Raw genomic sequence first — 288,358 nt, 5'->3', positions numbered from 1 at the left:
AACATTTTTTTGATTTTTTTTCGATTTTCGCGGGGGGAGCGCCCGGTACGCGCACCGGGGAGCGTACCGGGGAGCGTACTTTGGTGAAAAATAGTGAAAATAATAGTGTAAAATAATCATTTTGATTGATTACAGGTAGGGTAGCTCTGAAAAGAGCTTTTGGGTTCTGTGGTTGTTTTAGGTACCTACAAGTACGTCCCACACACACCCACATGCACAGAACCCCACACCCCCACACCCACACACTCCCCGCACACACCTCACACACGCACACCTCCACCCACACCCAAACACCCCACACCGCCACACCGACACCTTACACATCCACACCCACACCCACACATCCCACACACCCACACACACCCACACACCTCACACCCCCAACACACACACACACACGCACACACAGATACCTCACAGACACACCCCACACACCCCCCCACACCTCCCCCCCACACACACACACACCTCACAGACACACACACACATCCCACACATACACACACATCCTACACACATACCTCCCACACCCACACACACCCCACACACACCTCACACACCCACACTCCCACCTACACCCAAACACCCCACACACCCACACCCACACACACACCTTACACACCCACATCCCCACCCACACCCACATACCCCACACACCTATATACCTCATCCCCCCAGACACACACACACACATACACACCTCACAGACACACCCCGCACATCCCCCACACACACCTCCCCCACCCCCACACATGGGGAAAACTCAGTGAAACACTAAAATAATAATTTAAAGTGCTTAGAGGTAGGGTATCTCTGAATAGAGTTGTTGTGTTGTGTGGGTGATTTAAGTACCAACATGTAGGTACCAATGCAGAGTCTTAAATTCAATGTACACCGTTTCCTCTGTAGATAATTTGCATGTTGTTATAGAAGTTATTGTGGTATATGGAATCCATACCATAGTCTGTCAGGAAAGCAGAAAGAACATGGAGGCAGGAGATGAAAAAGAGATGTCAAATACACATTGGAGATAATATAGTGGGAGAAAGGAAGTATCTATGAGCAAAATTACTATGTAAAACAAAAAAGTTGCACAGTATACTATAAGTCTGACTTTACATTATAATCAATTTGGTACTAGTTTAAGAATTACATATAAAAATGAATAATGTCTCAAACAATTTTAGAATTATTAAATATAAATTTATTTTTGAGATTCATTTTCAAAATTTGATAGAACGTCTAACATTTGACTGACCGAAATGTCCTCTTTTTGAGTGAACATAACTTCCAACATTTGACTGTCAGAAACGTCCTCATATTGAATTAACAAATCCACAGATTCTACACATTGTAGAAGTTCATGGTCCCGTGATTCATCCATGAATTCCAAGTCATTGGGTTAAATGATTTCTTCATTGTTCATCTCTAGGACAATTTCAAAGGAAACGTTCTGTTCTCCTTCCATTTTTGTGCTGAAATTTGCATTAAAAAAAATCAGTAGAAATATGGCACTGTTGGGTTTAAGTTCAGACAGGTAGTTTTGATTTTTTAACAGTGAAGTTAACTTTGGGCAGTGTATGGTAACAGGCAGGAAGTAGAAATATAAAAAAGTGCCTGTGAAGAAACGTAAGTAAATTCATAATTATAGCAGAGAAGCCTAAGTCAATCCATAAATATAACAGAGGAGCCTATCTCTATCTATAACTATAGCAGAGGGACAGTAAATAACGATCAGAAAACGTTTTTACAAATTAACTTAAAGTGCCCCTTACAAATTATCAACTTACTTTACAGAGAGGTGAAGAAGACAAAATGCGAAAATCCTTTCAAGATGTACCTCAAGTAGTTGTAGTCAAAATGGCCGTGTTTCCTTCTCATTTTTCATTTATATTCATGTACATAACCAATCAAATGTCAGGAAAAAAAAGTAGAAAATGAAAGTAACATTTTAATTGGTTGTAAATTCTAACACTTCAGATGTGTTTTTGTGAAGTAATTTACTTCAGGGTATTTAGAGAGGTCTACAGGCTAAATGGCTCAATGGAATTCCATCGAATTTGGAAAAATGGTAGGGATTGTTATGTAGTATGAGCTATTCTATATTTGGTGAAAGTGTCTCCAGTGGTTTTTATGTAAATTACTTTTTAACATTTTTTTTAGAGCGCTTCCCGGTGCGCGCCCCGGTACGCGTACCGGCAGCGCTACGGAAGTCCTCCATTTTGTTTTCGGTAGATTTATGACAGAAAATGGAGGACAAACAACGTTGGGAATGGGTATAAGGGGGCATAGTAGGCACTCCTTGACCCTCTATGTTTTGTGAGGGGGTCTTAGGAGGCCCAAATAGGCAAAAAAAAACAAATTTTTTTTTTTTTCGCGGGGTGAGCGCCCGGTACGCGCACCGGGAAGCGTACCGGGGAGCGTACTATGGTGAAAAATAGTGAAAAAAGTTTGAAAAAGATAATCATTTGGAGTGATCAGAGATAGGGTAGCCCTGAAAAGGGCTTTTGGGTTCTGTGGCTGATTTAGGTACCTACAAGTAGGTACCAATGCACAGTCTTAAATTCAGGAGGAATATTCTATTCCCCTCATCTGAAAAGTGCACACCATCTCCCCTGTAGATATCTTGCATGTTGTAACGCAAGTTATTATTGTATATTGAACCCATTCCATAGTCTCTCATGTAAGCAGAAACAGATTTATTCACATGTTTCCGTGCTTTCTCAAATTGTGGACAAAATTGATTGGACCACTTCCATTTCTGTCTTTGGCATATATTGGAATATACCAAGGCAGTTTGAGGAAAAAGTGCCATAAATTGATCAAAGGTGTCCTTTAAAAGCATTTCCAGACCTACCCCAGTCAAAGTGCCCAAGTCATTTCCTCCACAGTGCACAATTAAAAGGTCAGGGTGTGGCAAATGCAAAAAGGTTTTCACCAATGGTATCAATTGGTGACATTTCAATCCTCTCTGGCCAATCCATTTAATCTTCACATTTGGTAAGTCAAGGTTGTGAAAATTTCTGGTAGCTGCATACCTTTGAGCCCAGTGGATATAGCTATGTCCAATAATCCAGACAGAATACATAGTGAGAGGAGATTCTGATGCAGTCAGATGAAGTGTGGAAAAGAAATGGCAGTTGGAACAATAGGAGTTTGCAACAAAAAAAAAACTGTGGAGTTTCAGTGCTCTTGAATCACAAGCAATGATTGGTAGAATGAGATAGTTGAAAACTGAAAGTTAGGGTGCACGGTTGTGTTCTGTGTAAGAAGTAATTTGAATGGTTAAAAAAAGTCATTTAAAGAAACCTTGCACCAGAAAAGCTGGTGTATTCGCAGGTCAAACATCCTTGCTGAGGTGATTTGCAACATTGTAGAATAAACTTTTAACCCTGGGAGCTCAGTGAGGAGGGAGTTGCTATGGTAACAGGTAGAAAGGGCTGAGGGGGGGAAGGGTGTTGGTTTGAAAATACAGAGGGAAGAGATTTGATTCGTTACCATGAGCAATATGTGTGTAGAATTAGAGGTTTTCTGTGCCTTTATGGTTTGCAGTGCAAGGAGAACATACCTTTTGCTCTGCTAAAGAAATATTGGTGTGTGTATCTGACACTGTTCTGAATCTCCTAAAATATTTGTAAAGGTGAGTTATGATTCATTTAATATACATAGAGACTTGTATACTCTATGGAGAAGATTTGGAAGCAAATTGTGGTTTTTTAATGTTGCTTTGTGTCATGCTTTTTGATAATGCTTAGTAAAAAGTTTTTACTGCATAGAGTAATTGTATTTTGTAAAATTGTGAAGTTTTAGTCGTGACATGGAATGCTTCTACATAGGACCTGTGCTGTGTTTTGTAAATGTGATGTCAAAAACGATTTTGGGAAAAATGAATGGCTTTTACATTTTTTAAAAGGAATAAAGAATGTGTGCATGTTTAAAGAAATACATTTGACTCTTTACAATGATGTTACCTGTGTTAACTCAGTGTAGGAAGCATATTGAGTTTGTTTGCATAGAGGAATTGTATTTTGTAAAATTGTGAAGCGCCATGTGAAAGCTTTTGCCTCAGTCTTATCCCTGTTGTGAGGCAGATGTTTGTACATAGGATCCGTGCTATTTTGGGGAAAATGAATGGTTTTTACATTTTTGAGTATAATGTGGCGCAGAGGTTTAAAAAGTGACGCATCTAACTACATGCGTCACTTTTTAAATATGATGCAAAAAGGTACATGTTTGGGCTTTCCTGGGGAGCGTAGGATGTGAGGCTTGTATCTAAGAGTGCAGTGGACTAGTTTTCATGAAGCCTATCCCCGTCTGCATTCTTAGACACAGGTGTCAATTTGACTCTTTACAATGATGTTACCTGTGTTAACTCAGTGTAGGAAGCATATTGAGTTTGTTTGCATAGAGGAATTGTATTTTGTAAAATTGTGAAGCTCCATGTGAAAGCGTTTGCCTCAGTCTTATCCCTGCTGTGAGGCAGATGCTTGTACATAGGATCTGTGCTATTTTGGGGAAAATGAATGGTTTTTACATTTTTTAGTATAATGTGGCGCAGAGGTTTAAAAAGTGACGCATCTAACTACATGCGTCACTTTTTAAATATGACGCAAAAAGGTACATGTTTGGCCTTTCCTGGGGAGCTTAGGTGGTGAGGCTTGTGTCTAAGAGTCTAAGTCGTTTTCCTTTCATTTATCAATGCACTCCACTTCACTTACTCTTTTTCATTTTTTTAAGAATATAGCTCTTTGATGAGAATTGGAGGTAGTTCTGAAAATAACTTTTTTTTCTTCTTTTTTCTTTTTTTAGAACTACAACAAAAACAGGGAATGGAAACTGCTCAACAGGAGCAAAAAAAATTAAAAAAAATTAGGGCTGGTAACAGCAGTGATGGTTCTCCAATGCTCGAACCATGAGCAGAACACTTTGCTCCCCACAGGAAAGTAGCTGATCACAGTATCTGCATTTAAGGGCGCCTTTGTTAAATGCAGGCTGAATGTTCGGAACCTGCTCCTGTGATCTCCCCCTCACCGATGGTGTTCGTCCTCCGGTTGATGTAGAGGCCCCATCACTGGGAACCTTTTGTGCCAGAGCCCTGAGACTTTCTCGGGCAAAATTCTGGGGGTGCCTTCTCTCCACATGGCGAATCATTGTGGAGTTCCCAAAAGAATATTTTGTATTGGGGTTACCCCGTGACAGGACTGTGTGACAGATCCTGCCCTCCACTTTTGGAGCATTTACCTTTTTTTGACCAGCAGGTATGGAAAAAAATTTCCAGATGAAATGTTCTTTTATTTTTGGCTGAGGAGGCTCTTCATTGATGAATTCTTCGGAGTCATCTTCACTGCTGGATGGTCTAGCAGCCATGATAATTGAAGATATCTAACAAAGAACCAAGAGCAAAACAGGCAGGTCTTTTAGTCACAAAAGTGAAAGAAGAAGTGAAGGAAATGGGTGGGGATTTCATTCTTTATAAAAAAAACTGTTAGCAACCAATCAAAAGTGTTATTTTCAGGTCACATGACCCGACGTGCTTATGCTACGCGCACCGGGGCGCGCCCGTAGTCGCGCTCCGGGGCGCTCCCGCGGGCGCGTAGCGTAAGCGCGTCAGGACGTTTCGCGATCGTATGCGCTCGCGTGCTTTCGGTTGCGCTTACGCTGTGCGTCATATGACGCATCACGCGTGTACGCGATACGTCACGATGTTGGTTTCGTTTGCGGCAATAGCGCTCCCGGGACGCTCCCCGGTACGCGCTCCAGGGCGCGCCATAATATTGCGCTTACTTGTGCGTTCACCGGTACGCACCCCGGGAGCGCCCCCGGGTTAAAAATTTAAAAAAAAAAAATGTTTTTTACATATTTATACTATATAAAATTCGTTTTAAAATTTTTCACTTTCTATACCTATAAAGATTTGCTATTAAAAAACCATTGAAATTCACTGAAAAAAACATAGGTTTCACACCAGTTATAGTTAGGAATTAGCATTTAAAAAACCTATTAAATTCATTGAAAAAACCATAGGTTTCACACCAGTTATAGTTAGCTGAAAGTTTTACTCGCATAAAACCATTGAAATTCCCACGTTATAGTTAGTTGGACTCACTATAACTTGCGCGTGCAATGCACTGCTGATGACGTCACATATTACATCACTCATGACATGGTCAGTGACATCACTCATGACATCACTGATGACACCATCCTAGTGACAGAGTGACACATCTCCTTTCACTGTAATGTAACCCTTGAACACATATTATAAAATAGAAACTAACATTTTCAAAAAAATGGAGATACCCATATCAGTTACAACAACCAATTAAGTAATTCCACTATATATATACACATCCACTCATTCACCAACAGTTCTATGTAGTCATTCATACATATACTCACTCATCATATGTAGTGATACACCTATATATCCTGTTACACACGACAGTCATCCAAAAGTTATTCACACACATACTCACACATGCAAATAAACTATTGAACATCCATTTATTTCCATATACAGCTATACACACACTACCACCTTACTTCTAAGAAAACATACATATATTTACTCTGTTAAACAATCACTTATAGAAAAACATACTTATTTAAAAAGGAACTCTTACAATGCCTCAGTCTCACATATACTCACTTATATACATTAATATTCACATATAGTAGATTAAAACATATGTAGTTATTGATAAAGACACTAGTGAGACAGTCATTCACTCACTAACACACACACATACACACTCATTCACCCATACAGTCCTGCACATATGCTGTCTTCAAAACACATACAAAGAGAGAGTCAGTCATTCATGCATCTATGTGCTAAGTAATACCCCCACCAAACCATATAGACACTCATACTGATATTAAAAAAACATCTAATAACCCATATACATACAAATTTAGCTACTCACCAATCCATGCAGCCACTTTTAAACAAACGGAAACACTAATACATATATTTAAATATTTAAATATTACTCACTAATATATGTATCACTAATATATTCAATAACATATACATATATAACATATATTTATTTTTCAGAAAGACACACATTCACTGGATGGTGTCATCAGTGATGTCATGAGTGATGTCACTGACCATGTCATGAGTGATGTAATATGTGACGTCATCAGCAGTGCATTGCACGCGCAAGTTATAGTGAGTCCAACTAACTATAATGTGGGAATTTCAATGGTTTTATGCGAGTAAAACTTTCAGCTAACTATAACTGGTGTGAAACCTATGGTTTTTTCAATGAATTTAATAGGTTTTTTAAATGCTAATTCCTAACTATAACTGGTGTGAAACCTATGGTTTTTTCAGTGAATATATATATATATATATATATATATATATATATATATATATATATATATATATATATATATATATATATATATATATATATATATATATAATAAAGCATGCTTAATACATTACTTCAGCCCGTAAGCTCTTAGAACAAGAGGTCTGGTTGTATTTTTGTGCCCACTTTATGCGATTTTACCGAACTCGTTGACTATTTAGTTTCCTGAGACTAGCAGAGACGGTTTAAAGGTTATGGGCAGAGTGCTACGTCACATGGATGTAAACACCAAAGTCCATTGAAAACGTGGATTGTTGGCATATTTCCCACACCGTGCAAACGTGCATGGCTGTCAATATCGTTCTCATTTATGAAAGTGTATAATTAACACAACATTTACAAGTCAGTCATACACTTTATTGCATCAATTGTGTGTGTAATTTTTGATCTAGATTCCAAATATGTCATCTGGCCTCGATACAAATTTAATATGTGGAAGTACAAAGTTTAACGCAATGTACACAGCCTTAGCGGCTGCTGTCAGTGCCCTTTATTATAGGTATTTTAATGGAATGAGAAATACATAGGGTGCTGCCAAAGTAAACAGAGTGGTCACGTGAAGTGATATACATATTTGAAATAAGGACATTTCAGTCTGCTGCGTGATTCGAGGGAGGTGGTTTATGGGTGAGGTCTGCTGAACTGCTTAAACCTGAAGCTCATTTCTCCCTAACTCCCACTGACATCCTTGGTCTAAGTGAAACTCTAGTTAGGTTCCAAGATGGCTTACCCTGTGCTGCCAACTTGGAGTGGTCTTTCCATGCCTAGATAAAGGTGAAGGATGCTTCATTTGCCGTGTCACCAGCAAACAAACCACACATATGATATTAGTGCCTCCATCTGGATTTTATCAGACCAGCTTTGCATCCACACCCTCTCCCCTCAGCACCCACAAGTGCACAGATATGGGTACTGTGTGACAGACCCTTTATTGTATGGGTTAAATAACTGGGGTGTGTTGCTCTGTCGTTGGGGCTCACTGGGAAATGAATTTCAAGATGAAGAGGGACATCCATACCTTAAATAACCCCATCTGAATCTCAAACACAAAACAATAAATTTGCCCATTTCTTAAAGTATTTTAATACCCAGAAATTTTCAGCCATTAGTTCCACAGTTGTTTATTAAAGGCATCATTCAGCGAGTGGTTGAAGGGTATTAGAATATTCTTTTTTCCATCTTCAAATCACCTTCAGTTTAAAACTGAACCTTCTCAGACTGCACACATTCAACGTTTCGCCCAAATCCACAGGCTTTCTCTGGATCTAGGTCTCACATAAACACCCACGCAGGGAGTTTCTTAGATGCTAAATATGAGATAATATTGGTGGGGGCGTGGATGGGCACTAATCCATAGCTCTCTTCTTTTAACACTGTGGCCGGTCCACCAAAGCTACCCCACAATTGATGCCAGTAACTTCCCTGTTGGGCCCTCTCAAAAACTAGGGACAAAATATAGGCCAGACAGTCAGCTAGGTGGCTTTTTTCTGAAGATGGTGTTCTAGAGGTGGGTAACTAGCTTAGATACAAGGCCCAACTAGAAGGCTTTTGGGTATGGGACATCATTGGAATCTCGAAACTGCTTGATGTTTGGGAGGGTGGCACATTCCAATACCTCAAAGACCCACATGAAATGCACACAGATCAATTGTATTGCTATTTACAATTGCGCCACGTACTAGAGAACCACCAAGGATGCCTCCAGGCCCTCATGGAGCACAAGCCAGTAGAAGATCACACTACACTAGCTCGGCTGGAAATAAAGGAGATTTTAAAGAAATATTGTATATTAGCGAGCAACACTCTAGAACTCATGACAGCATTGGGAACAGGACTTGGGCACCCTAGAAGAGGAAGATTGGGTCAAAGCTGAAATGCCCCCTAGAGGGCTAGCAGTCTCAATGAGACTGAGCCTGATTCAACTCCGAGATCTACTCCTGGTGTGTTATAATCTGACACAATTAAGCGAAATGGAACGAGGCCTAGATCCACACTGCTTGCGATGTAGAGTGAATATGGGAACTTTTTCCAACAATGTATGGGAATGTACAATAATACAAAGATACTTGCACACTGTACGTGAGGTTCTGGCCTAGGTGGTGGGGAGCCGGGTTATATCAGAACCCAAAATGTTGCTGCTGGGGTTGATGGATGAATGGGGCGGCAGCAGATACACTGGATTGCTGGTTGCCAGAGGCCTTCTCATTGCCAAAAGAGACATGCACCCGACATTGGAGATTGGAGTCGGTGCCCTCAATGACGTAATGGTATGATGGTATGAACTATTGCGCCAATACCGAGCAATATGTTTATAAATCCAGAGGCTTCCCAGAAAAGCATAAAAAGGCTGGGGTGATTGAGAAACATACTCTACGAAACTAACCATGTGACAACCTGGGGGTAAACGTAAGTTGTGCTTATCTGGATCACTTGAGTAGGGCCACACAATATGTTGGATGATACAGTATATATATGAAAGATGTGAATGCTTTTTGTGCTAGAAAATTCAATAAGGAGAGTTTGAAACAAAGAGCTGGCATTCTAGAGAACGGTTCTGAGAAGTCAGCTTTTAAAGGCAACAAGACATGTGACAATCACATAGACCCACTTGCAAAAAGCCTCAATAAATGTAAACAAAAAACACTGGTGTCCAATAAATTCCAGATAGTATCTATAAGCTGTACCTTTACCTGCACTGAGAACCTCTCATCAAGAAGGGGATCATATCAAACCAAGTACACAAGAAACAACACACTATAAGAAGGGACATATATGTGGTCTCCAGTGACCTTGCAGGGATTTGTTGTACAAGTGATGTCACTGCATACGATGGGCGACGCACAAATAATATGTCAAAATGTTGTCTTCTCTGATATGTGATAATGATGAACAAAATCAATAAAATATGTTTAAATTTTTTTTTAAAAAACATATCAAACCAAGTACAGCAAGTCCCCAGCACACGCTAATATCAAATAACAATCATTGTATAAAATAGTCCTTTTCTTTTTGTGTTCTTTATTATTCTTTTGTTCAGTTGTATAACTCTATAAGTCTTAGCCAACACATGTTTCACCTCATAGAGAGGAAAATTGTCCGGTGACTTCCTCAGGGCTATAATCTCCCATCAATATCCCTCCTAATTGGTTGTAATTCCGCCCCGGACTTTCCAAAATTGCCGATTAGCAGAAAGCATTTATTATGCAGGCCCAGGTCCCAACGTGGTCTATTTGTTTTATTAACGTTAACAATTGAAGGTTCCAAGAGTAAGGGAGTACCTTCACATCAATACCCGTTCAAGTATGTAGAGTTAGTTCTAGTGTGGTGCTACAGCAAGTGCTACCAATGTAATTCTTGGACTTTTTGAAATATTTATTACAAGCCCAATTCATATGTGCAGTCAGATTTGTAATAAATATTTTTGAAAAGGTACTTTTAGAGAGTTACCTTTTCTCAGGCAAAAGCATCTTGAGGCGCATTTGCCTCAAATCCAACTGTCAACTGGCAGCTGAATTGCCCTCTTTAGGAAGTGTGAAAACTGCTTCAAGAGCAGGACAAAGGCTTGGGTGTGCGGAGGTGTCTTCTGTTCCTCTGGCAGGATGACCATCTGGGATGTACCCAGGACTTTGATTAACTTCAAAGAGGCCTACCCTGTCACAGGCAAATGTTAGCTGACACTTGGGGAGGGCCCTTTTTTGTACCCCCTGTCCTGGTGGAAGGGGAGATGCCCCAAAAATGGTTTAGCGTGAGGGGTTGCTGATTTTCCTGGCCAAACCTCTGGGGTGGACACATGAGTCCTGTGCAGAGGATAAAACGTTCTGTAATCTTGGTTTTAGTTACTCTGGGATTGTCTGCATTAGGGCACTCTGGGATAGTTTGCATTACGGCACATAGGAAGTGCTGCAACAGTCAGTAAGGTCACCCGGGGAACTTTTACCCTATTGATAATGGAGGGACCATGAGTTCTCCCTACCCGCCCACAGGCTGGGGCCACTCATAACAGTGGCACCCACAATTCCATCTTCAGAACACTTTCTGGACCTATGGAAGAACAGAAGAGGACTGGACCTGCTGTCTGTAACCTGAGAAAAACTTAGAAGACTGCATCTGCTCTCCCTATTACACCAAGGACAAAGAGTTGGACACCAAGGGTCATAAGGCTGACATGCTTTTCAATCTGTAGGGACCAATCAAGCTGCAAGAGGGCTTTTCTGCAATTACCCAGCCGACCAGTTCAAATGGACATGCCCTGGACTCTGCTGTTGGCCTCTGCTCGAGTGAGTCTTGACTACCAAGTGTTGTCCCCAAAGTCCTGGATCCTTGCCTTGTGTCAAAGTGTACTCTTCCTAACATATCCTGAAACCTGTGACTTAGAAACTTCTTGGCTTCAAGAACCTTCGAAGGGCCTGGTCCAACCTGCCAATCTTATCTAACAAAGGTTTGTTGCTGCTAAGTTAAAGATTCAGGTTGCTCCCTCTCTGAGCATTTATGCAGCAGCAAATCCGATTCAGAGGGACCTCGCAGAGAAGGTATCCGGCCTTGTGGAGCCCTCTCTGGCTACAGCCTTCAGCCTGTCCCACTGGAAGAATCCGGGTATCAAAAATGTCAGAATGTAGAATCCTTTAACCGGGCAAATGCACCAACAGTATTTTGTCGGCTAAGGACTTCCTTGGGCACAAAATTCAGACTTCTTCTGCTCTGAGCTTTCCTGTCAAAAGTCAATGGCTTCACCAGGACCCTTCCCGACATCATGGAAACCTCTTCGGCCCCAGCCCGGCCCCAGCGCTGAAGCTTGCACACATAGGATTTCTGACTTCCAGTCCAGTGATTAAATCTGAAAGTAAAACTTTAAACTGGTTGAAACCTGGTTTCTATATCTGACCTGCACTTCATCGTGGTCAGCCTTAACCTGAGCCTATGTACCGCTCAAGTGCAACCAGATCACAGAGGTTGGCACTTAACACATGTTGGTGCTATTTTCAGATATAAACTTTGATAATTAATAACTCTGGGTTTCTGTATTGGATTTATTCATTTTGGTGTCATTTTATTTACTAAAATGTACTCTAATTTTAAACATTGGTTTGGTATTTTAGTGAGTTGTGTTATGACTTTATTACTGGGTTTTTTTAAACACATTTTTATTTGTCAAGGTGCTCATATATTGCAGGGCTCTGCACTCCAGAGACAACTGCACAATCAGACCGTAAAAAAAATCTTGCCGTTGACAGTTTTCACATAAATGAAAGAGAAGCATGAATAACAACATAACAATTAACCCCAACTCCCCCCCCCGATCGCACTTAGTTCTTACATTCCTGAGTAAAGCTTATAAATACAGCAGGAGGACCTACCCCCTCGGGGCCCCCCACACAGCTCCTCCGCACTCCCAGTATAGACTGTATTACTGTTTTGATACTACATAAATACTTTACACATTTCCTCTAAGTTAAAAGTGCCTGATCTGTGTCATAGCTACCAGGAGGTTGAGCTCAAGGTTATTTAGTGACTTTAGTGGTTCAACCTAGCAAGGGTTGTGGTTATTACCTGAGGTCTCAACTAATACCAACATTTCCTAAATTCCTTTTACAAGTGTGCCCTGACTGGGAGTAGCAGCCACATTTCAAAGGTAGGACATCCAGATACAGAAACAAATCCCCTCCAGACTTAGCACCCCTTAGGATAGATACATGGACTCTGCATGTGACTTCAGAAGTTGGGCTAAAGAATGAGGAAACTGAGAATAATGTCTATTCACGTAAGGTATGTAATCTATGGGTGTAATTAAACTTACTGTTTACGTATCATAAAATACAGACCAAGTAGGACACTGTAAGTGATACTGTTACCTAACTCAATGGTATTCACTTTATGAACATTAAAAAGATCAAATGAGTTAAAACTCTGCAAGGATTCAAAATGATACCCTTTTCTGGCTCCCTCCACTCACTCTGCAACCGCCCCTCATCCATGCTGCTCTAGTTGTGGGAGCTCTAATTAATTTTGATTAATTTTCAGCACTGCTCTCATTGGTTAGAATAGGGAGTATTCTCTGTCTTTGTGGGGACAAAACAAATACCACATAGGAGCTGGAAGTACGGATACAGGGGTGCTGCAGCACCCCCATAATAACCACGCTGGAGTTCAACAGATGAATGAGTAATAAATATGCCTTTAAGTTCTCTTTTTGTCTTTTCACATTTGTTGTGTGTGTAAGGTCAGATATCAGGCTTTTATCTGACAAATCGATGTTTATTTTTTTAACAGGGAGATTGGTGTTTTCTTGTCAATCTCTGAAAAGTAAGATAATTTTGTAATGTGAACTGTCTGAGAATCTTGTTAGGATACATTGAGTGTTAAAAGAAAGGCTGTCGGATGTAATTTGTTTCTAACATGCAACAACATTTAAATGCATATAAATTAACTGTACAAATATTTTTAAATATATCAGCAGTAATTATAGCACAAATTAAGCACATTCTTTGTAATTCTGAAGTGTAATACAAACAAAGATGTTAATAGGATCAAAACTAATTAAGAAATTTTACTTGATGATGTGTATATAAATATTTTCTGCAACCCAATTTCCGCACATGATTTTTTTGTGCTATATAGTTTTAGCAGTAAAACTGCGTCAGTGTGAATTCTGTGGCCATTTTAATGGAAAATGAGTTGCCTGTAATTGACATTGTGTTACCACACCAAGATTAGTAATCTATGTGCAACCATATAGTCAAAAATGCGCCACCGGCTACATAGTGTGTATGCATTTTTCAAAATATGCAAATAACAAGGGAAAATTATTTTTGAAATGATTTAGCTTCAATGATGCATAGAGTCCTAATCAGCGAATTGATGAAGTTGCACCTCAAACGAGTGAGATAGGTTATTTAGAAGTCTAGATAATGCCACATTTTCGTGAGACGCGCCATTATTTTTTTAAATGGATGAAAAAGCCATCTCTTCTCCACTGAGAATCAAGCAGATGATGTCAATGAATTAATATTGTATAGTAATGTATTGTATAATATCTTTTTACAAAATGTATATTGTGCATGAGGCTTCCATAATGTATGCAAAGTATAAGTTTCAAGGCCTTCCACTGAAAGTTCCGCTGTTCTGCTGAAGACGTGTTAATTCTATGAGCCATTGTTCAAGAAATGTTTCATTTGTATTATACATCTCTGAAGTGCAGTTGCTCAAGAAGATTCTTCTTACCATAAATAATGGGTTAGTGCTTAAATAATTGCGTCATTTTTAATTATTACGCTGTTGTTCCTGATTTTCCAAATGCGACCCTAACCACGATCATACAATGCTGAATTTGTAGAATCTAAAACTAATAGCTTGTGTGATTTTGCTATAAAACCACTGAGTTTTGAGTTTTTCGAGAACTTACTTTCTTTTTTGTCATTGATGGGAATACTATGCCATTTTCCTTGTAGATGTCCTGTTATGTTGTCAGTGCTCTTTATGAGTTTGACACTTAGAATTTTTCTTAGAGCAAAAGCCTAACTCGGCGTTTAATGAATTTGCATTTATTCTCTACTTCTGGTGGGCGAATGGTATTTAATGTATATTATTCTCCCTTGTACTGCTCTTAGTTTTTCTGTAATAAAATACTCTCCACTTATTTTTGATTTAGAACTCAGTCATTTATGCGTCTAATATTTTTATCTTTTACAACTCTTCTAAATTGTGTTTACCTTGATGGGGAGTGCAGTCTCTAGATGTTAGATCAATTGGAGATTCTAAAGCTAAATTATTTTGGTAAATATTGGGGTTCAGGTGATTATTGGGGTTCGGCTCCCACAATAGCACACTTTTACCACGCTTCTGCTGACTGGGCTTGTCTCATGTACTATGCTTGTTCTTGGTGTGACTTTCGATTTTTCACTATGTTTTGGCTTTAGTGGTGAAGCACTGGTGGCGACACCCCCACTCTGAAAATTGCTCCATCCCCACTGAAATACCTTGCTTGGCGTTGTGAAGTAAACATTTATTAAAAAACGGCAAAAATCGTTCAAACAAGCCATTTGGACAAAATGAAACTGTGAATTCAACCTGGTGGTTAAGTCGAATAGCATGCAGCTGGTAGGGCATATAGGTACGTTACGGGGAGCTTCAGCACATATCAGACTATTTATCAACCAAGCAACGTCCAGGTGCACTAGAGCTACATCATGTGGCCCTGCTGTTCTAGTAGGAAGCAGTCAGCATGACTTTATTCCTCAAGAAGATTACAGGCTCACAAAAGGGAGGAGGAGGAAGCTTGGCTGTGAGAAAGGGCACAGGACAATACTTCTATTTACATCTGGGTTATGATTGCATTGGAATTGCAGGGGTTTTACACAGACAGGGTTGTAGAGGCATGCAATGAATTCTAGAAACCAAGCAACAGGAACTCACGGCTGAGATCTCACTGTGACTGCGATAAGAGGTGAGTGACCTGCGGAAACAAAACAGGCAACGTTTCAGAGATGAATGACTAATATTGAAGATCAATTGACCTTGCCACTTTCGCACACAGACCTGCAGCATAGCCGAGCCTGACCCAGGTCACAGTGACCACACAACATAGCTCATTCTAGTAACTGGATAACATGCTTATTTGTTAAACAATTTCATTTTTAACAAGTTTAAAGGTTTGAGGAATTTTAAGGGTTCTCAGTAGCGCTTTCAATTATGCCGCTTTTCACAACTCCTAAATTTACTGAACTATCTGCCAGGCGACAAACCACAAACAGGATGCATAATGGTTTTCAGATTGGTGAGTCTATGAACATTGCTGGTGTGATAATGATCTGTGCTATCTCCAACAGGAACTGCAGTCTACTTGTTCTCTTCCTACTAGGCCCCACAGGCACACTGCACTTATTGATTGTGTGTATTTCAGCCACATGTTGTGTAGTGTCCGAGATCTAGAAGTCCCATAACTTCTTCCTTTTTCTGCTAACATATTGTCCCACTTCTATGGTTTTCATATATTGTTTGAAGAAATAAATTGATAAATCTCCATTTAGAATTCAAAGACATAGACATCATTGTATTCTGCGTGTTATTGCTCAATATTACCCCTCTTGAAAGGGATCCGGATTTTGTAAAATATACCTGTTCCCTAGGTCCCTTTGACTTTCAGGGTTCCCTTGTTTCTTTAAAATATGTTTAAAGGATTGAGCACAAGCACTTTAGCACTGATTAGCATTGGAAAGTGCACAGAGTCTAAAGGCCAACAAAAAACGATTTCAGCAAACAGGAGGTGATAAAGCAAAATGTTTGAGCGACGACCACACCATTGGCTGTCAGATCTAATAGTAGCGTATGGTTTTTGGTTGTATATTAGACTATTGATACCACAAATATTATCTGACATAATCATTGTGGCCTAAATATAATTTACCAGAGATATTCCTGCATTACTGGGTGTAAATTTTCTAATATTAACTTAAGTGTGATGATATTTTTGTAAACAATATTCAGCACTGGATGTTTTGCTAGATGATATTTAGGCCTCAATATTCCAGTAGCATGCAACGGATGTTCGTGATGGTAGACTCGAGGTAGATGGTAGGGAGATATGGTCTTGTTGTAGCATACTTATGTGGAAGTCTTTGAAGGGATCGGGTTGCTAGTTCTTAGAATGTATGTGCCATGGTGAATAGGAGCTAGTTTGCAGATGGAAATGGTAAGGGCAGCATTATCAAATCAATCAAGTGATCTTGGAGAGTAGCAGTTAAGGGTCTTCATGTTGGGGAGCATCAAGTCTAGAGTGTTATTTTGTTAGTAGTTTGGAAATATATTTGATGTTTCCATTTTTTAGGAAGTCAAGCGCAGCTTCCTTGATGACATTGGTGATGGTGTAATCCAGCAAGTTGAAGCTTGACAGGAAATGTTCTTAGAATAGTTCATGGATGTGCTGATACTAAGATCTATGATTTCTCCCATTCATTTTGTGCTAGCTCCTGAGATTTCTAGATACGGTGAAGGTGGTTGGACAAGAGATGGAGAGTAGTAAACGACAAATGAGAAGCTCAATGAGAAGATGTGTGTAGCATTCCTGAAGTACGCAATTCCTGTAGTGGTTATAAAAGACTGCTGGGCCTTCGCTGTTCTTGTGTGTTTGATTGATGTATTTTATGTTGCATTCTCTGGGGGCAAGGATGTCATGACTTATCACCAGTTAGCTGGGTAGTGAATATCATCATTTAGGAACAAAATACTTTGAAGTGGACCTAAGCATAGATGCTATACATTAGATACATGTTATAAAATCCGTCTATATCAACCAATTATGTTTTAATATCTTTTTATTTGGTCTTTTTATAAATATATATGTGCAATAAATACAAAATGATCACAAAATAATTAACAATTTACTTTCAATAAATTCATCCATATGTGTCACACAATCGAATTGACAGTCGCAATGCAGTTTCTTTGCATCAAAATATTCAAAAAACAACCATTCGATTGTTAAAATTCTTAATACACACAATTGTCATATCGTAAGGTACAATTTTTGGCATGGCTAGGAAATTCGTTCCTACGCGCATTTCGGCTGGGTGCCTTCATCAGGAAGCCATGTTTTTGTGAAAAAATGTGACCTAAGGAGTGAAAAAAGACATACTCTAATGCATGTATCACAATTTACTGCTTAAATTTGACAAGAGCGGTCCTACACAATTTAAAAAGAGATGAAGTGCGAAAAGTTTTATATTTAAATGCTAGAAGAGAATAAAAACACTTGTTGCAAGCCCCTTAAAGAGTTTAGACTAAACTTTAGATGCCCTGAGTATGGTATATAGCCACCACCAAATATTGGCGCAAACAAAGGAAAAGGAGAAAAGATAGAAAAGTAACGTAAAAATCAAGGCCAAAAAGGTGTAGCAGTAAAGAAGTATCTGTCATGCAGTTAAGTGTTTTAGAGAGGAGATTTAAAGTCCCGCATGTACCAGGAAAAATGCTGTACAGGTCTACAATATGTAGTATCAGGATTTGAGCCCTGTTTATCCACAGTAAGCAAGTTTTACCTTATGTATGGTCCTAGCAAATCTGCGATAAGTCACCAAAGAGAGCCCTTTTGGGTGTCTGTTCGAATCTAAAATGGTAAAATGGAACATGAATGCCAAAGCGTATTCATGATCTCGTTTCCCAATTTGCATTAAAGAAGGCTGCAGTCACTAGAATATATGTTCAAATTCTATTGTCTCTAAGAGGCTCAAGAATGTAAATATACTGAATAACAATAGCCTGGAGGGAGAAAGGTAATCAGGCCAGTATGTTAAGGTCACGTATCTAGCTCTGGGAACATGTTTCCAGTGATTATCCTTATAGTTGTTACTATTGCCCAAGTCTAGATGGCAATATATAAGGTAGGGAGCTAGTTCAGAATGGTATCCTAATACCCTTTACCAAAATGCTAAGTGGAAATTAAAGACGACGGAGAAGATTAAATTATATCCCCACCGGCGTTACACTTGTCTGGATTACCTCTGTTATTCAGGCGCAGTCAGGGCGAGATGTAGATGGCTAATATTCCAGTCTACCGTCGCTCTCTGTAGAGAAGATAGATACAGGCAGCCCAACCACTCTTACAAAATACAGAACTATCTGAAGTTTTAGCACAGACAGATGATTGGGATAAATTGACAGAAAAGAAAAGAGACCAGATCCGTACTTCTATCCATGGGATAATAATGACTGAATATTTAAGGTTTAAAACAGCACCCAGAGGGCTGTGGGTTAACAATGCTCCTAGGATCTTCCTACATGACCTTGCTTTCCGCAAAGACTGGTCTTCAATCTCATGGAAGTGCACTTTGGATTATTTAGTCCTTATGGTCAGGACAGCAAGAAGACTCTCTGAAGCACTTTTGAAGGAAATTGATGACTGTGAAAATGAACTAAAGAAAGGTATCAACCCCTTAATTTATAAAAAAAGATTGGAAGAAATCAACAAAGAAATGGATGAAACACGTGAGTTTATTATGCAGAGCAATTTGCAAAAACTTGGCAAGGACTTGAAGAAGTTTAGCCAAGAAAAAATGCACCCCTATACATCAGATGAATACACCGCACCAGAAACAGGTTCTGATAACGACTCAATAGGGAATAATTCCTCTAATAACTCTGTTAACAGCTCAGACGATTACACTCCAAAAAGAGGTCGTAATAATTATAGGTACCAGCGCCCCAGAAGAGGCAATAGATGGCAGAGACCTTTCTACCCAGGCTTCAATATGCCTTTTTACCAACCGTTTGTTCCACAATATGGAGGATGGATGGACCCTTTCAATCAGGGAATGCAACAGATGCCACAAATGGGGAACAACAAATGGCAGCAAACACAAGTGCACAACAACAAGAACCGCCTTTTTTATCCAGAGGCCACAACCAATCAAGAGGCAGAAAAAAGTCACTAAGGTGGCAAGACCAACAGAGGAATGTGCAGACCCGCAGTATGGTAGCAGCGCAACCCTCAACCAGCAAGACCAATCTCTCGTAGTCAATCTCTCAGGATTACAACTGACAGAAGATCAAATTGAAATCCTCAATAAAGGATTAGGATTTGTGCCGACACCCCGCCTCGACACTTTTAAATTAAAAAGCGAACTGGCAGAATTCTGCAGAACATTGAAATTGAAAGCTTATTTTGCAAACAACATTACCAATAGGCAAGAGGGTGATACCTCCCTACGTAAGAAATCAACTTTCAACCCTCCAAACTCAAGTGTCCCTCCAGAATTACAGACTTTTGAGCAAGCTCTATTAAATGGAGTAGACAAATTAGATAAGAACAAAAAAAACTTATCAGAATCTTACCAAAAAGGAACGGACAGCCCTAGAGTCCCTACGGCTGAATGATGAAATAGTGATCAAACCGGCAGATAAGGGGGAGGCACAGTAATTCTGAGCAAAAATGGATATAACCAACAATGCCTTGCCCTCTTGTCGGACACAAGATTTTACCAAAGGATCACTATAGATCCAACAGAGAGACTCAAGAACACCATTTCCATCATGGTATATGAAGCAGAGACCAAGAGGTGGATAACAAGGAAAGAAGCAGAATATTTGACCACTAACGAGCCTAAAACACCCTACTTTTATTCACTACCAAAAACCCATAAAAATAGGTCTCCACCACATGGCCGACCGATAGTCTCTGGAATAGGGTCAGTCCTCGAGCCGCTATCAAAATTTGCGGACGAATACCTTAAGCCCTTGGTCCAACGAACACCAGCGTACCTAAAAGATACCCGAGACCTCCTGGTACAGATCAAAGACAAAACATTTGACCCCAACAATATGCTTCTGGTGGGCCTAGATGTGGAATCGTTATTTACCAGCCTCCCACAGGATGACACGCTCCAAGTTTTGGAAGATGTCCTCTACATGGAAGAATGGCAATACAACACACCGAGACATTTCATCCTCGAATGTTGCAAATTAGCATTAAAAGAGAACTTTTTTGCTTATGAGGACAATGTATACCTCCAAACCCATGGTACCTCTATGGGCAGTGCCTTTGCTCCATCGGTGGCGGGACTATATGTAAGCAACTTTGAAAGTCAATATATCAACAATGAATCAAACTCCTTCTCTTCCAGTATTATATACTGGAAGAGATATATTGATGATATAATATTGATTTGGAACACTGCACTTGACTTGAAACTGTTCATGAACTGGCTGAACCAGTTGGATCCCTGGCTCAATTTTACATACACTGCCAGTAACAGTAGCCTTGATTTCTTGGACCTCACAATTTTTGTGGAGGACAATGTCCTGCAGACAAAAACTTACACAAAGCCTACGGCTAAGAATAGCCTTCTATCATACCAAAGCTACCACCCAAAGCCACTAAGAGACAATCTCCCTTTTAGCCAGTTCTTACGTCTCAAGAGAAACTGTAGCAAGAATGAAGATTATCACTCTCAGGCCAAAGAATTGAGCGATAAACTGAGGAAAAGGGACTATACGGAGAAGACTATCAGGTATTGCAAAAAAAGAGCGAATAACCAACCGAGGGAATGCCTTTTACAAAATTTTCCCAAAGCACCGATACAAGATCTGACTACTTGTGTGACAACATTTTGCCCCTCTTCATATGATATCAAGAAAATGTTAAATAAGAATTGGCATATTTTGAACACCGGAGTCTTCAACTGGCCGAAACCCAGATTTGCCAATCGCAGAACCCAGAACATAAAAGATGTTTTAGTGCATACTCGACCAGTGAAAAAACATCAACAGGTCATAACGAGGGATGTAATGATGACACCAGTAACGGGGCACTATCTATGTGGTTCTTGTGTAGCCTGTAAAACAACAACAGGGTCTAAAACATTACAACTGTCTGAGACGCTAGTATGGACTCAGCGCCAGCACACCAATTGTAATTCCTCGCATGTTATCTACATGGTAAGTTGCCCTTGTGGAAAGAAATATATTGGGATGACATGTCGAAAAATAAAAGTAAGAATTGGCGAACACAGAAGTAATATCAAACTCAAAAAGAACACGACCAAGTTATGTTCCCATTTTGTTGATTCAGGCCATTCTTGTGATGAGCTCCGTTGGACTGTAATTGAAATGCTCACCGACAAAACGCATAACAGTGAAAAAACATTGTTTGAAAAAGAACAGAGGTGGGTAGACCGCCTCAAAACCTGTGACCAAGGATTGAACGATTCCATACCATTGCATCAGTTTGAAAAATAAACAAATACAAGAATAAACCTGAACTGAGCAGTCCATAATTTGTTATCATTAAATTCTCCCATTTGATAATTTTTTCAATTTTTGCAAGTAATGGATGAAATCATTTTCTCCACTTCCTTGGAATTGAATTAAATTACGCATATGTTTTCCACTACCATTCATAAATACTGAAATGCTTGTATACCATATCCCTGAGTAACGGATGAAATCATTCTTTCCATTTCCTATGAATCTGAACAATATATTTTTTACTACCGTTCATAAACATTGAAAAGACTTCGATCCTGTTAAATGTCCCTGCAATCTGTCTCCTTAGAAACGCATAAAGTTACTCGATCGAATTTTTTTTTTTTTAAAAAACACACCTCTTGCCTACGCTGAGCCGAGCCCCTTTAAATCCAAGCGTGCATCTGAGAAGAGACATCCGGGGGCAGAGTCAGCACAAGGCAGGAAGCATACCTACACGCGGGTAATGGCGGCGGTAATCCCCGAGACAAACCATATCGGTAAGACGCTCGAGCCTGATCTATCAAATGCTGCAATCATTCTTCAAACAGCTCTGGGCTTAGAAATAGCGGGACCCCGATGAAGTAGAAGGTACCTCCAAAACAGGTAGGACAAAACTAATTTTTTCGCTAACTATTCTCCTGTAACCGTGTTATTGACTCGAAGTGAAGCCGGCACACTTGTCGTAAATGAGCAGAGTGGTTTACCCAGGCTCTAACTCCTGAACCCTGACCCTATACATAACATACCCATCATAGTATACCATGGCTAATACTGTTGGAACCCCGCGTCCTTGCTAAAACATGTGTTTTGCTAGCCACGTAGCTCAGGCAGCAGACTAACGTTCTTGGTCACTTGGGATTGAGTTCTTCATGGGTATTCCACTCAACAGACATACCCGAGTAACTCATGCACGAATGCCTGAAGGTTCCCCCACGGGGAAAATACATTAGTGTTGTGTCTGTACTACTTCTGTAAGATCAGATAACACTCGACCTAATTTGCGTTATATCACATTTAAGATGATATCAAGGGCGCCACCGCATTAGTATCTCCCTCTTAATCCTTAAGCAATTCCTTCCTTAGTTATGTTCTCAGGTGATAAAAATTTTAATTCACTATTTATCAGCCCGAATTGAATGCATTTATAAAGTGTGTATTTGTCTGTGTATTTCCTCATTCCATTGCAGATTTTGGAGGAGTTGTTTTTCAGAAACAAATATCAGAAAACGACCAAAACAAAATACTACACAAATTGTGTGAGTACAAATCTTTGTTTGTTAGTCCTGACGAAAGCTCCATAGACCCCTAGGGCCCAGGGAGCTGAAACATGTCGACGATTTATGCATTATACTGCTAGATCCAGTAACTTGATCTAATGAGTAGTATCAATATATATTTTTTAATTCTCATTGGAAATCAACCCAACATTAAAAATTTCTCGGGTGATTTACCAATTTTTAATATTTTTTCCTTTTTTCAACAATTTATTTTCACACTTTTTTCATTCACTTCTCTGGACACTGCACCCCAGACCAGAGGCGCCTCGGGTTGAGGCTGGCAAAATCACTATTTTGGAGTACCCAATGATAACTACCACAAACTTCAATGTGGGGCGGATGAAACAGATATACCGCACTACCACTAAAACATTGAGTTTTTTGAGGATACTCTAACATACCCCTTTTTACCAATGGTCATAAGGTGTAACTAGTGTCCGTTTTTCACTTGATAAATCTACAACTTACCCTGGGGAAAGAAACGGATGTTCCAATCCCTTATCCCTCTTTTTTGATCAACTATTATGAGAAGATAGATAAGACAGAACAGAGAGTTCTAATGTGCCCCCTTAGCTCAAATGCAGGTCTAAAGGTTACAGGGGAAGCAACATGACAAGTAATTGTTAGGAGCTTACCGCTAAGCGGACCGGGATGGTTGTGATTATAAATGCTCCAGAGTACTGTATATCAATCACAGATGCGGAAGTTTATCCTTCTATTCGACCAGAAAATTCTAACAAAGAGAAATCAATAAATTAAAGCGTTAAGCATGGAGTGTCAAGAAAGATCCTGGGGTGATGAATTGAAGGTTCACGTGCTCAAGACAATATCTTACCTATAAAAGCGAATGGATGTAAAGTCAAGCGTTAGGATGGATTTGTATGGTCTTCTGGCGTATATATCAGCGCGCAGGTATCTTATGGGCGGCGGAAACTGTAAATACGATGAGAAGGTTTCTAAGTATTAGAACTAACAGAATCGGGACACTTAGTTATAGGGAGAGGCACAAAGGGTGTATCTTACCTACTTGGTAGCAAGGTTCACCGTCAAAAAAGAGAGAAATGCTCTGTAGCTCAATGCTCAGGCGGCACCATCCTCGGGCATGGTGTAAGTGAAGGCCAGTCAGCGAAAGAGGGTCTATTTGTATTCGCCGTGTTTGTTAGACGACGGGGCGTTCGCGCGCCATCAGCTGAATGCGAGAAAATTTGATAGCATGATGTGTGTCTTCAGCAAAAAAACAAAGATAGAAATAGGACTATATAGTCTCTAGGAGAAATGTTCACTGGACGCCATGTATAAATGTATATTCGCAACCAGAGGCTGCAAGGTAACTAACGCAATAGCTTTTTGCCAGATATACAAAAATGGAGATAGGATCTTTATTCAAGATACGGGCTGAGCGCCATATTGAGATGTGTTATAGAGGCTGAGTTGAATATGTAACACAAACCCCCCGAATCTACAACAGGGGGAAGAGTGGTTTCAGATACCAGGAAAAATAGATAAAAGTATGTTTACTTGATCCATACTGAAATGTTCACTGGGCGCTATGTATAAATGTATAATCGCAACCGGAGGCTGCAAGGTAACTAACGCGATAGCTTCTTGCCAAATAAACGAAACTAGAGGTAGGACAACAGCATCTTTACAAAAAATGCAGACTGGGCGCCATATTGAGATGTATTATAGAGGCTGAATGGAGTATGTAACAAAACACCCCGAATCTTCAACAGGGGAAAGAATAATTTCAGATACCAGGAAAAATAAATAAAAGTATGGTTACTTGGTCCATACTAAGGTAAATATGAAATCTTAAATGACATTCCAGAATTCTTTTCTGGGTTCTATTTGATGACCTGATCCCATGGGATCTCACTGTTCATGCCATTAAGGTATGTATGCAGAGTGAATATCCAAAATACCACTCGGCATTTACGTATGTTAGTGCTTTGGGGGTTGGTATTGACCCGGATTTTTTCTACAATGAGCCAACGTATCTCATCCGAGGTATGTTGTTGGTCCATGTAGTGTTGCACTAGAGGGGCCTGTATTTTGCGTGTACGAATCACCGATCTGTGTTCTGTTTATCTGGTTGCCATGGTACGTGATATTACTCCTACGTAGCCTTGATTACACAGGCGCAGAAGAAGGTAGATTATATTTGTCGTCTTGCAATTCGTTAGACAAAGTAATGGGATGTAAAGGGTGACTCACTCCTTCTAAACGTCAGGGTAACATACACGTGAAAGGTGTCACGTTTCTACTTAGGAACGCCACAATTTAGCGGAATAAGCCACAAAACACAGAAGAAAAACTCCACAAGAGTGGGAAGCAAGACACTAAGGGGCACATGCATCATTGAAAATTGCATTCGCAAATGGTGCGAATTGCAAAAATCAGCTGTTTGCTAATGCAATTTGAACTTTTGGGATGCATCATAATTTTTGTACTTTTCGCAATTTGAGAAATCTCAAAATTGCGGTTTCTTAAATTGCAATTGCATTTAAGCAATCTCACATTGAGATTCCTTAAATGTAATGCATCAAACTTTAAAAATTAGCGATTTCGCTAATGAGGGGAGCAAATTACCATGAAGTTGACCTTCACTGTAATTTGCGAAAACGTAGAAAAATGCACTAAAGTGCATTTTTCAAAGTTCCATTTTACACACACACATGCCCTTGGGCCATGTGTGTGTGCAAGATGTACTTATAGGCAGATTTCAGGGGTGCAACAGGGTGTCCTTTTGACACCCTCGCACCCTTGAAATTGCATTCTCAATTTGCGATTCTCTAATTGAGAATCGCAAATTGAGAATGTCTTCCCATTCATTCCTATGGGCCTCTAGGCCCATAGGAATGAATGGGGAGGTATTCCTTAATTGCGATTCTCAATTAGAGAATCGCAATTAGGGAATTTTAAGGAATAACTATTTTTTTTGCGATTTCTTCATGCATAGCCTTTTGCAATTCCTTATTAGCGAATCCTTATTTTTCGCTAATAAGGAATCGCAAATGGCATTGTTTTATTTATTTATTTATTTATGTGCTTATATAGCGCCTGACTAAATCCCCGAAAGGATATCTCTGCGCTTATGGTGAAAAAACAAGTACATTTGACCCATGCCTGATCATCAACAGAAATAATGAACCATGTGCAGATTAGTTAGAGGGAAAAAGGTAAGTCTTTAAATTTTTACGAAAGGATAAGTGGTTGATAGTAAGTTTCAGATGAATGGGGAGGGAATTCCAAAGAACAGGTCCTGTATGTGCCAACGCACGACCTCCCTGACGAGATTTTTTTATTTTTGGGACCTGTAATAGGTGAAGATTGCTCGATCGAAGTGATCGGCCTGGTACATAGGGTAGAAAGGCTTTAGTCAGGTATTTAGGGCCTTTTCCTATCAAACACCTATGGATGGTACACAGAATTTTAAACTTTGTGCGTTCTCGCACTGGCAACCAGTGAAGTTTGGCTAGTAGGGGCCGGGAGGGTGTTCTAGATGGTACATTGAGAACTAGCCTCGCCGCCGTGTTTTGGACTACTTGTAGTTTGTTTAATTGGCCTTCATTGGTTGACAAAAGAAGGCCATTACAGTAGTCCAATCTACTGATCACCAGTGCCTGAACTAAGGTTTTCCTGTGCCCATCAGGTATATAGGGAAACACCCTTTTCAGTAGTCCGATGGCCCTAAAGCAGGTGCCCGCAACTTGGTTGACATGTTGTTTAAAAGTCAGGGCTTGGTCGAATAGCACCCCCAAGTTTTTGACAGTCTGCTTTGGGACAGGAACTGGTCCTAATTCTGTAGGCCACCACTCTCCAGACCATAGTTTTGCTGCCTCACCGAACAATAAAACCTCTGTTTTGCCCACATTGCATTGTAGGCAATTCTCAGCCATCCAACATGACACAGCCCTCATGCCTTCTGCAAAAGATTTCTGCAGAGCAGGTGAGAAAGTTTTAAAGGGGAACAACAGCTGGGTGTCATCAGCGTAGGATATCAGGGTAAACCCAAATGGCCTCACTAAGTCGGCTAGGGGGGCCACATACACATTAAATAATGTGGGGCTAAGGCATGAGCCCTGTGGCACACCCCTAGTGAGATCCCTAGAGATGGATTTATGGGAGCCCAGCCTGACTTCTTGTGAGCGACAGGAAAGGAAGCTCTCTACCCAAGACAGGGCCGTTCCTCCCAGCCCAACACCCCTCAGGCGGTCGAGAAGCACTTCATGAGACACCGTATCGAAAGCAGCAGACAAATCCAAGAGCACCAGAATCATAGACCCCCCACTATCAAGTGTCAACCTGATGTTATTGGTCACTTCCAGTAGGGCCGATTCGGTGCTATGGTTTGGCCTGAACCCAGATTGAGAGGGGTCCAGGCCTTCTGCTGCTTCAAGGTGAGTCGATAGGTGGGTGTTAACGTGCTTCTCCGTCATCTTACCGATGTAGGGTAGGAGGGAAATGGGCCGAAGGTTGGACAAATCTGTCCAGGGGAGAGCCGCCTTCTTCCTGATAGGGTTTACCGCCGCTATCTTCCATTCTCTCGGGACTTGTCCTTGCGTCAGTGAGATGTTCATAACTGACTGGATGGCGGGCCCCAAGATGGAAATTAACGGGGCCACCATTTTTGCAGGAAGGTGATCGTTCGGGGAGCCAGTTTTTATATGGTTAATGAGGAGTGGGAGATCTGACTCACTAACTGGTGGAATAGTAGAAAAGGTGTTTTTGATCTGTGCAGGAAGTGCACATGGAGGGGGGGGCCCTGTTGCAGTACCTTGTGAGGCCAAGATTTTATTATAAATCAGATAAATTTTGTCCTCAAAGAACATGGAGATTTCGTCACACAATGTCTGTGAGGCATCGTCAGGGCTCTCACTAGCTGATGGCTTGACAAAGCTAAGCAGGATTTTAAATAATTCCCTCGGGCAGTTTCCAGCCTCTTCTAATTGTAGAGATAAATCATTTTTCCTTGCGAGTTTTATGTTTTTATAATATTTTGCCTGAGCTTCTAGAAACATTATCCTTTCTTGCTCAGTTTTTGATTTCCTCCATGCTTTTTCTAATCTCCTGCATTTCTGTTTTTCCTTCCTGAGATCCAAAGTGTACCACTTCTCTTGTTTAGTAGGAGGGTACTGTTTATGAAGTTTTAACGGGGCAAGAGAGTCAATAGCTAATTTAAGAGATTTATTGTATTTTTCCAGTGCCTCCTCAGCTGAGTCTCCTTCGGTGAATTGAGGTTGTTGCCAGTGTTCACTCAGATTCTCAACTGATATTTTGTGCCATTGGCGACGGAAAATAGGAGGAGATGGCGTTCTGGATGATTGTTTGGTGGGTCCTGCCAGATAGAACTCAATCAAGAAGTGATCGGTCCAATGGATTTCTGTTGCAGGAAGGCATCTTATTTTTATAGAATTTGTAAAAATAGAGTCAAGAGTATGACCAGCTATATGAGTAGCTCCGCTATTTCTTATCTCCAATCCAAGATTGGACAGATCTGCAGTTAATTGAATAGATTCATGATCTTCGGGGTTATCCATATGTATGTTAAAATCCCCAAGGAGAAGAAAGTCCTCCTTAGCTCTGACATTAGGGGCCAGTAATTCCAGAAGAGACAAAGCAAAATCTGGATTCTGTCCCGGTGGGCGATATGTTAATGCGCCCTTCCATGAGATATTGCTTGTCAGGGTAATTTTAAAAATCATGATTTCCAGAAGAGAAGTAAAACTCTGTTCTATCATTACTATCTTAAGGGAGTCTTTAAAAATGATAGCTAATCCTCCCCCAGTTTTGATAGGCCTATCCACATGTATGATTTTATAACCCACTGGGACCCCGAGTGTAATAGCAGTAGTAGTGTGGGGTTTCATCCACGTTTCAGTGAAGAAACATATATCGGGTTCCTTAGAAGAGATCAGATCCCAAATCTGAAGTTGGTGTTTTGGGAGGGATCGTACATTAAGGAGAAGACACTTAAGTTCTGTAGGGGGAGTAGATATGGAAACATTAGCATAAGAACTGTCAGTTGGCACCATAAATTGATAGCAACATTGTTGACAAGAGAGGCAACCCTCGAGTACCTTGCAAGGGAATTGTATAGCGCAGGTGCGCGCGGGTTGAAGCTGGCGCAGATAACTTGAAGAATACGAGATAAATCGAGTACCTGCAATAGCGGGGCCCATAGCACAAAGGGCCCTGGCCCCTACGCCACGTCCTGTCGCGGACGGGCGCAGACGGGCAGCTCTTTGGCGGGTCTTCGGCGGGGCTGCGCGCGACCGCTGCGCGCTCGTAGTCCTGCGAGGGCTAAATAACCCCCAGGAAGTCAAACACTAGAGCGCTACCCGCTCTTCGTGCCGTCCGACCGGAAGTGCCTGCAGGTCCCCGCAAGGAGTGTCAGGGAGGCGGCTCCGGTGATCAGTGGTGGCGTGTAGTGCAAGAGGAAGGTGAATTTTTAAAAACACAGGTTACACGTTTTAAAAATGCAGCACATACAGCAACATTAAGTTTCTAAGCGCTAACAAGCACTCCGGTAATCAGTGGTGGCGTGTAGTGCAAGGGGAAGGTGAGATTTTAAAAACACAGGTTACACGTTTTAAAATGCAGCACATACAGCAACACTAAATTTCTAAGCGCTAACAAGCACTTACTGCCAGGACAGGTCAAATGCAAAGCGGGTCGGAGACACTGCCACTGTCCCCTTCCCACAGCGAAATGCGCTCCTGCTCCGCCTAAATAACCCCCAGGAAGTCAAACACTAGAGCGCTACCCGCTCTTCGTGCCGTCCGACCGGAAGTGCCTGCAGGTCCCCGCAAGGAGTGTCAGGGAGGCGGCTCCGGTGATCAGTGGTGGCGTGTAGTGCAAGAGGAAGGTGAATTTTTAAAAACACAGGTTACACGTTTTAAAAATGCAGCACATACAGCAACATTAAGTTTCTAAGCGCTAACAAGCACTCCGGTAATCAGTGGTGGCATGTAGTGCAAGGGGAAGGTGAGATTTTAAAAACACAGGTTACACGTTTTAAAATGCAGCACATACAGCAACACTAAATTTCTAAGCGCTAACAAGCACTTACTGCCAGGACAGGTCAAATGCAAAGCGGGTCGGAGACACTGCCACTGTCCCCTTCCCACAGCGAAATGCGCTCCTGCTCCGCCTAAATAACCCCCAGGAAGTCAAACACTAGAGGGCTACCCGCTCTTCGTGCCGTCCGACCGGAAGTGCCTGCAGGTCCCCGCAAGGAGTGTCAGGGAGGCGGCTCCGGTGATCAGTGGTGGCGTGTAGTGCAAGAGGAAGGTGAATTTTTAAAAACACAGGTTACACGTTTTAAAAATGCAGCACATACAGCAACATTAAGTTTCTAAGCGCTAACAAGCACTCCGGTAATCAGTGGTGGCGTGTAGTGCAAGGGGAAGGTGAGATTTTAAAAACACAGGTTACACGTTTTAAAATGCAGCACATACAGCAACACTAAATTTCTAAGCGCTAACAAGCACTTACTGCCAGGACAGGTCAAATGCAAAGCGGGTCGGAGACACTGCCACTGTCCCCTTCCCACAGCGAAATGCGCTCCTGCTCCGCCTAAATAACCCCCAGGAAGTCAAACACTAGAGCGCTACCCGCTCTTCGTGCCGTCCGACCGGAAGTGCCTGCAGGTCCCCGCAAGGAGTGTCAGGGAGGCGGCTCCGGTGATCAGTGGTGGCGTGTAGTGCAAGAGGAAGGTGAATTTTTAAAAACACAGGTTACACGTTTTAAAAATGCAGCACATACAGCAACATTAAGTTTCTAAGCGCTAACAAGCACTCCGGTAATCAGTGGTGGCGTGTAGTGCAAGGGGAAGGTGAGATTTTAAAAACACAGGTTACACGTTTTAAAATGCAGCACATACAGCAACACTAAATTTCTAAGCGCTAACAAGCACTTACTGCCAGGACAGGTCAAATGCAAAGCGGGTCGGAGACACTGCCACTGTCCCCTTCCCACAGCGAAATGCGCTCCTGCTCCGCCTAAATAACCCCCAGGAAGTCAAACACTAGAGCGCTACCCGCTCTTCGTGCCGTCCGACCGGAAGTGCCTGCAGGTCCCCGCAAGGAGTGTCAGGGAGGCGGCTCCGGTGATCAGTGGTGGCGTGTAGTGCAAGAGGAAGGTGAATTTTTAAAAACACAGGTTACACGTTTTAAAAATGCAGCACATACAGCAACATTAAGTTTCTAAGCGCTAACAAGCACTCCCGTAATCAGTGGTGGCGTGTAGTGCAAGGGGAAGGTGAGATTTTAAAAACACAGGTTACACGTTTTAAAATGCAGCACATACAGCAACACTAAATTTCTAAGCGCTAACAAGCACTTACTGCCAGGACAGGTCAAATGCAAAGCGGGTCGGAGGCACTGCCACTGTCCCCTTCCCACAGCGAAATGCGCTCCTGCTCCGCCTAAATAACCCCCAGGAAGTCAAACACTAGAGCGCTACCCGCTCTTCGTGCCGTCCGACCGGAAGTGCCTGCAGGTCCCCGCAAGGAGTGTCAGGGAGGCGGCTCCGGTGATCAGTGGTGGCGTGTAGTGCAAGAGGAAGGTGAATTTTTAAAAACACAGGTTACACGTTTTAAAAATGCAGCACATACAGCAACATTAAGTTTCTAAGCGCTAACAAGCACTCCGGTAATCAGTGGTGGCGTGTAGTGCAAGGGGAAGGCGAGATTTTAAAAACACAGGTTACACGTTTTAAAATGCAGCACATACAGCAACACTAAATTTCTAAGCGCTAACAAGCACTTACTGCCAGGACAGGTCAAATGCAAAGCGGGTCGGAGACACTGCCACTGTCCCCTTCCCACAGCGAAATGCGCTCCTGCTCCGCCTAAATAACCCCCAGGAAGTCAAACACTAGAGCGCTACCCGCTCTTCGTGCCGTCCGACCGGAAGTGCCTGCAGGTCCCCGCAAGGAGTGTCAGGGAGGCGGCTCCGGTGATCAGTGGTGGCGTGTAGTGCAAGAGGAAGGTGAATTTTTAAAAACACAGGTTACACGTTTTAAAAATGCAGCACATACAGCAACATTACGTTTCTAAGCGCTAACAAGCACTCCGGTAATCAGTGGTGGCGTGTAGTGCAAGGGGAAGGTGAGATTTTAAAAACACAGGTTACACGTTTTAAAATGCAGCACATACAGCAACACTAAATTTCTAAGCGCTAACAAGCACTTACTGCCAGGACAGGTCAAATGCAAAGCGGGTCGGAGACACTGCCACTGTCCCCTTGTTGATGCATGTGGGCCTTAAGCACCACACAACAGAGTTAAGAAAGAGTCTAGCATACACTTCTAAACTGTATAATCCAGCAATGAAAAAACTGCAGATATAGCAAAAATCTAAGACAAACTGTATCTAAGGTGAACAATTAATGCGTCGAAAAACGGGAGAATTAAATTATTTTGAGGTATCCTTCTCAGATCCAAGTAGGTCCCAAGATCCTTTATATTTATATGAGCATGAAAGGAAATTTCTTAAAGAGAAAATGGTTAGACACCATCTTTGACAGGGAAGCTCTGAAAGTGGAGCATCTTGGGTAGAAATAATTAAAACCCTAACCACATATTCCATCACAGGAAAAAGGTATGGTCCTTGTAAGGCTGGCATAAGACGAGAGATCAGACTCCTGGCATCTGGAGCAAACAGTTCCCAGAAGAAAATCTCTCGGGCTATTGTGTCTGCAAGTACGTCACTATTAAACTGTGGTCCTGGGCAAAGCCAAGTGTGTCTCTTCCTGTTTACTGATGCAGAAGAAGATGACTACACCACTTTCTCTGGAGAAACAAAGCTGTTCTATAGTGACTTCCATCTGCAGATGTACCAGTATACCAACTCTGAAGCTCCTCGTTTATCAGGAGGATAGTGACACGACGAAACAGCGCATGAAATGCTGAAGCATTCTCCCTTTAAAGTTCCCTCGAAGGATCATCTTTTTAATGTATCATAAAAAGGGGGATGCACTTGGAAGAATTGGGAGTCACAGATTTCTTGAACTTCATTTTAAGGCGGACCTTATAACATAAGGGGAGGTGGTTCAAAAGCATCAGAGACTCAAGGATTTCAAATGTGAAGTATGTAAAACAGGATACATTTTCCAAGTATGAGGTAACTTTAAGTGAAAAGCTACTTGATTAGTTTGATGAGTAATTTTACACCAAAATATTGTGGGAGAAAGCGAGAAAATAGCCAAACCTTTATACCATTAAGAAAAGAAGAGTCCAATCTTGAATTATTGATACATTCTTTCGTCCTGACCTAATAGTAATGTATATTGTAAGAGACCTATTGCCTGTGATTAAGTCTTTCACATAGCAGATTGAATTAGAGAATCAACAAATGTGAAGAAGAAAAATCCTTGGAAGAAAATGTTATAAAAAGAAAAGGTGTGAAACATAGGTGGCACAATGAGCTTCATTATTATTTGAAAATTCCTGCCTTGATTCCTCTATTAAGTGGGGTGAGATTGTAGGGGGCGTGGCCTGCTGCGCAGCGGAATGGCCGCTTCTTAAGCGTGCTTCACCGGTCTGTTGTTATCCTCGCTCCAGGAGTGCCCTCGCTGCACCCAGGCCCCATGCTAGGATAGTGGGTCGTGCAAGGGTCCACTCTGCAAAGTCCTGAGTACCCTGAGTCATGTGGAGCTGAGGGCGGACAAGAAGAAAGTTGCACCGAGCGACCGCGAGAGAGTGTGGAGACCTGCGGACGGCCTGACCAGCTACTCGAGACCGTGGCTCCGGAGGCCCTCGACTGCTGCGGGGGAGGGGCCAGACCCCGTCGCCGCAACGGAGCTGCCGATCCACAGCTGCCTGGCTGCAGTGGAAGTGTGAGGTGCTGTGGAGGTCCTGACGGTATTACCGGGGGCGAGCAAGAATCGGGGAGGCACAGCGACCGAAACCCTGGTACGGGTGTCGGCCTGTGTACATCGTCGTTGCCGAGCTGTACTGACGGGTAAAGAAACGACAAAAATACCTGCTTGACCCTGCCGATGGTGCTCCGGGCTGCCCTGCTGCGAGAAAGAGGAGGCTTTTGTGGTCGTGCGCCCGTGCTGGCTGTGTGGGTCTGCGACTGAGTCCTGAATTGGCGGTTGGATGAGCAGCGTGTCGGCCGCCATTTTCTGAGGTGTCCTCTGCGGCATACAGGGAAGTGAAGAGGGAGGCCGGGCGCCCGATCCCGGAGAAATTTATGCAAGTACAGCGGACTGGTGGAAATCTGCTTTTGGCTCCTGGGATTGGTATAGAAGCCTATGAAATCCGTGGTGCACCTGTGTTATTGCCCATCCTATATCGCACCGCGGGAAGTTGCAAGCTGGGAGTGCAATATGGTCATTGTGCAGACTGGGCGTAGGAGTTTGCCTGCTAAGAGAGGAGGCTCTGACTGCCCGCTGGCTGAAGGTCCTAGTACTGATAGTGGTGGAGAGGTGGAGAGGACTGGTACACAAGCGTGTAGGTGAGGCCACATGGAGCTACGACTTCTACTGTTAATACCGCAAACTCGGCCTGCTTTGTTGTGGCCGAAGGCTGGTGACGACAGCGTTCCCCTACCTCGACCACCCTCCTCGCGTGTGACGGTGTTAGAGCTGACCAGCGCCAGGTGTGTGCTCTGCTGACGCAGTCCTTCATCGCCCTAGGCTTCACTCGTGAAAAGCCACATGATCCCCCCTGGCTTGCCATCTGAGGCACGGTCATCAAGGGGAGGCAGGACGCCAATTTATATTTATTTATTTTTTACATTTGTAAGGCGCACAGATACCCACAAAGGGTTTCCCGGAGCCGAGACTGTGATACTGAGCTACACCTTTGAAGAGAGGAGGACGAACTGACAGTTATTTGTCAAAAAGCCAGGTCTTAATGCTTTTCCTGAAGCTGGAGAAATTTTCTTCCTTACGGATATGGGGGGGAAGAGAATTCCAAAGGGTAGGCCCCAAATAAGAAAAGGATCTTCCTCCAATTCTCGCCAATTTGAACCTGGGCACTGCAAAGTTTGCTGCAGTTAAAGATCGCAGACTGCGTTTAGGAAGGTAGGGACTAGCAAGATCTTGTAAATATTTGGGAGCAGTGCCGGCTTTAATTTTAAACATGTAGCTCAGGGCTTTGAACCTAACTCGGTTCTCCACCCTGAGCCAATGCAGGTCCCTGAGGTGCTTTGAGATCCTTGCTGTTCTGGGGATTTTGCACAGCAACCTAGCAGCGGAATTTTGGACGAGTTGGAGTCGTCTTAACACTGCTTGGTTTGAGCCCACATAGAGGATGTTACCGTAGTCAAGCCGAGATGTAATAAGAGCATTGACTACGGTCTTCTGGGTGGCAGGAGGCAGCATCCATAAGATTTTACGCAACCATTTAAGGATGGTAAAACAGATGCCCGCCACTTTATTGGCCTGCTGCTTCATGGATAGTGAGTTGTCAATGGAGACCCCAAGATTTCTGACCTGGGTAGCTGGTGTAGGAAGAGTGCCCAAAGACGGTGGCCAGTGGAGGGCACTCCAGAGGTCCTTATTCTTTCCTAGTAGGAGGATCTCCGTTTTCTCCCCATTAAGCTTCAGCTGGTTGTTTGACATCCAGCTGAAGATTTCCTGAAGACCTTGATTGAGCACAGATGGAGCTAGAGGGTCAGACTTTGAAAGTGAAAAAATAATCTGTGAATCATCTGCGTAGGTCATTAAGGCAAGACCGGATCTCTCCACTAGATCGGCAAGTGGACGGAGATAAAGATTAAAAAACAGCGGACTCAAAATTGAGCCCTGTGGCACACCATGGGGGGAGTTAAATATGTCAGAACAGGCCTGGGAGGAAGAAATCTGGAAGGTGCGATGGGACAGATATGACCTTATCCATTCCAGCGCTGCGCCACCGATACCATTTCCCCCCAGCCTGGCTAGCAGTCTGGAGTGAGAAATGGTATCGAAGGCCGCACTTAAGTCCAGCAAGATAAGTGCGACAGTTTGGCCATCGTCTAAGAGTTCCCTGATCCTCTCTGTTACTCCAAGAAGGGCAGTTTCTGTAGAGTACCCTGCCCTAAATCCGGACTGAGAGTAGTGGAGTAAACAGTTGTTTTCTGTGAATGTTGTGAGAGCACCATGAATGTGTTTCTCGAGGATTTTAGAAAAAGCGGGAAGCAGGGAAATCGGGCGATAATTGGCCAAGACCTCCGGGTCGGCAGTGGGCTTTTTTAACAATGGACTCACCATGGCATGTTTCCATGCCGCTGGGACTGTAGCAAGTTGAATGGATGCATTGAGTGTCTCCGTGATGATTGATAAAGAATAATCATCCATCTGATTTATGACACTCATTGGAATTGGGTCACGTGGGGAGCCTGATTTGATGGATTTCAGTAGTGGTTTCAAAATGTCCAAGGTGATGATGGGCCAAGATTCTAAACAATGCCCTCCTGTATTAGCTGGAGTAGTGTCTTCCTGACCATCCATAACTGTATTGTTTTTATTGATATTGGAGATAATAATTTCAATCTTATCAACAAAGAAAGAGGCCAAATCTTGGCATTTTTGAGTACTAAGAGGACAGGCCGCTGCCATAGATATTTCCCCGGCCAATTCATTCACCGTATCAAAAAGAGTACGAGCTCTATTGGTGGCCGCATTGATGGTATCTGCAACATAGCAGGCTTTGGCTTTCATACAGGCCGAATGATAGATATTCCTAGCCTTGCGATAAGCCTCCTTTTTGCTCGGGTCATACTTTTTGCGCCATTGCCTTTCAAGTGCTTTGCATTTTGATTTTTCTAACTTCAAAGACTCGGAGTACCAAGGGGCAGGAGGGCGATGCGCCTTCCCTCTACAACGGGATGTTGGAAGGCAAGCGTCAACTGCATCCTCAAGCCACTTATGTGTAGCGAATGCAGTGCTTTCCATATCTTGGTCGTGGACAGGGGGATTTTTCCTCAGTGCAGTATGCAGCTCGGTCATATTTAATGATTTCCAGTTCCTCATGAGGATCCCTGGGCGAACCGAGGAAGGGCGTGTAGGCTCCTTTAATGTAATACTGAAGAGTGTAAGATAATGGTCGGACCAACAAATAGGGTCAGTCGTTAGCCATTTCAGTTCCTTCATATTAGAGATAATAGGGTCTAATAGGTGACCAGCTTTGTGTGTGGGGCCCTTATTAAGCAAAGTCATATTTAATGCTGCAAAATCCTCTAAGAGATTCGTACAGGCAGTATTGGTTACATCCTCCAAATGAAGGTTGAGGTCCCCCAATACGGTAAGGTTTTGAGCATTAAGGTGGTAAGGTGAGATATGGTTAGCAAGATTTGCAGCCCATGAGGTACCAGTCCCGGGTGGCCGATAAATCAACACTCCGGAAAACGTGAAGTTGGGACTAAGAGCAATTTTGAAAAATGCCGCTTCGCAGTCGGGTATATCGACTGTTTCAATGTTGCACGTAAGCTCTCTACTATAGATAATTGCGATGCCCCCTCCCACTTGTCCCACTCGATCCCTTCTGACGATGGCATAATTCGGGGGAAGGGAGGTAGCCATATCTGGTCCTGCACTATCGTGTAGCCAAGTCTCTGTCAGGAATACAGCACTCGGCTTTTCTTCTAATAAGAGGTGAAAGATATCAAGTTTGTGCTGCGGTAATGATCTGCAATTGACGGTGTAGAACCTAAATTCCTTTGGGTTCTTCTCAGGGGGGTGGGCTGTCTTACTGATACTATGCCTAACCCCAGGGTATGGCTGTAGATTGGTCAGAGTAAAAGCGCAGTGAGGGCAGGATAGCAGATCTGGGTGGGATGGGCTTAAAATAGAGCAGTTCCTATGTCTGCTGGGGCGCAGAGCCCTTAGTTGGTCAGCAGATATCATACCTGCAGTGTCTTGGACTAAAGTGAGCAGAGGTCCTTGCCCCGAGACCCGGCCTGGCCCGGACGGGCCCAGACGGGCTGGTCTTAGGCTCGTCTTTGGCGCAGAATTGGCGCCACCCTGCGCACCAACGCTGCGCGCTGGTGCCGACGAGGGGCTAAAGAGCCCTGCAGAAGCGGAGGTCTAGAGCGCTAACCGCTCGACTCTCCGTGTGGCACCGCCTCTGCCCCACCCTCCACACACCGCGATTGGCTGCAGTGCCGGTTTGAGTCAGGAAACAAAGAACAGCCCAGTAAAGTCTAGGATCCCTTAATGAGTGCAGGTAAGTGGTTATAATTCAACAGTGTGCATCTAAAAACACAGTTTAAAACACAGAAGCAATATTAAAATCGGAACTACGAAATTAGTGACACGGTGAAAGTATTTTTAAAACAGAACTCGAGATGCCTCGAGGAGAATCTGAATTAGCCCAAGCAACCCAAACTCACCTTTAAAAACAAACGTTCCACTAAGCAGGGACGAACTGAGTCTGAAAAACAGGCGGACAACTCGTGGGACCAGGCTGCGAACGACCAGAGTCCAGATCTAAGGACACTCATGCTAGATATGTGCTCTAGTCTTCGGAACATAGACGCCAAACTCAACACCTTAACATCTCAACTGGACGCAGTTAAATCGCAGGTCACGTCGCATGAGACGCGCTTGGATGTGCTTGAGAACCACCACACAGAGTGCTACGAATTCCAAGTCGAGACTAAGGAGCAACTGCTTCAAATGGACAAGCTGCTAGGAATCATAAGAGCCAAAAATGAGGACTTGGAGGCGAGACCGAGACGCAATAACCTGCGCATCACAGGAATACCGGAGACGACCGCCATCACTAAGATGGAAACTTACATCACGGACCTGCTTCGAGAGTTGTTTGACCCACATCTCTCTGCGGTGTTTACGGTTGAAAGAGCGCACAGATCGTTGGGTCCGAGGCCTCCTGTGGGAACAGCACCCAGGCCAGTCATTGCGAAGTTATTGAATTACCAGGACAGCGATCTCATCCTGCGTTTGGCTAGGGAGAAGGGCCAAATCACACACAAGGGTAATACTTTGTCGTTCTACCCGGATTTCACACCAGCGGTGCAGGCGGCAAGGCGGGAATTCCTCCCCGCTAAACGTCTCCTGCTACAGGCACAGATCCCCTATTCTCTACTTTATCCTGCAAAGCTGAAGGTCTCTGTGGATGGGAGGCCTCATTTCTTCACGGATGCCAAATCGGCACTCAAAACATATAGGGGGAAAACCGTCGAAGAAAAAACAGGCAGAAGCGGAGGCGGCAGGAGGCAACCTGAGTGACAATGATTAATCTGGGTATCGTATGAACATTGTGTATTCCATGTCTTGACTCTTACTCAGGGGGCCACGATCGGCTAACTGTTCTGATCAGAGTGGACCAGCATCTAATTCCCACACAGTTGCTCATTGTTTTTCCATATCATTATAGTCTGGGGAGCGCTGAGGTCTCCTTAGACTTCCCAACCACCTTGTGTGATGCAAGGTAGTATGCCGGTGCTGCTGCGCCTCCAAGGGAAGGCTCCCAACTTTGATGTCTACGTTTTTTATGGGTTGTATTTGGGGAGGGTAATCCACAACCTAATTGGGGGGTTGGAGTGGGTGGGGGTGGGAAGGGTGGGGATGTTTGGTTTTTGCCTGTCAGTCACATTATAAGTTGGTACATGGCTGTGGTTCTATTATGTAGATGTTCTATCATGCCCTGGGATGATTCTGTTCGATGTTATGCAGTAGTAGTTCGTACACATTGATTCAACACTTAACTTTCTCACCTGGAATGTGCGAGGCCTTAATGATAACAGGAAAGCGAGATTGGTACATGCTTATTTGACCCGTCACAATGTTGATATATGCCTTTTACAGGAAACGCACTTGAATAGCACGCCGCCCCCCAGACTTCACCATGCTAGATGGGGGCATGCCTACTCAGCCATATATTCTAACTATGCCCGAGGGGTACTAATCAAGAGAGGCCTGGATTGGAGGGAGGGTTTTGTACAAAGGGATCCGGGGGGCGGTATATCCTGGTGCAGGGACACCTATGTGGTAAATCCATCCTCATCATAGCTGTGTATGGCCCAAATACTGACTCTCCTGATTTCTTTAATGATATATGGTCCAGAATTAGAACGTTTGGTTGTGACACGATCATATGGGGAGGAGACTTTAACGCCATGCTTGACGATGAGTTAGACAGGAAAGGTACGGCCAGGTCTCTGCACCCAGCAGCTAGCGCAGCCCTGAGGCAGATATTTGCTGAGGGAGACCTAATAGATGTCTGGAGGAGTAGACACGAGCTATTAGACCTTTAAAATTCTAAAAAAATCTCTCCTGAGATTCTGTCCAATATACTGATCCCCTATGTACCTACTTGCCAGCTACGCTCGGCCGAGCACTGCCTTGCCACGGTTCCCCGGGTGAAGCGACATAGAGCTGGGCGTCGGTCCTTTCGGTACCTTGCTGCCAAATTATGGAATTCTCTGCCTGTGCAGATCCGCCATTTAGACTGCCTTCTGTCCTTCCGTAAAGCTATTAAAATGTTCTTATTTCCCAGGGCCTAGCCTCCTCTCTTAGGGCCTAGCTTCTGCACTCTGTTGGCATGACCTGAAGCACCGGGACACCCCTTCGCTGAGGCATCTGTTGTGCTATATAAAAGTTCCAAATAAATATTGAGGGAGGGTACTTGTATCTCAGGTCACCACAATGCATGGTCCCGCTTAGACTTTTGGCTCCTGTCCAGAGACATGGCTGCCTGTGCAATGGCGGTCGAGCACCTGCCAAGATCCCTGTCGGATCATGCCCCATACCTGCTGCAAGTGTCGCTCCCAAACATACCGAGACACGCTCTTTCATGGCTTCTTCCTCTGCATGCCCTACTAGATGAAGCCTTCAAAGAGGAGATCAGACATGACATTGAGGACTACTTCCTGACAAACAAAGGGTCTGTCGATACAGAAGGCGCCTTATGGGAAGCCTTTAAAGTAGTAATCCGAGGTCAATGCATAGCTCGACAAGCGGGGGTGCTAAAGGCTATTCGTGGGTCACTGGTGTCCCTGGAGTCCGACATCAAAACCATTGAGACGCAATATTATAAGGAAGGAGGCCGTGAATCCGCTGGCCTACTCAAAGATAAATTGTTGGAATATGCCGAAGAGGCACACCGGGAGGTAAAATTCCTCGGCAAATATGCAGAGGCTAGTAGATATGGGGAAGGGGACAGACCGGGGCGAACACTGGCGGATATGGTCAGGCCATCCAGAACCGCGACCTACGTCCATGAGATACATGACATGACTGGTGCTGTAGTCAGGGGCCAGAGGGAGATTTTACAGGCGTTTTCTGGCTTTTATTCTAACCTATATACTGCCACCAGAGTGCCTGCCCGGAGGGGATGGAGTCCTATCTCGATTCCAAAGGCCTAGCCTGATTTAATGACAGGTACAGGAAATATATGGACCTCCCGATATCCATTGAAGATGTAGCCCAGGTTATCAAGAGTTTACCCCTAGACAAAGCTCCTGGCCCAGACGGCCTCACTACAGCCTTTTACAAGACTTATGTGGAAGAGCTGGCTCCTAGGTTGCTGGCGGTGTACAAGGAAGCACTGGATGTCGGGAAACTACCCAACACGATGCGAGAAGCCATGATAGTCACGTTGCTAAAGCCAGGTAAATCAGAAGACGAGTTGGACTCTTACAGGCCCCTCTCATTGATCAATGTAGACGTCAAAATATTGGCCAAATTAATTGCTAACCGGCTACAACCTCTTTTGCCTCTGATAGCTCTCCCCGATCAGTCGGGGTTCATTCCAGGATGTTCAACGTCACACAACCTACGTACTATTTTCTCAACACTGCATGCACTACCTGCACCCCAGTATTCAGGCTGCCGTGGTCTTTTTGGATGCAACGAAGGCATTTGACACCTTGGAGTGGCCATATTTATTTGCCATACTGACTAGAATGGGTTTCAGTCCGTTCTTTATTAGCAGGATTAAACTGTTGTACACAGCCCCGAGTGCCCGGATCAAGGTAAATGGCCTGGTCTCTTAGCCATTTTCTATTTCACGGGGCACTAGGCAGGGGTGCCCCCTGTCCCTGCTGCTCTTTGCTATAGCGATGGAGCCGCTGGCGGCTCGCATCCGACAACACCATACTGCACGGGGAATAGGATTCAGCTCCAGGAGCCTGCTGATCTCCTAATACGCAGATAATGTGACCCTTTACCTTATCAACCCTGAACAGAACCTAGATCCAGTACTGCGCGAATGTATCCGTTTTGGAGGCCTGGCTGGAGTCTGCATAAATTGGTCCAAGTCGGTCGCGTTTCCCTTGACAGATAGTACCCCACAGGTGCATTCGGAGTTCCCCTTGAAGTGGGAGGCTGAAGAGGTTAAATATTTGGGTATTTGGATTAGTAGATCTCTCCAAGAAATCTGGAACCTGAATTATGGTCGGGCTATGACATGGCTGGAAGGCAAAGTGAAGATGTGGGCACAGCTGCCTCTGTCGCTTACGGGGCGGGTTGCCTTAGCAAAAATGATTGTATTGCCTAAGTTCCTTTACCTATTTGTCAAAGTCCCGATCCCACTCACGTCGCATTTTTTTGCCACGCTAAAATCACAGCTCGTAACTCTGGCCTGGGCGGGTGGACAAGCACGGATCTCCTGGGACATACTAACATTGCCCTTGAAGAAGGGAGGATTGGAGGCCCCAGACATGCACCTGTATGCGCTTTGCGCACAGGCTCAATTTCTCCATTTTTGGATACATCCAACCCCGTTCCAACCACACGTTGCTGTGGAGATGGACGCTGTAGCGCCGGTCCCGCTGCGGGTGGCTGTATGTGTGAAGGCGAAGCGCCCTAGAGGGGATGTAGACACGGCCGAAACACTACGCTGGGTGTGGGATGAGCTGCGGAAGAGGGCAGGTGTTCCACTGACGTACGCTCCCTCGCTGTCTTTTATTCAGAACCCCTTACTGCCATGCATTGCGGGGGGCATCACGCAACCATTGCAGCGAAAGCTGGGCCTTCAAACATTCACAGATTTATTCCCGAATGATGAATTCCTACCCTCACCAGCGGCTACTGAGGGACAAGAAACACCCTTTTCGGAGTTATTCCTATATCACAAATTAAAATCAGCATGCCGTGCAATGTGCAGCGAGTTCCCGAGTGCTCCCCCGACCTTTTCTGCGCTTGAGAACATTGTGAGCTCCTCGTCCCCTAAAAAACTGGTAACTAGGCTATATAAAAAATGCAGCAGGATGCACCCGCGGTCCAACCAATGGCATTGCAGAGGTGGAATGATGAGTTGCCTGCCCCAATCACTGAGGACCAGTGGGGCTTCTGTTGCAGACAACTCACTGAACTTTCTCCCAATTACAAACTGCCCCTAATTCATTTTAAGTATTTACACCGGATGTATCGAACACCGATAAGTCTCCACAGAATGGGGCTTCGGGAGGGGGACGGTTGTTGGAGGTGCGGATACTCTCCTGCAACATTCCTACACATGGCATGGTCCTGCACTAAATTGGAGGACTATTGGTCCTCGATTTTTGCAGCAGTCAATCAGATTATAGGGCGCACTGATGTCCCGTCCCCTGAGCTAGGTGTTTTGGGATATGTCAAGGATACGCCACCCAAATTCAGGAAACTACATGCACTGCTATTATTGTATGCTAAGAGGCGGATAGCACTACACTGGGGGAGACGTAAGGTGCCTACGATAAAGGGATGGCTTACGGATGTTACTTATGGGCATACGCAACTGGGGATTTTTTGGGAATTGATGCCACCCACCTCCAGACCACGTGACATCTGGGAACCGTTTCAACAGTGGGTGAACGGGCAACAGAATGAAGAAAGAGAAGGAGAGGAAGAGTAATATTTATATTGAACATTGGACATTTCTGTTACTACGTATAATGTGGTTATTAGGTTGCGCCGACTTCATCATTTGCTTGTTTTATGCGCTGGGGGGGTCTGGGGCATGTGTCGTGATGGGGCGGGGGCATTATAAGTGATTCCTGAGACGGGGTATGTTTGGATCAGTAGACTGTTGATTTGGGGTCTTTGTACAAGTGTAATTATTCAACTGTATGTAACTATTTTGACGGAGGGGCATGCTACTACCTATTATTTCTTATTTGTTAAATGCACCACAGATTTGAGACAAACTCTGATTTATGTGATATGTAGTGACTGACATGAGTTGTTAATGCAATGTTTACTGCATGTTGTTTGAAAAAGCTAATAAACAGAAATACAAAAAAAAGTGTGGTGAGATTGTAGAATTGAATCACACAAAAGAGTAGGACAATATATATATCAAGGAATATATAAAATGTGCAAAAGATATATAAAAGTGGTTGGCACGTGTTCACTGTGAAGAAACTGCTGTCACTCACAAAACTGTGACATGCTTCATCATAGGGCGTGCTGCAGACATCCCTGCGCAGACCAACACCTGGGGTGGAGCACAAGGGAGGGGAAAACATATACATTTGCAGAGGCCACGGAAACCTCGGCGCCTATATTAGGTTTTATTTGGTCATTCCCCCCTGTAGGGCACAGCAGCCAGTGCACCTCTGCAATCAGGAATACAGTACTCCCATTAAGGGATGGGAACATAACTGCGATCCCCTTTGTGGATCAGCCCCTAGTTGCGTGAGGCACTGGAGCAGGGAGACTCAGGAATCACAACATCTAGATAAGGGCCAAAACAAAGTGCTTAGCCGCGAGGAGCCCGCAGCCCACCGTGGCATGTCAGGCTTGCCACGTACCTAAGTAAATGGGAGAACCACCCACTGGCCACGCGCGGGAGAGCATGGGACAGCGGCACTGACACAAGGTGTGCCCTCCAACCCCACAGTACTCTCTGTCAGGCAAGGGGAGGGCACAGGGATCTGGGATGATGGCTGCGCTGTCCTTTGCGTCGGGGTCTGGGTGGTACCTCACAATGGCAGCCTCTTCCTGCTTCTCAGAATGCGCTGGCTTCATGACGTGTTGTGAGACCCGCTCACAGGGGAATATTCCTCGCTCTGAGGTGCGATCACCGGGAGAAGCATGGGGCTTCAGTGGCCCACTGAGCGAAGCACTGAGCCTCTCCAGGTGAAGCGCTCACTTCCTGCACAAGGAGGGCTAAAGTAATTGACACCTTGACTGCCTGACTCAGATGGTGAGTCCTAGAAGGCCCTGGGACTCAGAAACAGGTTGGCCCAGCAAACAGCCCTAGAACACTTGGTGCATGCACAAAGGAGGGAAGCAGGCAGTGGGCCAGCACATTGGGTTACTTTTAGCAGAGTCATCGTCCCTTCTGCAGATCAGTAATCAGTAGGCAGCAGAGCAGTCCAGCAAAGCAGGTAATCCAAATGGCGGTTTCTCCTGGCAGCACACAGTCCTCCTGGTAATGTGCAGAATGTAGAGCCATCAGAGTCTGGTTTCAAGTTCCATGCAGTGGCTGGTTAAACCAGAGTCAGGGAGCAGCTGGCAGCATAGCAACAGCAGAAGATCAGTACAGATGAGTCCTTTATGGTTCAAATATCTTTATTGAATTTAAACACACAAGCGCTTCCATATACAGTTAGCTGTCTAAAACTTTGCTCAAAACAGTGCATCCTGACAACGCCAACCGAGAGCATAAATACAATATTCTAGACAGTGCCTGCCAATTGCTCGTGCATGGAATAAAAGTGGAAAGGCAAACAATGTGAAAAGAAAACAAAAATAACCCCCCACCCCATAACCCCCCCCCCTCCCGTCCAGTGCTCCCATCCCCTCGCTAACCTCTATTCCTCCTTCCGTCTATGCCAAGCCCTCGGTAACCTATTTAACAGTCTACCTTCCGTGATTCTGTGAGACATAGCAATCTAAGATATCAGGGACATGTGACTTCTCGGAAGTCCGTGGCCAAGAGTGAGAGGAATGGCTGCCACAGATCGTCATATGTGGACCCCTCCCCCGCCATAGTGAGGGACAGCTTCTCCAACCCGAGTACGTGCCATAGTCGGTGGAGCCACCCTACAAATGAGGGTGCATTGGGGTTCACCAATGCGTAAGGATATTTTGAACCGCCGAACCTAATGCAATAGCCATCTGTCTGCCTTTGCGAGATTTTAGAGGGTAAGTCAGGGGAGTAGGGAGGCCCAGTAGCACGTACGGCGGGAAGCATGGGATTTCAGTCTTGAAGTGCTTATCTATTTCATCGAACACTTGAGCCAGGTAAGACTGAATGTGTGTGCATTCCCACAACAGGTGCACCAGATTGCCAATCTGGCAACAGCCACGCCAGCAAGTCGCTTCACGGTTGTGGTCTATCGCATGTAGTCTGTCTGGAGTGTAATACCAATATGTCGCGACTTTCGTGAGTGTCTCTGTAAGTCCCATGGTATGCAGAGTGTCTAGCTCTATAGTAGATCTCCCCCCATTCTTTGTGACTAAGAGTCCTGCCCAATTCCCTCTCCCATCGCTCCCTGCCTGGATTGTGTGTATACGCCTGCGTAGTCTGTAACATCTTGTAGAGGTCAGAAATGAGTTTGGCGTCTGTCTTGCGGGTGATAAGCCATCTCTCGTAAATGGATAATCGTCTGTCCGTGCTAGCGCGGACCTGAGGGTTTAGTACCCAATGCCTCGCCTGTAAATATCGTAGTCGCTCAATTTCCGGGAAGCCATACTCCTGTCTGAAGTGGGAAAAGGGAATGACCCCTCAGCTCCATACATGTGACATAAAGACCAACAGCCGCAGGCCTCCAATGTGCAAAAGCCACTCCATCTGTGCCTGGGGTGAAGTCGGGGTTGTTGACCAACGGAGTGAGGGAAGACGGGAAGGTCGTAAGGTCTTGGGAGACATTGGTGGCGTCCCACACCTCTAGGGGAACCCGGGTTTTGTGCGAAGCAAACGGGTTGGGGGGCTGTGGGGTTTGCGCAGGAAAGGAATTTCCTGTAGTTGTCTTCCCGCCACCGCCTGGTCTTGAAACAGCCAATGTTTCTCCGATTCCCATCTGCTCCATTCAACCAAGTGCTGCAGTTGAGCCGCTTGAAAGTACAATTGGAGATCTGGGATTCCCACTCCTCCCATCTCTGGGGCGAGCGTCACCAATGTTCTCCGCATCCTTGGTTTCCGGCTGTTCCAGATAAACTGGGCCAACTCGGATTGCCTCTGCCAGATCCAGCCGGCTGGTGGGAGGAGAGGTAGAGTACGGAAGAGGTAGAGAATCTGGGGTAAGATAGACATTTTAACCACCGCGATCCTGCCCAACCAAGAGATAGGGTAATGCTTCCACCGGCCGACCTTGCGTCGGATTTTCCCACGAAGAATGGCGTAGTTGGTGGCAAGCATAGCAGGGAGTGAGGAGGCCAGCTGTATCCCCAGATATGGGACGGTGTCCGTCGCCCATTGAATGGGAAACAGTTCCTGTAGGTACTCCCGGGTGGTAGGGGACAACGAGAGATCCAAGGCTATCAATTTGTCCGTGTTCACTTTGAATCTAGCCACCCGAGCAAAGGCGTCTAGTTCTGCCATGCACGCTGGCAAGGCTGTCTTCGGGTTAGTTAGTGAGATCAGTACATCATCAGCATATAAGATGATTTTGTGGATATAGCCTCCAAACTTGATCCCGTCGATTGCCGGATTCTGCCGTACCCTCTGGGACAGGGGCTCCATGTAGAGGGCAAAAAGAAGGTGCGACAGTGGGCACCCCTGCCTCGTGCCTCTCTGAATGGATAAACTAGCGGAGGTATATCCATTCACTCTGACCGTAGCCGTTGGGAATCTGTAGCAATTAAAAATAAAGGTGCAAAACTTCTCTCGTATCCTCACTTTCTCCAGCACTTGCTCCAAATAGGGCCAGTGGACTTGATCGAACGCCTGTTCGGCATTGATGGTCAGCATCATATATTCCCCGGGTATGCGAGTAGCTTTCTCTATGAGGTAGAGAACTCGCTTGGTGTTATCTGACGTCTGGTGTTCAGGTATAAAACCCGCCTGATCCGGGTCGATAAGACCGGGCATGTAAGGGCCTAATCGAGCAGCCAGAATCCCTGTATACAGCTTAAGGTCAACATTGAGAAGGGATATCGGGTGATATGCCCCGCATTTAGTTCTATCTTTCCCGGGTTTAGGTATAACTGCTATGGATGCTCCTAAAAGGCCGCTCGGTATCGCTCCTTGTTCAGCGAATGAGTTAAATAGTTGGGTGAGGAGTGGGGCGAGCACTGTGAAAAACGTCTTATAAAAAATAGCGGGGAAGCCATCCGGCCCCGGGGTCTTCGCCAGCTTTAGACGAGAAATGGCAGCAATGACCTCTTCCGTTTGGATATTTCTATCTAGGTGTTCAGCCTGCGACGCCGTCAGAGCGGGCAGGGAAACCGAGTCTAAAAAGGAAACTCCAGCAGAGCTGTCGGCATGGCCCCCGGCTGAAAGAGTAGCATAAAAATCGCTGAATGTATCCTCTATCTCAGCGTCCTCAGATACGCGAGTCCCATCCGTCTTGACAATCTCCTTTACTCCTTGTTGCTGTTGGACCTCCCGTAATCTGTTGGCTTACAGGCGCCCGCACCTGTCCCCCCCATTGTAGTAAGCATGCTTCAATCGTAAGACCGCGTACTCCGCTCTGTCTTGGTCTAATGCCACCAACTGATGGCGCATAGTCCTAAGCTGTCGCCACACTCTAGGGGCTCCGGTCCTTTGGTGCATTTGTTCTAGTTCCCGAACACGCTGTGTAAGTTCATCCCGTTTACACTGACGTTCCCTATTGTCGGCAGCTGAGAGGGCAATAAATTCCTCCCTAACCACCGCTTTCAGCGCTGCCCACTGGGTTGCAAGGGTCGTTTCCGGAGTCGCGTTATGAGAGAGGTAGTCAGTAATGGTGCCTTGTATATGTTTCACAACATCAGTCCTGTGTAAGAGTGTGTCCCTAAGACACCATACCCTGGAGGGGCATAGTGTGGGTGGAAGGGTAAGAGTGGCTATTACCGAGGCATGGTCTGTAAGTGAGGCTACCCCAATTTCGACTGTGGTCGTAAACCCGCACACTGGGGTCGAAACCAGCAGATGGTCCAGTCGTGCGTAGGTTTTGCGCGTGTTAGAGTAATAGGAGTATTCCCTATTCGTGGGATGGAACCTGCGCCAAAGGTCATGTAAGCCTAAGTCATGTAATCGCCCATGTCCCTCTGCCGATAGTGCACCTACTTGGTGAGTGCGTTGGCTGGATCTGTCTAGGAGGTTGTCGAACACAAGGTCGAAGTCGCCCCCCAGAATAATATTACGATCCGGAGTGGCTGTGGCTTCAGTAAGAGCAGCCAGCAGGAACTTCTCCTGTCCTTCAGTCGGGGCATATAGGGAGCCGACAGAGAACGTCAGTCCGCCTAAGGCGAAGCAGTAGGTCAGAAGCCTCCCTTTAATCTCGGCACTCTTTTGCAATACCTCCCCCTTGAATTGCTGCGCCACTAAAATCGCCACCCCAGCCGTCTTGGTAGAGCAGGAGGAGAAGTACTGTGTGGGGAACTTACGGGACCGCAACCTATGGCAATCGCGCGTCAGTAAATGGGTCTCCTGTAGTAAACATAAGTCAGCTTGGGTGTTCTCTAAACATGACAATATCGCCCTGCGCTTTACTGGATTGTTAATGCCTTTCACATTGAGGGTAAGAATCCTAAGGGTGGAAGCAGGCATGATCAACAATCAGTAGGCAGAAGCTTGTGCCGAAGACGCTACACATAGTGCTGCGGAAGTAGGCAAATTCTAGGCATGGAAGGGCAGCCCTTATGTACGGAACAGTACTAGTGGCAGATAAAAAGCAAACGAGGAACACCGGATACCCTCCCCCCACCCCCCAACAATACCCAAACCCCAAAACCTGTAAAGGATACAAAAGCAAGCAATATCACATAGTCCATCATCCATGGTTGATCAGTGAAAGAATTATGGGGTGGGTCACCATCAAGAATACCCCCTCCCTCCCGCCAATGGCCTTGGCCGGAGGAAACCAAACAGTCGGCCAAGTATAAGGCCTAGAGTTAGCTGGGCTGGGTGCAGGAGAGATCATTAGAAACCGCCTCCAAGGATGACCTCTTGCCCTCCATGACCTCTGCGGCTCGGGGTTTCCTAAGGCGGGGCCTGCGGCCCTGTAAACGCCACCGGGGTTTGGACCCATCAGTCGCTTCTTTGGGATCCTCATCTCCCCCCTCCAATTCCAGCAGGTCGACACCTAGCAGCCTGCTGGCCTCCGACAGAGAGCGTAGCTGGTATAGTTTATTATCCATACGGAACACCAGCCGGAACGGGTGGCCCCAGCTGTAGGGGATGTTGTGCAGTTGGAGGTGCATAGTGATAGGTTTGAAGGTCCTCCTCTTCTGCAGGGTGAGGGCGGACAGGTCTTGATAAAGGACAGGGGATTGTCCACGAAACTGCAGGGGATGCAGTTGCCGCGCTTTTAGGAGGATGGCTTCTTTAGTGCGAAAGACTTGAACGCAGACCAGGATGTCCGGCGGTGGGGCCGACAGCGCTCTCGGCGGTCCCACTCTGTGCGCTCGATCTATCCTCTGCTCCATCTCCAGCGGTCTACCCAGGATATGATTGAAAAGGTCTCTGGAGTACGAAAAGAGATCTTTCGAGTCCTCCTCCACCTTCACCCCTCTGATGCGAATATTGTGGCGCCGGGACCTGTTTTCCAGGTCCTCGACATGGGATTGGAGGTCCACCTGTTGGTCATGGATCTGGAGGATCTCTTGTTGCAAAGCCGCTATCTCCACATCTTTCCCATCGCTTTTGCCTTCCAGGTCCGCGACCCTCTCCCCAATTCCGTCCACCTCTTGCCTGACCTCTCGGATTTCTGATGTGAACTCCTGTTTGAGGGTGTGAATGTCGTCTCTTAGAGCGGCAAACATGGATTGGAGGAACGCTTTTGTGATAGGCTCCATCCCGTCTTCCTTCCCGGGCTTCGGGCCCGAGGATCCTGCCGCTATGGTGGAAGTAATAGGGTCTGATTGCGCTTTAACAAACAAGTCTTTAATGGTCTTGTCCTTCCTGTTTTTGGGGATGGACATGTCGTTCCTCGGCGGAGTGCAAGTGTGTCTGGGAAGGTTCCACCCTGTCGCCGTCGTAGTCTCCCTCTCGTCGGCTGACCCTGATCGGGAATTCCTCCGGCCACCAAGGGGGCAGCGCGCCCCGGTGGGCTAGAAATATATGGGGGCCTTGTTACCGTTCAGGGCTCTGGGCACTCCGACGGGGGCTCAGTCCTACTCCGCCGTCTCCGGTCCCAGCGGCCACCGCCCGCCCCCGAGGCCGCAATCCTAGAGGGGAGCCATGCCGGGCCACCTCCCCGGTTTCAGGCAATCTCCCGGCTGAAGCTAGAGTACACACAGTTGCATCCCCCAGCTAGGAGAGTCACGCTAGGCCTTACCGCTGTCCTGTGGATTTTGGGCCTCCCTTATCGCCCCACCAGCCCCAGTCGGCGAAGCCAAGCCAGGAAGCACCAGCCGGGAAGCCAAGCACCTGATCCAGGTGTGGACCCTCTTCTAGCCGACACTCCGAGTCCTCCTCTCGCCATCACACTAATGGAGCGGTGTGTATCCCCTGTGTACCTGGTGCTCCTCAGGCAATGTGTTTCGGGCCCCTCACTTGTCTACAATGACCCTGGGTCCCCGCTGCTACCTGCAGTTATCTGGTAGTTGTGGGCTCGCCACAAAATGGCGGCCAAGGCTTTCGGTCTACAGGTGCCAACCAGTCTCGTCTCCCACGAAGCACCAGGGCCTACCAGGGCTTACCATTACAGGGGGGGCGCCGGGCCCAAGCTGTCCATGCCACGGCCCCCCGCGGGCAGTGAGCCGCGGCGTAACTTGCCCCCGCACATAGCCGAGATCCGCACCCCGGCCCCCGATGGCTCTCCAGGCCCCACAGACGTAGTGAGTCTCCCAGGCACCAGACGCCTAACACTGACCTCAGTCTGCTCGGGGGTGCTCGGCCTTCTCTGTCACAAGAGCCGCTCCGTGAGTACTCCGACTGCGCTCCAACAGGCCCCTGGCCCCCCGGCGCAGCGCCGGGCCCTCGCAAAGCCCAAGAGGGGAAGTGGCACCCCGCTCCAACCCGGGCCACCCAAGGCCTCGTCCGAGTCTCCGCAGTCACTACCTCGGGTATTCCTCTGCCACCTCCTGATCTGAGGGAACCAACGCCGGGCAAGGTGTGGGAGGCCACCTCCGTGCTGATCCAGGCCGGTGTGCACAGGACCTGCTCACGCCCTTATCCAAAGCTCCCTTCCGGGGCCCCACAATCCTCCGTCCGGTCTCTGCTGGTCAGCTCTCCTGAGCCGTCCCGCTCCGCCGGGGGCACCACACTCCTCCTCCTGTCCGTCGGCTGGAACGCGGGTAGTTCAGGCCTGCGCCGCTCCTCTCACCCGCCTCGCTGTGTCTGCCCGTCCGGGCTCAGCTCCTCTGCCACAAAATGGCGGTCCCGCTGCTTCTCTGCTCCGCACCGCCAGGAAGGGACACCAGGGCCAGGCAGTCTGCCCGATCACAAGGGGAGCCGGCTCTGATGTCACCCCCGTCTCCCCGCGGGACCCTAGCCGCCGCAGACCACCACGCAGGCCGCCCCCGCCAGCGGATCAGCTTGATTCCACGGGGATCCGCACAAAACGGCGGCCCCGCCCAGCTCTGCCACAGCCCTGTCTTCTCTAACGGCAAGGGTGGCTCCAGTTTGCTCCCGCCGGAGCCTCCGTAGCCCAGTCCGTTGCTTCCTTGCTCCGGTCTCCGGGTACCCCCATTCGGGAAGCCCCGAGCGGCGTCGCGGACCCGCGGCCTCTCCCGGCAGCGGTAGGCCTCACCGGCTTCACAGTAGCCGTGGCGGCGGCATGCCCGTCACCGGGGTCAAGTCAGGCCACCTGGAACCTCTCGGCGCACCGCTCTCTCCCCCGTGTGGCACCGGACCATCCCACAACAAACAAGGAGACAGCTGTGAGGGTTATATTCAGTATAAACAGAAGGCGCTCTACCTCTAGTAAACGTTACGTTTGAGTGAGAGAATAATGTCTGTGGCGTGGTGCGTGAAGAGCGAACGGGATAACCCTAACCGTTCTGAGAAAATCTAATAGACCTTCATTACTGAATACAAAACAACACTCTCGCAACCACAAAGCAGTATGAAAATATGTAAACACAAGTGACAATAAGGTAGAGAACAACAGCAGATCTTAAAGTTTCAATTATCCGGAGATTTTAATTAGATCCACATTCAGCCGACACGTGTTTCGTCGTGTTCAAAAGTGGAGTCAACACGACTCTTCAGGGCTGACAAAAGATAAAAACAACATGTGTGTAGGACATTTTACTTGCAATATGTACTGCACAAACATCAGTATCTCATGTGCGCACGGTAGTGATTGTGAGGTTCCACACACGGGTGTTACGTGTCTAGCATCCAAATCCGTGCCTAAACACACAAGAAACTGTGCACATCTGCATGCCTATATCGTGATAATGGTGCAGGTAAGATGAAATATACCGTATATTCATCTGATATTGAATTCACAAAATCACATCACCAGTATGGTGATGCTCGTGAAAGGTCCACATATGGCAAAGGGAACAGGGTGCAAAAGCATTGATAGTGCTTCAAAATTGAGGGTGTACTGTGCTCCGTACTGAGTGAAAGAGTTTTTATAAAAAAGTGGGGTCTCATGCATGTTAAATATCTTACTCTTGCTTAAAATCGCATACCTGGAAAAAGACCCATGCATCTATGGGTAGATGCAAACGTCAGTGTAGTTGGGCGGTGAATCTGGTAACACAATAGTATGACACTATGTTTACAAAAAACCACACAAGCCGGGAGGAAAATTTTAGAGTGGCACGTGATTGAAATTACAGGGTGCCTGTGTAACATATATCGATCTTTCTCGCTTACCCTGTAACTGAATTGTACGGTAATCCTAGCGCGAGTAATCCAATTGCATTATGTTCCAGGTTAGAAATTCGACCTTTCTATTTCAGGACGTAGGCGCTCGCTGAAGCGCGATAGTGAAAGAATCAAGAGACTGTAGGAAAATAGGGGAAAGTGCAATAATCCATAAATATGCGCATACCATGTAAAGAAAATGGCCCAATTAAGTATAAAAAGGATACATAAAGAACCAGTTCGGAAAATAAAGTATATCACATACCTAGACACGTGTAAGTGTCAGAGTGTACCGGGAGGGGATCCAATAGACAAAGGACTGGAGTGTTCTAATTCGTTTTCTTTACACAAGTGGTACACTAAAAGGAACATGAAAACGAAGCAAACGGGAGTCAGAGAACGCATCAGTATCGGACAACCCGCCGCAATAGATACAAATCTAGAGAGCCATGGTCTCACCTGAATTTTGGATCCCTCCTCTGTGTGTTCCCGGTCGCCGTGTTCCATGAACGGACACGTGACCGGAAACCGGAACACTACAAATACTCAACGACTCAAAAAGGCTAGAGTGCATCGTATGTAGATCGAGGCACCATAATTAGCCACCATTTTAGGTAAGGAAAAGTGTGCAAAACAATAACAATACGGGGGTACTAACAGGTCAAAGTAAAACGCTTATTGTAATATATAGACTGCATCTCAAAACCAACGATGGGTAAATATTAGTTGCGTGAGAAAATATTCAAAAAACGGTAAAAAACACACGCACCCGTCTTGTAACAAGGGTGCAGGATGATCGGTTCCTGCCTCAAAAAATTAATTTAATCTTAATATGGATTACGTGACAAGTCGAATATAACAACTATGTCTGTCACTGAACAGTGATGATGGGTCTTGTTTCAGATCACTCTTCTAAACTAGAGAAATTGAGTAAAAGGGAGAATTATTTAAAAGGAAAAATATTGAAAACCGGTTGGCTGAGCATGTCACTTAATGTCTGTTACTGCCAAGGACTAAAACCCCAATAGTGCACCCATAAGTGTGGCTAAAAACAAACAACGCACAGTGACTGGTGGCATCACAACAAATATGTAAACATTACGAACTGGTATGCATTTATATCTGGCTAGTGCGACTAAATCCATCGCAGGTAGACTCAAAAGTATCATTGTACCTAATATCCATATTTGTGATAAAACCATAACAACTTGCATGACTTATTCATAACAAATAGATAATATAGTGTAGTGACAATATGGCAACTGTAATCTAAAATCTGAATCAAGCTCTAGTACAATAATCACCATTATATATACTGATAACATTTTTACAGTTCCCCTTCACACAAACTCCATTCCTATGATACAACAAATTAAGTATGATCTGTTGACCACAATTCGTGTAAATACAGTCATGATTAGGAATGAGTATTCAGTTCCCCAAGAAAAATTGAAGCTCAGGGTCATAATTTAGCCGTGTTCCACGCATTTCAAACGCATGATCCACGTTGCTTCCCTACGTCTCAATGTAAGTTCTCTGTTACCCCCCCTGATGTTTGGAGGGATCAGGTCTATACCAAAGAAACGTACCTTCACTTCATCCTCAAGTGGTTGACAGGCCGTAACGTGCAGGGCAACTGGGTATTTAGGATCTCTTTTTTGGATAGCTCTCATGTGTTCCGCTAGTCTTTCCTTAAGGGGTCGAATGGTGCTACCCACATATAACTTGCCACATTGGCATTCGATGATGTAGATCACATATCTAGTAAGACAAGTGATGTTGTGTCTGATTTTGTAAGTAACACCATCATGTCCTGTGAAAGTCCTAGTTCCATGTTTAGCCCAAACACATAGAGAGCAAAAGCCACATTTATAGAAGCCAAGGCTCCGCGTAGTGAGCCAATCTAAGGCTGTAGTGTTGTGTGGGACTGTGGGACTGAGTTTATTTTTCAGAGTGCAACCCTTTTTGTAAGTGATGGCCGGTCTCACTGGTAGCCATTCTTTAAGGGTTGTGTCCTCAGTTAGTATTTTCCAATGCTTATTAAAGCTTTTGGAAATTGTCTGATGAAGTGCATTGAACTCAGTAATGAGTCTGATTTTTTGGGTGGAGGATTCAGTTTCAGTACGTTTCTTTAAACAATCAGGCCTTGAGGCGCGACGAACCCTTTTCTCTGCAGATTTCAGAACTTTAAGGGGGTAGCCTCTGTTGAGAAATCTGTTTTCCATATTATCCAAACAGTTGTCAAATTCTCTGGATTCGCTACAGTTACGTCTGGCTCTAAGATATTCTCCATACGGTATGGCTTTTATTTGGTGTGTGGGGTGAGCACTGCAAGCATGGAGGATAGAGTTACACGAGGTGGGTTTTCTATAAAGTCTGCTATGGAGTTTGTTTTCTTTTGCATAAAATTCCAAATCAAGGAATTCCATCTTCTCTTTGCTGTATTGCATGGTGAATTGTATACCCCATGTATTCTCATTAAGATATTTGAAAAATTCAGACAACGAATCTAAAGTTCCAGACCAAAGTAAAAGACAATCGTCGATATATCGACCCCAAAAAAGAATTGAGTCGATATAGATTGAACCTTTGGGGCCCCAGATAAGGTCGGACTCAAGAGCCCCCATGAACAAGTTGGCAAACGAGGGGGAAAATTTAGAGCCCATCGCCACCCCTTTCGTCTGTCGAAACCATTTCCGGTCAAAGATAAAAAAGTTATTGTCCAAAATTATTCTCATCATGTCTAGTAACATCTTCGTGTGAGCCCACAGCGAAGCAGAACGATTCGAGAGCATTTTCTCCATGGCTTGCATCCCCAAAATAGGATTGATGCTGGTGTACAGCGACACCACATCCAAAGTGACTATAAAGGTATCTGTTTGCCAATCAATATCCGACATAATACCTAGGATATGTTTGGAGTCTTGGATATAGCAGGGTAGATTTTTGACCAAAGGGCCTATGAATAGGTCCACGTACTCCGCTAGTCTCTCCGTCGGCCCCCCTATCCCCGAGACTATTGGTCTACCAGGCGGGAATGGTAAATTCTTGTGTACTTTAGGGAGTGTATACAACCATGGAAATGTAGGTCTGAAAACCTTTAGATAAAGGTGTTCATCCTCGTTCAAAAGGCCTGATTGTTTCCATTCCAGTAGTAGTTTGTTAATTCGGATAGTTAGAGGACCCATAGGGTTGTGGGAAATTTGTTCATAACATGACTTATCACTGAGTTGTGTAAGAATCTCGTTGTTGTAGTCAACGAGATTCATCACAACCACATTACCTCCCTTATCTGCCTCCCTAATGATGATATTGGGATTGTCACTGAGAATCGAGAGTGCAAGACGTTCGCCTTTAGTCAAATTGTCCTTATATTTAAATTTGTTATTTAAGGTCTTAGTATTTACTTTGTTGATGTCTTCAAGGACATGTCTATGGAAATTATCTATGGCATTCCCCCCAGATAGAGTAGGGGTCCACCTAGATTTGTTTCTGAGCCCACTGGCCATGCCATAATCTGTTTCAATGTCAAGATCTTCTAGAAGCCTCTCCATGTCAAAGGGGCTATCTTCTCTGTCTGTTAAGGAAAGAAGCAGATGAGTTGCTTGAACATCTTTAATGGTCAAATTGTCTTCGTCAAAAGTAATACGAGAGGGTCCAGATACACTAGATACATTAGATTTACATGCAAAATGTTTTTTTAGCTTTAAATTTCGTACAAATTTAAAAATATCAATTTTGCTTTGACAGATGTCACCAGTGCTATATGGGTTGAAATTCAAACCTTTACTAAGTAGAGAAACCATATCAGTAGTAAGGGGAAAGGTAGACAGGTTGATTACTTGGACAGTATCCCCAGAATTGATCAGTTCCTGTGTGTGCCTGACCTGAGTTTCTTTCGGTATTCCTCGTTTGAGGCTACGTTTCCCCCTGTGGGTTTTGGGTCTGTGACGCCCCTGTTTGAAACTATTCTGTTGCCCTTCCTGATACGTTCCATTTCTAAAAAAAAGGGCATAGTGCCCATTTCAGTATTGTCCACTCTAATATCCTCAGATTCACTGAGTCCAGTAGAATTCAGTGAGGAAGTGCTAGAAGCAACTGAGCTCGCCATAGTCGATCTACCCGACTGGGAGCCTTGTTTGGACTTAGGAATTAGTGAGTCGTATTTAGGTTCATATGTGTAGACCCTCCCATTTCTATAATCCGCCATAGATAATTTCCATAGACATGTCCTTGAAGACATCAACAAAGTAAATACTAAGACCTTAAATAACAAATTTAAATATAAGGACAATTTGACTAAAGGCGAACGTCTTGCACTCTCGATTCTCAGTGACAATCCCAATATCATCATTAGGGAGGCAGATAAGGGAGGTAATGTGGTTGTGATGAATCTCGTTGACTACAACAACGAGATTCTTACACAACTCAGTGATAAGTCATGTTATGAACAAATTTCCCACAACCCTATGGGTCCTCTAACTATCCGAATTAACAAACTACTACTGGAATGGAAACAATCAGGCCTTTTGAACGAGGATGAACACCTTTATCTAAAGGTTTTCAGACCTACATTTCCATGGTTGTATACACTCCCTAAAGTACACAAGAATTTACCATTCCCGCCTGGTAGACCAATAGTCTCGGGGATAGGGGGGCCGACGGAGAGACTAGCGGAGTACGTGGACCTATTCATAGGCCCTTTGGTCAAAAATCTACCCTCCTATATCCAAGACTCCAAACATATCCTAGGTATTATGTCGGATATTGATTGGCAAACAGATACCTTTATAGTCACTTTGGATGTGGTGTCGCTGTACACCAGCATCAATCCTATTTTGGGGATGCAAGCCATGGAGAAAATGCTCTCGAATCGTTCTGCTTCGCTGTGGGCTCACACGAAGATGTTACTAGACATGATGAGAATAATTTTGGACAATAACTTTTTTATCTTTGACCGGAAATGGTTTCGACAGACGAAAGGGGTGGCGATGGGCTCTAAATTTTCCCCCTCGTTTGCCAACTTGTTCATGGGGGCTCTTGAGTCCGACCTTATCTGGGGCCCCAAAGGTTCAATCTATATCGACTCAATTCTTTTTTGGGGTCGATATATTGACGATTGTCTTTTACTTTGGTCTGGAACTTTAGATTCGTTGTCTGAATTTTTCAAATATCTTAATGAGAATACATGGGGTATACAATTCACCATGCAATACAGCAAAGAGAAGATGGAATTCCTTGATTTGGAATTTTATGCAAAAGAAAACAAACTCCATAGCAGACTTTATAGAAAACCCACCTCGTGTAACTCTATCCTCCATGCTTGCAGTGCTCACCCCACACACCAAATAAAAGCCATACCGTATGGAGAATATCTTAGAGCCAGACGTAACTGTAGCGAATCCAGAGAATTTGACAACTGTTTGGATAATATGGAAAACAGATTTCTCAACAGAGGCTACCCCCTTAAAGTTCTGAAATCTGCAGAGAAAAGGGTTTGTCGCGCCTCAAGGCCTGATTGTTTAAAGAAACGTACTGAAACTGAATCCTCCACCCAAAAAATCAGACTCATTACTGAGTTCAATGCACTTCATCAGACAATTTCCAAAAGCTTTAATAAGCATTGGAAAATACTAACTGAGGACACAACCCTTAAAGAATGGCTACCAGTGAGACCGGCCATCACTTACAAAAAGGGTTGCACTCTGAAAAATAAACTCAGTCCCACAGTCCCACACAACACTACAGCCTTAGATTGGCTCACTACGCGGAGCCTTGGCTTCTATAAATGTGGCTTTTGCTCTCTATGTGTTTGGGCTAAACATGGAACTAGGACTTTCACAGGACATGATGGTGTTACTTACAAAATCAGACACAACATCACTTGTCTTACTAGATATGTGATCTACATCATCGAATGCCAATGTGGCAAGTTATATGTGGGTAGCACCATTCGACCCCTTAAGGAAAGACTAGCGGAACACATGAGAGCTATCCAAAAAAGAGATCCTAAATACCCAGTTGCCCTGCACGTTACGGCCTGTCAACCACTTGAGGATGAAGTGAAGGTACGTTTCTTTGGTATAGACCTGATCCCTCCAAACATCAGGGGGGGTAACAGAGAACTTACATTGAGACGTAGGGAAGCAACGTGGATCATGCGATTGAAATGCGTGGAACACGGGCTAAATTATGACCCTGAGCTTCAATTTTTCTTGGGGAACTGAATACTCATTCCTAATCATGACTGTATTTACACGAATTGTGGTCAACAGATCATACTTAATTTGTTGTATCATAGGAATGGAGTTTGTGTGAAGGGGAACTGTAAAAATGTTATCAGTATATATAATGGTGATTATTGTACTAGAGCTTGATTCAGATTTTAGATTACAGTTGCCATATTGTCACTACACTATATTATCTATTTGTTATGAATAAGTCATGCAAGTTGTTATGGTTTTATCACAAATATGGATATTAGGTACAATGATACTTTTGAGTCTACCTGCGATGGATTTAGTCGCACTAGCCAGATATAAATGCATACCAGTTCGTAATGTTTACATATTTGTTGTGATGCCACCAGTCACTGTGCGTTGTTTGTTTTTAGCCACACTTATGGGTGCACTATTGGGGTTTTAGTCCTTGGCAGTAACAGACATTAAGTGACATGCTCAGCCAACCGGTTTTCAATATTTTTCCTTTTAAATAATTCTCCCTTTTACTCAATTTCTCTAGTTTAGAAGAGTGATCTGAAACAAGACCCATCATCACTGTTCAGTGACAGACATAGTTGTTATATTCGACTTGTCACGTAATCCATATTAAGATTAAATTAATTTTTTGAGGCAGGAACCGATCATCCTGCACCCTTGTTACAAGACGGGTGCGTGTGTTTTTTACCGTTTTTTGAATATTTTCTCACGCAACTAATATTTACCCATCGTTGGTTTTGAGATGCAGTCTATATATTACAATAAGCGTTTTACTTTGACCTGTTAGTACCCCCGTATTGTTATTGTTTTGCGCACTTTTCCTTACCTAAAATGGTGGCTAATTATGGTGCCTCGATCTACATACGATGCACTCTAGCCTTTTTGAGTCGTTGAGTATTTGTAGTGTTCCGGTTTCCGGTCACGTGTCCGTTCATGGAACACGGCGACCGGGAACACACAGAGGAGGGATCCAAAATTCAGGTGAGACCATGGCTCTCTAGATTTGTATCTATTGCGGCGGGTTGTCCGATACTGATGCGTTCTCTGACTCCCGTTTGCTTCGTTTTCATGTTCCTTTTAGTGTACCACTTGTGTAAAGAAAACGAATTAGAACACTCCAGTCCTTTGTCTATTGGATCCCCTCCCGGTACACTCTGACACTTACACGTGTCTAGGTATGTGATATACTTTATTTTCCGAACTGGTTCTTTATGTATCCTTTTTATACTTAATTGGGCCATTTTCTTTACATGGTATGCGCATATTTATGGATTATTGCACTTTCCCCTATTTTCCTACAGTCTCTTGATTCTTTCACTATCGCGCTTCAGCGAGCGCCTACGTCCTGAAATAGAAAGGTCGAATTTCTAACCTGGAACATAATGCAATTGGATTACTCGCGCTAGGATTACCGTACAATTCAGTTACAGGGTAAGCGAGAAAGATCGATATATGTTACACAGGCACCCTGTAATTTCAATCACGTGCCACTCTAAAATTTTCCTCCCGGCTTGTGTGGTTTTTCGTAAACATAGTGTCATACTATTGTGTTACCAGATTCACCGCCCAACTACACTGACGTTTGCATCTACCCATAGATGCATGGATCTTTTTCCAGGTATGCGATTTTAAGCAAGAGTAAGATATTTAACATGCATGAGACCCCACTTTTTTATAAAAACTCTTTCACTCAGTACGGAGCACAGTACACCCTCAATTTTGAAGCACTATCAATGCTTTTGCACCCTGTTCCCTTTGCCATATGTGGACCTTTCACGAGCATCACCATACTGGTGATGTGATTTTGTGAATTCAATATCAGATGAATATACGGTATATTTCATCTTACCTGCACCATTATCACGATATAGGCATGCAGATGTGCACAGTTTCTTGTGTGTTTAGGCACGGATTTGGATGCTAGACACGTAACACCCGTGTGTGGAACCTCACAATCACTACCGTGCGCACATGAGATACTGATGTTTGTGCAGTACATATTGCAAGTAAAATGTCCTACACACATGTTGTTTTTATCTTTTGTCAGCCCTGAAGAGTCGTGTTGACTCCACTTTTGAACACGACGAAACACGTGTCGGCTGAATGTGGATCCAATTAAAATCTCCGGATAATTGAAACTTTAAGATCTGCTGTTGTTCTCTACCTTATTGTCACTTGTGTTTACAAATTTTCATACTGCTTTGTGGTTGCGAGAGTGTTGTTTTGCATCCCACAACAAAAGCTGCGCCGACAGTAGCTGTCACGGCAGGATAGCCGGTGCTGAATTAGGCCATCAGTGGGAGCTCCGGAGCAGTACGTCTGCTCACTCCGCCATCTTGGCCACGCCCCCAGATGAGTCCTTTAAACAGCGCCGCAGTCCTTTGGACAGAGGTTCAGTTCCAGATCCAAAAGTGCTCTGAAAACACGGGGTCAGAGCCCCTGTACTTATTCTCTGATATTTCTTTGATCTAGAGCTGACTTCAAAGGAACCCTTTCAAGTGTGCAATAAACACTTTTCAACCCAGCCCTGGTTCCAGACATCAGTAGGAGGTAAATCAGCCCTTTGTGTGACGGCAGTTCACGGTTTATAGAATTCTAAAGTGTGAATTCCCACTCCCTCTAGCAGCCCAGGAAGACCAGCAGTATGCAGATGTAACCCTGTCACACACAACCCTTCCTGTGTGATGGCTGTCTGGAAAGTATGCACAAAGTGTAGTTGTCACCCAGGCCCAGACGTGGTTTGAGTCGGGCTGCAAAGCACAGAAAAATGCCCTCTTCCTAAAAGTGGCATTCCTGAAATAGTAATATAAAATCCAACCACACTAGTGAGCAGGATTTATCACTACCATTCTAAACATACCAAACATGGCAGCACTACTCCTTTCTTTTTCCCTCTTCTATCCCTCCACTATCCTTCTCAATCCAAATAACTGACTAACATATCCACCACTCAAATTACTTTCATATTTTCACAATACTAATTCACCCCTAATCCTTTATGGGTTTGGGAGTAGCGTGCTACTCGCTGAAAAAAATGGTTCAGCGCCTCGTCAGGGGTAGTAAGCGCTATATAAATTCAATTACAATACAATACAATACAATTACGACTTAAATGTATATAAGGGAATTCCCAATGCTAGTCAATGAGAGGAGTAGTCCTCACAGCAGCAAGAAACAAAATAGGCTGTTTGTCACTTCCAGGACATGCCACACAATAAAGGCACATGTCCTACCTTTTACTTACACAGCACCCTGCCCATACGGCTTCCTAGGGTCTACCTTAGGGGTTTCTATGCATAATAAAAGGGAAGTTTAAGGCTGACAAGTAGTAATAAATGGCAAGTAAAAGTAGCAATAAACTGCGCACGCAGGTCCTGCAGTAGCAGGCCTGAGACAGGATTGAAAGGTATGTCTGTGGATGGCACAAGCAGTGCTGCAGGTTCATTAATAGCATTTAATTTACAAGTACTGGGTATACTGAATAACTCTTTACAAACAAGATACTTACATGTAAATTAAATATGCCAAACATGTGTAAACCAATCATACCATGTTTTGAGTAGACAGCACATACACATTAGCACTGATTAGCAGTGGTAAAGCAACCAGAATCCTAAAGCCAACAAAATGAAGGTCAGAACAATAGGTGGAGGAAGGCAAAACGTGGGGGCTAATGCTGTAAAGGGCCAGGTCTAACACAGGGCATATAACACTGAAAAGTACATGTCCAACATTTTAAATACACTGCACCCTGCCCTCTGGGCTGTTTAGGATCTACCCTAGGAGTAACTTATATGTATTAAAGAGGAAGGTTTAGGCCTGACAAGAGTTTTTTCTTACCAGGTTGAAAAGGCAGTTTAAAACTTCACACAGAGGCTGCAATGGCAGGCCCGAGACATGTTTAAAGGGCTATTTAGGTGTGTGTAAAAATCAGTGCTGCAGGCCCTCTAGTAGTGGTAACTAGACACAATATCGAATCAAAAATATAGAATGGACAGAATATCGAATTGAAAATATCGAATGGACATAATATCGAATGGACATAATATGGTGGTTAATAATATCGAAATGCAGGTAAGTAGACTGTCAAAATATCGAAGTACAAAATATTGGCATTAAAATATATAGAATTTTTTATAATATCGATTTTTAAAAGTGTATTGTATGTTAGTATATGTGTTAAAATTGTATATTATTTTTGTAATGTATGTTTATTTTTTTTTTAAAGTTAAGAAATTTATGTAAAATAATTTTTTGCTTATTTTACTTCCGTAGCGGGTTGTGGGTTTATAGGGGAATAGGGTGGGAAGTAATTTAATTATAGTAAATTAAATATTAATTTTAAGGAACTTTTAATTATTTTTAATTTAATTTTGCGTTTTAGTTCTGTAGCGGGTTGTGGGTTTATAGGGGAATAGGGTGGGAAGTAATTTAATTGTAATTAAGTAAATATATATTTGTATTTATTGGTATTGATAATTTTATTGTTAATTAATTATTAATTGGTAATTAATTTGTATTAATTGATTAATGGATAATTATGTTAATTTTAATAATGTATTATTAGGAGTGGGTTGTGGGTTTATAGAGGAATAGGGTGGGAAGTAATTTAATTGTAATTAAATAATATTTTAATTATTTTTGTGTATTGATAATTAAGTTATTGTTATTTAATTATTAATTGGTCAAAAATGTATTACGTAATGCATTTTTGGTATTAAAAATTAATCGGTTGTTAATTAATTATTAATAGGTAATTAATGTTTAATAAATATGATTTATTGGTATTTATATTTAATTAATTATTAAATATTTTGTAATTGGTCATTCATTTTATTAATTTTTTATTGGAATTAATCATTTATTTTTATTTAAATATTAAATCATTACTTTCCCTACTGTTGCACTCTCTGGAGTGGGCATAGTAACTTTTACCCTCCCGCTATCCAACGCTTTCTCTACTGTTGCACTCTCTGGAGTGGGAATAGTAATTTTTACCCTCCCGCTATCCAACCCTTTCCCCTACTGTTGCACTCTCTGGAGTGGGAATAGTCAATTTTATCCCTACTCTATCCAAAGCTTTCCCTACTGTTGCACTCGCTGGAGTGGGAATAGTACAGTTTACCCTCCCGCTATCCAACGCTTTCCTCACTGTTCCACTCCCTGGAGTGGGAATAGAGCTGGTGGACAAAGATATCCCCCAGGAACACTCACACAGAGCAGGCAGACCAGCAAAAAACCCAGGACATCCTTACTCACCTCCATTCCTATAAATAGTAATAATTAATCATGGCTGCTATTCGCAATCAGCTTGTCATCACTATCAAAGATGTGAAGGTTAACATCTTCAAAGATCTCTCTCCACTCAACCTCCAGTGACGCCTGGCACTGTGGCTGGCCACACTTTTCCTACAAGAAAAAGGGGTTCAGTACCAATGGGGCACCCATTCTGACTTATGTTTGTGTGGAACAAGGAGACACCAATTTGCATCCTTGAGGAGGCCAATGCTGTTCTGGGCCTTGATCTTGCTCCAGAGGATGAGACGCACTCCTTAGGGACCAAGTCGTCCGCCCACTCCACCACCACGTTAAAGAGATGCAATAGAAAGTCCTCTGCGGTAAAGCCCAAAGCATCCAAGAGCCATAAGGAGCGAACAGCACTAGTGAGACAACTGCAATGCCAGGGGAGTGCATCAGAGACTGAAAATTAATGATTCCTGGCTTATGGCTAGGCCTGGGTGGTAAATTCCGTTCCACTCGCGGAATTTGGGTAATTTTGCGTTCCGCGGAGAACGCAGAGTTGCCAAAAATTCTCCGATCTGTGGCTTCGCTTAATTTTGTGCTGGTTCGCGCTTTCAAAATGCGTGTTTGCGAGATATTTCTCCCCGAGCACGAAAACAGCGTTCGCGAACAGGAAAAAAGCATTGCGAACGGGCGGAACAAGCAATTCAGCATGTTCACTGAACTTTTGCTTGCTCGCAGAGATTTTTTACTGTTTTGCTGAGCTTTGCATAGCGCGACTAAACAAATTCCGCCCACCCCTACTTATGGCATCAGTGGATCACAGAGGCACTCCGAAGAACTATGGATTGGATCCCTGCTTCCCAGATGGCCTAGACAACACGTCACAGTTATATACTAGCGCATGCTTAGTGCGGCAGGGCTCCTACACTTCTTCATGACCAGTTGCACAAATGCCAGTCCGCTTGGAACATGGACCCTTAACCCTTGCAAATGTTGGGTGCCAGAAGTACTGGGGAACCAGGTTAGAGTCTCTTCATCAGCTCAACATCTTGTGACTCTAGGCAAATCACTCAATCCCCCATGTGGGAGAGGTGTGGCACAGCGGCCAGAGCAGCTGACTCAAGAACGCGGAGCTAATAGTTTGCTCCCCAGTGCCGGCGGCAAATTGACTCAGCACCCTGTGAATCTGGGTAGTATTTCACTTAATCTCAACGATGGCCCCCACCGCTGTGAAACCTAAAGGGGTGATATGTTTGCGCTTTACAAATATGGATTATGCCTATACACAATGAATGTGACCTTGTGTAATGTAACTGGTGCTTCTTAGAATTGGGGGTCTCTAATTGGCACAGGTAGGTACTTGTGACAAATAGGGACTCTCTCCTATAGTCAGAGTGAGGGGGGTACACTCCTAGAATTACCCCTGCTCACCCCTTGGTAGCTTGGCACGAGCAGACAGGCTTATCTCAGAGGCAGTGTGTAAAGCATTTGTGAACACATACAGTAATCAAGTGACAACACTAAAAATGGACACCACACAGGTTGTATATCAAAAATAAGTATCTTTTATATAGAGTTAAAACAAGACCAATAAACGACAAAAATAATCCCCAGTACTATTAAAGATCAAGAGTTCTGGTTGAAAAGGCTTAAATCAAGGTTCTGTATGAGTCAGTAGCCCTGTCCGGCTACAGCGTTGCTGAAAGAACACAGTCTAACAAATCCAGCGGACCGCATCGATCCAGGCCCGCTCAAATGTCGACAGACTCAGTCACAGTACCTTTTACTTGATGCGCCCGGCACGGACGTGCGAGCCAGTTCCGGTGTTCGTCCCGGTGCAGAAAAGAAAGTGTTGGAGGACACGTTGTCCCTCGATGCGGTGCAGGCAGCGGCCCGTTGACGGAGTCGGTGGAACCAAGGCGTGCATTGCAGGGAGAGGCGGTGCTTTTATTTGCGGTGCTTCCAGCTTTCTGTGCGGCGACGGAGCCGGAGTTCGGGAGCTGACGTCGATCAGTCCGGACAGGGGTGCGAGTCGGGCGGTGCGTCACGAAGCATGCAAGGCGGTGCCCAACTCCGGTGCGTTCACAGGACTCGAAGTCAGCAGCAGTGACCGCGTCACTCAGACCAGTACGAGTCGGTGTCACGAAGCGTTGCACGTTGCGGTGTCCACCAGATGCGGTGCAGGCAACGGCTCAGTGACTGCGTCAGGACTGAGTCGGTGAGCTCACAGCTTGCGTTGTTCGAGGCGGACGTTGGCCTACAGGACACCAGGCCGGTCGTGAGAGTTGGTCACAGCTCCCTACTTCTGTAGCCACTGAAACAGTGTTTCCAGCAGCAATCCACAAAGACGGGTGAAGTCTACTGGTCCTGAGACTTCGGTCAGAGGGCAAGCTCTCATTCACAAGTTGAAAATAAAGTACACAAAGTTCTTTCTCCTTCCTTTGGCAGTCAGGCAACCACTGCAAGTCAATCCCTCAAGCAGCACTTCAGTTTGGGAATAGTCTCTCCTCAGTTTATTCAGGTTCCTCTCCTTAGCAAAGGTTTCTTCTTGCAGTCCAAAAGTGATCTAATTTCTTGGGATCAGGGTCCCAATATTTATACCCCAAGATCCTTTGTTCTCTGAGGGTAGAGGGGCCTGTGCCCAGTCCAAACCAGTTCTGAAACACTCTGTTTACCAGACTTCTCCTTTCCTTTCACAGTGCAGGACAGGAACATCAGATGCCCCACAGGAGGTGGAGCCAGCATTGTGGAAGGCAAGTACAGCCCTGGAGCACTTTGTTGACAGTCTTCCTTCTCTTCTTTCAGTGTGCAGGGCAGAGACATCAACCGCACCCCAGGAGGTGGAGCCAGCATTGTGGAAGGCAGGCACAGCCCTATTCAAGTTTCAGGTGTAACTCCTCCCTCCCATCTAGATGCAGATCTCTCTATACACCACTGGGCTGACTCATCCTGTCCCTTGGAATCCCCCAGCTCTGTCACTCACAAATCGCAGACAAAGGAATACACAACCTCGCAGAGGCAGGCTTGAAAGGTTAGGCAAGCAAATACCTACTTTCTAAAAGTGGTATTTGTAAACACAGAATATTAAAATAACTTCACTAAAAGATGTATTTTATTATTCTGAGTCCAGGCATACTAAACTCGATTTTCTACCATGTTCTCAGAGTCTGTTAGGATTATAAACATGTAATAATCTAACAGCTCATTCTGGCCTACGGAGAACAGGTAGCCTTGCAATAGTGAAAAACGAAAATGGCTGTAATTCACTATTAGGACATGCCACACGTGTCAGGGCTTGTCCTACCTTATACTTACAATGCACCCTGCCCGTGGGCCTACCATAGGGGTGTCTGATATGAAGAAAAGGGAAGGTTCAGGGACTGGCAAGTGGGTGCACTTGCCCAGTCAGCATGACAGTACCAGACTGCACGCATGATCTGCAATGGCAGGCCGTAGACACATTTTACAAGGCCGCTTCTGTGGGTGGCACAACCAGTGCTGCAAGCCCACTAGCAGCATTTGGATTTACATGCCCTGGGCACACTCAGTGCACTGTACTAGGGTCTGACAAGTAAACCAAATAGTCAATCATGGAATCACCAATGAATACATTCATTTACAGTAGGGAGCACTTGCACTGTGGCACTGGACAGCAGTGGCACAGTGCCCAAAGCATCTAACACCAGCAAAAACACATGCGGCAACAGCAAAATTGGAAGGGAGACCCACGTCAATGGTGCCAGGTCTAACAGTGCTCATATAAAGCGCTCTAAATTTGCTACATATAAAATCTTCAGAAAAATGCAAAGAAGTAAAAACAAAGCCTTAACATAAGGAAATACAAATAAACACGCATTTACTGGCTGAACTGCACAAAATTAAACCACAAAACCTGTATAAATTGCAGCTTCCCTGCTTAACTTGCGTGATATTAGGCAAATATTTTATTTTGATGTAAACACACAGTGTGTACGTGTGAGTGATGCGAATGTGAAAACCCATGGGTGACATGTTTTATCATCGGGTTCCCACCTCACACTGGGACTGCAAGGTACCCAGTGTGGGCTACGACTCCCCAAGAGAAAGAAGGAAGTGAGGGGATAAGGTAAAGAATGGAGTGGACAGGGGTAATGAAACCATCCTATTTTATGTGGTCCATCAGCTGAGTTTTATAGATATGCTCAGGCTCTCTTTTTGGGTGGGGACTGATGAAGGAGAGCTGGGTTTTAAACGTACACTCAGGCATTATAGGCAGACCCTCCCGCATTGATGGGGCCACCCAAATAACAACCAAGTCAAATGTATGGCTGGCAATAAGTTTTTATTTAGCGGAGTGACCTACATCTTTTTGGTCCTGACAAATGCCTGTGAACTTTATTGAGTCTTGCTTGGCAGAAACATGTTGACCACATAAGATAGGGTAGTCGTGCTGGGTGGAAGGCCGAAAGAAATATGTAAGAAAAGCCTACTCATTAACCACCTGGCTTCCCAACCACTGAAACGCAAACACCACCGACTAGTGTTAGTTGACAGCTGCTTGGCAAAAAAAAGAAACCTAATGTAGGACATTACAGGATTCCAACGTGTTACTTCAGCATTATAGTACAGAGATACCATTGCGAGAAAAGTTTTGGAGTGTATAAACAAAGCACCTCCTCGCTCACTTAAACTCTAGCTCTCAAGGTTAAGTGTTCATTTCTTGGTGTTTTAAAGGTTCCAGGCTCCCCTGAGCCAATCACAACGCTGCTATGCAGCGTTGTAATTGGTCTGAGCGCCGTGGTTCCATGCTCAGCCAGGTACTCATAGCTTGGGCATGTGCTCCAACCAGGCTATAATGTAGCGTGGGTGGAGAGTATGAAAAGTGTGTATGACTGTTTAGCTGGTCCGAGACGGCTGGCCAAGCAGTCATGTGCACCTAGTGTGCCCCCCACTCCTTCCCCTGCTCTTTGTAAGCAGAGCAGCCCGCCTTGCTCCCTCTAAACTTTCCACAGCAGGAGAAAATAAATTGATAATAATGTCGTTATTATCATTCTATTTTTCCTTAATTTCACTGCTGCAAAACAGTGTGCGATGCTCCTCCACCTTAGCGGAGTAGCTGCCCCTGGTCAGAAGGGAATGGGTTGCCATAACAGTGATCGTTGGGTGGCCTGACGGCTGGGACACTGAGGTGAACTGGTAGGAGCCTGGCGGGTTAGTAGCAGGCAGCAATGAAAAGAGGAAGAAGGAGCAAACCCCCAAAATACAAAAGGGGGAGCTGCCTGGGGACGTGAGTCCCACAGGCGGCGTGGCAGTAAAAAGGGTGCATTGGTTGGTAAAGGAAGCATACCGGATGGCTGTGCGCCGGAGGAATTTAGATCAGAATCAGAAACGTATGGATAAACCTCTTTTTGCCCACCGCCGCAATAAAAATATTAAAGACTTAATAGTGCACTCTAGACATACCACCACCAACACTAACCGCCCCTTTATTCAGAAGTCAATAGATGGCAATAATCCAATCAAAGGTACAGTAAGGTGTTCATGTTGTCAGTCCTGTACCAATATTTTGACAGGCGAAGAAATGATGTTTAACAATTTCAAAATTCAGGCTAAGGAACTGTGGAATTGCAATACAAAAAATGTTATTTATCTGATTCTATGCCCCTGTCACCTCGGCTACGTGGGGGAAACCTCCAGAGCCATCAACGTTCGTCTAACCGAACATAGATCAGCAATAAATACATGTAAACTGACAGCCCGATTGGTAAAACATTATATTGGTATTCAACATTCCCCAACAGATATTAAATGGCGAGTATTGGAAAAAATAACCATTCCTAACAACAAAGGCGGAGACAAAATCTGCAAAAAAAGAGAAGTGTTTTGGATTTTTTACCTTGACACTTTTCATCATGGATTAATTAAGGATCTTCCATGGGAAAACGCCATTATTTAAATATACTAAGGTTGGTTAAATTTTGGCCTGCTAGTGTCTGAATTCGAACCGGGGTCCTCAGGGTGGAGAACAGCGCTGCCGGCGTTCCTGCTCACTGTGCCACTATCTTTTTTGATAGACTGATGATACTTTGTAGGCCTTTAAATGCGCATCCACAGTAGAAAACAACCTGATCCTACCATCAGGTCCCTTTAAGAATAGGTGTGCCTAGTCAGCTTAGCCAATCAAGACCAGGCTTATATAAACCCATAGGAAACAGAGTAACAAACTGTTTCGGACCGGCACCGACCAGAGAATAGGAATCACCAGGAGGCCATTATTGCCCCTCGAAGGTATGCTAGCTGTATGCCCCTGTTTTTAAACAAATTTAGCTAATAGTAACCCTGTTCATTAGAAAGACCTCTTTGTTAATATATTCTGCGCTCTATGTCAAACAGATACTCTTTGAAATTGCCAACAGTGAGGCTGACCGTGATTCATCACTGCACAGTTCCTTGTTATTTCGGCAATATATAAAAGTTCCAAAGGTCTATTTGGCCTATTAGAGGTAGGTTATAATACAAACTGTAGCTCCTTGATGTTTCTAGTTAACGCGCCTTTAACCATTATTCAAGTTACTTATTGGCGCACCGTTTTTCTTACCAGATTCGTGCCCTTCTTTTAAAACGACAGCCAGAGTGCTGCACAATTGAATGTCCGATCAACCCCGTTAACAGCGGAATCTCCGTACTAATATTTTTAGGTATGTGCTATTTTAATTCATGCCACCTTAACACAGTTGGTTGGGTTAATTGTTCCATCTCGTATATACACTGTTGTTTAATCTTAACAGATAATATTAATGGTGCTATAGTGCATCTGTTAATCTGTAACGTCTCTGCTCAACATGAAGCGACCTGCCAGTGCGCAAGAAATTTGTCTAAATACAATACTCGATTGGCAAACTCTATTTTATCATTTGCTCTCCACCAGGATAATGTTTGAATTTTATTAACCACATTGTTCCTGTAGTAAGGACAATATAAACGTTTTTTCCCCCTCTTGCCTTTTATATAAACTTTATTCATTCATGTCTTTTTGATCTTAGCGTTTTCATGGTGATTGACACGCTCGCTCAATTACCACAAATATCACTAAGACAAATCAGAACCTGATGGTGCAGTGCCGTAAGCCCAATCTTTCAGGTGAGATCACTTATAAACTTATAGAGTCGCATCCTTGTTCTCTCTACTTCTAGCCAATTGGCAGGCATAGTTGAAGTGGGGTTATACATATAATTTGTGTGAAGGTTTTATAACAGCACATGCGCACCTCAATGTTTAGTTCTTTTATATCAGAAGACACTTTTGCCTTGAACAAAATGGATATCGAAATGTGGCCAGCCACCATCCCATGTTTTGCTGCTATAACAACATTACAGTACCGCCCTACAGACAGGCGATTATCTTTACTGTTAGCTCATACAAAATACTATCATATAATAATTAGCAAGATTCAGTCTTAGTCACCTTCATCTTGGGTATATAGTTCTTGGCCTATATGCGCTATCTCTTTACTTACATGCTCTGTCTTGAATCCTATTTCCTCGAAGCCCACTCTAGGGTACTCCCTAATGTAATTTTAAAAACTGTTATGTTTTTTAAAAATTAGAACTACGGCTATGTATGTACCGGCAATTAATAATGTACTTAGGTAGAAAAGCCTGTAAAAATTTGTATTAAAGAGTCTATTTTAATTTTAGATTAATTATATGATGGTACTTTTCTGACGAAGACACTTGGTGTCGAAACGCGTTGAAGAAACCGTCACTACTTCACCCGTACCATCATTTTTAAACTTTATTTTCATGTCTGTTTTAATTATTATGTATATGGTTTTTTGGAAAATACATGCATTTTTTGTGTAATTTGCATTAAGAAAATTATTAAATACTCTGATGATTTTTTATAAAAATCGTTTTTTTTTTTTTTTGAAAATTTGTTTTTATTATTGCCATCTCTTAGTAAGCATTAACGAATATTCAGTTTTCCACCGCAGCGTCAACATTCAGCTGCATTCAATCAGTATAGCAACTTTTCAAATTTTCATTTTCTCCCCAACTCTGAACATACTACTTAGAAAGGGTCAAGATAAACGATCCGTATCATAAATCAAATACAGCATTAGCGTGACTAGAACCTTCACATACATTATTCATATTCTACGCCACTAGCAAGCTGCCTACGTGTTCAGTACCTAGGTCCCTGGCAACCCCAAACCTTCAACGCCCACCCCTGAATACCTTATATATATCACTCCACTTCATCCTCCTCCTCAGAGCTATCTCCATTCTCATCCTCCGGTAACGGCTCACAGATATCCCCTCTATATGAGTTCCATGGCGTCCATATTTTGTTCCACTTGCGCGGATTGAGTCTCTGTTTGTAAACCTCCCTCTCCGTAAACATAAGCATATCCATGTTCCTACACCACTGCGACAACGTCGGAGTAGTCGGCGCTCCCCAGTTCTGTGCAATATCGCGCTTCGCCAGCATCATACCAATGACCACCCAACGCTTTCCATGCGGTGACAGGTCTGTCGGGCCCCACACGTGCAGTATGCATAGCCGAGGGTCAGGTGTGAAAGAGGTTGTTAGTGTCTGGCTGATCGTACGCGTTACGCGTCTCCAGTAGGTTTGCAAATTGGGACAGTCCCACAAAGTATGAAACAGCGTACCCTCCTCCCCACAATTCCGTAGGCAATATGGGTGTTCTGCCCTGTGTATTTTGTGTAGTGTTGTGCGGGTGTAGTAAACTCTATGCAATATTTTAAATTGGACCAGTCGAAAGCGTGTGGAGATGCCTGCCTCCCTGGGTGACGCCAATGCCGCGTTCCATTCTGTTTCATCCAAGTCCCCAATCTCCTCCACCCACTTTTCTCTCAGGTGCACCAGCGGATCTGGCAAGTTGTTCAACAGTTTACGGTAGGTGAGGGATGTAGCACTAGTCTCCATATAGTCCGTAAGCAGCCGGTCTTCCAACGGAGCCGACTCCGGGACCGTCTCCCCTATTTCTAACACAGACATGAGTGCGTGTCTAATTTGTATATATCTGTACGTTTCAGTCACTCCCAGGTCATACTGCTCCCTCAGGGTGTCAAAGGAGAGTACTTCGCCTCTTGACCACAGATCGCCAACTGTGGATATCCCGATGGTATCCCACCTATCAAATCCCTTACTGCTGCGCAAATTACCGAAGGCTCTGGAGTCCCATAGTGGCGTGAGTTTGGTAATCACCCCCTCCCAACCAAGCCGCCTCTGCGCCCTATGCCATATAGTCACTGTGTGCTTGGTAGGTCCTTCCAGCTTCCCCACCAAACCCTTGTTGTAGAGCGGGGCCAGAAGGATAGACGTGCCCAATTGCTTCCTATCTGCCACATAGGCCGGGTCATCGTGGGTACCATGAATCCATTGGTTGATCACCTTAAGGTGCGCTGCCCAGTAATACAATTCAAGGCTCGGGAGTGCTATCCCCCCGCTGTACCAATCTCTAATTAATTTCAGTTGTGCTACCCTAGCCGGCCTGCCACTCCAAAGCAAGGTGGTCAGTTGTGCCGACACTTGGCGGAAGAACAACAACGGAACCACCGTCGGTGTATTCTCCAGAACATATAGGAAGCGAGGTAGTGCCAGCATTTTAAAGAGTGCCGCTCTACCCAACAATGTCAGGGGGAGGGCCTTCCAGTGGCGCACATCTGCCCTCAATCTGTTCATCAGGGGCACAAGGTTCAGCTCCAAAAATGTCTCAGATTCCTTTGTGATTTGAATTCCCAGGTATCTGAAGGTACGTGTTTCCACGACCAACTGGCAGCCAATAGGCAGTACCGGGGGGTCACCCCGAATCATGAACAGCACGGACTTGGACCAGTTTAGTTTGTAACCCGATGCTGCACCATGTGTCTCACAGAGGGCCAGCAGGACCGAAATACCAGTGTCGAGGTCCATGAGGTAGATGAGCATGTCATCTGCATACAGGGAAACCCTGTCCTCCCAGCCATCACCCCATTGTATGCCCCTCAGCAACTGGGTGGATCGGAGAATTGTGGCCAGGGGTTCCAACACCAACGCAAATAGTAGCGGTGAGAGCGGGCATCCCTGTCTTGTGCCCCTCGCCAATGGGAATTCCCTCGAGATACAACCATTGGCCGTCACCCTCGCCACGGGCTCGGTGTACAACAACCTGACCCATGAGATGAAGCTGGGGCCAATACCCATGTGTTCCAGGACTGCAAAAAGATAGCGCCACTCCACCATATCAAACGCCATTCTGGCATCCAAAGATAGCACCGCTGCTGGCTCCTTCAATCGTGGGGCGCGTGCCAGCACTCCGTGCAGCCTTCTCAAATTCAGCGCCGTGCTCCGGTGTGGCATAAAGCCCGACTGATCCGGATGAATTAGGTTCTGTAGGTGAGGTAGTAATCTAGTGGCCAGTAGTTTCGCCAGAATTTTATTTTCGGCGTTAAGGAGCGATATAGGGCGGTACGAGCCGCATTCTTCAGGTGGTTTGCCAGGTTTCGGTATCGCCACTATGGTGGCCATGCGTTGGTCAGGGGGTAAGATCCCCTGCTCCCGGCTTTCCTTGTACATTTCGAGCAGGGGAGTGGAGAGCGACTCAGACATGATTTTGTACCATTCAATCGGCACTCCGTTAGGGCCCACTGCTTTCCCAGGGTGCAGCGCCGCTATGGCTATTTGTATTTCTTCGGACGTCAGGTCCGAATCAAGTTCGTCCCTAGCGTCCGGGAGGAGAGTACGAGTCGGCACCCCTAGGAGCGATCCCTCCACCATCTCCCGTGTGACTTCATTTTCAGGGAAGTAAACTGACTCAAAGTAGTCTGCGAGGAGTTCCACTATCCGATCCGGCCTGGTCTGCAGCACCCCTCCCGAGTCTTTTAGCCGCAGTATGGCCCTTTGTCCTCCATGTTTCTTCTCTAGCCAGGCCAAGAGTTTACCTGCCTTGTCTCCTATGTCATAGACCCTATTTGCTGTCGCCGCCATCCCGCCCACCACTTTGCGCCGTAGATGATCGGCGTGTCTCTGCTGACACAGCCGGAGCGTGTGACGTGTATCCTCACTCGGGTTACTCTCATGTTCCCGAGTCGCACCGGTGAGTTGTTCCTCTAGGTCTAATAACTCCCGGCTTTGCATGCGTTTATGTTGTGCGATAACCGAGATCGCCTGCCCGCGAAGAACCGTTTTATAGGCTTCCCAGAAGGTTACATGTGAATTCACCGATCCCTCATTATCAGTGATGTAAGATCTCGTGCCCGCTTTTAAAGCCTTGGTTATTACAGGTTCTTTAAGGAAACCCGAGTAAATAGGATAGATGCGTCTGTGGGTTCCCACCTGGCTGGACAGAGTCAGAGTCAGCGGGGAGTGGTCCGAAACCCCTCGTGGTTTGATGTTAGTGTCAGTGATATTGAGAAGGCCCCCTCCCAATGTGAGGAAGTAGTCTATCCTTGACAGGCTATCGTGAACTGCTGAATAATATGTGTATTGCTGGTCTTCCGGGTGAAACTGTCTCCATATGTCCACCAAACCCTGCGCCTCCATGAAGTCTAACAATTTGGAAGGCCCTGGTGTACGTGTGCGCACGGGGTAGCGGTCTTGGGAACTGTGTGCCACCGCATTGAAAACACCCCCCACTACGAGATCCCCTTCCGGGAGGTGTAACAAAAAGTTCCCCAGATCTGGGAGAGCTATGGTGTGTAGTGCTGGCGGAATGTATACCGAGACCACATTAAGCGGCCTCCCCTCCCATTGCCCATGGATCGCCGCAAAGCGTCCCTGTGTGTCGACGCTAACTGAGTGTAAAATAAACCTGGACGAGCGGTGCATTAATATCCCAGTACCCCGGGACCCCTTAGTAAACTCAGAGTGAACAACCATACTGTAGCCTTTCCTATCCATGGCCCGAACGGCCGTTCCGGTCAGATGAGTTTCTTGCAATAGGACCAAGGCTGGGTTTAACCTCCTTATGCTCTGTAAGACCAATCCCCGCTTTATCTTATCCCCCAGGCCCCTAACATTCCAAGACATTAGGCTCAAAGGTGATGCCCGCCCCATGCTAGTGTCCTCCCCCATCGTAGCAGAATAAGCGGTAAGTCAGCCGACTTCCGCCATGCACGAAACAGCTTGTGAAGTGAACCTGCAATCCGCGCTGTAGCCCCACTACTCTACGCATTCGCATTATACGGTACAGTTTCTGACCCTGTGTAGTACTTAAAAACCAGAAGCCCATCCTACCCCCAACTCCCCCCCTCCCTGCCCCCCTGCTCAACGGACTCAGGACTGCCCGCCCCCCCAACTCAGCAGAGTGCTTGATCCCAACCCAAAACATAGTACTTGCTCGCTGGGGTGAAGGACTCTCCGGTATCGGCGGCCCCCATCTCCGGTCGCGGAGGCCCTCAGCCCAGTGTCCAAGGCGGCATTGCCGGTCAACATTGCAGTCAGTTCAGCCACATAACAACTGCGAATCACTGTTCCTCATCAGCACCCTCTTCTTGAAGATCAGACAATGGGGAGAGTGCCTCCGCTCCCTCCCCTGCGGATTGTGAGCTCTGTCGGGATCCTGTAGTACGGTGCTTGTTCTGCCTGTTAGAGCGACGCGGGGGGTCCACCTGTCTCCAACCCTCCATCCATTCCTGCGCCATTTCCGGGGAATCAAAAAACCATGTCTTATTGTCTGCCACAATCCGAAGTTTGGCCGGAAAAAGCATTGAGTATGAAATTTCCCGAGCTCTCAACTCCTTCTTCACCTCGAAAAAGGTTCTTCTCCTCCGTGCGACCTCAGCTGTGTAGTCCAGAAAGAAGGCCAAGGTAGAGTTCTGGATCTTAAGAGGGGGCGAAAGTCTCGCTGCCTGCAGGATGGCATCACGATCCCTGAAATTAAAGAGTCTTGCTATGATCGGTCTGGGGTTCATGCCCGTTTTCCGGCGCCCTCCAGGGACCCTGTGCGCCCTTTCCACCGTGAAGAAGGCCGAGAGTCCTTTAGGCTGTAACTTTTGCTTAATTAAATCCTCCACGTACAGGTCCATTGCTCTCGTGTCTTCCGACTCCGGCACACCTATAATACGAATGTTGTTCCGTCTCGAGCGCCCTTCCTGATCATCGAGCTTTTCACGCAGTACCTTATTTTCCTTCAAGACGCGTTCCATACCAATCTGCAGCTCTGACACATCTTCCACCAAGGACTTGGTCACCACTTCCATATTGCTCACTTTCTCCGACATCTTATGGAAGTCCGCTCTGATCAGCGTTATTTCGGCCGAGATTGACCCAACTGTGGTTTGTACCTGCGTGAGTGCCCGCATGACATCGTCAAGGGTCGCCTTCTTGCCCCCCGCGGCTTCTGTAACTTTGCTTTGCTGCGATTTGGCGTCTGGGGGAGATGAAACGGGCTTCTCATACGCAAACCGATCAAGGCGTGATTGCGACGCTCCAGATTTTGGTCCCTTGCCGGCCATCTCAACAGTGGTGTCCGTCCAACGTGGACGCAGTCGGCGTCACGGTCCTCTGATGCAGTGCGTCCGGAGGTGGGCACCCACACCTGATGCCGTCCGGCCCACCACTCTCTCCTGGCGGTCACGAGGCGTCACACAAGGACCCACCCGGTCTCCGTGGGTATACTCCAACCCACCTAGGGCCCGACGGCACCACGCTGTACAGGGCCCTCTCAACAGTGTACAGTGGGAGCAGGGGAATGAAGCTGTCCGTCTCCGCCGTGGGGCGGGTGTGTCAATAGACTCCCTGGACAAAGCGGAGGCACTCCCACCTCAATGTCGCATGTACCGCCACTGCCCTGTGTCCCTCGGAGCACTTGACTGGCACCCCCGTTAAATCTTAGGGCCTGTGGTAATCGTGTAGAAACGGCCCGCGGCCGAAGAGCCAGGTCCGTGAGAGTGACCTCCAGCCCACCAAAGCAGGTTTGAATGGGTCCCGGTGTCCGCCCGGATGTAGGGCGGTTTTGTGTGCCCCAATGCAGCGGAAGGCCCCCGGCGGTCTATCATGCGCTGCTCGGTTATGACAAGGCACCTCAGTCCCAGCTCCGCCTTGTGAGTGTGAGGCCGGGCTGCTCCGGTCGAGGCAGGGCCGTCTGCGCGACCCCAAGATGGCGGCCCCTCGTCCGTAGTCTCCGCTCCGCTTTCTTCCGTCCGACCCAGCAGGCTATTAGGATCGATCCCCTCCTCACCTCCTTATCACGGCTGGGCGTCTGGGCGCACGTTCCGTGCTAGTAAAGGCCGGCGGTGCTGCAAGGTGTAGAGGGTTCTTCTCCGCCTCCGCCCATCCCAGGCGAGCGTTTCCTGTCCTCCTCCGCCCAGGGCGATGCACTTCCTGTCCGCCCCTCAGTTCAGCACACTCCCAGGTCCGGACTTCGAGCACAGGCCCATACAGGTGCCGGCTGAAACTTGCGGTCCTGACAACGGATCGAGGTCCCGGTCGGCTAGGATGCTGCCGCTTGGTCCTGGGCTTCGTCGCCTTCCCGCTTGGGAAATATTTACGACGGATAAATGCTCGGATATTCTAGGAGGCCGCTTCAATCACGGAGCTCTCCTCCTAAGCTGCCGCCATCGCCGGCTGCTGGCCACGCCCCCCCTAAAAATCGTTTTTTAGTAAAGTGTCATTTTTAATTTGCTGGTTTTCATTGCACTTTGGAATTTTGGTTTGCCTGGGTTGTTACTTGTCATTAAAATGTGCGCCGGAGGAAGGCCACTTATCTTGGAGTGCCTGATGGCAGGGTAAGTAGGACAACAGGGAAGTGAGCAGAGCACGGCACTCGCAGCCCAGACCAGCCGGTTAACAGAGTACAAAATGGACAAACAAGGTAACGAGTTGAGCCTAACAGCAGTAAGAGGCTCCCTTTCATGATCGGAGAAAGAACCAACAAAAGACCAACAAAATTATATGACCCCAAAAAGAGGCATTGAGGAGGGCCTGAACAACAAAAGTGTCAGAATTATGATCAGCAAATGTCAAGGACTCTTTGTTAGACTTTTGCACCATTGGTGTGGATCTCCCTTCCATTTCTGCTGTTGCCTCATGTGTTTATGCTGGTGTTAGATGCTTTGGGAACTGTGCCACTGCTGTCCAGTGCCACAGTGCAAGGGCTCCCTATTGTAAATTGATGTATTGATTAGTGATTCCATGATTGGCTGGTTTGGTTTACCTGTCAGTTGCTAGTACAGTGCACCAGGAGTGCTGAGGACTGGTAATCCAAATGCTACTGGTGGGCTTGCAGCACTGGTTGTGCCACCCACAGAAGCAGCCTTGTAAAATGTGTCTAAGGTCTGCCATTGCAGAGCCTGCTTGCAGTCTGGTACTGTCATGCTGACTGGGCAAGTGCACCCACTTGCCAGTCCCTAAACCTTCCCTTTGCTTCATATCAGACACCCCTAGGGTAGGCCCAAGGGCAGGGTGCGTTGTAAGTATAAGGTAGGGCAAGCCCTGATGTGTGTGGCATGCCCTAATAGTGAATTACAGCCATTTTCGTTTTTCACTTTTGCTAGGCTACCTGTTCTCCATAGACCAGAATGGGCAGTTAGATTATTACATTTTATAATCTTAACTGACTGAATTTAGTATGCCTGAACTCAGAATGATAAAATACATCTGTTAGTGAAGTTGGTTTTAACATTCTGTGTTTAAAAATACCACTTTAAGAAAGTAGGTATTTTCTTGTCTAACTATCCAAAGCCTGCCTCTGCTAGGTTGTGTATTCCTTGTCTGGAGTTTGAGTGACAGGGCTGGGGCATTCCAGGAGACAGAATGAGTCAGCCCAGTGGTGAATAGAGAGATCTGCATCTAGATGGGTGGGAGGAGTTGCACCTGGGACCTGAATACGGCTGTGCCTGCATTCCACATTGCTGGCTCCACCTCCTGTGGTGCGACTGATGTCTCTGCCCTGCAATGTGAAAAAAGAGAAGGAATCATGTCAACAAATTGCTCCAGGGCTGTGCTTTCCCTCCACAATGCTAGCTCCACCTCCTGTGGGGCGTCTGATGTTTCTGCCCTGCACTGTGAAAGGAAAGAAGGAGTTTGTAGTATCATTCAAATGAATCCAAGAGTAAAGGTTGAAGGTTGAGTTTATTCCATACAAATTAGCACGTCTGGTAACATCAGCAGATATGTGGAAACTGATTAGCAATGTAACAAACAGTAATCCACTACAACTCTGAATTAGAATACAGAATCTAAACACATTCAAAAGGCTACAAGTATTTAAAGGAACATACTAAAAACCATTGTCCAAACCACAAGCATTAAAATAATAAATAATTGAATACTACATAGTCACGTAAACAGAGTGCTCCAGTACTGGTTTGGACTGGGCAAAGGCCCCTCTGCCCTTAGAGTACAAAGGATTTTGGGGTATAAATATTGGGACACTGATCCCAAGAAATAAGTTCACTTTTGGACTACAAGAAGAAACCTTTGCTGAGGAGGGGAACCTGAAGAAACTGAGGAGAGACTATCCCTAAGCTGAAGTGCTGCTTGGGGGATTGGCCTGCAGTGGTTGCTTGACTGCCAAAGAAAGGAGAAAGAACTTTGTGTGCTTTATTTTCAACTTGTGAAGGATCTCCAAGGGCTTGGAACAGAGCTTGCCTCCTGCTGAAGTCTCAGGGACAACAGACTTCACCCCCCTTAGCTCCCCAGAGTTCTTTGGAAGTGCCTGCTGCTGTTTTTGGGCCTTCTGAGGGACTGCGTGTCGCAAGGAGCTGGAAGCACGACTCAAGAGGAAGAAGCGTGTCGCTGCTGCTGTTGCAACTCCGAAGGAGGGTGTCGCCGCTGCAGCTGTCGTAGTGCACTGAGAGAAACGTCTCGCAACGAAGAGGACGCATGTCGCTGCTACTGCCGTCGCAACTCCGAAGGAGGGTGTCGCCGATGTAGCTGTCGTATTGCACCGCATCGAGAGAAGTGCCTTGCAACGAGGAAGAAGCGTATCGCTGTCGCTGCTGATGCCGTCTCATCGTGGATGTCGCCGCTGTAGCTGTCGTATTGCACCGCATCAAGAAAAGCGCCTTGCATCCATGGAGAAGCGCGCCGTCGTCAGAGCTGCTGCCGTTGCATCTTGGATGTCGCCGTTGTAGTTGTCGCATTGTGCGGAAGCCTCTCGCAACATCGGAGAAGAGTGCCGCAGCCGAGGCTGTTGCCGTCGCATCGCTGAACAAGGGTGTCGCCGCTACAGCTGACGCATCGAACTGAGACTTCTCGCATCCTCGGAGAAGCGTCCCGCATCTGGAAGATCTTCACTTCTTTATTTCTTTGCACCGGAACTTTGCCGCATTTCCATCGCTGCAACATCTCTTGTTGTGGAAGCGCAACGCATCGTAAGGTACATTGACACAAACTGTTGCATCTTAAGAACTGAACTGAACAAAGCTAAAACTACTATTTTAAGTATAGTATTGTGGATTTTTGTCGTTTGTGGTCGTGTTAAGTCTTTATAAAGAATACTTATTTTTAATATACAACTGTGTGGTGTCCATCTGTAGTGTTGTCATTGGGTTACTGTATGTGGTCACAAACGCTTTACACACTGCCTCTGTGATAAGCCTGTCTGCTCATGCCAAGCTACCAAGGGGGTGAGCAGGGGTTATTTTAGGAGTGTACCACCTTACCAGAGGCAAGGGTCCCAATTTGTCACAAGTACCTACCTGTGCCAACTAGCGACCCCCAAATCTAACACTCAACAGTTGATGTCACGCAGCGAAGTTTTATGATCCTGTCAAAATGATTTATGTATGGCAGAGAGGATGTATGTACGACCTGTCAACCGTGATTTATGACCTGTCTCGTAATTATGATTTATGATCCTGTAAGAATGAATTGTGGCACTCAGAATTAGTTTTGACACTGTAATGTTTTATGGCCTTGTTATCTTGAATTATTCTTGACCACTGTGTTTATGAGGTCAATGATGTAAGGTAGAGACCATGCATGTAATAAAAGTGCGTCCAGGTATTCCCATAGAAGAATGTAAACAGGTGGCTGGTTTCAGTTTCCTTATAAACCTATATGTGAAATGTGTACTAATGGGAGTGGCCACGTGAGGGGGGTTATCAGCGAGTATCTAGGCTGGCAGGGCGGTTCAACTCGTTACTCTTATCGTAGGCTATAAGCTCCTGCAACAGACAAAAAATGTGGTTTAAAAATGTGGCTCTCGCACATCGGCCGGCAGTTGCTGGCTGCAGCAGGTATGACCGTCGCGCCAACCGCCCCCAATCCACCAAAGGCTGTAACCTCGTTCTACCGGTGTGTGGGGGGCACACAGCGTTACATTTGTTCAAGGTTTAAAGGTGGGCCCCCTCCTCCAAGAAAGGCAACAGATGGTAGGTGAACATGGGCTGCCTTAGGCTGCGAGGAGGTGGGTGGGAGGGACTCCTTCGCAGGGGGCTGCCGGCCGGGCGTCTAGTCGGCGGAGTGACGGACTTGGATCAGCTACGACTCTGGTGATCTTCCACAGACTGGCTTGTTGCCGGAAGAGGCGCGGCCTACTTGCCAAATGCGTGCCAACCAGAGGGGCGGGGTCAGGGGCGGGCCCGCGCGAGCCGAGCCTGCTGTCAGCCTCCACGCTTTAAGGGGCGGCGCCACGGGCCAAAGCTGTCACTTCTGCTCCTACCAGCGCAGTAGTACCATTTGCCGCGGCTTCAGCCCTTGGATTGAGACCGAGGACGTACGAACAACCGCTCCCGGCAGCAGCAGCGTGTGCGCCCAACGGCCATGCCCCGATACGAGCTGGCTCTCATCCTCAAGGCCATGCAGCGGGTGAGGCCCTTTCCTGCCTTGTGTCTTTATGTCTTTGTCCTCCACAGGCGGCCGCCGCACGAGGGCTGCTGTCAGCACGAGGTAAGGGCACGAGCGCGTGTCAGGCTGGCAGGCAGGCACCCGGCGGGAGAAGGAAGGGGTGTGTGCGCGCGCGTGCCCGCAGGCTGCGCGTGGCCACGGAGGATTCGAGGTGCCTCGAGGGAGTGGCGGCTGCTCCAGGTAAGGGTTGTCCCACGTGGAGTCAGTGCAGGCAGCACAAGGTGAGGTGGTGCACCCGCAGGAACAGGAGGCGCCGCAGGGAACGGTGAGACGTGCGTGTATTCAGCATGGTAAATAGTAGAGGCAGGATGCTGTGCATGGCAGCAGGGAGTGCAGGCAACTCAGTGTGAGGTATAACACCAGCAACTTGTAGGCATCACCCTATGCGTGCTCAAAGTGATTGCATGACGGCATGGCATCAGTAAAAGGATGCAGGCAGTAGGGACACAATGAAAAGGGCGTGAGTCGCTTCAGGAGCAGCAGGTAGCTTATGTGTAAAGGGTGCGTTTCACCTGTAAGGGCTGCAGGCAGAAAAGTAACATTAAAGGTGTGGTGATGTCTTAAGTAAAAGCGATTACCCAAAATGCAAGACAGGGCTGTCTTTGTGTTTGCAGGAGAGGCATTACTAGGCAAATGCGTATTACCACAGAGTACATACAAACAGTTCAGTGGACCCTGGCTTTGCGTAGTGTGAAAGCTACGGGTGAAATAACGTCAAAGTATAGGGGTGCGGTTATGCCCTCTGTCAGAATCAGAAAATGCTAGACATTGTGCCCAAGACTGCACACAGCACATGGGAACCTGGATGTGTGTTTGAGCCCTCACGATTTAAGGCTACAACACGCATGATATTAATAGGATCGTGTATCGGGACTCTCTTAGGAGCTAATTCTTACAAGATGTGAGAGTAACAATTCGGAATTATAAAATCGCAAGGTAAGGAGTGCCGAAGAATTCTTGCTGCTTACCTCTGCTTCTAGCTTCACTGTGTGCATTTTAACAACTGTTAGCCTGCGATTCTAGTGACTTTCAACATTATTTTTGACGCAGTTTATTTTCACTTGGCATATATTGCTTAACAGAATTCTAAAGTTGGGCGAATTGTGCCTTCTCAAAAAATACATGATGCCCAGTTTTGTTTGTCGGTCGCTAGCACTAAGGACCCGGGATTTATTATCGTTATCCGTAGAGCTTTAAGTGGGATAACAAAACTGGGGGGGGGGGGGGCTGGGGGTGGCGGAGGGGGTGGGTTGGGGGATCTCTAACGGGCGTTGCCAATGTAATCAAGGGCGTGGCTTAAAAACACATAAGCTAAAAATCTGTGCTTAGCATAGTGTGCCGCCCGATTTGTATTTTGCTGTTTCTGTCATTGCATCCAGATATATAGTACAACAAGTAGCATCATACCTACATCAAGTCAGGACTATTGGCTTTGGCAATGGTTGTTAGTTTAATAAGATAAATAAGCAGCAACTATGGCTTGTATATAATATTGAAAAAGCTTCCACTTATATCCCTGGTGTCACCAGGACGATGTTGCTGTTCCTGCATTTCAAAAAGAGAAGGGAAATCCTGAGAGAAAATTACTCTCTTTTAAGGATTTCCCTTCCACCTACAACGCGCACCTGGCATGACCTCATGCCGTAACTTCCCCACTAGTGAGAAGTGAGTAGTGTGAGTAAGCTTACTTTGATGTGCCTGCTGTCACTGCAGTCTGGAATAAAATGGACCGCCTGTGCCAGGGCACAAAACAGAGCCTGATAGAGACCCGTTTCGAGACCCTCTTAAAAAAAAAAACTGTTGGTGGCTCAGCACAGGTGAGACTTGGCCCACTTAAAGCCCTGTTTACCTGACAATAACCCAAAGTAAGAGAGAAAGGGAAGCAAGCAGGAGAAAGAGAAAACAAATAAAATGCGACAAAGTATAGAAATGGATGAAAAAAACGTGTATGATGAGATAAAGATTAGGGACGTTTAGGGTAGTGAAAGAAAGAGGCATGAGGTGCAATAAAATCTAGACAGCCTTGATATATTGCAGCCTCGGCATTGGGCAACAGCTGTAACAGGCCTTCTAGCAAAAGCATTGGCTCTAAAGTTTTTCGAAGTTTTTTTTCAAATCAACCACTGTCAATGCCATGTCTCTTTCATTTTGGAGATGATCATACTGCATCTGAGAACATTGAATTATGTTACCTCTTGCCTAACTCACGTCCATCGTTCTTTCCACTGTGCTTCCCAGAGTAGTGTTGAATCCTAAGCTTAGCTGCCACCCAGTGCCATTTAATACCATACTTTAAAGAGCCAGACAATAATGTTACAGTAGGTCTCAAACCTAATGTGACATCCTAAAGGAACGAACGCTGTGGAATGTCTATTATTGATAATTGTTAGGGAAGCAGGACTGGATAAAGAGAAGATTTTTTTTCCCCTTTTCCATTGGATTAGTGTTTACCTGAATGACTGGATTAGAAGAATATATGTTCTTGAGGAGTTCAGAGGACTGTGAGCAAAACATTCTTCATTATATCTGAACTGGGGGAAAAATGAGTTAAGGCTAATCTGACTCCGCATTACTTTCCACATAGGAACTTTTAGACATCAATAGTGTGTGTGGTGTTACGTTTTTATGGGGTATTTGAGGTGGCAGTTGGCAGTGCTCTTGACCATGCAATTCCACAAGGTTCCAGTTTGTTAGATTTAATTTAGGTTTTAGGTTGGATTTTAGAGGTTAAGAAAAAATGTAATGTCGTCTGTGAACTATGTGAATTCCCGCAGAAAGACCAAAAGGAAAGGTAGGAACCGCACCCTAAGAGGAGCAAGGCTTAATACAGACGAATTATCACCTTCCACCGCGGTTTTAGACACTGATGCCGGGGGCCCGTCACCTAGTGCCCATCGGCCTTCCTCGCTCGAAGCTCGAGACAGTGCACCAACAGAGTCGCCACCACAGTGCTTAAAATTAACACATGATCTCGGAAAGAAGATGATCTCAAAAAAATGCATCAAACAGAAACTTTTACCATTTAAAATAATTCAGCCAGGCCAGACTCCGGACAATAGTAAAATTAAATCGGGTGAAGAAGCCACAAAAAACAGGCGGAACACCACCCCTCTGGTCACGTCCTCGGAGACAAGTTCGGAGTCTAAGCCGGAAATAATCAGTACCACGTCCATGAGCTCGGAAATTTGTCCTGACCCCCAGCCGAAAACACACAGTACCCTCTGGGCCACGAAGCTAGATAATGACCAAGGCGGAGGCTTACTCGGTGCATCATCCTCTAGCCACGCCCTTGAGCAACCTTCTCATGCCACCAAGAGTCCACCGATGGTTCCAACAAAATCGCTATGTCAGAGCATTCCAACCTCAATTCTGTTTATCCCAGAATATATATCTAGAGGGAAGGAAGACACATTGAATAGGGGGAACATCCTAAGACTCCTGCACTCTTCATCAAATCTGGCAAACATCAGCACGAAAGACCTTTTATTAGTAGGGTTCGAATCAAACACCTCGACCCATCAGCCTGATATCACCAAAACTACCTGGATTTCACAGGAGATAGCTAATAAAATCTTGGAAGAGGAGCCAATGTTTCAGCAATGGGGAATCGCCTTGAAATTGGAAAGGCAACCCCGCTATCCAACTCCGCTTTTACCCCCCATTCAACCCCAGCTTCATAAAAACTCCACTTCAATATTGAAGGGAGCTAGGAGCTGTTCACCGGGGCAACGTGACCGGCACACTACAAGTCCCCAAAGGGGTCAATATCGCAATCAAGATACCAAGTTGTCGTTATCGACGGACCCCAATTGGAGATATATTCAGCGTACTATCGCGACAACGACCGCTGACGTTTGACAGAATGGGCTAGCGCCCGCTAACTTCATGGTGGTACGGAGGGTCACAAGAATCTGCTCATGGAATATCAATGGCTTAGTTAATAAAAAGCACGACCCGGAGCTCATACAATACTTAACCTCATTCGATCTCCTGTTAATACAAGAAACCTGGGAAGATAAAGTATTTGATCTACAGGGGTTCACGTCACTCTGTACGCCAGCAACTAAAACTTCAACCTTCGGTCGTAGTTCAGGAGGATTGATGGTATTCGCCTCTAACGACAATAGGCGAAATTAGGGCTCTGGACTTCCATATAACCCCCCCCCCCAAGTGTCATACAGGTGGTAAAGCTTTCACTCCCTCTAACAAACCAGCACCAGGAAGTTATTATTATAAATACATACATTCACCCCAAATGGAAACAAAAATCAGTGGAAGAGCTGGGGCACGTTCTACAAAAAATAAGGGACTCTGGGGAGTCAGATACCTTTATTTTGGCTGGTGACTTTAACATGCTTCTCATCAGCAATGAGCAAGGCACCGACCTCTCTTATGAGTTAGACACAGCATGGGGCGTGCCGGCGCAAGGTCGAACAAAAAATAACAACCTAACGAAACACTCAAAAAACCTTCTTCGGCAATTGAACACCCATAACTTAAGGGCCCTAAACGGACGCTATGCTGAAGACGATCCACCGGCAGTTACTTTCCACTCTAGCACACAATCCTCGCATTTGGATTACATGTTCATGTCATTGGACATGTTCAGCTGGATAACTTCATTTAAAATAGACGTGAGTGATTTCAGCGACCACCTGCCCTTAGTGGCTGAGATAAAATCCAATTTGGCAGAGAAAAAAGAATGCTATATTAGCCCAGAAACAGAAGTCAGTGCAAATTTAAAACGGATACGGTGTAGTTTTGATAACATCGACCGTATTGGTTCAAGTGCGAAAACCCTCTTCCACCAAATTCACTGCTCATCCAAGTTGGGGAATGTCTGGCAGGACTTCATCATCACCATCGGGGAACAACTGGGTAGTACCAGGCCCTCCAATTCTCGCCTTGTGAGGGGACCCTCAAACACGGGACAGATGTGGTTGGACATGAAAACACAAAAACGCCTGATCAATCAAACTCTAAGACAGATACGAAAGGATCAGGGAAACCCTAGTTTGCAAGTAGTGCTGAGGGAAGGGAAAAAGAAGCTTAAACGGCTGAAATGGTTAAGTCAAAAACAAAGGAATGAAGAACTTTGGGGGAAACTTGTTCACGAAGGAAAGCAAAAAAACAGTTCCAGGTTCTGGCAAATGGTGAAAAGAATCCAGAACCCTGACCATCTGGGGCAAAATTCGCACATATCAGAGGAAGTATGGACTAAATACTTATTGTCACACTTTAATAATGACAACATAGGAGATATGGCAACAAAGTCCCACTGCTTGGAAATCACAAAGCTTAGTCATGATGTTAACTCCAGCAATCAAAGCGGGACAAGCATGTGTGGATTGGGGGAGTTTAAGGGTATGACCTTACCACAACTAGAACTTTTAGAAGGGGAAGGCAGACCTATAAGGATCATGGAGACAGGGCTCACGGAATATACCCCAGCAGACATCAGGGACGACCGAATGGGGCTCCGGGACCGAATGGAATCCCCCCCATGTTGTACAAATCTGACGTAGCCTTTTGGAGTGCATCCTTGTGTCAGGTCTTTAATGAGGCGAGACTTACTTTATCCCTTCCAGACTCTTGGCATGGGTCCATTATTAGTCCAATATACAAACATGGGAGTAAGAGTAACCCGAACAGCTACCGCCTCATTGCTTTGCTTGATATAGAAGCAAAATATTTCAGTGGTCTCATTCTGGAAGAACTATCGGCGTGGGCGTCCGAAAAAGCCATTATCCCTCCCAATCAAACAGGTTTCCGTAAAGGCCAAGGGACAACAACCAACATCATGGCCCTGTCCTTACTGATGGGCGAGGCAAAAACCACCAAGCTACCGCTATTTCTCTCATTTATTGATTATACTGCGGCCTTCCACCATGTGGACCGGAATAAACTTTGGGAAAAACTATTTAATTGGGGCATTCCGAAACATCTCCTAGATGCCCTAATACTTCTCCACTCTAACACCTGGGTTAAAATTAAACTTGGAACTGGCCAGCACCTCTCGAAGCAGATGGGGACAACTAAAGGACTAAAGCAGGGGTGCTTATTAGCGCCAATCCTCTTCAATCTGTTTGTTTCTGACTTACCGGAAGAACTTGACAAATGCCGAAATCATGCACCCAAGCTGGGAAAAGTCACCCTCCCTAGTCTGCTATATGCGGATGATTTAGTGCTGATAAGCCGGTCGCCAATAGGCCTTCAGCATCTTTTGAATTGTACCCATGCTTTCTCAGTAAAGAATGCCCTAGAAATAAATTTCAACAAATCTAAGGTCATGACAGTTAACTACAGGAAGAAAAGGATCCCTGGTTGGTACCTGAATGGAGTAAAACTTGAACGGGTAGCCACATACAAGTACCTTGGCGTCATGTTGGATTCTAAGAATACGTCTAGGCCTCAGCTCCAGTCTATTCGAGGGAAAGCAACAATGACCTACCTCGCATTGAAATCTCTAAAGACTAAACTCCCTGACCTCACCCTTAAACCCTTTCTTGAAATCCTTCGAGCGAAACTCCAACCAACGCTCACTTATGGGAGTGAATCGCTGCATGGGAAGGACGCTGCAGTGCTAGACGCAGTCATAGCCAATTGTTACCGGGCCATCTTCAATCTTCCCAAATATGCGTCTCCGGCCCAAATTCGTTTAGAATTTGGGGTGGTCAAACAAACACTAGAAAGACGGAGTGCATATGTAATTTCCTGGCGCAAGATTCGCGATGCAGATCCTGACTCCTTAAATGCCAGCGTCTGGGAAGAGCTACTAAGATGTCGTACCTCACAGCCGAGGGATTACTTATTTGGATCTCTTGACGTGTTAGGCTTATCCGATATTTGGGAATCCGCCATAGATCACCAGTCCTTCAAAAAGTTGGCAAAAAAATCTGCCAGAATAATTTCTGCAATAGAAGATAAGAAAGATCTAGCCAACAGGGCGCATGGATGAATAACGGTGGGAGACTGTAACAAGGTCGGGAAGGGTGGCCGGGAGGACTGGTGGACACCTGATGGTATTTCCCCTTCTACTCTACAGACTGGAAGAATGAGGGATGCATGGGAGCTTCAGGAGGAGGAGAGCGAAGAAACGTCCTCGGGCTCCTTTAAGTGGGCGTATTGCAACGAAGAGGAATCCCCGCCTCCTGATGACGTCTCCTCTCCCGGATGGATGAATACGGGGGAAGTCCTCTACACGGCGTGTGACGACACCGGGACAGGAAGGACCGGCGCAGGCGAGGCGAGGAGAACGGAGACGCGAGCTGAGGACAGAGAAACCGAAGGGACCGACTGTGGAGGAAAGCCAGGAGGCCAACGTTTTCACGCTCCGCCGTGCCATACTCCCGAGGGAGGAGTATGGCTTAGCCAGGTACGCCGGCGTTTGGCGGGCTGGTTGGGGAAGGGTCCCCCTGTTGCTAGCGTAAAAGATTCTTAAGTCTGTGCGCGTCTGACCACAACTCTTCCCCCCCCTCTTTCCGCTACCCGTACCTGCTACCCTGTTTCCCGTACCCCTGTACCTCACACGTATCCTCCCTCCTCAGAGCACGTTAGTTAGTACGGGTGTCCCTGCACAAACACCGGGTTCCTTTTGGGCAAACGCGATAAGGACAGTAGTAGCTAACGGCGTCCCTCTCTCCTTCTTCTCTTTCCATGACCGGAGTCCTGAGACCTCACGGCGGTGAGAGACGATCCAGGAGGGAGACCAGTAACCCGGGACACTAGAAAGACCAAGAAGACCAACAACACGGATAACTCAGTGTTTGCGAGGGAGAGACTTACGTATAGAACACGTCGTACCATAAAAATAAAACCCAGTTTAAAGAAGTACACTGGTCAGCCTCTTACTGCTGTAACCCCTGTTCCGATACCGGAAACTACTCCTAGTACCCCTCCCACGCTTACAGAGACTATGGCAAAATACAGCCACAGGCATACCTTAATATCGGGATGAAAATAAAAATCAAAGAAAAGTTCCTGAAACTGCGCCTTGGAGCTATCCCGATATTGCCGCACCTGCCGCCATGGGAGAGAACTCACCCTTCGGCTCTGTCGTCTGTGTAAATCTGGCAAGGAGGACATCATCCACGTGATATGCATCTGCCCGAGACTAATGGACTTGAGGCACAAGCTGTTGCTACCTTTCTTTAGATCATATGCTGTTCGGACTTGCAGGCAGGCAGTTAAACTATGTTTTTCCTCCAGTGACATTAAACTGAACTGTCAGATTGTGAAGTTCTTTGATTTAATGAAGATAAGACTCAATCACACATGAAAGACTCATCGGAACATAACAACAACTTTGATCTGACAATAGTAACTGCTGTATTTTAAATTATTTGTATTGCCATGGCGTTTTATATTTTTGTAAAGATTTTAATTAATCATATACAAATAAATATTACTTACTATGTGAATTGTGTTGGGCAAGACCTTTCCGAAATCTTTGAAGGTGTGACCATTAACGATGAGCCATCATTCCTGGTGGGTGGCATCATAAGATAGTTAGCGCACATTTTTGAACATACGTTTTGGAATTGCTCGCAATGAGTTCTGGAAGTAAATAATACTTTTTGGAAATGCTCACAATGGATTCTGCAAGTAAATAATGCTTGACAAAGAATCAGTAATTTTGGTTTGCACGCAAGTACAGGCCGCATTACTCACGAGCATTGAGAAGTACCCTTGTTTGGCATGGTCTATGGTAGTGGTTTCCATCATTAGTTCATAAGGGTCTGGGGTGTTCCAGACTGTCAAAACAGCACATACGATGAACATTCATGCATAATGGAGTCATTGCCAAGTATTTGTGTAGTTAGTCAGTGGCTGTTCTAAACAAATATGACATGGTGCCAGTCCATTTGAACATATGTGGTACATTACTGATGTTGGCGGTCTTCTATCACAAGGCTTTCATATAATCACCATATCATCATAGGAATTTAAAACGTGAAAGTGGTTACCCTAGTGGGGACTTCCTCCTGTCCATTCTCTGTTGGTTAAGCCAGAGTGCTGAGTAAGACCTTTCTAGTTGTGGTTCAGGAAGACATCTTTAGTTGCGGTGGAATATGCCCTGTCACTTTTTATTAGTAACTGAGAACATAAATATAATCATTATCTTTGCTGCTGGCGAACCGAGGTAATTAGCATAATGCTTTATTTATCATGGCTTATAAAATACTCTGACAAAGAAGAAAACCAATAATTTCCAGCACTGTATGTTTCCTTATTTAGTTTACAAGTGCTTAGATTATGGTGAACATTTAGAAAACGAGAACTTGCAAAACGTCTGCACACTGAAAATTGAGGTAAATTCTATTGTCAGTTCACACTTTGCAAATGTTTGCACTGCTGCAGTTCCCCTCTCTATTTGGAGAATATCCCAAAATGATAGACATAAAAAGAGCAACTCAAGCTTTTAGCACTTGCAATACTATGAGGCTTACTGTTCTGTACTTTAAATTTTTTCAACAAGTTTCCAACATTGTAAAATGTCTACAGTATAATTGTATACATCCACATAGCTCAAATGATATCTACTTCGAGTTGTCCATTTGTTATTACTTTTTCTGAGCCATGTTTACTAGGGACTGTTTCTAAATGCTGGCTCTGAAATTAGATTTTCTCAATTAGTTTGCCCACTCTAAAAAACAGTATTTTTCTTGGCGCTATACTTGAAGCTGAAATAACTAAAAAAACAAAATTTAACAGAATTAGCATTGGGACCGCTTTATAATGTCTGACTTGTTACTTACTAACGAGGGACGTCTTATTCCCTTGTCAAAGCTTATATTCTTAGTTCTAAGCAGGGTAGCAATGGTTTCTTATAACCTTGCTATGTTCTGTGCTCCGTTTCCTCAATGGAATCTCTGTTTAGTTTGAGTGGGAGATCTTTCTCTGGATGCTTTATAGCAACAGTTGTCTCCTCGAATGCACACAGTAGCTTCGTCTGTTTGGGCTTCCATATTAATTGGACTAAATACAATAATACCTTGAAACTAACGGTTAGTACGCCGTTTCATATAAACCCGTACAAACAAACATACCCGAAGTCGTTGCTCAGTCCACTAATTCTGGGAATCCTGAGTGTCCCACTTGTGTCTTGGGCTTATTTTGTGCAAGTGGTGTAGAGCTGCACTTCTATTTAGGGACCAGGAGTTATTTATCATAATCAGACTTAGATACACTTTTACAGAGCAAGAGAGTGAAATTCCACAAAGGAAGACTGAGGGAAAATGTGGCAAAGGGAGAAAGCAGGACTGAAAAAGAGAGCCTGCAAGAGTGAGATGCAGAATTGTGGAGTGTGCGGGGGTGGAAGAGGCTAGAGGTAAAAACCAGTCTAGACAGCCTTGGTATTCGATAACCCCAGCATTTGGCAATGCTTGTTACGATTACCAAGGACATCTTTGGTCCCCTACAATACCGTTGGGTGAACGTGCGCTTTGCAATACACATGGTTTGTTGGATTACAACAGTTGATTCGGACCACAGCCCTATATTCTATATAGCCATTTATTTTATTTACTCGTTTTTTTTTTGTATTGCACCAACATTCTTCCTTTGGGCGCGTCAGGAGCGCTCTTGCATGCGGTTTAGCATAAAGTGGTTGAATATCCCTAGCACACATAGAAGTGGGGCCACACCCCTATGACTTAGCTAGTATATTGGTGCATTATTAATACTATCGTTTCGGAGTGGAGAATGTATATTTCGCGGGTATATTGCTTTTGAGTAATGTAATTGTTTTAGCGTGTGTACTAATTTCAGTGCACCCAAGCTTTTTTTGTTTAACTGGCAAGTCTTTAACGTATAGATATATATATTTTTTTTTTTATAAAGCAGAAGGAAGAACCGGTTATGAGAATAACCGGTTAGACCACAAGCATTCTCATCTTCTGTAGATTATATTTCATATGTTTGTATTCAGATTTCTGTTAATCAGTCATGGTTGACACATGCAGAAACTGTCACACAATGGAGCTGTTAACTGAAGCAATCATCCTTACCTAAAATTAAAGCTACTACGTAGTGGGGACTTTTTCTTTTCTTGCATGTCCACTTTCAGGCATGGATGTATAGGTAAACTACAATGCACTGCAGCGATTTACCCCCCTCCCCTTTACCCAGGTTTTTCTTATAAATGACCAGCAGATACATTTTTTTTCCTTATGTTAGGCCCGACTTCATGGGAAGGCAGCTCCCACACTAAGCCTGTTCTTAAGAAATCAGCCTCCCATTGTAGTAGCTTTTATAGCAGTATACAGTTTATTCATCTCAAGGAAAGTTTCCACAATAAAAAAGCAAAAAAAAATTCCTTTCAGTTCAGCGGCCTCCGGCCCCTTTAAAAAATGTTCCAACAGGAGTAAATTCTCCTTTTAAGTGTTCTGATGAGCACACACGTACATGTCACAATGTTCACAAGCGGCATTGCTCCAGATTTAACTCATGCCACCTTGGAGGTAAGATGCCCCTGTTGGCACTGGGGGGAGGGGCAAATGAACAGTGCAAGAGGACTCCCCCCCCCCCCCCCCCCCCCCCGTACACATTCCTGCCTATTCCTGATCTCACCAGAGAAGGAAGGTGAAGGCCGATAGTGGAAACCTTCCTTCAGGTGGAACTGGCTCCGCAGGACTGGAGAGTTCTCTTTGACATAGTGACCTGGCAACAGTTTCCTTGTTGAGAATAGTGTTGTAAGGCAAATTTCTTTCTGCGACCTCAGAAAATGTAAGAACTGGTTCTAGGTAGGGCTGTAGTGTTGAGACTGGTGAGTATTTTATTTCCGCTTATACAATTATTTATTAATTTAATGTTCATTTTGAAATGCAACACAAAGAATTAGAACCACATAGAGAGAGGGAGGGAGCAGGACCACAATGTGGCCTATTAAGAATAATTAGGATATTATATTTTAGTTGGAGGGCATATTGAGTGTTTGGCTTCCCTTTCTATTTGCATTAAGTGTGCATTCTAGGGAAGCGTTGTTAGCTCTTAATGAACTTGACACAGAACAGTGAGCTTGAATTGATGTTTATTACGGCCTCTAATTATAGTAAGGGGAAGTTGAAATTGTCCTTTTATAAATATTGGCATATATATTGTTGGAGTAAGTTTCAAAAGTATAGTTAAAGTCGTTAGAATGATGTAAACTGGGTAACATTATCAAATGTAGCATTCTGGATGCAAAGAGAGAAAACACTCCAATAAGCTTGTGGCGGCAGAAGTGGTCAATGCTCCTTTCTTTTAGGAGAGCTGGTTCGATAACCTTTCTCAATGCTGCTTAAAAGTTTATATGGTTCTTGCTGTTGCTGGTTAGATATCCCACGCCACCTCCTCCTGGTAGAGTATTGCACTTCTTTGAGGAGAGCATAGGCTTAAATCAGTGTACCTCGTGGTGCTAAGTTCTCCTGAGAATAGGTCCTATCCTCTTATGTCACAGAGCACAAAGAAAGATTGCATTGAATCCATTAAATTCCCCAACTAACACACCACTCAACTCACCCACAAGACTCAGTAGTACATTCCAAGGAAAAGTCTGGCCTATTGTTGGCATCTGTGCATTTGCTATACGGTTCACCATCGTTCTGTTAAAGCCATCTAACATGTCAAAGTTTGTTTTTATTGACTTAACACGTTTGCTTTAAAACCAATACCTGTGAAGAAAACATCCCAAACCAATGCTAATCTTAATCCCAGTTCAAAATTTTAAATGCTTTGCAGAATAAAATACAAAACCACCCAGAACACAGCAGCAAAATCCATTGAAGTGCTTATTGAGATAAACACTCAAAAAGCGTTTAAAGCACCGACCCTCTTCCTTTAGCCCCTTTATGTGTTTAGCTGTACCTCTGTACAGTTAGTAGCATTCTAATTCCAATGGGCATGAATACCACTACCCATTTGTAGAATAACAGTTCATGTTTGTTTCTTTTGTGTATATTAAACAAGCAGAGGCAGGCGGCTGAACTTAGAGCATCACCCTCTCACAAGTAACTCTTGTCTAAATGTCAAGAGTGCAGTTGAGTAGACATTTTGATGGATTTCCTGAAGTAGCCGCATAGCTTTTCATTGCCTAACTCTCTGGGGCCATGATCTTCTCCCTATTTGACCAGCCTTGACCTTGTCTAGAGATACATATTTAGCCTATGGAGAGTCCTGAATCCACCTCTGAAGTGAATCCTCTGTATGTGGTTCTGAGAACTATTGAAACCTAACTTTTCAAAATTGCCTTCAGTAGACCCTTTTTTGCTGAAAGTGGCTTTCAAATAATTAAGGTCTTTCCAGTTTTTGCAATCTGATCAGACTCTAAAGCCTGAGGTCTTTCCCCTTTTAGACTTTCTGTGCTCTGAAGTAATGTGAGGGAAACATCCCACTCCTATGAAACTCCCAAATTATAAAAATATTTCTTGTAGCTTCATACCATCTGTGGCTTAAGCTTCTGTTACACCCTAGTACTTTTCTGAGGGTGTATACCAGCCGCGGCCGGTAGTGGGAGTACCGGCCGGGCGGTGACGTGGGGAGGGGGAGGGGCAGGGTGGGGTATAGTAATGTATGGATTACGGACTTTAAAAGGTAAGTAAACCTATAAATAAATAAAACGAATTTCATTGCGTGCACTGCATCTCCAAATGCGATTCAGTGCGCGCAACGAAATTCGTTTTATTTATTTATATGTTTACTTACCTGTTAAAGTCCGTAATCCATACATTACTACCCCCCACCGTGCCCCTCCCCCTCCTCACGTCACCTCCCGGCCGGTACTCCCACTACCGGCCGCGGCTGGTGTATACTACCCAGAACATTTGCGCTCTATCGCCTACAATTTTAAAGTCAATTCCAAAGACCCATCATTAATTGTTTAATGCTTTATTTCCTTAGCACTGTGCAGTTTTTCCTTTTCACAAAGCCTTTCTAAATTCTTTAATGTTTTCCAAGAGATTCTGCACAGTTTTTTAATTTCAAGTGCCCAAACGGCATAGAAATGCTAATCTAGAAGGTTCTTTTCACCCAAAAACCCAAACTACATGTAAGGTGTAGTTTCTCAAGCCTCCCATAGACCCCAAGCCAAAATCTAAATAGACTGGAGAGAGAGAAAAATAAGCAAAGTGAAGATTTGCCCGAAAGCCCTCACATATCTACTCAACAAATGATCCAGTTTTTTAGCCCCATGCCCATCTGACTTTCTGTGCAATACCATGGCTGTTATTTTCTTTGTTTGTTTTGTATTGAATAATACAGGGTGGCAGGTGAAAGTTAGATTGGCAAAAAAACTAATAATAATACAGTGTAATTGCTTTTTGGTAAGTGGAGTGCCCCCACTTGGGAGAGAGCTGGTTAACTCATATACTGTCATGTAGTGATTAAAGAATTTGTTCACAAGGGAGAGATTTGGAAAACACATGGACTCCTATGGAGTATTTAACCAACAAGAAAAAAGTAGTTCCCTAAATGTTAGAAGTGGAAGGATACAATCCACCAAATCATGATGGTAAAGAAGATATGCTCCTGAAGAGGAACTAACATGAGATCGAATAGGAAGGAAGCAAATGAGTGACAAAAAGCCAACCAGTGATTGGGCTGTAAACCACTAAAGTTACTTGGTAAGTTCACAATTGGTCTTTTGATACTTCCAGTGTCTGGGAGGTAAGACCAATAAAGGGTCACATTTTTGTCAGCTTATTTGAAAACTCCACTAGACAATCTTATAAAAGCTAACTTCAAAGAACCACCTGTGCTCCTTTTACTCCAGAGATCGAAGTAACAAAAAGTATCTCCTGATCTTCATACCTCCAGAAACGTTCTGAGGATCAAAGTCCAATGCCATGCTAGCATAACCTAGTGAAGTTAATGTTGAGATTGTAAGTTGAATTTTGGGTTCCGGTGTTAAATTACTGGGCTTCTAAGGACATGTTTTTTTCTAAATTCTTATTGAAGGTCCAGCCAAGTATGGCTAATAAACATGAATTGCTACACGCATGTACACATAAAGTAGTCCGATACTAAATTAGAGATGTGAGTTCATATACTGATGAAGTATGGGAAATGTGTACTCAGAACTCTAAGACTGGATAAGACCTTTTTCAAGACCGAAAGGTACAAAGAAAAAATTAATTGTAGGTAGCAGTGACGAAAAGAGAAGGACTGTGAAAGGCATTGGGATTCCTACACACTCTAACACTTGTTCGTAAATCTAAAGCTTAAAACGTGTGTTTTTGGTTTTCTTTCTCCTTCTCCCCCCACCCCTACAATTGGAAAGGCAGCAGATTGGGGGTGCGGGGGTGGGTGGACGGGGGTTAGGGGTGGGTGAAAACTCGCAGAGTTTTACTCTGGAATTCCACAGAGTTGCATAAAAACTCTGAGATTCTACTGCATTCCGTGGGTGGGTGGAATTCAGCACAGTGCCCTGATTTTTAGAGGCAGGAGCTTGCTTCGTGCTGTAAAATCAGCGTGAAGTGCACGACACGGCATGCCAGAGGGCGCTGTTTCTTTCTGCCGCTCAAGTAGATTTTCTACTAGAGCGGTAACTTTTTCTACGCAAATGGTCGTGACTGCCCACATTGAGAAATCTATTGGTGTGATGAAATGCAGGGGTAAGCCCCACCCCTTGCACAGCTGCCACCAGACAATTGGATGGTGAATAATAGAGAGGGGCTTTGACTCTGCCTACCAGGTGGGAGCCAGGAGTATATTCTTTGTTTGGGCAGAAGTTGTTTGCTGCCCCCATAAAATGTGCTTGCCCACCCATTTTTTTTTTGTTTTTTTTTGTGTCAAATATGTTTTTATTGCAGGAAAGAAATGTGAACACATTATTGGCACCTGACAGATAAGAAGAGCCATTAGGATGTTAAAATTATCAACTCTATACATGGCCATTCAGCCCACAACCCGGGGGTCGGGCGGCGTGTGCCATTAGATCACAGGTAACATCTCTCCGTTCCGGCAGTGTTCAGCAGGTGGAAAGAATTAAACACTTCTGCTTTTCTAAATAACCCAACGAAAACATCCCTTCTCCCTTCCCCAAACAGTCCTTTCCCCCCAGAGGAGCAATTTGTCAGTCTCAGCGGTACCTCATTCTAGTGTTCACGGAAGTCGATAGCGCTTTCTTCCTCTTTCCCCCTCCCCCTCCCCTCTCGTCATCGGCAGAGTATCGTGTGGTCTATCAGATTGTTGTAAGAGACTTAATTCTTCTTCGGGGCCCAACCCACTAGTGGTCCGTTATCGGGATCCAGGTCGCTCTCCGTCCGTACTATCAGAGTCAGTATGTGTGTTGTGGTCGCGCAGGGCCTGCACCAGTGTCTCCCATGCCTGCGCCGTCTCTAGGGCTTTCTCATCTCGTCGCCTCCTCGCCTGTTGGTATCGCAATGTGCTTTCACTCCCCGCCCACTTGAGAAGTTCATTACGCCACTTATCACCTGTAGGACCAACTCGCGCCTTCCAGTGTCTGGTGATTTCTCGTTTGGCCAGAAGCAGCCCTAAATCTATAAACTTATTAGTGATCTTATGTTTGGGGGTATGCGGAAACCAATGTAGGATCCCTACAGCTGCATCCATCTGCAACGATCTACCAGTCACTTCAGCCAGTGTTTCTCCCACAAACAACCAGTAGGAAGTCAGCATAGAACAGGACCACAGCATGTGCAGCAGGTCCGCTCCGTCCGTCCTGCATCTAGGGCAGGCCGCCGTCTCCAGGTCGAAGTATTTTCGTAGTTTCTCCGGTGTCAAATAGGCTTGATGTAGTATGTAGAAGTGGACCAGTTGGAATCGAGTATTACGTGTGCCCCTCCAGGCCCGCTGCACCAGCTGGGCCCACGTGGCCTCTGGGATTTCTTTTCCTATGTTCATTTCCCATCTGGTCTTGAGGATCGTCAAGGGGGTCAGTCTATCCTCCACCATTCTGGAGTATAAGCATGAGACTGCTTTAACCGTTCCCGCAGACATCATGACGTATTGGCACGCCATCGACATCTGCGGTTCCTCCTGGCCCATCTTCCAATGTGCTTGGAGTGCCCTTGTGACCGCCGCGTGGAGCAAAAAATCGCCTCTAGGGACATCATATCGGTCCAGAAGCGCCTGGAAGGGCAACAGCGTCCCGTCCTCGTAAAGGTCGCCCACGGTCTGTATACCCATCTCTTCCCATTCTCCTAGTCGTGACCAGTCTCCACCATGGGGTAGTGCAGTGAGCACTCCCAGCGGGATCTCCGGGGCATAAGGTCTCGGTCTTCCTATTTTACGATGCGTTCTGTTCCAACACGAGCGTATGGTGCGTTCCTCCAGAGTGAGGTCCTTCAAATCGAGTTTCTGTTGTAACGCAATATATGACAAGACATGTCTGGGTATGCCAGTACCCCGTGTCTCTTCCGGACCCCGAAACTCACGCGCCATCTCCTGGGTATAGGTCTGCAGCTGTGCGGCCAAATAGTACTTCTCAAAGTCAGGCGCCGCCAACCCCCCTTCCGCCTTAGGTCTCTGCAAGGTCCTGAGCGCCACTCTGCGGCGGCCCGAGCCCCAGAGGAACGCCACTATCATGGACTCCAGGCCCTGAAAGCTAGGTCTAGGGATCCAGATCGGCAGCGTCCTGAAGCAGTATAACAGGCGGGGTAGTGCGACCATCTTCAGTAGTGCAATTCTTCCCGCCACCGATAGGGGCAGGGTGGACCAAAAGGTCATGCTACCTTTAAGCGCTCAGATACCCCTGGAGATGTTACCTTCAAGTGTGTCAGCAGGGCGATGGTAAACGTGCACCCCCAAGTACTTAAAGCAAACCGGCTCCCATCGGATCTCCCTATGAATGTCCGGTTCGGGACTATCTCTACGGATCGGGAACAGGCAGGTCTTAGCCCAGTTAACCCGGAGCCCCGACACCGCACCAAAGGTCGTGAGCACTGAGTCCGCTCCAGCCAGGGCCGGCCCAGCGTCTTCTAGGAAAAGCAACAGATCATCAGCGTACAGGGAAATATACTGGTGGCCCATCGGAGATTGCAACCCCCTGTAGTGGGCCCCAGTGCGGATCGATATTGCCAGAGGTTCCACTGCCAGGGCGAATAGCAATGGAGATAGTGAGCAGCCTTGCCTCGTGCCTCTCTCCACAGGGTAACGTTGAGAAATCAGCGGGCCCGATTTCACCCTAGCCATCGCCGAGGAATACAATACCTTGGTCCATCTCAGGAATCCCTCGCCCAAGCCAAACCGCTCCAGGACCCTGTGGAGATAAACCCATTCTAAGCTGTCGAAGGCTTTCTCTAGATCTATCGAGAGAATCATAGGGTCTGAAGCATAGGTGTGATCTCCCTCTAACAGTCGGAACAAGCACCGGATGTTCATCGTGGTATTACGTCCGGGGATGAAGCCCGCTTGGTCTGTATGTACTAGGGAGCTCATGTGGTCTAACAGTCGTGCGGCCAATATGCTGCTCAAGATCTTATAATCGACCGTGAGCATTGAGAGCGGTCTATAAGACGCTGGCTCCACGCCCTCGCGGTCAGGTTTAAGTAAAGGTATCACCAGGGCCTCTCGCATCGAGCCCGGTAATCTCCCCAGAGTCTTCGCTTCACTATAAACCTGTAGGAGCTTGGGGGCCAGGAGCTCTATGTATACAGCATAAAACTCGACTGGGAGTCCATCCAGGCCCGGCGTTTTATTTCGCGCCATGTTTTTTATGGCGTGTCTGATCTCCCCAATCTCCACGTCCCGTCCCAGGGCTTTCGCCTGTTCCGGTTCCAGAGTGGGGACCGGGAGGTCTCTCAGGAAGGTATCCGTCGGAGTAATATCTGGGGCTAAGCGACTACTATAGAGCTGTTCATAGTAATTCCAAAAGCAGTTAAGTATTTCGGGTTGAGTATACACCGCACTGCCTTCCGCAGTCCGCATGGTCCCAATCGGCGAGGTACGTCTCGTCGGATTGGCGAGCCAAGCTAGTAGCGTACTCGATTTGTCGCCCTCAGCCAGTGATCTAGTCAGGTACGTTTTATAGTCATAGCTTCGTAGTCGCTCAACCTCTACGGCTACAGCTTCTTTTGCCGCTAGGACCTGTTGTTGGAGTTCCGGGCGGCCAGGGCGGGTAACTTCTAGGTCGCGGAGGACTCTATCAGCTTTCGCTAGGTCCTCTAGGAGTATACGGCGTACTCCAACTTTCTGTGTTATGCAATAGCCCCTAACAACCACCTTAAAGGCGTCCCATTCCGTGGCCCTCTCTGCAGTCGTGCCCTCGTTCAGCTCAAAGTATCCTGCAATCTTGTCCTCCAGGTCACTACAGAACACCTGGTCTTCCAGGAGGTCTGGTCGTAACTTCCAGGTTGGTACACAAGGGGTGCCCTGGAGCCATCGGAGATCAATCAATAGCGGATTGTGGTCTGAGATGGTTCTCGTCAAGTACTCAGATCGTAAAACCAAAGAGACCACCTCCCTCGATCCCAGCAGACCATCTAGTCTCACATGTAACTCGTGCATGCCAGAGAAATGGGAGTAGTCCCGGGCGTGCGGGTGCTGCGCTCGCCAGATATCCACCAGACCCCATTTAGCCTGCCAGTCCACCCTGCCTCTGGCCACCCGATGCGTCGGGGAGTCCGGGAGGGGAGGATGGGATCTATCTAGATCAACGTCGATCACCGAGTTGAAATCGCCCCCCAGTAGGATGGGCCCTGATAGGTAGCGGGCCAGTGAACCCGACAGTTCAGTCAGAAAGGCGAGCTGGTCTGTATTAGGCGCATAAATGCAGCAAATGTTCACTTCTCGACCCCCTAGTCTCCCTGCGATTGCCACAAATCTCCCCCCTGGATCTACAGTGTGACTATGTACCTGTAAGGGCACTCCCGCCTTTATCCATATCAGCGCACCCCTTGCATAAGCCGAGTATGTGGTGTTATACACCTGACCTCGCCATCTACGCTGTAGCGCTAGCCCCTCTGACTTGGTGAGATGTGTCTCCTGCAGGAGCGCAATCTGTATTCCCCTGCGCACTAGATAAGCATGAACTTTGTCGCCTGGACATGGTGTGCAGACCCCGCACATTCCAGGTGATGCATTTCAGAGTTGAGAGATCAGCCATTAGCCCATGTTTTGCGTTCCAGTCTCTCTAAGTACATTACAGGCACGGGTAAGTACCCAGCCACCCCCTTACCAATGACGAGTTCCCCTTTCAACAACAATGAATTAACTTTCAAACAAGAATCCCTCACCCTCCCCTCCAGAACAGGTTCCAAATAGTACCATCTAGTCCCCATCCAAACTGTACCCTCAGGAAATCCCTCCCCAACTAACCTGACGGTAGCCACCGCAGGTATGCCTTAAGGGCGATGTGGGGGGACCGAGCAACAATGTGGGGCCACCTCACTGCAAGTTACCTTGCGGTCGAGCCCCATGTCATCATGGACTATATAGGGAAACCCCGCAACCCCCCACACAGTCAATAAGTGAACAGTTCCCCAGTCGAGTTTCATCTCCCCCACTCATGCAGTTGCCCCCCACCCCCTGTCCCCACAACTAGAACCGGCTCACCCAAAAGTTTCATTGTTCATCCAGCAGGCCGTCTGCCATTTCCGGGGTGACAGCCGGGAGTTTCAGGCTATCAACTTCCGAGCCCTCCGTGTCCGAGCGGCCCCCGCTTTCACCAGGCTCCGAGTGTGCTGTATCTTGGTCTCCCTGAGGGCCAGACATGGAAGAGACCATATCCAACACTCCTCGCCTCTCCGCCGCCGTCTCCACCGTAGAGGGACGAGCAGTCCTGCCCCTGCGGTGCCTGAACCTCTTAGGTTTCCGCTGCAAAATGTCTTCCATTGTTGCTTGAGAAGAGGCCCCAAAACCATCCTTGCCAGCTCTGTACAATTCAAGCCAACTGCACGTTTCGTCCGGGGTGTCAAAGAACTTGGTGGAGTCGTCTAGTATGATGCGGAGTCGTGCCGGGAATAGCAAGGAGTATTGGATGCCCTCAGCACGCAGTTCTCGTTTCACCGCTAGGAAGGAGGGCCGGCGTCTCTGCGTCTCATAGGTGTAATCCGGGAAAATGTTCACACGACTATTGTCCACCTGATAGGGTCCCCCCTTCCGGGCCGCCTGCAACAGCAGGTCTCTGTCGCAGAAATGGAGCAGCCTCGCCACCACCGTTCGGGGGGGGGCGACCCTGCAACGGCGGCTTGGTCGGCACCCTGTGTGCCCGTTCCAATGTATAGAAGGGTGACAGCCCTTCCGGCGCCACCGTCGTCCGCAGCCAATCCTCTAGGAACGCCACCTTGTCATCTCCCTCAATTTTTTCCGGAAGGCCCACTATCCGAATGTTATTTCTCCTGTTGCGTCCTTCCGCATCCTCCGCTCGCTTCTCTAGGGCTTCTATTCTGGACAGAGCGTCTTTCATCGTGGCGTCTAGTGCTTTCTGCGCCGGTTCTAGGTGGCGCACCGAACCCTCCACTTCCTTCACTCTGTCTGAGAGCTTACTGTGGTCAGCTCTAAGTAGGCCCAAGCCCGTCGCAACTTGAGCTATATCTTCTCGGAGGGCCGATCTAGTCTCAGTGATTGCCCGTAGGATTTGGTCCAGTTGCTCCTGAATCGGTGGATTACTCGCTCCTTCCAGGTGCACGCGCTCTTCCGTTTCAGGTGGCTCTATATCAGAGGCGGTCTGGGCGCCCCCTTTAGGTCCCCTCGGCTTTCCCATGTTGTGTAGGGGCCACTGGAGGATCTCCTCGGAAACGGGGGGTAGCCAAGTCCGCGCGGCGTGACCTCCAAAATTCTCAAAGCGCCCCTCTCGCGGTCAACAGCTGGTCTCCAGGCGAGTGGGCCCCCAGGCGGCGGACAAGGTGGTCAAGGCGGGTGCTCGCTGGCTGGCTCGTCTGGGGCGAAAGGATCTTACGCAACGAGGACAACCAAGCACTCCCCACCTCTTCAACCCGTTGGGTGGATGTCCACCTGTGGCTCCAATGTCAATGGGGGGGGGGCAGGGGATGCCCTGCTGAGGCGCTGATAGAGCCCGAGAAGCTGCGCGCTCTCCAGCCGTTTCAGGTCTCCAGCCCGTGATCCGGGCACTCGTTCAGAAGGCACAGCTTCATGCGGCCTGGGCCCGTCAGGCGCGGCCGAGGAGTCCCCCCCCCCCCCCCCCCCGCAAGTCTCAGCAGCAATCCTGCTCCGGTGCCCAACCCTGTAGTGCGGGGCAATAGTGAAGTCCAAGGGCTGTCCCAGCTTTCACCGTTGTGGAGAGAGCCCCTCTTCCGCCTCCGCTCTCGGCCTCTCCACAGCGTCCCCAGAGCATGGATCCGGGGCGTCCTCCCCCTCAATCTATCACCAGGTGTTCACAGGCCTCCCGGCCCCCCAGCCGAAGTGTCCAAACCGGCGCCCCACCGCTCCACCCAGTGTCCTCACATCCGGGAGTGGCACAGGCGACCTCCGGCTCCTCCTCGGTGCTGCAGAGCGGTCCGCCTTTCAGGCCGGTTCGGGTGCCAGAACCCGTCGCGCAACTCCTTGCCGCCGCTCCTCTCTCGGCTGCGGGTAGGCCGACTCGCCCTTCCCCCTCCGGTACTTCTCCGCAGCGCCTCAGGGCTCACCTCCGTGGTCGGCGGGCGCTCACAATCGCCTCCGGGGACGACAGGGGCAGGTCATGCGCTGTCCCCTCACTGGAGAAGGATCTCCCGTTTCGCCGGGGCGCCGGGATCTCCGACGTCTCTGGGTCTCCGGCCGCCTTCGGTGCGATCAGAGCGGAGCAGGCGCCATCTTGGCTCACGCCGCTCGGCTCCTTCACCTCGGCTCCCCGTCGCCCCAGCAGCCGCTGCAGTCCTTCGGCCAGGTCAGGGAGGCTCGCAGGGTGTAGGGGATGCCTGTGCGGGGTTGGGGCTCCCAAGAGACCCTCGGTAACAGGATTAATAGGGGCTCGACCGCGGAGCCGAGCTTCTAGGCGACCTCCGCCATTGGCGCCCAAGCCACGCCCCTCTGTGCTTGCCCACCCATGCAGCTGCGATAATTTTTTTCACCTTAAATAGCAAAACATTTGAGAAAAGTCATAGGCCCTGATTAGGAGTTATTTGTCGTACATGGTAAATAATGGTACCATCGGTACGTTATTCATCATAACATCTATAACAAGTTTAACAAGTTTGTGGGGAATAACATGCTGATTTTGATGTTTAACTTACCAAAATCCGCATGATACGGTAAATACTATACAATTTTCCCTGTCGAAATTTCGACAGGTTTAACCTGCTGAAATTTAACTACAGCTGAGGTATATAATGCATCTGAATAATTATGGGGCGCATTAAATACAACCAAACTTATAATTTCGACCCATGCATAAAAGAGTTTACGCATAGGTCAGAATTTACCTACCCACTCATAATCAGCGCCATAGACTGCACCATCTGTGCCTTCCTTTGACCTAAGGAAGAAAGGACCAACTTCAGTAACGTATCAAGGTGGTATTAGTCAATCTTGGTGAAGCCTGCAAGTGATATTGTTTTGGCTGTTCTGATTTGAACAGCAAAGTATATGGTTCAGGCGCTACATTTTTAAAAACTTTTTCTTGTTTTTTTTGTGCAATATGTGTGCATTTTTGTTTTGAGTTTTTCGAATACTTACTATAGGTCATTTGGGCCAAGCTTAGTTTTAATTTGAACAGTTACCTTTAGATTTTATTTTAAGGTCAGGGTGCGAGTCAAGATAAATATAAATATATATGTGCAAGTCAAGATGTGTATATATAAGTTCTTTTTATTGAGTTTTCAACATAACATGTCAGTATACAATGTACAGTGGGTTTCGGCTCTTTTCTAAACCTAAGTGGGCATTCTATACAGGACTAAGCATATCAATTTAACATTTATTGCACGGATTGTTCAGCATCGGTGTCAGTCCGATCATATCCCGGGGGCAGTTCAACCGTCTGATCCTGCAGGTAGGCCGTTAAGGGTGTCCAAAAGTCTTTTGGCCTGGACCTGGCTGGCAATTCATCTTCGGAAGTCTTTAAGGTGTCTTTGCAATATATCAGATCTGACATCCACTGCTTAGGCGCTGGACTGCTCTTGCGAGTCAAGATATTTAACAAAATATATAAACATGATACGCTCATGAGCTTTTGGTAGTGCTCTTTCAGCCATTCTTTGGTGCAGGACACTCCGTCATTAGCTTGAGATATTGTCAATCTCATCTTGGATCAGCTTCAATGAGTATTTTTGTCTCCAAGTCCGTGTATTGGCTATTTGGACATATCTAGTGCTTTAAATGGGCCAGCACTGTCCGGTATGGAGTAGCAGCACTTTTTTATTTTGAGAGCGAGAGAGTACCAGCACTTCTCCAGAGTGACGTAATGCTTTTAATGGGAGAGTACCGGCACTTTGCAGAAACAAGCAGGCACTCTGGTACAGAGTACCTGCACTTTTACTTCTCCATTTCAAGCACTGGACATATCCCTTAACCTCCATTTGTGTGTATGAACAGCTGCTTACATCTGAAAAGTTCTATCAATCGCCATACATTTTATATATTTTTTTTTCCCCTGAAAAGTGAATTTTCTCGTAATATTTTAAATACAAAGCGCTCTTTTCTTCAGCCGTCGGGCCTTTGCTTCCTTTCTGCACACCTTGCTGCTGTTATCCCCATCCAGCAGCTCCACTTCACTCAATCACACGAAGTGTGGGCAGTGGCTACAAACATTGAAACAACCAGTGGTTGGGGCTTGTAAATCACAAGGCGAGTGTGACAGATTGGCTTTGCCAATGCTTTTTATATGTACTTACCACTTAAATGTAGTATACTTGTAAATGTAGTATACTTGTAAAGCGCACAGCTGCCCCAGCAACGGGGCGTCCCGGCGCTGTATAACTCTGGGGAACCCGTCCTGGCTTTCCCTGTGGGATGGTCCCTTGCTGGGAGTCCCCAAGGTGGAGCCAGGCATCCCCGGAATTGGTGGGGCCGTTGTGGAGATTAGGCAAGCTAATGCCCAGAGTTGCCGAGTGGAACCCCTGATTAGAGTAAGCACCGAAGCGAGAATTATCGAGTCCGCTGACCAAGGTCCACGACCCTGCCGCGTCGGGAATTGAACCCTGGTCCCAGGCTGACTTCTGCTCTCAGGCCTGCCGCCTCTAACCAGTGAGCCACACTACTCCACTAAACATTTATCTGCACTATGAGCAGAGATCAGTTAGGATTAGAGGATTGTTTTTACCGGATTAAGCTACTTTTTTTTCGGGCAGACTCACCCCCGGTGAGTAAAGCTTAGGTTTTGTTGCAGAAATACAGGAACACGTTTCACCTTCTTTTAAGTATTCTGTTTCATAGCAGATCATGCCACCCTGCTTTTAGTTGAATGTGTGGAGTTCAATTTTTATGCATTTCTGTTGGCAGCCCTTACCTTGCTCATAAAAGCTACAGAGAACTTTTATAGAGACAGAATGTTTTTCTAAATATAGAAACTTAATTTACCAAGACTATGCTGACCAGTATCTCACCCTTGTGGGAGGAGAAAACAAACCATTGTTTCACCATAGACCTGCTGTAATAATTCATTTGCACTGAGTGTCTTAGCACACTTTTCGAATTGACTTTACTGGTTGGCTTCACTATTTGCATGGGACATGACCTTATATTCATAGTGTCTTACTAATTTGATGGTGGGAAAGTAACTCGAGTGTGGGGGTCCTGTAGTACTGACCTTGCAACATGTCAGAGCACTCATCAGAAAGAATGCCCATGCAGTAATGTGTCTAGTTTAGCGATAGAACTTGAGGTATGCAGAAACACACAGACAAACACAGTAATGCCATTGTGGCGTTCAGCAGTGTTTTTGGTTGCGTGTACCCTATAGCTTGATTTTTTTTTTTTTTGTTTTGTTTAGTACATTATGTCAACCGGTTTTAACTTAGTTTAATACATTCCGTTATCAGATTGAATGTCCAACGCTGTTTCTTGGCAATTGGGGTGGTGTACATCATTTTTTCAGTCTGATTTTAAGTTTCAACCTGACTATTTGTGATAAGGGCTCACACCTACTTATTCTTATAGTAGAAAATAAAACGTGCTTCAAACAACGCAGCACTTGTGATTTATTCCTGCTTTCTGTCAGAAAGAAAAAAAAGCCAGTCTGTTCAGGACACTAATCTCAGTCACGTGCCTGGATCTGTATTGGAGAGAAGGCGTGTACAGTCATGCTTAACTTCTTAAGTAGGGTGAATTCGGTGCTTTAAATGGGAAGGTACTGTCCGGTACCGAGTGCCTGCACTTTTTAGGTCGAGCGTAGAGCTGCGCATGCGTAGCATGCGCTCTCTAGCTCAGGACCTATAGCTGTTACTTTCGGGGGAATCTGAGACAGCATTCGGCCACGCGCCTCTGCTGTCTCAGATTTGTCCGCGTGAGCGCGCCTCGTGCTTTTGTATGTGGCTGCCCGTCCCCTGGCTCCGAATCCCCGCAAACACGCAGGCACTCCCACAGACACACACGCAGGCACGCCCACAGACACACATACACACACACGCAGGCACACACATACACACATACACACACATACACACATACACACATACACACATACACACTGCATACACACACGCTCCCCCCCCTCCTTTCCTCACCGGGCTCTTTTGTTGTTCGAATCCCTCCTTCTGACCGTCTCCCAATGGATCGATGGGCGGGGGTGATGTCCAGTGCTGCTACGGCGGGACGGGCGGGGCCGACGCGGCCAGGGGCTCCAGTGCCGTCCATCGCCTCTTGTACGCCATCAGCAAGCGGAGAAGCGGGCGCGGCCAAGAACACTCTGCGCCTGCGCGGAAGTGCGTGCGGACGCCTGACGTCACTTAGAGGCAGAACCTTACGGTAGGCAGTATCTTGTTGTATTTTACTTCCTCAATGTGGTCTTGCCTTCTTATACTCCCCACACAGTGAAAGATGGGTATGATCACAGGCTTGCGACCATTCGCTTATTCAATGTGACACGTTTATATTTCTTATAGCGCATAGAAGTGGTTGAAAGGGGGCGCTGTGACGCTGTATACATGCCCCAACTAATTAAACCATTTTACCACCAAGCTGCGCGTCTCAAGCCTGTGTCCAATGTCTGGTTCCAAGCGCTCCGGCATTTGCAGCCCTACCATAGTGCTACTTAAGAACAGGTACCGGCGAGGCCGCTTCTGTGCATTGCACACTAGGTCACTGGGGGCCCCCTCTCTTCTCTGGGCCCCCACCACTTCAACAGAACAGGCAGAGCTACTTGAGACCAGGCAGTGGTTTTCTTTCTTCAGAGGCCCTATACACGGGGCGATGCCTCTGCGGGAGTGCTGCAGGTGAGTCTGTGTTTATTACCCACTGGGTGTTATTACTATCGAAGGATCACCCGGGTGCCACTGCCCCGTGTAACAGGGTGAACCTGAGTCACCGGGAGCAGTTCAGACCTACAGCGGCCGGGAGTATGTTTGAAATTAACCCACACCCGGAGTTATTTGTCTGCACTGTTATGTGAATGCGGGCACTTTGCTGCCTTGTAAACTTTCTGTCCTGTGATCAAGGGGAAGTTGCCCCAGAAATGCGCAGCTAATTAAATCAACTGTAATATCCACACATGCACCCCCCCCAACCCCGGCAGCCCAAGGATTCCTGACCGGGCAGAGTTTTATGGACAACCAAAGCACATAGTTAACTGTAGACTGTAGCATTTACGAGAGTTTAAGCTATTGGCATTGTAAATGACAATGCCTTTTATTTATGTGTTAAAAACCAACACATAAATAAAGGCATTGTCATTTACAATGCCAAGAGCTCAAACTCTCGCAAATGCGAGACCTATTGCATTGCAAATGCTTGTTATTTTTTGTGAGAAAGGGAGAGTGCCTGCGCTTCATCTCTGCTGCAATACATTTAATGGGAGAGTACCAGCAATGCTCAGAAGTAAACGGGGACTCTATATAGTGAATACCATCAGTTCTGTATTCTGAACGCTAAACTCGCTTAAGTCTTACAATTTCGAATGATCCTTTTTCCCTCGACTCACCCTCCTGCTGCAGTCTGACCTGCTGATCTGTCTTCTGGCTAGTATACCATGGCGGCTTTGTTTGTCCTCCTGTAGAAAGGAATGACCTCGGATACTCCTACATCCTTTTTCCTTTTTCATTTGAGCACTTCTGTTGTGCCTTGCCTCAAGAAAGATGGAGTGGCTGGGAGTCCATGTGTATTGCATTTTGATGTCTCGCGCGGTTGCTGCAACATAATATTGTTTGTTTTCTCTTTTTTTGCTGCAGCTACTCTCCTCTCTTGTTGTAGCACTGTTGCCCCATTTCTTTGCGGCTCTTCTCTCTTGCTGCAGCACCGCTGTCCCTTCTCCTCGGTTCCCTCCTGCTGCAGCACTACATTGTCTTATGTCTCCACTTATTCTATTCTGTAGTTGTTTTATAGTGCATATCTACCAGGAGTCGTCCCAGTGCTGCAACAGATACTGTAGAAGCATCAGAGAGATGAAGTTACTCCCTAAACAGCCAGGTCTTCAAGGCTTTACAAAAGGGGGGCTTTTGCTACAGAAGGCGTAGTTCAAGAGTCAAGGAATTCTAGCATTTGGACGCCAAAAAGATGTGGAGAGTCCACCCCAGCATGATCCACGAATCCTGGGAACCTTCTGGAAGTAAACAGAGGCTGATCTAAGAGGTGTCCTAGGAAAGTAAAGGAACGCTAATGATCGTAGCAAATGGGGGTGGGGGGCTCTATTGTTGATCGTCCTATGCATAATGCAGATGGATTTGAACTGAATCCGACTTTCCACTGGGAGCCACTGGAGGTCTCCAAGTGCCCTAGAGACTGACTGACTGCGTGGGTGTGTCTGTAAGAAGTCGAGCGGCCGCATTCTGCTCCGTTTTTAACCTTTTGATCACCTAACAGGGCGAACCAAGGTACAGGGCGTTCCCATAATCCAGGTGCGCCAGCACCAAAGCCTGTATAATAACTTCTCTGGATGTGAAAGGGAGGAGCTTAAGAACCTTCTCAGGATGCCATAGCAACTAGCAGAGATTTTTTTTTTTTTATCTTTTTGGTCCATCGTGAGTTTAGGGTCTAGCCACATCTCCAGGCTTTTATCGAGCCTTTGGGAGTCGGTAGTCTGTTCAGACAATCTGGTGTGGGGCTCGGGACGGTACTACGGAAGTTGTTGCAGAATGACTTCCGTTTTGTCCTCATTCAGTTTTAGTTTACAGCCACCCATCCAGCTGGCTTATTCCTGGAGGCAAAGGGTCAGAGATAAGTGACTGGAAATACGGTCAGGGGAGAGTGACCTAATCAAGTGGGTGTCATCCGCGTAGGAGACCAATGACAACCCGAACAATTGCACACTGTTGGCAAGGAGAAGCATGTACAAACTTAAAAGGGTGTGGCTCCGGGAGGAGTCCTGAGTCACCCCACAGCTAAGGGGTTTTCCCCTGCAGTATTCTTGTCCTTTGTTACACCCTCATGCTGCTTTACTGTCTTTTGATGTCTTCCACTCTTGCAGCATTACCATATTGTCCTCTTTTTCATCTGCTTTCTCCTTTTGTTGCAACACTATCGTCTGCCTCCCCTCTTTCTGCAGCACAGTATAATCTCCTCTCCTCTGTTTCCCCCCTTTCATCAGCAGGGTATGTCCTAAGGCTTTTCTGCCTCTCTCACCCGTTTGTTTAACCAGTGCATGGTCCCGGGTCTGTTTTCCTTGCAGTGTCCTCAGTTTCCCCCCACTCCTTCCTTCCTTCTGCACTGCATTATCTTCAGCCTTTTTTTATAACTTCGCTTTTCTTTATCTTAGTTTTTCCAAAGTTTTCTTTGTCCTTTTCTAACACTCGCATACATACATGTGAAACCCTCAAGCTTCTTAAACTGGACCGTGTACTTGTGTTTCTTCACCTTCATTCTTATGGGTTTCACCCATTCCTTTCTTAATATTTAAATTGAAATTTGGTGAATTCGTATGTATTTCTGTACTATCTAGGGCAGTCAGTTGTCAGGGGTGCTTGTCGGAAAAGGAGGTAGCCAAACAAAGTTAAAACCGTTAAAACCGTGGCATTGTTGCTGTAATACACAGGATTTTAACCATTCTTGATGTATTTCTTTGACATGGATAGTGTCATATATGCTGCTCCCACCACAAAATCCCTGCCACACTGATTTAGGCAAGGACTAGAGTTAGTTGGACTAGAGTTAGTCCAACGTGTTATGTGATTAAAACCTAGTTGACTTCACCATCTCTGGCAGGACTGATGAACTGCTAGTGCCAGTTTGTTTCTAGTATCATGCATGGTCCAGTATTTGTAGCCATACTTAGATACCACGTTTACCAGATATTTCTACAAACTGTTGACTTGGACTTGCAGAGTTTACTGAACACTGTGCTACCAGGAATCAATTGGAGTGTACTGCGGAGGTTGTTGATCAGATCAATTCTAAAGTTTTTCCTATCATTTTATAACCGTTTACCTATTTTTCTCTCAACTGAGCTCTATATAGAGCAGAAAGGATCTCCCATTTCGCCTGCTCAGAGACTTCTCTCCCAAAGTAGCTGTGATGTTTTATTTGTACCCTCCGGTAGGGCTCAGTGCTCTCTTAAGGCCCAATATATCCATTCTTCTCTTCGACAGCAAACATCTAATCCTCCAGCAACTATTTTTACTCCAGTGCTCTTTATTTTGAACAAGTAACCACTTGGGTGAATAGTGCTGTCCTTTATCATCTGCATGGACATTTCTAGGTTCCTATATGGTGTTCCAGACGTCACTATTAAGTGTTATAAATAAAATGTATTTGCTATTATTTTGATTTAACTAGACCAGAGTTAGAGGCACTTTTTTGAGCCCATTAATTTTGTTAATCATTATTGTTTGTCTAGGAAGGTTTTTTTTGTATCTTCTTGTAGCCATCCTGTAAGGCACCTTAGCTTGCAGTCCATAATTTGTTGATAACGGATCGTTTATGGCCCAATTGATATGAGGCACCCTAGTGTGGTGTCCCATTTTGCTTATCATCCCTGTAAGTTCATTAGCATTCTTAACATTTTTGTTTTTGTTAGAAAAATTACAAATGCAAGGTTTACTTGTAGTTTGGGAATACTTGACTGCCTTTGCAACATTCCACACTCGAGACTGGGTTGACTTTTGAGAACTTGCCAGTCCCCACAAATATGTTAGGTTGTTGGCAGAGAACCGTACAGTTCCCTTCTGCTTTACTTCTGTCTTCTTGATGTGAAAATCTGCACGTAAGCTTTCAACATACTCTAGAGAGGGTGCGGAGTGAACTATGAAATGCACACATTCTCACTTTAAATGAGATTTTTTTTAAAGTTGTTTGATTAAAAACATATAACCAACAGATACAAAGAATAGTATGGTGCAAAGGGCTAGGATTTCCAGAGGTGCTGATTCTCCTTGCTAATTCGTCCCATGCTACACATTTCTAGAGTATTTGGGCCTGGAGTATGGACTAACGGAGACCACAATTTCAAATATGGTGTATGCTTTTGGCCTGCAGGGTCCTGATTTGTGGGTTATATCCCCACAGGAATACTTTTTTTAATTGATAGTCCAAATGAGTTGTTTTCACATACCGTAAAGATTTCACATCCTTGGTGGACGAAGCTGAAACTACTCCTGGGAATTTTATAAAACTCCGAAGGTGCATCATACGTTTTTGGTTTTATTGCGTGTACAGTGTGTTTCACAACCTCTTGAAAGGTTAGATTCTTTTTCTCCTTGACTGGACAGTTCCCAATTTTTTTTGGATTCCAAATCATCTGCGTTAGGGGAGTTAACCAGCATAATTCTACAATAAAGATCATTAACCTAAAGATCTTGAGTTTGGGAAATAAAGTAGCGAAGCTTGACCTGAATTGTACATTTCTGTGGAGTATTTTTATAAAAAATATAAATCTGTTATAATTGTTCTTCAAAACTTGGAACCATATGATCCGTATATGGCAAGTGCCTAATTCTGTGAAGAAATTTGTTTCATAACAAAAATTAAAGTTTTGTAGTGATAAGTTGGTGCAAACATGAATTGGCTTGAAAGCTATGGTAGTTTGAGCTGTGATGCTGTCTATTAGTGTACGAATGGATGTTTTGTGCAGTTTCAAGTTGTGGTATTTGAAAACTACGCCTTGCGGTTGAGAATATTTGCCAGCTCCCTAGTGCTGCTGTAACTGTCCCAAAAATAAAGGTGATTTAAAAAGAAATATTTGTCTGATGGATTCGCAAAAGGTTCTGGTTTTTTTTTAATCCCACATTTGTAACCTGTTCAGTGGATTGTTACTGTGCATGTTGTCCTATTGAGGGAGTGTCGAGAGCTCAAGAAGTTGCCATTATACCATTTTAAGCTTGACCAAATGCTTGAAAAGCATGAAGGATTTGCCTCCACCCATTGTGTGAGGGAATCCCATTGAAAGCATTGCAATCGGCAAGTACAGCGTATATACTGCAGCACTAAGTTTGAGTAGGTGCTGAAACATGGATGTTACCTGAGGAGGTTTACAAGGTTCATTATTCAAAAGGTAGTTTGCACCCACAAAGCTGCAACTATAAGGGTAGTCTAAACCATTCCAAAGCTTTTTCCCTACCAAATTCACACCCCAATGACTCCAAAAATGTTTGGAGTAATGTAGCTTTATTCATGGTGTGTAGCAGAGTTTTCTCCATACAAAAACTATTTGCGGTCAAGAACAAATTGTTTTTACACCTCTTAAATTCATATAAGGCATATCGGCTACGAGGGTTGACCCTTACAATTACTGTACAGCCAAAAAAACAAACCGGCTTCATCAAATGTACAGGCATGCAATAACTGAAGAGATCTGTCCCTCATTGCTGGACAATTTGGAGAACTTCAGCATAGTCTATAACTGCAGGTCCCACTAAGCTATACAATCTGACCGCATCTTTACATCTCATAGACACTCAGATATGGGATCATAATAAAAATGCCCATCTCAACCGATCTTTCCATGTCTCTCGCCCTCCAATGAAGCCAGCTAAGCAGAATATATCAAAAGAAAATTCCATAAAGGGACCTGCAGAGCTGTTCAAAGGTACCAGCATACTAGAAACCATAAAACTGTGCGTCTGTTTCTCACATGTCATCATCCACCACACTGCAACATGCTGCTTCCCATAACACAGTAACCACACCTTGGTGGTCATCACGCATGACATGCAAAGACTTCCCATATAGGATCAAAACAAAGAAAACATCCTTCCGATCACACACCCTACACCGTGTAACGTGCTACTCATGTAGGCAAGTAATTCTTCGCCCCACATAGGGGTAGTAAGTGCTATATAAATGATACAATAGTTCCAACATTTTTTAATTGAAGGTGCATTTTAATAGTAACAAACATACAATCTTTAATACAAAATAGTAATAGTTGATACAATTAATGGGAAACGCACTTTACATAAAATATCAGTATTCAATCATTAAAATGTATGTAATTACAAAAACACATTGATGCTATTGTATGCTAACATTTAAAGTATTAAAACGGGATTAACCCCTTCGGCGCTGATGACAAAGCCAGCTCGTCATCAACGTTACCTGCGCTGCGCGGATGACGAGCTGGCTTTGTCACGATCAAGCCATTTTTGAAATTCCCGCGCACAGCGGGAAAACGCGGTAGCGCGGTAGGGGTTAAAGAAGAATGCTACACATATAACTGTTATGATAAAAAAGTTACATAAATTATATAAAGTGGTACTCCGTGCAATCTAAAAATGAAGACTAGCAGTAGTAATTTATAATAGTCATAACTGGGTCTGTTCGTAAAAGCATTTTGGAGTACTTAAAGTAGCACTGCTGTAGTTCTCTTTTAAGTACTCTTACATATCTTTGTGAATTGACCCCAAATCATATAAAATGTATATTCATATGCAGTTAAAAATATCACTAATACGACTGCCTTCCTAGCACTTTTATTAATAGGCAGTTGGATGTTTTGGGGCTGATTTTTAAAGGCATGTAAGAGTATGTAACACAATATCAATTGGTTTCAATGATGACAACATTGTAGTAGTTAGTGTTTGGAAACCACCAAGGCTTTGAGTATGTATGAAGTGCTCACACACAGTTTCAGAAGCTTTAGGAATCTGCAAAAGGTCTTCTGTGTCCTACTGTACTGAAGTCTCATCATGTATGGGGTCATCAGCAATGCTACTGATGATCGTTTTGGTGAAGTGTTGTCATGTGATCCTTACTGGAGTGAAACCATGTTCAGGTTGGTTATACCTCACCCCTTAATTTCTTAATTTTCATACTTCATGTATTAGTATAGGATCCCCTAAATGGTACATAGCAATCTTTTCACATACACTTTTCCATTTATCACTTTTAAACGGTGCCAGTTGGGCCTATGTTGGGAAATACGTTGGAATGATCAAAATGCATTTTGTGATGTAAAGGGCTTAGCTCATTTTGCAAGAGCTGTTAGTTTTGGTGCCCATTTATTGCACTATAAGGCTCTGGACTGTATTTGTAAGCACAAATGTATTCTAGTTTCTACCATTTTACCTCCCCTTTAATTTTTATGTCCTTACTCATAATGTAAAATATGAACCTTTAAAGGTATCCCTGCCTTGCAAAGGGCTGAGGTGAGAATCAACCAACCTCAGAAATTTGCAATTATAATATATTGTATTCTTCAGTGCATGCTCATAACTTAGAATGTTCTGATTCCTTCTGCCATTTCAGACTATTTGCCAATGTAAAGTAATTGTGCGCCACGTGTAGATTTTATAATTCAGTGGTGTATGATCATCATAGGTTTATTGCATGTAGTTAGAATATACAGGACAGTAGGAATGCTTACGCCCAAATTTACTCTGTTGCATACACAAAGACTACCATGATCTAGTGCCCTTCATTTTCGTTTTTTAGGATTGTAAACTATTTTGTTATGCATCTTACCCTTAAATAGTGATACCTAACATGTTCCTAGCACACTACAAAGGAAGAAACAGATGACCGTGATTATGTACTATTCAATATTTTTAAAAGTTTGGACTTCTCCAAATTACTACTGCTACTTTGAAATACTGCGTTTGAATTTCAGCCTTGAGTGCTATGGTGGAGAGTTAGATTGAAATGTCAATTGTCTCTTCAGAATTACTGCCCTACTCTAATTCCATCTTTGTCTCTTGTTTTTGCTGCTTTGCAGGGTTGGTTACAGTAGGCTTCGCTAAACTTAAGGGAAGTTAAGAATTTCTTCGGCATCACCAAAGTTGCCGATCTTGTGGAATGCCAGTGGAAAGTGCTTAAGTTCCAATTAAGAAGCAGAGAACATTATTATCTCCGAGTGACCCACCAACAAAACAGCAAACCAAAGGACAAAGCTTTGATGGCACCTTACCCATAGTCCGATTCAAATACTCCGTAAGGAATAAGAAACTTTACATTGTGTTACGCTTCTGGAGAATTGTTTGGAGCGGTTGGAAAAATGAGGGCCTCCATGGAAGCTGCAGACATTGCTGTTGTGGCATTGTACTTTGTGCTTGTGTTATTCATTGGATTTTTTGCCATGTGGAAATCCAACAGAAGTACAGTCTCTGGGTACTTTCTGGCTGGCCGCTCTATGACCTGGGCTGCCATTGGTGCCTCGCTTTTTGTGAGCAATATTGGAAGTGAACACTTCATTGGACTTGCAGGGTCTGGAGCCGCAAGTGGATTTGCTGTTGGTGCATGGGAGTTCAATGCTTTGATGTTGTTGCAGCTCCTAGGTTGGATCTTTATTCCAGTGTACATACGATCAGGAGTTTACACCATGCCTGAATATTTGTCCAAACGCTTTGGAGGACATAGAATACAAATATACTTTGCCATACTGTCTTTAATTCTGTACATCTTCACCAAACTTTCTGTAGACCTGTATGCTGGTGCATTGTTTATTCAAGAGTCCCTGGGATGGAATCTGTATCTGTCTATCATCTTGCTGATTGGCATGACTGCATTACTAACTGTCACAGGTGGCCTGGTGGCTGTCATATACACAGACACTCTACAGGCTTTGCTCATGATTACTGGTGCACTCACACTTATGATTATCAGCATGATTGAAATAGGTGGGTTTGACGAAATGAAAAGGAAGTACATGTTGGCAACCCCAAACATCACATCAATACTGTTGACCCACAACTTCACCAATACCAACTTTTGCCACGTAAGTCCGAAGCCTGATTCCTTAAAGATGTTGCGAGAACCAACAGATGAAGACATTCCCTGGCCTGGTTTTGTTTTTGGACAGACCCCAGCCTCTGTCTGGTACTGGTGTGCTGACCAGGTCATTGTTCAGAGGGTTCTAGCGGCGAAAAACCTTTCTCATGCAAAAGGAGCTACATTGATGGCTGGCTTTTTAAAGATCTTGCCGATGTTTATCATTGTAATTCCTGGAATGATTTCCAGAATTTTATTTGTTGATGATCTTGCCTGTGTCACCCCAGAGCACTGTATGCAAGTATGTGGGAGCAGAGCAGGATGCTCCAATATTGCTTATCCACGCTTGGTGATGAAAGTTCTTCCAGTTGGTCTACGTGGACTCATGATGGCTGTAATGATCGCAGCACTTATGAGTGACTTGGACTCTATTTTTAACAGTGCCAGCACAATTTTCACACTTGATATTTACAAATTTGTGAGAAAGCATGCATCGTCTCGAGAACTCATGTTGGTGGGAAGAGTATTTGTTGCTTTTATGGTAGTCATCAGCATTGCGTGGGTACCAATTATTATCCAAATGCAAGGAGGCCAGATGTACCTTTACATCCAAGAAGTTGCAGATTATCTGACTCCACCAGTGGCAGCCCTGTTTCTTTTGGGCATTTTTTGGAAGCGCTGCAATGAGCGAGGGGCATTCTGGGGTGGAATGGTTGGCTTTGTTTTGGGTGTAACCCGCCTGATTCTTGCCTTTGTCTATCGCCCTCCCGAATGCAACTTACCTGACAATCGACCAAGCTTCATTAAGCATTTCCATTACATGTACATTGCCACAGCTCTGTTTTGGATCACTGGAATTGTCACTATCATTGTAAGTCTTCTTACACCCCCTCCAGATAAGGAACAGATCCGAACCACTACTTTCTGGGCCGTAAAAAACAAGACTGTGGCAGAAAGCAAAACTAGCAAAGATCATTCCAAAGTACTAGACAAGAGTGCCATTGCAGGCACTGAAGACACAAAGCATATGATTCCAAATGGTAAACCCGATGGGCCTGTTAAGGTCCAGCCTGAGGATATCACACTCCTGATGGCTTACAACGAGGAGAGTCATGTGAATTCTTCGTGTGTTTCTGAAGCTGAGACACCCATAGATTGTTATTCCAATGGACAGGCTGCTCTCATGGGAAAGACTCTAGAGGTTGGAGATACCGAGCGTGTTGGGAAATGCCCGACATTCATGCATTGGTTCTGTGGCTATAACCCTGAAGACTCAAACAAAAGAACCATCCGTGATGAGGTGGCAGAAGAAACTCTTTGTCTTCAAATGTTGGAAGAGACTCCACTTGTGAAACGAGTTCTCAATGTTTGTCTACTATGCGTATGCACAGTTGGCATATCCATGTTTGTGTATTTCTCTTTGTAAGAGTCCTGTGTTTTTGTATTCATGAAGCAGAGTTTCAAAGCTGCTGTTGTCAATAGTGTAGGTGTGTGACAACCCAGGTCTCCATGTGCTCTGAAGCTGCCGGAAGGCAGCATGTTGCCGTTCTACAAAACCCCAGAAATGAATAAACTGGTGACATTTTTGACACCGAAACCCTTACCAAATAATTTCACCTATATAATTAGGCATTGGTGCCAACTCAACCCTTGTATTGAAGATCATATAACTTTTGCTTCAATAGAAGATGTTTTAAAAAAAACAAATCTTTTAAATAGTTTTTGAGATTGTTTTACAGAATATGAAACCTAGCTAAGTGATGGTCTTTGCATCTACCTTGGCAAAAGAACTCTGTGGACCCTGTGAAACAGGATAAGTTAAAACGTTGTAGTGTACCATGTCACTAAATTATTGGTACTAAATTCATGGGACAAAATAGCACTACAGAAGATCTGCCGTCACGGGCACTAAATGTGGCTAAACCAGTTTGAAATGTTTTAATCTAAAATGTTCTGCAACTAGTTCATCAAATGTTCCAACCATGTTATATGTAAATACTGCTGGATTAAAACACCTTGAATCTGAAGAAGGATTCTAAATGTTTGTATCGGTTCTACCAATAATTCTTGGGGAATAGTTGGTAAATGGCACATTTAGGTATCAGAGTAAACTTGACTGGACTTTCCGTCATTGTAGTGCCCTTTTTCAATAAGTCAGATTGAATAATCAATTCCAAACTGAATTTGTTGAACAACAACTGCAGAATTATGTTAATTGGTAAGTTTAGGAATTGGCCGGCAAGAGTCTAACCATGTAGTAGTCTTACTAATGCTATTGGTTGGCCACTTATGTGCTTTCAAGGCTTGATTCCAACGTCAGAATATATCAGTACCTCTGTCTTTGTTGCAGTCCTGAATAGCTCCAGATGTGTATTTGTACCAATTCTGTACACGTTACACATACAGCCGTATTGACAGTGACACAAGTACTTAAATGCTCCCAACTCTGTGCTGATGTACATTTATAACATGCAATAGTGTTTCCTATTGTTTTTTCCAGGTTTGTAAATGTGTTTTGTTTTTTTCAAAGGAAAAACCCCAAATGACGTTATTTTTTCATTGGTACAGTTTTAAGAATATAAATGTCAGTTTTCGGGTACTTTTCACCACATATCAAATATTGTGGCATTCATAACCAAAAAAACGATTTCGAAATTGCTGAACAAGTTAAATTTGCTGCCTTAGTGTAAACCAGTTACAATTATTGTAGGCCTTACAATTTTGAACATTGCTTAACCACTGCACTGTTATCTATTGCTTGACTCCTGATCCTACCGAAATGGAAAGGAGCATCACTTTTTAGTTCCTTAAATCTATACCAGCCAGCCAAGCAGAGGAAAGTACTATATTTTTGATAATGGGGAGTACTGCATATAAAAGCTGGCATGCATTATGAAAGTTAGACTGGTTCTGGGTCGAGCCCGTATATTCTTAAATATATGTATTTTCGAGCTCTAAAAATCTAGCTTCCGTTCTTCTTCTTTTTCAAATAACAGAATTGTGACAGGCACCGGATTTAAAAAAAAAAAATCAACATTCGGTGAATTTTACTTTTTTACTTGTTTAAGTGGGAAGTAAAATACATTTTAGAAAATTACTTTTCAAAGCTGGATATTTGGTGTAACGCATACGTACTTTGCAGCTAGTGATGCAATTAAATAAATATATATTTTTACCTCAAGCTACGTTGTCCTTCTTTTCTCCGTTCTGGTTTTCTGGGATGCCCCTGTGCTTTAGCTATGTCCTTCATGCATGTGTGTATTTGCATATATATTATATCGCTCTCCTATTTTGTCCTGTGTACATTCATTTGTGTTGTCTGTCACCATTTCGTTTTTCCCTTGTCCTGGTTTTAATGTTTTGTTTTATCCTATTTTAGTTCTTTATGTTCCCTGTTGGTGGTTTCACTATAGCCCTGATCGTGGCTCCCTATTGAGGTCCTTTTTGTATCTGGTTAGAATTTTTCTCCTAAGTTTGTTTCCCTTTTTCCGATTTGCCATTCGTTCTACTTTATATTACACCATTGAAATTGTGACTGTACTATTGTATACCTAGTACCAATTCTCCTTGCTTTTCGCCCAATCCTGTCCACCAACATCCGCACACTTGATCATGAGATTTTCTTCTTTCATCTGCTTTATGGTGTCTGAACTACCTTATCTTGGTTTACATTTTTTAAACTTAAGTTAGACAAAATCATTCAAATTTTTCTTCTGCCTACTACAGCAAACAGCATGGGGCAGTGGGACAGTGGGACAGTCGACTTCAGCCATTGGCTGACAGCACTGTGAATTATGGCATTCTGTTTCACAATGAGCATATCTGCACGGAAAGTAGTTCCCCTTAGTGCCAGGGAATAATGTGGCAAAGTGAGTGTGCTTTTTGAGAACCTTATTTTTGTTATTGCTTTTAGCCATTTATTTCTTTAATATTGGCAATGGATCAGCAGCTCTTCAATAACAGTCGTACAAGTACCATTTCAAAATATAATAGACATTGACAAAGCCAAAATGCTGTCAGTCAACACCATTCCTGCACTATACGAATTCAGTCATTCTCATCTAATTGTTTGAACTATATTTAACTAAGCTCGTTTTCTCTTTACTGGAGACTGATTTATCTTATGATATCGGCCACATGGGTTTCATTTTTCTCCTAATGTTCACAATTTCACTACTCAGCCCCTACATCTCTCCTTTGTTCGGGAATATGTAGTTTAGCACTTGTTTGCTGGGACATCGCAGATGTAGTTACCCCCTAACTGTAATAAGCGACTAATATTCCAACCTCTTGTCTTAATGCTGTTAATTTCTTGATATCACTAAACCTCTTGAACCTATCTAGGCTAGCATCATGTATCTAATTCTGAAGTCCATCACTTTCTCTGGATTACCCATCCCATTCTTCTCTTGCCAAGCTGCTTTCATTCTTCCACACTTTTTGCTAACCCTACTGACAATATTTGCTTCTTGTTTGATTCCAAACCATTTTCTGCTCCTGTAAAACAAATGCTACCATGTATCCTCTTTGCCGCTCACTGCCTACCATTTCTGTATGATTAGGTTTGCACCATCTACGTATATATTCTGTAATTTCGGACTGTAATTCAGATATTAATCTTTATCAGCTCACTTGCCGAACTCTCTGTGCGCTGGCTCCCATGCTATTTACTGGTTTGCAGTTGATGTCACGGCCGGACTTGGAACCAAAATCAGCCCTTGCAATTTGGTGGGGGGAGGGGAGGGATGCACAAGTGTTCACTACTGCTTTTGTTACTGGGGCCGATACTGCAAGGCTGCTGCAAAACCGTCCCCTCCGCACAAAACCAGCCCCCACGGCTAAAAAATCAGCACCATAAATTGTCAATAGGGTATGAACATATAAATGTATGTATTTTATTTAGCAAAAGCCCTCCTAACATTTTTCTCCGAAAATGAACGCACAAACAAAATACATAAATGCAAGTAGTATCATTATTGATGAGTTCACTTTGATCATAAGAGCAATTTAAATGACCCTGGACTGTTTCAGATGTATATAGCATTGCCATATGTCTAAGAAGCCTTTCCATAGGTGCTATCCTTGTTCGATCGTTCAGCTTGGTTTCAATTTGCGGATTGTGTCTGGTTTCACAAATACCAAGAATATCCATGCCTACAAATCCAAATTTAATTCATGTGATTGCAAATCTATGAAAGCACTCCCCTCCCATTGCAGCTTTGCTAAATAAAACGGATCTTGTACATTTTCTGTCCAGTATTAGACCGAGAAGCACAAATATTGCATTTCAGTAATCAGAAACTCATCCACTAAATAGATCAAGTGGCATAGGACCAGAAACCCTATCGGAATTCAAACAGCCCTCAGCCTCTATCATGTCCCATTTGTGCACAAGAACTGGATTGCATTACTTCCTGAAAATTAGCCCTTGTTGAGTTAATCAGAGGCCGATATCCAAAGATGCAAACATGGTTGCAAAAATGATAGAGGATCAATTGTAATCGGCACAAGGTATCTCTCAACCCTTTTACCAAACCTTGACCATATGTTGTGGAGGGTAAACATCGTTTCCACGCATCCTTTTTCCCGCAGGGAATTACAACGCGGTTGTTACAACGACCGCATTGTAACAACTCATACCATTACTTCCCAAGTCAGAACAACAACTTGCGGAGGGGGCAGAAGGTGTTGGATTTAAAATCCAACACCTTCCCTACTGTTGTAATTCTGGAATTGGAATAGTAAATTATACTATTCCAACATCCTGCACCTCCCCCCCGCCACCCCTCCCCCAGAGCAAGTCGTTGTTACAATTTGCGGGGTAATGACATGCGTTGTTACAACACGGTTGTTGTAACGACCACGTTTTAATTGCATGCAGGGAAAAGCATGCGGAATAAAATGACATATTCGTTGTGGAGTTTACCTCAAAGCCTGTGTGGTTGATGGGTTTCAGCATACTAGTGAATTTGAAGGCCAAAATGATTCCTCCCTTCCAGTGAGAAGAGGTGAGCTCTAAACAATTGTACTGATAATTCAGATATAATTGTACATATTAGCTGACATCTGTTAAAATCCGAATTGGGCAAACACATCTTTAAAACCAGTAACTAAAATGATAAACGGTATAAAAATACAGTCTCTGTAAAGCTAATTCAGAGTAACTTATCAAAGCCCTCCAGAAAAGTGTTTTGTTATTTTATTTAATGATGGGGTTATTCCCTAAAGAGGTCCCTGAACTTAAGGACGTAACATTGCTTATCTGACCTGCGATTTTCTTAGTCATGTTGCAATAAATGCATCGCATAAGTGTGTATTGCTATTCAGCGATTGCATCTTTTTTATTGAAGTCCTCCACAGGGAAAGAAAAGGTCAATTGGTACAGCGACAGATCTGGAAGACACACAATTCCTTGTTTGGTGTTTCGTCCCTTCGTGTTTTATGTGCAATCGCAACCAGGTATGCCTTCTAGTAAACAAATAGTATTTTACCAGATAGGTCTTACCTAAAGTGAGAACTTGCTGAAATATTTCTCCCTCTGGTTCCCCTCTTCTGCTTGATTTGGATTTAGACACTTTTGGTGCCTCACTTTAGGATGAGGGAAGAATTTTGGAGCCTTTTCCTAATAACTCGGACTATACGATTTTATCTTACGCCAATGATCTTGTGTTATTCCTGTCTAATCTTGTGCTTTAGCTGTGTTATGCTTTAGCCTTTAATTCGAAGGTAGAACCAGCTCTCCAGTTAAAAGTTAAATGTGAAAAAAAAATACTGAAGCATTTTATTTATTTTAGGTGTTGGATGAAAAGACAAACCGAAAAATGGGGTATTCAATAGGTAGGCCCTTTTTCCGATACTTGGAGGTACACACATTTACAAGATTGTTAAACATGTTTAAATTCAAGACAATTGTGAAATTTGGCCAATGGTTTAACATATTTTGCAAATTCATGTATTAAGATGTGGAGTCACCCTGAGAGGTGTATGTTCATTTGTTTACCTTACCCAGTCCTAAAAAAGGATATTTATGTTGCCATTCTAAGATTCTGATGAAGGCTGACCCCATACTGACTTCTGTAAAGGAAAAACCCAGCACATGCACAATCTTCTGTCTAGGGAGCTTAATTATGACTCCCAGCATTTAAAATGTCACTTCAGTGTCCATTTATCTTGAGTCAAAGTTCACTTTTATTTGTAGTTTTCATATCGATGAGTTCAGAGTAGTAACAAAGAAAAAGGAGTGTTGGCACAGAGAGGATGGTATGGCAAGCCTAGTGACCATCTGTCTTCATGCGCTATATTTTTATTTTAAATTAAAATGATTCATGGCCTAGAGAAGGGGCTGAGTGTACTATCGATATGGCCAAACGTTCACACACAAGATTCACACACAAGATTGAAAGAAAGTGACATTCTCAATAAGTCTCCTTTTTCCACGTATGCTTTGTCTTAGTTTTCCCAATCCATTCTAACTGCCCCTTTGGGTCGATGCTTTATAGATTAGTCCAGCACCTTAATCCAATCCCTTTGGTTAGACTTTTGAAGACGTTCTGGAATGCAGAGTTATTTTTTTTGTTAATTCTTATTTTGTGAAAGTACCTGATTAAATATTTTAAGATTTTTATTTTAAAAAAATTTGGACCAGTGTATGTGTATGATATTTCTATAGTGCAAACCTAGCCAAAAGTACATATTCACAGGCAGACCAAGGCAACAAGTAACCAGCGAGGCTGGGTAGCGCATTGCGATGTAGTGTTCAACGGTTTCCTAAATTTGAGCTGCATTGGGCGGTCCTAATGGATATGTGGATGTTCCAGATTCTGCATGCCTAGATGGAAAAAGCCTGCGGCCTTGTTTTTTCATATCTGAGCCCATTTATTGAATTTTCTGAAATTGTCGAGGTTGACCTCCATTTCCTTTCATCAGTTAAGCGGTCCAGTTTAATTGAGGTTAAAGTCCATACCATACGGCTTCCACCTTCCTGGACCTCTGCCTTTTTGAAGGGGCGCAAAGGGAGCAGTTTTGCTAAAAAACTACGCACCAAAGTATTCCTTGTTTGGGCATTGAGTGACTTCAGCCCCATATCAAGACTATGGGCCACATGTACCAAAAAGAGTTTTGCAATTCTCAAATTGAGATTTTTAGCGAATCGCAGTTAGAGAATCGCAAAATGCAATGTATGTAGGATTTGCTAAAAATGTTGCGAATCCTACATATTCCTTATTTGCGAATCGCAAATTGAGATTCACAATTAAGGAATACCTTCCCATTCATTCCTATGGGCTAGGAGGCCCATAGGAATGAATGGGAAGGCATTCTCAATTTGCGATTCCCAATTAGCGAATCGCAAATTGAGAATGCAATTTAAAGGTTGCAAGAGTACCAAAAGGACACCCAGTTGCACCCCTGAAATATGCATGTGTGCACATTCAGCACACATACATGCCATATGGCACTTTAAAATAAAATCAAAAAGTGCTTTTTTTTTTTTAAAGAAAATCGCAAATTACCACCAACTTGAAGTTGGTGGTAATTTGCAATTCATTAAGGCCCAAGAGCAAATTTCTGGTGCTTCTAGAATTGCATTTAAGGAATTGCAATTTGTAATTCCTTAATTGCATTTGCAAAATAGACAATCGCAAAATTTGCAATTCTCCATTTTGCGATGGCCTTTTGGGATGATACATCCCAAAAGCTTTTTCCAATTCGCAAACGGGAAAAAGGCTTGATACATATGGCCCAATGACACTACTGGTGATTTAAGGCAGCTGAGTTATAGTTGAGGCGTATAGACCTATTTGTCTGTACCTCAGGCTGAGAAAGCTGCCTATAGGCAACCTCTGGTAAATTGGCGTAGTCATAACTGAAACCTGCCACTTCCTCTGGACGGAGATGTATGTAGCCAATACATGAGAGGTTATGGTTGTCAGTGTGTGTCCCTTGTATGTGTGTATTCTGGAGTGGATTGCAATGCAATCCATCCCCCCCTCCTCACCCCACCTAACCCCAACCCACCCCACCCCACCCCACCCCACCTCACCTCACCTCCATGCACAGACCATTTTGTTGTAAGTCTGGCTATGAGGTATACACCTTTCAACTGGACTTAGAGGTGCTCTTTGGAACATCTCTAAACAGGCCCGTCTGTGGCCTTCAAGATGCTGTTCTATGAGAAAAAATCCTAAGGCATTGCTCTGACCTGAACAAAGTGTGTTGGATGCAGTGCTTATCTTGACCACTGGCAATTTGTTGGGGCTGCATTTTTATTTGTGATCTTTCCGCCCGCCATGCCACTTCAGATAGGAACCAGCCATTCTTCTTCCAGTTTCATTAGATAGTCTAGCTTGAGCCCCCAGTCCAGGTAGCTAGTAATTACACCTAATTATCGTTTGCTGAGTAATTTTTTTTTTTTTTAAAGTAATCCTTTTCTGGTACGACAGTCTGTTTATTGCATGTAGCATTGTAGCCACAACTCTGGTACAAGACTATTCCTGTAGCTCTTATGAGATCCATTGATGTAGATCATGCTGTTTTATTACATCGTATACATTTATATTTCTGTAAAATCTTCAAATGACAATGGTTTCATTACCATATTAGAGCCTTGTACATCCTCTAGTGCCTCTACTAACACGCCTGTATGATAATTAACAATTGTCAGACCTCTGTTACACATTTGTTATTCAGTGGGTGCTACTGTTGCCTCTTTTTAAAAAAAATTTTTTAGCCCCATTCCCACCGATACGTGATGCATCATTTCAGACCACAACTGCAAGTCTTTCATTACCATATCTGTTCTCAGTTCTCACATTGTTAGTTCTTCCTCTAGGCCTCGCACCCATGACACTACTGTTGGTCCCTGTAGACCAGGGCTCGAGTCGGGGTACCACGCGGGTGGACGCCGTCCCACCTGCCCAAAAGCTGGCCTCATTGAGCATGTCCAATTCCAACAAGTAGACTGCTGAAAGGAACTCGCCACAGCACGTACCAAGCCACATCTGCACATCGATGCGGCGCAGGAAGCTGGTTGTACGGAGGAAAGAAGTCCACTGGTAATAGACCTCTTCCAGCTGACTGGTAGCATGAACTGCTCATTACTTCAGACACTATAGACACAGACAGCAGACACTAGATACAAAGGCACTGCTCACGTAATGACGCAGTAAGCAATATATCCGGGTAAAATGTATCACAAACGGAGATTTATTATTACACGTTGACACACATTGGGATACATTACAAGTAGAAATTATCCGTCCATACCTGCCTTCATACGCTACATTCCACAGTGTGTTAACGTGGCCCCCCCAAGTAAACTGGGTCTCCCTGTAATAAGAGGAGACTTCCTTTCGTGATGTCACTTCCTATCGTGACGTCACTTCCGGTGACACCACCTAACTTGAAGCGTCCCCCCACTTCTTTTTTTTTTTTTTAGGACTTGTGCACAGCTGTAGACGGATCCAGCAGATTGCTTTTAACAAATAGCAAGTGCCATAAAGCTAGTCTGTGCTGCATTCTTATTCTAGTGGGTTTGGTATGAATCCCAATATGCAGTGTTTGACGGTTGTATTTATGGCTGTATTTGTTGTCGTCTTTGGAGAAGAGATGTGACCGAACGGCAAGAACTGCCAACTTTGAAACCGGTAAAACATGTTTGCGTCCCAGCAGAGGCTTAACTTCCTGCGGTGCTGGGCAAACCACCTAATATCCCTGTACCTTAAAGAAAGAAAAAAAAAAACCTGAACATGTGCAATTTAATCTGCTTCTCATATAAAGTACTCAGAACCAGTTGGGCCAAGTTTGCACTATTTAAAACTGCCCCAAAAAAACACTTTAGCCTGTAGGACACCCGAAGTCAGTACTCCTCCCCTTTGCATACGTCCATGGCCTGTGCAAATGTTTCCGCACATTCCATGCACCTGAGGCACTTGAGTGATTTATCTAGGTACAATTTTCGTAGTTTAAGGGATGTTATGTAGGTATGGTGAAGGAAAGTGCAATGTGTTCGTTTAAATACTACATATACACCCCTTCAATCAGTGCAAATGCCATCTCCCATTGTATGAATAAACAAAAGAAATCCAACTAGTGCTGGGGAGGTTGAGTGATCAAATGGATAATGAAGCACTCATTGTTTGTAAAAATACCCCTCACACACCAACAGGCCCCTTGGTGTCATGCTTCATCATCGGGGTCTTCGCACCCCTCTATCGGGATGCGGCGTGCTGCGACCTACGGCTACGCGGGAGCACTACAGGTGTTGGCTATGTGTGGTGTCCAGTGTGTGGGTAATATTTATAAGTGAGTAGGGTGTGCGGTGAAAGTTAAAAAGTACCTGGCGCTAGAGTGAAAAAGAAAATTTTTATTCTGTGCTCTGGCTGGTACTGTTAAAAGAAAGTGCAGGGTGAGGTCTAACCTGTTATGTTGATGAACAGGACCTCTGGTGTGCTTTTTGTGTCGACATGTTTCGGAGACAAGCTCCTTCTTCAGGACAGGGGCACAAACTCCCTTCCCTACTCACGTCTTTTTTACATAAAAAGTGTATTTACATAAAAAGTGAAAAATATAAATTGGCTAAGTGTGCCTACAGCGGTGTGCTAGAGGCACAATGACCTGTAGAAAGACAAAAGACAAAAAATATGTCACCTAATGGTTACCCATGTAGCGGGTAGTTCAAGCAGGTGCAGTCACCTGGAACCTGACCATTTTGCTTATATTAAGCTTTGAAAAATAAAATAAACGACTCACAACACAAACAACATAAAACACAGGATAGTAGGTTTTTTACTGTAAGTTCTTTCATACTTCTGAAGCTTAATTTGCTGGCTTCATGAGCAAGTGGGACGTCGGGGTGTTGCATCAATGGCTATCTGTAGTGAAGAATGAGGCATTTATAATTCATTCTATTGCACTTACTTATTCAGATGGTTATAGGTTCTCGTGATCTAAAGCTGTTTTTCGCCATTGATACTTACAGACTCAGGACGCTCTGGTCACCGTCTTACCCCGCACGCTGCTCCGCTGATGTGGAGACAGGTAGCGGTGATCGTATATTTATAGCCCATTTCGTTAATTAGGCGGAAGCAAAGATCATCCCATGTATGGGTATTCCGCCATGCGGCCATACAGGGCGTCTGTATGTTGCAAGCGAGGTGGGATGCGATCAGTGTCTGCGAGTGCCGCTAGTCGGTAGTGAGCATGCGCAACCTCTTCACACTGATCTAAACAACATGCTTGCTCAGAAGCTGTCTATGCTTCGCGCATGCGCAGTTCATGTGCGCACGTCAGGCTAGGTGACCACAGTGCGCGTATGAGGTCTGTAGAGTCCCGATCTTGTCACGGTCTAGACGGAAAGACTAGTGTGACTCACTATTGGCATCATACTGCTTGGTAGAATCCAGGTTCGTAACGGCAATGTCCTAAAAGGCAGGCTACCCTTGATCATCCCAGTGTGCGTGATATGATTGGGATTAAGGTGGCATGGTTGTATTCCAAAGGCTGGACGATCGTCCAGTTTAGTGTGTATCTATACAGCGGACCATATGCATGATTTCGGAGTCTCAGATACTTGGAAAAAGTGGTTCTATTATATCTAACCTACCAAACCAATTTGTTAATGGTGCACAATCATTATTCAGTGGTCTCGTTATACCGACAATTGGCTCCATGGGACGTCATCGTTAAGCCCATGTAGATGGGTGCCCAGACGGAACACCCAACGCTGTTCCTTTTGAAAGAGGCCTACATCAGATGGTAGCTGTTCAATGATGGTCCATTTTAGATCATTTACGCAATGCTGGAAGGTCAGGAAATGAGCAGCCATTTTAGTAGTACTTTTTTTACAACGCACATTACTCTTATGTTCGTTCATTCGCGTTTTTATGGCTCGTGTGGTCATGCCCACATATTCCAGATTGCATGGGCATTTTATGAGATAGATTACATTCCTTGAATTACAATTAGTGAACCTCCTTTGTTCCCATGTTGAGCCATTGCTGAAGTTGAGTCTGGTACTTTTCGTGGTGAGATGACAGCTGCTGCAGTTCCCGCATGGGTAATGTCCTGACGTGTTTCCATTGAGTTCTTTCATTCATCCCCTTTCAGGACTCTATATTTGTGAGAAATCAGTCTACGATTTTGCCACATTTCCAGCAGAATGTCTATTGTAGCCCACTAAATCGCTCTGGATTTTTTAGTCTATTTTGCAAATTGTATGAACCGTCCCGGGTGGATTCCACACAAATACTGCGCCTCTGTAAATGTTACAAACTTGCCATTCAGATATGTCTACCAAAGTGCGACAACCCCCTTCCCTTCAGTATGCTATGGTAATATCTTTACTGTATTTCTTAAGGGGTACAATTATGTAATATCTAAATATCTGGAGAAAGCCACCGCACCCTGATCACCGTCGCCTCCCACACATGAACTTTCTATCATACAATGTGGGGGCAATTCTTGAAGGCCACACCCCTCAATGGAGAAGTAACTTCAAGGTCTCCTTCCCCCAATGTTCCCTGTGTCAGTCTTTTTTCCCCGGTTGCCTGCATCTTTACACCATCATGCAGCATGCTGCAACTATGCCTTAAGATGATATAATTCCAGGTCTGAGAGGCCAAGGCATCCATCCTCTTTCTCCATTTTTCATAACATCAAATCTAACCCTTCTTCTCCTACCAGCCAATATCAATGAGAATAGCAAACTGTCAAGCTCCTTAAAAACACTGCAAGGTAGATCACACAATAAGGTTTTCTGAGAAACACTATCTGAGCTACCACAATTCTACCCATCACGGATAGAGAAAGTGTCCTTCAGAATCTTACAGATGCTCTAAGACCCTGAAAGTACCAGACCCATTTTATAGTTATATTGTTTAGCAGATCTGTGTGCTATCTGCATGCCTAGCTATTAATACTTATGTTTCTCAGTGCAGGCTGATATCGGTGAGTTCTGAACATGTCAACTTTGACAGCCTGTCCAAGGAAAGGAGCACTGTCTCAGTTGATTTTCAGCCCAGTCACATGACAAAACTGCTCTAGTATTTACATTAAAATGGGCACAGATGTGTGGTGCACCAGGGTATCACCAGCATACATCGATACAATATGCATATATCTCCCATCTTTATTTACCAGTCCTGCAGTATTATTAGTCTAATTGACAGTGACTCAATTGATAGGCACATAACAGCAGCCATAGGGGACAGCCCTGCCTGGCGCTCCTCTCCTTGAGCCATTTATCAGATACAATACCCCCAGATTTCACTTTTGACGTTTGTATAGAAGCTTGACCCAGCTCAGAAAATTTGGTCCAAATATCATTTTTGGGAGAACATGTATTTCTTGTCTTCTAATCCCCAGAATTGTATCCCTTCCAAAGCCACACTTAAGAATTCCTCCATGTGTGGCTGAGGGTTGAAGGCCGATGCAAATCTTTGAGATAACAATGCAGGGTGCTTTAATGTTCATCTGGGTGACCGGCAAGTCTCCTTCTGGTTTCTGTACTGTCAGTGGTGAAGGAATCTGTGTTTATTAAGGAATCCCATGTGCGCCCAGATCACACCTGGTGTCGAAGAGCTCACCCCAAACAGCAGGGTCCAGAGCCTCACATTTCTGCAGTTAGGACATGATCTTCTTGCTGGGACAATTTTGGGTAAAGTAGCTGTCCTATGCCATATCTTTTACTCACACACTTGCCTCTTAACACTACTTTTTGGGGTTTCCATGCAATACTACTCATTTCCAACAAAGCCCCTATCCTAGCCACCTTTCGTGCCTAATTTAGGCAGATATCTATCGGTCTCAATCCTAAACTCAATTAAAATCTCCAGCCCGTAATATGTAGGTATTTATAATGCCACTGTTTGGTTCAGTATTGTCTAGAAAAAAACTCCTTATCCACATTCGATGCATACATATTAATAAGGCATATTTCTGTTCCATCTAGAAAGCCACAAATAAACACGTTAGCCCTTGCATAGCAGTGCAAAATGGTTTGGGTGTCTCTGTCCCCCGATCCTCTGTACATTGTAATTGAGATTTCTTACATTCCTTGTAACAATCCTAATAGATTTACTCATTCAGTAAAAAGTGCCAATATGAGTATCAGAACCATTACTGTTGCACTACAGTCATTGCTACCATTGAGGCCATTTACCCACCGTCCTATTTTTAGGTTTCGACCTGGGGAGGGCACGAAGTGCCCCTCCCAGATCGAAAACTTTTGTCAAGAGTATGGATGTCGGCACCGCCTCTGTCTCTCATTGGCTAGCTCCATAAATGGAGGCTAGCCATTGGGAGACAGAGGCTGTCAATCGCGCTTTCTCTTGAAAACGCGATTCGGGGGCATTTCGCGGTGTTTTTTTAAGCCCCGCCCCTTTGTCCTGGGCCGCGCTGCGATTGGCTGCCGGCCCGGGACACCCCCGTGACGTCATTCCCGGGCCCCGCTATGATTGGCTGCCGGCCCGGGACACCCCCGTGACGTCAGCCAATCACAGCACGGCCCGGGACCTGACTTGTTTTGTTTGTTTTCGTCGCCATGTTGACACCAAACTCCAGGCTGATGCTTCTCCCGTATGCCGAGGCCCCCTCTCACCACACCGGATCAGGTATTCATTCTCTCAGTAACATCAATTCCAGCCGGAAGAAAATAATTTGTTACAGAATTACGGGTAATCAGGGCAAGACTCTCTGGGGCCCTGGGCCACAGCCTACTTTGCCCCTTAAATCGTCTCTGTACAACCACCAGTTTTTGACCCACCTCTTCATGAGACCTTTGGTGTATTTTGCAGACTGCAGCAAGGATACCCTCCTATCTACTACGATGCTCAACTTATACTATAGCTAGACCATTAAAATGCAATAAATGCAATCAACGTGCTCTATTTGCTCTCACCCTTGTACATAGTGGGCACCTGTATTAAACCTCACATCCATCCTATTTGGCTTAAAATAAAGTTTACGAATAATTAGGAACATTCAGTGACCAGTTTGACATTGCCCTACCAAATTATCCGCTGCTTGTCTATGGAGACCTGTGAAGTCTACTTGCATTCCTTGGCCCTAGCGCGTGGCTCATATGAGCTGTCTGAGACTGATTTATTCACTCACGTAATTAGGCAGCGCAGGACGTGTCTTTTCAAATTTCAAATAGAGTTAATATTAACATTGTCAAATAAGTCATCAGCGCCTTGCAGGACGAGGGTGATGATCTGTGATGTTTGTTGTTCTTTGGAGATCTCGGAAGATGCTCCAGGTGACGTCACCGTATCTGTTTCAATGAAGCCTGCTTGATTGGTCCGCATGACGCATGTACGTGAGGCGGCTCCTCTGTTTCGAGAACAGCATGTTCGACCACAATGGCGCTGTCAGCATTAATTAATGAGATTGGTGTAAAAGTTAAACATCACCCCGTGTCTTTGTCATGCTCCGGGTTAACTCTGATTAATGGTCTTGAGAGCTGGAGACACGTTTCCAGTTTCCACTTATGATCTGAAGAGCTTCTGAAGTAGAGCTGGGGTTAGAATTTCCTAGATTCGTTCATTTATTTTCTTTAGAAATCTAACTAACTTTGGTGGCTGGCCATTTGGCATCCCATTAGTCACCTCCGAGCTCCCACCCCCCCCCCCCCCCCCAGATTAATTGGTATTTTCAAGTGCTTGTGAATTTTCTTAGCTCCCCACTCTGGAGCAGTCCACTTAGGAAGGGTTTAGGCATTGGTTTTGAGCTGAATAGTTCACGTTCTCAGTTCAACATAAGGTCTTCTATTATCTTATTTTCACTCAGTGCCTTGTTTATAAACAATTAAGCGCAAATACCAAAAGTTTTACTTAGGAACCCATCAATAGCCATGCTGGTTGCCGGGCTGGCTAAATGCCAAGGTTGCCTTGTCCGGATTACACCTCATGCCTCTTTCTTTCATCTCCCTACAGCTCCTGTCTCTTTACCTTGTGTTCAGGTCCTTTGTTATCTCTTCTTTCTCCCCTTGTCACATTTGTATTCCACCTTCTTTCTCGCTTTAATTCTTTTCTCTCTCTCTTGCTGTGGGTAAAAGACTAATAATTTGAAAGAAGTTGGGGGTCCCTAAAAAAAGGAGTGCTGGTGCCTGTGATGGTGGTCAGGCCTTGATCTATGCACATAAATGATCACACGTAGTCGCTTGTATGGCAGTGGCCAGATAACTGCGCCAGGCCCGGAGCCCTGGGATTTTTATTAACTCTTTACATTCTCCTGGCGTACTCCTGGTCCTACCATCTACACCACGCAGATGGGGGTCACGGTCGCTTCCCCCAGTGCCAGCAGGAATAGTGGACTAGTGACCATCTTCTTTCCTGACAGACCTCCCATTTTAAACATGGCAGTCCAGGATAGAAAAAGTAAACAAATGCACTACACAAACTGGGCGAAGACTTCTACAAGCCATAGATATTTGTTCTGGGTTTTTTTAAGGTAGGCTCCATCACATTTGAAGTCTGTCATTAGAAAATTAAATGCTGAAAGGTGCTTTATAGCTTGAAAAATATCAGACACCGTATTTTTCGCCTCTTAATGAACCAGCCAGCCCGGTACATTTTGGAAGGCCTCCTGCACTTGGGATCTCAGCATGGCCTTACAGCAGGCTGATCCAAGGGGATGAAGATGGATTGTTGAGGGAGTGCTCAAAGTTTCTTGAGGGCCGGGGTATGCTAGGCAGCACCCAAGGTCACCAGTGCGAAGGTTCCAGATTGCCCAGGAATCTTCAGATATAGCCTCATTGCTTGTGGAGGGAGAGGCGTGAAAAAATAGTGTAACAAGCATTTACAATGCAACGGTTTCGCCTTTGGAAAAGTTAGAGCTATTGCCATTGTAAATGACAATGCCATTTATTTATCTGTTTTCAAAACCAACACATAAATACAAATTTTGTCATTTACAATGCCAATAGCTCAAACTTTTCCAAAGGCGAAACCGTTGCATTGTAAATGCTTGTTTTATTTGGTCACATACAACATTTATAGCAATACAAAAAGATGGTGGATGCAGATCTGGGGTAAATCCATCATTGCTTTTCTCACCATACCCCAAAACCTGTCCCAGGATTCTTGGTTTCCGGTCCAGGGACAACCTGGCCTCTGAAGTTCTGGCTGGACTGTTGACATGAAGAGCAGGGTCAAGACTGATTTCAATATGGCTAGGTCCAAACTGGAATGGTGTGGCAAGCAAATAAAACAGTGGATTTAGTCCCTGACTGGACTAGGGTTGAATGTTTGCACCTGTTCAATATTCCGTCCATCATCTTTAACGTGAACGATTTGCCATATTTTGCTTAAACTCATGTAAATGAGCACAAACATCTAACAATATCATCCCACCACCTGGATAAACACTAGGAGATCCAAACTGCAAGTGTTTCCCCATTTTGTTAGGCAACCAATCAGCTGGCAATTGCCTGTCTAAAGGTGCATTTATCCATCCTTAACCAGAACTGTAGTGGTTCATACATAAACCACATGTAATGTCAATACTGCAGGGATTGCAACCCTAGATATTCGACCCGTCAACTAGAGGTCCATGGCAGCTATTGTATGGGAGGTGCCACCCAGGCTATCCTCCCCTAATCCTAATACCCACCTATCTGTAGGGGCTTAATGAGCTTGGAATCTATTCTCAACACCAGGCAGCTGTATTGACCCCTTGTACTATCTTTACTCATTTTACTCACCTTCCTCCATGAATGCTTAGTCACATCTGTAACATTGGTTGTAAGACCGACCTATTTCTGATCTGACCTGCAATATATCAGATACTTGAAAACCTAATTTTATCCCCCTTGAGCATCCCTTAACTTCACTCCCAGGGTACACTTCCAGTTTTTCAAAGCTGCGTCATTGTCAATATTCTTATTTTACTTTTTTTTTATTTTGGGAGATCTGAGCCTCAGATTGAGTTACAGCATCGTCATTTTCACTTTGCAGACTGCTATCAGAGTGCCCCCTGTGGTCTGAATCCATCTGGCTCTCAAGGGTGTGGTGACTTTGTGTAGGACTATAATTCTACTCTCTTTGTGCATCTTTTCTGTGTCTGAGCTCGTACCTGACACTTGATTGGACATAAAGCAACCCTTAAGTGCTCCAGTTATTTTTTGATTGCCAGTCATTTCCCAGTTACTTCTGGGCACCATCTCTAGCTTGTCCCACACATCACGATGATCAGTGAAACAAATATGGCTTTCCTCAATGTATTATGCAGAGTTTGGCCATAATTAGGAGCATATGTTTTATAGTTCATACATATAGCTTCTGCTTTACTTTGACAGAGTACTTCCTCAGTCTTTGACCATCTGAATGTAGTCTGAACAAATCTGTATTGTTTTATCTTCAAACACTGGATCCCCCTTTACCTTGACATGCTAGAGAAAAACTTCCCTGTCTTTGTAATTTAGTATTGTTGCTAATATGCCTCTCAGCTGTACTCTTGGAGGCAGTACTGTCCTGGAGCAATTGCTCTGTGGGCCCTTTCTACGACAAAAAATACTCAGAGATTTAGCAAGAGTATCTTTAATCCATTGTTCAAGAAAGTGTTTCAGTGGGTTACCCTCTGTGCACTCAAGAAATCCCACAAGTCTAAGATTGTTACTATGGGATCTGCTTTCTGTGTTCTCCAAACGATTTTTCCATTAAGTATGTGAATTCCAAAGGGGAGTGGACTGTGGACTTCAGGTCAGCAACTTCAATTCCAAGAGTATCCACCTTATTTATTTATTTATTTTTTGGCATTTATAAAGCGCAGCGTGTACCCGAAGGTGTCTTGGCGCTGATTAATTTGCCAGCTCGGTGTTATTAAGCTTAATTGAATCCACCTTCTTTTTTGTGTCTCATGTTCTTTTATTTACCTTATGCAATTCCACTAGCTTCTTTTCCAACTTTTATCAGGATTTTTCCATGGCTGCTCAAATATGTGCCTGATTGGGGTCTGATGGAACAGGTGCAGTTGGGCCTGAGGTCTCTCCAGCTCAATCTACAGTCTAACAACCATTTGCACCCCCCTCCCCACTGCATATTGATCAGTTCTAGTTTGCTGAGAGGGTTTTTGGGGGTCTGTCCTGCACTTACTGTGCTTCATGTGGGTTACAGATAGTAGGAGTATAAGGGGTCTCGCACACTCTGCTACAGTCTGCTCGGTGGGCCATATCATCCTACAGCCCTCATATGTCACAAGAGAGGATCATCACTTCACTTAAGCGTCAGAAGGTGTCTGATATGCAAAGGTATCAAGGCAGCTAGACTCGTCAAAATATATGTATTTCTTTTTAGCAACTGGCTGCTATCATGATTGCCTCTGAACTTACCCATGGGCCAATCCCCTGTTGCATAGTATCACCCAGAGATTCCGCAAACTCATGCATTCAGCCAGTCACTCAGTATTTGTCCCCGATTGTCAGTCTTATACTCTTTTGCAAGCCATAGTGGTAGAAGGTACATCCTGGGTCCCCATCCGTATTCAGTTCACAGGCCAGCAGCACATGTTTTTTTTTTTTTTTTACTTGGAGCTTCCTACCTTGCGTTACCACTGTGTCTTCTTCCAGGGCAAGTCCAAACTCCGCTGTCTCAGGCAGTCACAGTCTACTGGGGGCCAATTGTCATTCAGCACCTGGGACAAAAACAAGAGCAACCCGTATGTCCATGTGAACAGGGGTATTAAGTTATCCATGGTATCTAATAGAAACAGGAACAGCCGCTGAGAGCACAGCGAGGTGCTCGCTGTAGGAGCATTAATTGTCCAAATAGGGTTTATCATTTGGAGGATGCTCCATCAACGCCTTCCTACCTTACAAGACCAGCTGCATTCAGTCACTCTTATGAGAAACTGTTAGGCTATTTTAGATGCCTCCCACCAACCAAGATTGACTTCGGTTGCCATCCTTTAAATGCTCCCTCTCATGGGTTATAGTGCCTCTACACTTCCAACCAACCCCAGGCCATTTCAGTCCTAATGAGACCCTATTATCTGTTCAAGGGTGGAAATGTCGTCGACACATGAACTAATACAGACCACTTTCTATAATTATGATGCAAGGATTTATTCCCTGTATCTGAAAATGTACTGAATAGTAATTGCTGTTATTTGATATGGCTCAACCAATACACCGTATATGCCCACTCCCTACCTCACCTTTTTCTTGTTTTGTTTTCACTTTTGGTTTTGTTTTACACCGGGGGTCTTCTCATCTATACTCTTTTTTTCATGAATGACGCTCACAAAATTGTTCAATTTAAAGTGGTTCTTGTATAAATAAAACTTGGTTTGGCTGAATTGTAGTTACTCATCATACAAATACTGGCTATGTTGTTATTTCCCTCATTCAGTTCGTATTAAATAATGTCGTTTCATTTGTATGTAAAGAAAATAAATATTTTGCTTTAATGATTAATTCTACACAGAAAGGTCTGTGAAACTAAAAAACATCTTCATAAGAATGAGTTCCATGTGACCCTTTGTTCCAAGGATTGCTTCACGGGCACAGCTCTGGGCTCATGTGAACCTTTGTCAGTTAAGGTGGGGGTGGGTGGGTGTGGCACTCTTCCTTCGCTGGATCTCCACTGAGCTGCTCCAGCCTGGCTTACGGTCCCCCATGGTCAGCCGCTCACCATATGTCAGAACATGGTCTCTGCAAGTATAACCATGCCGAAAGGTCTGCCATATTGGCAGCACTTTGTCACTGGTCGGCGCACTCCTGTACTGCTTCAGCATCCGGATCCTCTTCAGTGCAGCAGCTACCTGTCAGTGCCCATGTTTTCTCCTTGGGCTGCAAGGCATAGACCTCTGCTGCAAAAATCCATCCTGAATCGTGCAAGGCATTCTATGGTGAAACATATACATTGGTTGGGAGGCCCTCCCAGGTGGGGTTGTCTGGCACACATAAATATAATTAATATGGTCCCAGGATAGATTCTGCAGGCTATTGATAAGTTGGTCAGGACTGTCTCTTAAGAAGTGTTGTCGGTCATCTTGGCAAACTGCGCACATGTTACTGAAATATAAATAAATTAATCTAACTAAAATTTCTTATTTCTGCGCCCTAGCAGGCAGCCTGGGTGTAGTTCACTGAGTTTTGCTATGTGGAACTCCGGGAAGTTACAAAAAACTCAGCGAAGTTCCGCCAGGGGCGGAGTGCAGTGCGAACTGCAGTTTGTGCTAGTATTCCTGCCGCTCAAGTAGAAATTCTACCCGGGTGGCAGCTCGCGCTCTCACCTTTCGTGATCGCAAACTCACCGTTCGACCTTACCATTGGCGATCACGAGTGGGGAATATACTCCGCTGCACATCGCGAAGTGGAGTTTTCTGCACTCTGTGAGCTCCGTGGAGTGCAGAAATTCAGCGAACGGAGCTAAGTTTACCGCCCAGGCCTACCTAACAGAAGAACCGCTTTCCATCGCTATACGCCAGTCAGCAGATGACACCGGCATCCCTTTCGGATGCCACGAACACAAAGTAGCCCTCTTCGCAGATGATCTTTTACTTTCCTTAACCGCCCCTAGCACCTCTCTACCAGCGCTTGCCTCTCTCCTTTGCTCCTTTAAAAAGGCCTGTGGGTTTAAAATTGACTTGGCGAAATCCCTGGCTCTAAATCTAACTCTCTCCGCTCTGTAGGTACTACTTCTCGAAACCCTTGTCCCACTACACTGGGCTACCCATTCGATCTGGTATCTGGGTCTTAACTTGACCCCCTCTTTGTCCTCTTGGTCCCAGGCTAACAGGCCGCCCTGCAGATGGGACGTCTTGGGAAGACCTACGGCGTTGGAAAAAGCTCCCACTATCTTGGCTGGGCCGCCTCAATACGATCAAAATGTCAATTTTACCAAAAGTATTGCACCTATTCCAAATCTTTCCCACACTCATTTTCAATATGGGGGAGGGCGAATGCAGCACAATTCAGGATCTGTTTGAGGGAGACCCCTTTTAAACCATTAAGCAATGTAAGAAAGCCTTTCTTACCAACTGCAACATTGGTTGCTCACGCCAACATAGACACGGGGCAACTAGACAGCTCACCACCTTCGAGGCCGTAGTACGTGCATTTGATGGAACTCGGGCCTGATCACCTGCACATTCCAGGTACTACAGTACTCCCCTCCCATTATTTACTCCCACACATATCGGAGACGTTGGTCTGTAGACGGGAGAGGAAATACCACCGGAAAGCTGGGAACAACTGTGGAGCTACATCCCCAAAATTTACAGGAGCAACCCCCAGAGCGAATCTACATACAAACTTATGATGCGTTGGTACTATACCTCAGCGCATCTACAGAAAATCCTCCCAGCTGTTGCACCCCTCTGCTGGGGTTGCCAGTCAACGGTGGGGTGATTTCATTCATACCTGGTGGTCCTGCCCAATGCTGACCATGTTTTGGAAAGGGGTCCTATTAAAGACGCTGTGGGTTTCTCTGTACCAAGCTCCCCCACAATGACTCTACTGGGTATCCGGCCTCAACAGCTCTCAGCCATGACCCATTCAGGTTGGCGCCTCATTGCTAGGGGCAGCTAAACAGACATTGCCCTTCACTGGAAGAAGCACTTCGCCCCTCATCTATGCATGGTTCTTGCATCTCTGGTACGTCATGGCAATGGAGCTCTTCATGTCCCGGATAGTGCACACCGAAACCAAATTCGATCACACACCTGGCAGCCTTTAATCGATCACTTTTCCAAACTAGAACATTCCCGCTATACCCACCCTCTGCCCGACCATGGGTACTCTTACTCTTTGAAGATGCAATCTTGCCATACAACATGGGGACCCCACAGCCTGGGTCTCCACCCCACAGCGAGGAACCTATCTCTCCCTAGTCCTTACTCAAAATGTAACTGTCACTCCCTGGGGTTCGTCTCCCTCACTCTCCACTTCCCCCTTACGTGTTTTCTCCTCTTTCCATCTCGCCTCCCCAGTTGTGTTATCTGATCACCACTGAGGTCTTACCCTTACCTATCTCTGTTCAAAAAACACTAATAAAAAAATTCTGATTTCATATCAACTATTTCTTGTATTGTATAAAGAAGCTCTCCACAGAAATATTGTTCATTATATGCTTAAAATGACTTTCACAACATGCAAGGTACTGTTTACTGAAGTTATTTTTCTGCAAGTCTGAAAATTCAACCCATTATTGGCTACATAAAGTTTATAGTCTGAGACAACCACTGATTTTGTTTTATAATCTAGCATCAATTTGATATTCGTTCCATTGTCTTTTAACAGTTGATGATATTCCCAAAGGCCAGCTCTGTCTTTCCAGATAAGAAAAGTAGTAATATCTCGAACCACATAATTCTGTTTGCATTCTGTTTTGAAAGTACATCATTGACGACTGGCTCTGGCCCTCTCATTCCATCCCATTAAGAAATTAGCTTAAGTGAGTGTAGTGCATCTTGAACAAACGACAGTTCCAGGTTTCTAATTATAAAGCTGGTTGGGGTACAGCAAATAATTATTATGCAGAACAAATGATGCAATTTCTAGTAGCATCAGAGTATGGCTGGAAGTTAACATATCTACAAAGAAAAAGATTTGTTGGCTCTAAACCAGAGGTCGTCTAACTTTGGAATTAGGATTGATCTCGGTAGGGCACAAAGCGGAGCGTGTATTCTGTGCCTGGGGAACAGAGCTAAACACGTTGAAAGCAGTGCTGTTTTTAATGAAGGAAGTCAGAATGCTTATGAGGCATTCTGTTAATATTATTAAGGTCTTTTTTTGTCTCTCAAATCCTTACTGGAAGAGTAATAGTGAAGATAGGGAGCCTTCACATAACCTAACCTATTTCTGATAAAGCATCACACTCTAGGGATTCAGGTCTGCCAATGGAATGTTGCTAATTATGTATTTGAATGGATTTTTAAGAGGTATTCCTCAAATGTTTGAAAAGTTAAATATATTCAGAAGGGCCAATTTATTGGACAAAGTGTGTTCACATTGTATTTTTCTGTTGTTCTGGGGTATATTGAACATTTTCTCCATTGACCTAAAATAAATTCCACTACACAAGGAGCTACATCCTTTGGTGGCATATCATTTCTGCTCCACAGACTATGCGATCCCAGATCCACTTGTGGATCACGGCGCTGATTCATGACCACTAATGATAATCTCTTGTCCTCATTTTAGGGACTGACATACAATTGACCATTGTGACCTAGCTTGACTTTCCCTTTTTCGCACTCTAAGTGGGGGTAGAATTGTATTCCCAAGAAGTGAACTTTCTTTCTCAGTAGACAGCTTGTTTACCTTCAAAACACATTATTGTATCCCCCCTCAAAGTTCTCTCCTTAATGCACCCCTTTTCTACAAATTACCTGACCCCCCTCCCCTTTTAAACAATTATCTCATTCTATCCCTGTTGGACCTCTTTCGAGGGGGGTAACATGGTAGAACGAGGCTATTGGGTCACAACAGTGGTGTTTGAAGTTGTTTGCCACCTGTGACCTGAGGGCCTGTTCTACTGTGGTGCTGCAGACTGGGTCAAATGCACCCTTTTTTCGACGTGAATCATAGGGTAGCGAGGGAGAGTATTCAAATGCTTTCCAGGTAGGAAGTGTTGTGGGGACAAGAGCTTATAGCTCAATAGTCAAACAATGGATAGTGCTTATTTTGTTAAAAGAGGTTACTTTAATTTTAGCAAATATTTCACATTCCAAAGGTAGTTCAGGTACAGATTTGCAATATCCCTATGAGGTCCGGTGAAATACTTTTATTTAGCCTTTAAAGGGGTCTTCTTACGGCCTCTTCCCTTCCTTTCTCTTTCTCTGGGGAGTTCCTCTGCCTCTAGGGTAACTCTAGGTAAAAATATGGGTATGAAGTAGACCAGGTACAGGCAGAAGTCCCGTTTAATTACTCCAAAATGTTATCTCATGTGTTAGTTAAATATTCTTTTAGGCCCGACAGCAGTGTATTGAGATCAGAGCTTTGCGTACTCTACCAAGATAGCCACTTCTTTAATATTTACTGCACACTTGCTCAAGAGCTAGACTCTAGCTCCAGTTGGCTAGATTATTAGGTCTACCACGTCTATAACAGCACTCTGTGTTTCTTAAATAACTTTCTTCCCTAATGCTCACTCCTCCTGATATCATTACTGACGATTCACACACACAAAATACTCTGCACATGATTTCCCTCGTATGTTCGGTATACTTCGCTCCGTTATCTCAATACTAGCAGACTTAAATTGGCCCTTATTGCAATGTCTGTCCCAGTCCATACCTTCTCTTAAACTTTTTGTTTGAACTCTCATGAGCATCTGATTCCTATCTAGAGCTTGGTCATATGTTAAATGTTTTCAGAGGCTCATGTAGCTGTCAAGTGCCCTGAGGACAGACCCATATTGATTAGTAGTGTACTATGTCCTCACCTTGTACCATCACAAAGAATGTGTGCCTTTCTGGCGCAATATTATTTTCCCCAATACTTCTCTACAATGTTATTCACCGCATATGTAAACACTTCCAAATACTCAGAACCATCTATGTTGGTTAATAAAGTGTTTTAATTCTTTCAAGCATGCCCCCTTCCAAATAGTGTTTTGGAAGATAATTTTCTTTATAATGTGCAGTTCAATTCTTTCAATATTTCTATGTATGCTAAAAATATATGGAGATATAGCATATAATTGGTGGTTCTCTTTGTACTTGTTAAAACCGTGCTGATGGTTAACTCTGAAATTGGTTAAATTTTTATACAAATGACTACAACAAAAGAAGTAGTCAGTAGTGATTTATAGATGGAAAAAATAATTATTATAATAAAAGTAGCCAATGTTGTGAACTGGCTGAAGAATGCCAATTGATTCACGAATTAAAATACATAAACACGTTTCTTTGAGTTGATATTCATGACTATCCCTTGGGAAATAGCACAACTAAATACAAATAAATTTTGTTTGGAAATTTTATAGACGTTTTTGTAAGAAGCACAGCGGAAGAAGTACCTTAGATTGCCAACTCCACCACACCCAGGATAATACACTGATTCCAAATGAGTTCCTCCTGATTCTTTCTATGAACTGAAATTCTATTTGCCAGTCTAAAATTATTGTCAACATAGTGTACATTGTCCCAATCCAAAATGTCTGTCACTCTTCAAGTGCATGCGTATTTACCAGTAAACCCTAATTTAAGATGGCTCCCATGAAACGGGATAATGAGATGATAATATAGCAATGTGTCACTATAAGAAGGCCAGGACTGGCACACTTGAAAATACTCTGTTGCTTGATCTGCCTAGATTGATATAGAGAGCTCCCTTAGCACAGCCTAGGCTTGGCATAGTACTGCGCTATCATGAATAGCCCAGTGCTGCCACACAACCCAAAACCTGAGTGCTTCATCTGCTTTGTGTTTTTTTTGTAGAAAGCTCTTATGTTGCAATCGCAGCTTTCCAGGAGCCGCTGCTATTGGTGTCTCTATGTGTCACGTCTGTTGCCATCAAGCAAGCAGCCGAAAAAGCACCACTGACAATTGTTTTCTAGATCAATAATCCAAACCTGGGAAATAGACTGCAAACAAGTCATACTCTCAAACGCTGGTGCAAACTACGTGCTCATTGCTCACTTTGCTGCACAGTCACTGTTTCTTACCACATTCTTACTGTTGCTCGCCAGTGTTGGAAGAAGACCTAGACAATTAGTGGATGCAGGTTGGTGTTTACCTGATATTCAATTCAATACATTTATTCGGAGGCAATTAGCCATCCATAAAAGCAATATATAAAACAGTACAAATATAAAAAGCATAAAAGATGCAATTCATAGCACCCACTCAAAGTATATGACCAATTGGACGATAAGAAGACAGAATTTGAGGAAATTTGGAATCAAATAGCAATACCACAGTATAACGATGATAAACAGTTGTGCCACAATTAAAAATAGAAGATAAAAAACATTCACATCTAGGTGGATTATTACCCCACATTTACATTAAGTTCCTACAGCATAGTCAGCTGAAATTCAACAAACCTAGAGCGGAGAAGGAGGACAAAAACCTTATAATGGGTCCGCCATGCACTCCACACCTGCCCTATCAAGCATGCTTAAATATTTTCAACTGTAGGAACATGGAAGTACAGTAGATGGAGTTAGTGTACTTAACACACAACACCACTCAGCATAACAGTGTAGAATTGCACACTATGTCTCATTACTGTAGACGAGGTGAAAACATTTTCTTTCTGGCATAAAAAACAGGCCACAGAAAAGATGCCATACTACAGCAGATCTCCAGAGTGGGCAGAGATTATAGGTATAAATATGCAGGTCAACATTGCGTAAAGTCCGTGATCATCGAGACGCGTACATGCGGCCTCTTGCATTGGGACCTTAGAGGTGGCAACGGATCAGGGTTTTACCTCGGTGGTTCAGGGAGAGACTGTCATCCCTGATTTTGAAAGTTTTTATTGTCTACGATCACCGCAATACATCTTTGTTTAGAGGCGCAGTATACATTTCGGACGCACTGCATTGAGGGTCCAAATTACTTTGAATATCGTCCCATTCAGACACCCCAGTGTGCATTACTGCGTTGCATTCTATGACAGCATATTTACGTTGCATTATCTTTAATACACCATTTCACTGACTTCATTGGCTGTACCGTTGCCTTGGAACAGCATTACTGTGCTTACGAACTGCTATTCTGTGCTGGATGTCAGGGTCGCCTTTTCACTATTGTTTAAGTGTTGACCCTTGCAAGACGACATCCATACTGGGTTTCTTGTCCTCTTACTCCAGTGTGAGGACGGACGTTGCCTCTTAAATCATTTGTGTTATGCCTTGAAAAAGTCTGAGTACAGACGAAACACGTGTCGGCTAATTGTGCGCTGAGAATTTTAATATTTTTGAATATCAATAAAGGATGTAAGAAAGCACGAACATTGACCTTACTGGATCTCTTTTATTGATCAATTTTGCTCTATTTTTTGTCGTTCTCATCACATGGAGACGTACATAGGGATTTCTAGACCTCACCATTACTGTTTATGGATATAAATGAGAATAAATGGTGTGCTGCAATAGCTCCTTTTATGTTTTCAAATTGTTGCACATTTTTTTTGTGCTGTACAACACCTTTAGGTAGTAGGTGTTTGAGGCTCATCTAGCACCCGCTTGCTTAATAAGCAATGTGTTTATGACTTTTCACGCTAAATAGTGTCATGGTATAATATTTCAAGTGAATGTGCGGATATTTTCCTTTGAGGGAACACTACCTGTTTTTGTTTTGCTAACATTGCGTAAAGTGTTCCCCTCATAATTGGTATAATGTAGCGCTTTCTCTGGTGGTTAAAAAGCTTGCAGAAAACCACCATGTGTGTAGTATTCTGAGGCATTACATCACAGCAGGGACAATTAGGTAAAACTATATCCTTGCTCTTGTGCAGGCACCACGTTTGATAGAGAATAAATGTTAAAGTGCTTTATCCAGTCTTCTTCCATAATAGCCATCTCAAATCTGGGAGCCTCATCTGCTATCAATGGAGCAGAGTTAATTACTCTACAGAAAGCTCTGTTGTCCTTACACGCGGATGTTTTACATAACATTCCCAAGACTCCTTCCGTAACTGTGACTTTCTCCGCTTCACCAACATCTTATAATCTGTTCTACAAGTCTGAACCTCAAGGTTACAGCTGGGCGATTTGTGTCGTAAAATATTTCGCCGTTTATGGGCCCGAGTACATGTGGTATCAACCAACGCTTATTCTCCTGTTTTTCTTTTTTACTTACAACAGCCAGGTTCTCCTTCACCTCCCTGTGTAATTGACAAAAAGGCGTTAATTATGTCATTGGGCGCTATCGCGTCATCTAGACCGACTTCAAAGGCCTCTCTGTTACGGACTATCAACTGCTTAAGGAACCCCTCCGGGACAATCTGTGACAATTGCAGGGTGTACCCATTATTGTTTGCTAACTCGATTTTATCGATTTGTGAGATAGTATTATTGTGCCGCTGCTTAAAAAATATGTTTGACAATAGTTTGATGATCAAAGGGTAGTGATCACTTGAGGAAATCGAATGAGTAAGAAAATTAAATGCCTGGTCAGTGCAACTGTTCGATAGTAAAATATTGTCAATAATGCTTTTTGCTTTTCTCCCATTAAAAGTGCACTTGGGTTGAGCGTAGGGGGAGGAAATCTCCGTAGCCAAAGCAAAGTCGAGTTTAAACAATAATTCCTTTAACTTCTCCCCAAAGGCATTATGGTTGAAATGGGTTTGATCAGTCTCTTCTGCATTTATCATACCACATATCTTTCTTGACTGAGCATTACACAAACATAAATTAAAGTCTCCTCCCCATAAAATAATAGTATACTTGCTATTATTTGTGTAAATATACTCAAAATCTTCATTCAATTTCTGTAATATGTCTATGGTGGCTTGCATGGGGCATTATTATAAAAATCGATTATAACTAACCTATCAAAGCCAAACGAATAATAATATAAATTGATAATAAGGATTGTGTATCCAAAAAAATGTTAGTAAATTGTAAACCATTAGATCCATATATTCACAATTCACCCTTTGATCTACCGTGTACTGAAGGAATGGCAGGGGTAAAGTATGTTCTACAGCCATTCATATAAATTGGCTCCATAAGCCAGGTCTCTTGTAAGCATATAAAATGAAAGCCAGCTACAGACTCTAGCCACTCTAGATTTTGTCCCTTACTCGGCAATCTTGCCACATTCCAGAATACAAAATTTAGATGTTCATAGGGAGCTGGTACAGGGTTGGATTTAATATTGTTCCTAGGACATCTGGCGTAATACTACTATGGTGTTGGGCGGTATCATCATGCCTTAGCATAGTTCCCTCTGTAACTAGATTGGGGTTATCATTGAATTTTCCTCCTGATCTATAAAAACCTTGCCATTAAGTCAATCCTGCTCCTCCAAGTTTGACAGACTTTGGAAGCGAATATGAGTTGGTACTATGAAATTAAAATTCTGTATGCACCCTGAAATGGTAGTGGGCCACAATCTTTCCCTGTCAAACTATTTTTCTGGCTGATACAAACATCCCAAAGGAAGAGATGAAATAGAAGTTGGGGAAATATTAGGGGCCCTAGTCTTGAACAACACAGTGTCCACCAACCTTTGGGTTTTGAAAGACAAAACTATGCAGTCCCCACACAAAACATTTAGACCTTTACCCACCCATTTGACCTTCCTCGCCATTTTGATGTGTTTAAATAAATGATCAGTTAAACCTGTTTTTAGACCCAGCCAGTTTAGGGACTTGTTTCTTAATGCATACCAATTCTCTGTCCTGTTTATAGGTAAAGGTGGAATATTTGCCAAGGCTATCACATAAGGGGTTGCCGCAGGTGGAAAGTCAAGGCGATCATCTACCTGCTCCGTAGATTCACAAAGATTACCATCTATGGTTTAGACTGCTCAGTGGTGCCCTGACGTCTCTCACCATCCACCCCGGTATCAGTCACTTCCTGAATTAAACTTCCCTCGCCATACATTCTTGCTTAATGGCTGTTTGCATTGCTACTTGTACACCTTGAAGGGTATAAGTTAGAGCTATCAGAAGCAGTTTTATTAGTTACGAGGCTATTCAGAACCTCATTGGAGGGCGGGCCATTCATAGTGGGTTTTGCATTAATCGTTTCCCACTTTGCAAGGGAATTGGACCTAGCCACTGGTGATCATTCCGACCCAGCGGGTCCTAAAGAAATATTTTTCTCACACGGAGCTCTAGAGGTGCTCTAGAGGACCCTGCCCAAAAAATCATCTACTTGGCTGTCCTGCAAACCTATAAAAAAAGCATACTGGAAGCTAAAACCGAATATTACACCAATAGGATAATGGTCGCTGAGTCACAGTCGAAGGAAATCTTCTCCACCGTTCACGAGCTTGCCTCATCCACTAGAGCCATGGCTACTATCCCCCCGTCCCAACTCCTCTGTGACTCGCTTAACGAGTTTTTTATAGACAAAGTTACTAAAATCAAACTCAACATTCCTCCGCCCTCCTCCACTTTTGTTGATCCTTCCCCTCCCCCCACTACTGCCAAACTGACTAATTTCCCATTTTTAACCACTGACACCCTCCTCCCTTTGTTACACCGGGTCAAATCAGGCTCCCCCCTGGACTTTGCCCCTGCAAGTATCCTCAGGGAAGTCTACTCAGCCTGCCCCATTCCCTCTCTAACCCTTCTAAATGACTCACTCGCCCTTGGCCATGTCCCCAGCTCACACAAATCGGCGGCGGTCATCCCAATCTAAAAAAATTGGACGCCGATCCCTCTTCCCCTTCTAATTACCGCCCCATTTCACTCCTCCCCTATCTTGCAAAAGTCCTTGAATCTCACATCACTTCTACTTTGAGCACTCACATTGAGGCAAATCATTGCCTCTCCTGCCAAGCTGGCTGCCGTCCCCTGCATTCTACAGAAAAAGTGGTCATTTCAGTCATGGACAAGCTGCGTGAAGGTATTGACATCAACCTTCCACAAGCCCTGATTCTATTAGATCTATCCGCCGCTTTTGACACGGTGGACCACTCCATCCTCCTTAACCGTGTCAGGGCGGCGGGTATAGAAGGCTTAGCCTTCTCCTGGCTGGAGTCCTTTCTTGCAGAGAGGACTCAAGCAGTCCGTCTGGCTTTACGGCGGCCTCTCGTAAAGTAGAATGCGGGGTCCCCCAGGGCTCATCACTTTCCCCTCTTCTGTTCAACCTTTACATTTCCCCCCTTATTTTTATGTTACAGCAACTGGAGGTCACCGTGTTCAACTACGCGGATGACCTCCAGTTAATCTTCAATCTGTCTCATTCACCTTCATCTGCCCTGAACGTCCAAACAATCATGACCCTCATTCAAGATTGGATGAACTGCAGCCACCTCAAACTCAACCCGGACAAGACCGAGCTGGTCTTGACCGGAGGTGGCTGCAGTCCATGGTCTTCCTCTTTCTGGCCCCCTTCCCTTGGTGCCCCTCCACTTCCCGCGTCCAAAGTGAAAACCCTGGGAATCTTTCTTAATCCCCAACTTACCGTTCACCCACAAGTCAGTTCCGTGGTTTCTTCATGTTTTTTTTCCCTTAGGGTAATCAGGAAGGTTTCTCCTTTCTTTTCCCCTTCAGCCTTAAAAATCATTATGTTAGCCATGGTACTGTCCCGCATAGACTATGGAAACATAGTCTATAACGGAGCCCCTGCATACCTGACTCACCGTCTACAACTGGTGCAGAACCAGGCGGCCCGCCTGATCCATGGCTTACCCAGATATCATCGGGTCACCCCATTACTTAAAACATTGCACTGGCTCCCTGTCAGAGAACGCGCTCTGTTTAAACTCGGTTGCCTCACGTACCAGGCGAGATCGGGCACCGCCCCCGAGTTTATCTGCTCTCTCATCCAGCCATATTGTCCGGGCAGAGAACTTCGCTCAGCCCATTTGGCCCTCCTTACCATCCCCCGCTTCAAAAAACAGAGATCAGGAGGAGCAAGATTCGCCGTTTTGGCTCCAACCTTCTGGAATTCCCTCCCTGTCACTCTACGTACCTCACCCTCCTACCCTCTGTTCCGGAAACACCTGAAAACCTTCCTTTTCACGCAAGCCTACCTGACCTAATTTCTTAGTTGCTGTCGTCCACTGATCAACACTAGCGCCATGAAACCGCTGGGTATGTGAGCGCTGTAGAAATGCTTTTAAATTCAAATTATTTGATTCTTTATATCCCAAGTATAAGGTAATGTGAGTATGGTCCTCAATACAACATCTTGAATCTGCACCGGAAACAGCACGGTCCCGGTAGCAAAGAGCAGCAGATAGGACGTACTCGCCTAGCTGCATGTTTTCGGCGATTGGCACAATACTGATGAGGCGATCCACGGATAATTAACACGCCACACTTTGCCAGATTCAAGATGTTGTATTGAGGATCATGGCTAGGTCCAAAGACTCACTAAACTTCAGTACAGCCCTGAAGAAGTGAAGGGTTTCACACCCATATGACGAAACACGTGTTGACTGGCCTACAAAGTGATACACCATTAAAAACAACACTTTTGTTTTCATTTTTATCATCAACCACTGTTTATTTTTGTCTATCCACTTATTTGTGTGTGCACAGGACCTGGTGTAGTTTTAGACGGACCTCGGTCCTGATTGAGGATTCCCCCCATACCCCCCCTCCCACCCCCCCACCCCCTCACCTATGGCACCGCACACGTAATTAACTTGTCATCCAATTTCACGCAATTCGGGAAGCGCCACTCCATACCCTGTGATAACACCCCCTTTCGTTGGTTCTAAACATTACAAGCCTCACAAACTTTTCTGGTTTGCAAACCTTGCATTTGGAGAAAACCTTTTTGCGCAGAAATGTGAAGATACTTTCACCTGCCACATAATATAATTTCTTGTGCTTGATGCCAGTGGGTGCATCTGAGTGCATGGCATAGCTGAAGTGCATATACGCCCCCACCCCCCCAAAAAACACTTTGATAATGGGAAGTTCAGATTGTGTACTTGACATCAGAAAGCAATATGTAATAACCATAACTATCCCTAAAAGCGTCAGTTGAAAGGATGTTCTCATTACCTGAAAAACACTGTAATCCAACATATTTAATGAGCTATGTTGCCATAGCGCCATGAAGCACTCCTCGTGATTCCGTACTTCCATGGGTCAAAGCACGGATGCTCCATTACTTTTAGCATTAATTATCCTGTCTCACGGAACGTATTCTATCCTTGTGGAACTTATACAGCAATCAATTATTTTTGTGCTTTTTTTGTCCCGATGATAACCTGATGAGTAGAAGGTCGAAACGCCGTCAACAGTTTTTCAGCTAAAAAGGGATTCTTATCAGTGCAATGATACATACATAAACTCTTGATCCCTTTTATCTACTCATGCACTATACTAGACTATCTTGGCTTTTTTGTACACTTTTGTGTTTCACTTTGCTTTGTCAACACAAATCTCAAGAGCACTCTGTTCGCTTTTAGCAATTTTGGTACTGCTATTGAAGAATTAGTAGTGGTTTAAATCAATATTCATTGCGTTATATTTGGTCATATCTCTTGTTTTAGAATTCATTTCTTATTTCAATACATTGATTCAAGTTTTGCAGGAATGACACTGTGGCCGCGTGGGCCGTTGTGAGGTTATGAGAGCACAAAAAAGAGAGGGATGGGTGTTTTCTTAGCTTTTTTTAATTTGTTCAGAACCTGAGGAGGTGTTCGTATGAGGGTTAGAGTTTTACAGTTCCATCCTCTGGGTTAGGATTTTATAGTTCAATCCGGTGGGTTTATAAACAACAAACAAAAAATAACCAGTCTTCTTCAGTAGGGACTGTCTGAGTCTTCTGTGGCTCTCCCACTGGTCTGTTCTCTCAGGCCGTCGGGTAGGGAAGGGAAAAAGAACAAAAACAAAGGTTGGGTCAATGTCCGCTCCTTTTTACCAGTATTTGTGCTACCTTCACCAGAAAACTCATGTGTGATAGGGGAAAAGGTGGTGTAGGGACCTTTCTTCCTTCTTAGCACACACGAGTAGCCTATTTCCCCAGACCTCCCCACCACCCCACCAAAAAGATCCCCTGAAGGGTACTCTCCTCACGACCCGTGTCCAGGGCCGTGGCGCCAGGACCCGGGGCGTCTTCTCCCTTCACTAGCCCGCCATGTATGGTCGCAGTATACAATGCTCCTCCTCGGATGCTGTCCTCCTCCGCCTCGCTCTGCTCCTTACTCGTCTCCTGCACGCCTCCTCTGATGTCGCTCCACTCCTTAGTCATCTCCCGCACGCCTCCTCCGATGTCGCTCCACTCCTTACTCGTCTCCGATTCAGTCCCCTCCTCGCTTGTCCTCCACACGCCACCTCCTTGGATGCTGCTGCACACCGGTCCGTAGTCCGTCCTTCCTTTTTGGCATTCTTCTTGCTTCGACGTCGCAGGCCCCTCCTCCGCTTGCCCGGCCACTAGACCGCTGCTTACTTCCGCAGTAGTCGATGGTGTCGGCTTGTTTTTACACTTCCGGTCTGCCCCTGGCAGGTCCTCCTCACACACACATTGCTGTTTTTTAGTGATGCCCCTTGGTACATTGTTGAGCATAGGAATTGTATTCAGGTCTCTCTGGGTTCATGGGTTACTCCTGTCGCATATACTATAGCAATGCATGTTTTGGAATAGGGTATGGAAACAAATCTGTATTGCTAATGTTGGCTGGCACGTGTGGAAAACCGAAGTCATTTGTTAATTCAGCAATGTGACCAACACTGATGTGACCTGTAATGTCATGTGTAATGTTCTTGCCGATCCATTTCTGATGCCATTGGGTGTATAGCAAAGAAACATGCTGAAATTCCAGTTACTATAAATAATAATCTCACAGATGCTGATTGTTGCAGTATGCAACCAATGCATGGACATTTTTAGATGATGGACGTGGTAATGCAACCTTCCCGCTACTGAGCATATGTTTTTTGGCTTGAGTAATGTCATCTTAGATGTGAAATGATCTGTAATACATGTGGAAATGACGGTATTTCACTAGCCATGTGACATATACTTTTGAATTTACATGTTAGCAAAGTTGGGCATTAATTGTAGATGGAAGGCCCTAGAAGCAATTGTATCATGCTGATGGCCAGTCAATGGATACTTTTATATATAAAAAAAAAAGTTTGCCTTTACAATGCCCATAAATAGATGTGGAAAGGTTTAGTGATGCCCCATGTGATGTGATGCATAATATGAGCCGAATTCCAGGTATTATGTCATTTGTGAAGTCTTCTATGTCCATATTTCTGAGGTTGTAGCTCATTTTGTGTGGAAATTATAGTATGGAGAGCTAAATACCATTTTGACTTAGGTACTCTGGATGATAAAGTGGTCCTGACACGAACTGTAAACAAAGCTAGCTGTATCCCAAGAAGTGTAATGAGCCAGAATGTAGGGCCTCATTTAGTGTTTCACAGCCTGTACTTTATTCTGCCAGGGCAATGGAGGCATGTACTTTGCTGCACTTGGAGACTACTGCTCACCTTATTTAGAGTTCTCCACCTGCTCGGTGGGAATCTTGCCTTCAGATGGTCCGCCGCCACAGCGGATCCCCTGAAGGCATTGTAAGTTTACTGGGCGGCTATTTCGATGCACCCGCTCAGCAAACCTTTTTTGTTTTTTTAAAACAAACTCACAAAATGGGTGTTTCTTTTTGAAAAGATAAAAAAATAAAATAATGTCCCTGATAACCTGGGTGTTTTCTCATAGGCGTAGGAGTAATTTTTGATGTTTTTTCTGTTTGGCACGGCTGGCTTTTCTTGACGGCCCTGCATGAGAAAAAAGTAGGTGAGACTGCTGTAAAATGGGTTAGCGGTTGGAGGTACTTATACCAACAGCCTGTCCGGTCATCGATCCAGTGTTTTCGCTATCAGAGACGGTGGAGATACCTCCAGCGGAAACATGATTTTTCTCCTGACTCCAAATTGAGCAGGCACACCATGAGTTTGTATCATTAAACCAATGGGGTGTCTTCTTTTAATTAGGCTTTGTGGATCATGTAACTTTGGTCTACTGTCTCAGCTCTTACTAGTTCTGTTTTTGAGTGTCTGTGATCTTTTTGGCAGGGCCAGACTGGAAACCAAAGGCAGCCCTGGCGAACATGTTCAGAACAGCTCTGTTACCTTCCCTTCTTTTTCTTTTCAATGCCTCTGTCTTTTTGCCTTCCATGCTCGAATCCTGGTAATCTGGAGATGGAGACCCCGGCCATTGACCTTTCAAAATAGTGTCATAGGCTTCAGATCGTGGGTAAATGCCCAATGGAATAAATAAGCCATGCTTTTTGAGGAAGTCAGATGCAAGTGGTGTTCCCACCACCATTCTATTGAACAAATTGCCATCTGTGGATGCCACAAGTATCTATATTCATTTATTTTGTATCTACAACCGCTGGGAGAGTTACTCAGAATTCTTTATTTTCAGAATACTGTCCTTTATGCACAATAGCTGGCTCCTGTTGGAAATCAGTCACCTCAATAACTGTTGCGACCTATCATCCATTTGGGATCTGAAATGGACAACTTGATGTCCTAATGAGATATGAACACACTCCTTGTTTGCTAGTTTTAGTATTCACTGGCTCTTTTGTGCTGAAATCCTGTAGTGTCTTTATTCATAGCTGTTAGAAATTTGGGTTACTGGTTGACTGGGGTGTGAGCCCTGGTCAAGCAGCAACCACAATCCTAGTCAGAGTAAGGAACAAGAAAACCCCAAATTAATCTGTTCTGAACCCCTGGTAGCGTGGCACAGAGCAGTCAGGATTAAATTAGAGTCAATATGTAAGGTATTTGTGCAATTCTTCAAACAGTAAAACAGTGAAAACCTCACACACAGAAAGATCCCATACCAGATCAGAAAAATATAGCTTAATTTAATAAATAAAACCAGACCCATAATTTCAAGAATCCAATCGGTAGAACCAGAGTTATGAATTTTTAAAGGATAAACTGTAAAATAGCACCTAAAATCATAAAGCCAACTGTGGCTATCTGGTCGCACCGGACCGGTCAGAGCCAAAAGTTCAGGCTAACTGTTATGGAGAGCGGGTCAGATATAGTCCTTGATTAGTCCTGCTAAAGTTTTACCTTCTGAAGTTTTATGCCAAGTGTCCCATTTGCATTGGAGAGGGTTGCAGAGCACAAGGAGAGTGTCGCCGTTGGCGGTGGTCGGCGTGGCGGGATGAGCAGGCCAGGCGTTGTTGGCAGGCGGGCTGGAGTTTAGCAGTGGCAAATTTCTGGTTACAGTAGCAGAATAGTGTTTGGTTGCTGTGCCCATTGATTCAGGAGTGATAACTCAATTACAATTTCCTTGTGAAATCAATATTAGAACGTGCTTGGCCAATTACAAATCAGAACTGATAGATGCGTTGACATTTTTGTCATTTTTTATTGTTTTGTCTTGTTTGTAAATTTTCTTAATATCTAATGTCTTTGATTATGTATGTTGGATGGGATTAATGTAATATTTATGATATGTTTGTATTTTGCTTCTTTGTATGATTAATCTCAATGTGATATGAATAGTGATCAAAAAGTAAACAGTGATCACTGCTATTAAACAGAGTGGTCACAGAAAAAATCACGTTTGTATAAATGAATTGTCAATATTGGCATTGGTATGTGGTTTTCAACTTTCTAAAAATTGCACTTTCAGAATTGCAATTTAAAATCCAACTTCACCATGTTAGGTTTTCAAATTGTGGTTCCAGAGACAACACAAACTGGTTAGCTATTTCCATTTGAAAATTACACTTATGAAATGTGATAAGGCAACTACAATGTTATTCCATGGGAGAGATAGGTCTTGCGATAGTGAAAAACGAATTTAAGAATTTTTCACTACCAGGACATGTAGAACTTAAAAGTACATATCCAACGTTATAAATACACAGCATTCTGTTCTTGGGGCAGTCCAGGGCCTACCCTAGGGGTGATTTGTAGGTATTTAAAGGAAAGTTTGGGCCTGGGAAAAGGGTTATTTTCCCATTACACCCAAGTACCATGTGAGAACCCAGTGTAGCACATATCAAGAATTGTAATCTTTAGAAGGCTGACAATGCCCACATCTCTTGATGCATGTTCTAAATGCAGTTAGTTTTGTTGGGAGACCGCAAGCTGCTTTGTGTCTCCAGAGGGCTATAGAATGCACCACTCTCATGCATGTCCACACCTTGTTTAACTGTTCCTCACTCTACCCTTGGTTCAGCTCCTCTCTGTCCTTCACCATTGGGTGCTAGCTGGAGTAGTCCTAATTTACTGTTCACAACCACATTATACCAGTCTTGTAGTCTTGTTTCACTTTCTACACAGTGACTTCTTGCTATACCGGTTCAATTATCAGTGTGGATCTCTTCACTCTGCAAGAATGACAGGATGCCTTCTCTGTAGAAGTAAGGCTCACCATCAGCACTTGGCAGTTGCAGTCACGCAGCTCAATGCATGGTCCCACACCAGAAAAGAGTGATGGGTTTTCACTGTAAGCACCGCTACAAATGTGATTATCATGCTAGCATTGATACAGGGGTTCTACTCGGGAACTAAACTACGCTTGGATCATAGAACATCGGCATGTAGAAACTGCGTCACCATACCACCTTAGTACCTATGAGCCCAAATCCGACTAGCTTAAGTACCTTACTTGCCCTCCTAACCTTACTAGAGAAGCATGTGAATTGGCACCCCAGAGAACAGCATTCTGGACCCTCTCAGGGATTGTGGTTACAAGACACACCCATTCGCCTTCTCACTCATACACATCCACAATAAGATAAACGAGTCACAAGGGAAGTTTAGAATATTTATTGGAACTATTGTGTCCTTTAATGCAGTATTTGTGCCACAATTAGAAACAAAATGCACTCTAAAAATACTGTTAGCATGGCCAATAAACCATATACCATAAAAAGCCCTGTCATGTTATAAGACAGAATACCCTAAAACCCCTCTTCCTTTCTACTGAAGCTAAATGATTATATATCCAAGATCTCTGGGATTAATGGCAGACCCCGTACCTCAGCCTTCACAGATGGACGTTCTACGTCTCAGCTGATGTAGCAGTCTTGCCCCAGAACTTTTGCTCCGTTTGTTTGCCTGTACTCTTGTGCTCAGTTATATGACTAGACATGTGCTCCCAAATAGCAGCTGTTGCGTCTAGGTTCTAGTGCCTGACAAGAGAGAATAACAAGGGGGATTGATGTTTGACCTTATCTGTGGTGTTTAGACTAAATCCCAGGCAAGGAACTGAACACAAAACATATGCAGGTTATGTGTGAAAGTACAGTGTGACACAAAAGCAAGCATGTTTATATGGTAAGGTATGCAAATAGGAATGCGGCCTATAACATGCACAATTAGGCGAACATAGTGAAAACTACAATGGGCAATGCAGGAAACACATGATCGCATCACTGCCTCACACACACGCCAGCCTGGTAGCCAAATCAAAGCAGGGCCTTCAATTGTCGCTGCCAAGCAGGTAAATGCTCACACTTTCAACAGTCACTACATGATAAACTTGGCACTAGTATCGTTTAAAAAAAAAAAAAAAAAAAAATTTAAATCAGCATTCCGACCAGACAAGGCTCAATCAGTGATAGCTTATGAGCGCTTGCCAGTCTAGCAATCATCATTGTTCAGCAGCCACTATATTAGGCTTCCAGTCTTTGATTATGTTTTCCGTAGACTGTTTGTTGGAAAAGACACTGGTGGGGTACAGATGTTTCTTTTTCTCTTTTTATATCTTCAATCTCTTTTTCTCTTTGTTTCCATCAATTTCTCACCGACGAGGGTTCACTTTGTCTTCAATGTACCATCTCTTCTTTGTTTTCATCAGTCTCGATCTCACATGTAGATTCGTTTGACGGTTTTCACCAGTGTTGCAATTAAAGATACCTTCTAGGTAAGTAGGATTCAGGTAGCCAGTTCATGTAGACTAACAGGTTGTAGGTTTATTGAAGAAGTTACAGGATATGTAGTAAAGTACTCCACCAGGAGCAGCATTGTCTCTGCTCAGCCCACTCTCTACCTGTCCCACTCCTTAAGGCACTCGCCAACACTCCATGACATCACACACTGGCGGCTGAACAGCAGGGAATAGAAAATCTAAGGAGAGAATGCATTACAACCAACAGCAGGTTATAACAGTTTGGGCTTGGGAAAAGGGTTATTTTGCCAGGTTGATTTGGCAGTTTAAAAACTACACACACAGGCTGCAATAACACGCCAGAGACCCATTTGAAGGGCAGCTTAAGTGGGTGGCACAATCAGTGCTGCAGGCCCACTAGTAGCATTTATTTTACAGGCCCTGTGTACATGTAGTGGAACTTCCATGGGGACTTGTAAGCAAATTAAAGATGCCAATTGGGCATAAGCCAATTCTACCATGTTTAGAGGAGAGAGCGCAAGTACTTTATCAATGGTTAGTAGTGGTAAAGGCAAATAAAGATTTGGAATGACCCTGCAGAAAGTGCCAAATCCAACAATAGCTCAAGTGCAAAAGGGTGTATGATTATGTGTTCAGTGAATACAGAGTTGGCTTAGTACTTTGTATTAAAAAAATAACCCTGACTCGACCGTCCATAGGCTGGTTAGTCCCTTGCAACTATGCTTACTGTTTTTTATACAATTTCTAACTCAACCTTCACATTAACTCCTTTGAGTTAAGCCTTTTTCTACTTACCTGCGTAACCCCAAGATTTATGGCGGTTAGGGACTGGGAGCCCAACTTTACATTGGCACTGTGTGAGTACATAGTGCCTGCAATCCAATCTTTGATATTCTTAGATTGTCTCAGTGACTTCAAGGATTAAGGAAAATGTCTGACGGCCTTATCTGTCAAAACCCAAATGTTCTTAGCACCTAGAGCATGAAAGACAAAGTGCATTATTTAGGATGGGATTCTCAGTCACAACGAAGCAGAAAGCCGTCTGACGTATTACAAAGTGTCATGAGCTATGTTGCACATATAATATAGTGAATGGGACATCTATTAGGTTTTTGACAGAGTACCCTCTCCACCACCAAACTATAAATAGGCCCAAAGTCTTGATAAAGATTTAAGTTTTGAACGTCAGGGTACCATAGTGACCTTGCCTGTGACATTCCAATCACAGAGTAGCATCAAACATCAATTTAACTAGCTGCAAGCTGGAGATAGTTAGTCTTTTTGTGCAATTTTAATCGATACATTTTTGGGGAGCTGTGTGGGCTGGTGCATGTTAACATTTTTATTCATTTTAGGCTTAATATAGACATGGTACCTTCCTCATTCTCTGAACACGCCTCTTCCAGCCCACAAAGTTTTTCGTTTTGAATTATGTATCTAAAATAAGTTGGCTACAGGCAAATCTCTTTTAAAAATATACACGGGATAGGGTTTGTATAATCTAGTTCTGCTGCTGAGTTGTAGGAAAATCTAAAACATGCTGTCACTCATAAAACAAGCCTGTGCTTAGGACAGCTGTGTAATAGCTTTTCTTTATCTTATGCTATAAATAACTTGCTTTTCAACAGTGAGGTCACTATAAACACAAAGTCAAGCCTCTTCTTTTACCTACCAGAAGAGGGGCATTTAAGGCCTGATTCCGATGGTGGCATAATTTGGAGTACAACATTTTGAATATGGTTCCTCAATTTTTGTATTTAGCACGTTATTTAGATGATAAGGAAAATTTAGTATTTTTTTGTTTGTGTCTTTTTTCGGTACCTCTGAAAGTGTACACGAGTCAGATTTATCAACATGGTGGCCCATATATTTTTTATGTTTGTACGTTCTCATTTGCTTTTTGTATCTTAAGGACAAAATGCAGTTTGAAGTGTTTCTAAATAGCATTCGGTCTTTCTATCGGTTTTGGGGTTCCTTCGACCTTTAGGATATAGAGTAATTTCCGTCTTGGTACTGGTTCTCTAGCTACTCTTTGTGCAAGTTCCACTCTCTTGATTAAAGAGAAAGGTGATTTGTGTGTTGAAACAAACCAAACGTTCTCTGTTCCCTCTCAACTATTCCACCGTCACCCCCGAAATATTTTTTTGCAGCGAGCTCAACCTCGGAATTTCAAACCCACAGAATGTCTTTTATCATATCAGACATGCAAACAGCTAATTTTCCTGATACCTGATCATTATCGCAGATCATTTATTCGTCTTAAAATTATTTATCTCTTTGTGAGGCTGAATACCTCCCTTTAATTAAATCTATTTTTTCATTTTCACGTGTTTCGTCTGCAAAGTAATTTCATTCTGTCTGATGCAGTGAGGCAGCATTTCACACCCCAAGGTAGCAGCTCGTGGTTTCTTAAGAAAAGTGACGTTCTAAAAGCAGTAGCCCGACAGGACAAAAAGTGCTTTGTGAAAAAATATTCATATGCACCAAAACCAAGTAAAGTTGACAGTCACGCCTGAACTTCCACGGAGCTGGGCAGTGCTAGCATCTTTCCAGAAAAATATCTTTGCTGTATGAATATGCCGGCTTCAATGCACAATCTGTAATATGAAGTTCACATAAATATCCCTATGACACATGCAGTGGATGCCAGCTGTTTTTGCAGCGCTTCCTGTGTAAGTTGTAGACCACAAGTTATATTCTTAATAAGTAGTACAGCTAGTAATGCACTTGCTATAAACATCTGCATGTAACAAATTAGTCATAAGTGCGCATTGTAGCCTGGTTATTTTTTCAGAGGTCGATAAAATGAGCACCCTTGAGATGAGTAGTAATAAACAGATATGAATGCTTACTTTGAGCTATAAAAATGATATTTGTATAGTTAAAAAACAAAAAGACCTACTTACATGTGGTAATATGCATCATTTGGACCACTAAAACTTAGGACACTTATTGAATTAGTGCAGAATGCCTCCAAAATTAACTCCACAAATTATCTTTAACTACAAAGAAAGCATGGTAAAAGTTGTTATTTTAGAACTCATACCTTATCATTGGTTACCACAGGTCACATTGGTTGCTAAGATACAACTTTTCGGTTTTCATATGGAAAACACATCCAAAATAAGGATATAAATATAATTATCGAATTAATCAAAATCACGACCTCTATAAGACCATGGAGTAGAATGCCTCCAATAATCAGTTTAACTCTAAAATACAAATATGTGTCATTATAAACATTTAGGGCCTCATTAACCGACCGCCATCATATCTGTGATGGAACCACCTGACTTGCTGTCAGCGGTCCCGCCATGCTAATTACAATGCGACTGCCTTCAAGGCTGTCACAAAGTGTATATTTTGTATTGCAGCGTGTGCTGCGGGCTGCAGCACACACTGCAGTACAGTTTTGCATATCACTGCACTATGTGGTAGACACCATGTGGTACCTGCCACATCGTGCAGGGATATGTTGGGGGACACCATAGGTGCCCCCAGGGCCCATGTTTGAGGGCCAGGAGTATGGGGGGGGGGCTGCTACAGGCCTCCAATGTCCCTTTCCACCTACCTTTTTATGGCGGCTTAACCGCCATGAAACGGCGGGCGGAAAGGGACATTGTAATCCCTATGTACCGGCAGGCTGTCTGTGGCAGTCCCACCGTCATCATAATCGGGACCTTCGTTTTTTACCAATGGATTTTTAGCATAATATAAATTAGTGGTCTTCTGCTAAAAGAAGAGTAATCCATTGTGGCATAATAAGAAATCTGTGAATGCTCACTTTCGTTCTTCGTTGCACATTGTTTGCAGCATCATCATTGGGGAAATCTTGTTCTAAGAATGGGTGATAACTGACAACAAGGTTTATCTTTAATCTTAAGAGACGTTCCTAGGTGGAGACCCAACGTGCACCGGCAGTAGAAGGACAGTAAGATGAAACTGTCCAAAACAGTCAAAAGGTACTGCACAATACCATACATTCCAATACACTTGTTTTAGTCGGAAGTCTCCCGATTTATAATCCCCTAAAAGTTGTTGCTTTAGCTTGCTTAAAGTTGCCCTGCAATGTAAATTAATAAAGAATATGTATTCCTCTGATTGCAGAATCTCTTTCAGCTGTTCCAAAATATTGGCACATGCGCTGTACAAATTTACATCGACATCAGCCCTTGTGCTTCCACAGCTAGTTCAAATCAATGCAAAGCATCAGTTATATTAATGTTCACTTGTACGACGATTCACATATACAGGCTTGTGGTAGTTTCAGTTCTGGATCACACGTGCACACTGCGCTGTTCCTGCTACCAAGATGCACGATAATGTATGCATGTGCTGTCTGCACAGGCACAACCCCGGTGTCTCTGCCTCTCTCTGTCATGCGCGTGCACACACACATGCCAATATAGCTGTGCTTCATTTTTTTAATACTTTTAATCGAATATCTAAATTCCGTACAATGACTGGTCCTCGTTGCACTTTCTTCCACAACGTGATGGTGTTTGTCTGACCTTGTCAGGATGTACCAACACTATAAGGAACAGTGCTCAAATTGTGGGTTAAATATGCCCACATATATGAAAGGGGGCATCTAATTATTTCAATTTGTCAGTTTACATGAAAATATAAAAGCATAAATTATCAGTTTTATGAAACAGATCCTTTATCCATCTCAAACCACCAGTTAGGTTTTTATAAATCAAGCCTCTTTGGATTTTTCAAAGTCTTTGTTTTTCAGAAAAGTTACAAATTCCAGTGTCCCATTGATATCCATTATTAGTCAATTCAGTGTCCACTTCACATCAAGTATCAGCCAACATGTGATTCTCAACCAAGTCACTTTCTCTGTGTTTAATTTTCTCCAATATATGTAGGTCATCAGTTGAATTATGGTATAGTTACATCTGATTCACAATATGCATACTTTAGGAGGTATCAATTATTTGGGTAGGTGATTTTAATATTGAAATGTGTCCCTTTAGAGTATCTCCAACATGCGGAGTTTGTGATGAATTCAATCAGCCCCTCACACATTTTAAACACAACCCTTATGGTGACTCACTAAATGGAGTGATCCTTGTAAATAATGTAATTTTCGCCTTAGACTACTGCACGCAGAGTGCATCAAAACTCTTGACATATGAGTCCTAGTTCAATTTCCACAACTGATCATGTTTTAATTGCTAAGGAATTGACATCAGTGATTATGGCATGCAAAGTTGTGGGCTTGTGTTTAAGTGACCACAGCCTGCTCATATTGGAGCTTAAGATACCGCTAGATAAGGCAACGCTTAAAATCCATCAACCCCAGATAGAGTATAGTATAAATTTAGGTCTATCTATTAAATGGGAGAAATTTGATAAGGAAGCATTCCGTAGAGATCTTCTTATGGACAATCAAGCAGAAATAGATAAGGTCCTCCAAAAAGAAGCGAACCCGATAGAAGTAATAACTGCATACACCAGGTTGAATAATTATATGGCAGAAAGATTAACCAAGGCTGCGGCAAAACCCAGTCACAATCCAATACAATTGGGGCTTACCACTTGAAAAACTCTTTGCAGACGTGCAGACCTATAACCTGGTTCCTGAAAGCTGGCAAGGCTCCATTATTACGCCATATATAAAGATGGAGATAGATCTAACCTACTCAATTACCGATTAATAGCATTGCAGGATGTTGAAGCCAAATATTTTGCATCGCTACTTTTAAAAGATCTGGTAAACTGGTCAGGAGAAAGAGAAATGATCCCAATTAACCAAACTGGGTTTAGAGAAGGAATCGGAACAACTTCAAAAATTTTATCCATCACAATGATTGCCGAAAAATGCCAGCGCACTAAACAGGACCTGAACTTGTGTTTTATAGACTTGCAAGCCGCCTTTGATAGTGTGGATCGGAAGCTACTGTGGGCAAAGCTGAGAGCATGGGCTATACCAGAGAGCATATTAAGGGGCCTGTTATTCTATTCTGACACCTGGATGCAAGTAAAACTAGGAGACGGATCCCGCTTATCGAGAAAAGTATTTACAACAATCGGTTTAAAACAGGGTTGCGCCCTGGCTCCACATTTATTCAATCTAGTTATTTCAGACCTTTCAGGCAAATTAAATAACTGTAATGCTCACTCTCCGGAACTAGGCAACTTACAACTCACACATCTGGCATATGCCGACGACATCGTGCTTATGAGTTTAACAAAAGTTGGCCTGTCCAGGTTGCTAACAGAACTTTCAGAATTCCTGTCTGCTAACAAGCTTGCCCTTAATTTATCCAAAACCAAAACAATGTTAATTACCAACCGACGATCAGCACATCTCAATATCTGGTTGGAAGGAAAACAGTTGGAAAGGGTATCAAACTATAAATACCTGGGATATTACATTGATGATAAGCTTGCCCTAAAAGACCAGATAAACTATCTGACACAAAGAGCAGGGGCCTTAATATTTGCACTTAGTACTCTTTCAAAAAAATTGGAAGTTCCATAGTTAAAACCACTACTAACTGTGACCGCTAGCCAAGCACTTCCCACCTTAGCTTACGCAAGTGTAGCAATGCACGGTAAGGATTCTATTATCTTAAACAATTTAATTACAAACATCTACAAAAAGGTCTTTCAACTTCCTAGTTCCGCTTCACCAGCGCAGATGCGTCTAGAATTCGGTCTAATGAACGAATCATTGGGAAGACTCTACACATGCATGAAGGTGTGGTACCGAATTAAGAAGAACGCCATCGATAATAATCTCAATAAATTTCTATGGCAGGAATTGGAAATGCCAAAAAAATCAGAGGCAAACAAATTCCTGTCCTGTGCTTTGGAGCTAACATGCTCTGCAAATTTTTGGGATAAAAATGTGCCATTTACTTCATTTAAACAGGCATTAAATAAAGCTGCCAAATTTCATTCGTTGATCACTGACAAAGAAATCTTTTCACATCGTTCCCATTCATGGACTGTAATCAATAGCTACAAAATACTTACCCCTGCGGCCTACTTAGATACAACCTACTCTGTTTTTATCAAAAAAAGGTTGATGGCTTTGAGATTCGGCAAATATCCAATCTTGGCCGATGAGCCTGCCTGGAAACACACTGAATCTGTTGTTTTTCGCCTCTGTGGTAATATAAAGGAAGATTTAATTCACATTATATGCCACTGTAAGAAGCTGAACCGGGAATGAATGTTCTTCTTAAAGAACATCTTTCAGGTCAAGAGACTACGCACTTGCAGGACTGCAGTCATTGGTGGCTTGGACTCAACAGCTCCCCAAATCAACTGCAAGATGATAACGTTCTTGCTGGCCTTTGATAAACGCTTGAAAGCAATTTAGCACTTTTAGACCTATTAAGACTCTTTCTCCCTTTCTATTCTTTCTTTTTATTCCAATTTTAGCTTTTAGGATAATTATCATTAGGATTTCACTATGATGAAATGTATTTCTCTTTTATGTGATCTTATTTTCAATATTGGCTGTGTATTATAAAGGAAATTTGATATGGTTTTAATTAACTAAACAATAAAGACTAAATTCAGTCACAATCCAAGGTGGTTTAATGGAACTTGTTCTATAGCCCATAGACTCTTAAAGCTTGCGCTGAGTAATGGCCCACAAGACCAGCCAGGAGTAATCCTGGCTATGAACATTTACAAAGTAGCAACTCAAATAGAAGGAAAAGGCGTGGGAGGATCTTAGGATGGCAAGTGACATGAAAGCCTCCCGAGCTTTTTGGAAGACAGTTAACTCCCTGAACCCATGGGTGATGCCCTCCAAATAATTGATTGTGTTATCCCAAGCAAAGACTGTGTGGCTCATTTTTCCAAAGTCTTCGGCCCGAAAGGGCAGGCTCTTTATGAAGGACCTAAAACAATAGTTAACTGTGATCCAACTGCCAACCTGGAATTAAGCAGCTCAATAAAAGTGCCAGACGTGAACATAGCTTTTGATAGCAGTCCCTCTGGAAAACCCCTGGGCCCGACAGAATCCCCTCTGACCTCTTTACATCTCCCCCACAGCTCTGGGCACCCTTAATAACAAATGTTTTAAAAAGCTCAATTACAGGCCCCTAGTTAAGACCTGGCAGGAGGCTATCATCGTTCCTATTTTCAGTAAAAAGGAGATAAGAGTCAGCCGCACTGCTGTTGCCCGATATCCCTCCTAGATAGCACAGCTAAGATCATAGAAAGGGTACTATGGCCTAATTGGAAAGCTGGGCTACAGAGTCACGTGGGCTCTCAGACCTACATTTTGTTTTTCGTCCAGGACTGGGCAACGTAGAACAATCTTTAAATCTTTCCCTGATCATCCAGAAGTACACTAAGGCCAGAAAAGAATGGGTCCATCTCACATTTATGGACCTATCATGTGGAACGGCCAAAGTTGTGGTCCATAATGCTCCAATTATGCATGGACAGCGCAACAATCTCCCTACTCAGTAGGCTAAAAGAACATACTATAGCCAGAGTACGGTATAGAAGGAACAGAGATTTATCTGAGGACTTTCCATCAATCACTTGGGTCAGACAGGGCTGTGTTTTGGCACCTTTTCTCTTTCTAATTTATATTAACTCTCTGGTTGAGCACGTGATAACGGCTTGGAAGTAACTGCCAAAGGTCAACGAGAGAGAAATTCCTGTGTTGCTTTATGCAAACTATGCCATTCTCATTTCAAGAACTGCTAATGGCCTCCAGATTTTACTAGATGCTTTTAATAGTTTTATGAGTAGCTTAGGACAAAAAACAAATCAAACTAAGTCCTTTGTAATGAAATGCAGCCCCAAACTAGCCAAGACCAAAGGTTTTTACTTGGTGATGAAGAAATCATGAAAACTCCGCATTGTACGTATTTGGGAATTCCGATCAACATAGATTTTAACTTGAAATTTGCCCTGAATGCAAGATCCATGCGATTCCAAAGAACAGTTGATGCAGTTTTTAGATTTTCCAAAAGACTGGCGCATAAACCACGAAGAGAAATGCTTTGTATTTTTAAAAGTAAATGCCTGTCTGTCGCCACATTTGTCGCTGGCTAATGGGGGTGCATTAGTGTGAAATCTCTACAAATTGTGGAGAATAAGTATAAGTCTCTTGGCAGTTCTACCTTCTACCCCATCGACCTTTTGCCACAAAGAGGTTGGGCTTGATTATATAGAATATCAAATCAAGCTACAACCACTTTTGTTATGGCACAAAATCTGGAAGACCCCACAAACCCATCCATGCAGATCAATCTTAAAGGATTTTCTGACGCTGGACTACTGTCTGGACATTACATGGCTTGCATACATTAAAACTAGTTTTAAAAGACTTGGTGCCCCAACATTTTATCTTAACCCGGATAGTTTGTCGACTATTTCCTTAACTCAAACTAAACCACTCTTTAATAATTAAAAAATACAAATGTCACGGGCAGAGACTAGAATGGAAGGGTTAGACAACACCCTTAGGAGTTTTCCTGCATGCTCTTCACTTTACTTACAGGTCATTGTAAATAAGAGGCACAAGTTCCTTCTGACACGGTTTTGTCTCCAAACTATACACTTTTTGCAAGCTTTCCCAGTAAAAGGCACTTGTTTCTTGTCTCTCCCTCGCTGTTACTGTGAATTTCCAGGAGAACAAAGCACTTTGTACTTTTTGCCACATTTTACACTGCACAAAGGGTACGGTTTGACCGCCCTATACTACGAGCATTGAAAATTAGATCTCATGCCGCAGCCTTTGTTTATTGCACTGCTTGGGAAATGGAACCGTTAAACATGCTGTTTTAAATTACATATTAACTGCTATAAAGGTACGGTCTTATTGCAGGATTCTCTTATCGTACAGATATCTTTCAATACCTGCCTTTAGAGTTTTTTAAATGTCTCTCTCAATTTTATGAAGTTTAACACTTTATGTGGTCTTCTAATATTTGCTCTGACTTTTTGGGCTCAGTTTAGCTGAATAAAGTATTTGATTATGATGGCATACTTTACACAGTGAGAATTAACCCCTTTGTATGGGGCCAAAGTACTTATTTGAATTCAGCAAAAGCATCATATGGGATTGTGTAGTGCAACCCATGATACTGCTGTCTGTTTTGTAGCATGTTAGTTATTGATAACCTATAATGTAACGTGGAGTGAGCCACGATTGCCGGGCCACTTTCCAGTCACTCATTTGTTGTGAAAATCTTGTCCCCACACACATCCTCTCAGTTTTTTCGTAGAGGCTCTTTAAAGGTTATCTGAGTACATCATCAAGAATGTTTGACAAGTTATTCGGTAAGTAACTTCATACTTTCAGAACAAATTTACATAGTTTGTCTGAAAAACCTGTAAATCGTCTCTATGTGTTTCCGTAAAGTCAGCAGATGTTGTCTGACTGGCTCTAAGAAATTCTGTTTTCACTAAGCCCGAGGTGCAAGGGAAAGTAACCTTTTGGCAGATGTATGATATGTGTGATATTAGTGAAAAGAGGGTGGTAGCCTGGAATCTGGAAAAGGTATTCAAGACTTTAACATTTTCTAGACTTGCCTAAAAAATGCATAGATGACAGGACATACTTAAGCCCACATTGAGGCACTCCTTTTCGCTTGGTAAGTGGTGATTTAGTTTGTTTTAATTTTTGGTTTATTTCATTGTGGCATTTTGGATAGCATTGATCTTGCAGCATTGAATTCTTATTTTTCTGTTAAGTTTCTTGAACATAGTTTTTGGGTTCAAATGTTTCTCCTCAAAAGGCTGGTTGGTCCCGATAGAGTGTAATAAGGGGTCCTATTCCTTAGGTAATGTAGGGAATCCCATTGTGGTTGATGGTTGAATCAGGTGATGAAGACCTCTCTGTTTAGAGACTCTCATGCGGTCCAGTACACTGTGCAATGCTCACAGTATAACAAGTTATACAAGCGACTTGCTTATGGCCCCTTGCTTTTGCTCTTTAGTTCTTGTATGTGGATGAGTGAGCAAGTGGAACTGTAGATTGGGTTTAATTTCTGTTGGTGCTCAGGATATTATTCTCCTTTTTCATTGTAGGAAATGTGCCATATATGATGATTTTGGGGTAGGGCTCACCAGAAGAGAGTGGGTAGTTGGTCCTTGTCTTGTAAACTCACTTTAACTTATTTCTGCATACTGGGTTCATTGTTGTATCGGGCATTCTCCTCGTAGGCCAGACAACACTTGTCTGGTTATTTAGGGGCGAAGGAGCAAGGGGATCTGTTCCACTCTAGTAGGTGAAATTAGGTTTTAAACTTTGCCAGATTCTTTCCTTTGTTATGGGCTTGATGGTGCCATTGTCAGAATAATGTATAGTGGCCTTTCGGGGGAGGGAGATTGTTAGTAGAATTTTATTGTCCTCAGGTATTTGTGATAATCTATTGACTGCCAGGCGAGCTCCAAATTTATAACACCGATGAGGGCGTTGATTTTGACTTCTACAATTCTTTTTTTGAAATTCTGATTAACAGTGTGAGTTTCTGTGTTACTTCAGGGAAGTGGCGCCTTAATGAAAGTTTATAAGGATATTGTTTGAAATCATTTTTAAACTATTTGATACCAGCCGACATAACATTTGTCACTAGGTAGTAGTGTTCTCAAGGGATTAATGTTGTATGGGTCGAGCCTCTTCAATACAATGTTTTTTTCAGTTTGCCAAAGACTCACTGGGTGTTCTTTGGGTTGTGCTTTAAGGGCTAGTGAATATATTGATTGGCGTAAGGTCTAAATGTAGCTTATGCATCCAAGAAGTTGTCCCTGAGTATTTGATCTGAGGTGCTTTGTGGTGCATTTCAATTCTTATTTCCAGCAGATAGGCATCCAGCTGGATCCATGACAAAATACAGTTCAAGACAGTCTCAGCCCCATGAGCATTATATATGTTGGGTATCTCGTTGTTGTTATATACACTCTGGCTGCAGTGTTCCCTGCTCCTAGTACTGGTGAGCCACCCTGCCCCGACTGTTAAATTTAGAGGCCAGATTTTGGCAATCATTTCTATTGCACTCTGTTCCTGTATTTCTTGTGAGAATGAGAATTTTAATGCTTGCAATTGCAGGTGTGTTCTAGTATGGTAAACTGTGCTTTAAAGGAGAACTACCTACAGTGCAATATCTCGTAGTACCCTATAAATGTATGGCAGCACACCTTTTACTGTTTTACTTTCCCATTTCATCTGTGACTTTTTGTTTGGTAGAATGTCTACCAACTATGGTTAATAGAATTGCTAAGCTGTGACAATACCAGAGACCATGATTTACATTTGTGTGTGTGGTCCTCAATTAAATTTGAAGGGAGCTGAAAATCCTCCAGTTTCTAGAGAAAATTGAAAACACAAAATAAACTACACTGACTGCATTTCTTCCTCCAGAGTGATGTCTGAGAAGGAAATTCATTCCGTATTTAGAGTTTGGAAGAACCAGAAATACATCAAATTTCGGGAACAAACTCTAAATGAGTATTTAAGGGCTAGTTTTGGATAGCATAATATTATTTTGATTTATGAGTAAGTGGTGCACTATTCATCACTTTGTATGCGTACAATAGTCTTCATGCTACAAAGGCAATTTTATATTGTCTATAAATGTCTATTTTCTGTGTTTTGATGACTGTGCCAGCCTCCGATTTCGGTTTCATGCATCTGGAGTTGGCAGCTTTCTTATGCCTAAAATCTCTTGCATTCAATATATCTCAAAGGGGGCTCTTATCAGTTCCCGTCGCCGAAGTACTGTTAAAGCGCTTTTTGGGGGCATTACTTTCCCTGGCTGCATTAAACTATATCGCATATTTTGTTTACTTTCCCTGGCAGCACTGCTGTGTCCATTTCTTTGATTCTCTGGTCCATTTGATTTATTTTTTATTTTTTAGGCTTTTAACTTCTTTTGGCTTATAACTTTCAGTTCTTGCTCCTTTTTCAGTGAAACCGTGTCATACATCACTGCATGTGTTTCATTCGTATTTCGGCTTTGACCTTTCACAACTTGCTTATTTGCCTTCAAACTGTATGGTCTATCACTTACCTTACAATTTGTTTCATTTTACGATACTTTTAAAACTTAATTGGACTTTATAACTTTCTTGGCATGCACGCATTTGCTTACGTTCTTTGGCTCATCGGCTTGCTCATTTTCGAGTGAAACCGTGGCACCCATTACTACCGTCTCCATCGGCTGACTTGGGAACTAGGGAAACTGGTGCATGTTTCAGCACCAGCATTACAGCCCGTAAATTTGGGCAATTCACTTTTAGGGCCAGATGTAGGTAGCCCAATGCCGGTCGGTAACGGCCAAAATTACCGTATTTCGGCCGTTACCGACCGGTATTAGGCTATTGAGATGTAGGTGGCTACATTTCAGATTCGGTAATTTACCGAAACGGTAATTTAAAGAATCGGTAAATTACAGATTCCATAAAATACCGAATCGGTAAATGACCGAATCTGAAATGTAGGAGCACTCAAATGAGAGCATTGCATGGTTAAGGATTCAGTGTTTACCACCAAATAAAAGTTGGTGGTAAATATCGAAAACCTTTGAAAAAGCAAATTTGTGCCTTTTTCAAAAGTTCAGATCAAGCATCCTCTAAACTTAGAGGATGACCCTCTGGGCACAACTGTGATCGCTAATCAGCGATTATATCATTATTCGTCATATAAATAACCAAATAAGTACTCCTTAATTTGAATTACACTGTAAATTTATTCAGAGATATATCATATGCTTCTTCTTCTGTGCATTAAATCTCTTCATAAATTTATGTACAATATTTATATGGCATTCCCAATGCATTTCATGCACAGATGTGCACTTCTTTAGGGGAATCTCTAAATCAAAAAATCAATGACTCTCATGAGGATAATATACTATACTTTGTTCGAAGTTAATAACGTGACCAGATTTAATCTGTGACATACTTTCGGCATGCAGCGTTTGTGGGCTTGTCGGTAAATAGCGAGTGATGCGAGAGATTGTGCGCTAAAAGATCAATTCATGTTAATACAATTGTGAGGCTGACCTTTAACTTTCACACTCCAAGAGGCAGAGAGTGATACCTCAGGTGCACACTCCAAAGTCAATCCAGAACACAAGACAAGCCTGTGCGCATCCAAACATTATGCATTACTTTTTCAAAAGTGCCAAGTGGCAGACATACATGCCCTAAGGGCATGTATGTGTGCCACATGTGCACCCATGCACTATTCAGGGGTGCAACAGGGTGTCAAAGTGACACCCTGCCACCCCTGAATGTGTTCCCCCATTACCGAATCGGTAAATACCGATTCAGTAATTCCCATTCATTCCTATGGGCCTCCAGGCCCATAGGAATGAATGGGAATTACCGAATCGGTAATTACCGAATATTACCGATTCTGTAAACTTTACCGAATACTTACCTACATACCATTTACCGATTCTGAAATACCGAATCGGTAAAATTCGGTATTTTAGAATTGGTAAATGGAACTTGCCTACATCTGGCCCACAATCTCCTGTATCTACCCCCCAAAAAAATTTGTCTTTGTGTAACGGAACTAGGGCTCAATTAAAAGCGCTCAAATGAGTAGCTGTTATTAACAGCATTTTTAAGTGGCAGGAGCGCGCTACAAACTGCGATGCAGTAAATGCTTTAATTCTAACCCCCCCCCCAGAAATACCAATAAAATTAAATATGCTGTTTTACGCAACAGAGCCCAACCGTGTCACACATCAATACTTGCATTTCACAAGCTACCATATTATTTATCTTGTACTTTTATTCCTTAGTCCAGCATTTAATTAGCATTTCCAGACTGCACGAATTTAAAGCATGCTTTTTTATTTCTACAGCAATTATTCACATATTAGCTTTTTTAGTATTTAGGCCACTCATTCTCTTACTCTGCCAACACACGTTTGTTAGCACGTTGGCATGGTAGTCTTTAAAATTCATCTTTGCGTGCCTTGGCATCGTTGTCTTTAAAATTCATCTTTGCGTGCCTTGTGCACATGGCGTTGACAAATGAATGCTTTATTTATTTTCTGTGTGCATACATACCTGTTTTAAAGGTGAACCTATGGACAGAAGTTAACATTCTAAACCAGAGGAAATGCAAATGTTTTTACAAATAAGAGCAGGATAACATATATACAAAAAGCTACCACCTAGATTACATTGTTGCACTTCCAAAGTTGACGACTTTAAAACTCGAAGCCAGGTTGAAGTCTCAGCGCAGGTTTAACATCCTTTCTTTTTAGTCAAATTACTTAATCTCACTGTGCCATCAATTAAAAACGTGTGCTTGTGTAACGTAACTGTAGCGCGCGTAAAAGTGCTCCTGTACCTTTGGGTGGAGTTCACACTATATAAAAAATGTAAATACATCATAACCAAAAACATGTGGCATGTGGCCTTTACTGGTGCAACTTTTTGGGAACTGTGCTTCTAATGTCTATGCTTTTATACGCTTTTGTGGCTCTAACTCCTTTCAAATAAAATAGACTTGTTTAAAGCATGCTGGCAAGCTGCATAAATTTGTTAGGAAACCACACGCTTGAATTATTTGCTTTCTGTAAGCATACATTTGAAACGTGCACTATGATATTATTATTTATAAGGAGCAAAATCACACATACATTAAAGGCTAGCACTTACATTTACTAAAGGTTGCACTGTCGTGCACGTGCCTATGGGCAACTTTGCACTCTAGTTTTTTTAGACCGCGAGATGGATATGAATGTATGGAATCCCTTTATTTGAGCACCAGTTACATTACAGGATGACGTATCAATTTTTTGGGTAGGCATGGGGAGATTAAGTAATTTGCCCAGAATCACAGGAAGTTGAGCCGATGCTGAGACTCTAACATGGTTCCCCAGCTCCAAAGGCGGCAGCTCTGGCTGTTAAGCCACATCCGAGCTATTACACTCTGACTCCAAGCCTTGCTTTCGTCAGCTGTCTGGCTTTAAGCACACCATGCATAGGTGAGGCAAGGATGCATGTGCCTGCTGGTGGAGGTGTCCGTCTCTAAACTTGCGCTGACCTCCGGCACTTGTCAGCACTGTCTGGGCATAGGTTGTACACAGGTCATTAGTAGGGGTTCAACTCCCAAATATAGCAATAAGCAACAGAAAGGTGACCAGTCAACCTTTGAAAAAGACATTCTACTGCGTGTCACTGCGTTTTCAGTAACTGTTGAACTTTTTGGGCTGGAATCTTTTTATTTATTTTTAATCTGCAAACTATGCATCTGATGCTCGGTTATGTGGCAAATCCATAATTGTGTGAAAATTGCTATTACTGCACATATTACCTTTCTCAGTAAACAAGTCCTACCACGTTTACGAAGTTTCAGTAATTTATATTGCACAATTGCTCACCAAGCAAAAAAGTACAACAACAAAAAAAAGTAATATTAATCACATGGGCGAAATCTAATGCATTTAACAATGCTTGTTTCTCTTGCGTCTGGAAACAACAGAAATGCCCAACTGTCCCAAAATATTGGTTTACTGCTTCATTTGGCATCTGAAGGTGTTTGTAAAATGGCTTGCAGCACTTTTAGAAAGATTTTCTTAAGTCTATAAATGGACCTCCCATTTCAACCTCCATCTTAGTTGTAAACCTTTTCTTGCAAGTCCATGAACAAGTATCAGTTGTATTTCACAGTTTATCAGTTTTAGGAATCTGTTGAAGACCGGATTTTGCTTTACTTTAGTAATGCCAGCAGAGCTCAGATTACACTAGGATCGCTTTAAAAAAAAAACACCAAATATTTATTCGCGTTTACTTTCGCTTCCTACTCTTCGCTTGCACAAGCTAAGTGGGACCATGACATGAAACTTTAAACTGCTTTTCCAAATACTGTGCTGTTGTTATAATGCGCCATATCTTGCTCAGTAGTCAGCCCTGCTCTTTGCCATGTTTCCACTTTGATACCACTCTATGTGGACCGGAAAATATCCAAAAAATCTTTAAGATTTTTTAAAATTTAATTTGTAGATGAACCACGCAAAAATAGCCTCACCCTTCTCGAGAATGCAACAGGATCCCTTATTTCCCATATTGTGTCAAAATCTTACTGGAAGCTCTTTGAAGTGTCCTTCTGCAGATGAGCGTGTGTTCACAGCAGTCTTTTAGCTAGATTGCTGGTTTAGTTTCAAACCAGCTGAGAGCCTTTTTGGGGTAGAGGCGACATTACAATGCAGTTGCCAAAGGCCTTTTGTAGCATGAGGAGGTGTATATTTTTTATTTCAAGTGCCTTCTACACTCCAGACATACATGAATAACAGTCTTCTCAGTTATTACACAATCTCTCATTACAAAATCAATAAAGTATTGGTCAGCTCTTTCTCACCTGTCGTGTTGATTGGGCACCCTTATGGATCCAAATTTATCCCAAATTAGTTGACCACAGCATCAAAGGTTTTCCTAGGCTTCTGCCACATTTCATTGAAAATTAAATAGTTTCATGTTTGTTTTCGAATTATGGTTTCACGATCACCCCACGGCCATTCAGTCAAACTCTAGCACTGATTTACCCAGTAGAAATGGAAACAACAAAACAATGATGAGATTGTAAAATCAGGGCTACAGGAGGCGAAACTGAAAAGAAACATTTCTCCTGCTATCGGGAACAGCTGGGGAGAGGAGTTGGCCTAACGGCCAAGGTGGCGGACCTCGAATCTGGGGAACTGGGTTTGAGTCTCGGCAATGACAGCTGAACATCCTGTGATTCTGGGCAAATCAATGAATTTCCCCGTGCCTAACAAAAAAAAATGAATGTGTCCTCATGCAATGCAACTGGTGCTATGTAAAGCACTCAGATACTCGATTCGGGTCAAGTTTGTGCTATATAAAACTCTGTTTTAAAAAAGCAGATGCTTAGCCTACTCATAAACATACACTAATCTGTCCAATTGATTGAATTGACTTGGGAAGGACCACAAATGATGCGCATAAATTGATGATGCAGTGTGTTGAAGGGAGGTTACTGGTACCTACAATTGTTTTCAGAGCTAAAAACAGGAGGTTGAAATCCAGTGGTATATAACTTCCCTTGAAGTATGCACCGAGCCTGCTTCATTAAGTGTCTGCGGACCGTGATGCTGTCATCTGTACACTAATATTAGGCCAGGGTCTGCCATCTACTTTTTACAGGTAGTTAGTGGGAATTTGGAAGAGAGCTTTGCAATACAATATACCTTTCATCACAGGAGTGGAAGGCTGATTGAACTGGTCGAATTATGCTATTTACGATTATGAACTCCAGAACATAGTTTTCTAGTAATTGATTTGTTTAACGTATTCCTTAATATTAAACACACATCTATTCCTGGCTCTGACTTTGAAAAAAGTGTACTGCAAGCAGGAAGAGTCTATGATTGTACACCTCTGTAATATATGAATGCATCTATTATAGACACAGTATGTCCTGTTTCCACTTTTCTAATTAAACTGTTGCCTTGTTTTGTGGCCATCACATGTTAAGGTGAAAACGTACACAAAACTTTGTCTTTGCAAACACAGGAAACTGGGTCAATTCAGAATATGATTGAAAAGTCTGTCCACACAAGTTTATTTTGTGTGGACAGACTTTTCAAAATCTAGGTGTCCAAGATTGTGTTTGAAAGGCAAAAGACAACAAGAGGCCAAATAAAGCGCAGCATTTAACCGCGCAAGCAACTTAATCCGGTTCAAATTAAAAAAGAAATGGGTAAAGTTTGTAAGAAGCCATTGTATGGGGCGCGGGCTGCTAGTAGGTTGCGGTCAGTGAAGGGGCCCGTGGGGCGCACGTGGTGCGACCCTTGGAAGGTGGGCAGAGCCTTCAATTCAATTCAATTCAGACAAGGCCTACCCAGCTTCCCATCAAATAAAATGAGTATTGTTAAACAGTGTAAAATGGCATGTCATATTTACAGCGCTTAGAAACGGCGGAGGTGCTTTATGAAGTCCCACAGTTTATGAGGTACTACATTGAGACAGAGGAAGTTTTGGGCATATTTTAGTGATGCACGTTTTAAAATCCTCAAACCCGCAGCCAATCAAGATAAATATAATAACAAGACGGAGGGAAGAGAGGGGAGGGGGGAGGAGAAATGCGACACGGCGGGAAGGGGCAGGCAGGATGACTCAGGGGAGGGGGCGGAGCGGGGCAGAGCGGCATGTGGGTGTGAAGAAGCCGGGCCTTTGAAGTGAAGCTAAGCTTCACTTCAAAGGTGTCGGAGGAATGCGGGCGGCTGTGCACGCGCTTTTAAGCTCAATGCACATGCGCATTGAGCTTAAAAGTCACGGGCACTGCAAGGAATCGCCACGATTCCTTGCAAGTTAGATAAAGAGTAGATGAGCCCCTATAGTCTCGCTTGCTCGATGCGCATGCGCATCGACAGGCGAGACCTAAAAATAGCTGTGGAAAAAAGTCAGCAAAATATATAAATGGGAAAAATCGTATCCTTATAATGGAAATAATGTAATTATTGTCTCGAGAATGCTGCCTGTTCTGTAAAATGTTATGACTGTCCTTTCGTCAAATGCGTCATTGTGGATGTTGCCTAAAGTGACCAGATTCTCTTGCAAGCCTCGTCTCAAATCCTGTTGTTTCAAGGAAGAACATACCGTAGTAAGAAGGTGAGCGATATACTAGCCTGGAATTGATGCCCTGGCATCTGTTGTTGACGAGCTTCAACGTCACATAGCTCTTTTGTACGCTTTGTGGAACATTCTGGACAACATGAAAGTGCTAACATGTCTTTGGGATTGATTGGGCTAAACTAGTTATTTTTGAGTGAAGAAAGAAGCTACATAGCCGTGCAGTTGTCATCAGGGTTTTGGATTCTTGCCTGAAAACAGTTCTAGTAGGGTTGGTGCCACAAGGATGGCATCCTTCCAGAACAGGAGCTATGTCACTCTGCAATAAACATGGGACAGTATATTTGAAGGATTTTTTTTTATTGATTGGATAAAGATTACCGACCGGTGGCAAGGTGTGCCCAAGTTTAAAAACTCATACCTGTCCCTCCGGTACCTGAGAACCAGATTGAAACAGAAAGAGGAGGCAAACCTTCACGTCTGCTGTGCTGGAGCAGACCCGGCCAGCCAGATAGAAGAACATTGGGAGAGCTACTCCTACACCTACCTTAATCTTTGTCCAACTAGACAGAGTCCAGGAGAGACTGTGCCTAGCTGGGTCCACACATGATGTAGTTCAATTCTGCTGCCTGTGTACTAGGAGATTTTGCCTCTGGACGGCCTATGTCCAGGAGGTTAGAGGAGGCTATTTTTCAAATTACAAGGTCCTAGGTAACTGGCTGGCTGGTGGGCAGATGTGCGTGGAACCCTGCACAATTGAGCTCAAGAGGAGTGAGGCCCAGTAGCCACTCCAATTGACAATGCTTCAAACAGTACTTAAGAATATCAGTTTCTTTGAGGAACCTTTTTTTTGTGGGACATTTGCCTGACAAAAGCGCCTTACTTGTGAGCTTGAGAAGATCAGGGTGAAGGAGAAGCGACTATCCTGGCAGGGCACTATCCAGCCGGATAGCTTCGATTCATCCTTCCCGGTGCTTTTTCTGCAGAACATTTTCCGCTAGGCTGCCTCCCACCAAGATTACATTCGGCAAAGATTACCGGGCAAAGCTTGTTTGTCTCAAGCTTTGCCCGGTAGAAACATTTCGTCCTATTCCACACTCAGTAATTCTTGTAGTCTTTTCTGCTAAAATTTTTCAAATGATTAATCGCTGAGCTGCTCTCAGTCTAAATTATATTAGTTTGCTACAAAGAAGGAAATTTGATCTCTTCCCTTCAAACGTTTGTGGTGTGACTTCTCTTTTACTGCCAAGACCAGTGACTGCATCCAACCATGCTGCAGGTACACCAATTGGTCCTCCTGTTCCACTTGCAGCTTTTATGTCGTTATAATCAGTATTTGCTTTGGGCTCCTGCACTGTGTATCAAAGCTCTCTCCACCCCCATCAGACTCCATGTTGGACCCACTAGAATAGTCATTGTCCCAAAAACATTTAAAGCATGAAATTTCACTTTTAAATAAATTAAAGGAACACGGAGTGGGAAAAATTACTCCTTGTCTTATGAACCATAATGCCTAGAATCTACTGAATGCAGCGCTTGTGGCTATTGGAATTGGACTTGGTGCTTGCATTTTCAGAGATGTACCATATCAGGAAGTATTCCTGAGGCTAAATGTTAGAGGATCGGTTGTAAACTTTATTGGCACAGGAGAGGAAAGCAATGATGAATTGAGCTATAAGTCTCCAACCTTTTCAGTAATAAGAGCTGCTTATGTTCAAAGAAAGTCGAGCTACTAATATTATTAGTGTTGTAATAGTGACCATATCAGACTAGATTACATTACTGCCACCATATGCAAGATGACTAGCAGTGATCACCTTAGTGCATCAGGCAGGGTTGCCGACAGTAATGTTCATAAGCCTTTATCAATTTGGAATGGCTCGAAATCGGTAATACATATTAGCCTTGGCTGGAATGTACCTGGCACTGAGGTTGTCTTAAATACACACTTTAAAATTTTGGTCAGCATAAACTTATTCAACCAACCAAGAGCTTCTAAGTTAGTAGGCTGGGCTGCACACACGAGAGCTACTTACAGGTAGGTAGAGAACTGCCAGTAGCTCATGAGCTACTCGTTGGATAAGCCTGCTTATAGGTCACGCACAGACAGTAATGAATTGTGCGTGTATTCTATAGGTCACAGAAGTCCTACTGTAACTAATGTTTCTTTATGTAGGGAAATATTTTAATAGTAATCTGTCATCGCTGTGTTGACAGTGGTGTATTGCTGCAAGAACTATATGAAAATGTATATTATCAAGGGGCCAAGTTTGAAAGTTGAAAATCTACATACATGTCGTTTCCCTTAAATTTGCAGCAGATTTCCACCAAGAAATCTGACATTTCAAAACTAACTGGCAAAATGCAGTCACCCTTGCAGATTTTTCATGAGACAGGACAATTTCTGCGTGCATTAATATGATGCAGATATGTTTTGATAAGGTGCAAATTTGACTGTATATCTACTGCAGGAAACTATCTGCAGGAGATAGGAGAATGCTGCCAAACATAGATAGTATTTTCCAAATGCCTTATGTAACAAACCTTAAAGTTTATTCTCCGTCCTTAAAATTGCATTTGTGCTCTGTCAATAAACTGCAATTGGAAATTTGCTTTCAAAAAGAGGTTTTTTTGTGTGTACCCACGTTACAGGCAGGACACCAAAAATTGCTTTGTGAATCGGATACCAGTTGGTTGGTTTCATCCTAAAATATGCAGTTACTGCTGTGGTGGTTGTTGAAATGCGATAATCGATCTCAGCAATTTGTGTTATTGTAATCGAAGTTAAAGCTTTGGACCAACGATGCATAAATCACTTGGCTCGTATGTAATTCTTTTGGCAACAATTCCAGTAACTTTCCTTTTTGAGATGATGTTACAAGAGGTTTATTCACTGCTTACACTGAATTCATTGTTCTTGAGTATTTCAAGCTGTAACACATTTAAAGAGAGGTCACCTTGCGTAGGTGTAAATGTTTCCCACATTACAGATTCAGCTTTTCCTTCGGAGTGCCAGGCTGCATTTTTTTAAACAGCAAATTATTAACCCAGCCCTAATATCGAAGGCATGAGAAACCCTTGAATTTGTTAGAATATTTACTTTAAAGCTTGTAATAGAGTTGTCAAGATTTATGGAATTGTGCACCACATTTTAACTGCCCTAAAGCCATGTGTTAAATTCGTGTTGCATTGCAAATACAACAATTGTGTTGATCACTGAACCGGATAACTACTCAAGCACTACTATATAGTCCCACTGTTCTTTTACTAAGGTTGCATGCACCTCCTTTCCCTAGACTTCTTGGAAATGTTTGCGGCAAAGTAAAATTGTACACTATACCCATCATTACAATTAACCTATAACAAATCCGATATTACTACTCCATTCCCAGTTCTACACCCAATCTCATCAGGCTTGCGATTGAAGCGAGGTGAATCGTCAAGACAGCCTGTTTTCCGTGTGAAGCTGTTCACCAGTATACTCCGAAATACCTATCGAGAAAACTGACATGGTCAGGAAGGAATTTCAGTTTTAACTAGACACCAGACAATGGGGACAGTATCTGTTACATGTTATGTGTTTTCGAGACGGTTGGGGCAAAATAAAACCGAACAGTCAAACTCATCAGATCGACCCAACGGGTGGACCATCCAAGAACATCAAGTTTATATGTATGTTATTAAATGTAAAATGTAAATACCAATAAAAAGATAAAAAAAAAAAAAGAACCTCAGACACACTACTACTGGAATCACCCAGATACAAGAAAGAATGGTCAAACAAATGCTCCTTCTCTGGAAAAGCTCCCATAATCTGGAACTCCCTTCCAAAGGATTTGTGCACAAACGCATCCTTCACATACTTAAAAAAAACACATCAAAGTGTTACCTCTCAAAATATACCTAGGACAAAGAGGGAAATAATGACCTTCCGCTACCCACCTGATTCCACCACCCACAACGGATCCCAACAGCATCTCTTGCAGGCCCTAGATAACCTAATGTCACGGGTCCAGCCCCCAGGAGCCTGTTACGGAAGACTGGTGGTCCGCCACCCCCCTTTCACCCTGCACCTTTTCCCCACAGCCACAATTCGGTACTTGGTATGGGAACCCCGATGACATCACGAAGGAATGGTCCGAGGAGAATGAGTGCGGCTCCTTTAAGGCTTGGGACCTTGAGCACGGGACTCCACCCCTGATGACGTCAAAAGCAGGAAGTACCGACACGAAGGCGGACGGCGATTCCCAGGCAGCGGAGGAGGACGCAGGACGAGAACGAGGACGAGAAGAAGACGGAGACGACAAGCCAGGAGGCCCACGGTTGGACGCTTCGCCCTGCCACGCGCCCACGGGAGGAGCGTGGCTGCGAGAGGTACGGGGCCGGGTCGCGGGCTGGGTTGGGAGGCGGAGGCAGTCACCCCCGTAGACATCTCCCGCAAAGAACCCTTTCCCCGAGCACGAGCACTCCTTGTCACAACCAGTATCTCGAGCACGGTGCACTGGGTGCGTTCCCTCACTCCCGGCCCTTGTAGACATTCCCGAGTTTAGTGTATAACTCGTTGCTTTCTTTTCTTTTTGGGTACACCGCGAGACGCCTGGGGCAACACCTTCCTGAAGTGAAACTACCAAGACCACAAGGCATCGCGACGGGTCCTCTTATCCAAAGACTTTACTGTGCTACCCATGAAACGAACCTTCATTCCAATAAAACCTTCCTTAAAACCTCTCTTGAAGGCACCGGTATTTCTATTTGACCCTCCAGAACCCCCTCAGGTGGTCGACATCCCTGTAAACCCGGCACCCCCGGGACAACTGGTGTCAGAAGTGGGATCCCCTACAGCATCCATCTGTCAGGCTAAGATGGAGACCCTTATCGACCATCTCATTAAAGGGCAGGAAAAGCTGGAATGGGCTGTAGAAAATCAGCTGACAATCGCCCAGGCGGACAGAGAGATGTTCACTAAAACCATGACTGCCCACGTAGAAGGACTCAAGACTATACCTGTGGTTTCCCATGGGGTTACCGGAGAAGTGCGGGTACACACCCCTCACCCCCCAGGGATGGCACTCCAGAAGTACGTGCCAGGCGAAGACCCTGACGCTTTTTTGTTGAATTTTGAAAGGGCGGCTCGGGCAATGAGCTGGCCCGAGGAAAAATGGCCGTTTTTTTTTGCTCCACTTCTCACCGCCGACGCTCAAGCCGCCTATCAGGCAGCTAACCCCCTAGGGATGACCCCCTATGCAACCATAAAGATGGTGATCCTGGACCATTTAGGTCTAGATCAAGAGGCCTACAGAGTACGCTTCCGAAAGGAAAGAGGAGTTCAAGGGGAAAATCCTAAAACCTTATTTTTTAGATTGAAGATGGCGGCCGACAAGTGGCTACGTCCGGAAATTAGCACCAAGGAGGACATTATGAAGAAAATCTATTTAGAACAATTCATGGAAGCATTACCGTATGCCACCCAAAGGTGGCTGAAACAACATGTCGGCCTGTCTGTAGAACAAGCTATTGAAATGGCTTCGCAGTATGCCAGAGCTCAGCCAAAGACCCCCCTGTGGGACTCTGAGAAAACCTCCAAGACTGTACCACTCCCCTCCAAAACGGACAGGAGACCGAAAGTCGCCCCTGAGATACCCAGGATTTTCAAACCACCCGGACTGATGGCTCCTATGACAAAAGGCCCACAGTGCTTCGAATGTGGCGAATGGGGTCACATAGCCCGAATGTGTCCCAAACGAAAGAGTCCAGAGGAACCAATGGAAGTTGGTTATCTTCCCAGGACAGTGATGTATTCCGCGGAAATGGGCAGCACGTTCTACGTGAGTATGTGGATGAGTGTTTACAAGTTAAAAGCTCTCTTAGACTCGGGGTGTCGACAATCCGTTGTACAGACACGGTTTGTCACCGCTGAACAGATTATTCCCCAGACTCCGGTATACATTAGGTGTGTTCACGGGGATGTAAAGCCCTACCCAGTAGCTTCTATATCCATCACACTTCCAGACCGAGACCCTTATACAGTACAGGTGGGGGGGGTGGATTCCCTACCTGAGGATATGATCATAGGAACTGACAATTCCGAGTTCCTGTCCCTTTTTAGGGAACACCTATCCAACCCCAAGAATAGGGAGCATGTCCCTGCTTACTTGTCACCAGAACCCTGGGTTATAGACCGGAGCTTTCGCTTTGCGCAGTGTGAAGACAGAACCCTGTTCCACGCATGGGAAGCCGCCCACCATTCCGAAGGTCTGCCCACCCCTACATACCCCCGGTTTCTGATTAAAAACGATTTATTGTACAGACAAGCCCGATCCGAGAGTGACCTGCAACTGTTGGTTCCCCAGTCATTTAGAGAACAAGTCCTGTTTTTTGCGCATGCCCACTTGACGGCCGGACATGCAGGCAAGGATAAGACCACTGACAGCATTGTGAGAAACTTCTATTGGCCAGGTCTCTATAAAGACGTTCAGGAGTTCTGCGCACAGTGTGAGGTTTGCCAACGAAGAAACACCCAGCGACCCCCGGCAGCGCCCTTACAAAGGATGCCCCTCATAGGAGTGCCGTTCGAACGTGTCGGCATGGACCTCATCGGGCCCTTGCCTAAGACAGGGCGGGGATATTTGTATGCCTTGGTTGTAGTGGACTACGCGACCCGTTTCGTGGAAGCCTTTCCATTGAGAAACACCACGACAGCTGCCATTGCCGAAAAATTCGTGGAACTATTTTCACGCGTTGGGTTTCCCAAAGAAGTGCTGACGGACCAGGGGACCCCTTTTACGTCAAAACTGATGAAAGAGGTATGTGCCTCTTTGGATATCAAACACCTTAAGACCTCCGTGTATCATCCACAAACGGATGGCTTAGTGGAGAGGTATAACCAAACGCTAAAACAAACATTGAAGAAAATGCTGACTACCGAGGGACCCACCTGGGATCGTCTCCTACCCATTGCCCTATATGTTATACGGGCACAGAAGCAAAGCAGCTTAGGGTGCTCTTCCTTCGAGCTTCTGTATGGGAGACTACCCAGGAGTCTCCTCGACATCACCAAAGAGATGTGGGAAAACGAGGCATCCCAAGACCTGAAGAACATGCTGGAATACACCTCGCATCTAAGAACCAGACTAGGCAAACTCCGAGAATTGGCGTATTCCTCTATGGAGCACCAACAGGAACGGTACAAAAAGGCCTACGACAAGGGTACGAGGCTGAGGACCTTAGCGGTGGGCAAATGGGCCCTTGTGTTGTTGCCCTCTATCAATTCTAAAACCAAAAACGAGTGGCAAGGGCCCTATCAGGTTATAGAGACGATAGGAAATACCACCTATCGCCTACGTCTCTCACCTACCAAAACCCAGACCTATCACATCAACCTCTTGAAGGAGTGGCTGGGTACAGTTCCCCGAGCAGGCCATTTTGTGGGACAGAACGATGTCCCGAGCACCTCCACTCTGGAACAGCTGGTTGTGAACCCTGAATTAAGCGCCAAAGAAAAGAAGGACTTAACAGAAACCTTGAAACCTTATGCAGATGTGTTCTCAGATGTGCCGGGTAAAACGAATCTAGCAGAACACCGCATCGAAACACGTCCAGGAGAAGTGGTGAAACTGAGGCCCTACAGAATCCCCGCTGCACGGAAAGAAGCTGTACGCCAGGAAGTCCAAGAGATGCTCAAAATGGGAGTCATCCGCCCTCCCAGAGCCATTGGTCCTCCCCGATTGTCATGATTCCCAAACCGGACGGAACCAAAAGGTTCTGTATGGATTTTCGTGCCCTGAATGCCGTCTCCAATTTCGACACCTACCCCATCCCTAGGGTCGATGATTTAATCGAGAAGATTGGCGAGGCTAAATACATCACAACCATCGACCTCACGAAGGGGTATTGGCAAGTCCCCCTCCGTGAGGAAGATAGGAAGAAAACGGCCTTTGTGACAGACGACGGGGTGTTCGAATTTACAGTTCTTCCTTTCGGTCTGCATGGGGCGCCAGCGACGTTTCAGCGTCTGATGAACCAGGTTTTACAGCCCTACAACGGCTTTAGCTCGGCTTACTTAGATGACATTGTCATCTATAGTCGAGAGTGGGAAGAACATCTCCTTCACTTGCAAACCATCCTTTCAGCTCTTCGCAGAGCAGGACTCCATATCAACGCAAAGAAATCGCGAGCAGCGTTCCAGAGCTGTAAGTACCTAGGATACGTCCTCGGCGAGGGAACCATTGCCCCACAGAGTGAAAAAGTGAGAGCAATAGCAGCAGTCCCGTTTCCCAGCTCTAGGAGAGACCTTCGAGCATTCCTGGGATTGGTCGGATACTATCGAAGATTCATACCCGGTTTTGCTGAACTAGCAGCTCCATTGACCAACATGCTCAGAAAAGAAACCAGGAGTCAGGACTTTAGTCAACCCTCTGTGGAGTCGTTACAGGCGTTCCAAACCCTGAAGACTACCATGACCACCGCTCCCGTTCTGGTTTCGCCTGACCATAGGAAACCTTTCATCCTGGCCACAGACGCTTCCAATCAGGGGATAGGAGCCGTACTGTCTCAGATCAGAGAGGGGGTTGAACATCCGGTGCTATTTGTCAGTAGGAAGCTCTTCCCCAGGGAATGTAGGTACTCTACTATCGAAAGGGAGGCCTTAGCTATAAAATGGGCCATTGACAAACTAAGGTATTATTTGGAAGGCAAACCATTCATCCTACATACAGATCACGCCCCTCTGAAATGGATGCATCAACATAGCGCTCATAATCCACGAGTTTTGAGATGGTTCTTGTCCTTACAACAATATTCCTTTACGATACAACACCGTAAAGGGAGGGACAATGCGAATGCGGACTTCCTTTCCCGCGTGTTCCCTCTCCCCGAACGGGAGAAGCCAGGGGGGGAGGTGTGTCACGGGTCCAGCCCCCAGGAGCCTGTTACGGAAGACTGGTGGTTCCGCCACCCCCCTTTCACCCTGCACCTTTTCCCCACAGCCACAATTCGGTACTTGGTATGGGAACCCCGATGACATCACGAAGGAATGGTCCGAGGAGAATGAGTGCGGCTCCTTTAAGGCTTGGGACCTTGAGCACGGGACTCCACCCCTGATGACGTCAAAAGCAGGAAGTACCGACACGAAGGCGGACGGCGATTCCCAGGCAGCGGAGGAGGACGCAGGACGAGAACGAGGACGAGAAGAAGACGGATACGACAAGCCAGGAGGACCACGGTTGGACGCTTCGCCCTGCCACGCGCCCACGGGAAGAGCGTGGCTGCGAGAGGTACGGGGCCGGGTCGCGGGCTGGGTTGGGAGGCGGAGGCAGTCACCCCCGTAGACATCTCCCGCAAAGAACCCTTTCCCCGAGCACGAGCACTCCTTGTCACAACCAGTATCTCGAGCACGGTGCACTGGGTGCGTTCCCTCACTCCCGGCCCTTGTAGACATTCCCGAGTTTAGTGTATAACTCGTTGCTTTCTTTTCTTTTTGGGTACACCGCGAGACGCCTGGGGCAACACCTTCCTGAAGTGAAACTACCAAGACCACAAGGCATCGCGACGGGTCCTCTTATCCAAAGACTTTACTGTGCTATCCATGAAACAAACCTTCATTCCAATAAAACCTTCCTTAAAACCTCTCTTGAAGGCACCGGTATTTCTATTTGACCCTCCAGAACCCCCTCAGGTGGTCGACATCCCTGTAAACCCGGCACCCCCGGGACACCTAATTAATCCCACCGAAAGTCAAACCGAAATTAAACATACCACATAATGTCGGAACCATACAGATTACTGCTGACATTGGTTAATCTGCTGCAACCACGTAGTACTACATAATAACCAAACCACTTTTGGCAGCACCTTTACTCAGAACTTTATAACTGTGCTCGGTATTTTATGAAACCTAACAGACTGATGGGATCCATGTACAGCGTACATATCCTAACAAACCATGTAACCACCATTTTATGAGTGGATAAATTGTGTATTCTGTAAAGTGCTCTCATACCCACTGTCATGTTCGCGTTATATACAGAATTTGGACAACGCAATAATACTGCATGCATGTGTGGTATAACTGTACAGGTTATAGCTATGATTTTCTGCCCTGGGATGCCAGGAAAACCGTGGTCCAAGCTCCAATTCTGTAGAGACTTGACTATGATAATGTCTTGTACCTTGGTTTACCGGATTACCTGATCCAAAAACTTCAATAGGTACAGAACATAGCCAAACGCCTCCTGTTTAACCTGCCTTAATGCACCTCATTATCTCACTTCCATAACCAGGTTAATTGGCTGCCAGTGAAGAAGAGGGTTCTTTAAAGGACTAACAGTAGCACACCTAACTTTTTTCACAGGAATGGCCCTAAACACACAGGACTGATTGATCCCATACTGTCCCAATAGATCTCTGAGATCTCAATCATCCCTTCTGTTGTTTATCCCTCCTACCCGATTACCAAAATGGGGCTGCTCGGCCTGCTCAGTTTTAGCTGCCAGACGTTTGAATGCTCTCCCTTCATCCCTGACACGCATCTAGGATATTAAAACCTTACGTAAGCATCTGAAAACCCATCTCTTCAAAGATTAAGCATGTCATCCTTCTAGTAGTAGTAGCTGCACGCTTTATAAGTCCACATATTCATTCATCCAATAATACATAAGCTGCTGAGTCCAGACGGTTAGGCATTATACCCACGGTTCGCTAACCAGGCATATACCCGACTCTTATTGGAGGCTGTATGGACAGGATGGTCATCTGACTGATCTAACATTTGTCCCCACTGTGTGGGCTGTGCAGTCATTTGTTCAGTTGTGTTCTTGAATTTCTTACAATGGACCTCAGATATTTTTGAATTTCTTTGAGAAACCTCTTGCCATGTATACTGCTTCCTTGGCCAGCATGCACCAGTTCATATTCTGGACCCACTGTGATATCTGGGACACACCCTCACTCTCCCATAGCCTGAATACACTGGCCAGAATGAGTGCAAAATTGTAAAATAACATGGTATACATTGGCATCGTTTGATCCCCCCAGATCTCCAAACATGCAACTTGTTTATTGAGCTCCCATTCCTGGTCAGTGCTGCCTCAAACCGTCTGATGTACCCATGACCAGAAATATTTTAGCCGTGGGAATTCAAGTTCAAGTTCAAGAATTTGTATAGCGCGCTACTCACCCAGAGGGTCTCAAGGCGCTTGAGGGAGGGTGGGTGCATTACTTATCGAAAAGCCAGGTTTTTAGTTGCTTTCTGAAGGAGAGGTGGTTCTGTGTAAGGCGGAGGTGAGTGGGGAGAGAGTTCCAGGTTTTGGCCGCTAAGTAGGAGAAGGACCTTACTCCCATGGTGGATCTATGGATGCGCGGAATTGCGGCGAGGGCTTGATTGGATGATCGTAGTTGGCGGGTGGGTGTGTAGAAGGACAGTCGTGTGTTGAGGCATTCGGGTCCTAGGTCGTAGAGGGCTTTGTGTGCGTAGGTGAGGAGGCGGAAGGTTATTCTCTTGTTGACGGGGAGCCAGTGGAGGTCTTTCAGGTGACTGGAAATGTGAGCTTGACGGGGGATGTCCAGTATGAGTCTGGCTGAGGCGTTTTGGATGCGTTGGAGTTTTTTCTGTAGTTTGGCTGTGGTTCCGGCGTAAAGGGTGTTTCCGTAGTCCAGTCGGCTTGTGACCAGTGCGTGGGTGACTGTCTTTCTTGTTTCGGTGGGGATCCAACGGAAGATTTTTTTTTTTTTTTTTTTTGAGCATGCGTAGGATGTTGAAGCATGAAGATGAGACGGCGTTGACTTGTCTGGTCATCGAGAGGGAGGAGTCTAGGATGAAGCCCAGGTTACGTGCGTGATCTGTAGGTATGGGTGCTGTACCCAGGGCCGGTGGCCACCATGAGTCGTCCCAGGCAGAGGGGATGATCCTAGGATGAGGACTTCCGTTTTGTCTGAATTTAGTTTTAAACGGCTGTTCTTCATCCATTCGGCTACTTCTTTCATTCCTTCGTGTAGATTGGTTTTGGCGGTGTTTGGGTCTTTGGTGAGGGAGAGGATCAGCTGGGTGTCGTCTGCGTAGGAGATGATGTTGAGGTTGTGTTGTCGCGCGATGGATGCGAGGGGACTCATGTAAACGTTGAAGAGGGTGGGACTGAGTGATGATCCTTGTGGTACGCCGCAGATGACTTCGGTGGCCACTGACCTGAATGGGGGGAGGCGGACTCTCTGGGTTCTTCCGGCGAGGAACGCGATGATCCAGTCCAAAGCTTTTCCTTGTATTCCGACGTTGCTGAGGCGTTGTATGAGGGTGCTATGACAGACTGTGTCAAAGGCGGCGGAGAGGTGAAGTAGGATGAGGGCAACTGTTTCTCCGTTGTCCAGTAGCGTTCGGATGTCATCTGTGGCAGCGATGAGGGCGGTTTTGGTGCTGTTTTTGGCTCGGAAGCCGGACTGTGAGGGGTATGACTATTGACGGCTTTCTCAATGACTTTGGTAGGGAATGGGAGGAGTGAGATTCCCATAATGTGCGTATCAATGTGCCTCTTTGGTTACACCCTCTTTGGCATTTATATGTTTTTAACTTACCCATCTCAAAAGATGTGATGCTGGCTTAATAGGCTATATGTAGTATTTTTTTGCTGTAACAAGTGAAATCCAGATCATATTGCGACCTCTCGTAGGTATTTTAGGGCTTCTCCCCTGTCAGTATCTTCCATGATTCCCAGGTCTTGCTCCCATTTACTTGTAAGTCCACCTAGTGATGTCTGACAGTTACTATGCAGCGTTCTGTTAACCTGTGATATTGTGTGTCTATGTAAAGGAGGAGCCACCACTCTGTATTCCAGGGGTAATTTATCTGACATGTTTCACAACAGCGCTGAATATATGGCCAGAGTATGGCAGACCTGTAGATATTTATAATATTGTGAATCTGCCAAATCGTATTGAAGCTTAAGTTCGTCACTATGACTTGGGGTCCCCAAATGTCACCTACCTTAGATATGCCCAGGAGGTCCCCTGTGTAAAACCCCTAGAGTATCTGCAGGTCAGCCAGAACTCCAGAGTTCCACAGCAGTATTTCCTGAGTAATTTTATCCTCCCATCCCATTGCTCGACTTGCCCTTTTCCAAATCTTAATGACAGTCACTGTCGTGGTATGAGTTCATCTTGTGGTTCCCCGACCATACCGTTCTCTCCGTGCATCTTGTGTGGACATTGCCTTTCTTTCGGTCAACAGGGCTGCATCCTGTTGCCCTATACATTTCCATTTGTTCACCACTAGTAATTGCGCTGCCCAGTAGTACAATTTTAGTTCTTGGTAAGGCGATACCCCATCTTATGGCCCTCTCATGAGGGTAGGCAGTGAAATTCTTGGTGGTGGTGCCATCTCGGAGTAGCAACCTTGTTGCTGCATTTGCAGAACTAAGGAAGTTTTCTGGGACGTAATATGGTTTGCTTTGCAGCATATATAACAAGCATCTGCAATGCAATAAGTCTTGCCTTAGTTAAATGCAGAGCTATTGGCTTTGTTAATGTAAAAGTAATACGGTGGACAAACCACTTTTTTTCCTATTAATTCACTTTTGTAACAATGGCGGCAAGCTGTGCGGCATGCCGCCGTTACTACAAAAGTCAATAAATAATAAATAAAGCTGCTGATAATTGCTTTATTTTCAAAGGCATGAGAATGTGAGGAGGCAAGATAGCGTCAGCGTGCTTAGTCGCTGACTGAGCACTCTCCTGCACTCCCCTGCTCCGGCTCTCGTAGCCTTGAACGATAATGAGGAGAACCTGCCTGCCTGCTGGACCGGACCGGTACTGAGTAGCAGAAACTGAATGGAACGTCTGTTGGCGATGTGGAAACTGGCCGTGGGAGGATTGAAGGACTGACATTGACTTGCAAACATTCAGACATTTAGACCGGCGTACTAGAACAACATATACCAGGAGACACCGGGTGCTATCTGTGCTCCTGCGGAAAAAAAGTCTGAGATCAGGAATCCCTACATCGGAGACAAACTCAGCGGGGCCTCAGGAGTATCGAACTGTTGTCTTTCCATCCTCACCCTCTGCCCTCTACTTCACTCACTATTCCCGGCTGTGGCGGTGGATCTCCGACTCTGTGACCGGGCTGGTGGAAGGTGAGGGCGGGCGCGGTGTTTGGTGTTGGTGCTCACAGCGACGCTACGTGATGTTACGCGATGGTCACTGCGATTCCTTGTGGGGAGATAAAATGTGAAAAGGCTCAACATCGCTTCTTGCCATTGACTGTATGCCTTCAACAAGTACTTTTAAAAAAACAAAAAACAAAACCGAAGGTTCATTAAGTGCTCTAGTTGCGTAAGTGAGGGGCTCGTCGTTTGAGATCAGCGCTGAAATATCGCTTTCATTTGTAGGGAGCATGCATTGAGCAACAAACTTCCATTAAACTTGCATTAAACTTCGGATATTAAGCATAAAGCGTTACTAACCACGTCTTTGAGATTGGCCCCTGGATGCCTTCCTCCCCCCTTCACCATGTCGGAAGTTACACTTGCAGTTCAAGCATTAAAATGTAACAAGGCCCCAGGGTTGGACAAGATCCCTGGTGATCTTTTCAGAGATGAGCCGAAGATCTGGGTCCCCTACTTGACCGTCATATTTAATGCTATTCTTGACGGTCAAGAGGTTCCAAGCACCTGGCTGGGGGCCGAAATCATTCCGATTTATAAAAAGGGATCTCCGTTGGCCCCGTCAAATTATAGGCCAATCAGTCTTATTGACGTTACTCAAAAAATCTACGCCAAACTGCTTTTGCAACGCTTGCAAGATTGGATTAGTGAGAATAACATCCTCTCCCACCTGCAAGCAGGGTTCCGTGCTAAAACATCTACCATCGACCAACTACTACGGCTCCAGGTACTTTACTGGAAGCATGTGGTCTTGGAAGGGGGTAGCCTCTACCTGACATTTGTGGACCTCAAATCCGCATTTGACATGGTGGACAGGAACCAACTCTGGAGTATATTAACAACAATGGGGATTCCACCCTACTTATGCCACCAATTTAAAAGACTCCATGAAGGAACCTATGCAAAGGTACGTTATGGCAAATATGGCCAGCTGACAAGAGATTTTCCTATTGAGAAGGGAGTTAGGAGGAGGAGCCAAGATGGCGATCGGAACAGTCGCATAACCGCCTCGCTCCGTGATTTCTTCCTCCCCGCCACCTATCCTGTATTTCATCCTGTTCGGGGTGTTCCGAATTTGGTCACCAAGGAAAAGCCTTCACTTACCATCCTGGTCCGGGGCTCTGGCGTGCAGTCATTTCGGCGTTCTGCCCTTGTTGCCTTGCTGGCCTTCCCGGCCCTGACGCCGGGGCCTCGAGTGCTGTGCTTGCCCGGAGATGTTCGGAGTACCGGCGGTCCGGAACCGGTGGAGAGACCCGATGCTGGGAGCCTGAGAGCCGCGGGCCGGAAGCCCTGGAGCGGACCCACCCCCGCGGGTGGGCCACCCCGTATGTCCGATTGCCTGCCGGCCCGAAGAAGAGAAGCCGCGCTGTCCGGCACCCCTCAAGTGGGTAGCCCACTCCTGTTGCTTGTCCCACCCGGGGTCCGGTGCTGGGCTCCCCCCGAGTGTTGTGGGGAGCACACCCGTTCTTCTGGTGACTCTCCTTTCTCCGCCGAGCGCCATCCGCCGCGGATCGGTTGTGTGCCCTGGGGCCGCCGGTGCTCCTGGTGGACTTGGAGGCGCCCACGATGATGGCGGCGGGCGCTGTGCTTAAGATGGCGGATGGCCCCTCGGAGAGTCTTTCTCCTGGAGACAGGGAAGTTGCTGTATTTGTCCTCTCCAGCCCTCGTTTGATTCGGGCGGCCCCTACTCGGAGTGCTGTCTTGTCTGCCCTGGCTGCTCTGGGGATCGACCTGTCCTTGAAATGCCGAGACTTGGAGTCGCGGATCTCCGCCATGGCTGCTCCGCCATTTTGTGATGCGGTGTCGTCTTCCCGAATTGTGATGGTTGAAACTTCTCCGGCTGCTGTGCTGGGATCTCCAGCTGGGTGTTTGATTCTATGGGATCGTGTGGACCCGGTGCCGATGCTGCAGTGTTTCCTACATCCTGATTTCTCTGCTTCGTGCTGGACAGCCCAGATATTGTGCTTGGCCACGTGGATCGTTGAGGTACTTTTGCATTCTGACTGCTGCCGAGTTCTCCTGGTTGCTTCTTGTTGGCCGGGACGGTGTTTTGCGGAGATCCCACTGGCCTTCCTGGACTGGTATGGACCCACTGTATCATTCTGCTTTTCGGCCGTGGCGGAGTCTGGAAGCTCGACTCTTCATAAAAGTGGACAGGGGTGATTGTGCCGGAGTATCTGTGGGACCCTTTTAAATGGCATCTCCAGGCCTCATTATTTTGGTTAGTTCTTGTTTTTCATCCTTGTGTGGGCTTTTTTCAATGTCCTTTTCGACCTCGATTGGTGATCCGTTGTTGCGGGTGGGGTAGTATTCCATGTTTCGATCGCTGGCTCCTCTCCTCTCCTGTCCTTCTTTTTCCTCTCCTTCTCTCTCTTTCTTCTTTCTCTTTCTTTGTTATTATTCCCTTTCTCTTTCTTCTATATTTCGGGTGACTCTGGGCGACAGGCACGCTGTTTAGTGGGGTAGGCCGTAGCCATTACAGTGATGTAGGGTGGGGGGGGTGTTTGTTATTTTAGTTTGTTTTGTTCTATGGTCCCTTTTTCCTTTTTCAGGGGGTGGGCTATGTCCCTTTGTTTTCACTCCTTTGTTTCGTACGTGTCCGCACTTTCTCCTTTTCCGGGGCGGGAGCGCTGTACATGTGGCGTCCACGTTATTTGTTTGCTGACATTTGACCTTTATTTTTTAACCTTTGCTGGGCGTGGGATGTCTTTGGGCTTCGCCCTACTAGGGTTATTAGATTGCGTGGGGGGCTGTCTCCCTCCCGCCCCCCCCCTCTTTTTCTGTATATGTTGCGTGACGCCCGGTAGATATGGTTGCTGCCTCCTCTATAAAATGTAAAATGAAACCTTTCTTATCCTGGCGCTGACTGTTTAACGTCTTTATTTCACGTCTATCCTGTGTTCATTCTATTGTACGCATTGATGTTGCCCCTTTTTTGACTCTCCTGCTTTTGCGGCCGGCCCCTGTGGTTGTAGGCCTGCGCTTGTACTTCTACATGTCTTTCAATAAAGGTTTTAAAAAAAAAAAAAAAAAAAAAGAGAAGGGAGTTAGGCAGGGTTGCGTACTTGCCCCTACGTTATTTTCCCTTTTTTTAAATGGCCTTGTCGATGACCTAATTAGTGTACATAACATTGACGCCCCTAACTTAGCTGGCGGTAAATTTCCTGCACTTATGTTTGCGGATGACACCCTGCTGCTCTCAAAAACATCTATGGGGATGCAGCGGGTGTTAGACCAATTCACCAAATTCTGTAGGAACAGGAATTTGGTGATTAATATAGACAAAACAAAGTATATGGTGTTCAATGCCAGTGCAACTAATTGTCCACGTCCGTCAATGGATGGACGAGCCCTGGAAAGGGTAAATAATTTCACTTATTTAGGTCTGTCCTTAAATGATAAAATGAGTTGGGAAACTCAAATGACTAAGGCTAATCTAACCCTTTCTCAGTCTACGGGGGGGGGATTCTTAAAGTGCAGAAATCTTGTGTCCATAAAGTAGTCAGTGTACCGCTGGAAATATAAAAGGTTCAAACCAGATCATCCACCCTTTACGGGGCGGAACTCTGGGGCTATTGTCCAGCGAGTGAGATTAGCATAACAGAGAATACATTATTAGACAGCTGCTCTCCTTACCAAAAAACACTCCTCTAGTTCCACTAAGGTTGGATATAAATCTGAGGCCCATTGCAGAAGCAATTGCCTCACGCCCGCTCCTTTATTGGCGTAGATTGTGGAGTGTCCCGGAGCTTGAGTGCTATAGAGAAGAACTGAAGATTGTGATGGCACGCCCGGGTGCAGGGAGGATAAAGTGGCTATCCTTTATAAGGGGGCAGGCGTCCAGGATCGGCATGGAGAATCTCTGGTCTAATCCGGAGGACACATGCAAATCCATCTCAAAGAGAACCCTGGCTGAGTCTATAAAATATTACAACTTAGAAGAGGTCCTTCGATCAGCCAGGCCTTCTAGCCTCACTGACAGCTTTCTGGATTCCAAGAATGCCTACAGTTTTGAGAAGGAATTAGACACTATAGAACCTGTCTTCGCAAAAAAACTGTAACTACAGTTCAGATATGGTACACTACCCCTCCACTCTTACACCGATAAATGGAAAATGGGTTTAGTTCGTCCTTGTCCAGGTTGCAATGATCCAAATGAATCCCTAATTCATGTGATCTTGTTTTGTCCTGCTTATTCTGTTAGCAGAAAAAAATGGATCATACAGCTATGTGTGAACCTAGGAGTCAGGAACTATATAGAGTATTTTAGAATTTTAAAAACTGATACTAATGCACTAATAGTTACTGCTATTGCTAAATTCTTGTTTTCAATGTGGTTAATTAGACGGAGATTGATTCGGTAGTAGCAACCTACCTTAATGTAGGTAGACAGTTTTATCTCAGTAATAACTAGCCTTCTACCGTGTTTTAAATTTTTAATCCATGTATTTTATTGTCTTAGTGTTTTTATCGTCACCCTATAAACCACATGCTAACTGATTTACTGCAAATATCTAAAATGAGATGTAACTGTGTATTAGTTTATTGCTGTAAATGTATTTTTCTATTTTTGATGTACTTTTATGGTTCATAAACAAACCGAAATAAAGTTAAGATGATGATGATGATGATTAAGCATTTAAAGTTAAAAACTAAAAAGTAGTGATAACTTGTCCTCTGACGGACCTCTACTCCGTTTTGCCGTTCTGCCGCTGCTACCAGGTCTGCTGGGAAGGCTCTGATCTCGGTCTGATCTCCGCTGTCAATCACTTGCTCTGAGATTTTCGGCGGATGTTTTGGGACCTCAAAAAAAACGTGGTGAAAACGGACCTTATCCCTAAAGTGCGTTACACTACAATGCAAGGGTGGTCTCGGTGGAAAATCCAGGTGCGCTATTCTCGAGGCTTAAGCGCTTCTGCACGAAAGCGCCTGGTGGGGGGAGAAATCAAAGTTGTTCTATCATGCGCTACGAGTACTGCGACCATGACTAAAGCACCTATTAAGTGCCCACAATTCGACAGGCAGTGGGCACAAGTACAAGCAAAACAGAGTACTATCGTCTGCAAGATTAGAATCGGTCCTCTGTGCCAATTGAACTGCAAAATACAAATATATATGATCAGCATATCATATTGAGCATTTTGAGTGTATTAGACCTATTAAACTTGGCAAACTTAGGTCGGACCACGATTAGCTCAGTCACTATCAACCGAACAAAACGAGAAAAACGAGCAGATCATAAAGCGAGAAGAGACAGGTAAAATGAATGGAACGGGCACAGGAAAAGAGGAGGGTGGCCAGCGCGATCAGAATGAGATAGGTGATCAAACCTCGGCGCCAGATCTGTCTATGCCCCGTCCAAACACCCTTGATGTCATGGGAGACCAATGTACGGATGAAAATGATCTTAATGAGAAGGCACTAGATGCACAAGAGGCACAAGAGGGAAAAGAATCGCAAGAGGCGGAAAATGTTTATACATTAAAGTCTATACAACAACGACGAGAGACAAGAGCAACTAAAGCCAAGGAAGCAAACAATAAAGATCAAGAACAAGACAAAGGGAAAGATAGAGAAAAAGATAAGGAGCAGGAGAGAGGCAACAAAAGGGTCCCGGAAAGAGAAAAAAATAAAAACAAAGATAAAGATAAAGACAAGGATAAGTGCAAAACCATGACTGGCAAGGAGGAAAAGGGAGACTTTGATGAAAAATCCCAAAAAGATAAGAAAGTTGATAAAAATGCACTTAAAGCTAATGGCATAGAACCCGAGAAATTGAAAGAAACGGTGAAGGAGAGATATAGGCAGAAGGATAAAGACTCTGCTGAGACCGAAGAGATGGAACTAATGGCTAAAAAAGCAAAACGGCTACAAACCATTAAAGATCTGAAGGCAAACGCAAAAGCAACCTCGTCGGGGCAGACAACCACACTGCAGCCTAGTATTTTAAATATCTTTAGCCCACTATCCAAAATGGGGGCAGATAAAGGGCCAAGTCTAGAGCCAGCAGCCCAGGTTCAGGGCGCAGTGACACAGAGGGGGGCGAGTCAAAAACTTGCTCCTGGAAGCAATACTCATGTAACTTCGAATTCTCCCCTGGACAAATTGCCCGTGCTGGAAATAGATTCACATTCAGATGAATCTGCCGCAGACATTTACGAGACTGGCATCTCGACTTCTAGTGAGGCAAGCGAAGTTGACAAAGGCCAATTTGAAGATCATGATGTATCAACCCAGGAAACTTCAGGTGGTGCAGGTACAAAGAAAATTAGCAATCCAGGACAAGGAAGCACACCAAGGAAAAAACTTGAGAAAAGCAAAATGAGGAATAAAAGACTTAACAAATCTACTTATGAGGAAACCACTGATCAAGGAAGTAACCCTGAATCCGGTAATCCTCGAAGAAACTTAAATTCAAAAAAACTAAAAGAAACAATACTGGTCCAAGAAAGTGGGGAGGATTCAACTGGGGATACCACCCAATATGAAGAAATGGGAGAGACCCCCGAACCGTCCTTGAAAGATATATTAAGTTCAATAAGGAATCTTTATAAAGACGTAAAAACAGATACTCAAAAGAATCATTTAGCCATCCAAAAGCTACAGGGAACAGTATCCAAGGTCGGCAACACCTGCCTAGCAATATCCGACAGAATGGTATCAGTTGAAAGACGAACTGACCATCTGGAGAAGGACGTAACGGATCTTCGAAAAAAAGAGAAAACGCAAGAAGGCATTATACAGGACCTATTAGCAAAGATAGAGGAGCAGGAGAACAGAGCTAGACGAAACAATCTGCGCTTTCTGGGGCTCCCGGAAGGCGTAGAAGGCAATGATCCTAGGGGGTATATAATTAGACTTCTCAAATCAGCCCTTCCTGAGCTGCAAACCTGGGAATTAGAGAAAGAAGTCCAACGAGCCCATCGTTTCCCCCTGACTCAGTCCAAGCAATCTCATAACCAACCTAAATTCCCAAGGGCAATGTTGGTGTTCTTTGGGAATTTCTTATTGCGGGACACTATTTATGACCTGGCCAGTCCAACAAGTAAGAGGGAATTTAATGGCACCACATTCTTTGTAAGACCAGATTTTGCACACGCAACCGTTGAAAGGAGGTGGAGGCTGAGGCAGCTATTTACTCCCTTCGAGAAGATCTGTGCTAAAGTATTTCTACAGCATCCTGCCCGACTGAAAATAGTTTTCAGGGGAGCAACCCGTAGCTTCACCAGCGAAATACAGGCCGAACATTATCTTAAAGAAATCTCTGAAACCGCAAAAAAATAATTTTTTAATATTAACAAGTACTAATATTTGTCTTAATGAAGTAGATCGAACTATATATACTACCCTAATAATGATCTATGTGGAAAATATGGGGAGATTAATACCATTTGAGAATCATATATGAAGCAATATATGATTATATTATATAGGAGTAGAATTCCTGTTATGTTGTTCTCATGGACCTTCTCCCTCTGTAACAATAATGTTCAAACAGGGTTGGGGCGGGGGAGTGCACTGAGGCGTAACGATCAACGGACGCCCACACCTGGATCCGGCTGGACCCAGGATGCCTCAGTGGGAGGGGAGGAGGGTGGCAGGGGGGAGGGTATCCACGGGTGGTAGGGGGGAGGGATCGGGCGATGGCAGGGAGGGGGGTTGGGATGGTCTGGGCAGTGTTGGGGGGGTGTAAACTCAAAAAGGAGAATTCATGACACTATTGCAATTGTAATCTGGCTGAGGTATATAGTCGTAACAAGATATGTATTCAAATGTGTTTTCAGCATGTTATACGGCCTGCTGAATATAAGGAAGGATTTAAACCAGAAGTATGTCTAAGCTTAGGATTTGCTCTTTGAATATAGGGGGCCTAAATGACTGGAAAAAAAGAGGTAGACAAGAGGAATTTGTTAAATTCACACAAATGCACATTTTGTGTTTGCAGAAGACCCATCTGCCCTGGGAGAAAAAGCATTGGCTAAACTTAAAGGGATTTGAGACTCTTTCTTGTTCCTCCCAAACATCTACTATTAGGGGGGTGGCTATCATTAGCAAGACGTGTCTGGGGGGAGCAAAACGATTCAAGGCAGATACTATGGGGAGGTGGGCATTATGTGAAATGAATCTGGGCATCACCATCTACTGTATTTATGGGGCCAATAGTGATGACCCTGTTACCTTCGACCTTATGGAGAAGGAATTGACGAGCTGGCCGGCACCCATAGTGGTCTGTGGGGATTTGAATATCTCAGCAGATTTCGTAGGGGGAACCGTATATACTGGACGCAAACCCCGGGTATATCGGGCAGTATGCTCGATGATGCATTCACATGGGCTGAGGGATGTTTGGGGGAGCATTGAACCAGGCAATCCAGGCTTCACATATTTCTCACATCCATTCCAGAAATACTCTAAGTTAGATTCTTTTATGATTACCGCCACCAAGATTAGTACTGTTGAAATCCGTAAATTGCCCAAGTTAATATCAGACCACAACCCATTGTTATTAACAATAAATGTTAACAGGCCAGCTAGAAAACTGAGACCTTGGACGTTCGATAGGAAGCTCTTAATAGACAGTTCCTATGTAGCACACATTAAAAATTGGTCACAGGCTTTCTTCGATGCAAATAGATACAGCGCTACGCGAAATTCTGTCTGGGATAGCTACAAAGCTGCTTTAAGGGGAGAAACTACCAGCTATACTTCTCGCTTAATCTAGAGAGGGAACAACTAATGAACAAATTATCGGTCGCCGAGGAACAGCATATGAAAGATATAACTCAGGGAAGGCAGGGAATAGAAAGTCTAGAAAGAGTTAGTATCATTAAAGCCGAGATACAAAAACAATTGGCCAAAAAAGCATCTGCAGAATATCAAACACAAAGAAGGAGGCTGTATGAGACGGGGGGAACAAGCTGGTAGAGCATTGGCACTTCGTATTAGACAAGTCGCGTCGAAAAATATCATTACACACATAGAAGAGCAGGGTATGAGCTATGAGGAGCCAAATGGAATTATAAATGTCTTTCAAAGATACTATCAAGCACTGTATCAGGAAGAGCCGGTTACTGAGGACTCAATGACCGAGTGGACAGGACAGGGAACCAAAGTAGCTCAGGGTGATAGAGAAATTCTAGAACAAGCCATCACCTCGGACGAACTTTCGGAGGCCATACAAGATCTTGCCGCAGGGAAGGCTGCTGGCCCCGATGGTCTACCACTGGAATTGTATAAATATGTATTTGATGAAACATCCCTACTTCTGTTAGACTTATTTAATGGAATAATAAATACAGGCGTAATTCCGGGGTCTTGGATGAGTACCAACATCGTGGTGTTTCATAAAAAGGATAAGCCCAAGGAAAACCCCGGCTCCTACAGGCTGATATCCCTGATAAATGCAGATAATAAATTATACGCTAAGATCTTGGCTGCCCGTTTGGGACGGATCATTGGGACCTTGGTCTCTCCCTGGCAGCATGGATTTATTCCCGGTAGGGGAACCACGGATCACATTAGACGAGCTATCACGCTGTTCGATATCCATGCTGCCGGGGAGGGGGGGGTCGCAATGATCCTTCTCGACGCAGAGAAAGCCTTCGACCGCGTCAGATGGGAGTTTCTTTGGAGGGTGCTCGAAGAAAGGGGGTTCGGTCCAAGGTTTCGGGAGGCTATTCCGGCAATGTATACTACTCCAGTTGTTAAGATTCAAATGATGGGTGAGAGCTCGGAGAAGATCTATATTATGAGGGGGACTAGGCAGGGATGCCCGTGCTCACCCATCCTATTTGCACTTTATATCGACCCTCTAATACGCCAGATAATGAACAACACCGTAATTAAACCGGTAGTCACGAAAAGTTTCCAAACAAAAATCTTGGCATATGCCGATGATCTGGCGGTCATCACTACCGAACCCGACGTGGATATGCGCGAAGTGGTGGCAATCACTAGCCTATTCGGGAGACAGTCAGGATATCGTTTAAATGTGGGTAAGACCCAGGTATTGTGTTCTAAGAATATAATTAAATCAGACTCCAGATACGTCGATTCCGTGGTGTATCTGGGGGTAACGATCAACGCACAGACGGAGCGTATAATTAAAGATAACTTTATCCCTCTCATGAAATCAATGAGGGTGAATCTGAAAAGAATGGATACATTGGAACTCTCAATAATAGGGCGTGCCAATGTCATTAAAATGACTATGTTCCCCAAGGTATACAAATTCCGTGCGATCCCCTTTAATATAGGGGGGGAAATTATCCAAGAAATAGAAGCTATCTTCATGAATTTCCTGTGGCAATATGGAAAGATCAGAAGATCTATGAAACACATGTCTTTGCCACAGGAAAGGGGGGGCCTGGGACTGCCAAATCTTAGATACTATCATTGGTCTTGTCTCCTCACGCAGATGGCTATATTATTCGACCCCGTTGGAAATAGTGCAAATACCTCAAACCAAAATGATGCTATCCCCTCTATCTTTGAGTTGTTGCTTGGCAGCGAGGCTACCGGGGTATTACTAAGGAGAACAGAAAGAAGGTATTACAAAAAAACAAGATATAAAATACTTGAAGGGATATGGAAGGTCTGGGCTGCAGCTCAGAAAGCGTTGTCAATATCTAAATACAATCATCACATCCCACTTTGGAATTCTGGTCTCTTTCCTAACCTAAGTAATGACGGGGGTTGGAGACACTGGGAGCGACAGGGCATCTTGACACTGGGGCAAGTTATGGTAGGGGACGAGTGTAGATCTCTTGAAGACCTGAAACAAAGGTACTCCCTCCGGGGTAATCAAGATTATAAATATGCTCAGATGGTCAGCACAATTAGATCAAGAAGGCCTCGTATTATTTTAAACGAGAGGTGTAACATATTGGATTATCTGAAGGGGGGAGACTTAAGAATCAATGGAGTATATAGGCTGTTTGTGGAGGGATCGCAGGATGACATGGGTAAAACCGAGGCAGCGTGGGCCTCTAAATTGGAGGATCCAGATATCAACCTGGATAGAGCCCTTATAATGGATGGAAGATTCTTACGCTCCTCCAATCTAAGAGCTCAGCACTTCAAAACATTATTTAACCTGTACTACACCCCCTCCAAGCTCTATGATTGGGGCAAGAGGGTGGATCATAACAGTCCCAGATGTTCTAAAAGTCCGGCTGACATCATCCACATGTTTCATCAATGTGAGAAACTTGGATCAATTAAAAAGGAAATTGAGGCATTCTGGGAAGGGCTGTTAGATGTTAAAATAACCCTGTCCCTAACACTCATGATCATAGGATGTGAAAGCAAACTGAATCTAAACATTGAGACTGAAGCTCTAGTCTTTATCTCTACCACCGTACTTCACATCTTAATCTCAGCTGCCTGGAAAGATACTGAGGCCCCAACCTTCCAAATGTGGATGTCCAGATTCTTAGGAATACATAATGTTGAGGCGGCCCTGTACGAACTTAAGGGTAAAAAAACAAAAGAATTGGGACTGAAGATTTGGGCACCAGTGGCTGCTTGGCGGGCAAACGGAGTGTAGCGAGCTAATCCGGCCCTCAAAAACGTCTCAAAATATATGATATCGCATGTAACTGGTTTATTAACATTTAAAGGAATCAATTTAATCAGTTATTAATGTATGCATGCTGCCAAATCGATCTCTGCATTACCTCTGCCCTTATAATGATGGTTGATTGTATGTCTTCTTATGTTGTCTTCCTTCCTCTAACCATGTAAATTGGTTTTCATTGTGTTTCATGAATTCTTAATAAAAAAATAAAAAAATAAAAATAATAATAATAAATAAAGTAAAAAGAAAGTACGTGGTTTGCCCACTGTATTACTTTTTCAACTTGCAAAGTCAATAGCTGTGCATACAAGTAATGCGAAACCTGTTGCATTGCAAATGCTTGTTTGAAAGGGGGGGGAGACGCCAAAGGCAATAACAACAAATACAAACCATCTTAGGGGAACAAGACCACGCATATCTCACCAGATGTAAAATAAAAACAGTTAAACAACGATAATACCATAAGCTAAGAGTTCTTAAGCTCACAGAATACATACCTAAGTTACCGAAGGCAGCTCACTGGAAACAAAAAGGGGAGAAGCACCAAGTAGCCATGATTAATGGCAGCGAGCTAGAGGACAGCCGGGACGAAGCCTCCACATATATCATCCTCCCCATCAGGCAGCGCTACTCCCATGGCCTGCTGCACACAGGCCCCTGTAAAAATGCTTGTCTGCCTCAGACTGAAATAACAGCTCTACCAAACCAAGGCAAGAAAACAAAACCATTGAATAAATAAGGCACACGGCAGGTGCTGCTCGATGCGGTTTAGGAGGGGTGTTCTTTGTAGGCAAGGCAAGAAAAAAAATCGTATGGTCGTTGTTAATACATATAGGTGCCTGGTGAGCGCTGGTGAATGCTGTGTTGAGGTGGCAGGAGTGTGTTTTTGAGGCAAGACAAGAAAAAAAAAGCATTTGAGAGCTGTATTAAATAAATAAATAAAGACCATGGTGAACGGTGCTCAATGCTGGTTGGGAAGTGGGAGGGGTGTTCTTTGCAAGCAAGCAAAGAAAAAAGTTAATTATATGGGTGCTACTAATAAAGAAATAAAGGTAGGTGAGAGCAAGATTTACAGCCCTGTTTACAACGGAGCTCTGTACCACGAGCACTGGTCTCAAGTGCTCCAACTTAGAGACGAAGATAGTGCTCACAAACACACAACACATGTAATAGAGGCAGTCTTTGAAAATGGGTGGAGCTTAAAAGCCCATATCCTGACTTCTGCATGTCTTGCAGATACAGCGCAAGCGCTGCCTAGGCGAGACCTAAACATGTTGGCAGTTATCTTTTATAGCGCTGCCTTCCCCATCACTGATAGCTGCAGCTTTTTCTAATGGAGCATGTCCACCTTGTATTCTATAAGGATCCGTCCTGGATTCTGGTGCGTCAGTGCTTTAGTGTCTTCAGTAATGAAAATCCCCAAATATTTGAATCCCTCAGCCGCCCATTGCAGTGGCCATGCCCAGCCTTTTGAGAATCCCAAGCAGAGATTGGGTACCATATTGATTTTTGCCAATTAATGTTTATGCCTGAGTGTTGTATGAAATCTGCACCATTTCCAGAACCCTGGGCATAGAATGCAAGGGGTCTACCAAATAGAGAAGAATATCATCCAGATAAAGGGAGATGACACCCTCCCATCTAATACCATGAATGAGGGCATTCTTTCCTACCCGCTCCGACAGGGGTCCTATCACAAGTGCTAATAAAAGAGAGGACAGAGGGCACCCTTGTCTTATGCCACGGTCTAGCCGAATCTCTTACGATAGCGTGCTGGTTACCCTTACTTTAGCCATTGGGATGGCATATAGCAATTGAATCCACCCTCACAATTCCGGGCCGAAGGCCATACTGCAAAACAGTCATCAGGTTGTGCCATTCAAGAGAAACGAATGCCTTCTCAGCATCAAGGGACAAGGGGTTCTTGCATCAGCTTTCTCTTAGGCAGGACCCTGTAGAGGCATCTGAGGTTATGCCAGGTAGATCTGTTTACAATTCTAAATTCCACACCCTGATTGACAGAGTCTGTACAGGTGGAGATTTAGAACTGTAGAACTAATTTACGATGGTAGAAAATGAGCCAATGGGGCAGATTTTCCACTGCAATAAATTTGAGAATATGCTAGAGGATGGTGCCTTTTACGCGCATAGTCAAACACAAGGTCTGTGGTTTTTCACAGGAACATGCTGCATACCATTCCCACCATGGAAACAAAAGTAAAGGTACCCCTGAGAAATATGGAGTAACTTTATTTGCAGTGTCGGAGGGAAACACTCCCATCATAGGCATCGCTATACTTTTCTGGCATTCTTCATTGTGAAGGAGGTAACATTCCCTCTTTCTGACACCTGGTCTAGAAGACAATATTTGTGTGCAATTGTTAATATTAGTTTTGGCTCTTTAAAGAGCAGTGCGAATCCTGTTCAGGTATAAACACTGGAAGAGCTCACTTAACATGAGTAGGATACATACATGCTCATTATAGTAGTATTTCGATTCTGCACATTGTACATCTCTTATGGTTGGTGAAAGGGTTTAGTCTATAGGACGATATTCTCTTGACAGTATAACATTTAACCATAGATTAAAGGGAACATTCTGCAGATCCACTTAGTATCGCAAATAGCCGTCAGTGTTCAAGAGACTTAGGGACTAATTACATCTTTAACTGGAATACTGCATAGGTATTCCCTCGCCCAGAAGCATTAATACCAGGAGTACCCACAAATCAACAAGGTGGTCTTTGATTTACCGTTCAGGGTCAGCAGGCAGATGATAAAGCAAGTAGAAAACCGGTCTAGTAGCATGGAGTGTATTTCAGAAGCAGCTTTTCTGCATCATTTTGAGCCTAGTGTAGTATTTTATTTATTTTGTTAGAAATCCTCAGAAAACCCTTCCTACTTTCAACTGGTTAGACTTCATAACCGTAACATTGTTTAGGAAAGCGAAAAAATACTTTTTTGTTTTTTGCAAGTTCTGAAGGAATTGAGGGGACCAACCCACTCATGTGGTCTTTCCATGTTAAACCTGCCTCCAACATGATACCCAGGTTTCCAACTAAGAAGACATTAGGTCAAATGTGGATACCATGCGAAGTTGCACAGTTCAAAAGAGTTCCGGTCAGAAAGTAGGACCTCTGGTTATCCCTCTTAATTTTGAGTAATTTCGCATGCATCCAAGTGGCACTGTCTGAAGCTTTGATGCAGGGCATACTAATCAAAAAAGCAAACCTGCTGTATATGTTTTAGAGAACCACGCTGTTGTAAGTAACTAAAGCAGTGCAAGGGATGCACCTGTATTTCCCTGTGGAGGCTGCAAAAAGCAATCATTCATCCAAGGGGGATGACCGCTTGCATTCTTGCCACTGGGTGAGGAACCCCTTTACTTGGACCTCTGTCAAGGACTAGATGCTGAAAAGGTATTCCAGGTTTTCTTAATTGCCCAAGAAAAAAGTGACTCCTTCCAGTAGCCACACTGCCTACTTGTACTAACTACATATTAAAGGTGTCCATTGTTTCCTTCAGAGGGTCCCTGTTAGGAGGAAAAAATACCAAGGGCAGAAAAATCCCTTCTTGGCAATCTGGTGAGTCTTTGATTAGAGGTGATAAATAATACCTGTGTTGATAAACGAGACACCAAAACCAACTTTAATTAAGGTTGAGAAAGATCCGGGCATATAAGTTCCAGAACTAGAACTTCAGGCAAACAGAAATCCAGCTGAAAAACTAGAGCAAAATGCAGGAGCAAAAAAAGTAAGAAATGGGCAATAAAGGCAACGGAAAAAAGGGAAACAATTGTGTTGTCTAAAGGCTAAACCCTTCTTATGTATGGTCAGATCAGGAAAATGGTACGACAGAAAAAAGGTCAGCACCAATTTTCTTTGGAAACGTCATCCAACAAACCTTGAGAAGGCAACCATCATGGATAGGAGTAAACTTCAGGCTTGCCATGGCCCATAAATTTCGTGGAATGGGGGCTTTAAGGCACACACAGAAAAACTGATTTGACATTTTTCTACTCCACACATGCTTGCCAATCTCTTGGGCCGACATTCCGTGCAAGCCGTGGAACAATCCTCCAGGCAGACGCAACTGTGGCAAACCTGCAAAAATAGCTTGGAGGAATATGTCTCGCCGTTCACTGATTTCGGTAAATGGGACGCAAAGTCTTACTAACATTCTCATGCTTCTTTTAAGTCTCCTGTGCAGATGTAACATCTCTTATTCTACACTAACTGCACCCGACATGCAAACTTCTACCATTGATACAGTTTAGTAAATTTATTTCCTGGTAATAACTTAAGAATGCCAACAATTTTCACCGGATAATTCTATACATATTGTTATTCAACCATTCACGGGTGCTAATAGCTCACAAGATGCCTTGCTTAACCAAGGGCAAGAAATACTGGAAACAATTATGCTAATGGCATTCTTTTATTATTTCTATATGTGTCCTAGCCAAACATCTACTTACATCCTAGTGATCTTCAGTCCGATTCCTCAAGAACTATGTCTAGATTCACTTGGAAGATTCACACCTAATGATGATAAGGCAGATACTTAATATAGGTTTGTTTAATTCTGATCCACACAATTGTGTCGCTGCTCCTCCCAATCTGAACTATGACCTCTGCCAATTAATACCTAAGCCTGAATGTCTACTAAATCGTTGTTAATGGCTTGTTGAGCTGCAAAACACTGAAATATATTGATTTAGAGGGTCTTTTGAACTATGCATTTGTTCTTTCATTCAACAAGCATGTAACTATTTTGGATCTCTGTATATTCCTATTCTATGATACAGCAAAAGTTCTAATATCCTGCTACCTACTGGATGCCAGTAATGGATTTAGGCTCTGAAATGGCCCCCAACCATTTTTGTATCTGGGCCGCATTGGTTTGCAAGCGATTGCCAGATACGAGTGTGAAAAAGGATTTTCTCCTCTGTTTTCAGCAAAGTATATGAGAACGTGCATGCTGTTTATTTAAGGTGGGACATGGGGGTGATTATGTTGGCGGGCGGATCAGCACTGCCCGGCCGGCGGTGGCGATCCACCCGCCTTCACAACCACATTTACCCCCCACCATATTACCATGGTGGGGGGTATCGTGGCGGACAGAAAGTCCGTCCGCCGCTTTTCCGCCGGTCAGTAATCATCACTATTGTATGCCGGGTGGAAAAAGACAACAATATGGTGGCAGAGCCTTGCAGGCACCGCCATCCATATTACGATGGCAGCGGGGATATGCCTTTCCCACATACGGAAAATCACTTTTGGGGCCTGTTGTGGGCCACCGGGGTCGTGGGGGGTGTGCTGCTGCACTTGGGGGGTACCTATGGTACCTCCCGACGTTGGAATGCTCAAGGTGGCAGGCAATGTCCGGTGCCTGCCACGTTGTACATCGCAATGCTAAACATGGTTTTTAACATTGCGTACAGTGCTGCAGCCAGCAGCACCGTCCGCAATGTTAAACTACCAGGATGCGCCCGCCAGTGTGGCGGGCGCATCCTAATATGGCGGGGGGGACCGGCACACCTATGCCTAATAGGCCCCATAATCATTTGAAATAAACTTGTGAAGGCTGTGTATGGAGCTGTAGGGATCTAAAATGCTTTTGTGCAAAACCAGATTTCAGTACTTGAACCATGGCATGAAGAATCAGTTCACCAAATATTTACCATCTTGTGGCAAAGAATGATATTGGAGAGAATCCTAGTTCCCACGGTTACTTCATAGTTAAGTCATTTATTATCACATTATCCAGTGTGGTGTATTTGTAAAGGGTCACACATGTATTAGATTGTAAAGGTTCTGTTCATTATTTCTGATTACTTGAGACTTGCTGAATCCCCCCTGACACGTACCAGCTATCCTAAACTGCATGCCTGTTGAATAGCACACAGAGGTGAGGTTCTGCAGGACTGGTTTGGGAAATGTGCAGTGTCATTGTTTTCCTTGTTTATTCTACAGATACAAAACATACTTCGTTTTTCATAACCAATTTAAAAAACATTTTTATATACTCCTAAGGAGACGCACATATTTTACTTACCGCCTTGCAAGTACTTTTTTGTACTATGTCGTAGAACTTCTCACTGGAATTGGTAAATTGTATGTTAGAAAACAATTAACCTTCCTATAGCACGTATCTTTAGCACTTTGTAATTTCAGTATTTTCTCTCTTTTTTTTAAGATTGCTTCATTTTGTAGTTAACTCTGTGAAAATGCTAATTCTACCTTCATTTTTTTCTCTTGGCCAGACTAATTTTATACATTGATATCTCGCCTAATCTTCTACCTCTTTCCATTTATCTTGAATAGCCTGAGACAGCAGCGACACTGAAGCGTACCATACAAGCTTTGATGGATCGGGGAGCAATTGTAAGGAGTCTGGAAAACCTGGGCGAGAGGGCGCTTCCATATAAAATCTCCAAACATAGCATGCGGCACAGCAGAGGAGGGTATGTGTAAAAAAACACAACTTGCTGAAGATGTGTCTAAGTAGTGCTTTAACAGACTGGTTGAATATCTAACATCTTATATACTGGTTCCCAAGAAAGAAATGGGTTTTGTTATAAGTCCAGCGTTGATGCTGATTCAAACCATGTAATTCAAATAAAGAAAATGTAGACATTGTTAAGTGAGGTCTAATCAGGCGGTAAGTGGCATGAATCTATTCAATTCAGAGTCCTGGTAGAGTAAGATTTGGATACCACTACTTATAGGTGTTTTATTTCAGTGGAGGAGATGTTTATTTTAAGAGTCTTCAACTTAATCAACAGAGCGTCTTCCCTTGATGCATTATGTGTTTGTTGTGTCTTTTTTTGGTTGTTTGCACGTTATTTTTAGCTGCTTGCTTCTTGAGGGCCTGATTTAAAGTTCTTCTTGGGGACAAACCCTGTACAGACTAGTCCAGATGCCACACACAATTTGATAGGCAAATGTTTTGTAGCAAACGGGCCAATAAGAGACTCTGCTTTTTACCAGAGACCAGTGAGGTGTACCAAGCTTTGTGTAGGATGCCTCTAACTGCTGCGCATGGGTCATTGGGACCATTTTAGTATTCTTGAGTCATGAAAAGTATGTGGTGCTTAGTTTGATCTCTGCTTTCCTTTCTAAGGAGCTGTGCTGGCTGAGTCTAAGAACTGTCCAGAGGACCTTGGAAATGTCTGTCTGTGGCAAGCGAGTTGATTAAAAAACAGATGTGCACACTCACATGCACATTTATTTCTCTAACTTTTATTGATTTGCTATTTTGTTGGCATTACAGTTCAACACCCCACAGAATATTAAGGTAATTACCTCTTTGAAAACCCCATATGCTGATAGACTGTCTGCAGTTATCCCTCAGCAGCAAACTTTGCTGTCTTGCGGTATGATTCACTCAGCTTATGTGCATGTCTGTGAAATTTACCTGCCACTGTCATCATTTACAGAAGCAAAATAAAGAATAGGGAGATTTGCGCCTTGTAAATTGAAATTTCCTAACAGAAGTTCCACTAGTAGGTGGTGTTGATATGTGAGGATATCTATTCATAAAGGTGGGCTTGGGGCTACCCAATGTTGGCCCACCTGTAAAGGTTTATGGACGTCAAAAAATTGTACGATTTTGTATATTCATAAAACAGTGGCAGTTTTCCATCCTGAAAGCATTTGGAATTTACTCCTGTGAAGGGTAGGATTAAATCAATTTTTTTGGTCAAAAGGGGGACAGAACTCCTCCATGATTGATAAGGGTGTAAGGGAATGAAAATTCTCTGTGAAGAAAGAACAAAATTTACATAATACAAATGCACTGCGGCTTTTCATTTCCATATACAAAACATTGCCTGTACTTTTCAGTATGCATAAATGCAATCTTATAGGAGTACACTTAGTACTCTGCACCAGTTGCAGATTCCTGGAAGTCCTCCTAAAATTCTTTGTAATTTCCATGAAATTCAAAACAAAGTTCTACTCAGTGTGTCGATGTAAGACTGTGTGAGTAGATTTCCAACTTTCAAGTCTGAAGGTTTGTGAACCTGGCCCTCTGTATTAACTGTTGCGCAATTTGAGCTTTCTCACAACAACTCTGGAATACCTGCGCGTTCTCTGCCCTGATTTTCATTTCTGTTTTAAAGAAGACAATTTGGATCACTAAAAATTTAATTGTAACAAAAATAGGTTAAAATCCACCAGACAACTAGTGGAGCTTTATTGATTAAAAAAAGAATAATATTTTTGGAAAAATGCAACCTTTTTTGATTTATGTTCCTTTTATTCATATGATATATTCCATTGTGGGGCTTTAAACTATGTCTTACAGTATATATCAATAGTCATCACTATCCCAACTGAGATGTAAAGTTTAATGCATTTAATCCCTCATTTAAAACCATTGGGAACCTCTGTCTCCACCCAAGCGTAAACAGCACCACCACCCCGCCATCTCAAAGCAAATGCGCGTCGGCAGTAATTATTCTTGATAACAGGATGGCTGCATGTTGTCAGGCACTGGCAAACATCACCATGGCGGTTGGTCTGGTAGGGCAAGCATCGCCATAACGATGTCTCCATCTTCCCTGGTAGCCCGGAGCAACCGGAACTTTTGAATGCACCGTGACCCTCAGTTATTTCTAGGATTCACCCACACCCTTGTGAATGTGCACATTTGGTGGAAGCAGAGATTGTATTCCTTTCCAAGGGGAGCAGGTGGAAGGTTCTGAAGGTCATGGACTTTCATCTGGAGACTTCAGGGGTGGGTTTGGGTGATGCTGCCATGTAAGAAGATCGAGGACTGTGGGTCAAAAGGAAGGAATATTGGTATTAATTGCCTGATTTATACAACACTTATGTACTCTAGTACTATTCTATAATTAGCATGGTCACCCCAGAAAATATGCTTCTTTTATACAAATCATAATATGTGTTCACATCATTAAATTATTGATCTCATGCTTCAGGATTATAAATATTCTGTGTATTTGATCCAAAAGTATATTTTTGTATTTTAGATGAGGGGTTGTATAAAACAGGCAACTAATATCAAGAATAATTTGAAGGAAACAAAACAGTATCAAAACTGGCATATGACTTAAATGCATGAAATAAGAGTAGAACAGATGTGGACAGTATGACAAGTTGCTAAATAAGACAAATGTGTTTGATTCTAGAAGATTTAGGATTTTTCTGGGCACATTTGAATTTATAAAAATAATGAGATATGGTAGATTTAAATGTGTTTGTGATGAATTACATCGCTTCCCGTTACTGTCCACTTACTCCAGTACCTGGATAGCCCTATAGGGTGAAAGTACCCTGTAACATCTTAGGTGAGGGACAGCGACAGTAATTCAAGCACATACTGAGACCCTAGTACTGAAAAAAGGTGATCGTACGGATGAACAAAAGAGATCTTAGCACTTAATTCACAGGTAATGGAGACTCGGGCTCTAATGGCAGATCAGAAGAATCCTGCTGCAGTTGAAGCCAAAAGGAGACAAGGCCTGTAGTGAAAGGAGGAGGCTAGGCTCAAGCAGTTCCAAAGACGGTAGATGTCAAGCTAGGCTTAATATTTAAAGAAATTGAAATTTGGCAGAATTTTCTGTAAAAATATCTTACCACCCTCTCTGGTGCACACAGCTTCCTTAGAAGTAGCATAAGAAAGTCTAAACCGTATTTCTACCACTATGGGCGCAATATTTGAAATGTCTGTTCACAAAACATGCTCACAAATAGTCCACCAACCTTTTTCGTAATGGAAAGGAATTTTTCAGACTGACCCATGTAATAATAGGCCTGTTAGCACATTGAAGAGAGCCAGAGGAGATTTAAAGACCGGCATGAGCCACCTCCCCACAACTAGAAATGAATCACAAGAAGGCCCCTGGGTCTAAACAGAGAATAGAGAAAAAGAGTTGGATAGGGCTGGAGTATTCTTTTTATAGGACGGTTCCCCTCACCCACCCGTAGGTGGCTTGCTTCATCATAGGGAAATCTCCTCGCTTTGCGAACCTAGTCGCACTGCGGGCTACAACCCCCTCTCTGAGAGGGAGGAGCTCAGGGATGTTTTAGTGTAGCAGAAGAGGTTCCCTAAAACCTGTGGGAAAGCAGGGTGTGTTGGGGGAAGTCAAACAAAGTGAGTAGTGAAATAAAACTAACTCTAAGGTATACCAGGAAATTGTATTGGGGCATCCGTAAGTTAGACTATAAACAAGTATATGAGAGGAGGGAATTCAACCTCTCATAAAATGGTGGTGATCAACATGTTTCTGCCTCCATAGAGGTGTGAGTCAAAAGGTTGTTATTTGTGTGTCGCAATAGCCTAATCAACATTAAAAACAGAATACTAAACCAATGGTTGGAGTGATTTTTACTCAGATGGAAGTCCACTGGTAGTGATGTTGTACCTATAGAGAGACAAGAAATCGGGATACATACATCACTGAAAACAAACCAGCACTCAGAAGGATAAGTAAATAAAAGAAAACTAGTGTGCACAATCAAATTGTGAATTTCCACATTTGATGAGTAACTTTTAACATTAGTCTTGTGAAAAAATTGAGGTTTTGGAAGCTTACCGCTTAACCAGTTAAAACTAACCAACTCTACCTCGGCGTAAACTCGAGGGAGCATATGTGTCCTGTAGATAAGGGAAGCATATGAGCAATCAACTCAAGAGCTTAATATCGCAGTGAGCAAACATACAGATAAACAAATAAACAAACATGGTGCAGGCCAGCTGACTCCAAACATATGAATAATTAATGACTCCAAGTTCAAGAGTAAGATTTAAGGCAAAATACTGGTAACCCCCAGGGAACATGATGAATGCACACAGTAATAACTCTACGATATAAGGTGGGCCTTAAAATAGATGTATTTAAAGCGCGAAGTTCTGAGACTACTTAGTAATAACTATCATTTATTACACAGAGTGATGCCGTGATGGACTAAGTTAAGTATAAATAAGTGGACACCCGGAGCACATGCACAGAATTTGCACCACACAGTCTCACAAGGACACGCAAAAATAACGTGTATGTGCCATAGAACGCCCAGACCTAGTGGGTGAAAGAGCTGTTAACTGACAGTATGTCTGGCGTTTACTGAAGGATAAATCAGAATATGTGAAAACATTTTGACTGACTGTTATTACTGTATGCATTCTATCATATGTTCCCTGAGGGTTACCAGTATTTTTCCTTAAATCTGACCATTGCACTTAGTCATTAATTATTCATATGTTTGGAGTCAGCAGGCCTGCACCAGGTTTGTTTATTTGTTTATCTGTATGTTTGCTCACTGCGATATTGAGCTCTTGAGTTGATTGCTCATATGCGCCCCTTATCTACAGGACACATATGCTCCCTCGAGTTTACACCGATGTAGAGTTTTAGTTTTAACTGAATATGCGGGTAAGCTTCCAATACATCAATGTTTTCACATGACTAATGTTAAAAGTTGGTCTAAGATACTCATCAAATGTGAAAATTCACATTTTGATTATTCACACTGGTTTTCTTTTATTTACTCAACCTTCTGAGTGCTGGTTTGTTTTTAGTGTTGTATGTATCCCAATTTCTTGTCTCTCTACAGGTAGAACATCACTACCAGTGGACTTCCATCTGAGTGAAAATCACTCCAACCATCGGTTTGGTATTACGTTTTTATTGTTGATTAGGCTATTGTGACACGCATAACAACCTTTTGACTCTTATTTTAGCACTATTCTTTCCTGGTACTGATGAATGCCGCCACACCTCTACTGAGGGTATGAGGCAGAAACATGTTGACCACCACCATTCTACGAGAGGTTGAATCCCTTCCTCTCATTTGACTTGTTTTTAGTCTTATCTACGGACGCCCCAATAAAATTTCATGGCGTACCTTAGAGTTAGTTTTATCCCACTTACATTAATCACCTTGTTTGATTTCCTCCAACACACCCTGCTTTCTCACAGGTTTTAGGAGGCCTCTTCTGCTACGCTAAAAAATCCCTGAGCTCCTCCTGCTCAGAGAGGGGGTTGTAATTTACAACAAGGGGTGGTGATGGACAGAGTCTCTGAATTAAGCAGAAAACTCTCACCCAGTCAAGAGATCAGGGCTAGATCCAACACCGTTTTTTAGCTCACTGCATCATCCCAGTTTCAGAAACTGGCTGTATGCAAATTAGTCTGTTCCTGTCCCAGTGCATGATGGGAATAGGGCAAACCAAACTACAAAGCCAATTCTTACACTGGAAAGGAAACAAGCTACCGGGGACCGGTTTCTGGCATTTCAGCCTCTTCGGCCCGGCTTGCTTGAATCCTGATGGTGCAGTGAGCAAGGGACTCATGTCTGAGCATACCCTTCCACGCTTAGGGTGGACAAAATAATTTACAACAAGGGGTGGTGATGGACAGAGTCTCTGAATTAAGCAGAAAACTCTCACCCAGTCAAGAGATCAGGGCTAGATCCAACACCGTTTTTTAGCTCACTGCACCATCCCAGCTCAGAACTTGGCTATATGCAAATTAGTCTGTTCCTGTCCCAGTGCATGATGGGAACAGGGCTGAATTGGCTTTTGTAGTCTGGTCTGCCCTGTTCCCATGATGCACTGGGCCAGGGACAGACTAATTTGCATACAGCCAGGTTCTGAAACTGGGATGGTGCAATGAGCTAAAAAACGGTGTTGGATCTAGCCCTGATCTCTTGACTGGGTGAGAGTACTCTGCTTAATTCAGAGACTCTGTCCATCACCACCCCTTGTTGTAAATAATTTTGTCCACCCTAAGCGTGGAAGGGTATACTCAGATGTGAGTCCCTTGCTCATTGCACCATCAGGATTCAAGCAAGCCGGGCCGAAGACGCCTGAAATGGCAGAAACCGGTCCCCGGAAGCTTGTTTCCTTCCCAGTGTAAGAATTGGCTTTTGTAGTCTGGTCTGCCCTGTTCCCATGATGCACTGGGCCAGGGACAGACTAATTTGCATACAGCCAGGTTCTGAAACTGGGATGGTGCAATGAGCTAAAAAACGGTGTTGGATCTAGCCCTGATCTCTTGACTGGGTGAGAGTACTCTGCTTAATTCAGAGACTCTGTCCATCACCACCCCTTGTTGTAAATAATTTTGTCCACCCTAAGCGTGGAAGGGTATACTCAGATGTGAGTCCCTTGCTCATTGCACCATCAGGATTCAAGCAAGCCGGGCCGAAGACGCCTGAAATGGCAGAAACCGGTCCCCGGAAGCTTGTTTCCTTCCCAGTATAAGAATTGGCTTTTGTAGTCTGGTCTGCCCTGTTCCCATGATGCACTGGGCCAGGGACAGACTAATTTGCATACAGCCAGGTTCTGAAACTGGGATGGTGCAATGAGCTAAAAAACGGTGTTGGATCTAGCCCTGATCTCTTGACTGGGTGAGAGTACTCTGCTTAATTCAGAGACTCTGTCCATCACCACCCCTTGTTGTAAATAAAGAGAGGGGGTTGTAGCCTGCATTGCGCCTAGGTTCACAATGCGAAGAGTATCCCTGTGATGATGCATGTCACCTATGGATGGGTGCGGGGAATCATCCTATAAAAGGAATACTCCAGCACTCTCCAACTCTTTTTCTCTATTCTCTGTTTAGACCCAGGGGGCCTTGTTGTGATTCACTAATAGGTCTAATCCCAAATTTTCAAATTGTCGTAAATTGCTGTCCGACCTACCTTATTAATATTCATGTGGTAGATAGCAAATTGCAACTTATTACGATTGGGTATCATAACAGGAATGGTGGCCTGCTGGGGTCAGCAGACTACTGTATCTTTTATCGCATTTTAAATCTTATTTATTTTTCAAATGCAGCCTGTTCTCCTTAAAGAAAATGGGTCTGCATTTAAACTAAACATTTTTTGTTTGTTTGAGAGTTGATAGTGGTCCCATGGACCACTATCTCCTCTACAGTAAACTTATTTTTATTTTAACATTCACAAAGTGGAATCAATCAATCATTTGTAAAGCGCACTACATACCCGCGAGGGTCTCAAGGCGCTGGGGGGGGGGAGGAAAAAGTGCCATGGGGACCCCTTCCTATCTGCAAATAGGTTACCACCTCCTTTGAGATTGTAAATAAAAGTTAATTGTTTTGCATCTAGGTTTTGGTCGGAAAACATTGATACATATCTTATGAACTGCTATTTGGAAGGGGTGGCCTAAACACGCCCCTTCCAAATAACAATTTTTTTTAATGGATTTAGTAAATAAAAAGGCCATTTTGGGTCGCAAATAGATTTTATGAATTGCAGATGGCTTTGTACATCAGGCCCTTAATTCTGTGACAATGTAGTAGCCAGGAAACATACATGCCAGCATTTTGAAAGAGGGAGATTTTTAAAACCTAATCGTGAGAATGTATTTCTCTCATTGACTTCTGTTGCAGCCTGCATTGGGTCTATTGCCATGTATGGGACTTGCAAGTGTGCTGCTGCAGGATGGGATATCAGAAATTCAAATATAAGGTTTTTTCCTTTCCTTAGCTGTCAGGAGAACAGAGAAATTGCTGTGGCAGGTAGAGAAAGCACGACAAAACTTTTGTGCACTTTCTTACAGGAGCAGGTTACTGGCAGTGCATACTCCGAGTCACACAAGACCAGCTCCTGCCATCTGAAACCAGCAGAGGAATCGGGTTTTCCGTGCAGGAATCAGGAGGCGGGAGACTAGCCTTGAAATCAGTAGTCTCCCACCTGATTTGGGAGGGTTGGCATGTATGAGAAAATTAGATTAACCCCCACTTGTAACGAAAACGCTGATGTCTCCAAGCAAGCAGAGCAAATGAGATGAACCCTCCCTAGAACAGCTTCCTTGTCTCCTCCATTCATGCATCTTTCCATTCATTCTTTCACCCTTCCGTCCACTTACTGATGTTCACTATTCCACTTTGATTTTCTATCATCCATTTATTCTTTCATTGATTATTCAATATGTCCCCATTCCATCATTCATCCGTCGATCCACCCACCTAATTTGCCATCCGTTCATCTATCCACTCTGCCGTCTATCCACTATACCATCTATCCACATTGCCACCCATCTATCCAACCACTCTGCCATTGATCCATTCTGCCATCCACTTTTCAATTCATCATTCACGCTGCAATTCATCCATCTTGACACCCTGCCACCCATCCATTCACTGTGCCAGCCATCAATCCATTTATCCACTCTGCCATCCATTCACCCATCCACTCTGCCATCCATCCATCCAGCCACTGCCATCCATCCATTAATCCATCAACTATCATCCGTCCATTCATCCAGTCTGCAATCCATCAATCCAGTCTGCCATCCATCCATTCACTCTGCCATCCATCCCTTCTCTTGCTATCCATCCATCATCCATCCATCCATCCATCCACCCATCCTTCATCCATCATCTCGGCCATACATCCAGCCGTTAACTCTACCATCCATCCACTCTGCCATTCATTTATCAGTCCATCCGCTCTGCTAGCCAATCATCCATTCATTCACTTTGCCACCTATCCATGCACTCTGCCATCCATCCACTGTGCCATCCATCCACACATCCATTCTGCCATCCATTTGTCAACTCTGCCATCCATTCACTCTAGCATTGATCCACCCTGCCATACATCCACTCATCTGTCCCTTTACTCTGCCATCCTTTCGCCTGTCCCTCCTCCTATCCATCCGTCCCTTTACTCTGCAATACTTTTGGCTGTCCATCCACCTATTCACTCACTCATCCATCTACCCATCCTTTAACTTTGCCATCCTTTCATTCGTCCATCCACCTAGCATTTAGTCATCCTTTCACCCACTCATTCTTGCACATACTCATTCATCCATACTTCCTTATTTTCACCCTTTCTTCCAATAGTCATTCTTTCTTTCTCCGTTCTATTTACCTAGTGCCGTTTTTCCTTGCCCCTGCTTGCTCTTCCCTTGACTCTGTATTCCAGCATTACTGACAAGCATTTGCAGACCGAAGAGGCCCGCAAATAACCCCATCCAGGCTGTAGCTGCTAAAGCGATGGTGGGAGGTCACACCGGCTCTAGTTCTGTGAGCATCTCTTGGTTAGTGCACATTGATAGGAGAAAATTGATAGGAATCAGGGTTACACTTATAAGCAGAAATGTATGTGGGTGGGGGAAATGTGATCAAGTTGCCTACTTTTACTCCCTCCTCGAATTCCAAGCAAAATATGTGTAAATCTGATGTTTTATCACAGGCACATGTATTTCCCTGATTGGTTGCATGGTATAATAAAGCGATCACTAAGTGGATCCTTATTGAAAAACACGCCACCGTTTTTCTGTTTTTCCTTCCTTAAGCCAGCCAGCCTTGAAAGTATCAAATGACTAGATAAGGGGTTTCCCGTCCCTGCATCTGAACAACACATTTATTTGCATCTGAAGAAAAAAAAACAGCTCAGTTCGCTGGTGACAGAATGAGTGGAATTTTACCAGCCATCCTCCTCTCGTTCATGACATCATCACTGGGAGCTAAAGCAGAATCCGCTCTCAGCCTCACGGGGCTTAAAATAGGACCCCTTCTCATGGTTGGCTGTAGCAGTCCTACAGCGCTCTTGCATCCCGTGACCTCCCACGCCCCCTGAGATCCGTACTCTGCAAATGCATCACTTCTTGCAGAAGTACCAATTTACTGTAAAATGTAAACGTCTTTAAAACGAGCCGCCCGTTAATGGGGTTTCTAAGCATCGCACCGACGTCGTTTGCTTCCCTCTCGGTGTGAACGATTTATGGGAGGGTGCAGAATTATCACATTGCCGCTTGCTGCGTGTGTTTGCAGGTATGAAAAGGTGGCACACTTTTTCATGACGAGCACCAGCCCAGAGATGCGGTGGCATCTTCGCTTCCTCATCCCGCCCCTCCCTCCCTCCCGCCGCTGCCGCCGCCACTTATCAGCACTGTGGAAATTTCCACTGCTGTGAAAGAGACACCGGGGGAAGGCTCGCGCTAAGCCTGGCATGATAACATAAATGTAGGTGGTGGGAGGGGAGAAACACAAAGAAAGCCCTCTGCGAATGCTGGTACCGACTTTCACTTGTACAAAAAAAAGGGGGGTGGGGAGCAGGGAGGGGCACGAAGCTGAACAGTGTCTGTACATACCCCACCCGAGGCTTTTTGGAATGGCAGGGTGTTAAATGATTGTTTCACGAAATACCGCACTCGCGCTTACTTTTTAGGACACTTTTCAAATACATGTTCTGTTTGTTGTGGTCTTAGGTGCGTGCCACGGGCACCCCGCGTTGCAACAGGGTGTAAATGCAGGTTTTGGTCCACATAAGGTAGTCCTGTTATTACCCGCTTCTGAGAGCGTTAACAATAAAGGCTGTTAATTGCCCATTTATGGGTCCGAGCCAAAGGTACATAATGAGGACAAGGGCAATTAATATCTGTTAATGCTTGACAGCATGCAATTAATTTCACCATTCTACGCAACCAGAGTGTCTGCTCCAGCCCCAGCCTTCCAGGATACAGAGATAAATAACATTCTAGTAACATCAGAACATTTGCTTATGTTTATTAACTCCTTCCGCGCTGATGATGGAACCGCTCCATCATCAGCCGCGGTAGCGCTGTGCTGATGACGGAGCGGTTCCGTCATGGCCCGCCTGACGCGCCTGCGCGGCGCTGATTTCGTGCCTGCACGGTGCGTTCTATTGAGCGGGCGGGGCCATGACGGAACCGCTCCGTCGTGAGCACAGCTCAACCGAGGCTGGTGACGTGGCGGTCCCGTCACCAGCATGGGCGCGCCGCGCGCCCCCCCGCCCCCTTAGCGCTGCGGCGGAATAGCCGCCGCAGCGAAGGTGTTAAGTGCTTATATGCCACTGAGAGAACCTCACTGCGCTGCAGAAGAATTGCGAACAGTCTGAAGACAACTATGTACAAAGGCCTCATACTTGGCCTGTCAAAGGGGTTTCAGAACACTGTAAACCATCAGGTATGTCCATGTCTGGCGTGGTCAACATGTTGAAAGATCATTACAACAATGACCCCAGCTCTCCTATGATCAGCATTTCAGTCATCCGCTTTGCAAGTATTAACATTCCACCAGAGAGAGAGAGGCTAGGACACTGGGCTGGAGCCATGACGAGCTGTCCGGATGACTAATGCCAAGCAGCCCTGCCCCAATTCCCTCTCCAGGACCTTTTTTCCTAAAGAATGGAAGGGTAGCACCTCTGGAGAGCTGTACGAGTGGTGTGGGAGGGCATTTGGGTTTATTAGCCCTGGCTTAAATATTGCTTTAGCTGTCTCTTCAGCCAACATTAGTAAAAAATCGGGAATAAACAAGCACTACAAAGCCAATAGGTCTGCCGTCTGCTGCCAACCCTGGTCTTCTCCAATTCTTGTTTTGTTATTTCTTTTGTAAAAACGTTATTGTTGTGGGATAAACAAAAATCAATTTTGGGTCTCACAATGCTCACATAACATTGTAGCCCTTGGCACTAAAGGGAACTACTTTCTGTGTGGGGTTGTGCTCCACGTGAAAACGCAGAATATCCTCACTCGCAGTGAAATTAGTCAGTGGCCGAAGTGGGATGAATAAATGCCTCGTGCTGTAGTGGAGGGAAGTAAAATGTGTGTGGCCCAACCACATCCAAACAGTATCTTTTTTTCTGATGGGGCTTCTACCTGCAGATGACTCGCCTCATACATCTTCCTTGACTCTAACTGGAGCTGGCAAGGCCATTGCAGATGCTACAACATTAAAGTTTTACAAATTAGCTCTCCCAGGACAGCAGGTGGGGCCATGGCTCTGTCTCGACTCTGGCTCCTCCAGTTTTATAATGTTATGTCAGGGCACAAGTCCTAAAAAAAGAAGTGGAGGGACGCTGTCACCAGAAGTGACGTCACGACAGGAAGTGACATGACAAAAGATAGCTTGCACCATCGGGCTCATTGCCTCCCCTCGCTCACCCCTTAGATGCGATTGCATCTGCTAAGCCAGCGCGTGTGCAGCGTCCTGTGAGCTCCGATCTCGTCCCAGAGAGCCCAAAGAGTGAAGTCCAGCTGTTTGGCAGGGGGGACGGCGTCCACCCGGTAAAATAAGTGGGGGGACGCCGTCCACCCGCGTGGTACCCCGACTCGAGCACTGTGTTATGTAACGTGCAAGTCGCTACTGGGGACACTGATATCTGTGCTTTTTCCATGCTCTTTGCGGATCTAGAGTGCTGTCCTTGAATCTCTCAATTTGTAGAGGCAGTAATTATTTCTTAGGTGTCCATTTGCGCCCTGCCTTGTTTCACACTTTCTGCTCGACTTCATCTAACCTTCCTCCATTGTGCATCTGGATGTCGTTGAGGTACTGTGCAGAACACAAGGGCTGTCACCCTTTCCAGGTCCGGTCCAAGGTCTGACTGCTGGAGTGATTCTAAGGAGATGGCCCCACAGTTGGAGCTTACCTCTTTTGATTGTGTCTGCTTGAAGGGTCCACCCCCAAATCAGTGCCACTTCCGTGTTTGGGCAGGTCTTTTTGTCAGTGGCCCCATTCCCTGATGTCGACCTTGGTGTTGTCCTATAATTCAGCTTCTGCTCAGCTCAGTGATGGCCCGGTGCTAACACCTGCAGTCCAGTGCCGTGCCTGGTGCTGCTGCATGGTGTTCCAGCCTTCCTGGTGCTGACCCTGCTCACGCGGTGCCATTCACTCAAGTTTTAGCAGTGATGCTCTGTCCTCTTTCAACCTCCTCTGGTGCACCTCCGAACCTCAAGGTGTCTTTGGATCTAATTGGCCCTCTCCCAGTGTGAGTCGAGCCGGCTGGTCTTGTCAACATCTGTTTGACCTCACTGGCTGCAGTTCTTCTGGGGGAGGCCTTTTTGAGTTGTTCGTCTTCTATACTGGAATTGACATCCGGCATGGGATTGCCTGGGTTCCAGGACTCTAAGTGTTCCTTTGCCTCTAGTGGCAGCTTTAATATGTTGCCCACCATGGGGTTGCCTTCTGTTGCTGCTGTTGGATTCTGAGAGGCTGTTTTCGCTTTGTCCTCCGACTCTGTGAAGGGGATCTTTCTGCATTTTCATTCTGGTAGTGGTTTGATTCAAGATTCTGGTTTTGATCAGGAAGGGTATTCAAACCTCCCTATGGAGGGCTTTTTCCATTTTAGTTTGTGGAAGGCAACTTAAGTCTTGAAATTGCCTGTCCATGGTGGAGATGAAGACTGACTTGTTGACTGAAATTCTGCATCCTTGTTCCTCCTTATGAGGACCACTTTTGTCCATTCTGAGGGCACTAAGGTCCCTGTTTGGACTGTAGGAGGCTGCACGTCCACACTGGGACTAGCAATCAGCCCTGGCAATCTCCTCGACTGGTCCCGGTGGGTTGGGGATGAGTGCTAGGGGGAAGGACTGCTACTGGTGCACCGCTTCTGCTTTTGTTACAGCACTGCTTCAAAACCGGCCCCCAGTAACAACACCTGCCCAAAACCATCCGCCACCCTTCTGTCCCACTGGGAAAGCGCCCAGTGCCCGCTACGGCAAGCCCAGCCCTGAGAGTCCGGTAGACGTATCTTGGTTCCAGATGTTCGTGCTCAGATCACAAGCGGTATCGCTCAGCTAAGGATGCACCAGACTGTTAGTCCTCTGTGCCTCTACTCAATGTTTTGTAGTGGCCTTCCTCTTTGGTTCCCAGACTCAGTCCTATTTGTTTTGCTTTGTCCTCCTCTCCTATGTCTGGAGAGTAGTGTCATTTAGCTATGTTGAAGAAAAAAGCATTTTTATTAGGGGAGCGTAGCCCTACATTCTTGCAATGCTGTTTGCTCAAATGCCCTTTGGGAGATGCTGGTTCCTCTCTTTCCAAATCATGTCAGTGTCCTCATTGTACAGGTGGCGCTTCATGGTTTTAGCATGGCCAGACAACATCTGGTCTGGACTCTTAGCCCGACTTAGGGGCTCATCTGTGTTCCTTCACTATTTTGCCCCTTTGTCCTCTTTCGGTCTCCTCAGGCCGCTCTAGCATGTCCTATGAATTAATCTTTTGATAGCTTTCTCCTTTTTTAAATGCAGGGGCTGCTGCGTCTATGGAGCCGTTGGAGTTGGGCAGGGCCTCCAGCAATTCTAGGAGAGTGATTCCCTCCTGCTTGTCGATTACGGGGATTTTTGGAGGGTTGCTTGAGAGCTAGGCTTTACAGGCTCTACAGAGGGAACAAGTGTATGTGGCGGCTCTGGAGTGGGTTTGGTCTGGTTCAGATCTTTTCCCTCCCTATAATTTCACCATGCTTTGTCCTTGGGCTTGAGTGCCAACCTGCAATGGTGGCGGATGTGCTGCATGTTTATTTTGTCCTGCACCCTCTAGTTGCTAGATTGTTTTCTATGTTGACCATGTTTGTACCATTCACTGGAAGATGTGCTTGCAGGATACATACTGTTGACCTGGCTGTTTTGGTTCTTTAGGCGATTTAAACATTTTTTTTATTAAGAGTTTTGCAAATCTCAAACCAGACCTGAGAAATCGATTATCAGAGCAACATGAGCACCAGTTTCGTTACAGAAGGTCACATTCATTTTTTTGTTAGGCACGGGGAGATTAAGTAATTTGCCAAGAATCACAAGATGTTGAGCGTCGTTGCAGAGACTCAAACCCGGTTCCCCAGCTTCCGGGTCGACCGCTCTAGCCGGAAGACTACATCCTCTAATCCTCTCCCTCTCCTCTGGTTATGGGCTGTGTTCGACTTTCCTTGTTGCTTTTGTGGCACAGTTTTTTGCCAGGTGGATTTGGTTGTTGACCAAATATTTTTCAAGAAGAGATTAAGCTTTTTTTTCTATTCCAAAAAAATCACACAGAACTAAGGAGGGACTCTTTTCTCTGATGTATGGGTGTTTGTTGGAAAGAGGAGACACAACGTAGGATAGAGATTAAAGAAAGGACAATAGAAAGAAAGAAGTAAATTGTGACAGTGAGAGGTTTGAGAAGAAATGTGATGTAGCAAGAAAGATATGAAAGGAACAACTATGTGGAGAAAGGAAGGCAGGAATGAGAAGAAGGTAGGAGATTTAATTTATCGGGAGAAAGAAATGGCAGAAATAGAGACAAAGGGAGATGACAGGAAATGGAGACGAATGAAGAAAATAAGGAAGTGGGTGAGGAAAATTATAAAGAAAAGTTAGGGAAGAAACATTAATGCAGAGAGGAGCAGTGGAAAAAGAAAAAGAAGGTATGTGGTTTAGTGAATAAACTGTTTACCTGAAATCCTGGTTCTAACCCTAGATTCCTGTCCTGACCAATAAATGGTCATGTAAAAACCTCTTTGGGTCTGCTTTACAAAGAGTTTTTCGTATGTATGTTTAATTTATATAATTTCAAACCCTCATAAACATATACAGCCAAGATTAGTTATTTGAAGGCACATCTGTTTACAAGTGAATTCTAGTTCCTACACATTGTAGGGTGTCATCACTTATATCGAAACACATCAAGAATTTTATTGAAATCTGCTATCTTGGCTCATTATTACAACCAGGTTTTGACTTGAGGAGGAACTGCAGGTTTGTGAGTGTGAATGTGTCAGTGTGTTTATGTCCGAGAAGGAAGTAATTCAAACCGATGGACTCTCCAAAGAACAAAAGCGTATTTCATATACATTACAACATTTCGGCCTCCTTCATCAGACAGTATAACATTGTTTTGCTCCCTGGCTGCACAGCTAACACTGCTGGATGTTCTAAAAGTCTCATCATATTGAACATTGCTTTTGGAATGTGGAATCAATGAGGTCCTGAGATCTCTTGAGATATGCAGTAATCATGTGGTATTGTCAGTGATGTTCAGTCCATCTGGATGCAATGATTTTAACGGTCAACCTCGAAGCTGGGGAACCGGGTTCGAGTCTTGGCAGCGACGCTCAACATCCTGTGATTCTGGGCAAATCACTTAATCTCCCCGTGCCTAACAAAAATGAATGGGGGAAATCATTCTGCAACTGCCGCCACTGCCGAGAGTCAGACCCACTTACCGCTCTCACGCTCGAGGAAGGGGGAAGCCATTGCCCACGCCGCCGACACCGCCAAGAGTCAAGGGACATCAGACTCCGCGCCGCCGCTCCGGGAGACTCCAAATCCCGGCAGGCACCGCGGCGGCGCGTCTGAGTGACGCGGCTGCGACCAGGGAGCGCCAACAGAGGCGCTGAAAAGGAGGAGCGCCCCGGCAGAGCGGGGGAAATCATTCTGCAACTGCCGCCACTGCCGAGAGTCAGACCCACTTACCGCTCTCACGCTCGAGGAAGGGGGAAGCCATTGCCCACGCCGCCGACACCGCCAAGAGTCAAGGGACATCAGACTCCGCGCCGCCGCTCCGGGAGACTCCAAATCCCGGCAGGCACCGCGGCGGCGCGTCTGAGTGACGCGGCAGCGACCAGGGAGCGCCAACAGAGGCGCTGAAAAGGAGGAGCACCCCCGCGTCGCGGGACGCGAGCGGGACGCCCGGGGCTAAGCCCGGGCAAAGGGCGGGCCGTCCGATGTTGGCCAAGGTTGGGTTGGGCCTGGTCTCTTGGTTCGCTGCTCTGGAGCTGACGCGCATTGACATCTGCCGTGCAGGCTGCTACGTAAGTTACATTGACTTTGGTTGTATATAAAGTATATGATGCCTCCAAAAAAGTTAACCACTTCTAGTAACTCTATTGAGAACTATCTGGTGCAAGTAGTTGAAAAAATTAACATCGACAGAAGAGCCTCTTTGGGAATAGATTCACCTGCTCAATCTCCCTTCATTGACATCGAGGCTGATGATCCCTTTGGCCTTCTAATCAACAATAGCACTAATAGTGCTACACCTGACTTGTTTTCAGATACTATCACTATACAGCCCAGTGGTATTGTTGCTGGAGTCATGATCATTCTATCTCCCCTCCAGCACCCGTCCTGGGTAAACGGGAATGTCTCAGGTCAGCTAAGAATAAAGTAGCAAACCTCCCGAGGAAACACTCTGAGGAAGAGGAGCTTGACCTGACTAATGAAGCGTATGTTACACTTTCGAATGCCCAATTTAATAAACTATTGGCTTTGATGGACACAAAAATTAAAGGTGTGGTCAAACCACTGGTTAGCAAAATAGATAAGTTAACTTCTGAGGTTAACCGACTGGAAGGTCTATTACAAAAATCTATGGGTGAGATAGGGAAACTTCCGGAAAATGTCTCTGCAAAGATAGAGGAATTCGTAAACAAATCAGTAACTACAGCTGTTAGTGGTCTCATCCCCGTCCCTGTATCAAACCCCCTGATGGCAAGTAATAACAATCTACCAGGTGATTCCCATATTACCTCGATCCCTGCTCCTGCTGTTGAAGACCCATTTATTGAAAAGGGGACTTTCGAGCTTGTGGTTGAAGCTTCCCCACTGGTACTTGTCCTTGCCAATGTTCCTCCCTTGGCCCAAGGAGAGCGGGAAACTACATCTTCTCTAAGAAACAAATCTTTATCATGGTTAACCACCAACATGGTAATTACTCCTTGGGGAAAGCAGCAACTTTCTGAAGAGCTCGTCAAAGTGAGAAGGGTACAGTGGATCGGGGACTGGGTGAAAAAGTTCAACGGGGAGTGTGTCGTTCTCCACTTCTCCGACCCTGGGGTCTTGCCTAACATCCTACCAAACATCTTACCACCACAAAGGCGAACAACTTCAATTGTTCCATTGACTTTGGACTTCTTTTATCCTAGAAAGGGAAGCGGACCAAATTCAAGTATTTTAAGAACCAAATGGAACATTGTGACTAAGAGGGGGAGGAAGGATGTTGCTTCAGTGGACTGGGGTCTGGGGTTGGAAAATCGTTTTTCTGCATTGTCTAACCTAAGCGATTGCGATTGACAACCATTTACCTGTAACACTGTTGCCGTGCCTCTTTGTGCCAAAAGTACATCTGATTTAGCTTGTAATTTAACAACAACTAGCCCTCTGGGGCTTCTGACTGTTGATTTACCTGGGTTATCTAATGTAACAACCATAGACCAGGCTACTGGGGGTAAGGTGATAAACACGCATACTACAAACCCCGGTATTCTTATGACACCTATCTCAGGGAATCTTTTGTCATGGAATGTGGCTGGAATATCTTCCAAAATGGACAGCGCTGATTGGTTTGAATTTATTAATAAGTATGACCTCTGTATTTTTCAAGAGACTTGGGCCTGTGAGCCTACTTTTGCATTGGGGTATGTAAACTTCTATGTTCCTGCTATTAAGGGCCCTAAAGGGCGGCCGATGGGGGGCCTCACTATATGGGTTAGGCAGTCTTTAAAAATTGCTGTAAAATGTGTGGAACTTGACCAAAAAGATATCCAGCTTATCAGATTGACCAGTGATTTACCCCTCTCCATGGATATATATAATATCTATGCTAGAGGTGGTAGCAAAGGTAGATCCGAGGTTCTAATGTGCCTTTTTACACTTCTTGAGACCCAATCTGCAGGAAAAACATTTTAATTGCAGGTGATTTGAATCGGACATTCGAACCTCTAATCACTGGTGATTCTCCTCTGGGATCGGAGGAAGACAAGCTTTGGGACATTCCCACACTAGAGTCCCCCCCGATAACTCGGTGGACGGCCGACATCCTAGGTCTAAACGCCATGTGCTTGGAGCATGGGTTACGAGCCCTGAACGGCCGAACCCAATCAGACCGTGTTCCAGCCATGACGTTTAATAACGGGCGAAGCAAAAGTCGTATTGACTATGTCATCTGTAGTACATCGCTATGGCCATCTCTCAGTGACATGGTAGTTACAGCCAGGATAGAAAGTGACCACGACCCGCTATGCGTCTCGCATAATTGGTGGACATCTAATGTAATCACTCCAAGCCCTTGTGACTTACTTGTGCCACCAACGATCATGCAATCCAATAATATGCGTAGGTTAAGATGGTCTGGTGTTAAGACGGACCAACAGGCCCTGGAAAAGATTGGAGCAGCGGCAGACAAGGCCATTCTGGCATTGGAAAATATTACTGCTTTTGAGCAAGGACAAGAAGATGTTAATAAAGTTCATACGACTCTCTTTGATGAAGTCAAAAACTTTTTCTTAAAACCCGCACGAAACAACAGGGCTTGTCCACTTAAATCAGCAAAGTGGTATAACCAAGATTGCAGGGCAGCAAGATTTAAACTAGGAGCTGCAATCAAAAACAATAATCTGAGTGAGATTCGGTCTGCCAGGAAGCATTACAAAAACTGTATCGCCAGGGCAAAAAGAGACTGGGACGAAGACCACTGGCAGAAACTGAGATGTGCTAGTGAAAGTAAAAATTCTAGACAATTTTGGCATATTGTCAAATGGGGCCATGATAGATCTCCAGAGCCTCCTAACAACAATGTCCCTCATGATGCCTGGGTTAAGTTTTTTAGCGAGCAGTACTCTTCCAGAGATCAGCCTGGTAGTAATTCCAACCTTATACATCTGTTCGCAGATGAAGATATTTTTATGCTAAGTGAAATCCTGATTGCCCTGAAATCTGTTCATAGGGGCAGAGCCCCGGGTAATGACGGAGTCCCGGCGGATGTCTTCTTAGATGACACCGATAGGTGGAGTAAATACATCTGCCTTTTATTAAACCATATAGCCAGGGGGGCTGAAATCCCGGTATCCTGGCGGGGTGCTGTCATTATACCAGTATATAAAAAGGGGGATCGTGCCCAACCCTGTAATTATCGCCCAATCAGCTTAATAGACACGGTCCAAAAAGTGGTAGGACGTGTACTCATTAATAATCTGCTTGATTGGGCTGAGGAGCAGAACGTCCTATCCCCTTTTCAGGCTGGTTTTCACAGAGCAACTAGCACTGTAGACCAGGTCTTCCGCTTCCAACTGATACAATGGCGGACAGTGGTCCTGGGCGGCTGCAGTCTCTATGCAGCTTTGTTGACCTACGGGCTGCATTCGACCTGGTGCCGAGGGCAAAGTTGTGGGAGGTGTTGGCAGCCCTGGGGGTCCCGATGATTATTTTAACCTTGATCATGAGACTTCATGAGGGCACTTATGCTAAGATCCAATGGGGTGGCTACGGTAACGATACCATTGACTTCCCTGTCGAGCGTGGGGTTCGGCAGGGTTGTTCAATGGCACCAACATTGTTTACTCTTTTTATAAATGGAATTGTTCCCCTTATGCAAGCTGAGCCCGTAGATGCTCCCTCACTTGCTGGTGCAAAAGTTCCTATTTTAATGTTCGCAGACGACACCTTAATTTTATCAAAATCCCCAAGTGGTCTGCAAAAGGCATTGGTAATTTTTGACAAATTTTGTTGTGATCATGGTTTGGAGGTAAACTCAGCCAAAACAAAACTCATGGTTTTTAATCCTTGTAGGAATTTTAAATCCAAAATAACCATGAGTGGGCGCTGCCTTGAAGTTGTGAATTCTTTTACCTATCTAGGGATACATATCTCAAATGACAACAGATGGAACCATCACTTGAATCTGGCAGTATTAAGACACAAACAACTGGCTGGTACCATTATTAAGGAGCACACGAAATCTTTAACTAAGCCAATTAAACCACCACTAATCATATATGAGGCTAAAGCAATAGGGTCTGCACTATATGGGGCAGAGCTGTGGGGGCAAGAAAACCTCCAGGAGCTACAGAGGTCAGAGAATAGCTTCTTCCGAAAACTAACTGGTACCCCACAGAGCAGTCCCCTCTTACCACTCAGATATGATCTTGGCAGGAAGGAAATCTCGGCTATGTGTAAACTTCGACCGATATTATATTGGCGTAGAATTTGGACCACCCCCGAGTTGTCACAATATGCAGAAGGATTTGCTGATGTGATCAAAGCAGATCGATTTCATAAAATTAAATGGTTTAGATCATTGAGAACAGCATTAAGTGAACTAGGGTTAAGTGAATTGTGGTCTGATCCAACCGGGTCATCCTTTCCGTCAAAGCTGTTTATAAAAAACCTTTATTGGGAACAGGCTGAAAACAAGAGTCTCCTTAACAACAATAATGGGTCTATGACGACTGCCTTCCTTGAAGCTAAACTGTTTCCAATGTTTGAAATGTACTGGGACATTATAACTAAATCCATGGACAGGAAACTGTTTTTTCAAATGAGGGCTGGCTCTCTACCTCTTGGTAATTTAACATCTAAATGGAGAAATGGAGGTCCAGCAACTTGCCCAGTTTGTGGGGAAGGCAATGAGACGCTGGGTCATTTTTTGTTTGTTTGTCATGCATATTCTGTTCCTAGACGTGTGTGGTTGGCCCCCATGTGTAGAAATTTGGGTACTAAAAGCAGCATGGTTGCTCTACGTATTGTTAAAACTACCTCCCTTAATTGGATTATCATAGCGACCGCAAAGTACTTGGGGTGGGCGTGGGTAACTAGGCAGAGATTGCTAGTAGGGTGACTACTCTCTGCCTAGCTGATCAGAGACTGCTAGTTTATCTATTCTCTGTTCCCATGCCAGGTGTCTATCTGACGAAAAATTTTTATATTAATTTTTTAATTGTGTAATTGGATTGTTTTTTATGATTTTATAATATGAACTTTGCACCTTGATGGTAAATAACTGGATGTAATGTTATTTTAAATCTCTTTTTTAATGTGTATTGTGCTTAAAGTCACGTCGACTTAGAAATTTAATTGTATTTTATTATGTGTTTGTTTGTCTGCTTTTATGAGTAAACACTCGAATAAAGCACTTTTGAATTGAATGAATGTGTCCTCATATAACGAAATTGGTGCTCCTGTAAAGCGCTCTGATACCCTATCTCTCGGGTCTAGTTCGCGCTATATAAAACTCTAAAAAAAAAGGTACATCCAGCAGTTTTTTCTGGAGTCCGGTAGTTTTTCCTTCAATACATGTTCCACAGGAAAATCTTCAAATCAGTTATCAAATGGTCCACAAGGTTAAAACGAGACACCCACAACATGCCTACTCAAGGGCTGCGGGGGAACCCCACGGCCCCTGTCAGCTCCACAGTTGGCACCTATACAAGGTACTGAAGGGAGCTGACATTTACAATTTCTTTTTTACAGGGGTTGTCCCGGGGCACCACCAACATGTCTACTTGTTAGGTGCTGGCTCCAGCCAGCATCCTGGGTGCAGCGGGAGCTGGGCTCCTTTTTTTGCTCCTCTCCAGACATGAGCAGCTTATTTCTGTGCTGCAGCCCTGGGGGTATAGGGAGCCCAAACAATACATATCGCTGTCCCCCTGATCCCCCCACCTCCGGGGAGCTTATTTTTAAAAAGAGTGGGAGACCGCTTTTTCTGGGACCACCCACCGTGCATGGGGGGTGAGGGGGGCTGAGAGCACTTGAGAGAGCACCGCTCTTTTGATATCATAAGTAGATGGTGTAGGTCAAATATGGGAAATCTTTGATGTCCCTGAGATCTATGGAAAAATAGGAGGCCGGCAGACGAGCCCTTGGAGAGCACACTTCATCAGGTCTTCGGCCCAGGCCAGCCATTATTTGGTAAGGGCATGCGGTCCCCTTCACGGACATTTATCTTTCATGTGCACAGCAGAGTCCTCTGGCAATGTGCACTACGCAGTCCGGGTTCTCTGGTCCGGTGTCCCCGTAAGCACATCTCACCCTTTGCTGAAGGATGGCACAAGTAGTTATACTGTTGTGTGTCTTAGAAGTTTAGGGTGGTTCAAGGGATTTCCCTTTGAACCACTGATGTCTCCCCTAAATTGTAGGCCTGTCTGCCATGGGTCCATGGAATGTAAATCTTAGCCTATAGGGGCCGGATCATGGCTCTACTAAAGATTAAGTGTTGAAACCTCTCTCTCCATTATATCCATTTGGCCCTCAAATTCAGAGGTCTGCCGTTTTCATGGGATGCTCATGGTTTATGACTGTCGCTTGGGGAATGCACCGAGGTGCTCCCCAAACCCCTGGTGTCCACCGAAGCCAGGCACCATGCTCTTAGAGCATAGAAATGTCCATATTCAATAAGTGGCATTTCTAAGCGAGCTATGCCGAAACCCCCTTTACCATTGGAAATGGTTTGACATGGCGAATCCACTGATAGTAAACATCATGAGGCTGCTCCACTGCAAGCCAATGTTGCAGTCCAAAGTGATGTCGACAACTTCCCCATGTTAACCTATGGGAAGAGCAAGCCTCATTGGTAGAAAGAGCACACATGTATTCCTCAGTACTTGGGCTGGCAGGTTGGATACATAGTCCCTCGCACCAAGAGTGCAAGTGTGCCTGCCTGAGTCTGCAAGAGCAAACTGTACACTGGTTTAAGTAATACTTTTGTCGGTGCTCACGCACCAGTCTGCGATGGCAGGCGGCACACGCAATCGCGGACACCATAGGTGCGAGTGCGCACATACAGCGGACTGCCCTGACAGGTAGCTTATGAGTTTAATCACAATAGCTGCCAATGCAAACACAAGGGTCTGTCCATGTTTCAGAATGTCGAGTCAGCGCCACTTCTCAACGCAGGTATGAAGGGCTCATGCACTTTCCCACTTCATTTACAGTGGGAAAGTGGCCAAAGCACGGAGGCCACACAAGAAAATCGGCAAAACTCAGGTGGAAAAAGCAAAAAAGTTTAGGAAAATTATACCTGACGGGTATCAGGTCCAATAATCCCCCAGTCTTAAACTGGTTACCTCCACATGTTTGTTGATGTGGTGGTAGTCAATCAGATCTTAGTTTCAGATCTGCCAGCTCTGTGCATGGTCCGCAGCATGATATATACATACACTTTTAACCTTAATTTCTCAAAAACTACACCAACTCACAAAAAGCATGCCTTCTAGACCAAGATATAGCCACATTTGGTGTAATTCTGTTCTGCAGTTTCTGCGGAATTGGTGTTCCATTTTCCATTGGAAAAATGCATGGAGAAAACATGTTTTGAGATCTCCTCCCCCCTTCCCTTGGGCCCTGCATGACAGATGACACTAAAACTTTCCTGGAAGGAATTGAGATGGCTGAACTTTTTTTGGCAAGTTTCTGAAGATTTGTCAAACAATGGCAAAGTTATCAGAAAGCCAAAAAATGCTTTTCCCATGGAAACGTGGTCCTAACCATAACTACCCAGTGGTGACCCCTACTGGGTAATATATGTGTATGTACATTGAAAAAAAACAAAGATGAAAGTAACATTTTAGTTAGGTGACAACATTAACATTTTTAACAAAAAAAAAACACAGAAAATCACGTTATAGTTAGCAGAGCTAACTATAACTTGCACCCCTGCCATACGCTGCTATGACCTCATATATTACATCACTCATGACATGCTCTGTTTCATCATTTATGACATCACTGTCCACATCTCAAACCATATCATTCCTGACTTCATTAATGACATCATCCAATTAGTGTATTACTTTGTTTCACAATTAACCTAGTGGCATGCAGCTATCATATTACTTTTCTATCTAATTTTATACATTCTGTGTCCACCTAATGGGTACAAGTGTTTACAAAATTCATGGGCTCCGAATACATCATAGGTGTTTGGAGGCATTGCACACCTTATAAATCTATGTGTTGAAGAGTAACTCTGTGTGCAGATGACAATTGATGACTTGTCTCCTGTAGGTTTCATATGCGTTGGTTGGTTCTGCAGAAAACAAGGCGAAGATTGTACATAGTAAATACTAAGTATTTTAAGCAGTTGACATATTAGCATCGTCTCAGCATGAGAAATTCTAAATAACATAGAAGACTGTGTGCACCAGATACTATGTACATGTGCTTGTTTTTCATCAGAAGATGGACCACTGTTTGAAGGCTGCAGGTAGTATGCTTTTTAGCAACTTCAGACCATGGTTATTTTAAGCGAATAGTGTATTTTTCGACAAGTGTAACATAGAGTGTACACTGTTCTAAGATACAATTTAATACTCTCCTGTATTTCTCATGAGAATTTCACTGTCTGCAAACAGTGTGGTATAGAGTAAACACTGTTCACATTTCTACTCCTATCAGCTTCATTTCTCGTAGGTTCTGTGAGTGTGGGGGGTTTAATAAAGATAAAAGCTGTTCGTAGTAGGGCACGGACATTGATTATCTTGAGGAACTTGGATTTCTCTGAACAGGTGTATAGATATTGAACCCTGTGTTCAGTAAGGGTTTCTCATATATCTGTGGTGTATAGTTAATGTAAACTAGACTACCCGTGAAGTGTACAATATAGGATCAATGTTGTACATAACACACGCTTGCTAAACCTAAGGGAGTTGTCTCTGTGATGGCATTAATGATCATATTATTGTGAGCTAGTTTGTTCTTCTTACAGGCCTCTAATGCCATACTGGTTTATAGAGTAATGTGTACAAATGAAGCTTGGATGATGTAATCCGTGATGTTATCAATGATGTCATTTGAGAGGTCAGGAGTGATGTAATATGTGAGGTCAAAAGCAGTGCATGGCGGGTTGCAAGTTATAGTTCGCTCAGCTAACGAGAACTAGTTAATTTCTGTGATTTGTGAGTTCAGAACGTTAATTTTGTCACTGCCATATTCACATAGGTATAACGTTACTTTAAAGTTTGTGTTGTTTCAGTGTATTTCTAAGGTTTCTTTTCAACAAAAACTGATCTTTTTATAATACCTAACTGTATTGTTACTTTAACCTTTAATTTTTTTCAGTCAATTTCTATGGCTTATTTTAACATTAAGTAATATTTTATTACCATACGTAAAGTCAATCCCCCGCCGTGCATGACCTTTGGAAAACCCCTACAGGCAGCCAACCCCACGCTGTGCACGGCCTTCGGCCATGCACAGCGGAAGGTTAGTAATAGCGCCAAGCCCTGTGGGCAACCCACCCCGGAAGCAGCCAACCCCACACTGTGCTCAGCCTTTTGTTGCATTGCATGGGGTTGACTGCAGGGTCTGGCTTTCAGCCAGGCTGTCTGTCCAACTCCCCGCTGGCGGCCACCTGGAGGCAGCGAACCGGACACAGTCTTTGGTCGTGCATGGCAGGCAGTTAGCCACAGGGCCTATCTTGCAGCCAGGCCCAGCTTCCAACTCCCTGCAGGAATCCACCCCACGCTGCACACACCCTTTGGTCGTGTGTAGTGTAGGGTTGGCCTCTGGGCCCGATGACCTCATGCCCTGGGGACAAAACATGTATATTAGGGGAGAGGGGTGTCCAGCACCCCCTCCCCAACCCTTAATTTCCTCCGGGAACCCCAATCTCCAGGATAAAATGCATTTAAAAGGGAGGAGTACGTGCAGCTCTCCCGAATCCAAATACAACAAGCATTTGCAATGCAATCGGTCTCGCCTTTGGGACCTTATATGTGTATTTAGCTATGCAGCACATTAGCCTGGGTGCTGAAACATCTACTGTTGGAGGGAAAATAAGTACCAAACTGTGTGATATGTCAGGTATGGGAATACATGGAGAGAAATATTGCCTTTCAGCTGGAAATGGTATATCACTGGAAATACAAGATTTGAAACAAATACAATTGGCTACGGGTGCTCGTGGTAGACAATTTCTATGGACTGGAATCCAGAGAATGCTAAAGTAATTCTGGTATTTTTATTTTTTTAATTTTTTTTATTTCAAATCTTTTTTATTGAAGATTAGATAAAATTGAAAATAAAGACAGTACAATAAATCTTCCAAAGTATAGATGGATATAGCGTTGGCAAAAAGACACCTACAATAATCAAATCAAAGAAAGAGGAAAAGGAGGAGAGATAAAAGGAGGAAAAAAGAGAGAGAAAAGAGAGAGAGAGGACAGATGTACCCATGTATCAATAGCAATCGGTTTACAGGAGCCTGGGTCGCGGTGTAGGCGACAGTAAGTACACAGCAAAGCATATACAGTAAAACATACTAAATTCTATATAGACAGGCAATCCGTTGAAGTGTGCATCATAGAGGCTCAAAGTGGGAGGATGACGCATCTAGGGAGGACCACAGTTTGTTGTTCGAAGGCTTCCATGTGGCTGACTGTAGTGCCGGGTTGTCCGCCCCTCTCAAGAAGGAAAGCCATTCCAGCCACATTTTAAAGTTGACTTCAGTAAAAAAATATCCACTTATATAGAATGACCTTACACGCCAGTGTCAACATGATATCAAGCAATTGTCTGTCATGGATGTCCGGTAATTGTGTTTCTAAAGGGCCTAAGATGACATATACAAATTCCTGCACAGGTGTGATTCCGAATACCTGATGAATGTATGCAAATATTTTTTTCCAAAATGACTTTAATAGGGGACAATCAAAAAGCATGTGTGCCAAGTCTCCAGGTGCTTCCTGGCAGTTCCAACAGTTAGACGTATCCCTCAGTTTACATGTAAACAATCTCTGAGGTGTCCAGAACACTCTGTTCAGCAACATGTATTTCGTTTGACATAGAATCGGTGATATCTTATTTGTTAATGCAGTATTGTGTAGTACCTCCCAGTCTATTGGTATACCTGTCGAGTTAGGTTCCGACTCCCACTTGCTTTCCGTTAACTTATGTGGTTTCTTGGGCAGGGAGAGGAGCAGTTTATATATTCTAGATACAAAATGGTCAGCATGGTACAATAGTCGGAGACGGGTCAGCAACCATGGTAAGTCCGTGGTGAGGGCACGCTTAGAGATAGCGGCTTTCAGTTTCAAGAACTGGTAGAATTCTATGGGTGGCAAATTAAATTTCTTTTGTAATGTCGAGAAGGGTAGGGGCCTACCATGTTCATAGAGGTCATTCACCATGTGGATACCACGTGTAGCCCACAACTCCCAATAAAGGGTCTTTCCCTCTATCCGAAACATAGGGTTATACCATAACGAGATTAGGGTGGATTTCTTAATCACCGAAGCAGTTTTATGTGACTGGTCAAGCCTGAGGAGTGCTCTTCTAGTATTTAGTAGAATGTATTTGGAGTGGGGTACATGGGTCAAATCCATGCTGAGGAGAGCTGAGAGGGGTGCATGTGCCATTAACGACCGCTCGATAGCCACACTGGGGTATAAGATGTAGAGTTAACCAGCCAAAGGGCCCCCTGCTTACAGAGGAAGGCCGTCTGGTAGTTCCTGAACGAGGGCAGGCCCAGGCCGCCCTTTTCTTTTGCCAATTGCAACTTTTTTAGTGATATCCTGGCTTTTTTCCCCCGCCACAGGAACTCTCCAAACAACCTGTCCACTTTTTTGATGAATTCGTCCGAGAAAGTCATTGGGAGCATGCAGGCCAGGTAATTAACTAGGGGTGTGCACATCATTTTAAGAGTTTCAACCCTACCCCACCAGGACAGAAATTTGGGTGACCAGCTATCTAATAGCGTAGATATCTTTTTTAACGTTAAGTCTTCATTCACTTTCAGCGTCGTTATTAAGTCTTTCTCAAAATCTAAGCCCAAATATTTAAAAGCTTTTGGCTGCCATGTGAGGCCAGATGAGCCCAGTATTTCTTTACCCCCGATGTTGTTAAGTAGCTTGACTTCTGTTTTGTCCTTATTCAGCTTGTACCCTGAAACTTTAGAGAACCCATCAATTGTGTCCATTAAGGCCGGGATAGCCTCGTCAGCCTTTTCCGTCAGAATCAGCACATCGTCGGCGTATGCAGTTAATTTTACAGTACAGTCATCAAACGAAACACCAGCAATGGCTTCATTAGTTCGAATATGGCACAGAAAGGGTTCTATAGCTAGCAAGAACAGAGATGCTGATAGTGGGCACTCTTGCCTTGTTCCCTGTTTCAAGCAGAAGGAAGAAGAGAAGGAGCCACCCGCCCTAACCTTACCAGTAGGGCCGGCATACAGAGCCATTACAAGTTTAGTGAATGTCTTCCCTAGATTAAATTTGTGTAAAACTGCCTCAAGGAAGGTCCAATCCACCTTGTCGAAGGCTTTTTCAGCATCTAGTGTGACTGCTACGGTGAGGGTATTCAGCAGTTTTGCTTTTTCTAGGGCATGGGCTAATACTCTGGTGTTATCGCTAGACAGTCTATGTTTTAAGAAACCCGACTGAGATGGGTGTATGAGGGCAGGAAGAACTTTTTGTAAACGGGCTTATAAGATCATGGCTAGTAATTTACAATCTAAATTAATCAGGGAGATCGGCCTATAATTTTTTGGTAGCGACGGGTCCTTGCCATCTTTTGGTAGAACTGCGATAGTTGCCTCTGCCAACGTGCCCCTCACTTCCCCTGACTCTGTGAACTCGTGGAAGAGGTTCAGAAGAGGTTTGACCAAATCTGTGGCTAAGCTTTTGTAAAAATTTAGCCGTAAAGCCATCAGGGCCTGGTGCTTTCCCACATTTCAACCCCCTGATTGCTTTTTCCACCTCAGAAGCCGAAATCGGTTCATTAAGGCTGTGTTGGTCCTCCGGCCCTAGCATTGGGAGGTCACATTCCTGTAAATATTCCCGAATTTTGCCCTCAGCAACCGATTCATTTTTAGCATACAGGTCCTCATAGAAGTCTTTAAAGACCTCAGTTATTTTTTGAGGGTCCGAATGGCCTACTCCCGCAGAGTCCCTTATGACATTAATAGTATTTTTCTGCACTTTGAACTTCAGGTATGCAGCCAGGCTTTTACCAGCCTTATTAGATTCACAGAGCTTAAATCTTCGCCTTCTGTCCAGCCACACTCCCGCCCTTTCGCTCACCAGCTTGTTATATTCGTATTTTCTGTTAGTCATGGTATTAAGTGTCTCCCGATCCTTTGTCATTTGGTGTCTGTTTTCCAGATTAGCTATCTCTGCTTCTAACGCTTCCAATTTTGCATTGCAATCTCTGTTCATTGCTGAACGGATTTTGATGCACACCCCCCTCAGGGTACTTTTCAAAGCCTCCCATCGCACTAGATCTGAGGTGTCCCCCCTCCTGTTAATCTCCAAATATGACCGAATAGCTGTTTGGATGTCAGTTTTATTTTGTTCTTTGTGTAAGATTTCCTCATTGAGTCTCCATGACGTTTGTTTTGGGGACGGTGTAATATTGCTAAGGGATAGAGATATGCATGAGTGGTCTGACAGTACTCTCGGTTCAATTGATGTATCCTCTATTCTTGCAACGCCATTTTGTGTAATGAAAATATAGTCAATGCGGGAGTACGAATCATGAGGAGAAGAGTAAAATGTGTAGTCCCTGTCAGTAGGGTTTTGTATTCTCCACGTATCAATCAAATTGAAACGTTGACACAATTTGATGAAAGCATTGTGATTTGTTCGGTTTAAACACACACTTCGAATCTCTGTCTAGGGCAGGGTCAAATGGAAGATTAAAATCACCCCCTAGTACATGTACTGCCGTATCAGGTATCGTCTCAATCTGCTTGACTAAGTCCTGCCAAAATTCTAAGTCATTAGTGTTAGGTGCGTATATATTTGTGATAAAAAATTCCGTGTTGTCCTTGGCAAGCTTTACTGTGACCCAGCGCCCCTTTTCGTCTGATGAGGAAGACACTAATTCTACCTTGGATCTTTTTGATAATAGTATCAGGACCCCATTCTTTTTACCAAGTGCACTTGACCCCACAACCTCCGGATAAAACTTGTTGCGCAGAGTATAGAACTGTTTAACGTCCAGTTTGGTCTCTTGCAACATAACAATGTCCCCCTTCTGCCTGCGCACATAGTCTAATATCTTATGTTTTTTTACGGGTTCATTCAAACCTTTAACATTCATAGACAGAATCTTTAGTTGGTCAAGTGAGGTCGTCCCAAGCGGAGTGGAGAGCGTTGGATATGACATTTATACTAATGTATGTATCATGAATGCTTTATGAGACCTAAAAAGTGACGCACCACTTGGCGCTTCATGTGAGGAGTACCCTGCTTTGACCCTTATGTTGCAAGACAGACAAAGACCATGAGCAGACGCTCGGGCGCCCAGAGATAGAACACGAATGGTCTGATTGTGGGTATACAGATACAACACGTGCATGATACAACTTGTCCAGTCAAGAGAAAAGGAATAGGCTAGAGGAGAAAGGAATAGCGAAGAAAGGAAAAGAGGAATGAGAAGAGAAAGCAAAAGAAAAAATACAAACCATAACATACAATACACATCCCCCCCCTCTCCCCCACATCCCCCCACCCCACCCTCCCCAACTGTAGTGCAGAAGCATGGCGACGTGAGGAAAATCGCAGTAACCCTCCCGTCTAAACTAGTCTTGTGTAAACATTGGAACAGCTATGCACAGTGCATAATACCTATTAACACTTACGTAAGCAGTGAAACATTGAAATAGTGTGGCGGAACCAACATGGAGCCAAAAAGACTTCCAATGTACATTCTTGTTAGCCAGAGATAATCCAGAATACTCCATTAGATTTATAACAAAAGAACTGTAAGTAAACTGTAAGTAAAAGCAATATAAAGTACAACACGGACCATTGGAAGGTATTACAGCTTCCTATCCTTCATCAATTGCCCTTAAGGGCTAGTAGACTCAGGGCCTATTCAGTAATGATAAGTAACCTAGCAAAGTAGCCTAGCAAAAGTAGACTCTGGGCCTATTCAGTAATGATAAGTAGCCTAGCAAAGTAGCCTAGCAAAAGCAATAAATTGCCAGTGAGCAAGCACTTAGTCAAATAATCTCAGGATGGCAACTGTGAGATCCGATCAACTCTGAAGTACCCTGTCAGTGTGTCCATGTCACACAATTTTATCTATGAAAAATGACTAAACACAGTTTCAAGCAGAGAATTAGTTCGTTAAGGGGAACGATATCAAGGAATCAAGGGCAAAATAGTATGCCATCGTTTGCCATCGTTAGCCAGAATAGTAGGTAGTACGTTGTAATCTAATGCAACTCACGATACAACTCCCCGTTTCAGGAAGATGACTCGAATGCAAGACCCAACTTGTTAGTTGTTAGGGTCATAAAGTCCGTGAGTCCATACGAGTGGTGACGGTCCGTTGTATACAGCTACTCCAGAGCGATCATTTATGTCCTGAAGTCGAGGCCATCATATTGTCCGGGTTATTGGTGTCCATGTCGCGTTCATCAAGCTCTCCGAGCATGCGTTTGAGTTTCATGGGATCCGTGAAGATGTGAGATGTTCCCCGTATCGTTACTCTATATTTCGCCGGACCCACAAAACCAAATTGATATCCCCTAGACTTCAGCTGTGGTCGTAGGGCCAAAAAGGCCTTCCTTACTTCTACTGTTTCTTTACTATAATCTTGAGAGATATAGATCTTTGCGTCTCTCCATAAAATATGATTGTGCTTCCGAACAAAGGCAAGTATTTGCTCCACATGCTGGTATCACAATGGCTTACAGACGATGGGCCTGGGACCTTTTTGCGTCTTATTAATTCTTCCAGGAACCCTGTGTGCTCTGTCAAACTCTAGAGGGTTAGTGAAAGTCACATTAGTGGCCTGAGCAAACCACGACTCCAAGAACTGGATGCACGACCCTTCTGAATCCTCGGATCCTTCCGGAATCCCAAAAATGCGTAGGTTTCCTCTCCTATTTCTATCTTCCAATTCAGCCAGTCGTCGAGCGGTTTGATCAGAGGAGATATGTAGGTGTTTTAGAGCAGCACAATTCTTGACCTCGATATCCTCCAAGCGACTAATCCTGGATTCCGTTTCCGTTAGACGAGCATTAGTGTCCCTAATATCTTGACGTATCGCCACCACTTCCTCCTTGGTGGTCTTAGCCAAATCTTTCACCTCGTCCAGCCTGTTTAAGATCATATCAAGAGCTTCTGTAGTAACTTTCTTCGTCTTGTTCGGTGATCCCGGGTTCGAGTGGTCTGATTTGAGTCTTTTCAGGGAGTTCTGGTCTTTGATATCCATCATGAGTGGTGCTTCGAAAGCTTTTCGCCCCAAGTGTGTAAAGCAGAGGTGATCAATATTTATAGGACTGACGCAGTCACGTTAACGTAGGTAGAAGGTTGTGGATTAGTTGAGGACTAGTTCAGCAGACTGGCCTAGGCATAGAGGCTCCCACAAGCAAGGAAATTGGATTGTTGCGTGGGGTTTAAGGCCTGGTATGTTCCGGAGAGACCCGCCCTGAAGATTGCCACTCGTCCAATACAGTGCCAGCTAGTGCCAAACCTCAAGAACACACGAATATAAAGATACTTTGCATATGATTATCCAGCTTGCAGGACACACAGGACACACAGCAGTCATGAAGCGCCACAGTGAAGATCAAGGAGTTGTCGTAGGGTGCCACCTAGGTTCACTCAGACTAACACGTGGCGTCATGGGAGGAGTCACGTTATTAGGGATACCTGCGCCACATTCAGACGGTGCACATTTATTAGGCCTTCATTGCTGGTCAGGATTGTGTGCCCCCGACTTTCAACAGACAATAATACTACCAATGGTGTTGCAATGTTGCCTCTCATTAGTTTAATCGATATATTAGGGGCTAGTCACACTCGGCCTGTGTATTTGCGAGGATGGCGGCCGCCATCTTGGTAAAGGTGCAGTAAATACAGGGTCTCCACATGGCGGACCGGTCTGGGCTGCACTCACTTGTCCGTAATGTCACTGGGTTCAGGGCAGATTCTGCCGATCTATTCTCTCACAGACCTCCGCGCCCCCGTGTCTCAAGAGCGCCGTGTAGCCGCAGTCACCCACAGCGCCTCGGTGATCGCGCGCAGCATCCCGCTCTCACTCTCTCGTTGGAGACGCGGCAGAGAGCCTCCAGAGTCCCGCTCGACGATTCTCCGGTTTCGGAGCAGCTCCAGCCACGAAAGTCGGCTCACCGCATTCTAGGAATATTCCGATCACTAAATCCGCCTTCACATTGCAGATGTGATCGGAGGAACGCGTTCCAATTTCTAGCTTGGGAACTCGTTACGGGAGGAGAGACGCCTTACACCGCCATCTTCCTCGGCGTCCAAGCCACGCCCCAATTCTGGTATTTTATTGACCTCTACTGGTCGTTTTCTGTGAAGACAGTTAAATAGAGGCAGTTGAACAGAAAAAAAGTCCCTAAGTGGAAGCAGACAAGTCCTAGGGCTGATCTTCAGAGCCCACAAAGTTCATACACAATATAAGTATATGCTAAAGTATTTACAAGAGGTTCGTGCTATACAAAACCGCAAATAAACAAATATATTCTGATTTGTTTTACTTCCGGATGGACAGAAGTCGAGAGTAACGAGGTTGCTACCTTCCTGCCTCACTTTGTCCCTCTAATTACAGGCCATAAATCCTCGCCAGCTTCCAGGGCCCGCGCTAGGCATGGGCAGCTGCCCAGGGCCTCACACTCAACCCACCAGCATGGGGCCACGCACTGGTGATGTGTCCTGTTGTTTCCCTGGCGATCTATTTCAAAGAAAGGTGTTGCCTTGCAATTAAGGTCCTTTGGAGGGGCCCCCTCCCCGGGCCTCTCAGGGATGGTGTCTGGAGGCATAGGGGAGGGAGAATCTCCCTTCAATTGCAAGGAGACCCTTTCACAGACACTGTGGGATGCCCATTATCCAGCATTTTTTGCGCCCCCACAGTTTTAACTTTTAGCCCACAAGCAATTCTCACACCTATTAACTGAAGGTGTGAGAAATGCTTGTGGGCTGAAAGTTAAAACTGTGGGGGGGGGGCGCCAAAATGCTGGACAATGGGCCTCCCAGAGTGTCTGTGAATGGTCTCCTTGCAAGGGGCCACTTATCTACATTAGAGGGGCCTCGCACATTCCATTTTAGCCCAGGGCCTCGCAAATCCTAGAACCGGCCCTGCCAGCTTCACCTGCTTACTTTATTGGATGCAAACTCGTTCTTGATGGTGCCACTGCTTCTTGTTGTTAAGGCAGCAGAGTACAAACATCCTGCGCTACCTAACTCTGACTCGCGTGAAGGCACAAGAGACGAAAAGGGCTCCTCGGGGGCAGAGGGCGGTGGCTTCCTTGTCAGCCCTGTGCCTTAGCTGGGGACCACTTCCAGAGCATTAAAAGGGTATATCTGAAAACATAGCAGCGACGACATGCATCCTCCAAGACCCTCAAAAATACTACGCATGCTACGCAAGATCTTCCGGTGGCTCCCCACAGAAACCAGGAAGACGGTCACCCAGGCACTAGTCACCAGCCGTCTGGACTACGGAAACACCCTTTACGCCGGAACCACAACCAAACTTCAGAAACGGCTCCAGCTCATTCAGAACGCCTCAGCACGACTCATCCTGGACATCCCCCGACACAGCCACATCTCCGGACACCTGAGAGACCTGCACTGGCTCCCCATCAACAAGAGAATCACGTTCCGACTCCTCACCCACGCACACAAAGCTCTCCACAACCAAGGCCCCAGATACCTCAACGACCGCCTGACCTTCTACACTCCCACCCGCCAGCTACGCTCTACCAGCCACGCCCTCGCCGCCGTTCCCAGCATCCGAAGAGCCACCATGGGAGGAAGATCCTTCTCCTACCTGGCTGCCAAGACGTGGAACTCCCTCCCCGTCCACCTCCGCCTGACCCAAGACCACCTCTCCTTCAGGCAGCAACTCAAGACCTGGCTGTTCGAGCAGTAGCGGACCCCCCTCCCCCAAGTGCCTTGAGACCCTCCGGGTGAGTAGTGCGCTATACAAATGCTATGATTGATTGATTGATTGGTTTAAAATGGAAGTGCATTTCTTAGATAGCGCTTTGTGCGCAGCCGATCGTCGTTGCACCGCTGTAAACAACAGGTGCAGGTAACACGCCACATAACTCTTCTCCCTTGTCTCCGTCCATCATTATCATGATTAGACCCTCCGACCTGAGGAACTGACCCAAGAGATGTATTTGTTTTCTGAAAAACCAGATAATTATATCTATGGAACAGGTACACATTATCGTACTGTGCTGTTTCCCAACTTCCCACTCTGCATGAGATATGCATTATGTGGAAAAGAAGCCACATAATAAAAGCAGACTTTATGTTTCTTTGTCTAATAGGTCTGTGCAGTTGTCTCCCCAAGCACAGCACTTGGCGAGCCGTAGTTGCTGTCTGCTGGCCAAGAATAACTTTTGCCACACACAACCTGCTTCCCCCGTGCGATGCACCTGAGCGCAGAAATGTTTTTTTGCGGTGCTGCAAGTACAGCCAAGTTAGAACAAATTGTTCAGCGAGGATTATGAAAGAAAGCTTTTAATTATAATTTGGAAACCTACAGCCACCGATGTCTAGCGCTCTGAGGGGTGCTGGAAAGCGCAGATGAATGCTTCAGGTCTCGGTGAAATGGGAAGCTCGCTGTCACGACATCTGCTGTTTTTTTTTTTATTTGCATAAGGGTGAAGGTAAGCCTGCATTGCATGTTTGTTTATCTTTTGCAGATAGCACCCACTATCAACTACATAGCCTCTTGACACTTCCAAAGGCAGCTGGTTCCCTATTTCACGAGAGGGGCGGTAGAATAAGGGAGAATTGCCACGTGCAGTGGCGTCACTAGGGTTGGTGTCACCCAGTGCGGGTAAAGGTGTCACCCCCTCTCGACTGGAGGGAAAGACAGGCAGAGTGGTGTGTAAGGGTACATGTGTGAGGGAAAGGGAGGAGTAGCAAAATGATTTGACACTGCCTAACATTCCTACATTATTGTCGACACCAGAGTGCAATGGCATGGCAGATGGGTTCTCAGGGGATGTTATAATTAACAAGCATTTACAATGCAACGGTCTCGCCTTTCAAAAAGTTAGAGCTATTGGCATTGTAAATGACAACATTTTTATATTTGTGTTGGTTTTGAAAACAGATACATAAATGGCACTGTCATTTACAACGCCAATAGCTTAATTTCTCGCAAATGCCACACACAAACACAGACCCACACAGAGTCCCACACACATACATACCTACAGAGCCACACGCAGAGCCACACACACAGATACACAGAGCCACACACACACATACACAGAGCCACATACACAGACACACACACAGCTACAGACACACGCACACACTTCATCCACCCACTAAGTCCATCCACCTAGCCACCACTCAACTCCATTCATCCACTGACTCCATTCACCCAACCACACCTTGTCAGGGGTAGTAAGCACTAGCTGTGACCCCGGCGGATCATGTGTCTCATCTGGGGGAGCTATTAGGCCTTCTTGGTTCGTTCTCAGCACGGAGCGCCAGGGCCCCCGCATCAGTGCCCTTCCCGAGATGGGGGACACAGTGGCCCGCGTGGGGTATTTTCCCTCACCTGTATACAGCAGGATAAGTCAGCCCCGGTGATAGAGATAACCGGATGCGGGAGGGAGGGGAAGCCCTCAGGAACCCCCTTACCTTTGAAGACGATGCTGGTGACCGGGTCCTGTTTCCCCAGTTTGCTCTTGGGGATGTTGCTGGCACTTTCCACGATGACCATCAGCATGGTGCGGCAGGAGCGGGGCGAGGACGCCGGGGTGCGGGAAGGATGAAAGGAGCTGGCTCGGAGTCTCCTGCGGGCTCTCCGAGGCTCTGCTCCAGACCTACCCCAGCAGCAAAGACAGGGAAGGAGGCGCCGGGAGTCAGGGGGAGGAGTGGGGCGAGGACGCCGGGGTGCAGGAAGTATGAAAGGAGCTGGCTCAGAGTCTCCTGCGGGCTCTCCGAGGCTCTGCTCCAGACCTACCCCAGCGGCGAAGACCGAGAAGGAGGCGCCGGGAGTCACGGGGAAGGAGCGGGGCGAGGACGCCGGGGTACGGGAAGGATGTAAGGAGCTGGCTCGGAGTCCCCTGCGGGCTCTCCGAATCTCTGCTCCAGACCTACCCCAGCGGCAAAGACAGGGAAGGAGGCGCCGGGAGTCAGGGGGGAGGAGCGGGGCGAGGACGCCAGGGTGCGGGAACGATGAAAAGAGCTGGCTCGGAGCCCCCTGCGGGCTCTCCGAGGCTCTGCTCCAGACCTACCCCAGAGGCCGGGGCCCGGCTCCTGCCTGCACGTCCTGGGACCGAGCGGAGCGGCTACTGGAGCTGCCTATCCGTCTACAGCTCCTCCGACATCGGCCAGCGGCCTCAGTGCGCAGCCCACTCCTGCAACAGCCACGAACAAATGATCAAAACATGCCGTCCCCCAAAAAAACACCCGCCCAGCGCCACATGACGTTTGCAAAGGGGCGGAGAGAGAAAAAAATCACCGGAACGCCCACGAATCTGCTCCGAGAATTACTGACAGATCTCTCTTCCAATGGCTAGCCCCCATTTATGGAGCTGCGGAAGGGGGTACACAGCAATAAAATAGTGCTGTGCTACACTCAAAGTAAAGGGTCAAGAGCCATGGAAGGACACAAATGACGACATGGCCGTCTTAAGGAGGGACTAACAAGCCTAAAGCCAATCGGAAGGCAGCATTTAAGACACAAGCCAATGAAAAACATGGGCGGAGAGTGGGCGGAGCTTCCACTCCATACTGAATAGTGCATGCCTCGCAAAGCGAGCAACGCATGCACGCTGCGCCTATAGGCTCGACCTAATTAAAAAGGAGAGGAGGCGATGCGCCCCCCTCATCAAGCCTTCATAGGCCCCAGCGATCCCATCCCCCCGGGACTGTTTTTTGTTTAAAAGGGGAGGGCGGCTTCCCTCCCTTAGCCTTCTCAGGCTCCGGGACCCCATCCCTCAGCCGTCCATTTTTTAAAAGAGGAGGGGGGGCAGGATTTCCACTCCTCAAGCCTTACTATGCCCCAAAGACCCCATCCCCCAGGACAAAACCAATAAAAAAGGAGAGAACCCCCCCTCCAACCCCCCCAAGCCTTCATTGGCACCGGGGACCCATCCCCGATGCTGAACTTAACACAAAAGGGGAGGGGGGCTATGTGGTCTCCCCCCACCTGAGCCTCCTCAGGTCCCGTGGACCTTGTCCCAATGACCCGTTCATTTTTTAAAAGGGAGGGGGCTGTGCAACTCCCCTCCGCAAGCTTATTTTGGCAACGGGGACGCCATCCCCGGGGCCTATGTCAATTAAATGTGGGTGCCTCAATGCCCACCCTGGTTGGGGTCCCCAGGGCACCCACAGCCCCAGCCGGCACCCTGCATAGTGCGGGAGCTAGAATTGCTCCTGCCCAGATGGAGCAGCAAATTTTGCTACTCCTTCTGGGCAGGAGCAATATGTGTTTTCTTTTCCTGCCCACATCTGTGCAGGCACCAAAACAGAACACAAATCTGCTACCAGCCGGCAGAAGCATTTTGAAAGCTCCCGCCGGCTGTGAGCAGACTTAGTGTAGTGGCAGGAGATTTAAAAATACTCTTCTCAGATGAGAGCAAACACGTTTTTTCTGCCTGCAATAGCGCGGGCAGAGAAACTACTGCATCGTGGACTCCCCCAGACATAGTAAGTGAGCTGGCCTTGGGGCCATTGAAGGCTCGCCATGGGGGCTGCATGGCCCTCCTCCCCTTTAGTACACATTTCGGCCTCTTGGGATGGGCTTCTCAGGGCTTATAATGGCTAGCAGGAAGGGGGCCACCAACCCCATCTCCTTATGGAATGAAACCCTGGGGATTGGGCTTGCAGGGGCCTATATTGGCTTGGGGAGGGTGCAGTGTGCGCCCCTCCCCTTATGTAATACAGCCTGGAGGGTGGGCTCTCCAAGGTCCAAAATGGACTTACACTAGCTACCCACGTCCTCCTCCCCAAATGGATAATAACAAGGATTGGCATAGCCAATAAGTCTCGCCTTTGGGATCTTATAAGTGTTTAGTTATCCAGCACAATATCCTTGGTGCAACAACATCAACTGTTGCATGATTAAACACTTATAAGGTCCGAAAGGCGAGACCTATTGGCTATGCCAATGCTTTTTTTTTTTTGCTATGGTGAGCACCAAAGTTAGGGCTGGTGGCAAGGGCAACACGAACAAGGAAGGGAGGGCACGTGTCAAGGGCAACATGGACAATGGATAGAGGGCAGGTGGGGGGGGGGCAACATGGACACCAGAGGGAGGGCGGCCTGGGGGGGCAACACAGACAATGGAGGTACGGTGGGTGTGGGAGGGCAAAATGGACAAAGTAGGGAAGGTTGGTTGCAAGGCAACATGACCGCAAGCAGAGGAGGGTCGACTGGAGGGGGGCACATGGAGGAGGGAGAAGTAGATTAATGAAGAGAGTTATTTGAAAGTGGGTATGTGGTGATGTGCAGAGTCGAAGTGAAACTAGTTGGGGCCATATCATATAAACTGGGCTACAGTAGGTTGAAGGGCTTGAGCAGTATTGTACCAACTTAGACTATGGTAAATGGTTGATTGACACACAAATGTGCTGCTGCTTTTGATTGGAAACAATGCATCTTTTGTTGGCATATCTCATGTAAACAACTGAATACAGTACAGTAACATGCCGATACCATAACATACCAAAAACAGCATAGCACAATTAAAACGTAACAGACCCCAACATAAACAGAATTCAACATAACCAAAGGACAGCTCATCACATTGCAATATTGCAGCACAAAAAAACAACAGAATACATCACACCTACAGCACAATGCCACACAAAAATACTCACTTTGTCGCATTACCACCTCCGCAAAATTGCTGTGATAATATTGTGGTAGAAGGTGGTGGGCACCAAGCACCGCCTTAACGTACCACAAGGATATCACATAGCACTAGTTAAAAGTGTTTGTGAACAGGTGTTCCCTCTCTGTGTGTTCTGTGGTGATGGCAACCAGTGGCCGTGAGAGAGCCATCTTCCGGCGGAGTATGGTTATTGTATATTCTGTTCTAATGTGTGTAGAGCAAATTAAAATAATAATAAAGTAATGTCTTTGGCACACTTAAATACTCAAGTTTGCATGTAATACAACCGCGGTTAATGGGGCATCCGTTGGGAGTGGCTAGCGGTTAACCAAATATACTAGTCCGTCAAATAATGATTTGTCAGTTAAGATAGATATTTGATCACGTGGGTGCACATCAGCAAATGTTGCTCATTAGCACTTTGCAAAGCCAGGAAGGTTCCACTTACTAGAAGATTCGAGAATGTAAAGTACCATAGAACACGGGTAATGCTGTGACTGAAATCATTTCTAAGGAGATCTAAATAACATTTCTTATTTTCTCTTCTCAGTGGTTCATATGATAGTATTTGAATAGGTAGCTGCCTTTTCTCTCACAGTGTGTGTTATCCTTTCTTTCTGATTACCTTAGTTTCATGGAGGGACGGCATGTTCTACCTTTCTCCGTGTCCGTGTAGGTATTTGTGCACTGACGTAGAAAAAAAGTCTGTGCCCCTGAAGCAATGTTCTTTGAAGTTGTATTTAAAGATTAGCATATTAATGCTGTGTTTTGGGGACTTTTAGGTAATGCCTTTTACGGCGGTAGAGGAGAGTTCCGACTCCTGAATGCCAAACAGCTACTTTTTACCCCTTGAGCCTGAGTCAGCTCTTTGTAAATTTACATGACTGAATAAAAAATAAACGCTTGCGATGGCCGCCCTCTGCTTTGCAAACTCCGCCAGGTAATTGCCGGCCGTTTCTCCCTGTGCTCGGCCGGCCGTCTGCAGGGCCACTGATAAGACGCCCCCCTGCGCCACCAGACGCTCCGGAATGATTTTGGACAAGTGTTGTGGGCTTTGTAATAAAATGAAGCTGACCTCTATCCGCCTTTACCTCATTTATCTGATATACATTGTGGAATCGGGATCACGACTATTGATTAGAACATAATTAGTTAATAAGGGTGGGGGAAAAAGAACACTGTGAGTGTGGGTGTGTGAGACCATGAAACAAAGAGAAAAGGGAGGTGAGCAATGTGTGAGACAGTGGGAGAGAAGGCAAGGGAGATGAACCGTGTGTGAGTGGAAGAGATGAAAGGAGCAGAGTGAGAAGGGAACGTGGTGGGCAGGAAAAGAATTCTGCGAGCCGTGTGTGAGAGCATGGAAGAGAAAGGAAACGTGGGGAAAGAAAACCAAGAATGAGATGGGAATGGAAGAGGAGAAACAAAGGGTGGGGACGAAACGCTAGCAATGGTGTGTGATGTCAGAAGAGAGTAGGGTGAGACTATGAGCGAGGTGCAGGAGGAGACTTGAGAGAGAAAACTGTTTGCGAATAGGGCTATGCCAATGTTCTCTCCACAGTGAGACTGTGGAAGATGGACCTATGGAAATAGAGGGAATGAGTGAGAGTAGGAGGGTGGGGGAAAAACAACAGAGTTGAAATGGCCTTTATGCGGGCCCAGGATGTGTGAGATGGGTGAGAAACGGTTGGAAGGAAATGAAGAGGTGCGTGTAAAAGGACTCTGAGTTTGAAAATAACTGTGTGGGCGCATGAGTGAACTCTGCCAGGCACGCGAGGGAGGGGAAGAGAGGGGGGAAGGGAGGAGAGCACAGAGCGCAAGAGAGCCTCTAGACAGGGCGAGACGGCGAACTGCGTGTGCGCGCAGCCTTCACTTATCAAGCACTGCACTCGTGCTTGTGGAGCGCGCCCCTGCTCGCTCCCGCAAGGTGGATGCCGCCACAAGCACGAGTGTGTGCTTGAAAATGAGGAGAGCGATGGCTAAAGGCCCTCCTATGCAGCGCATGCGCGCTGTGTAGACAAGACCTGAAAAAGAATGGTGACCAACATTTTTTTTCTTTTGTTTTTGGGAGTGGGGAATCGAGGAATAAAACAGATTTTTGGGGGGTCTCTCTGTGTCCCCCCACAGGGAATAGGGAGGCAGAGTATCCCTTCCCTGCCCCCTTACAATACATATATTTTAAACTGCAAGACATGGGACTAAGTCCCAAAGTCCTGTAATGGCTGCCAGCAAGATTTTTCTCATGTTGCTAGCAGCCAATCAGAGTGCTCACTCCTGCCGGAGTCGTACTTCTGCAGGAGCAAATTGGCCCAAGGGGAAAAAACCTCCCAGGGCCAATCATAGTTTTTTAAAATTGGGTTCTAGGGACTCTAATGAGAGTCCCACAAACCCAACTATGCAGATATACAAATGTTTTTATACTTTAATATCACAAAAACTACAGAATAGATTTACAGCAAATCACAAAAAAACATGGTTTCTGGACCAAGATCTAGTTTCCTGACAAATTTAGTGTAATTCCGTCTATAAAAAATGCATGGGGATTTTGTGTTTTGAGAACCCCCTTTTTTGATGGCCCCAACTTGAAAGATTACCCCAAAACTTTCCATGCACAAACCAGGCAAAAAGAACACTCTTTTGGAAAGTTCTGTAAAGATTCTTCAAATGGTGTTAAAATTATAAGCAAATATCTACCCAGTGGTGACCGCCATTGGGGGAGGGAGGAGATGCATATTTCTTCCCAGACAATCCCTAAAAGAGGAACGCAGCACACCAGAGGACAGTACAAAGTTATTTTATTGGGCCCACAAATTCACATATATATTTTCTGTGTTGCTAATAACCGTTTGACGAATCTCTACCAAACTTTCCAGAAAGGTGCTGCTTTTTTAGGTTGAGCCTGTAACAGCACGCATGCGCTGTACTGGCGAAGACTTCATGTAGGGACTTCTAAAACTAACCTAAGAATCGCACACGCTTGTGCATGTGCTTTTCGTTTTGGCCCACGCTATTGTCCTTTGCTTGCGTCTTTTTAACAAAGACAGCACGCAATTGACCAAAGCCGGCCGCATTGCTCCACCCATGGCCTATTGGTGTCGGTTACCCACAGCCCCGACATCTGTTTGAAATCATCGTGCACAGAGGTGTGCGCAATAATAGGAAACAGATGGCTCGGTGTGGCGCGCACGCGCACCACTCGCCGGATGCTCCATTCCTTAACATGCAAACTTTAATTCATCGCGCATCACTCAACTTGTTGTTACTTTTTATCTAGCATTGGCAAAGTCTTTTGATCGTACCTCATTCTGATAAACAGATTTGGTGCAACACATTTAAACAGCATTTTTAGATGTTACGCAACATTAGTCACACTTGTTGGCCTTGCCAATGAGTGTTGACTGTAGGATCAGTAACAAAGGACGGTGAGGTTGACACTAAACAGCAGACTCAGATCAAAAGGAACACAGACCGTAAATAGTCAGAAATGACAAATAATGCACCGCCAAAAGAAAATGCCAACTTGCATAGCAGTGAATGATGCCGTGAAACGATTATTGTAAGCAAGTGTAATACATGATTGCATTCCTCTGACCGGCTTTTGAATGATGCAAGATGCTGTGTGCCACACCGCCAAAAATGTTTCCGTGATTTACCGTCATCTTGATGCAAAATGTCTGCGCTTTTTTGGCCAGTGAGACAACATGGTTAATAAAATGATTTATTTTACTGCAAGGAATTGTCTTTCAACTTGTAAAATATGACTGTTTGTACCTCTGGCTTGCACCACAGCCTGGTACTGGTTTAATGTTATGTTATGTTATGTTATGTTACGTGAATTTGTACTGCGCACAGCTGCCCCAGCCAAGGGGAGTCCCGGCGCACGGCAAGGTACCACGCAACAACCACGGGAAACACAACAGCTAAAGAAAAGTCAAGGCAAGTTTAAAATAAGAAAGTTTTAATCGCCCTACGAAAGGACAAGAGATCCTCCGACAACCGAATCCCCACCGGAAGGGAGTTCCACAATTCGGCTGCTTTGACCCGAAAAGACCGGCCGCCAACACGGCACAACTTGTATCTGGGGATAGTGGTGAGAGCCTGCCCCATAGATCTCAGGTGCCGAGTGGGGACATACCAGGTCAGGAGATCCATCAAAGTTTGAGGAGCCGTACCCTTTAAGATCTTAAAAGCTAGACATAGTACCTTAAATTGAATTCTGGCTCTGACTGGCAGCCAGTGAAGAGCTTTCAAAGTACTAGAGACAGGGCAAAAACGGGGGAGACCGACAATTGCCCTTGCAGCGGCGTTCTGCACCCGCTGAAGGCGGGTGATTTCGGCCTGGTTAACACCCACCAGAAGAGAGCTGGCATAGTCCAGGCGTGATATAACAGTCGCCTGTATAACCAGCTGCCGGGTGCGTGAATCAAAAAACTTTAGGACTGGGCGCAGGGACCGGAGGATTCCAAAACAGCAAGCTGCCGTTTTCTTTGTGTGCCCCTCAAAACTGAGAGTGGGATCCATCCACACAATATGCAGAGCATGTCAGGGGCGGCCTCAGTGTTCACCTGCAGACATTGTGAAGCACATTTTAATGGCCCACCAGCGGTGTGGGTATCAGTGCAGCAGGTGCAGTGGCACGGGAGCCCAAGGTTTTGAAAGGCCCTTTCGATCCCAGTTATGGCCCTCTTTTCAAATAAGGCCACAGAGAGGCCCAGCAAAGACTTCTGATAGAACCAGCAGAGCTATCCGGTGCACTGGAACAGGGGCCTAGGAGTTTGAGGGGACCTTCGGACCACAATTATGGCTATGTTTTACTACCAAATTATGGGAAGGGGCAATTTTCCTTGCTTGTGCATGGACCCACAGCACCCGTGTGACGCCTCTGAAGCCCATGCACCAGAACAAATAGAGAAAATAATGCTTTCCATTGCGCTGTTCTCGATTTTAAACCGAGTTATGCAATATCTGGTTATTTGCCTTGTAGATATATACAGGATTAAAATGGGCTATTTTAAAGAAAACAATAGGCGACCATCAGATATCATTCATTGTATTGGTTCCCACGGCCTCCCCCAGAAACACTTGTCGTCCAAAATGTTTCTATACATGGATTATAAGAGTACATTTAATTTTACCATTTGCAATGCAATAGGTCTCGCATTTTCGCGAGTTTAAGCTATTGGCATTGTAAATGACAATGCATTTTATTTATATGTAAAAAACCAAAACATAAATAAAAAGCATTGTCATTTACAATGCCAATCGCTCAAACTCGTGTAATTGCGGGACCTATTGGATTGCAAATGCTTGTTTCACTAGTTTGTGCTTTGGAAAGCGTCAATTGTTGCCAAGAAAAAATAAGGGTCCCAAAATGCAAAATCCACATGCATTTTCCATACACTTCTTTAGGCAGGGCTACAGCAAAAACTGCTGAGCGGAATGACACCAAATTTAGCAGAAAGCTAGAACTTGGTCCTCAGACTGTGCTTTTTGTGATTTGGTGTAAATCCATCCAGCAGTTTTTGAGATATTAAGGGTGAAAAATATTTGTATATCTGGAAAGTTGGGTCCGCATGAGGGGCACCAGACTCTTGCGGGAGTGGCAATTCAAAAATAGAGTGTTCTGATTGGCCATTGGGCAGTGAGCTTTATTTTCTTTGAGTCAATCAGAAATTTTTTGCTGACCGCCATTATTCTGGTATTTTGACCCCCCTCCCCAATAGCAGTTTTTGCCACAATCCTGTGGGACTCCTGCCGGATTGCGGCAATAAAAAAAAATGGCAGCTGGGGCTTCATTCTTAAATTATAGAGCCAGGGGAGCCCAACACTGGGTCCACATTCCATATAGGGAGGGAGTGTGCAGCCCCCCTCCTTAGCCATTATAGGCATTGGGAGACTTATTTTATAATGAAAAAAAGGGGAGGGTGCTGCACGGCTCCCCTCCCCTAGTCTTCAGCGTCCCTGTGAACCCCCTTCCCCGGAGCCGATTACTTTAATTAAGGGAAGGGGGCCAGCAGCCCCTCTTCCTGAGCCTTCAGTGGCCACTGGGAGCCCTCCACCCTGGGCTGGCTCTCTTGCTGTGTCACGGGAAGCCCAACCCTGGCACACAGTAGTTTGCCTGCCCACATTGGCGCAGTCATGGAAACTTGTGTTTGCTCCCATCTGGCAGGAGAATTTTCAAAATTCCCGCCCAAACGGGAGCAAACACGAAGTCTACCCCAGTAGGTGGAAGCTTTGAAAACGCTCCTGCCAGCTGGGAGCAGCATTTTGGTCTGTTTCCCTGCCGACACCAGTGACAGCAGGGAAATTGATAAACTGGTTGCTCCCACCTTGAGATAGCAATATAAATAGCTTCTTTCTGCGGGCAGGAGCAATGTCGACTTCCGCAGCATGCAGGGAGCTGGCTGGGGCTGCTGGGACCCTTTGGCTTTCCCCGTGGCCCACCACGTGTTGATTGTCGCTGTGCGGCCCCGCCTCTTTAAAAAAACATGGCCTTAGAGATGGGGTCCCCAGGGCAGTTTTAAAGTTAGGGAGGGGGAGGCAGCACAGCCCTCCTCCCCCTATTAATTTTATTGGGCCTTGGAGGATGGGCTCCTCGGGGATGAGAACGACTTGGGGATGGGGGCTGCATGCCCCCCCTCCTCTCATTAAATTAATTGGTACCCAGGGGATGGGGTCAACTGGGTGAAAAATGGCTTGTGGAGGGGGCCACAAAGTCCTTTTGAAGCCCTGGGGAATCCCATCCCTCACGGCCAAATGCAATTAAACAGGGGACCTAGCCTCAAGTTGCACATGCCCAAAGGCTGTACGCAGCGTGTGGTTGGCTGCCTGCAGGGAGTTGAAAGCAAGGCCTGGATACAACACAGGCCCTGTGGCTAAGCCTACGCCACGCACGACCAAAAGCCGTGCATGGCGTGGGGTTTGGCTGCCTCTGGGTAGCTGCCTGCATGGAATTGAAAGCAGTGTCCAACCCCATGCTATGCGTGACATAAGGCTGTATACAGCGCGGGGTTAGCTGCCTGTGAGGGGGTTTGTTAGACCTGGCATCATTGGCATGAGTCTCTCCTCCATTTTTTCTGTTTGCCTCCTCTGTTTACGATGTTTTTGCTGGTAAATGCTTTGGGCACTGTGCCACTGCTGATCAGTGCCACAGTGCAAGTGCTCCCTATGTGAAATTGCTCTATTGATTGAATTCCATGTTTGGCTTATTTGGTTTACTGTCAGTCCCTAGTAGAGTGCACCAGGAGTGCCAGGGCTTGTAAATACAAATGCTGCTAGTGGGCCTGCAGCACGTGTTGTGCCACCCACAAGAGCGGCCTAGTAAAAGTATGTCTGAAGGTCTACCATTGCTAGACCACGTGCATTCTGGTACTGTCACGCAGACTGTGCAAGTACACCTACTTGCCAGTCCCTAAACCTTCCCTTAACTTCATGTTAGTCACCCCTATGGTAGGCCCACGGGCAGGGTGCCTTGTAAGCATAAGGTAGGACAAGCCTGACAAGGTTGGCATGTCCTAATAGTGAATTACAGCCATATTCGTTTTTCACTAGTGTAAGGTAACCTGCTCTCCATCAGTTAGAATGGGCTGCCAGGATTATTAATGCTATAATCCTAGTGGGCTCGGGGAGCATGGTGCAATGTCGAGTTTGGTATCCCTGAACTCAGGGTTTAATAACGCATCCGTTTGTGTGGATTGTTTTTGGACTCTGTGTTTGAAAATAGCACTTTTAGAAAGTAGCTATTTTCTTGTCTAACTGTCTACCGGTCTCTGCTGGTTCTGGTGTGCGTGTGACAGAGCTGGGTGGCTCCGGAGGTCTGAATGAGTCAGTGTGGGATGAGTGGGGCATTTGCATTGAGAGTAGGGGAAGAGTAGCTCCTGATAGCCTGCCCTGCCTGATACAATGCTGGCTCCGCCCCCCTGCCAGGCGACTGATGACTCTGTGCCTGCCTGGGACTTTCCTGACCCACCTCCTGCCGGGCAACTGATGGCCCTGCCCCTGCCAGTGACAATGCTGGCTCCGCTCCTGCTGGGCGGCTGAAGACTCTGCCCTGCACAGTGAATAGGCCAGGTGCTTCGGCCTGGCAACACCCACAACAAACCCAAGATGGGGGGAAATTCCCCTGCATGGACAAAGGGATCAAAGCCAAAAAGGGGTATAAGAGAAGGACCCCTGAACCAAGAATTTAGATCACTTCTGACAAGGAAACCTGAACCAAGGACAAGAAGCCTGCTGATCTAAGGACTGCCTAAAAACAAAGAAAAAATTCCTTTCTGGGTAATTAATTCACAAGGTGACCATGAGGCCTATCCGTAGCGATTAGCTATATTTAACATTTGAAATTGACAAATTCAAGAAGTCTAGATTTAAGTCTCCACACTAGGTTGTTTTATACTTTTTACTCAAAGTTTATTTTATAGAAATTCATATTTAGGCATACATTTTAAATACACATTGTAATTTAGCACTGTGGTGGTTACTCTGGTACAGGTATATGTCTAATGGCTAACAATTCGGTGTTACGGTTATCTAACACAGAGTCACCACTATTATAATATGCATTTAATATTTAAAATACAGTAATACAACGAATCAAATAAAAGACATTTTTTCATAATTTTAAATAGTCCAAAGAGTCGACGCGTTTCGGTGCGTGTATTATACTTGGTGCACCTTCATCAGGACAGAATAAGTTAAAAACAGGTTTACATCTTCTTTCTGAAAAAATGAATAGAATGCATGTTATTAGTGCGGAATTCCTAATTTGAGATTTTAACCTAGTGGTGGACTTAATACTTCATATTTACAACAGAATTTCCTTACTTTAAATTTAAGAAAAGGGTGTCCCTCGAGTGGTTTTCTGGGACGTGTTGTTCTTTAGTTTGTCTGGTAGCACGTGTTTATCAATTCACGGCCGTCAGTGATCTATAATCATAATTTCCTTTTAGTTATTTTTACATTATTTATATTTTCAATTCTCGGGTCAGTTGCATAATGCTATGCTGCACTTACTTGTATAGTTTATTAAAAGCATATAATCAATGATGCGATATTGATGATGTCATCTCCAAGTGCCGTACTTTTCATGAGGTCTGTACTCCTCTATGTAGTCACGTGACAATAATCTTAAATGGAGAGAATATGATGTATTTTTTAGGAGCTGAAACATATTTAGGGAAATATTAGTATCCAACATGCCAGATTTATACCTACCGATCTTGTAAATCGTGTCAGTTTTCAAGGCTTTTTGCTCATTGAGTTGGTAGTCCTGACGTTTCTAGAGTTTGTTGTCACTGCGCTTGCTTGCCTGAGACCAGCCTCGCTCCTTTTTTTGATTTTTGAGAGCTATTCATGGGGCATAACAAACGTAAGGCAAAGATATTAGTTTAGTATGGGCAGTTAGACGCTGTCTTATTCTCACAAACAATATTAACAGATAGACACAGGCCATTATTGCCTGATAGTCTAATTCAAACTTTGTTCGTATTTATTTTAATCATTTACAGCAGGGAAATGCGTGGGTATCCCCTTATGCACCTAGTTCCCCATTTGAATTATCAGTGTCCTAATTCCTCCTTTCAATTATACGGGCACTCCTTAAGCTATTTACTCTAAGAGTTGCCCCTGACATCTCGCTAACACTGCGAGCTCACTCTTCTACTAAACGGGAATGCTTTCATTACCCTCACTCGACTCTGCTACATCTAACAGGGTGTTTCGGGCGTTCTTACCTCTATTCTGGCTCGTAATCCCTTCGTGTGGTTGGCGTCCGCTTCACTGGAAATGACAACCACACGGAGGCTACTGAGTACTATATATACCGTTGTTAATTGAATTATTGGGTATTGGCGGCATTAATTAGATTTAAAGTGTATCTGGTGTCAAACATTGCGGCCATTATTGTAGTTTTTCGCTTACTTTATCCCGGGTAAAAAACTAACAGTGCACCGGATGGGCTGAGTGCTCACGGTGCACGGTGGCCATATTTGTAGTTTGTTGTCATTGCACAAACAACTACCAAAGCAAAGTTACTGGATACAAGGCTGGAATCATTAGAAGCCAAATCTTTGATAATTTCGCAACAACCACCGTTGTAGTTTGTGGTCAATGTGTAACTACAGGGATAAAATTACAGAGAACGAGATCGATAATTTTAAAAGCCAAAACCTAATTAAATAAGAACGGCCCATTTTGATATACCTGTGCACCTGCGCAAGTAATATATGTGCTTATCTTTTGTACTCAAATTCTATTGGAAGCTGATCGCGCTCCGCGGTTTTCATTAATTATGGTTCGAAATTATCATCGCATTTAGTGCTACCTTAGTAATACCTCGATGTATTGTATACAATTCCTGGTGCCGGCGATTCTGTGCGCACCATCTTGGAGGTATTTTAGTAATTATTTCTGCACATAATATTAACCTTAATTTGTTACACTGCGCAAGTAATATATGTGCTTATCTTTTGTGCTCAAATTCTATTGGAAGCTAATCGCGCTCCACGGTTTTCATTAATTATGATTCGAAATTATCATCGCATATAGTGCTACCCTAGTAATACCTCGATGTATTGTATACAATTCCTGGTGCCGGCGATTCTGTGCGCACCATCTTGGAGGTATTTTAGTAATTATTTCTGCACATAATATTAACCTTCATTTGTTACACTGCGCATGCTGTGACAAGTATAATCCCATTCACATTCTATATGCAAAGCATTCTACTGTAATTCTGTATTCATTTCTAAAGCAGTAAATCTCAGTTTAACAAAAGGGCGTACATGCAATTCATGAATGTTGTCAATGCAGATTTAGATACAGTTCATTTTTATACATCACTTATTTTGAAAAAGCGAAGAGAGAAGGCATGTGTCCTATACATTATTGCTTTCAAAAATAGATATCTATTGCTGTAATTATAGATGTCTATACCGTTTTAATAGCTGTTATACAAGACTAAAATGTCTGAGTCTAAACAATCAAGGCGTATATTACACAGTGCTATGCCATTAATACATCAATCACTCGAGCTGCAGCTTCTAGCCACGGTGGTCTATCAGCTCTGGAGATTCTTAGCTGTCATAGAATCCCTAGCAGTGTCAATTTATCCTGGACATTATCTGATTATTTTATCCCACTCTTCACGATTGTTGAGCCCTTGGTAATAAGATTTAAATTTTGACATATAGAACTGTTCTCTCAGTTTGCGCTTTTTGTTAGCATCTCCACCTCTCACAGAGACTTTGATTTTTTCAAGTATAAACCACTTTAGATCGTCTAGTTTGTGGTTCTCTGTGGTCCAATGTTCGACTAGTGGTGCATTTTGCTTCTTGAGTCTTATGGCTGATCGATGTTCTGTCAGCCTTAAGCGTATTTCTCTTCCTGTTTCTCCTATGTAACACTTGTTACAGGGGCAGAGAATTAGGTATACCACATTGGAGGTCCGGCAATTTACGTGCTCGTTCATCCAATGTGTGATGCCGTTCACTTCCACTTTGTCAGTTTTAATAATGCCTTTACAGTGTGTACAAGACCCACACGGCAGATTTCCTCTAATGGGAGCACCATTGAGGACATTTCTCTGTCCATTCCTTTTGGGTTCTTGGTACGTATGCACTAGTTGGTTTCTAATGGTTCTATTTCTTCGGAAGGCATAAGTGGGTTTTGCTAGCGGGGCGACTCCTGTTTTGTTTAATATTCCCCAATTTTTGTTTATCAGGTTCTTTACTTTGTTGCTAAAACTATTGTAATCGGATACCATAATTATATTATTCTTCTGTTGTTTCGATTTCTCAGATGGTTCAAAAAGGCTCTCACGATTATAATACTTAGCACGCTTATAGGCTTGTTTAATCAAGCGTTTGGGGTAGCCTCGCAGTGTAAGTTTTTCTTTTAAAATCTGTGCATGTTTCTCATAGCTATTTCTGTCACTGCAATTTTGTCTAATTCTTAAGAATTGACTAAAAGGTATGCCATCCTTTTGGCATTTTGGATGATAGCTGGTGTGGTGTAGCAGGGTATTTCTATCCGTGGGTTTCACAAATAGTTCCACGTTTAAAGTTTGGTCTTTCTCATAAATCTTAATATCCAAAAAATCCACAGCTGATTGGCTCTTATTAAAAGTGAATTTTAGGTTTGGATCACCACAGTTTATCCATTCCAGGAAATGATCAAGATCCTCCTCGGTGCCGTCCCATATAAAGAAAATGTCGTCTATAAATCTAGACCATATCTTGACATTTTCGAAATATGGACAGACCTCATTATATACGTGTTTTGACTCAAATCTCCCTACATAGAGGCAGGCGAGGCTGGGAGCACAGGTGGCTCCCATGCTGGTGCCCTTGATTTGGCAATAATAGTCTTGCTTAAACAGGAAAATATTGTTCTTAAGGATAATTTCAATGCAGTCTAAAATAAAGGTGTTTTGGGCATTCAAATCGCCCAAGTCATTTTTCAATATCTCCTCCATCATTTTCACTGTGTCCGCCTGGGGGATATTAGTATACAATGCTTCAATATCCATGCATACTAACCATTGGGTCTCTTTATTAAAGCTTAATCCTTCTACCCTGGAAATCATGTGAGTTGTGTCCTTTATGTAGGACGGTAATTCTGCCACTAATGGCTGGATAAAGTGGTCCACGTATTTGCTGAGGGGCTCAGTTAAAGACTCTATACCAGATACTATTGGCCGCATGGGCGGGTCTTCCAGATTTTTGTGAACTTTGGGAAGTCCATACATCGCTGGGACTTTTGGATTCTCATTAATGAGGAAGCGATATTCCTCCTCACAAATTACATTGTCCTCTTTGGCAAAATCTACCACTGTCTTGACCTTTTTCTTCAGATTTTCCCATTCCCTGATGTTACTGGGTCTATAATGCATTTCGTTGTTGAGTAGTTTATACATTCTAGTTTCATAGTCTTCCGTATCAAGGATGACTATGCTCCCTCCCTTATCTCCAGATTTTATTGTTATGTCATCATAGGATGACAAAGATTTTAATGCTTCCCTTTCTACTTTTGGTAGATTATTCTGTGTCCACACTTTTGTATCCAGTAGTTTCTCTAAGCCCGTGGTTACCACTTTTTCAAAAGTGTCAACCTCAGGACCTACCATGTTAGTGTTAGGTGTCCAATTAGATAATGGTTTAAGGCCTGATTTGTTGTTATGCACTCTATTTTCTTTCCCCTCAAAGAATTTTTTTTAACGAATTTTCCTAAAAAGGTCCCTGACATCCCTCTCTATATTGAATCTGCTACCAGTGGTGCTTGGTGCAAAGCCGAGGCCTTTCTCTAATACTTTTATTTCATGCACAGTGAGTGTTTTGTTTGAGAGATTTATGATGGGGGCTTTTTGGGTCAGTGGATCAGTTCTATCATTTCTTGAGTCTTCTTGGTCTAATCCCAATCTTTTTGACTGCGAGTTCGCATGTAGGGTCTCCTCATGATCCCCCCTGTCTGTTGATTTCCCTGACGTCCCCTCCCCCGTGTTCTGAAACCCCTCTGCTGGCGTCTCTGTTGCTGGCCTAAAAAAGCCGGTTGGTATTCTCTATTAGAGCCCTGTGCTCCTTCTCTATCCTCTGTCCTGTTTCTGGAGTCAGAGTTTCTCTCACCCTCTGATTCCGAGCTGTTATATGAGGTGTCTGAGAAAGTAACATTTTTTCTAAAGTACCTATTTCTATTATAGTTGAAATGTTTACCATTATATTCTGTGGGGGCTGGTTGGTCGTAATAGTCTTTTTGAGTATACGGATATACTAGTTCATTTTTGTAATTAGCTACATCTTTACGTAACTTGTTAGTTTTTTTGTTGATCATATACTCTTGGTAGCCACTGATATCTTCCTTAATCTCGTCTAGTATTTTTTTCGCATCTTCCAATGCGGTGCTCTCATTAAGTTGTTTCTCTAAGGTTTCTATCTCCTCTCTTTCTATAATGATAATGGCTTGTGCGGTCTCTATTATAAGCAACATCCAGTCGCGACTACACCTATTCGCGATTAGGGTCCAGCTTTCCTTGAACTTCTCGTTAGTCACGAACAGGCCTGGTTCGTTCTTAATTTGAAGTCCCACGGGGATAATCCCCTTCCTACAGTATTGGATAATGAACTCCGAATGAAGTTCAGTACGTATCATCTTTTTCTTCAGGTTCCATAATTTGTTCCATTTTTCATCATCCTTATTGGATAATGTTAAGGAACTAATAGTTTTTGAGGAATCACCTATTAGTTGTTTAAATTGGTCCTCTGTGAACCCGAAGGTACGTAAAGTGTCCATTTGGTTAAGCACCTACTCTCCAGCTACAAGAGCTGTTGAACAATTTCTCAAAAGAAGAGAGTTTCCCAAGGACCAGAAAGGACTGGGTCTATAGGTAAAAACAAAGAAAAAATTCCTTTCTGGGTAATTAATTCACAAGGTGACCATGAGGCCTATCCGTAGCGATTAGCTATATTTAACATTTGAAATTGACAAATTCAAGAAGTCTAGATTTAAGTCTCCACACTAGGTTGTTTTATACTTTTTACTCAAAGTTTATTTTATAGAAATTCATATTTAGGCATACATTTTAAATACACATTGTAATTTAGCACTGTGGTGGTTACTCTGGTACAGGTATATGTCTAATGGCTAACAATTCGGTGTTACGGTTATCTAACACAGAGTCACCACTATTATAATATGCATTCAATATTTAAAATACAGTAATACAACGAATCAAATAAAAGACATTTTTTCATAATTTAAAATAGTCCAAAGAGTCGACGCGTTTCGGTGCGTGTATTATACTTGGTGCACCTTCATCAGGACAGAATAAGTTAAAAACAGGTTTACATCTTCTTTCTGAAAAAATGAATAGAATGCATGTTATTAGTGCGGAATTCCTAATTTGAGATTTTAACCTAGTGGTGGACTTAATACTTCATATTTACAACAGAATTTCCTTACTTTAAATTTAAGAAAAGGGTGTCCCTCGAGTGGTTTTCTGGGACGTGTTGTTCTTTAGTTTGTCTGGTAGCACGTGTTTATCAATTCACGGCCGTCAGTGATCTATAATCATAATTTCCTTTTAGTTATTTTTACATTATTTATATTTTCAATTCTCGGGTCAGTTGCATAATGCTATGCTGCACTTACTTGTATAGTTTATTAAAAGCATATAATCAATGATGCGATATTGATGATGTCATCTCCAAGTGCCGTACTTTTCATGAGGTCTGTACTCCTCTATGTAGTCACGTGACAATAATCTTAAATGGAGAGAATATGATGTATTTTTTAGGAGCTGAAACATATTTAGGGAAATATTAGTATCCAACATGCCAGATTTATACCTACCGATCTTGTAAATCGTGTCAGTTTTCAAGGCTTTTTGCTCATTGAGTTGGTAGTCCTGACGTTTCTAGAGTTTGTTGTCACTGCGCTTGCTTGCCTGAGACCAGCCTCGCTCCTTTTTTTGATTTTTGAGAGCTATTCATGGGGCATAACAAACGTAAGGCAAAGATATTAGTTTAGTATGGGCAGTTAGACGCTGTCTTATTCTCACAAACAATATTAACAGATAGACACAGGCCATTATTGCCTGATAGTCTAATTCAAACTTTGTTCGTATTTATTTTAATCATTTACAGCAGGGAAATGCGTGGGTATCCCCTTATGCACCTAGTTCCCCATTTGAATTATCAGTGTCCTAATTCCTCCTTTCAATTATACGGGCACTCCTTAAGCTATTTACTCTAAGAGTTGCCCCTGACATCTCGCTAACACTGCGAGCTCACTCTTCTACTAAACGGGAATGCTTTCATTACCCTCACTCGACTCTGCTACATCTAACAGGGTGTTTCGGGCGTTCTTACCTCTATTCTGGCTCGTAATCCCTTCGTGTGGTTGGCGTCCGCTTCACTGGAAATGACAACCACACGGAGGCTACTGAGTACTATATATACCGTTGTTAATTGAATTATTGGGTATTGGCGGCATTAATTAGATTTAAAGTGTATCTGGTGTCAAACATTGCGGCCATTATTGTAGTTTTTCGCTTACTTTATCCCGGGTAAAAAACTAACAGTGCACCGGAAGGGCTGAGTGCTCACGGTGCACGGACTGCCTACCCCTTCTGCCAGAGTGCTGTTTGTTGGGGGAATCCTGCATTGCTTCTTTATTTTTGCCAAGGAACCAGGAGAGAGGAACTGTGTGTGTACTCTCAATCTTTGCTAAGAAAATCTCCAAGGGCTGGAAGAGTGCCAGTCTCCTGTTGAAGTCACAGGGCTAAAGGACTTCATCTGCTTAAAGTGCTGTTTGCTGGAACTTGTGAATCCAGCACCTCTGAAAGAATCCAGCAATCTCGACGCCGACGGACGCCGCCGAATCCAGCTCGACATCGTGAGTAACGGCTCCAGTGTCCCGCTTCCTCGACGCCGGCCGCCGGGCCCGATCGACGCCAGCAACAACGCCAGTGAGTAGTGAGTTCGGCTCCAGCTCCAAGTGACCTCGTGTCTGCACCGCTGCTGATCGCATCGACTTCGAGCCCTCTCGATGCCGTGAGCGCTGCTCACTCTTGCAACATCGACATCGACGACGCCGTATCCTGCTTCATCTCGTGAGCGCTGCTCCTGCCTGACTTCGGTCGACGCCGCTGCAGATCGCCCCGACTCCGAGGCCCGATCGACGCCGAAGACGCGACGCCGGACATCTCGACACCGCTGATCATCGAGTGCTTCACTTTTCCAAGGTACTGTGTTGAAGGGGGTCTGTGCGACTCCGGGCTCGACGTAGCGCTCCTCGCGGTCGACGCCGAACCTTTGGATTAACTTTGCCTCGACGTCGTGTGACTCCCGTGTGGGTTACATTGTTGCCAAGAACTGTGTTTTAGAGAAGAAGAGTTGCTTTTGATACTAAAGACTTTGTGCTAAGAAGAAACTACGCTTGAACTCTTATTTTTCCTTCCAAGAGTATTTATTAAGATTGTGGTATATTTTTGTCGTTATTTGGTCTTGTGCTAAGCCTTATATAAAAATCCTTATTTTTATAATACTACTGTGTCGTGTCCATTTGTAGTGTATTCACTTTATTACTGTATGTGGTCATAAATGCTTAACGCACTGCCTCTGAGATAAGCCTGTCTGCTTTGCCAAGCTACCAAGGGGGTGAGCAGGGGTTATCTAAGCGTGTGATCCCCTTGCCCTGACTGGAAAAGGTGTGTCCCTATTTGTCAGAAGTGTATACCTCTGCCAACTAGAGACAGCTGCTTCTAACATTGGTGGGTCAGCGGTGAGGATTTGAACTTTGCATTTATGACCCATGTGCAGTGATTAGTGTACGCTACATAGTGAAAGCAGACCATAGCGCATTCACAATCTACTTGGTTGGATATTCTATTTTTGTTCTCCGCTTTCCTGAAGCTTGATTTTTGAAACTGCCAGTTTTGACCATGAGTGATGCCGGAGTCACTACCCCTGTTGTTGTGGAGGAGTTTGATAGGAGTAAGATAAAGGATTACAAGTTACAGGATCTGAAATCCTTTTGCAAGCAATTTAAAGTTCCTACCACAGGCTGCAAAAACAAACCAGAATATCTCAAAGCATTGCAGGCCTGGTTAGAGGCCAGAGATTCCTCTGATCCGGTGGTGGTACTGCCAGGGGAAGTGGAGGAGGACGTGCCAGTGAATGGGCCCACATCCCCTCCCGGCAGCAGTGTTTCCTCCAAAGGTCTTTCTCCTGAAGAAAAAGAAGAAAGGGCGAAGGAGAGAGCATACAACATGGAGATGGCAAAACTTAAGATAGATGGGCAGTTGGAAATAGAGAATGCAAGAGGCAGGAGAGAAGCTGATATGGAGATCAAAAGGTTAGAGTTTGAAAGAGAGAAGTTAGCTTTTGAGCGTGATACCAGGATGAGGGAGTTGGAGCTCAAAGCTAAAGAGTTAGAATTGAATCCCTCTGGTGGCAGCATCCCATCTGTGCCTGTAGAAAGTAGGTTTTATTTTCCCAAAGATGTGATCAAAGATTTTCAGAAGAATGAGGATATTGGTCAATGGTTTAAAGCATATGAGTTAGCATTGTTGGCCCACCGGGTCCCTGAGAAGGATTGGGGAGCGGGGTTGTGGGGTCGCTTTGTGAATGAGGGAAGAGATACCCTGTTAGACATGCCTGTTGAGGATAGGATGTCTTATGCTCATATGAAGGATGCTTTAATGATAAGGTATGGCCTAACCCCAGAAAAGTACAGACAGGCCTTTAGAGAATGTAAGAAGTTGCCTGGTACCACGTGGGTGGAATATGTGTCATATTTTTGCAGAGCCATGGATGGTTGGGTAAAGGGCAGCAAAGTGGAAAGTTATGATGCTCTTTATGATTTGTTTGCTTGGGAGCACTTGTCTAATAACTGTTTTCCAGAGCTGCGCCAGCACCTTATTGATAGCAAGATATCTAACCCTAGAAAACTTGCTGAGGAGGCGGACCGCTGGGTCAGTACCAGGGTCCACAAGGGTCCAGTGGGAGACTCAGCCAAAGGTGGGCAGGGTCCCCAGCAGAAGAATGGGGGGGACAAGGGTAAACAGAGGGAGTTCCAGAAAGGGCCCCAAAGTAATCCCCAAGGGAACCAGGGGAAGGGTTCCCATCCTCCCCCAGAGAAGAAATCAGAGGCCCCGACAGGTAAACCTGTTCGTAGGGGCCCAACGACCTGCTTCGCTTGTAAGCAGGTGGGACACCGGTTTTATGATCCCCAGTGTCCCTTGAAGAACTCTAGTGCACCACCCCGTGCCGCCCCCCGTCAGTTGGCGAGTGTAGGCCTGGGAGGGGAGGAGATGGTTGCCCATGGTGGGGAGGGTCCCGCAGAGATGTCCCTGGTCTCTCTAGGAGACATGGAATTGGTCCCTCCACCCCCGCTGCCTAGTAACACTAAGAAATATAGGCAGTGGGTGACCATTAATGGCCATAGAGTGGAAGCTCTCAGAGACACCGGAGCGAGTGTGACAGCTGTCAAGTGTCACTTGGTGTCCAGAGAGCAGGTTGTTCCCCACGCATTCTACCCTGTGATAGCTGCTGACAACTCCCAGAGAGAGTGTGAGGTAGCTCAAGTTTCCTTTGAATGGGGGGGAGTTTCAGGCACTCTTCAAGTTGCTGTAAGGCCCGCCATGCCTGTTGATTGTCTCCTGGGCAATGATTTGGAAGACTCCCCTTGGGCTAAGGTGGAGAGGGAGACACATTTGAAAATGTTGGGTGTGCCAGAGTGGGTGTGTGCAACCACTCGATCCATGACAGCAAGTAAGGGTGTTGATGGGGTTCTGGAGCCTGAAAGTATGGCCCAGGACCCAGCTGTGAAGAGAAGAGGCAGGGGGCGCGGGAAACCGTCCCCCATAGTTCCCGTGGTCCAGGAGGAGGCAGACCTTGAGGGGTATGCCCTGGAACCCACAGGTGAACAAGTTGCTGAACTGGGAGTCCTGCCCCACTGGCAGCAGGATGGTGGTCCCTCCAGGGAAGAATTCTGTGCAGAACAGAAAGTGTGCCCTTCTCTTGTGGGTATGAGGCAGCAGGCCTCAGCCCAAACCTCAGGTGATCAGTCAGGGTCACATTTTGTTTACTGGGAGAACGACCTCCTGTATAGCAAGCCTAAGGCTGCTGAGCCTGGGTCAGCCCGTGTGCTGGTGGTACCCCAGCGCTTCAGAGCCTTCCTACTGGGTTTGGCTCATGACGTTCCTTTAGCTGGACATCTGGGGCAGGACAAGACCTATGACAGGCTTGTCACCCATTTTTATTGGCCGCTCAGATGAGAAGGGATACAGATATCCATTGCAAGACCTGTCAAACTTGCCAGGCAAGTGGGAAAAGCGGGCGGAAGCAGAAGGCTCCCCTCCAACCTTTTCCCGTGGTCAGTACCCCCTTTGACCGGGTGGGGATTGACATTGTTGGGCCCCTGGACCCCAAGACAGCCCTGGGCAACAGGTTCATCCTGGTCTTGGTGGACCAAGCCATCCCTCTCAGAACAGTGACGGCCCCCGTGGTGGGACGGGCACTGATGGGTGTTTTCTCCCGAATGGGGTTCCCCAGAGAGGTGGTGTCAGACCAGGGCACCAACTTCATTTCCAACTATATGAAGTCTCTGTGGAAGGAGTGTGGGATAACTTACAAGTTCACCACTCCTTACCACCCTCAAGGTAATGGGTTGGTTGAGAGATTCAACCGTACCCTTAAAGGCATGATTATGGGTCTTGAAGAACCAATGAGGCGTAAATGGGACGTCCTCTTGCCATGCCTGTTGTTTGCTTACCGTGAGGTGCCGCAGAAGTCTATAGGGTTCAGCCCCTTTGAGCTTTTGTATGGACACCCGGTAAGAGGACCTTTGAGTCTGGTCAAAGAAGGCTGGGAGCAATCTCCCAGGAAACCTCCCCAGGATGTATACAGTTACATGCTGGCCTTTAGGAACCAGACTAGGCGCTTCAGAGATCTTGCTCAGGCAAATCTGGAGGCCAGCCAGGAGGAGATGAAGCGGTGGTACGACCAGAAGGCCACTCTGGTAGAGCTTCAGCCTGGACAGAAAGTTTGGGTTATGTCCCCTGTGGAACCTTGTGCGCTCAAGGACAGGTGGACTGGACCATTTAAGGTTGTGGAGAAAAAGAGCGATGTCACCTACATGGTGGACTTGGAATCTCCCAGGAACCCCTTGAGGGTCCTGCATGTCAACCGGTTAAAGCCCCACTTAGAAAGGTCCGAAGTGGGCATGCTCCTAGCTACAGATGCTGGAATGGAGAAGGAGAGTGAGCCTCTTCCTGACCTCCTGTCTGCAAAAGAGCAAGATGGGTCAGTGGATGGTGTTGTCCTCTCTGACACACTGACCCCTGAACAGCAGCAGGATTGTCGCCAATTGTTGGGACAATTCCCTGATCTGTTTTCCTTGATTCCTGGTGTCACTCAGTGGTGTGTCCATGATGTGGACACCGGGGACAGCACTCCTGTCAAGCACAAGGCTTACAGAGTGACTGACAAGGTCAGAGCATACATCAAGGAGGAGGTCTCCAAAATGTTTGCCTTAGGGGTGGTTGAGTCCTCTAGCAGTCCTTGGGCCAGCCCAGTGGTCTTGGTCCCAAAGGCTGCAGCGCCTGGTGCTTCACCGGAACTTCGGTTCTGTGTGGATTACCGAGGACTCAATTCAGTCACAAAGACTGACGCGCACCCCATCCCCAGAGCTGATGAGCTCATAGATCGGTTAGGGGCTGCCCGGTACCTTAGTACGTTTGATCTAACGTCTGGGTACTGGCAGATCGCCTTGACTGATGGGGCAAAAGAGAGGTCAGCATTCTCCACACCAGATGGGCACTACCAATTCCGGGTTATGCCCTTTGGGATGAAGAATGCCCCTGCCACCTTCCAGAGGTTGGTCAACCAGGTCTTGGCTGGACTGGAGGATTTCAGTGCCGCCTACCTGGACGACATCGCAGTGTTCAGCACCAGCTGGGAGGAACACTTGCACCACCTCCAGGAAGTGTTGTTGGCCCTGCGCAGAGCAGGCCTCACAATCAAAGCCAGTAAGTGCCAGATTGGGCAGGGTTCAGTGGTGTACTTGGGGCACCAAGTAGGGAGCGGCAAGGTGGCCCCCCTGCAACCCAAGATTGATACCATCCTGGCATGGGCACCGCCCAAAACCCAGACTCAGGTGAGAGCCTTCTTGGGTCTCACGGGTTATTACAGGAGGTTCGTCAAGGATTATGGTAACATTGTGCACCCCTTGACTTCGCTGACTTCCAGGAAGCAGCCACGACTTGTGATCTGGACTGACGCCTGTCAGACGGCCTTTGACACCCTGAAAACTGCAATGTGCACAGCACCCATACTCCAGGCACCCGACTTTTCTAAAGAATTTGTTGTCCAGACGGACGCTTCAGAGCATGGCGTGGGGGCTGTTCTAGCTCAGGTGAATGAAGAGGGCCGAGACTTACCTGTAGCCTTCATCAGTAGGAGGTTACTTCCCAGGGAACAGAGGTGGAGTGCGATAGAGAGAGAAGCATTTGCTGTGGTCTGGGCGCTGAAGAAGCTAAGACCCTACCTGTTTGGGACTCACTTCCGGGTTCAGACAGACCACAGGCCCCTCAGATGGTTGATGCAGATGAGGGGTGAGAACCCAAAGCTGTTGAGGTGGTCCATTTCCCTACAGGGGATGGACTTCACGGTGGAACACCGCCATGGCACAGATCACGCCAATGCTGATGGTCTGTCCAGATTTTTCCGCCTTAGTGATGAGGACTCCCTAGGGTAAGGGTAGTTCTCCCCACATTTCAGCTGGAGGGGACACGTGTTAGACCTGGCATCATTGGCATGAGTCTCTCCTCCATTTTTTCTGTTTGCCTCCTCTGTTTACGATGTTTTTGCTGGTAAATGCTTTGGGCACTGTGCCACTGCTGATCAGTGCCACAGTGCAAGTGCTCCCTATGTGAAATTGCTCTATTGATTGAATTCCATGTTTGGCTTATTTGGTTTACTGTCAGTCCCTAGTAGAGTGCACCAGGAGTGCCAGGGCTTGTAAATACAAATGCTGCTAGTGGGCCTGCAGCACGTGTTGTGCCACCCACAAGAGCGGCCTAGTAAAAGTATGTCTGAAGGTCTACCATTGCTAGACCACGTGCAGTCTGGTACTGTCACGCAGACTGTGCAAGTACACCTACTTGCCAGTCCCTAAACCTTCCCTTAACTTCATGTTAGTCACCCCTATGGTAGGCCCACGGGCAGGGTGCCTTGTAAGCATAAGGTAGGACAAGCCTGACAAGGTTGGCATGTCCTAATAGTGAATTACAGCCATATTCGTTTTTCACTAGTGTAAGGTAACCTGCTCTCCATCAGTTAGAATGGGCTGCCAGGATTATTAATGCTATAATCCTAGCGGGCTCGGGGAGCATGGTGCAATGTCGAGTTTGGTATCCCTGAACTCAGGGTTTAATAACGCATCCGTTTGTGTGGATGGTTTTTGGACTCTGTGTTTGAAAATAGCACTTTTAGAAAGTAGCTATTTTCTTGTCTAACTGTCTACCGGTCTCTGCTGGTTCTGGTGTGCGTGTGACAGGAGCTGGGTGGCTCCGGAGGTCTGAATGAGTCAGTGTGGGATGAGTGGGGCATTTGCATTGAGAGTAGGGGAAGAGTAGCTCCTGATAGCCTGCCCTGCCTGATACAATGCTGGCTCCGCCCCCCTGCCAGGCGACTGATGACTCTGTGCCTGCCTGGGACTTTCCTGACCCACCTCCTGCCGGGCAACTGATGGCCCTGCCCCTGCCAGTGACAATGCTGGCTCCGCTCCTGCTGGGCGGCTGAAGACTCTGCCCTGCACAGTGAATAGGCCAGGTGCTTCGGCCTGGCAACACCCACAACAAACCCAAGATGGGGGGAAATTCCCCTGCATGGACAAAGGGATCAAAGCCAAAAAGGGGTATAAGAGAAGGACCCCTGAACCAAGAATTTAGATCACTTCTGACAAGGAAACCTGAACCAAGGACAAGAAGCCTGCTGATCTAAGGACTGCCTACCCCTTCTGCCAGAGTGCTGTTTGTTGGGGGAATCCTGCATTGCTTCTTTATTTTTGCCAAGGAACCAGGAGAGCGGAACTGTGTGTGTACTCTCAATCTTTGCTAAGAAAATCTCCAAGGGCTGGAAGAGTGCCAGTCTCCTGTTGAAGTCACAGGGCTAAAGGACTTCATCTGCTTAAAGTGCTGTTTGCTGGAACTTGTGAATCCAGCACCTCTGAAAGAATCCAGCAATCTCGACGCCGACGGACGCCGCCGAATCCAGCTCGACATCGTGAGTAACGGCTCCAGTGTCCCGCTTCCTCGACGCCGGCCGCCGGGCCCGATCGACGCCAGCAACAACGCCAGTGAGTAGTGAGTTCGGCTCCAGCTCCAAGTGACCTCATGTCTGCACCGCTGCTGATCGCATCGACTTCGAGCCCTCTCGACGCCGTGAGCGCTGCTCACTCTTGCAACATCGACATCGACAACGCCGTATCCTGCTTCATCTCGTGAGCGCTGCTCCTGCCTGACTTCGGTCGACGCCGCTGCAGATCGCCCCGACTCCGAGGCCCGATCGACGCCGAAGACGCGACGCCGGACATCTCGACGCCGCTGATCATCGAGTGCTTCACTTTTCCAAGGTACTGTGTTGAAGGGGGTCTGTGCGACTCCGGGCTCGACGTAGCGCTCCTCGCGGTCGACGCCGAACCTTTGGATTAACTTTGCCTCGACGTCGTGTGACTCCCGTGTGGGTTACATTGTTGCCAAGAACTGTGTTTTAGAGAAGAAGAGTTGCTTTTGATACTAAAGACTTTGTGCTAAGAAGAAACTATGCTTGAACTCTTATTTTTCCTTCCAAGAGTATTTATTAAGATTGTGGTATATTTTTGTCGTTATTTGGTCTTGTGCTAAGCCTTATATAAAAATCCTTATTTTTATAATACTACTGTGTCGTGTCCATTTGTAGTGTATTCACTTTATTACTGTATGTGGTCATAAATGCTTAACGCACTGCCTCTGAGATAAGCCTGTCTGCTTTGCCAAGCTACCAAGGGGGTGAGCAGGGGTTATCTAAGCGTGTGATCCCCTTGCCCTGACTGGAAAAGGTGTGTCCCTATTTGTCAGAAGTGTATACCTCTGCCAACTAGAGACAGCCGCTTCTAAAAGGGTTGCTGCAGTGCCTAGCCTTTTTTTTCAGTGAATTGTAAAGAAAACACATCAGCCTGGAAAATGGCAGGAAACACAGTTACATAACTACTAATGTGGAAGGGCGGGGCCAAACAGACAGATGCTGCATGTGATTTGGTGCCTTTGCATACTCTGCAGCAATTAGAAGGGAGAACCTTGGGATGTATTTTTTTTCATAGGGGAGAGGGGCCACGTGACCCCCTGCTCCCCAAGCCTATTTTAGCCCCAGGGACCCCATCGTCCATGGCCTGAGTTTAATTTAGGTAAGTGCCATGGTGCCCACACAGGGCTACCCCATACACACTTTAGATGCAGTGGAGGGAGACCCAGGGCCCCGCAGTTGCCCAGCCGGCTCCCTGCATACTGCTGTCGCCGCCCCTTAGCCATGGGGTCTAGAGAGGTAGGGTATCCCTGCCCTACCCCCTTATATATATTTTTATAAATAACATCAGGACATGGGAATAAGTCCCTGAGTCCCTTAATGGCTTCCAGCATTATGCTTGCAGCCACTCAGAGCACTCACTCAAAAAAGCTCCCTGAGCCAATCAGAGGCCTGTTTTTTAAAATTTAGTTTGAGGGACTCTCACAACAGTCCCTCAAACTCAACCATCCAGCTATATTGATATTTTGAACCTTAGTGTCTCAAAAACTACTGAACAGTTTTACACCAAATCACAAGAAGAAGAATCTGCAAACCAAGATCTAGCTTCCTGCCAAATTTGGTGTAATTCCGTTCAGCAGTTTTTGTGGTAGTGCTTCTTAAAGAAATCTATGGAAAATGCTTGGGGATTTTCCGTTTGGGACCCCCTTTTTCTCGCAACCCCCTACCCCCACCTTGATGGAGCACCCGACACTTTCCATGCACAAACTAGACAAAACAGAGCCTTTTTTTAATGTTTTGCTTCAAATGGTTCCATAGTTAGTAGCAACACAAAAAAAAACATGCTCTACGGAAATGGTGACCTAACTATAACTACCCAGTGGCGGTAGGCATTCTGTAGTTATAGTTAGAATTCCGAGAGATAGGAATTCCTCTGATTTTTGATAGGTAATAACTTTGCCATCACTTGGCGAATCTCCACAAAACTTTGCAGACATATACCTTTTGCTACATTGGTGGATAATGCAAAGTCTGGTGGTGATTACTTAAGAAGGTGCAAAGAAAACAGGAGGTCTCAAAACAACTTTTTTCACCAATGTATTTTCCATGGATTGGTTACACAGATGTAGTGGCAAAAGGGCTGAAAGAATTTTCATGAAATTTGCCAGGAATATAGATCATGGTCTGTAGAGGATCCTTTTTGGTATTTCATGAAAATCCATTCAGTAGTTTTGTTGTAATAAGTGACTAATACTTAGTGATATATGTGACCACTCTACTTTTGCGGTATACCACAGTACATAGCATTGGGAAATCTGACAAAACACTATCAGCCTGATTCATCAAGCTAAATTGCACTCGCAAAGGGCAAGATTCTCAGAATCTTGACTTTTGCAAGTGCAATTTTTGCATTTGGGATTCATCATCCCAAATGCAAAAATCGCTATTTAAGAATTCGCATATTTGCGAGGAATTGGATTTAAGGAATCTCTAATAGAGATTCCTTAAATGCAATTCATCAACCAATTAGAAATAGCGAAATCGCAATATTTGGTCTCAATTTACCACCAAGTCTGACTTGGTGGTAAATTGCAAAAATAGTGTAAAAAGCACTTTAGTGCATTTTTTTCTTTTGCATGTTACACACACACATGTCCTTTGGACATGTGTGTGCGCAACACCTGTTCAAATGTGCATTTAAGTGGTGCTACAGGGTGTCCTTTGGACACCCCTGGCACCCTTAAAATCGCTATCTTATTTGTGAGTAGCAAATTGCTACTCGCAAATAAGGGATACTCCCCATTCATTCCTATGGGCCTTTTGGCCCATAGGAATGAATGGGGAGTTATTCCTTATTTGCGAGTAGCAATTTGCTACTCGCAAATAAGGAATGTGTAGGAATCGCTATTTATTTAGCAATTCCTACATGAATACCGTTTTGCGAGTCCTCAATAGCGAATCGCTATGATTCGCTATTAGGGGCTCGCAAAACGGCCCCTTGATGAATCAGGCTGTATATTATTGGCTCATGATAGCCGTTACAAAATAAAAAGCCAGCCATATTGTTAAGACTACACTTAGCTTATTCGTATGTTTTTTAACTATAGTAAGACATGAGGCAATTTAGAATAGTGCGTACTGGTTGGTAAAATTGCTCCATCTAGCTAATATGCTATATCTCACGTAGAAGATGCACTTATTTGCAAATAGTGCCACTCAAAAAACAGTTTTCTAAGAATAAGGTTGGAGGAGCTTGAATTTACTAATGACTGCTAGTACTTTATAGAATATCATCACAAAATATTTATAGAACGTCATCACAAGCATTTCATAGTGGTCAAGAGATTTATTGAAAGTTGCTAGCCGTATGTTTTCCAAACTCAACCATGATCTAGTGCTCCTATGTTAAAATCCGACCAATCCATACATTACAATACTGTACCACATCATACAAACGATATTACTTACTTGTGCCTACTACCTCTTCTGGGGTGCAGGCCATCAACTGGGACTCTCCAGCTATCTCTGTGCTGGGCTTTTCTTTCAATCTGACTCCAGGTGTAACACATCTCCTTGTAAGCAGCCTTAAGCCCTTGACAGTAGGTGTTTCTTGGCCTTCCTCTTTTCCTTTTCCCTTGAGGGTTCCGGGTTAGGGCTTACCTGGTAGTGTTTGATGCAGGCTTGCGGAGTCTGTGACCTACACAGCCCAAGTGCCTTTTCATGCTTTCTTCATGAGTTGGGAGTTGGAAAGTCTGCATGCCAGCGTATGCTTTGAATATTTGTATTTTTTTTCTAGGTAGTGACATTTGAAACGGTGGTGCATAACTTTTTTTGCATTATAATTGTGATTTTATATTCTAATTGCAGAGTAGCTTTTTGAAACTAATTAACACACAAGATCATAATTTATGGGTTTTTACATGAGTAGCGTTGCTCATCATCTCTTATTTTACATGACTGAACATGTAAGATTTTTTTAAGCTACTACATATGTTTCTTTCAACATGAATTGGCTGTTTGTTATGTGTTTGACACTGGTTATCAGGTGTAGCAAAAAATGCGAACTGCTTGAGACAATGGTAGAGCATCTGGTTAGTATTACTAGTGTTTCTGGGAATCATGGAGCAACCTTACCTTGAAGTAATGGCATTTGTGACACTTTTTGTTTCCATGCAGGTATTTTCTTGTGGATTTTAATGCACCGCCTACAATCATCCCAAGTGTGTTGGACCACTTAGCACGTGACATTGATGTGATCCGGCCAACAGTCTTAAAGCAGGATGACAAAAAATCAGAACAAGAATGTTTAGGCATGGTCCCTGTCGACTATGCGGCCAAGTTATACGGAAAGAAGAAATGAATGCCTGCTCTTCCTGATGCATCTCCCGGTTTACCCTTTCTAGGGACTTATCTTCTTGTAATAACTTTTTTAATAAACTTTAAAAAATGTGTTTTCAAAATAAAAAAAAATGCACAAATTGTGTACTCCTCTTAAATAATAAATATGCACAAAATATTTAGCTAATGGCTAGTCATTATGTCTGTTTGGTGAGATGCCTAATGTGACTACATTATTATTTGAACAGTATTCAGCAAAGAACGTTTCACTACCTATCTTCAGAGTAGATACAAACTATCTATCACAATTGGAAATGTAATATCATTTGTTCCTGTTAATTAACTCTACTGTTGAATTATGTTGCTTTTGGGGTAGAGAAGGTGGGTGTTACTTAAGAGGCCCCTTGTGACCTCTTGGGTATTGCTTCTTCAATCATCTACTGCAGTTAGTTCCAAGAGTGTTCAGAAAAAAACTACTTGAGTATTTGCAGGTTTGCTTGATTGCTGTTTTGAGATATTGGGTCTCTGGAGGAATCCATTTATGTTCTATATAGGGATACTGTAGGTAATTGAATTACTAGTGGAGAGGAGTGAAACCCTAGTCAAGCAGCAACTGAAAAGCCTGTCATGGTGAAGTCAGAAGCAAACCCCAAATTAACCTATGTTAACCCTCTGGTAGTTTAGCACAAACAGTCAGACTTAACTTAGAGACAATGAAATCTCCCACATCAATTTAGAAAAATAGATGATATTTTAATAAATTGAGACCAAAACGACAAAAACCCAGTTAGTAGAGCAGGAGATATGCAATTTTAATTATTTAGATAAAAATAGTGCTTGGAAGCACAGAGCTTCAACTGTTGTTAACTGGTCAAGCCGGACCGGGGTAAAGTCACAAGTTCAGCCGCACCGCGATGGAGTGCGGGCTGGATATAGGGACCAAGTTAGGTCCGCTCAACAAAGTACCTTAAATCCTGGTTGCAGGGTGTTGCTAGATCCAGTGTCAAGGATGTCTTACGTCGGTGGTTCTGAAAAAACGGCAGGGCTGCGTGGTCATGAGAATGCCTTTGACAAGGAGCTTGCGATGCGAAGGCCTGTGTTGAGGATGCATCGCTCAGCGGAGGTTCTGAGGAAGCTGGAGGCTGAGATGCAAGGGTCTGCGTCAAGGATGCATTGTGCAGGGATGATTATGATGCGGCTGCGAGGAGATGCATTCCACTGCATTGGTTCTACTCACAGGACCACATCTGGGCTAGCAGACCACCTTGTAAATTGATACTTGTATAGCGCACTACTCACCCGCAAGGGTCTCAAGGCGCTTATACGAATACCGCTGTGGAACCCATCCTGGCTTTCCCTGTGAGGTGTCCACTCCTGGGCACCCCCAAGGTGGAGGCCAGGCATCCTTAGCGTTGTGGGGGCCGTTGTGGAGATTAAGCAAGCTATTGCCCAGAGTTGCAGAGTGGGACTCCATGATTGGAATAGGCACCGAGGCGAGAATTATCAGGTCGGTGGAATTTTGAGCCCAAGACCCGCCGAGGTAAGGAATTGAACCCTGGTCCCGGGCTAGACCTCTGCATCAGGGTCTGCCGCTCTAACCATTGAGCCACACTTCTCCACCTTCAGGCCAGCATCCAAAGATCCAGGACTTGGGTGGCACCACTTGATGAGCAAGAATCACAGCAAACAGAGTCCAGGTGCTGGGTTCAAGGTAGTTGGAGCCTTTTCTGTCCCTCTGATCATGAGGCCAGCCAGCTAGCCCTTGGAGTCACTCATGCGATCCTGAGTTCAAGGTGCAGGTCCAGACCTTTTCACTCAGGCAGTAGGGAAGGAGAGTAGCAGGGCAACACAGTAGCCGTCATTTTTGCTGCAGAGCAGCACAGCAGTCTTCCAGAGGTGCATTGAAGAGTTAGGTCTGAGGGTCTAATATTTATACTTGGTGCCAGATTTGAAGTAGTTGAAAATTATGGAGGTTTCCACCCCAGAACTGTTTTGCATTCCCTATGACCCTCCCCTGGCCTTAGCTTGTCTGGGGACACAAAAGACTAGCGTCAAACCCTTTGTGAGTGTACTCAGGCTGTGCCTTTATAATATGCAGGTGTGGTAGGTGACGACGACTTCTCATCAAGTCCAAGATAGCCCATCCTGCCAACACCTATTCCATCATTGTCTCAGTGTCTGGGAGCAATACACAATGATCAGCTGCCAGCTACACATAGTCATGTGACCCAGGATGCAAGACGCATGCACCCAATGGTTGGGACAAGAAAAAGGCATCTTTCTAAAAGAAATGTGACTTAAAATACTTAACCTTTAAAGAGTGGTTTAAATTACACTTCTTTAGACATCCCAGTTGAAAATTATCACATATAAAATGTAATATGGTAACCCATTACCAACCTATGGTAGAGGTAGGGCTTGCAGTAATGAAAAATGAATTTGCGGTTTTCACAACCAGGACAAGTAGAACTTAAAAGTACATGTTTCACTTATTAAATACACTGCACCCTATCCTTTGGGATGTTTAGGGACTACTGAAAGGGAAGCTAATATGCATTAAAAAGGAAGATTTAGGCCGGATAAAATGTGTTTTTTACCAGGTCGACGTGGCAGTTTAAAACTGCACACACAGACTGCGATGGCAGGCCTGAGGCATGGTTAGAAGGCTACTTAAGTGGATGGAACAATGAGTGCTGCAGGCCCACCAGCATTTAACTTTCATGCCCTTGGTACATGTAGTTCCACTTTATCAGGGACATACGAGGAAATTGATTGTGCCATTTGAGATTTAGCCAGTGTGCCCAGGTATCTGAAAGAAACAGGTTAGTATTAGATTCCTTACCTTAGAATATCCCCAGGCGTCAGTCTGGATCCGGAAACTTTTGCGTAGCAGTACCCCTGCGCGTCGGTAGGCGTCGTCTGCAGGCGTCCCCTGCGGCTCCGCGTCGTCGGCGTCGTGCGCCGTGATGACGTCGCTGGAGTATATAGACGCCGCCTCCGCGCGCTGACGTCAGTTCTTCTTTTTTCCGCGCCAGTTAGCGCAGATCCGAAGAGCAGTACTCCGGTCTTTTGACCAAGTTTTTTGTTAACTGATTGATCTTTACGGTGCCGGTAGGATGCCCGGTTTCAAGAGTTGTGACGAGTGCGACCGCCTGATGTCGGTCACCGACCACCATCGACTCTGCCTCCGGTGTCTGGGCGCGGACCACGACGTGGAGTCCTGCGTCGACTGTCGGGCCTTGACTGGAAAAGCTAGGCGGGAGCGGTCCCGCAAGCTTCTCGAGCTCCGGTTGTCGGCCCCGCGTCGAGAACGGTCCCGGTCCGGTCGGAGGTCGAGGGAGCGGTCGAGGGAACGGTCGCGGAGCCGCCATGGGCGCTCCGGGAGTCGCCACCATTCCTCCGGCTCGTCAGGTAAGCACAAGAAGTCGGGGCGTCGCCATCGCACCCCCGACTCCCCCCGACGCCCGCGTGCTGCGGCCGGGGGCTCGGGTGACCCCACCCCCGCGGTCCCGCATGGGTCGCCGACGCCGTCTACCCCACACCTGTCGGTCCCTGGGGAAGGCGCGTCGCGTGAGGAGATCGAGGCCTTCCTCATTGCTATGAGGGCGAGGTCTTCTCCGGCGGGGCCTTCGGCGCCTGCGGGCCCGTCGGTCCCGTCTGGGGGCCCGAGCGGTTCGGGTGCTCCTGCCCCGGCGCCGCCGGTGGCTCCGGCCCCGGCGCCGCTGGTTCCCTCTGGTTCGTCGCCGGCTGGTCTCCCGGCCTCTCCGGCGTCGGTTCCTGTGGGCCAACCCGTGGTACCGCCCCCGCGTGGTGCAGCGACTCCGCCGTCGGCTCCGGCCGGCGTCGGGTCCCCGGCACCGACGCCGCGCGGCGCCACCCCCCTTTCCTCCCCGACTCCGGACTCGGAGCCGGACCGGCGTCGGCCGACGCCGGACCCGACGCCGATGGGGCCCGTTGACCCCGATGTCTATATCGTCGACCCAGAATATGGGTATGACGAGGAGGAGTATGGAGAGGGTTGGGAGGGGTCTGAGGACCCTCTATCCCGTGCCTGCCAGTACGATGTGGACTGGGTAGGTGATCTGGGTGATGCCAGTGGCCTGGACGAGTCGCCCAACCCTGGGTTTGTCTCTCCGTCCCCTGTGGCGTCCGAGGCGGGTGCTGCCTATTCGGTGGTCCTGATGAGGGCTGCCAAGGCCTTACACCTTGAGCTCCCCGTCGCGAAGGTCAAACCGAATATTCTGACGGAAGTTTTTAAACCGCAGTCATGCCCCCAGGAGCCTCTGCTGCCGTTTAATGAGGCCCTGACGGATGTCCTTCTGGGCACCTGGTCCAGGCCCGCTTCTGGTGCGCCGGTTGACCGGAACGTTGCCAGGCGTCACCGTCCCTGCTCGGACGACCCTGCCTTCCTGTCCACCCATCCCTCCCCGGAGAGTCTGGTGATCCAGGCCTCCACTTCACAGTCCGCATTTCCGTCGGCTCCGCCCGACCGGGAATCAAAGAGGTACGACCAATTTGGAAAAAAAGTGTTTTCCTCTTTGAGCGCTGGACTGCGGTCTTGTAACACCGCGTGCCTCTTGGGCCGCTACACCCACTCCCTGTGGGATACGGTCGAGGAGTGTTTGCCGCAATGCCCCCAGGAAGTGCGGGACAAGCTCACCCGGGCCTTGGTTGAAGGCCGGGATGCGGCGCGGTACTCGATCCGTTGTGGTCTGGACACCACGGACTCACTGGGACGGGCCATGTCCACTACGGTGGCGATTCGTCGCCATGCCTGGCTGAGATCTGCCAACTTCTCACCAGACGTCCAAAATACACTTATGGACATGCCATTTGATGGCAGTCGCCTATTTGGTGACAAAGCGGACCACGCGCTGGAGCGCTTCAAGGACTCCAGGGTCACGGCCAAGTCCTTGGGTCTCTCGACCCAGCGCCAGCAGACGGGTTCGTTTCGGCCCTTTCGTGGCCAAGGGAGGGGAGGTCCCACACGTGCTGCCAGCCACGCGGCGCAGAGCGCTCCCCAGCGCGGTGGCGCCCGTGGTTTCCGCCGTGGTGGCGGTAGAGGCCAGCGTCGTGGTCAGTCCACGCCTCCCTCCGCTGCGGCATCCAAGCCTTCCTAGTCCGAGCTTTCGGGCTCACGTGACGCCAGTGGGTGGCAGGGTTCGCCATCACCACTCCCGCTGGCGCGCGATAACATCGGACAGGTGGGTGCTGCAGCTTGTCCGAAGGGGCTATGCCCTCCCCTTCGAGTCCACTCCTCCAGCCATGCCACCGCAGAACCACCGTGTGTCGGGGGACCACTTGACACTTCTGCAGGAGGAAGTTACGGCCCTCTTGGCCAAGGGGGCCATCGAGCGCGTTCCTGGGCCAGAAGTAGGGTGTGGTTGCTACTCCCACTACTTTCTGGTACCCAAGAAGGACAAGGGAGGCCTGCGTCCTATCTTGGATCTACGGAACGTCAACGGCTTCCTCCGGAAGGAGAAGTTCAAGATGTTGACTTTGGCTCAGGTCTTGGCTGCTCTAGACCCACAAGACTGGATGGTAGCGTTGGACTTGCAGGATGCGTACTTTCACATCCCCGTCCTGCCGGCCCACCGGCGTTACCTGCGGTTCACGGTAGGCCACGAGCACTTTCAGTTTATCGTGCTCCCATTCGGCCTTACCAGCGCCCCACGGGTGTTCACGAAAGTGATGGCGGTGGTCGCAGCTCATCTGCGCCGGTTAGGGGTTTCAGTCTTCCCCTACCTC

At 44.9% G+C, this 288,358-nt stretch overlaps 2 protein-coding genes across 2 annotated transcripts; both read left to right on the top strand.

The window, feature by feature from the left end:
- Positions 1-84,248: 84,248 nt before the first annotated feature.
- MRPS6 (mitochondrial ribosomal protein S6) lies at positions 84,249-282,792 on the top strand. Its single transcript, XM_078656929.1, has 3 exons — positions 84,249-84,387; positions 213,548-213,687; positions 282,449-282,792. Exons 1-3 carry the CDS (start codon positions 84,343-84,345, stop codon positions 282,630-282,632), a joined length of 369 nt encoding a protein of 122 aa, XP_078513055.1. The 5' UTR covers positions 84,249-84,342; the 3' UTR covers positions 282,633-282,792.
- On the top strand, positions 84,251-123,709 carry SLC5A3 (solute carrier family 5 member 3). The gene is made up of 2 exons (XM_078656928.1): positions 84,251-84,387; positions 119,537-123,709. The coding sequence occupies exon 2, from the start codon at positions 119,816-119,818 to the stop codon at positions 121,952-121,954; it is 2,139 nt and encodes a 712-aa protein (XP_078513054.1). The 5' UTR covers positions 84,251-84,387; positions 119,537-119,815; the 3' UTR covers positions 121,955-123,709.
- Positions 282,793-288,358: the final 5,566 nt, after the last annotated feature.

The sequence above is a fragment of the Lissotriton helveticus genome, chromosome 8 (genome assembly GCF_964261635.1).
Source record: "Lissotriton helveticus chromosome 8, aLisHel1.1, whole genome shotgun sequence".
NCBI lineage: Eukaryota > Metazoa > Chordata > Amphibia > Caudata > Salamandridae > Lissotriton > Lissotriton helveticus.
Note: the sequence above shows the minus strand (reverse complement) of the source record. Positions and strands in the feature narration are given on the sequence as shown.

Bases quoted from the DNA above. Each gene is read 5' to 3' on its own strand.
- MRPS6 (XM_078656929.1), top strand. From the start codon at position 84,343: ATGCCCCGATACGAGCTGGCTCTCATCCTCAAGGCCATGCAGCGG. The intron at 84,388-213,547 runs GTGAGGCCCTTT...TATCTTGAATAG, and splicing joins TCCTCAAGGCCATGCAGCGG to CCTGAGACAGCAGCGACACT. The intron at 213,688-282,448 runs GTATGTGTAAAA...GTTTCCATGCAG, and splicing joins ATGCGGCACAGCAGAGGAGG to GTATTTTCTTGTGGATTTTA.
- SLC5A3 (XM_078656928.1), top strand. From the start codon at position 119,816: ATGAGGGCCTCCATGGAAGCTGCAGACATTGCTGTTGTGGCATTGTAC.